Raw genomic sequence first — 288,358 nt, 5'->3', positions numbered from 1 at the left:
TTTGACAGGGTGGAAAATTGAGCTTTACTATAACTAAGAGTTGCTCGTGATGGATATATTCAGTTATTTTCAAGATATGGTCACCATTATTCACCACTATTCCTGTTAAATCCTCAAAATAATTCCAATAAACTTGCCAGGCATAAGCAGCCGTTAACATGTGTTTGGAGCATACTTGTTAAATATGCTTGAATTGCTTACTCTATTTTAGGCCCAATTTTCTAGACTGCCCCCATTATAGATGTCAAATGCACACAGATCTCAAGTTCCCAGGATTATGCTTTGCAGGTTTTCTTTTGAAAATAAGATTAAACTAACAGCTTATGTCAAGTTTTCTGTTACCACACCTGTATCCAATGATCTGTGAAAGCAATCCTGCCACAGTACTCACTTCTTCATCTCTCACTTCTTTGAACACGCTTGGATTCATTCCATTTGGCCCTGCCATCCAATGAATAGTTAAGCGCTCCAATTTGAACAACTATTCCTCTTTTTTTCTTCCATTGATTTCAAGGCATTACTTATAATAATAATCCTTGCATTTGATATAGCGCTTTTCACGTCTTCTAGACGTCCCAAAGCGCTTCACAGAATATTAATAATAATCCTTGCATTTGATATAGCGCTTTTCACGTCGGGAGGACGTCCCAAAGCGCTTCACAGAACACACTGTAAAGTGAATTGACTGTATATTTGTGGGCGAACACGACAGCCAATTGCGCACAGCAGTGTCCCACAAACAGTCATGGATTGAAAATGACCAATTTATTATTGTTTTGTTTTTTGGAGGGATTATATTATTACTTACCTCCTATAGTTGCTTGATCAGAACTATTGGTCTTCTATCGTATAAAAAACTTTGCTTTCCCCCAGTTTAACCTCTCTAATCTTTATGCCTGAAGACATTGTTTTTTCTTTCCCATAAAATCTGTTGAAATGCATTTCCCAGTTCTCTTCATTTTTGGCACTTTTACTTTTTCTTCATGTTCTTTCTGTGCTGCATTTTAATTTTCTTTTAATTTTTTTTTCCTTTCGACACATGCTACTTTTGACATTCCTGTCAGTCTGGCTCAGTTGGTGGGATATAATCTCCAAGTCTGAAGGCTATGGGTTCCCTACTGTTCTCCCATCACAGCATCAAGCTGATTTTTTAAATGAGTCCAATGTCACAGCCTTGAGCACCCTTCCTGGCAATCTGTTCCAGTGATTAAATACCCTCTGGGTAAAGAAAAATGTCTTGGTGTCTGTCCTGAAATTGCCCTTTGCATCTCTAATGGAACTCAAATTGCTGTGTTCGCCACAGAAAACATAATCACTCCATTTTACAGTATATTATTACACTAACGATAATAATAATTATTATTATTATATCCTATAAAGCAATTTGGGTTGTCCTCCTTATGTGAGAGGCACCATACCAAATGCACGGATTGTTATAATTATGTCTTCTTGTTTGAATGTCTTGGCATTATTTGAAACGAGAGTGCAGTAATAATAATAATAATCCTTGCATTTGATATAGCGCCTTATCACGTTTCGCAGACGCCTCAAAACGCTTCACGGAATATACTATAAACTGAATTGACTGTGTATTTTGTGGGCGAAATGCGGCAGTCAATTGCTCACAGCAGTGTCCCACAAACAGTCGTGGATTGAAGTGACAAATTTATTATTTCTTTAAAGAATTATAAACCCCGGAAAAGCAATCCGCCAATCGACTAACAACCGGGTTCCTACTTCTGTTAGGTAAACAGAGGCGTGTTGAGTAAAGAAACTTGCCCAACGTTTCACCTGTCAGGAAACCAAAACATGTCTCTCGCTTACGAGGCGAGTGCTCTATCCACTGAGCTACAGGACTCCAACAATCTGGTTTCTACTGGCCAACAACATTCTAGATAAACAACAAAACAACATTTGTAAAATGATGGGAAGCTAGTGGAGTTGGGCAAGGATGGGGGTGATAGGGTCGCGGAGCCTATTACGGGAGAGGACACGGGCTTCAGATTTCTCGGCATGATCTGTGAGGACGTCCCAAGGCGCTGGACAGACAGAGTTATGGATCCGAGCTGAGGGTCAGGGTCAGGGAGAGTGGAGGGCAGTGGGGGGAAGCAGGGAGATCGAAAGCAAGGTCGAAGAGGAGGGTCTTGAGATGGGTCTTGAAGGTGTCAAAGAAGGGGCCGAGGCGGAGGGACTGCAGGATGGAGGTCCAGAGGATGGGGGCAGACTGGAGGAAGGCCCGCCCGTCAATAGTGAAGTGAGCGAGGAGGGAGACATGAAGCAGGCCGGAGACCACTGAGCGGAGGGAGCGAGCAGGATGGTAGGGGATAAGGAGTTTGCAGAGGTAGGGGGGAGCAAGAGTGCAGTGTGCACCCACGAATTTCAAGGGTGGAGTGTGCACCCACGAATTTCCCCCCTGCTCGGGTCCTGACCTAATTGTCCAGTGCTTTGGGACGTCCTCCTGACGTGAAAGCGCTCTATAAATGGAACCATGGATGGTGATGCTGTCAGTACCTGAGGTGAGAAGGTGCTGACGGGAGCCAATCAGGAGGGCCTCGGTCTTGTTGACGTTCAACTGAAGAAAGTTAGCTCTCATCCAGGACTTGATGTCTGACGGATATTCTGTCAGGACAGCAGTGGTCCTGGAGTCAAGGGTGGAAGCAGAGAGCTAGAGTTGAGTGCCATCCACTTACACGTGGAAGTTGACCCCATGTCTGCGGATGATGTCACCAAGAGGGAGCATACAGATATTGAAGAGGAGGGGACCAAGGACAGAGCCCTGAGGAACCTGCACAAGATGGTGCGGGGGCTAGAGGAGAAACCGTTTGTGGAGATGAAGTGCAGGCGGTGTGAGAGATACGATCTGAACCAGTCAAGGACAGATCCGCGGAGGTTGAGGTAAGAGGAGAGGTGGTGGCTGAGGATAGAGTGGTCGACAGTGTCGAAAGCAGCAGAGAGGTTAAGGAGGACGAGGAGGCAGAGGGAGCCCTGGTCGCAGATGAACAGTATGTCATTTGTCACTTTGACCAGGGTGATTTCTGTGCTGTGGGCGGCAAGGAAACCCGATTGGAGAGGTTCGAGAAGGGAATGACGGGAGAGGAAATAGCAAAGCTGAGAAGCAACAACTCGTTCCAGCACCTTGGAGAGGAAGGGGAGATTGGAGTTGTTAATGAGTAGAGAAGGGTCCAGGGAGGGTTTTTTAAGGATAGGCGTGATGACAGAGGTTTTTAGTGGTGTGGGAACAGTACCAGAGGACAGGGAGAGTTTTACAATATCAGTGAGTAGAGTAAGGAGGTGGAGCTGGAAGGTAAAGATAGAGATAGGGATGGGGTCGAGGGAGCAGGTGGTCGGTTTCATACAGATTATGGAGGTAACGAGAGAGGAGGGGGAGACAGGTTCAAAGGTGTGGAGGGAGGATGGGTAGGGACCGGGGTGGGAAGGGGAGATGGGGAAGGGGTAGCAGATGCAGTGGCAGAGGCAGCTGAGCGGATTCCCTCAACTTTAGATTCGAGGAAGTCCAGCATTGTCTCGCAGTTGGCATTTGAGGTGAGGATGGGTGAGGCATCAGAGGGTGGGCGGAGGAGCCGGTTTGTGATGGGGAAGAGGAGCCTGGGGTTGTCCTTAGCTTCCAAGATTGTCTTGGGATAGAACGACAATTTCGCAGAATCGAGGGCGGCACGGTAGGATTTGATATGGACCAGCCAGATCTGCCGATGGACTGTTAGATTTGATTTAAATCAGGTGCGCTCAGCGGAACGTGTCTGTGCTTTAAGGGAGCGGTGCACCAAGGTGATTTACATGAATAGAAGATGTTTCAGGAAGAGAGGGGAGCGAGGGAATCAAGAGTGGGGAGGAATGGGAACTGTGGAGAAGAGTAACCGAGGAGGATAAGTCATTGCGCGAGGACGCCCAGAGGGGATGGAGTTCAGATGACTCGAAGGCAGCTGAGGTGGGGGGGAGATTTTTTTCCAGGGGCGGTAGGAGGTGGAGATGGGTTAAGTGGCGGTGGGGAGAGGTATTGACGAGTTAAGGGAGATGAAGTGATGGTCTGAGACGGAGAGGCTATTCACTTCATTACTGTTTGTAGATACTGCTGTGTTCAAATTGACTGCTGTGTTACAGTGCTTTACAAAAAGGTGAAGTACTTTCAGAGACTATAGACCAGTGGTGACTGTTCTTGATTGAATATTTCATGATTTAGGCCATCAATCAAATAAATCGAACATGGACTCACCCAAACTAATGCAAATGTTTTGGGGGGGGGGGGGGTGCACTTTTCCTGACCGGGATCCTATTGTCTGCTACATCAAACACAATGATTATGACTTATTTAACTACTTAGCAATAATAAAATAATTTTATTGTTATAACAATTCTATATTTGACTTACTTATAGTTTGAATCTTGCAAATTTAAAAGGAATTCTCCTGAAATCTTCCATATTCACTTAACTTCCCCTCACAAAATTCTTGCACTTTGGGGGCACTTTACACTTTAATGGCAAGTCAATGGAAATACAGAGGTCACTACGAAAAGGGTAAATACGGTCAGAAAAAACAGATAGTTAGTTCTTGGATGGTACATTCTACGGACAGGGTCATTAGCCTCCTGTTTCAGGTGTGGCATCTTCAAATTAATTAACATCAAAAGCTGCTTCAACAGAGGAATATGAGCGCATTTAATATAACAGGTCCTAATACCATCAATACCTCTTAAGGTTTGTTCCTGTATTTGAAAATTTCACGTGGGTGGTTTTCTCACAATCCACCCCTTTAATTATTGGTTCTAGTGGCTCTTAATCTTAAAGCTGGATGGCAAGTTCAAAGTGAAGGAAAACCTGTTGCCAATGAGTTTAACGGTTGCTGTGTGGTTAACATCAATGAGAATATCCACTCCGATAATGATCATTCATCCTCAAACAGTGCTGCATTCATCCTCACTTATAAATATTAGGTTAAGTTGAGCCTGTGCCTCTCCCCTTATAATGCATTCTTCTAAATTCTAATGTATTCCACTGTATGATGTTTTGTGGATTCACATAACCACAACAACAACTTGGATTTATAAAGCGTCCTCCACGCCGTATGGCGTCTCAGAGCGCTTCACAGTAACGGATCCTGGGGCCGAGCCAGGGGGAGGGGGAGGAAAGTGACCAAAGGCGCGGTCGAAAAGAAAGGTCTTCAGCCGAGACCTGAAAATAGGAAGAGAGAGAACGAGGCGAAGGGAGTGAGGAAGGGAGTTCCACAGCCTCGGGGCATAGTGGCTGAAGGCATGGCCGCCGATGGTGGAGTGGAGGATTCGGGGGACAAGGAGGAGGCCAGATCCGGTGGAGCGAAGGCAAAGGGCACTGTTGTGAGGAGAGAGGTCAGAGAGGTAGGGGGGTGCAGAGGAGTGGAGGGATTTGAAGACAAAGGTGAGGATCTTGAAGTTGATCCTCTTTGGGATAGGCAGCCAGTGCAGTCTGGCAAGGACTGGGGTAATCGGGGAGCGGAGTTTGGATGACCACTTTAAATACATCAACTATTCCGGTATAAGATTGGTTTGGATGAAGCTTTGCCCATTTTATCTCATCGTTGCAGAATACCCACCCTATTTCTTCCCTCATAATATCAAGCTGTTTTTGCGTAGGTTTTAAATGTGGGTACAGATCAGAATGGTTTTCAATGAGCTGAAGGTAAGATGAACTGAACAAGGATGATGTTCAGGACGTCTTGTTCTAACACCCAAATGCTGCATGTGTCCACGACAAGGATGAGTAATACAATGGAGACATTAATGACCGTAACTGCTTTATTTCAGAGGAAGATGCTGCAGCAAATATAGGGAGGGACAGTAGAAGTCCACTCCAACTACAGCAAATGGGGACGGTGGAGCAGGACACAGTTCCACTCATACCGAAGAGGGAGAGGAGTGTTAGGGAATTATGTCATTGTGTTACTGAAGAGAATTTGGATTAAAGCTGTAGACCAGTACTAGCTTCCACAATCATCTTCAATAGGGTATCTCTGGATTGTGAATGAAACTTTCCAATGTCCTTCTATCTTTCAGACTCAAGGTCGTCACCTGTTTGTGAGGAGGCTTCGATCTGTACCTTAGAGTTAGCACAAAGGAGCAATGACATACTTGAGGAGAGAAGGGGCCGAAGATAAGTGCAATGAAGATGTTAAAAAGGAGGGAATAGGAGAACGAGAACTAGAGGGAATGACACCTTCCTCCTCCTCCTAAAAGCCTCAGGGAGACGGGGAAATTTCCATGTGTAGATAATATTAATAATAATAATCCTTGCATTTGATATAGCGCTTTATCACATCTTCTGTATGTCTCAAAGAACTTCACAGAATATACTGTAAAGTCAACTGACTGTATATTTTATTGGCGAAACAGGGCAGCCAATTGCGCACAGCGGTGTCCCACAAACAGTCGTGGATTGAGTGACCAAATCATTATTATTATTATTTGGAAAGGAATTATTACCCTCAGAAAAGTGATCCACCAATCAACATACGACCGGGTTCCTACTTACTGCCGGGTAAACAGAGGCGGGTGGAGTAAGGAAACTTGCCAAACGTTTTGCCGTGCCTGGGACTCAAACCCAGGTCCTCTCGCTTGCGAGGTGTGAGCTCAACCACTAAACTACAGGACTCCACAATAGATGGCAATCAGATGTGAAACATTCAGCCTGGTTTGGATACTTTTAAGCATGGTGATGGGTTTCCACAGAGAGCTGACTGACTAAAAAAATGAGCTGTGACATGCACCTGCAGGGTTTAATTTTCCTCCATTCAGTTTGATTCAATCAAGTTGAGGAATTTGTTCACAATTTCAAGAACGTTGAACAGTGAATAATAAGCATCTTTCGTAATGGCTTTTATATTTCAGATTTACATCCCCATAGATACACACCCTTCTGTCTGTCACTAAATTTCCTTCTGAATTGATTAAGATCATATACATTACTTTAATGGGTTCCATTTTATTTCAGAAACACCTTTCAAAGTCTGCCAAATGCTATATTCCGAGGAATTTTTATACTTTGGCACCATTTAATACAGTACTTTCAGTACTTTGAATTTTACTTTTCCCCCGTTGTGATCGCAGATAAACAAGATGACAGCTGGATGGACACAGTGGAGAGATTTCTCAATGCTGTTGTTTTTCCAACATAATGCTCCATCTGGACTGGTGTAAAAAATAACCCTGTAAATGGCATCAATATCAAGTGTTGTGAGAGATGTAATCAGGCGTTGGATAAGAGTAGAATAAATTAGTAACGAACTGGAGCCGCAGTTTGAAAGGCCAGGGTCAATTAAATTGAGCTGCTTGCTTTGATAGTTAGTCCTGAAAAGAGAATAGGCAGGATTCTGCAAATGCTTATCATCTGATGTATTGTCACAACACTCACAACCCCCCCCTCCCCCCATTTGACTGTCTGTCTTTGAGCATAGACAGAATAAAAGCCTATAGTTTAAATAATACTCCACATCATCTCTCCCAGAATAGAGTAAATATGCGTAATAATATTAATCCTTGCATTTGATCTAGTGCCTTAGCATGTCGTCGAGACATCTCAAAGTGCTTCACAGAATATACTGTAAAGTGAATTGACAGTATATTTTGTGGATGAAACACAACAGCCAACTGTACACAGCAGTGTCCCACACACAGTCATGGATTGACTGTCCAAGTTATTTTTTTGATGGGATTATTACCACAGAAAGCATTAACCCAATTGACTAACTACCAGGTTCGTATTTACTGCTAGGTAAACAGAGGCACGTGGAGTAAGGAAACTTGCCTAAGGTTTCGCCCTGCCTTGGAATCGAATCTGGATCCTCTTGCTTGCAAGCTGAATGTGCTAACAACTATGCTACTGGCTTTAAAAGGTGAAGGTGGAGACTTATTTGGACAGTAGAGGTAAAAATGTGTATGGTGAAAATGTGGTGCTTTGGGATTAAAAGATCTGCTAAAATCTAATTAATTGGTGGAACAGATTTGATGGGTTAAATATTCCTATTTTTATCTTCTCCTATATTCCTATGTTAACCCTTGCATCGCCAGTATTTAAACTTACTTCGTCAGATACCATGCAATATACATATATACTTTAACAAATAAGTTATTTTAAGTACTATAGAAAAACTTCTTCAAAGTTAAGACAACAATTTGCCACATTCTGGATACTCTAAAATACTTCACATACATCTCTACCCAGGAGTAATTTCTCTCAAATTATACTTACTCAAAATACTTAAGCACAGTTTTATTAATTTACAAAATTGTTCGAAAATCAGGCTTGAAGTTGTAGTAAATGTTTATTTTTGTAATCTGAAACCTCTAAAGCTGCATGTGGTTTGAATTTGCAGTTACTTTACTTTAGGAAATATGGCATTTGCTTCTAACAGTCTCTTCTGACAGTATTGGCTGCTCAAAGTTGATTTTTTTTTATTATTTTCTCATTCTGTTCTCTCAGCAGTTGCCTCCCCGAGTGAGGTAATTAGTGAGCATTTCCCAAGACAATGCTGTTCTTGGTTGATCACCACAAGGTCTGTGGTTATCCTGGTATAGATATCCTATCTAAATTTACTGACACTATGTGAGGATTTGACCAGCTTCCAATTGCCAGGCACAAATTCTAAGAGCCTGGAGCAAGTTGGAGTCAACAGGTCATTTGCTGCTAAGGAAGGCTTCGAGAGAGGACATGGTGCTAATGCATAGGAGATTCAGTTGTTTTAGGAGGGTTAATATGGCCACAGATTAAAGATTCCATTCTAGACACAAGAAACTTCTGTGCGCACGTAGCATGCACATCTGGAATTTTCAGTTTGATCTGGATACTCTTAAAGCATGATGATGAGATTCTGTATGTTTCAGACACCCAGCTATCAAAAAACTGTGAAAGAGTACATTGATCTGAATTATCCATTGTCAGACTGGCTCAGTTGGTAGCACTGTAGCCTCTGAGTCAGAAAGTTATGGTTTCCAGCCCCACATCGGGAAGATGTGGAACTCATATAGTCTAGGTTCATACGTTAATTCAGTCTTGGGAGAACGCTGAATTGTTGGAGGTGCCATCCTTCGGATCAGACATTTAACCCATTTAACCTGCCTGTTCAGATGGACGTTAAAGATCTTGTGGCACTTTTTGAAAAGAGAAGAGAATTCTGGTGCCCTGGCCAATCCCTCCATGGCTGTTTGTGGGGTATTGCTCTGTGCAAATTAGTTGCCGCTTTCACCCACAAAATAAAAGTCACTGCACTTTACAGTACATGCTGTGAAGCGCTTTGAGACATCCTCCCAACATGAAAAGTGCCATATAAAATGTAAGAATTATTCTTAATTGGTTAGGAATCTTTTGAAAACAAACACTGGAAATCTTCCATATCGGATCGGTGTGTATTGAGGCAGCCAGGATGGCAGTATGGACAGTACCGTTAGCCTCATCATCCCTGGGCTAAGGGAAAGGAAGGGGTTAAAATAAAATAAACCAATTCTAAGTCCTGTATAGTTAGTTAGTCCTGCTGCCAAGAGGCCTGGGATCAGGAGAGGTGGGATTGGGCTTGACTTTCATACCTGCTTGAATTATATGCTTGTATTCTCTGTCTAGACTCACACAAGAAGAATGCCTTTAGTACTTTGGTCTGGTTTCAGAAGGTGACCTGCACCTGAGGAACTGTACAGCATGGTGTGCCAGCAATTTCAGGAGAGGAGAGCAGAACATTGGCGGGGGAAGAAAAACAACTGGTTTGTAATTACAAATGTCAGTCGTAATATAGATTAAAAGGATAGAAATTTCCTGCTTTCATTTCGTTGCTTTAACACAAATGGATCAAACCCCAGTTTTATAAATTCTATTGACCACAGCTTTCTTTCCATGAATAATAAGCCTCTCGTCTCTTGTAGTTGCGATGCTTATTATTCATATTTGTGAATAAGTTGTTCTGAACATTGTGAACTCCAATGATGTTCATGAAAGAGTGTACCTTGACAGATAAAGAAAGCTGAGACTCGACGTGCATAAGTACAATGCACCGAGTACCTGCCACAGAATTAAAGAATTGAACATTTCTGCTGACGTAAATCTGTCTTTGTTATTGTCAGCTTGGAGTTAGGACTTTGATATTGCAGACTTCCCTTGTTATATGATTGACTAGTCTTAATAACGTACTGTTACATAATCTTAATAATGTGCACTAGTTTGAAAAGTGTGTTGTTTAGCAGATGTCAATTCTATTACGCAAACTAAAGCTGCTTAGAGGTTCGTTGAAACAATTTCACAAGTTCACAGAGAAACGCAAAACAATTTCACCTTTCTATTGGGCTTGTTCTTCTCATTCGATTCTTCTCTTTTACCTTGTGTTCAGAATAGGATTCGTCATTAGATCTCCAAAATCATATCTCTTAAAATGTTTTTCAGAAGAATAGACAATACAATACAAAATTGCATTTGTATAGCACCTTTCATGTCGAGCTGACGTGAATGATGTATTTCGAGCAAAAATAAATAAAAGTGCAGGTTTATGTATTTATATATAGTACAGGATACGTTTGCCTCCAAAATATACGGTCACTACACTTTACAATAAATCCTGTGAAGCTTTGAGTCTCCTCCCAACATTAAAGGCGCTATTTCAAATGTGAGGATTATTCTATTATACTTTATATGGCATCTAGGTTTTGAGATCTACATGATAAACAGATGCAATAAAGCTGAAACTATGATAGAAAACTGCAAACCGATTACTTCAGAACAAAATACAATTGCAAAATACAATTGCAAAATATCTACCAGACCCCACTTTTTCTTTCCAGCAATCCTCCCTCACTCAGTAAGCCCTCCCTGGAGAGAACTTGGAGGTCTGAGGTGGGCAATTATCTTAGAAGTGTCTGTACATTAACTCCTTCCTCCCATTTACTATGGCTTATAAACCAGTACAAGAGAAATGGTTCCTCTGAACTGATGTCTTGTAGTAATTCGCTTAGATGTATATAGAGTATTGACATGATATACTAAGTCCATGGAACACTCTACTACTGAACAGCTCAAATCTTGCCATGTTGGCCCACATTCTGAGTTTATGCTGCAGGTGCAATAAACACTATCTTCTACAGACCACCTGCAATGCACTTATCAAATGTTGATTTCATATCTGTCTGCAGAAGGTAATAGCCAAACGAAAGCACAATGCTGCTGCTATAAAGGTGTGATTACAAAAAGACATGTTAAAACCTTTTCGGTTGGTTTTCAAACATTGGAGGAGCCAGGCACTGCTTTAGACTTTCCTTTCACAGCGGAGGTAGAGTGAAGCCAGTAGTAGCCAAAAATTCAGCTGCTGCCAATCCAACTACCCCAAGTGCTTGCTGTACATTCTGGTCAATGCAGCACTTGCCAGCACAAACACTTAAAAAATCTGATTATACACAAATACCAATTTGTACATAACAGACCCCTTCAGAATCTAACTACCTTCGTTGGGCCTCATCTAACATTTACTGATTACACCAAGTTATATGACCAGCTAACCACCAAGCAAAAACTGCGCTGATGGCCTTCAAAGAGATTGTGATCAATNAAAAAAATTGAATTTGGTATCATGCCTCATCACAAGCACTTCACATAGCTTTTTCTAAAAAGTCTAATGACTGTATTTGTAGACAAACGCAGCAGCCAATTTACGCACGCCCTTGTTCTGCACACAGCCAATTTTTCTATCTGAGGGAGATTGTTGGCCAGGATACCAAGAGAAACACTCTTTGCCCACGAATATACAGTCACTTTATTTCACAATAAATCTTGTGAAGCGCTTAGCATGTCCTCCCAATGTGAAGGGCACTATATCAAACCTTAGGCTTGTTATTATTAATTTATTAAACTGCTATTTTTTATGCTACTGGCGAACGGCGATAAGATTGCTCCTTGCTTCAGAGTCTCATTCCAAATTGAACAACAATCCTGGTTTGGATATCTTAGAATGTCCTTTCCTTCTGATTTCTGCTTCTGATTAAGCGCTCTGAGATACCGTTCGGGGTGGAGGGCGCTACATAAATCCAAGTTGTTGTTGTTATTGATTTGATTCAGAGTATCGCAAATTCCTGATTGGAACAGATATATATCTCAGAGAGTGATCTCAGAGCCTTTGTGCTGTTTAGGCAACAGTTGATATTAATGACCGATTTCCGGGTGAGAAAAAATCTGCTTAAATACTTCTCGTTTTCCCATCTGCCATTATGTAAAACCGTGGCTTCTTGACAAACCAAGTAAAAAATGTTTTTTTGAACAAACAACATGACTAAAAATTTGTTATGGAAGTACATAATAGATTAATAGTGGCTTGAAAAGTGTTGTATGTGATGTGATAATTATCACATTATCGGAGTCCTGTAGCTCAGTGGTTAGAGCACTCGCTTTGCAAGTGAGAGACCTGAGTTCAATTCCAGGCAGGGCGAAACCTTGGGCAAGTTTCCTTACTCCACACGCCTAATAATAATCCCTCCAGAAAACAAAAACAATAATAAATTGGTCATTTTCAATCTACGACTGTTTGTGGGACATTGTTGTGCGCAATTGGCTGCCGCGTTCGCCCACAAATATATACAGTCAATTCACTTTACAGTGTGTTCTGTGAAGCGCTTTGGGACGTCCTCCCGACGTGAAAAGCGCTATATCAAATGCAAGGATTATTATTATTATTATCACCAATGAAAATGATCGTATCAAATGTTACATTTTTCACCTCACTGTTACAGAGCATCACAATCTAGGATTTCAGTGTAAATCAACTTCAAACAGGTTCAAGCAATCGATTTGTTGATGCCTGCACACACTTTCCAAGATCTAATGGCTAATTGTATGAAAGCTTTAGAACAAAAGGTTTTAAAACAGATAGCGAATGTTTAGCCTGGTAAATAGATTATTGTTGGGGAACCAGAGAATTAATGTCAGAGGAATAATGCCACACCTCACTTTATTCTAGAGATAGAAAAACAACCTTAGATGAAAGTGTTTTTTTTCACATCCCATCTCATTAAAGATTTTTAGACCTTTCTCAACCTGCATGTATTATAATCCTTGGATTTGATATAGCACCTAATCATGTTGTTGAAATGTCTCAAAGCACTTCACAGGATTTTTTTTACTGTGAGTCCAGTGACAATATATGTTGTGGGAAAATGCAGCAACCAATTTGCACACAGCAATGTTCCACAAACAACTATAAAGTGAATATCCAATTTTATCTTGGGGATTGTTGGCCACCGTGAAAACTCACTTCTCTTTTCCAATAGTGTCATGGGATCTTTAACATCAACCTGAATACCTTGGTTTAACATCTAATCTGAAGGAGGGCATCTCTGACAATGCAGCGCAATCTCCCTCACCGCTATGTTGGGGTTTCAACCTGGACTATGAGTTCAAAGTCCCAATGGTGGGCTTGAATCCACAATTTTTTGACTCATAGGTGAGATTACAATCATCTTAGCCAGCCACTTACTGGTAAACGCCTTACTTGCACTGCATTTTTTATTACTTACAATTTACCAATTTTAAAACGTAACAGCACAAATCTGAAGATTATAAAAAAGGCACTGTCATTCACGTGCACAGTTTCCAACTTATGCTAACTGCTTATTAAATAGTTTTCTCCACATTAAATCAAACTTTGCACCAGTCAGTGGAAAAATACATCAATTCATACATGGAAATTAGGTAATTCCTGCTGAATCATTTTAGAACCAAAATTCTTCAGCTTTCATTTTGTTCCTTTATAATTTTGACCAAAATAGATACCAGGTAACAGGTAGAATGTTCAATGGTGAGTGAGTTTATCCAAAGTTGAGCCATGTAGAAGGGGAAGTTTCCAAGTTCCAGATCCACACAGGATGGAAGTAAAAACACAATGCCTTTTATGTCGGGTGGACATTTCAAAGCACTTTACACAGCTGATTGGATACCCTAGCCCAAGGGAAGGAGAGAACATAAGAACATAAGAAATAGGAGCAGGAGTAGGCCATTCAGTCCCTCAAGCCTGCCCTGCCATTTAATAAAACCGTGGCTGATCTTCTAACCTATTTCCATTTACCCGCCCTATCCCCATATCCCTTAAGTTTTTAAAAATCTATCGATTTCAGGTTTGAACCAGAAATACAATCAAAAGAGTTAAGTCTTAAATGGGCTTTAAAAGTGGGGAGGGAAGGGACAAGTTACAGTGACTCTGAGATGGATTTCCAGAGAACGGGGGCAGAATGGCTGAAACTTCGCCCACTGATGGTGAGGTGCATCAGGGGAGGACATGAAGCAGGCCAATGTTTACTAAAGGTTGACAATAGGTCAAAGCACCCAGAGTAAGGGAGGCGAAAAGTAGGCCAGCGTTATTATTGTTATTCTATAACCTCCAGAAAATGAATGGGTGAGGAATGTCTAGATTAGCCTTGGTTATGATGCCTCCCATGTCCATGTAGCTTGCCAATCGTTGCAGTCACAGATCAGATCTGAACATTGAGCTAAGTACCAGCCAGTTGGGTGAAATACTTGGGAGGGTTCTGGCACCTATGGACCTTTAACCCGTAAAAATGTAAAACCATTTTTGGGTGAGGGCTGAAATAGATGAGAAACAAAGAAATAAATCAAAATAAATATGAGGTCAACATTAGTTCAGCAATTTGTAACGAATTCAGATTTTTTCAGTTCTCTGACATCAGTGCATCATTCCAATGGACCAGTGTTCAAACACTATTTCCTGGAGCTTCATCCAACCCAGCCAAATGGTTTCAAGACTGGGTTTCTTAAGAATTCAACAAAATATACAACTAGACGCACCTTTTAAATAAAAGAACATCTCTAAGCGTTCCAGACCCGGAATTATATTAATGAGAAATAAAATGTTACGCAGGAAAATTTTATATATGAAATGCACATAATTTATTTAAAACTTAAATGCAATTTCCAATAGTTTTGAATCCAGATTACAAGTTTGCTCTCACATCTGGTAAACCGGTTATAAATGTGACCATCACGTTCACATGAGGAGAGTTTGGGAAAAATAATTCAATCGTACACTCATGCCATAATGGTCTATTTAAAGATTAGCATTTCCGTTTTCATCCAATATAATTCCATCAGATCGTATTTCCCCCCACCCCCACACTTCTGAATTTATCTGTTGCTGCAGTTGATCTGTTCGTAAGAATCATAGAACATTTACAGTACAGAAGGAAGACATTCAGCCCATCATATCTATCCTATTGTTTGCTCTTCCAATAATAATAATAATAATAATCCTTGCATTTGATATAGCGCTTTTCACGTCGGGAGGACGTCCCAAAGCGCTTCACAGAACACACTGTAAAGTGAATTGACTGTATATTTGTGGGCGAACGCGGCAGCCAATTGCGCACAGCAATGTCCCACAAACAGTCGTAGATTAAAAATAACCAATTTATTATTGTTTTGTTTTTTGAAGGAATTATTATTAGGCGTGTGGAGTAAGGAAACTTGCCCAAGGTTTCGCCCTCTGCCTGGAATTGAACTCAGGTCTCTCGCTTGCAAAGCGAGTGCTCTAACCAATGAAGCTATCCACCCTATTGCCAGTGAGGAAAAAAAAAAGCAGATCAGAGATAGAGGAGCAAAGGGTATGGGCAGGAGAATAGGGATGGAGGAGATTGGAGAGAAAGAATTTTAATGTCAGGACAAGGATTTTTTAAGAAAATCTGCTGTTCCCTATATGAGCTACATCCAATGCAGAGGCACTGGGCAGAGCTTGCAGCACCTCTTGTCAGAGAGCGGGAATAACAACAACAAGATTACATTTGCATAGCGCCTTTCACGTCAGGAGGACATCCCAAGGCGCTGGACAGTGTACAGTATTTCAGACCTGAGCTGGGGTCAGGGGGGGAGAAGGGAGGGGAGGGGAAGAGGGGTGGCCGATGGCATGGTCGAAGAGATGGGTCTTGAAGGAGGCGGCGAGGCGGTGTGACTGGGGGATGAAATTCCAGAGGTTGAGGGCAGAGTGGCTGAAGGCTCTCCCGCCAACGGTGGGGCGGGTGGGGTGGGGGACGTGGAGCAGGCCAGAGCCGGCTGAGCAGAGGGAACGGGCGGGTTGGTAGGGGGTTAGGAGGTCGCAGAGGTAGGGTGGGGCGAGGTCATGGAGGGCTTTGTATGTGAGGACCAGGATCTTGAACTGGATCCTCTGAAGGATTAGGGAGCCAGTGGAGTCGGGCAAGAGTGAGGGAGATGGGGTCACGGAGTTTGATGCGGGAGAGGACACGGGAAGACTAGAGAGCAATGTTTTGGGTGGGCAATATATTCCTAACTACCAGGCAAAGGATGCGCTGGCAGAGCACTGGAAGCATAAAGTCCATCTGCCCATTCAGAAGTAGAGATGAGAGTCCACCTCACGGTCTGGCATGCAGGAGAAATATGGTGATAAATAAAAGAATAAAAGACAGCACTGGAGATCACCCAGCTATTTACAAATAATGCATTTAAGAGGAATAGGTGAAAGCGTTGGTATCTTCAACATATGACACGAGCTCAACCTAACACCATTTAATCCTGGGAGAAAACATACTCAGTTTCAGTCAGTCGGTCAGTCAAAGGCGAGATCAGCCATGTAGAAAATGGTTTCCAAGCAACAATCTTAAAAGGAAACCCATTTCTTTGAAGCTTCTGTATGCCATTAGAACAACATATTGATTTGTGCATTTCAGCAAAAAAACACACAAAGTAGCTCTATGATTACATCTGGTCTAAAACAAACTGACAATTTTTTAAAACAATATAACAATGTAGAATCACAGTTGGCGCTAGGTGCCATGTGAACCATTAGAAGAGGCTGCTTATTGTTAAATCAGTTTTGATTTTTTTCAAAGTTTTTTGGTTCTTTTGAATGTACAGTATTAGAATTGGTCAATCAAATATTAAATGATATCTTTGATGAGGCCTTTCTACTTTCAACTTCTAAAATTAATGTTTAAAATCTACAAAATTCTTGTGTATTGTACCTTCATGGCACAACTTCTAAAAGATAAGATTTCAATTCCACAGAATTATTATTTAACACCATTATTTTTATTAGGTCGTCTTTATTCAAAGCATTTTAAAAGGTACATTTGAAAATCTCAAACTTTCAAGATTGACTTGAAAATAATAATCCTTGAATTTGGTTATAGCGCCTTTCATAGCCGGAGGACGTCCCAAAGAGCTTCACAGGATTTACAGGATTAGTGCTATGGGATGTTTAACGTCCAATAAATGCTAAAATATGATTTATAGTGCTGAATGTTAGGCAGTAAAGCTGCTGCAAACTTTAAAGGGTTTGAACCAATTATTTCAGCATCGCTGTTGCTAGCAACAGTGATTAAGATTAGCAATTGCACTGCAAATCATTTTAAAACTTAAAAATGAATGAAGAACAGCAATGTTTCCCCATCAACACTTCAAAATGAAATAAATCCTTCTAATCCTAAAGTGATTACTGTCTATAATTCTCCCCCTGAAAAAGGAAGTCCAACTTCCGAGTGCCAGCTACAGATTTCCATGGGTTGAAATAATGCCACTCCAAACGTCAAACAAAAACTGGGGAGCATGATTAAAATTAAACTCATCCAATATAGTTTAGAATATTACCTCAATTCCTCAGTGAAATTATCTTCACACCCTGATATTCCCAGTGTAATCTTAAAACAAATCCTATATTATGATTAAAAAGAGCGCATTCCAGGTGAATTTCCAACTCGGGTATCATTGTGAGAGGCACCGGGTTTCTGGTTGGTGAGCTGAGCAGTTTGGAGCTGTACCTTGCAGTCTATTTTTAACCTGACTTCCTCCAGTTCCTGGAGAGTGCATGATGCAATCATGCACATGATAAGATCACTTCAACTGACTCATAGAAATGGGACCGGTTAGTGAATCAAGTTTGATCCAAGAATATTCTTAAAGCATTTACTAAAGTTGTTGGTGCCTGATATAATAATAGTAATAATAACAATCCTTGGATTTGATATAGTGGTTTTCACGAGTTCTAGACGTCTCAAAGCGCTTCACAGAATGTACTGTAAAGTGATTTGACTGTACATTTGTGGGCGAAACGCGGCAGCCAATTGCGCACAGCAGTGTCCCACAAACAGTCGTGGATTGAAGTGACCAATTTTATTATTATTTTTTATTATTATTAAGGCGTGGAGTAAAGAAACTTGCCCAAGGTTTCACCCTGCCGGGAATCGAACCCAGGTCTCTTTTTAACCTGACTTCCTGCACATATAGACAGGATACACAAAAAGGAATACAGAACAATACTGGATGTATTCCATTTATAATAATCCTTGCATTTGATATAGTGTCTTTTTACGTTGAAATGTCTCAAACTAATCAATTGGAATTATTGTTATGTGCATTGACTGTATTTGTAGGTGAATGTGGCAGCCAATTTGTGCACAATAATGTCCTGCAAACAGCCATATTGTGAATGTTCCAATTTTTTCTCTGGTGGATTGTTGACCAGGACTCTGGGAGAACCTCTGACTACGATCCCAAGCATTTCACTGCATCCAGAATTTGGCAAACTCATCAACACAGCCCCACAATCCATTTGTAAATTGTAACTTCATGGTAATATTGATATCATGGTAAAATTTCAGCTGGAAAAATAATATTTGTATTTGATATAACACCTTATCACTAAGTTGTTGAAACTTGTCAAAGCACTTCACAGGATTTGTGTAAAGTGCAATGACACATTAGATACCCCACTTATAATGATTCTAGAATACTCAATAGCAAGACACTAATTATGGAATTTGCTGCACTTTTAAGCACATCTACCTGTGGTGCCTAGGATTTACAGAGTAATCCCATTATAATGCAGTGGGTTGGTTCCATCAACTCAGACACTACAATATAAAGCACTGAAAAATGGCCAGTTTCCATGTTGTCAGATTAACATAGTTATGCTTACTGAACATAGCCTAGGAAACAAATCAGTGGTGATCTGATGACCCAGAAGACACATTTTCTGGTGTAACAAGCCAGGCTGTCAGAGCCAGAAGCATGGTGTACTGCATTTTTGTTATAGGCAGGTCTACAATTATTATCAATACATTAGAGACTTGTTGGATTTAGCGCAGGGATTCGCAGAATCACTAAATTAGAAATTTTCACCACAGAAAAGGCCATTCAACCCATCAGGAATGTCTTCAAAAATTGTTTGCAAATACAAATTTACATTTATATAGCTCCTTACACATCAAGAGCACATCCCAAGCTGCCTAAAGTTCCACTCCCCTGCCTTACTCCATATCCTTTTATATGTCTCCTTTTGATGACTGGAACAGGTTGCCAGGAAAGGTAATTGAGTCCAGAATACCCACTCTACACTGGTAGGGTGGGTATTCTGGAATGATGAGATCAGATGGGCCAATGGACCTTCTTTAACCATACTAATCTGGTGATCTTGTGGTATTTGGTCTAATTCATTTTAAAAGCTACTATGCATTCTGCTTCAACCATCATTTTTGATAGAGCATTCAATAAAATTCCCTTAACCCCTCACTTTGGGTTATTTTCAGCAACAACAGTATTTGGTGCTGTGAACATCTTTCATTGAGTTTTTTTTAAAAAAGTGCAGAATTCAGGTTTATGAGGCTTTTTATACTGAACCCAAATCTCATCTGTGCAGTTGGATCACAAGAGTTGTTGCAAAAGTACCACCTCAAAACGTTGTCAGTATTAAATTGTCTGTACGAACACCAACATCAAAGCTCAACTTCTCCTCCCGTGGTATTCTCTCCCAGACATTGTAAATTCTTGAAATGCTGTCCATTGTCTTCAAAAAAAAATCATCATCATTTTCTATCATTAACCACAACATATGGCCATCTATGCAAAGTCCAAATCTTGCCAATTCTTTTGAGTCAGCTAAGGTGTCTGACACACCATGCTAAACATTATTCAAACCAGACTGCAAGTTCCACATGTGTATGCCACTTACATATGGACATTTCCCATGCTAGAGTGGAATGTTCACTCTCTCCTTGGAGGGATGGATCCTGCTTACCTAATTCCATTGAGTTTTAGGTGCATGTTATCGGTATAGCTTGCCTTTTCGAACAATGTTTAGTTTCCAACTGCTTGCCCAGCTAGGACCACCCTACCCATTTAGGTTTTGACTTGCAGGGTCAATTGGAGCTGAGTGGGATGAATCCCTGCTTCCAGTGACCATTCTGCCCTTCCATGTCCTGTCAATGAATCTGGCTGGTTGGTTTGTTATCAGCAGTGTATTGTAGACTGTAAATCCACCTGGCTAGAAACTACTACAGAGACCTCTACAGAAAGGTGACTTGATTTTAATATCCCATTGCCAAGCATGTCATCTTGGAGCCACCTTAGCTCCAAGGAGACCTCACTACCCCCTCCCACAGAGGAGAGTCCACAACTTGTTGTTCAATATTTGACAAGTACAAAATTGAGTACTCCCTATCAAGCCTGCTAGGCAAGCTCCTAACGTAATTTCTCCAAAATATTGTTATCATCTATAAAACATCTATTAGTATAGTCGACTTCAGCTACACCTTGTTTTATGTTATCTCTTACAGAAATAAAATTATAGTTGTGCACTGAAGCCCTGCAGGGAACTTTAAACTTTAAAGTATATCCTATGAAGGAATTTGGGACATCCAATGTGAAAGGTGTTATTTCAAGGATTATCATTTATATCAACAACAAAATTACATTTATAAAGCGCCTTTCATGTCGGGAGGATGTCCCAAGGCACTGGACAGATAGCGTTTCAGACCCGAGCTGGAGGTCGTGTTTGGGGAGGGTGGAGGGCAGGGGGGGAAGTAGGATATTCGAAGGCACGGTTGAAGAGGAGGGTCTTGAAATGGGCCTTGAAGGAGGCAAGGGAGGGGGCAAGACGGAGGGACTGCAGGATGGAGTTCCAGAGGGTGGGGGCAGAGTGTCAGAAGGCTCAGCCGCCAATAGTGGAGCGAGCAAGGTGGGGGACATGAAGCAGGCCGGAGCCCGTTGAGCAGAGGGAGCAAACAGGATGGTAGGGTGTTAGGAGGTTGCAGAGGTAGGGGGCGCAAGACTGTGGAGGGCTTTGAAGGTGAGGACCAGGATCTTGAACTGTATCCCCTGTGTGATGGGAAGGCAGTGGAGTCCGAGCGAGGATGGGGGTGATAGGGTCGCAGAGCCTAGTGTGGGCTGCAGAGTTCTGGATGATCTGCAGCCTGTGGAGGGAGGAGTTGGGGAGGCCGACAAGCAATGAGTTTGCCTAGTCGAGCCTTGATGTTATGAATATGTGTATGAGGGTTTCGGTGGCCTGCGGACAGTGACAGTGTTGGAGCCGGGCGACTTTGCAGAGGTGGGGGAAGGCAGAGCGGGTCATGGCACAGGTGTGGGGTAGAAAGGATATTGAGGGTCAAACAAGACTCCAAAGTTCCGGACTGGCTTAGCAAGGTGGAGTGTGCAACCATGGATGGTGATGCTGTCAGTGCCTTAGGTGTGGAGGCACTGACAGGAGCCAATCAGGAGAGCCTCGGTCTTGTTGACGTTCAACTGAAGAAAGTTAGCTCTCATCCAGACTTGATGTCTGACAGACATTCTGTCAGCACAGCAGTGGTCCTGGAGTCAAGGGTGGAGGCAGAGGGGTAGAGTTGGGTGTCATCCGCATACATGTGGAAGTGACCCCTGCAGATAATGTCACCAAGAGGGAGCATATAGAAATTGAAGAGGAGTGAACCAAGGACAGAGCCCTGAGGAACGCCACAGTAGACGGTGTGGGGGCTAGAGGAGAAACCATTTGTGGAGATTATTTTGTCCCAATGTGGGGCTTGAACCCACAAGTTTTTGACCCAAGAAAAGAATGTAACCAGCTGCGTTAGGCTGACACCATGTTGACTGCTGGACTGTTTCCACAGTTGCACATCATGGCATGAAATATAATCATTCATGTGACACCCTATCCCACCATCACGGCGCCAGGACATAACACATAACAGCCATAAATATGTTTGTCAGTAAGTGCCAGATGAGCACTGAAACAAACTGTGTGGATCTTTTGTAAGTGCTATTATCAGTCACTTTTTGGCTTTCAAACATGTGAAGGTGCTGTCTAACCTGGGGCTGAACTTGTGTTGCGCTGCACACATCAGGTGCTGATGCTGCACATGTTGCCATTTGGAAGTTGACATTGAGTTTGTGATTAGAATCAGGACATACTTCCGACCTTTACATTCCAGTCAAAAACAGCACATGATGCTGGGGATGCTTTTTAATAAGCAGTTTTTGAGGAGAGTCAATGTATTTTACGCAGCATCTCAAATGTATTTTGTGAATATCTTCAGGCCATGCATTTACAATTTTCTTACCCTAAATATTCAGTCACAATGATAAAAATAATTCTTGCAACTTTCCGGTGATATTAAGTGCCTTGGGATGTCTTCCCAACGTGAAAGACTTTATATCAAATGCAAGGGCTATTTTACTATTTTGATATAGCATGTTATCACAATGTCGAAACATCTCAAAACATTTAACAGGAATGGACTGTGTATTTGCAGGCGAATTTTGCACAACAATGTTCCACAAATAGTCATTGTCCTTACATACACATCAGCAGAAAGCAATCTATTATATATGAATCCAAAACATGAGAACATCACACATGGTAAGGCCCAGTGAGAAGATAGAGGACCTTAGACGAATCCTTCAATTATCTTGCAAGTCCCTTGTTCTCACCAATTGCGAAACCATTCTAAGGCCTCCACCAATGCCCTTCTTCAGCCAAAGATAAGGAGATGCTCAACAGCACCCGAACATTATTCTCCCTCAGATGGTCCTGTGTGGAAGCAGCCCCCCTCTCGGTATAGCTTAGGTCAGAAATGTGTTGAAGTGAGGGGGTAGCTATTCACATATACTGTCTTATACCTAAAAGAAAAGCTACACTTTTCTTGGAGGAGGTGGGATCTTTACCTTGAGGATGGGTGGCACTTAGGCAAGGCAGGGGTGAGCTTCCTTGCCAAGAGATTATCAAATGCTGTGGGGGCGGATTTAAACCAGTGTTGAGGTGGGATGGGTATCCAAGGATAAACAATGAATTAGAGGTTAGAGAAAAAAGACAAGTGGGAAGTGTAGAACAGGTACAAGCGGACAATTTCCTCAAATGCATGTACCTAAATACACGTGGCTTAGGGAATAAGCTTGATGAGCTGCAAGTTCAACTGGCCGTACAGGGTTACGATGTGGTGGCAGTAACGGAGACATGGCTCAAGCCAGGACAGGAATGGGAGTTAAATATTCCAGGATATAATGTGTTCAGGAAGGATAGAGAAGGAAGAAAAGGAGGAAGGGTGGCAATATTGGTTAAGGATACAATTATAGTTGTAGAAAGGAACGAGGCTCTGGAGGGCCCGACAACAGAATCCATCTGGTTAGAGATAAGAAATAAGAAAGGAGTGGTTACACTGATAAGGGTTTACTATAGACCACCAGACAGTGGGAAGGAGATAGAGGAGCAGATCTGCTATCAGATCGCGGATAGATGTAAGGCAAACAGAGTTGCGATAATGGGGGATTTCAATTATCCCAATATAGACTGGCAAAATAGCAGCGCTAAGGGCAAGGCAGGAGAAAGATTCATAGACTGTGTACAGGAAAATTTTCTTGAGCAGTACGTCTCCAGTCCTACGAGAAAGGAAGCATTGCTGGATCTAGTCCTGGGGAATCAAATAGGTCAGGTTGAACAGGTTTCGGTAGGGGAGCATCTAGGTAACAGTGACCATATTATTAATACTCATGAATAGGGACAAAGTACAGTCAAGGGTGAAAATGCTTGACTGGAAAAGGGCTAAAAGATCGCATGAGAAGAGGTTAGCGGGTAACATAAAGGGGAATCCTAAAATATTTTATAAGCACATAAAGGAAAAAAAGGTTAGTTAAGGTAGGGTGGAGCCAATCAAAGACAATGACGGCAATCTTGTTGTGGAGGCAGAGGGCATGGCTGATGTACTGGACGAGTTCTTTGCATCTGTCTTCACAACGGAAATGGATGCCCCAAATGCCGCAGTATTGGATGAGAGGGTAGAGGAAATAGATCAGATTACTATAGACCGAGAGGAAGTTCTGAAAAGATTGACTGGGCTCAAAATTGATAAGTCACCAGGACCAGATGGGTTTCACCCAAGGTTGCTGTGGGAGATACGGGTTCAAATATCGGAGGCTTTGGCCATTATATTTCAATCTTCATTGGACATAGGAATGGTGCCAAGAGACTGGAAAGTGGCTAATGTTACCCCTCTCTACAAAAAGGGGCAGAAAGACAAACCCAGAAATTACAGGTTGGGAGGAGCAAGACCATGGAGGGCACTGAAAGTGAGGCGAAGATCTTGACTCGATCCTCCGGGGATGGGTAGCTAGTGAAGTTGGGCGAGGATGGGGGTGATCGGCTCACTGAGCTTGGTGCGTGAAAGGAGTTAGACCAAATGCTAGGACTTTTTTAGGTCTCTTTGCATTAACAGCAACAACACCAACTTGTATTTATACTAGCTGTACCTGTTGCAGCTACGCTTGCAACCAGCTTCATTTAATCGGCCTTCTCTCTTTCATCTGGCATTTTTATTTGTCCTTGAATGGCTTGATGTTTACCTCTTAGGCATCTTTGTCCTTAAGATTATGAAAATGGGTTATTGAACTCCTTAGCATCCCTTGTTCACATATTTGCACACATATCCTTTTGGGAGGACTCCTGTGGGAGGATTCAGGTGTGGAGGACTCCTGTTGGGAGCACATTTTGTCTTTATTAGTAGTAAGAGATGTATTTCTCTAGAAGGGTGTGTGATCTTTGTTGCAGAATACCATGCACACATTTTTTGGAGCTTAAATATAGCATTTTTTAATATATTTTTTAATATAGCTTATCAACGATAGGAGATCCCTGAAAACAAATACACCCATGACATTCCGCCATGCAAGACCTTTCCGATGAGGAATAATCATGTCCCTACATCAATCAGTTATTGCGTTCTTGGCGAACAGACACACACATTTTGACTTTATTAGTATAGAAAAAGATAGCATCTATAAATATGATAATATTTTTATCACGAGGATAGCATCTCTGAGTACTTAATAGTGGTGTAGTTTGATGCCGAGCCAGGGAAGAGAGGTAACTATAGGCATGATCAAAACAAAAGGTTTTCAGATGCAAACCGAAGATGTGTATGTTGGAGCGATTGAGGCAGTTCCAGAGTTTCGGGTATAGTGGCTGAAAGCATGGCCACCCATAGTGGATGGAGGGGACAAGAGATGTGTAGAAGACCGGAGCCAGCTGAGCGAAGGAAGTGAGAAGTGGAATGGGGTGTAAGCAGATCGATCAAGTGAAGAGGTGCTAAGGCATGAATTGATTTATAAGTATGTGTGAGGATCCAGAAAACGATCTATTCTGCAATAGGGAGACAGTGCAGCCTGGCAAGGACTGGGATGATAGGATGCGGAGTTTGGTATGGGTGTAAATATGGGCAATAGAGTTTTTGAATTAGTTATATTTTATGGGTGGGTGGTGGAGCTAGCTTTGGAAAAATCGAGGTGGGAGGTTCCCAACAAATGTGCTGAGAAATCATTAAACAGTAAATTGGACTGAAAACACAGGTGTGTAGATCTACAGAACACGTGTTGTAAATGAGAAATGCTTCCCATCTATTTAAGAACACATCATGTAAATTAAATGCAAGTTCAATTGACATGTATCGTTGTGTCACTCGCACATGATGCTTTGTCGAACGTGGCTTTTTGCACTCAAGCAATTAAAGTTTTTGCAACAAAAACAACACCCCTTTAAGAAAATTCTGTTGTCACTGCATCTTCCATTTTGTTGCTATTTTCTCCCTTATTTTACTCAACGCCACGTCCCAGTTTCTGGCCAAGAGGGCAGCCAGGTAATCTGCTCCCAACCCCCTGCCAATGTTATTGCAAAACCAACTGCCATGACCTGCTTCAGAAATGGCTAGAGGTACATGCATTGAGCCCTTCAACTGCTGGGGAAGCACAGGTCCTTTGCTCAGCATCACTGTAACTTGGAACAGGAATTAAATATATGAATAATTTTCAGCAGGAACTTGCAACCTACCATCTGTGAGGCAGCGTGTCGGTACACCAGAGCACTGCACTACACCATAGGAACACTGCTGGTCTGCCGATGTATAAACCACAAATTGCCTTATAAACATTCAATCAATCATGATCCAGATTAGAATGCGGCTTTCTGCTGTTAAAAAAACTCACTTGCTTTCAATTGAAGCCATGATTGAATAAAATCCAAACTGGTCACCGAATGTACCTCTATTCTCTTTATCACAATGATTTCGGAATTGTTCGGTGATCTATCATCACATTTTTGTATGCAGCGTTTCAATGCTTAAATGTCTCATTTTCCTTCAGAGTGAAAAATCATATTTGCTTCCATAATAGGGGACGGAGAAAAAAGTTCATATTGCCACAGCAATTGTTTTGTTGCCGTAGCTTTGAAGCCGTTTCACATCTGATATAAGTTGACAAAATTACTAATTGATATGAACCACATACCTCGTCCGTTAATCTAAGATTGCTGCCAGTGGTAAGTCATTTATAGAACACTGGCATGTCAACTCTAATAGTATTTCTGTGAGCACACATCTCATTTAATCTAATTTACGTAGCTTTCCTTTTATACAGTCTTCCCCATCATAAATTTATATGTTGAGAAACCAGGAATAAAACCACTGCCGAGGTCACTGTGTTCATTAATGGCTGATGTCAGATTATTTATATCACTGCTTCTGTACCTTGAACTTTTCAAGAACAATAGAGCATGCATATGGGCATGTTGTGTATATCTGATTCTATGAATCCAAAATATATTCTCTGTCTTGCAGGCTATTCAAAAATAATACAGCCCATAGTCTGGTGATAATAAAGTATATATTTAACACCTCACAAGCCTCCAGTGACAAGATTCATAGAGGCCCGGCAATAATTTCACAAAATAAAGTTAAACATTAAATGTCTAAATTAACTGTTGTTCCACATACAATTTGTTCTTACCAGGTATGAGCCACTGTAAACCTCCTCTTCTTTTGAATGTTTTTGCTCAGCATCACTCTTCGCAAAACCACTGGGGAATTTCTGGGTGAAATGCTGGGAGACAACCCAGGTGAAATGGATGGTGACTTTCGTACCGTTTTTGACTTCTCATGTCCCAGTACATTTTCAGTTAAGATCTTAACAAAAGCTTCATTCAGCAGAGGATGTGGATATGATTCCTTCCTCGGATCAGGTGAGGTTGCCATGTCCTGACTTGTTGCTTCCTGTGCCATTACTTTTCAAAATTCATGTAGAGATCCTCTGGGTCACTTAACAAGTGAGGTGACAACAATGTATTCAAAATTAAAAATCCTTGTACCAACCAACATGTACCAACAACAACAAAGGTTACTGTTAAATTTGCACCATAAAGTGCTTTCTAAACAATGTGCATAGATGCCTCAGTCTCTCACTAAGAAGCCGATTCTGAGAAGGAAGAAAAAAATCAAACAAACTGTAGTGTAACAGCTGCTTACACCCAAATCAGGTCTACAGGAACCTATTATGGCAAGTAGCAGCAGAAAAAAGGAACATAAGGGTGAACACACCCCAGCTACAGTCAACGCAATCTAGCAGTCAATCAAATTGGTTACAACCAATAAGTTAGAGCTCCGAGTTACTTCTGATCTGCTAGTACAAAATGCCAGATAGGAGGATTATGCTTAAATAACATAATAGAGCATTCACAAATGTTATCTCCTTCAGGGATGGTGTGTCAGCCCATTGAACCTTCCCCGCAATTTACATTTGCAGGAAGCGAGAGCCTTGGTAACCAGAAAGTAAACGTTTTCCTGAAGCTGTAAAACTGGGCTCTTGTCCAATATAATTCAATTGAACAGACAGTTACTGTCACTTAGTATCTTTCATTCACAAGCTCACTTACTTAAATACAAAAAAACTTTCTCTACCATTAAAAGAAGAGTGCACGTTGCAAAGCATGCCACACATGATTCTAAAGATATTGTTATTGATTCTCCTGTTATAGAAAATAGAGTTCTCCATAATTAATGGTGCATTGTTTTCAGCTGAATCCTAACGCAATTGTTTTGTGACCAATGATATTTATTTGTTAAAAACAGGTAAATCATGAAATGAACTGAAGCTGTTGGAGAATTTCGAGCAATCCACGCAGTTTGCAGCAAATTGAATGTAAACCCTAAGGATTTGACCTAGAATTTCAATTCATGGCTGTTTGTGGGACATGCAGTGTGCAAATTGGCTGCTGCATTTACCTATAAAGTATACAGCCACTACACTTTACAGTATAAAATGTGAAGTGCTTTGATATGTCCTCCTGATGTGAAAATGTTATACTTGCAGCTATATCAAATGCAAGGATTATTATTTTATTATTAATAAATAGAGATTGCCTGCCCACACTGTCAAAACAGGAGTAGCATTACAAAAATGCTCCATCTCTTCTGCAACATAATACAAATATGAAAAAATATACTTTAAAAAATCACCTTATTTTTAATTATCAACAATCCACAAAAGTTATTGTATCCTCGAAACAGCCCCAACCAGAACCCCCTTACGCTAGAAATGAATGGTTATTAAATAAATCAATAATGAAGGGTAAGACTGATGCACATATTGCTCTCAGTCAACTGGTCTGGTACAGATTGTGTTTTCACCAGTGGTGTTGAGCAGGCAGCCATGGCAATAAAATCTGCTCACATCACGATTGAATCAGGGAAGCAGGGCTCTGTGTGTACTCAGAATGCATACAAATTAGATTCCTGATGATTGCGAACAGGCTGGAAAGATAACCAATATTCATTAACTGAACAGCATCAGGTGTCAGCTGCCTGAGGTCAGTTTTGAAAACTTTAAAGAGTACAAGTTTGAGCATCTGGCAGTGAGTCATGATGTGAGATGATTATGGAGGAAACTACCTGTTTCAGGTGGGCTTGCTGCAGGGATCAAACGTACCAATTCTGCCCCAAATTAACCACACGCCATTACTCACTTTGCTGCATTGATGCAACTGGGGAGATGCGACAGTTCTGTATTTGTCAACAAATACTCTTATTTGTTATCTCCTCTCTGTGTGACACATAGGGTATTACCTGGAGAAACTGTGAACTAGAGGGTAACCATCTTATCACAACTGATGACATTGAACATACTAACAAGTTAGTATTGCAACATTCATTTCAGCGTAATGTGGAGCATCTTCATCTCATCTCAAAATAGCTCTTCACTATCACCCTAAGACTATCCATCGTTAGGTCAACAATGCATGGTTCAGTCTGTGTGGGGGATGTTCAGTCTGTGTGTGCTGGGTGGGGTACGTCCCTATTCACAAAAATCACCATGGTAAACCAGTCACCTCCGCTCTCTTAAAACACAGTTGCGAGCCGCTGAGCACACCTTGCTTAGATCAAACTTAACGGTCATCAGCAGATCTGGCTGGACCTTATCAAATATTACTGCTCCCCCCTCGCCTCCGCTAAATCGTAGTTCTACTCCAAGACAATCTTGGAGGCCAAGGACAACTGCAGGCTCCTCTTCTCCATCATGAACTGGCTCCTCCGCCCACCCGCTCATGCCTCACCCATCCTCACCTCAAATGACAACTGCTACACTCTCCCTATCTACCCCTCCCACTACCTATCCTTCCCTCCACAACTTCGAACCTGTCTCCCACTCCTCTCTCACCACAATTATAATCAGCATGAAACGGCCACCTGCCCCTCGATCTCATCCCTACCCCTCTCTTACCTCTCAGCTCTACCTCCTTAGCCCTCTGCTCATAGACATCATTTTGACCTTTAACTATCCTTTCTACCCCACGTCTGTGTCATGACCCATTCTGCCTTCCCCACTTCCGCAACATTGCCCGGCTCCGCCATTGTCTCACACCACAGGCCGCCAAAACCTTCATACACTCTTTCATTACATCAAGGCTCGACTATGCAAACTCCTTGCTTGTTGGCCTCCCCAACTCCTCCCTCCATAGGCTGCAGATTATCCAGAACTCTGCAGCCCGTGTCCTCTCCCGCACCAGGCTCTGTGACCCTATCACCCCCATCCTCACCAGACTCCACTGGCTTCCCATCACACAGAGGATAGAGTTCAAGATCCTGGTCCTCACCTTCAAAGCCCTCTATGGTCTTGCTCCCACCTACTTCTGCGACCTCCTAACCCCTACCATCCTGCTCACTCCCTGCGCTCAGCAGGCTCCGGCCTGCTTCACATTCCCCATCTCGCTCACCCCACTATTAGCGGGCCTTCTGCCTCTGGAACTCCATCTCACCCCCTCCCTTGCCTCCTTCAAGACCCATCTCAAGACCCTCCTCTTCGACCATGCTTTTGATCTCCCTGCTTCCCCCACTGCCCTCAACCCTCCCTGATACCGACCCCCAGCTCTGGTCCAAAACACTGTCACGTCCTCCCGATGTGAAAGGCGCTATACAAATGTAATGTTGTTGTTGGTACAATGTGTGTGCTGGGTGGGGTACAGTGTGTGCTGGATGGGGTACAGGGTGTGTGCTGGGTGGGGTACAGTATGTGCTGGGTGGGTTACAGTGTGTGCTGGGTGCGGTATAGGATGTGTGCTGGGTGGGGTACAGTGTATGTGCTGGGTGGGGTACCGTGTGTGTGCTGGGAGGGGTGCAGTGTGTGTGCTGGGAGGGGTACAGTGTGTGTGCTGGGAGGGGTATAGTGTTTGTGCTGGGAGGGGTACAGTGTGTGCTCTGGGTGGGGTACAGTGTGTGTGCTGGGTACCATGTGTGTGCTGGGAGGGGTACAGTGTGTGTAATGATGGGGGAGGGGGTCAAGTTCTATATTGTAGATGGTCTTTTATCCATTAGCAGGCAGACCTGCTGTGAAGTTGCTGGCAAATGTACCTGACATCGTAAACCACACTTTCTCCAAGTGATTCCCTACATGTCACACAGAGTCAGGGAGACGCTACAAGGAGTTGTCTCACAGGAGTTAGAGTGGATGGAATAAAGTGATCATAGGATAAGGTTTTGTTGGGGACTCTGGATGAAGTAGGGTCCATCAGTCAAATAGCCTCGCCTCAGTCCAGGCTTTAAGTTATTATTGCTCTCTTGAGAACAACACATTTATTATTCAAGAACAACAACAACCTGAATTTATACAGGGCATTTAATGTTTTGGAGCACTGACTGCACAGTGGCCGGCTTGGATGCAGAGCAACGAAAAAAGGGAGAGAGAGATTTCCATAGGTGCAGTCAAAAGGTATATCTTAAGGTGGGATTGAAAGGTAAGGAAGGGGTTAAGTGGAGGGACTGAGGCAAGTAGTTCCAAAAGTTAGGCATGTAGTGGCTGAAGGCTCAGCCAACAACTGTGGCAGCTGAGCAAAGGGACTGGCTGAGAAATCGGGTATCAGCAGGTCAGACAGAGATGGGAGGTGCCAGGGTGTGAAGGATGAGGACCTTGAAATCAACAACAACTTGCATTTATATAGCGCCCTTACACAGGGTAGCGTCCCAGAAAGCTGGACACTGAGCCGGGGAAGGGGGAGGTGACGTAGGCACCGTTGAATAGGAATGTCTTCAGGCACGACCTGATAATGCGGAAGGAAAGGGCAAAGTGGAGGGATAGAGAAATCGATCAATCTATGTCCCCTGGTTACCGACTCACTTGCCATTGGAAACCCTATCAAAACCCCTCATAATTTGAACACCTCTATTAAATCTTCCTCTTTACCCTCTTTGCTCTCAGGAGAACAATCCCAGCTTCTCTAGTCTCTACATAACCAAAGTCCCTCATCCCTGGTACCATTTTGGTAAATCACCTCTGCGCCCTCTCCAAGGCTTTGACATCTATGGTGCCCAGAATTGGACACAATGCTCCAGCTGAGACCTAACCAGTGACTCATAAGACTATAAGGACGTAGAAGCAGGAGTAGGCCATTCGGCCCCTCGAGCCTGCCCCGCCATTTAATAAGATCAGGGCTGATCTTCTAGCCTAATTTCATTTACCCACCCTATCCCCATATCCCTTAATCCTTCTATTCTTTAGAAATCTATCAACCGGTTTTGAATATAAAGGTTTAGCAGAACTTCCTTATTTTTGTACTCTATGTCTCTATTTATAAAGCCAAGGATTCACGTATGCTTTACACATTATCATAATCTACAAACAGTTGAATCGTTTGCTGTGTGCAATTGGTGTGCGCAATTGGTGTCCACAATTGGTTGCCACGTTTCGCCCACAAATTACAGTCAATTCACTTTACAGTATATTCTGTGAAGTGCTTTGGGACATCTCAAAGATGTGAAAAGTGCTATATCAAATGCAAGGATTTTTATTATTGAATCTGGTTTACAACGTTCGCCCACAAAACACACAAGTCACTGAACTTTACAATACATCCTGTGAAGCACTTTGGGACGTCCTCCTGACATGAAAGGCGCTATGTCAAATGTAAGGATTATTATTAAGCACTAAACTTGAAGGTTGAGTTGAAGCTGATTTGTAACAAATATACAAGGTTGACATCATCTAATCTCAATGCAAATACTGTAATGTTCACACACCCATTAATACAACAGGCCAAACCCCCTTTATAAATATCATTTATTTCTACTAGTTAACAATGGGTAAACTCTGAAATATTAAAGATATTTGCACAGCCTTATCAAAACTCACATGAAGCTATTAAGAGATTAGCATCAGTTATAGTTGTAGGAATAACAAGATCACAAGAGAAATTCCGATGAAGAAGGCCCTTTGGCCAATTTGTTCTCATCATTCCAGAATTCCCATCCAATCATTCTCCCATCACAGCACCAAACTGCGTTTTAAATGAGTCCAGTGTTTGACTTCAACTGTCCTTCCTGGTAACCTATTCCCATTGTTATTTACTGCACTGGGTAAAGAAATGCTTCCTGCTGTCTGTCCTGAAATTGCCCTTTGCCACCCTGTATCTATCTTCTCCTATTCTGCTGTTTCGGTGCAAATCAAACAAAAACAGCAGCTGCACACTATTCATCGATCAGACCAACAAAGTCTGCTTAAATCCTTCTTGCAATATACTACAATTAAAAAGTAATACAATTTATATAATTTATATTTATTTGTATGCAAAATTGGCTGCTGGCTTCACAACAATAACTTGCACTTATATAGCGCCCTCCACGCAGGGCAGCGTCTATGAGGGCTTAACAATGGCGGAGCCTGACTCCGACAAATACCCCTGCAAATACAGTTATTACACCACAGTAATATCCTGTGAAGCGCATTGAGACATATCGATGGCATGTTTAGACTCTTTATCAAATGCAAGGTTTATTATCAAGTTCAAGAATTATTATAGCCAATAGATTTATAGAGGTGTAAACTCAACCAATTAGAAAGTACCCTGCTATTTGATTACAAGTTGAAACAGGTTATTGTACCTGCTGTACTCATTGGTTAGTGCATATTCAATGCATCAACAATGTTGCAGGTTTTGCAAAAAAGCTAACAAAAATGGCAAACGTTGCTGTGTAGCCATAAGAGAAGTCAACATTTCAGAAATAAGAAATTGTCTTATAATGCGAAAGTATTAAAAGCCGCTAAGGGGACAAGGATAATAATAATAATCCTTGCATTTGTTATAGCGCTTTTCACGTCTTCTAGGATCTCTCACTGACAGAGAGGAATTCCAGTATTGAGTGTCTGGCAATCTGGTAATGCAAGGTAATCCGACAAAACAAACCCTGGTTTAGCACAGGTCTACTTATAATATGGCTGCATTGAGATCCTGCACTATACAGGAAGTGCCAGACACCCAGCTTCCAGCAATGACAAGCTCTTTTCCTGTGGTAAAAAAAAATCCACCTACCAGATCAATAGGTCACTGCTGATGTCACTTGTATGTTTAATTTTCTGGATATAGTTGATTTTCACGTAAGACCATCATACAACCTTATCTTTGTAATTTACTTTTAAATGTTTGTTGCCATTACTTCAACAAGTGCACTAAAATGAGTAACAGAATTCCCTTCCTCCGGCCCCACCAACTGTAGCCATACGTCAATTGTAGATCCACTTTGTTTGTTATGTTTATTATAGAAGTCAAGAGCCAAGACTTGGGGAGTGTGTGTTGGGGTACTGCTGTAGTCTAACCAGCTAAAACCACATAGCTTGTCACTGAGAGCACTGTCTGGCTTTGTCTTGCAGGGCAGCAGGAGCTGAGTCGCAAGTGTCCCTGTCACCAATGACTGCTCTGCCTTTCCGCATCCTGCCGATGGGCCAGGCTGGCTTTGTCATCAGCAGTACCCTAGTGTCCTGCGGACCTGCCTGGCTCAGGAACTGGACTATAAAGACCGCCACAGAGAGTGGACTCAATTCTGGCATTCTGAGCTGGGGGTAGAGTGGAGAAGTGCCGGTGGGCACGGTCGAAGAGGAAGGTCTGAAATGTGTGATCTGAAAATGGGGAAGGAGAGGGCAACACGGACAGATTAAGGGAGAGAGTTCCAGAGTTTCAGGGCAAGTGGCTGAAAGCACGGCCGGCGATGGTGGAACGGTGGGGATGAGGGACATGCAGGAGCCAGCCTATGGAGGCGGCAGGTGGTGGCTTAGGCAATAAGCAAGTCGGGGAGGTAGGGAAGTGCTGGGGCGTGAAACGATTTGTAGACAAGTTTGATGATCTTGGAGTCGATCCGTTCTGTGATAGGGAGCCTGAGGAGCCTGGCAAGGACTGGTGTGATGGGGGTATAGAGTTTAGAGCGGGTGAGTATATAGCGGTAGAGTTTTGAAATAATCGGATTTTGTGCATAGTGGAGCTGGGGAGACTGGCGGGTGAGGAGGGTGTTTGTAAACAACAACAACAAAATTACATTTATAGAGCGCCTTTCATGTCGGGAGGACGTCCCAAAGCGCTGATCAGTCAGGTGTCGGGGCCCGAGCATGGGGGAAGGGTGGTGTAGGGGTGAGGGAAGGCAGAGAAATAGAAGGGGGAGACCAAAGGCACGGTCGAAGTGAAGGGGGCAGAGTGTGGGGGCAGAGAGGCTGAAAGCCCAGCCACCAATGGTAGGGCGGGTCGAGCGGGAGACATGGAGCAGGCCGGAGCCCGATGAACGGAGGGAGCAGGCAGGTTGGAAGGGAGTCAGCAGGTCAGAGAGGTAGGAGGGGGCAAGGCCATGGATGGCCTCAAAGATGAGGACAAGGATCTTGAACTCGAGTTCAAATTGAAGTGGGAGGTGACTTGGATTGTCAACAAAGGCTTATTCATGTTGTTTTAAAAGACGTAAAATGGCAAAATCTATGCCATTGCAGGCTCTTTCTGTAGCACACTGCCCCTCTGATGTATAATTCTTTTTTGATGCTTTGCTCGTTACAGAAAATAATTGCCAAACATATGTTGATCTTACAATTCGCTGTGGACCGAAGTCTCTTTCTCACACGTTTCACATCAAAGTTACCAAATTCTAATCCTCACATCATCACACATTTTATAGGCTGGTGATTAGAGCAAATCCCTTGTGTTACCACAGGGCCGGAGGCAATGATGCATTGGGAACCTGTGCTCCTTCAAGAGTTTTACATACCAGGAAGCCTTTAACTCTAATTTGTTTATTCTATCAACGTTCAAGATAAACGCTGATCAAGTGGATTATTTCTGCACATCAGTACATTTCTTTCTTTACGCTATTCATCGGTTGCCCCTAAATGCTTTAGTAACATTTACTGTTTGCTTGGTGGGAACCACTATTTGGGTTGGTGGTAATGAATAGAGTTTTCTGCCTCAGTATACAAAAACATCTCACAATCTACTTACGTCCTTTGTGAAGTTATTGGTGTCAAAAGAGGCAGAGCCCAATAATTCAGCAAATACTGTCCTCTGGTGGCTGCTGCTGCCTACACATAACAGCAGTTGACAGTGAAACACAAAGTGATCGGCAAATGAGCATTTCTTGTGTGAAAGTGCAAGGGCAAAGCTCCTTGAGATCTAAAAAGGAAGACATTTAAAAGTAAAAGGGGGGAAAACAAATGCCTTTATAATTCTTGGTTTAGTATATGAGTTTGAATTTGTTGAATCGTATATTTAGACGTTCCCCTACTCCTAACGTCTGAAACTGCCTCCTTCTAACCCCACTCTACCTGTCTTTAAACCCTCTTCAACTGCAGCAATGTTCATTTCCCCTTGCACGCCATCCAACCTGGTCATTGTTAACTGCTCAGAGATGTAAAGGGATCTATTAAATGTAAGTTGTTTGCGTGTTGTTGCTGTTGAGAAGCACAATTAAAATGTAAATTGCTGCTGTTCATACACCAAAGAGGACAAATATTCAAGACTACACATCTTGTTAATTCTTTTAATCAAACTAAGCTGCAATATCAAAACGATGACACACATAACAAATAAAGAATAACCACTGGATACTAATAATACTATGGAATAATATGACAATTTCTAAAAAAAATCTGATAGTGCTTTCAAAGGCTGGGTATGTTAGTCCAAATTCTGTTGATAACGCCACAAATGCTCAGATGGACTATAGATTCCATCAAAAAATCCCTTTAGTGGGACAGAATGAAGCAACTGCTATTTCTAAATCAATATATTATAACTCACCACCCATAAGTAAATGTGCAATGCAACAACTTGCATTTACTTAGTCTTTTCATGCAAAGTAAAATCTCGGAGCATTTTAGAGACAGTTTCACCGAGAAGTGCAGGTGGGGGAGGAAGGAGGAGATTGTTGACAAGATTGAAGATTTAGTTTCTGGGTGGCTTTTTAAAACTGTTAGGGAGGGGGGGTGAGGGAAAGAGATTGAGAAATAATAACTAAATGCTTGATTGCAATGGTTAGGTGGAAGAGTCAGGAAACTCACAGCAAGCCTGGGTTTGTTAAGGAAATGGGGCAAGTAGGAGAGTGAGGCTAAAGAATATCACAGATGTAGGGAGATGCAAAAGGGAGCAAAGAGATTTGCTAGTGAAATTGAGGATCTTAAAATCGATCTTGAAATCAATTGACAGAAAGACAGCAAGAATGGGGTGATGAGAGTGAAAGTCCTGTGCTGGTAAGGATGCGGGGTCCGAGGTTTGGGTGCACCGAGGTGGACCAAGGTCTAAGTGCTCTGGGATGCTAGCCTGCATGAGGGATCCTATATAAATGCAAGTTGTTGTTGTTGGGTGAGATGGAGATTGTGAATGGTGGAGTTGAGGAGGCTAACAAAAACGGTACTAGAAAAGTCAAATAAAAAATATTGTTTGCTTATGATTGCACATCAGGGTAGGAACCACACTAACAATTACTGTTCACATCAGCAACCACTGATGATGCACAAAATAAGGTCACAAATAAAAACACCATTGACGTACAACTAAAACGTACAAATTAATTTGCTTCATGTTGTGCACTGTTTGCAATTATCAACAGCAAAGGAAGCTTGTACAATGTGAAATATTCCTTCTGAAGCACCTTTTGCTCCACCAAATCACATTGAAATGGTTCGAAGAATGTGATCACAAGATCATAACGATTTGTATTCAATAGTGAACCACCCTTTGATTCTGTGTGATACCTTAACTGTGCTTATACTATCACCTTGTGGTGATTCACAGAAGTTATCCCACATCATTCATTAACACTGAATTGAGCCTAAAAACTCCAAAATGAAGTGAGGTGCTTGTTTGCTTTTTTTTGTAACAAAATTGAAAGTAAGATCATTGCTAATGCAATAAGAAAAGGGAGTTTATCCCAGTCTCCTGGCTAACAATCCCCCCAGATAAAATTAGTCATTCACTTCATGGCTGTTTGTCTACATTTGCCTGCAAAATAACACCATTTATCTTATACAGATCGCTGTTGGAATGTGAAATTCTCTGCCACAAACAATGGGAGATGTATAAATATGGTAGAGGGGATTAAAAGGGGTGGAGGCTCGTGCAGAGTATAAACATGAATAATAATAGTAATCCTTACATTTGGTATAGCACTTTTCACGTCTTCTAGACGTCTCAAAGTGCTTCTGGATTAGTTATGCTGAATGGCCTGTTTCCATGCCGTAGTCTTCGATGTAACATCATGTAATAAAAACCATTGTGGCAGAGTTCATAAATTCTTTAAAACGTAAATTCAATTGACGCTTGAAAAAGTAGGATATTAAGGGGGGACGAGCAGGAGAGTGGAGTTATAACAACAATAATTACATTTAATACAGGGTCTTTGATATGAAGAGCACATCCCAAAGTGCTTCACAGGACATACTGTAAGGTGTAGTGACTGTACCAATAATAAATTGGTCATTTTCAATCCACGACTGTTTGTGGGACATTGCTGTGCGCAATTGGCTGCCGCGTTTCACCCACAAATATACGGTCAATTCACTTTATAGCATATTCTATGAAGCGTTTGAGACGTCTAGAAGACGGGAAAAACACTATATCGAATACAAGGATTATTATTATTATGACTATTTTTGTAGGCAAACCCAGCAGCCAATTTGTGCTCAGCAATGTCCCACAAACAGCCATGAAGTGAATGACCAATTTTATTTGGAGGATTGTTGGCCAGGACACTGAGAGAAACTCTCTTTTCAAATAGTGTCATGGGATTTTTAACATCCACCTGAACAAACAGAAAGGACCTCAGTTTAACATTTCATTCAAAAGATGGCACCTCAGACAATTTAGCCCACCCTCAGCCTTGCACTGGAGTGTCAGCCAAGGCTATCTGAGTTCAAAGTTCCAACTTGGGACTTGAATCCACAATCTTCTGACTCAGAGGTGAGAATGCTGACTGACCCAGGCTGACACACAAATTAGATCAGATGGCTCAAAGCAATATTTTCTGCAATGTAATGGCATAGTTAGGAAATCATATACCTTTACAGCATTCCGATAGTTGATGTTGCTAAAAAAAAAATCTGTGCTGTCTCAGTGTTGTGGGCAGGGTAGAAACCAGACTGCAGGGACTTGAGTAGGGAAAGGTACGAGTGAGGTTGTATGGTAACAATGCGTTCCAGGACTCTACTCTATGTAGCATTGCTCTGCACTAGGTAGATTCCTACCTTTATGTCGCTTGCTTGGTGATATTCTGACTTGCTTCCTCTCACCCAGAAACGTGAGATAAGCTCAAACCTACTGAAGTGATAAATTAGACCTATAATAAAATAATAATAATAATCCTTGCATTTAATATAGCGCTTTTCACGTCGGGAGGACGTCCCAAAGCGCTTCACAGAACACACTGTAAAGTGAATTGACTGTATATATGTGGGCGAACGCGGCAGCCAATTGCGCATAGCAATGTCCCACAAACAGTCGTAGATTGAAAATGACCAATTTCTTATTGTTTTTTGGTTTTGGAGGGATTATTATTAGGTGTGTGGAGTAAGGAAACTTGCCCAAGGTTTCGCCCTGACCTGCCTGGGATTGAACACAGGTCTCTCGCTTGCAAAGCAAGTGCTCTAACCACTGAGCTACAGGACTCCTATGTGCTTAACACTTTGTTACTGCATATAGATAATTAGATTTGTAAATGAAACAACAAAAAAATTACAATTGTAAAGCGCCTTTCATGTCAGGAGGACGTCCCAAGGCACTGGACAGACAGTGTTTCGGACCTGAGTCGTGATTGGGTAGGGTAGAGGGCAGGGGGGGAAGGATGGTGATCGAAGGAACAGTCAAAGAGGGGAATCTTGTAGGAGACAAGGGAGACGGCAAGGCTGAGGGATTGTGGGATGGAATTCCAGAGGGTGGGGGCAGAGTGACTGAAGGCTCAACTGCCAATGGTGGGGTGGGCAACGTGGGGGAAGTGAAGCAGGCCAGAGCCCACTGAGTGGAGGGAGCGGGTAGGTTGGTAGAGGGTTAGGAGCTCGCAGAGGTAGGGGGGAGCGAGGGCATGGAGGGCTTTGAAGGTGAGGACCAGGATCTTGAACTGTATCCTTTGCGTGATGGGAAGCCAGTGGAGTCAGGCGAGGATGGGGGTAATAGGATCACAGAGCCTACTGCAGGAGAGGTCACGGGCTGCAGAGTTCTGGATGATCTGCCGCCTGTGGAGGGAGGAGTTGGGGAGGCCGACAAACAGGGAGTTCGCATAGTCAAGCCCCGATGTAATGAATGCATGTATGAGGGTTTCGGTGGCCTGTGGTGTGAGACATTGTCGGAGCCGAGCGATGTTGCGGAGGTGGGGGAAGGCAGAGCGGGTCATGGCACAGATGTGGGGTAGAAAGGATAGTTGAGGGTCAAACAAGACCGCAAGCTTCCGGACTGGCTTAGCAAGGTGGAGTGTGCAACCATGGATGGTGATGCTGTCAGCGCCTGAGGTGAGGAGGCGCTGACGGGAACCAATCAGGAGAGCCGCAGTCTTGTTGACATTCAACTGAAGAAAGTTAGCTCTCATCCAGGACTTGATGTCTGACAGACATTCTGTCAGGACAGCAGTGGTCCTGGAGTCAAGGGTGGAGGCAGACAGATAGAGTTGGGTGTCATCCGCATACATGTGGAAGTTGACCCCATGTCTGAGGATGATGTCACCAAGGAGGAGCAAAAAGATATTGAAGAGGAGGGGACCAAGGACAGAGCCCTGAGGAACGCCGCGTAATATGGTGCGGGAGCTAGAGGAGAAACCGTTTTTGAAGATGAAGTGGAGACGGTATAAGAGGTACGATCTGAACCATTGAAGGACAGAACCACGAAGGAGAGGAGAGGCTGAGGAAGAGGATGGAGTGATCAATGGTGTCAAAAGCAGCAGAGAGGTCAAGGAGGACGAGGAGGCAGAGGAAGCCCTGGTCGCAGATGGACAGAATGTCATTTGTCACTTTGACCAAAATGGTTTCCTGAAGCATTAAGTATTTACAACACTGAATTAGGTAGACTGATCCCAGACTAGTTTTTCTCTCGTTTGATCACATTCAATCAGGGTAAAAATAAAAACATGACTGTTGTCCTCCTTTATGTGCAGTCCATTTATTCTGAAAGCTCTCTGCAATACGATGATGCTCTTTAACTAGTCAGCTAGGGTTCTGTAATAGAATCCACTTGAGAAGATTGATAATTCTTTGCTGGTCGAAAGAGATTCACTCAAAGTACGCAAGCAAATACAGGGAATAAGTCAAAAAAATAAGACTTTAATCCTGTTTCAGCACTACCAGCTCACCTTTAGGTAAATATTGTAGCACATGAATAGTCAAAACATTAACGTTTCTAGAATTAGTAATTAGCCAGATATCAACCTGACTCAGTTGGTTGTACTCTTGTCTTTAAATCAGAAGGATGTGGGTTCAAGCCCCACTTCGGGAATTTGAACTAGTAGGTTAGGCTGACACTTCAATAAAGTGTTGGGTAAGTGCTACATTGTTGGAGATGCTGTTCCTCAGAAGAGACATTCAACTGAGGTCCCATTTGCTTGTTCAGGTGGATGTTAGGAAAAGAGAAGGAAATTTTTCCCAGTGTCCTGGCAAATAATCCCAGATTCATGCAAAAAATATTTGTGGGACATTGCTGTGTGCAAATTGGCTGATGGACACAGTCACTATACTCACAACATGAAGGTGTTATAAAGCTTTCAAGGATTATTATTAACATATTAAAATTACAGGAATTGGTGAAAAAAGTTGTCATTAAACATTTGCCACTGGTCAATGAAAAGGAACTTTGAGATTATTTCTGAACTTTTCCTTTGACAGTGTGTGTGAATATCCAATTTCTGTTCAGAAATAGTTTAGCCCAAGAAACTACAGAATTAAGACAAAAAGTCCATGTTCTTTTGTCTGTAGCATGCCAAGAAATATATATATTTATTGTTAAAAGAAGTGATATTATTTTTTTATGCAATGTCCAATAAAGACAAAACGTAAAGATAACTATTTTTAGTGCTTAGCGTATGCTAGACAGCAACAAGGTAATGATGACTGAAATTGTAAGTAGATTACTGGGGAACTAGCCAACATATTTTCTACACCAATAATCTGTCCTTTTTATTGATGGTCCATTAGAGGAACAAGAAGAGGTTGAAGATCTGCAGCTACACGCAAAACAATGATGCAGAATTTACTTTAGTCTAAATGCCATGATGGAAAATACACTTGCAAGGCAATGAGCCCAGCAAAAACACCAGATGTAATCCTTAGTGCTAATCAAATCCCCATTATCCCTGAGCTTTTCCCTGCCAAAGAACCTCACTCTGAACTCCCGTCTCAGCTGCTCACTGCTGGATCACGTCGCTTGACCTCATAATGCTAGGCACTCCATTGCCAGGACTCTAAATGTGCCAAAATACTTTAAACCAATGAAACAAATCTTAATTTTAGGTAGAAATATGTATCATGTAAATAGAATGTGAAGCACACTGAAACATTCGACATTTCGGGCACTCTACCTTTGAGCTCATGGTCCAGGCTAACACTCCTGGGGGGAGTGCTGGGGGATGTGTTGCATTGTCAAAGGTGCCGTTCTTCAAATGTGATGTTAAACCGAGGTCCCATCTGCCTGTTCAGGTAGATGTTAAAGATAGCAAGAAATTGTTCATTCGCTTCATGATTGTTGTGGGACATTGCTCTGCACAAAATGGCTGCAACATTTGCCTACAGTTATTTATACTTTATAGTAAATCATGTGCAGCACTTTGAGATGTCTCATTGACGTGATAAAGCACACTGCTTATCATTAATCAAGTGCAAAAATTGTTATATTACTGTTGTGATTCACAAATACTGATGTTGAGAACCGTATGTGTGTACACATGTATGACAGGGGGAGATAATAATAATAATAATCATAATAATCTTTGCATTTGATATAGCACTTTTCACGTCTTCCAGACATCTCAAAGCACTTCACAAATATATCGTAGAGTGAATTGACTGTATATTTGTGGGCGAAACGCAGCAGCCAATTGCACAGAGCAGTCTCTCACAAACAGTCATGGATTGAATGACCAAATTATTATTGCTTTTTGGAAGGATTATTATCCCCGGAAAAGCGATCCGCCAATCGACTAACAAACAGGTACTTACTCACTGGTGGGTAAACAGAAACATGTGCAGTAAGAAAACTTGCCCAACATTTCGCCCCATCGGGAATCAAACCCAGGTCTCTCGCTTGCGAGGCGAGTGCTCCAACCACTGAGCTACAGGACTCCACGCCTCTAACAGCTTCCTCTGGTAATTTCTATTTCATATATTCCAAGTGCACATGAAACCCCCAGCATTATAGAAGTTTTCATTTATAAGATGCATTGAGAAGGAAAAAAAGAAAGTCAAAAGTGTGTAACACAGTTACCACAAGAGGGCAGCTTCAGCAAAGCTTCAGGGAAATCTGGAAACTAAACAGAACACATGGAGCGGCTTGGCCTGTCCTTTCCTGCTTGGAAGACACAATAAAAATAAACCTCCCGCCTTTCCTCTTCTACCTCTTCCAGATGTTGCCTATCGGGATCTCAGCAAACCGATTCCAGGACCTCAAAGAGGGCATTACCCGATATAATGTGTGACACCAATAACAACTTTTATTTATGTAGTCCCACACACAGGGTAACGTCTCAGAGCGCTTGAGCAAGGAGTAACCCAACTCCCTAATTAGGAAACAGTTACACCTGCCTAAGTAAGCAGAAAAACCGCAAGGAATAAGCATTTAGGAAAGGGAATATGGCTTCCCTGTCTAATTCCGGGCTCCGGCCAGTTCTGAGGAGACTCCGGAGAAGGCCAGGAACGCTCTGGAAACGCCTCAATGGTTATGCACAGAAGACTGGCACGGAGCCAGGAGTCAAGCAAGGAAGCCATATTCTGCATGTACCAGCAAATACCTTGTAAATCGCAATTACTTATCATGACCTCAGTAAGACTTCATGGACCGCTTTTTAAAAAATACAGAAATACAGTACCTGCTGTACAGAAGATTGTTGTAATTTCCTTAAACAACAACAAACTGCAACTTTCATTTATATAGCACTCTTCATTTGAGATGGTGTCTTGGAGTGCTTATCAATGAAAATAGATCGATTTATATAGATTGTACAGCACGGAAACAGCCCATTCAGCCCAAATGGCAGTGTTTATATTCCACATGAGTCTTTACCAACTCCTTACCCCCTCCCGTATCCTTCTATTCCCGTCTCCTCGTGTGTTTATCTCATTTATTTTTCTTGATAGAAACATTATAATTAATGTAATAATACAATGCAATACAAATTTATATTTATGTAATGCCTTTCAAGTCGGAATGAAGACTCAAAGTGCTCGACAAACTGTATCTGAGATGGAGGTGGGAACTGAGTGGGATGGGGAGAGGAAATGTGACCGAAAGCATGGTCAAAGCGATTTGTCTTGAGATATACTTACATCATAATAACAAAAAAAAACTCCAGGACAGAAACATATGATGGTTCAATTAACCCCATTGAAAAAAAATTGTAAAAGAATTCACATCAAAAGTATTTGATGAGTGAAGTGCTATTTACAGACAGTGTGGAGACCCAAGATAGTCAAGGCTACATATTCATTTCAATCCTCCTGCTGAGGGCATGGGGTTAGAATGGGATAGACTTGTCCTTTCACATGCATTAACCTTTTGTACCATCTTGGTGATTGTTTTATATCCAGAAAGAAAGGGAATGGTTTGGGGTCCAGAATGTGGAGAATAAGAAGTATAAAAACTGTTGAGAATTCCAGTCAGCTGCACATCTGACAAAGTCCCAGAAGGTGAACGATGTATGTAAAAAAAAACACTCCGAGCAGAATGCAGCAGCACATCTGCTGTTGTCAGGGGGTAATCAGCTGTAGATTGTGAATAGATGGGAATCATTTGAACAGAACAAATTCAGCATGAGAATCGTGGAACATAACAAATTAAATCCCATTCTGTTTTGCCCAGTTTCGCTCATATATGTTTGAAATACAGTAATACTTATATATTTATGAAATTCTGTAGAATGAAACACTAATAGTTTGTCATATTTCTGTTATAAAAATAGATCCCAACACAATACCACATTGTGGGCACACTTACAATTTCAACCTTTTTGTACTCAGTCAGGGAACTGAATAAATTATTGTATCAACCGGGGCTACATGCTATTTATAGACATCACATTGCTCTGACTGCATCTCACACAAAGGCAACTAACTTCTATAGTAAGGTGCAAGGTAGAAGGAATTGACAACTGAGTGTTTGTTGTGTTCGATTTCTCTGGCAGAGAAGCAGTTGTGTGTCCGTTCCATAGTCAAGCAAATAAGTATGTTTGATCTTCCTGGAAGACAAGGAGGTTATGTGTGTATGTGTGCAATCTCCCTGGGATGTAGATGAGTTTCTGATCTCCCTGAAAGTCTAATAGGATATATGAATGTTCAGAGTCTAATATCTCTGCAATATACACCATACAGTATACATACATATTCCTACTGCTAGTAATGGAAAATACTGACTATCTACTATAGTGTTCATCTACTATAAAAATATACTTTCATCCATCCTTACATAACTGGTCTTCAATATCTTCTTATCTATTAAGTCCCACTGTAGGTAAATGCAAGCCACTGTAAAATCTCTTTCTGACTGAATCGCAAGAGATGTAATGACCTTCGGGATGTCTTGACAATCCAATCAATCCAACACAACAAGCCACACTGCATTAGAAAACAGTGAATAGATTTCAACAACAAAACTAGCATTTATAGCGCCCTTCATGCAGAGTAACTTCTTGGAGCACTTAACAGTAGCAGAGCCTAAAGCTCAGCCTGGGGAGGGAGAAATGATTGCATGCATGGTCAAAGAAGAAGGTCTTCAGGCATGATCTGAAAATGGAAGAGGAGAGGGCAAGGCAGACAGATTGAGGGAGAGAATTCCAAGGTTTTGGGGCGTAGTGACTGCAACCAGGCCCAGTGATGGTGCAGCGGATCGGACAAAGGATGAGCCAGTCGAGTAGAAGAGGCGGGTGATGGAGGTGGGGAGTAAAGCATGTCAAAAAGCTGGTCAGTGACAAGACATGAAGCGATTTGTAGACGAATATGAGGATCTTGAAGTCGATCCTTTCTGTGATCGAGAGCTAGTGGAGCCTGGTAAGGATTGATGTGATGAGGATACAGAGTTCAGACACAGGTGAATATATGGGCAGCAGAGTTTTGATTTAGTTGGATTTTGTGGATCGTGGAGCTGTAAAGATTGTTGAGACATGCGTTGGAATAGTCAAGGCAGGAGGTGATGAAATCATGGTGAGTGCCTCGGCTGCATTGGGTGTGAGGTAAGGTCAGAGGCGGGCTATGTGATGGAGGTGGAGGAAAGCAGTCCTGTTCAAGGAATGGATATGGGGTAAGAAGGATAGCTAGGGATCAAACCTGATGCCTAGGATATGCACAGGTTCAGTAAGCCTTAGGGATAAGACCAGGAGGTTGAGGAGGTCAGAACTGCAGGAGAGAAAACATAGACGGGAGCCAAGAAGTATCATCATCAAGTGAGAGGAGCTGGGTTCGATTCCAGGACGGGGCGAAACATTGGCACGTTTCCTTACTCCACACATCTCTGTTTGCCTAGCAGTAAGTAGGAACCGGGTTGTTAGTCAATTGGCGGATCACTTTTCCGGGGCTAATAATCCCTTAAAAAAATGTTGTCACTCAATCCACGACTGTTTGTTGGACACTGCTGTGCGCAATTGGCTGTGCGCAATTGACAGTATATTCTGTGAAGTGCGTTGAGACAACCCAAAGACGTGATAAGGTGCGATATCAAATGCAAGGATTATTATTATCTTGTCAACATTCAACTGCTGGAAGTTTGTGCTCATCCAGGCCTTGATGTCCAAAAAACAAGCTAACAGAAAATCAGTGGCGTCGCAGTTGAAGGAAAAGTAAATTTGTGTATCATCTGCAAACATGTGGAAGTTGACTCCGTATCTGCAGATGACACCACCGAGAGGATGCATGTAAATGAAGAAAAGAAGGGGGCCAAGAATGGAGCCTTTGGTACCCCACAGGTGTCTGGGCGGGGACAGGAGGAAAAACATGTTTGTGGAGATTAATATTTGATGGCAGTAGGTTAAGTAGGATCATATCGTTTGACCCATATTGTAACTTTTTCTTTCAAGAGAATATTTATAGTGACAAATCAAGATGTCAAAATTGGAAGAACAATTCATACAGATGTCAAATAGAATATTTATATTGTAAAAAATATGCTGAATTCTTTGCTTTTCCTTTAAACATTTCCTTATTGACAAAGAGAACCAGTAAAAAAAATGTTATTTTTTTTATAATTTATGTTGGCCTAAGCAATTCCACTATTGACATTCAATGTTACAGAAACAGGCGCAGGTTTAAATTTTAAATAATTCTATGTTCTTTGCAATTCGTTTCCCTTTTCTTTTCAACTCTATTCAGCAACTGCGTGGGCTTCCTGCATGATGCATCACTTTCAGATGTACATGCTTTGTCATTTGACGGGTTGCAGATTACAGTTGAACCATCAAATCCAATGTCTCGCTCTGAATTGCTGTAAAACTATAAGATGAATTGTATCTATGTGTCCTCAGATGGTGTACCAGATATGTCCTCGATCTAACTTTTCTCTATCCTTCCTTCTGGTTTTGCTTCTTTGTAGACTCCTTTATTTCTGACATGAAAAATCAAAAAACAAATACAAATTCATTATTTTAAAACGTGAACGTCTGAATTGCTGGAACATAAGAGCACAGTAACACAAATCCTATAATTCTAGTCTTCTTGGCAGGGACAAAAAGTCACTTTACATGTGCATGTGACTGCCAGGATGGTGGAAGGCAAACTGGATGGACCTTTCTCTACTTTCGTCCAGCAATTCTTATGTTCTTATTGTAAATCAAATAATGAACTTAAGTTTCCAAAGGAAACAAAACCCCAGCAGTTATTGTCTGAATTTCAGTCAAGTTTTACATAGTTGTGTCAGTTTCCATCACTGACACAACTATCATGCTCTTCCCTTCTTGACCTAGTTCTAGTTAGTGACCCAGACATTGTTCAGGAAGTGGAAGTAGTTGAGCCACTAGGAGCCAGTAACCACGGCTCAGTAATCTTCAATTTATCCTGGGAAACAGCACCAGCCCACAACCAAACTCCTGTGTTTATTTCTGCCTCACATCATTTTGGCACAATGGGTGATGAGCCAACTAACACCCCTCAAATGTTTGGAGGACACTGCTGTGCACAATTGGCTGCTGCGTTTCGCCCACAAAATACACAACAACAACAAAATTGCATTTGTAAAGTGCACATGTAAGATGACATTTTGCCTCTGCTAAGAAGATTAGAAATGATAGGATTTACGTTACGTTGCTTTTATGTTACAACAGAAGGACGTCCCAAGGAGCTGGACAGTCAGTGTTTCAGACCAGAGCTGGAGGTCGGGATTGGGGAATGTGGAGGGCAGGGGGGGAAGCAGGGTTGATCGAATAGTAGGGTCTTGAGATGGGTCTTGAAAGAGGCAAGGGAGGGAATGCGGTGGAGGGACTGTGGGATGGAGTTCCAGAGGGTAGGGGCAAAGTGACTTAAGGCCCACCAACCAATTGTGGGGCAGGTGAGGCGGGGGATGTGAAGCAGGCTGGAGGGAGAGGGCAGGATGGTAGGGGGTTAGGAGGTCGCAGAGGTAGGGTGACCGAGGCCATGGAGGGCTTTGAAGATGAGGACTAGGATCTTGAACTGTATCCTCTGTGTGATGGGAAGCCAGTGGAGACGGGTGAGGATGGGGGTGATAGGGTCATGGAACCTGGTGCAGGAGAGGACACGGGCTGCAGAGTTCTGGCTGATATGCAGCCTGTGGAGCGAGGAGTTGGGGAGACTGACAAGCAGGGAGTTTGCATAGTTAAGCCTGGATGTTATGAATACCTGTATGAGGGTTTCGGTGTGTGAGACATTGGCGGAGCCGGGCGATGTTGCAGAGGTGAGGGAAGGCAGAGCGGGTCATGGCATGGATGTGGAGTAGAAAGATAGTTGAGGGTCAAACAAGATGCCAAGATTCCGGACAGTCAATTTACTTTACAATATATTCTGTGATGCACTTTGAGACATCTCAAAGATGTGATAAGGCGCTATATCAAATGCAAGGATTATTATTATTATCATATAATAGCTGAGTTGTCAAAAGTAATTTATAATTATAATAAAGATATCCCAAATCCATTCAAATCAAAATCCACTGATTTGACAGCAAGTTAAAGAATTACAAAATGATCCAAAGCTTAGTCACTTTAATGATTTCAGTCTTAACATAACCGGGTCTTAATATAACTCTTGTGAATGAATGTTTATAGACTGGGTGCTATGGGTAAAAGTGATTCATTCCCTCCTCATTCATGCCAATGTCATCAGCACAATGCCAGACATCCTCCCCACCCACCCACCATTAGAGTGACAGCAGCTTAATGCTATCTCAGCACCCAAGGAGAAAGCACCTTCAATAGTGCATAATTCTCAATGGCTTTTTTGATCAGTACAGCAGCTGCAATTCTGCCGTTAATGACTTGCTGATATTTTAGATAATGCAACACAGATCAGTGAGTCAGTGACTAGAGGGCATCAATTTAAGATAATTAACAAAGGAACAAAAGGGAAGATTAGAAGGGATTTGTTTCGACAGAGAGCAGTTAAGATGTGCCGCATGCAGTGGTCAGGATACAATCTATGTCAGCTTTCAAGAGGGAATTAAATTGGTATCTAAAAAGTGGTAATGTATAAGGGCATGGGGGAAAGCAAGGCAAATGGGTCTGGATGGATTTCTCTTTCAAAGAACCAGCACAGGCAATGATGAGCCAAACAGCCTTCTTCTGTGCTGTACATTTCTATACTTGGCACACCACACTGTTAAGCAGAATTACCTTTTTTTGTAACATTCATAGATTCATGCCTGTAATTTACATCAGTTGTGCAAGAATCCTACCTCAATAACCATTGTAAGATATAACAGGGAACTTTATTTGTAAATATTTCAGGTGCCACACTATATATTTACAAAACATGAAATCATGTTTCATGAAAGCTTAAATGAATATGAGCAAATTATAGCTAGAGATATTATATGTGAGTTCATGAGTTCAGATTATAAAAACTGCAGGGGAGAGACTGTAAGAAGTAACATTTCTCATGATTTTAGCTTTAAAATGATTGACACAAAATTCGAGTTGGTGTAGAATTATAGAATATTCATAAACTAAGTTTCAAATTGGGGATTCCTTTTTCTTTAGTTCTTTAGAAAAATTGCAAAACCCAGCTTTGAAATTAAGAATGTTTAAGTATTCCTCTCAATCATCAATGTTAACATGATGGTCTTAAACCTAAAACCAGGAGAATTTTGGACCCTGTAATGTAAAAAAGCAAGAGTATATTATCCTAAAAATAAGCAGAAATAGCACCTCAAAGGCAATTCTTTGATCAGGGTTCCGGTTTCTGAATTGTAATATATACAAACTATGAAAACTGCACCACTTGGACTAGAGCAGATGCACTTAGCCAGATCAGAGAAATTGAAATGACATACCATGCTTTAAAGTTTGCGATGCTCATTTTATGGCTGATACATCAACAAAGCATGGTTTGAGAGAGGCCAATATATTTGGGTCAAATCAGGAAGTGTGGCAGGTCTGAAATTCAGCCTAGATTCACTCTATAACACAATTTATCTTAAAATGTAAGATTGTGCAGAATTGTGGAAAATACTTAAATTCAGCCTTAATTTGGAAGACAGGTTTTTTTTAAGAACTGCAAAAACTGACATTAAGACTGAATTAAGAATTTTGAACAATTCTTAAATTCTAAAGTAGAAAGGTCTTACAGACAAAGACTAGGCAGAATTTTTATCCCCATATTGCTGAGATACTTGTCTTTCGATCAACTAAATCAGCACAGAACAATGAATGAATATAATTTGTGCTGTTATGTGTGGCCGAGTGTTTTTGGCTAATTGACTAAAACTAGATTAATTTTTGAACCAAAGTAGTTCTTTTATATATTCAGCTATTATGTGAGCCATGCAGACAAATATTACTTATCCAAATGTTTTGGCTTACAAAGCCGCAAATTAACAAGCTTCAATGAGACGAAAATATACTTTAACTATTGTGTGCTAAAGGCATCAATGTAGGTAACAGCATTGAGGCATTACTGAGTGTGATAGTGTAAGAGAGCTGAATTAATATTATTAGAGGTAGGTGCAAATTAACACAGTTCTATGAGACTATAGGCTTAGTAAATTCTTTGTCAGTAAAAATGTCAGTAACTCTTGCATCTGATATATCAGACATAATGTTGAACGTGTTGCAGAAGTAATTGCTGTCAAGCCTGGTGACCATATGCTTGTAAGCCATAACCTGATAAAGTCATCAGCACTCGCTATTAAAACAAATATTTATACACCGAAGTGATCTTGCAGTGAGTGATAATTCTTTGAGCAGTCTATCGTACTTTTATGACAGGAATTTCATTATGATACCTCTTTATGTCAAAGAATGGAGCAGAGAGCCCAGCAGCTTGAGGAGGGAACTGAGTGAGGTGAAACGGAGTGAGAATTCTGTTAAGGAATTTGGTGAGAGTGGGAATTCAGTGCAGAGGGGGAAAGAGGTGCAGAATTATAAAATATATATTTATATTAAAATAATATAAAACATGTCTGGGAATGTGGCAGGGCAGCTGAGACTGGTTGCATGCACAATGTGTGCCATGTGGGAACTCCAGGATGCTCTGTGTGCCCTGGACAGACACATGTGTAGTAAGTGCGTCCAACTGCTCGAGCTTGAGCTCAGAGTTTCTGAGCTCGAGGAGAGGCTACAAAGCATATGGGAGGCTGAAGAGTTCATTGAACGAATGTTGCAGGAGGTGGTCCCCTACAGCCACGGAGGGTTCAGAAGGAGAATGAGTGGGTGACCACCCGGTATGGTAGGAAGAAGGGATGGGCAGTGCAGAAATCCCCTCTGAGTGTGGTACTCGCAATCCAGTTCTCTTTACAGTCAGCGTGATGTCACCTCTGGAGAGGGGAGTCAAAAGCAAATGGATGCACAGGGGCTCATAGGCAAGAGTGTCAATGCAATTGTCATTGGGGACACAATGGTGAAAGGAGTACACAGGTGTTTCTGCAAAGAAAGACATCACGGAACCATGCAAAACATTCTACAGGGGGAAGGGGAACATCCAGAAGTCATGGTCCATGTTGGGATCTTGACGTAGGTAAAAAAGGGATGAGATCCTACAGGAAGAGTATCAGAAGCTAGGGAAAAAGCTAAAGAGTAGGAACTCAAAAGTGGTGGTCTCTGGATTACTCCCAGTGTCTCGTGCAAGTGAGTATCAAAACAGCAGGATCAAACACATGAGTGCATGACTGGAGAAATGGTGTAGAAAGAAGGGCTTCAGGTTCTCGGATCATTGGGATCAGTTCTGGGGCAGGTGGGACCTGTATCAGGTGGATGGGTTACACCTGAACAGGACTGGGACCAATGTCCTCGCAGAGAGGTTAACTAGTGCTGTGGGGAAGGGTTTAAACTAATTTTAAGGGGGGAAGGGAATCGAGATGTAGCATTAGAGAGGATAAACAAGTTACATAGAGGGCTGGGAGAGACGAATAGCAATGTAATCAGGAGTAATCCAGAAAAAGGAGGAATTAGACCGGGGAGAAATATAGAACAGACAAAGTTGGTCCTGGAGTGCATGTGGTAAATGCATGGAGTGTGACAAATAAGATTGGTGATCTCAAGTTGTCACATGTGGTCATGATGTAGTGGCAATAACAGAGACCTGGATCAAACAAGGGCAGGAATGGGAGCTGAATATCCCTGACTACAATGTATTCAGGAGAGATAGGGAAGGAAAAAAGGAGGGGAGTGGGGTGGCGATATTGATTAAAGACATGGTTATGGCCTGGAAAGGACGATGTCCTAGAGGGTCCAAAACCAGAATCTATTTGGTTAGAGTTAAGGAGCAGAAAAGGAGCTGTTACTCTGTTAGGTGTATACTACAGACCACCAAATAGTGGGAAGGAAATAGGCAAATCTGCAAAAAGATTTCAGAAAGATGCAAAACCAATAGAGTAGCAATAATGGAGGTTTTCAATTATCCTAACATAGACTGGCAAAATAACAGTGTAAAGCGTAAGCAGAGGGAAGGATCCTGAAATGTGTGCAGGATAATTTCCAACCCAACAAAGAAGGAAGCAGTGCTAGATCTAGTTCTGGAGATGAAGTGGGGCAAGTGGAGCAGGTTTCAGTAGGATAGCATCTGGACAACAGTGATCACAATATCATTAGATACTTATCAATATCATTTAGAGCACTTATGGAAACGGACAAAGAGCAATCAAAGGTGAAGATACTCAAATAGAAGAGGGCTAATTTCATTGAGTTAAAAAGGGACCTGGCCAAGGTGGACTGGAAAGAAAGATTGCCAGATAAAACAGCTAATGAGCAATGGGAAGCCTTCAAGGAAGAGATAGTTTGGGGACAGAACAAATACATTCCCATAAAGGGGAAAGGTAGGACGTCTAAACCTCCCTGGATGCGTAAGGAAATTGGAATTAAAATAAAACAGATAAAGGAGGCTTATGACAAATGTCAGGTCCAAAATACAGAAGATAATCAAATAGAATATAGAAAGTACAGAGGCGAACTGAAAAAGGAAATAAGAGGGGCAAAGAGATTGTGTGAGAAAAGAAAAGCAGGCAACATAAAAGGGAATCCCAAGATATTTTATAAGCATATAAAGATAAAAGGTTGGTCAAAGGTAGGGTGGGTCTAATTAGGGACCAAAGAGGAAATCTTCTTGTGGAGGCAAAGGGCATGGCTGATGTAAATACTTAGCAGCTATCTTCACAAAAGAAGAGGATGCAGCCAATGCCACAGTATTGGAGGAGAGGGTAGAGAAATTGGATAAGATAAGAATAAACAGAGAGGAGGTACTGAAAAAGTTGTCGGTACTCAAGGTAAATAAGTCACCTGGTCCGGACGGGATGCATCCTAGGGAAGTAAGGGTGGAAATAACGGAGGTTCTGACCACAATCTTTCAATCCTCCTTGGACTCCGGGGTGGTGCCAGAAGACTGGAGGGTTGCAAATGGTACTCCCCTGTACAAAAAGGTTCAGAAGGATAAACCCCAGAACCAGTTAGCCTAACATCAGTAGTGGGGTAACTTCTTGAGAATATAATCTGGAACAAAATAAATTTTCACTTAGAAAAATATAGCAACATCAACTAGATTCCATTTATAGAGCGCCTTTCACGTCGGGAGGACGTCCCAAAGCGTTGAACAGTTGGGTCAGAACCCGAGCAGGGGGGAAATGGTCAGGGGGAAGGAAGAGAGGGAGCGAGGAGGGGGGAAATGGTGAGGGGAGGGAAGGGAGGGGGCGAGGAGGGGGTAGAGAGTTGAGAGGGGAGCTGAAGGCACGGTCAAAGAGAAAGGTCTTGAGACCGGCCTTGAAGGAGGAAAGGGAGGAAGCAAGGCGAAGGCACTGGGGGATAGAGTTTCAGAGCCAGAGAAAAATATAGGTTAATAAAGGACAGCCAACATGGATTTGTTAAAGGCAAATCATGTCTAAACCTGATAGTTTTTTGATGAAGTAACGGAGAGGGTGGACGAAGATAGTGCAGCTGATGTCGTTTATATGGATTTTCAAAAGGTGTTTTATAAAGTGCCACATAAGAGACTTGTAAGCAAAATAGAAACCCATGGTATTAAACGGACAGTGGCAGCATGGATACAGAACTGGCGAGGGGACAGAAAGCAGAGAGTAGTGGTTAATGGTTGTTTTTCTGACTGGAGGGAAGTGTGCAGTGGTGTCCCCCAGGGATCAGTATTGGGACCATTACTGCTTTTGTTCTACATAAATGACTTGGACTTGGGTATAGGGAGTACAATTTCCAAGTTTGCAGATGATGCTAAGCTAGGAAAAGTAGTAAACAGTGAGGAGGATAGTAGCAAACTGCAAATGGACAGACTGGTAAAATGGGCAAAGTGATGCATTTTGGGAGGAAGAATGAAGAGAGGCAATATAAGATGATGGTACAATCTTAAAGGGGGTGAAGGAACGGAGAGACCTGAGAGTTCATATAAGTAAACTTTGAAGGTGGCAGGACAGGTAGATAAAGCTGTTAAAAAAGCATATGGGATACTAGGCTTTATAAATAGAATACAAAAGTCAGGAAGTTATGATGAACCTTTATAAAACACTGGTTAGGCCTCAGCTAGAGTACTGTGTTCAGTTCTGGGCACCACATTTTAGGAAGGATTTCAAGGCATTGGAGAGAGTGCAAAGGAGATTTACCAGGATGGTGTCAGGAATGAGGGACTTCAGTTATCAGGATAGGCGAGAGAAGCTAGGATTATTCTCCTTGGAACAGTGAAGGTTAAGAGGAGACTTAATAGACGTTTTCAAAATTATGAGAGGATTCGATGGGGTGAACAAGGAGAAACTATTTCCACTAGCGGGTGGGTCAGTAACCTGAGGACACCCATTTAAAATAGTTGTTAAAAGAAACAAATGGAAGGTGAGGAGAAATTTTTTCACACAGCGAGTTGTTCAGATCTGGAACGCATTGCCTGAAAGTGTGGTGGAAGATTTGATAACAGCTTTTAAGAGAGAAGTAGATATTATTTGGGGAGGATAAGTTTGCAGGGCTATGGGTAAAGAGCGGGGGAGTGGGATGGAATTGGACAGCTCTTTTCAAGCCAACACAGATACAATGGGCCGAATGGCCTCCTTCTGTGCTGTATAATTCTATGATTCTATGAATTGCATGTTGAGAAACGGATTTCATTTGGCATGCATTGTAATACTTGAAATGAAATTCCATTATTCAATATTGAATTTCTCTTTCTCTCATTACTCAGTGGAGTCCTGTAGCTCAGTGGTTAGAGCACTCGCTTTGCAAGTGAGAGACCTGAGTTCAATCCCAGGCAGAGGGCGAAACCTTGGGCAAGTTTCCTTACTCCACACAGAGCCTAATAATAATCCCTCCAAAACAAAACAATAATAAATTGGTCATTTTCAATCTACGACTGTTTGTGGGACATTGCTGTGCGCAATTGGCTGCCGCGTTCGCCCACAAATATACAGTCAATTCACTTTACAGTGTGTTCTGTGAAGCGCTTTGGGACGTCCTCCTGACGTGAAAAGCGCTATATCAAATGCAAGGATTATTATTATTATTATTATTACTAATATCACTGGACATTTTAAGACCACAATTTCTGTAGTTAGAAACCAACAGTAACTATGTTCCTTTACTGAAAGTATTAAAATAAATTACTTCCTGAGAATGTCACCACAGAAGATATATATTAAAAAAATTCCCCTCCCTCCTCATTTCCTGAAGGCAGTGATAATGCTAAGATGTGGTCCCACAGGCATGAGCACTATCCCAATACTATGTGGCCATGTACAAGCCTCAACAGCAAGTGCTGGCATGCTATTTGACAATGGGTCATATTACAGCTAAATCTGACACTTTCTTTACCCAACCTTCATCCACATGCACTTTCCAGCCAGAGTGCCAAGAAAGCAATCAAGAGTTGCCATCTTCATATTTGTTGGTCAAGGACCCTGAAGATAATTATTGCCTCTCACAACTACCTCAGTTGAGACCAGGTACTCAACAAGGCCAGGGTGAGAATACCTGTGGCGTTGCCTAGTGTGTGTATTTTAGTTCTATATCACAGGGTGCAGTTATCAACCATAGACATCAGAGGAGCAGAAATATCAATCAATAGCGAGAGAATTAGTAGTTCATCTGTCTCAGATATACATTAGAATATACAGCACAGAAACAGGCCATTTGGCCCAACCGGTCTATGCCGGTGTTTATGCTCCACATGAGCCTCCTCCTGCCCTCCCTCAACTAAGCCTTCAAGCATAACCTTCTATTCCTTTCTCCCTCATGTACCTATCTAGCTTTCCCTTAAATACATCTATGCTACTTACCTCAACAACTCCTTGTGGTAGCATGTTCCACATTCTCACTACTCTCTGCGTGAAGAAATTTCTTCTAACTTCCCTATTTGATCAATTTGTGACTATTTTATATTGATGGTCCCTGGTTGTGGTCTCCCCCACAAGTGGAAACATTTTCCCTATGCCTTCCCTATCAAAACCTTTCATTATTTTAAAGACCTCTATCAGGTCACCCCTTACTTCCTTTTTTCAAGAGAAGAGTCCAAGCATGTTCAGCCTTTCCTGATGGGTATAACCTCTCAGTTCCGGATTCATCCTTGTGAATCTCCTTTGGACCCTCTCCAGTGCTTCTATAGAAGTTTACCATAACTTCCCTGCTTTTCATTTCCATCTCTCCAGAAATGGACCCCAATGCCTGGTTTGCTTTTTTTTATGGCCTTATTAACCTGCGTTGCTACTTTTAGTGAATTGTGTATGTGTACCCCTAGATCCCTTTGCTCCTCTACCTCACTTAGGTTTTTATTTTCCAATATAAATTGGTTCCGGGTTGCAAGAATAGAAAGAGATTCTCCTGACTGTGACAAAATGGGATGTGTTTCAGGATTTTCTTTTCTGGTGATATTCTGTGCTCATTCAGGCAGGAATTCCAGCACTTATCTGATCATAAACAACAGAAAGCAATGTAAATCCATTGGGTCTAACCTCCAGTATTGAATGAGTGGAAATCTGAAGACAATATAGGGCAGTCAGCACAGCCATCACTCCACAAATACTGACAGTGACCCTGGCAGTCAAGTTGCTAAGGTACCATGTGTCATTGAAATAACAATAGCTTTATCACTGAGTAATACAAATTACCATTTTACTCTTTGTACTGATTTTCGCAGACCTGAATTGCTGTGACAATGTTTTTGTGAACTAGGACTGTGTAGCTTCAATTCAATCCCTGAATTACTTTTATTTTGTCAAGGCCATGAAGCAACTGTTTTTCAAAACCAGTCAGTCAAGGATTTTNAAAAAATGTATATATTAGTTTATGAAGTTTTTTTTTCTTGTGCAAGGTCAATGAGCTGATGGAATTTTTCTCAACCCTGGTTGATCATGTGATGCGGCACCTTGATATTTGGGACACTCAAATGCAAAAATAAAATGATCCCAATATGCTTCAGGTTATCCATGGATGAGGTATAGCAAGTTTCTCAATTTGCTTGTAAAGAATGCTTATTTTGCCCAAATTTAATAATGAAAACAATACTGCCTTTTACTAACATGTTAAAATGTCATTAAGTACTTCTTGGTAAAGTAACTACTGTTAAATGCAGTGAATGTGTATTTGTAGTTGAACACAGCAAACAATTTGCACACAGCAATGTCCCACTAACAATCATGAAGTGAATGATAATTTTTTCTGGAAGATTTTAGACCAGAAACTGGAAGAAACTCAGTTCTCTTTTTGAAGTGTCATGGGATCTTTAATATCCACCTGAACAGGCAGACAATACCTCGGTTTTAATGTCTCATCTAAAAGTTGGCAGTTCTGATAAAACAATGCTCCCCCAGCACTGCACTGGCGCGTCAACCTAAACCATAAACTCAAACTCCCTAAAATTCTCTAGAACTTGAACTTTCTACCCAGATATAAAAGAGCTACCAATTGAGGTGAGATGAGCATCAAAGCCATTCAGCCATAATTATTGGCATTTGCTATGAAGGAAATCAGCAAAATGGAGCTACATGAGCCAACTATCAAAAGAATAATCCCAAGGTATAAAGGAAGTTTCTTTATCGGAGACTGATCATTATAAGGATTATACAACACTGATATTTGCAGGGATTGTATTCAATAATCAAGGCAATGTAATCTATTCTGGTACCAAATATACAAACAGAAAATTTAGATCAAAGTAATCATCTGACCCTCACATCACACTGATCCACCTCCCACATCACGCCAGTCCCTCCCCCCACACATCACACAAATATCCCCCCCCACTGCCCCACACGCACATCACACCGATCTCACTCATCTTCCCCTCATATCATACCGATGCAATCCCCCACATCACTGATCCAACCCCCCCGCATCACACCAGTCCAACACCCCCACCCTCCCACATCCTATTAATCAGACCCCCCCATATCACACCAAACTGATTCCTACATTTAATATGTACATGATGCCATTCAAATCTCATGGGATATACTTCGAGGTAACCTAAAGTAGTTCCCATTTGAGCAATTTATTACAAAATTTATTTGAAAAATGCATAATTGCTAGTTCTGTTATAAAACTATTGTATACTGAGACCTGTAAAGAGTTCATCACATATATTGAGATTAAGTCAAGGCCACTAAAATTGGTTTTAACATAATTTGATTATGGAGGGAAAAACTAACCCAGGTTGCGATCAAGGATTATGATTCATTCATTTCTGGTGAATATGTATATGTTTGGAGGTCAGGACAGAACAGAATTAAATGGGTCATGAGAGTTCCATAGTTAGCCTCTCGACATAACAAAACAATAATAAATTGGTCATTTTCAATCCATGACTGTTTGTGGGACACTGCTGTGCACAATTGGCTGCCACGTTCGCCCACAAATATACAGTCAATTCACTTTGCAGCATATTCTGTGAAGCGCTTTGGGATAATAATAATAATAATAATAATAATAATTTGTGATGTCTAGAAGACGTGAAAAGCGCTATATTAAATGCAAGGATTATTATTATTATTATTATTATTACACTCCCAGCTCTGTATTGGAGCATTAGCCTAGATTGTGCGTACAAAGTCCCAATGTGGAGCTTGAATCTACAACCTCCTGACTCGCAGGCAAGAATGCTACCAGCCAGCCTGCCCCTGGTTAGCGAGTTAGCTTTGACTCACAGCAGAGAATTGTCTCTAGTATTGGCATTATTGTTGGCCTGCAATCCTCCCTGCAGAAGAGGAAGACAATTAGTGACTTGATTTAACTATTGAGCAGTTACTACATTAACTTAATGAGCAATGGGAATACTACTTTACATCATTAAATAAAATCTGAGCCGGATTTTAAAAATAAATATATTTTCCTTTCTTTTAAACTATTTGCAGCGCTGATTTCACAAGATAAATATTGATTGAGTGTAATAAAATTAAATATTACAATTACTGTATTTGGGTCATGCTGTGCTAGTCACTCCCATGCTTCTTCCAATGCTCTATTCCTCTTCTTCCTCTTCCTCCTGCCATTTTCCTTTGGAAATGCAGTTACTCTTCCCCTCGTGCTCCTGTCAATTGCAGTAGCTTGCCCCACTTCTCGTTATTCCCTATGATAGTGTGCAACACTCAGACACCAGGCTTCACTCCCATGCTTTCTCCTTTGCCTGGCACATCTGCATGGGCAGTCAGTGGCCCATTTTCCATTCCACGAACTTCCTGGTATTACTCCACTCCCATGCCCACAAACGTATTTGCTGCTGTATGATAATAATAAAAAATCCTTCTATTTGATAGAGTATCTTTTACGTCAGGAAGACATTTCAAGGTGCTTTGTAGGATTTATTGTAATGTGGAGTAGCTGTCTATGTAGGCAAACACAGCAACCAATTTGTGCGTAGCTATGAATTTACTGACCAATTATATCTGGGGAATTGCTGGCCAGGACACCGGGTGAAACTCCTTACTCTCTAAGTAGTGCCACAGGCCCTTTAACGTTCTGAACAGGCAGACTGGATCTCGGTTTAACATCTCATCTTCAAGAATGCAGCACACCCTGTATTAGCCATGGAACAGTTTTGGAGTGTCAGCCGAGACTGAATGAGTTCAAAGTCCCGATGTCGGCTTGAATCGACAACCTTCTGATTCAGAGGTGAGAGAACTATGAATCAAGCCAGGCTGACATCTTGCCAATTACAACTGGCAACAGGCCTAAGTGTGTAACAAATGTGCAGGAAGAAAATTGGCTAAGAGGCAACCCTGCATTTATACTGTCAGAACTGTTGAGACTTGCCTTCAGTAATAGATTGCTATGAAGCAGGAGGCAGATTGGCATTCATCATTCCCCATCATATTAAAGCATCTGAAAACTAAGACCTGATTTCAAAGTTCTGTACATTGCTGCTTGACAACATTTAGAAACAGCCTCTTGACAGTTCCAAGGCTATCCAATGTACCATCAAGAGCTTTCAATGACCATGGAGGGAGTGCAAGGCAATTTGATTCACACTTACTGAGTTTTTACTGCATTGGGTACAAATCAAGTGTGCTTGAAACCTGCAGGAGCTCTCAATAACTGGGCTCCAGTGCAATTTGCTATTGCACCCCTATTCACACTGTTCTGCCTTTCACTAATTGAATTTCACCAGCGGGAGAATGGGACTAATTGGATAGCTTGTTCAAAGAGCCGGCACAGGCATTGATGGACCGAATGGCATTCTTCTGTGCTGTAAGATTCTATGATTCAATAATTTTCAGCACTTTGATACATCCAAGGGTCATTTGATGGGAAAAAGAGTTTCTGGGGAAAGTAGTGGTTTTGGATCTCAATTGATGGACTAACATCTTCAAACCACTATATCGCATTGGATTACCTAGTTTATTTTTATGCCTCTCAGCATTTCTTCACAGATGATTATGAAGATGGAGAATGTTCTACTCAGACAGTTGCAGGGATTGAATCAATTGGGATATGTAAAAGAGAGTTAGACACTTCGGTGATAGAGATATAAAGGGGTATGGCAAAAGAGCCACACCCCTTCATATCCCTATCACTGGTACTAATAGATCTGCCAAGATCTGATACCTGGTGGAACAAATTCAATGTGCTGAATTGCCTCTTCCTATTTATATGTTTGCCCACATAACACAGTCACTAAACTTTACAGTATTCCTGTGATGCACTTTTATATAAGTCCTCTTGACATGAAAGGCATAATACCAAATGTAAGGATTATTACTATTATGTCTATTTTCTCCCAGTATCCTGTTCAGCAATTCCTCAGGTAAAATTGGTCAATCTTCATGGACAATTGGTCAATCACTTCACTTCACAGGACATCACACATCACACAGCAGAAGACATGCCATAATTGTGTACAGTGCAATGTTCCATCAAGTTTCTGGAAAAGTAATTTTCATAATAAAATTACATTAGGATTCTTCAAAGCACAGTTTACAATCACGCATCTTTGATTTTATGTAGAATTTACAACAGCGAACATTTCAACCACACATTATTGTAGGCAATTTGCATTTGGTACTCTCATTTCCAATCTGCACCCATTTTCTTTAATGCTTTTTGACTACCTCATTTCTTGTATCACTGTTTTTTTTTAAAAAAAGTCCCTTTCTTATGTGTCGAGCAAACAGCAGTAAATTGGAATGTTTATGTACCATTGTATTATTGTGCACATGACTTTGCGTCTCCCAGTTTCATGACCCTGCAATCAAGCTGCCAACAACTGAGTGTAACTAGCTGCATGTATGCTTTTAAGTACATTTGTATCTATTTTGTTAGGGAAGGGTCAAGATTTAATATTACCATAATTGATTCACCGGTTGTTTCAACATCCTGTCGAATTATGCTTGGTGCAACAAAAGCCTCGCATTCCATTTACAGTGCTGAATTGATGCACTGATACTGGCTGGCACAATAGACAAGCTAAACAGATGTATACATAATTTCCATTTATTCACTGCAAATGTAATATACCAACATTTGATGTGGGTATTTAATATAGTTTGGGTATCTAGATTTAGTATTTTTCTTTAAATGGACAACCAGTAACCCAATCCACCCAGTCCTTCCTGGTCTTTGAGTCGTTACAGCAAATGGGCCTAATTTGTGAGATATTTCTACAAATTTCTTTCGGAGAAATGTGTCCTTATCAAATTCTAGAACATTAAATGTGCTGAAGAACGTGTTCAGTCAATGTTTACACCTTTGTTACGGAGGAATCTATTTAGCCACAAATTTAATCCTCTGTCAGCATTTGTGCCATTTAAGTTTTCTATTAATTTACTTGCCTTCTTTCTTGGCTTGACATAAACGGAAGGGTAGCCAGTCAATACTACAGTGTAGACCTTCAAAGAATAGCTAGCAATGTAGCCAGAAAGCCAATCAACAGCCACAGAGCAAGTTGAAACTGCTTGCTGTTTTCTCCTTCTTTTTGTACAGTCTCATCAAAAAAGGGCAAAACTTACTGCAGTATAGATTGTGCAATTTATGTGCTTTTGTGCAAGATGTTGTTGAATTTTTGTCACATTGTCATCACAAGCATCATTTTATTGCTTAATAAAGCAGCCAACAACATTGATACCAACAATGTCGATGACCTATGTATAATGTGCCAAAACATCTCTGTTAGTTAACGCATGTAAATAATTTAATAACATTGACATTTAATATAGCACATTGTCACATTGAAACTTCTCAAACTGTTAATACACTTTGAAGTGTTATGACTGCTATTTTGTAGGCAAGCAGCTCCTCATTAACATTAATAAGCAAAGTTTTATGAGCTCATTTCTTCTGCAGAGACCAAATTAATTTTCAATATCTGCTTTTATATATTGCAGGCACAACTGCAAGGTGCTCAAGCTAATTTTAACAGGTGGGTCTCCAACCCAATCCTATTTGCAGAAATGGAAATCAAACCAGATTTGTACTGTACTTTATCATTAACATTCAGCAACACTTTTAGTTAATCTGCCATTACCTACAAATATCACATAACCTTTCAGAGACGCTGCCGCTGAAATCTTTTATATAAACTCCATCTGCTCTTGGCACAAAGTCATTTGAATGGCAGATATATACATTTTTTTATTCCTATTTTCTGTTTCTAGTCACGTCAATTTAGCTAAATTTGTCAACTAGGCTTTTTTCAAGTGCTAAAATTTAAACTCAAATCCAGCTATTTCCACTCATTGCAATCCTTATGAAGCCACACAAGATTAGTGATGAGATCTCATGGATAAGAACACAGACAGGTCAGATATAAAGTGTGGTTGTGTCCAATATACAAATTATTAACAGTACGTTAAAATGACCTTTCAAAATCTCATCCATGATGTTTGCTAACTAATTAAAGGGCTTGGTATCCTTCATATCAGAAAACATAACAAAACAATGAGCGTTGAAAATTGATTCATAGAAATTGGACCTGGGTTCAATTCCAGGCAGAGGGCGAAACCTTGGGCAAGTTTCCTTACTCTACACGCCTAATAATAATCCCTCCAAAACCCCAAACAATAATAAATTGGTCATTTTCAATCTACGACTGTTTGTGGGACATTGCTGTGCGCAATTGGCTGCCGCGTTCGCCCACAAATATACAGTCAATTCACTTTACAGTGTGTTCTGTGAAGCGCTTTGGGACGTCCTCCCAATGTGAAAAGCGCTATATCAAATGCAAGGATTATTATTATTTTTATTATTAGATGAGTCTCCACTTTAACCATGCCTTCAATTACCCTCCTTCCCCCCCCTGCCCTCCACCCTCCCCGATCCTGACCCCCAGCTTGGGTCCAAAATGCTGACTGTCCAGCGCCTTGGACGTCATCGCGACATGAAAGGCGCTATACATATGTAATTGTGTTGTTGTTGTCAAGTCTAGTGTCCTGGCCTCAAGCACCCTTTTTAGCCATGTGTTACAGCCATTAATTATCTTCTGGGAAAAGTTAAACTTCCTGGTATCTGTAATGAAATTGCCGTTTGCACTCTAAACCTAAGACCTCTTGTACTACTGTCTTGGTACATCCTACAGTATTAATCTGGGTTTACTTCTTCAATCCCATTTCTGATAATGTATGCCTCTGTCCCACTTGTCACAGGGTCCCCTCACCTAAGGTTTGAGGATGCAGAAAGTCAACAACAACGTCCCAAAGCACTGAACAGTCAGGCATTGGGGCCCGAGCATGGGGGAGGGGTGGTGTAGGGGTGAGGGAAGGCAGAGAGGTGGGAGGGAGACCAAAGGCGAGATTGAAGAGAAGGATCTTGAGACCAGCCTTGAAAGAGACAAGGGAAGAAGCGAGGCGAAGGGACCGTGGGATGGAGTTCCAGAGTGTGTGGGCAGAGAGATTGAAAGCCCGGCCCCTGATGGTAGAGCAGGATTCATGGAGCAGGCCGGAGCCCGATGAACGGAGGAAGCGGGCAGGTTGGTAGAGAGTCAGCAGGTCAGAGAGGTAAGAGGGAGCAAGGCCATGGATGGCCTTAAAGGTGAGGACGAGGATCTTGAAATCGATCCTCTGGGGGATGGGGAGCCAGTGGAGTCGGGCGAGAATGGGAATGATCGGGTCATGGAGCCTAGTGCATGAGAGTACACGAGCTGCAGAGTTTTGGGGGTGATCTGCAGCTTGTGAAGGGAAGCTTGGGAAGGCCGATGAGGAGGGAGTTCCCGTAATTGAGGCTTGATAATAATAATAATAATAATAATCCTTGCATTTGATATAGCGCTTTTCACGTTGGGGGGACGTCCCAAAGCGCTTCACAGAACACACTGTAAAGTGAATTGATTGTATATTTGTTGGTGAACACGGCAGCAATTGCGCACAGCAATGTCCCACAAATAGTCGTAGATTGAAAATGACCAATTTATTATTGTTTTGGGGTTTGGAGGGATTATTATTAGGCGTGTGGAGTAAGGAAACTTGCCCAAGGTTTCGCCCTTCCTGGAATTGAACTCAGGTCTCTCGCTTGCAAAGCGAGTGCTCTAACCACTGAGCTACAGGACTCCACATTAGGTAAGCAGGATGCATCCCTCCAGGGAAAGAATGCGTATTCCTTTCGAACAATTTATCTATTTCCATGTCTAAGTGGGATGTATGGAATTCTCAGTCTGATTTGGATATTCTTAAGCATGGTAATGGGCGTCAGACACACAGCTGACCCTACCCCCCCAAAAAAAAATGAAAGTCAAGAATATTGAGATACAGAAGTGGAAAAGAGTTCCAGTGAAAGAAATGATGCTGCTCTTCAGGTTTGCTTTGAGCGTTGCTAGAGCAACGTAGAAAGCCAAGGATAGAAATTTCAGAGTAAAGGTTAAGAGAGGGGAGGTAACATGGCAACTCTAAATCACATCAGAATCATCTTGTGAATAGAGATGATATTTATAATCAAAGAGTTCTTCAGCAAACAGTTATAATCTTTCAGTTTGACTCAGTTGATGCACACTCTTCTCTGGATCAGAAGGCTGTGAGTTCCATATTGGGACTTGAGCTCATCACCTAGCCTGACACTTCAATGTAGTGCTTTGACAGCGCTGCATTGTCAGAGGTGCTATCTTTCAGATGAAATGTTAAACCAAATCCCATCTGCTTGGTCTTCAGATGGATATTAGCAATCCCATGAAACCATTCATAAAGAGATGACCAACAAACCTCCAAATTAATTGTTCATTCACCTCATAGCTGCCAAGGTGGGACCTTGCTGTGTACAAATTGATTACTGCATCTGACGATTCAAGTGACAGTAACTATTGAGAAGTGCTTTGAAATGTTTTGATGGAATAAGGCAGTTTAAAATGAGAGTTCTTTCTTTAAACAACATAGTTTATCTACAAAATACAGAATCAATATATGGTAAATTCTATGAAGCAGTTTGAGACATTTCAACTACATGATTAGTAGCTATTTCGGTTGCAAGGACTTTTATTAGTAATATTATTATCAAGTGATGAAATTATGTTAATACAAGTTGCCTGTACGTATTTGGCCTGTTTTTCACACAAGACAAAGATCAACTGTTTTAAATGTTAGGGATTACAGAAGAAATTCATTCATAGCCTTTTACATCCTAATATTGCACTGTTTATATTGAAATTGACATTTCCAATGGAATTGATGGCGTCAGCAGCATTATAATCTCTACCCTGATAAAAGCAACTGTAAGTGGGAAATCTAAATGCTTCCCTGCTCCTAATGAAAGTGGAGGTGATCTCTCAATACCAAATCCACAAAGGTAACTTCATTTCGGAGAAGGGGGCATATAAAGTTGATTGAAATGAGATATTTTCCCAAACCATCCTAGCTTTCCCGCACTAGGCTCGTGAGCTTATCACCCCCATTCTTGCCCAGTTCCACTGACTCCCCAAACCCCAGCAGATTTATTTAACGTTTAAATCCCTCCATGGTCTTGCTCCACCCTACCTCTGTGACTTTCTGGTTAGCAGGCACAAGCCTGCTTTACGTTCCCCAACCCACCATCAGGCTTTCAGCCTATCTATCCCCTCTCCAGAACTCCAACCCGGAGTCTCTTTGACTCGCCGCTTCCCTTGCCCCTCTTTAAGGAACGCCTCAAGACTTCTTCTTCGAGCGCAATTTTGGCCTTTATCCCCCCTCTCAAATTCCACCCCCCAGCTTGGGTGCAAACCCTTGACTGTCCAGTGTCTTGGGATGTGAAAGGTGCTTTATAAATGTAAATTTGTATTGGATTCTATAGAAAAGATAGCAATGGGATGAAAAGTTGTTGTTTCTAGAACTGGATAATCTGAGCCTTCATTTACATTAATTCCTTTGATAGGCCTTCCAAATACAACTTTCAAAACCTATAGACCTTCTTCCCAAAATATAATCCCATTGCTTCTATTCTTTTGTATTTGACCCACTATTTCATAGAATCATAGAATTATACAGCACAGAAGGAGGCCATTTGGCCCACTGTGTCTGCAGCGGCTCTTTGAAAAGAGCTATCCAAATCAATCCTACTCCCCTTCTCTAACCCCATAGCCCTGTAAACTTGTTATCTACTTCTCTCTTAAAAGTTGTTATTAAATCGGATTCCACCATGCTTTCAGGCAATGCATTCCAGATCCAAACAAATCGCTGTGTGAAAACATTTCTCACTTCCCCTCTGTTTCTTTCAACAACTATTTTAAAATCGGTGCCTTTGGGTTACCGACCCACCCACCAGTTTCTCCTTGTTCACCCTATCGAATCCCCTTATAATTTTGAACACCTCTATTAAATCTCCCCTTAACCTTCTCTACTGCCAAGGAGAATAATCCTAGCTTCTCTCGCCTCTCCTGATAACTGAAGTCCCTCATTCCTGATACCATCCTGGTAAATCTCCTTTGCACCCTCTCCAAATGAGTTGACATCCTTCCTCAAGTGTGGTGCCCAGAACTGTTCACAGCACTCTAGCTGAGGCCTTACCAGTGTTTTATAAAGGTTCATCATAACTTCCTGACTTTTGTATTCTATGCCCCTATTTATAAAGCCTAGTAACCAGTATGCTTTTTCTAACAGCTTTATCTACTTGTCCTCCACCTTCAAAGATTTACTCATATGAAACCCCAGGTCTCTCTGTTCCTTCACACCCTTTAAGATTGTACTATCTATCTTATACTGCCTCTCCTATTCTTCCTCCCAAAAATGCATCAATTCGCATTTCTACACATTAATCTTCATCTGCATGTGTCTGCCCATTTTACCAGTCTGTCTATGTCCTCTTGCAGTGTGCTACTACCCTTCTCACCGTTTACTACTCTTCCTAGCTTAGCATCATCTGCAAACTTGGAAATTGTACTCCCTATACCCAAGTCTAGATCATTTATAAAGGAGTCCTGTAGCTCAGTGGTTAGAGCACTCACCTTGCAAGCAAGACACCTGGGTTCAATTCCAGGCAGGGCGAAGCCTTGGGCAAGTTTCCTTACTCCACACGCCTAATAATAATCCCTTAACAAAGCAATAATAAATTGGTCATTTTCAATCCACGACTGTTTATGGGATACTGTGGGCGCAATTGGCTGCCACGTTTCGCCCACAAATATTCGGTCAATTCACTTTACAGTCTATTCTGTGAAGCGCTTTGAGACGTCGAGAAGACGTGAAAAGCGCTATATCAAATGCAAGGATTATTTATATATAAAGATCAAAAAGAGCAATGGTCCCCATGGGGGACACCACTGCATACTTCCCTCCAGTCAGAAAAACAAGCATTCACCAACCACTCTCTGCTATCTGTCTCCAAACCATTTCTGTATCCATGCTGTCACTGTCCCTTTAATACCGTGGGCTTCTATTTTGCTTACAAGTCTTTTATGTGGCACTTTATCAAACGCCTTTTGAAAATCCATATAAACTACATCAATTGCACTACTTTCATCCACCCTCTCCGTTACTTCATCAAAAAATTATCAGGTTTGTTAGACGTGATTTGCCTTTAACAAATCTGTTTTGGCTGTCCTTTATTAACCCATACTTTTTAAGAAAAAAATTATTTTGTCCCGGATTATAGTCTCTAGAAGTTTCCCTACTACTGACTGGCCTGCAGTTAGGCTGACTTGCCTGTAGTTCCTAGGTTTATTCTTCTGCCCCTTTTTGTACAGGGGAGTAACATTTGCAACCTTCCAATCCTCTGGCATCACCCCGGTGTTCAAGGAGGATTGAAAGATTGTGGCCAGAGCCTCCGCTCCACCCTCACTTCACTCAGTAACCTAGAATGCATCCTGTCTGGACCGGGTGACTTATCTACCTTAAGCACCATCAACCTTTTTAGTGCCCCTCCTCTCTGTTTATTCTTATCCTATCCAAGTTCTCTACCCTCTCCTCCGATGCTGTGGCATTGGCTGCATCCTCGTCTTTTGTGAAGACGGATGCAAAGTACTCATTCAGTACATCAGCTATGCCCTTGGCTTTCACAAGAAGATTTCCTCTTTGGTCCCTAATTGGCCCCACCCTACCTTTGACTAACCTTTTATTCTTTATATGCTTATGCAATACCTTAGTGTTCCCTTTTATGTTACCCGCTAATCTTTTCTCATATAATCTCTTTGTTCCTCTTATTTTCTTTTTCGGTTCTCCTCTTTATTTTCTATATTCTATTTGATTATCTTCTGTATTTTGGAACTAACATTTAACATAAGCCTCCTTTTTCTGTTTTATTTTAATCCCAATTTCTTTAGTCGTCCAGGGAGGTTTACATGCCCTACCTTTCTTCTTTGTGGAAACTCTGTTTGTCCAGCACCTTGGGACGTCCTCCCAACGTGAAAGGCACGATACAAATATAATTTTGTTGTTGTTGTTGGTTTTATGGGAATGCATTTGTTCTGTCCCCGAACTATCTCCTCCTTGAAGGTTTCCCATTGCTCATTAGCTGTTTTATCTGCCAATCTTTCTTTCCAGTCCACCTTGGTTAGGTCCCTTTTTAACTCATTGAAATTAGCCCTCTTCCAGTTGAGTATCTTCACCTTTAATTGTTCCTTGTCCTTTCCATTAGTACTCTAAACCTAATGATCTTTGGATCACTGTTGTCCAGATGCTCTCCTACTGAAACCTGCTCCACGTGCCCCACTTCATTCTCCAGAACTAGATCCAGCACTGCTTCCTTCCTTGTTGGATTGGAAACATACTGATCCAGAAAATTATCCTGCACACATTTCAGGAATCCTTCTCCCTGCTTACGCTTTACACTGTTATTTTGCCAGTCTATATTGGGATAATTGAAGTCCCCCATTATCACTACTCTATTGGTTTTGCATCTTTCTGAAATCTGCTTGCAGATTTGCTCGTCTGTCTCCTTCCCACAATTTGATGGTCTATAGTATACACCTAACAGAGTAACAGCTCATTTTCTGCTCCTTAACTCTAACCAAATAGATTCTGATTTTGGACCCTCTAGCACATCATCCCTTTCCAAGCGATAACCATGTTTTTAAATCAATATTGTCAGCCCATCTCATTTTTTTCCTTCCCTATCTCTCTTGAATACAGTGTAGCCAGGGATATTCAGCTCCCATTCCTGCCCTTGTTTGAGCCAAGTCTCCGTTATTGCCATTACATCATAACTCCATGTGGCACCTTGAGCCTGCAGCTCACCAATCTTATTTGTCACACTGCGTGCATTTACGCACATGCACTCCAAGAATGACTGCGTCTGCTCTGCATTTTTCTCCCATCTAATCCCTTCTTTTTCTGGACTCCTTATTGCATTGGTATTCATCACTAAATGACACTATGACACTAAACTAGGTGGGAGAGTAAGCTCTGAGGATGATGCAAAAAGATTGCAACGGGATATAGATAGGTTTGGGGAGCGGGCGAGTAGGTGGCAGATGGAATTTAATGTGGGGAAGTGTGAAGTTATTCACATAGGTAGAAAAAATAGAAAAACAGATTATTTTCTAGAGGGGGAGAGATTAGTGTTCGGAGGGATTTGGGTGTCCTTGTACACCAGTCTCAAAAAGTTAGCGTTCATTGCAAAAGGTTTAGAGTACAAGAGTAGGGAAATCTTGCTGCAATTGTATAGGGCCTCGGTGAGACCGCACCTAGAGTATTGTGTGCAGTTTTGGTCTCCTTATTTAAAAAAGGACATACTTGCCCTAGAGGGGGTGCAGCGTAGATTCACTCGGTTAGTTCCTGGGATGAGGGAACTGACCTATGAGGATAGGCTGAATAAACTAGGGCTATATTCTCTAGAGTACAGAAGAATTAGGGGAGATCTTATTGAAACATATAAGATTCTTAAAGGGCTGGATAAAGTAGACACTGAGGGACTGTTTCCCCTGGTAGGAGAATCTATAACCAGGGGTCACAGTCTTAAAATTAAGGGTCAGCCTTTTAGAACAGAGTTGAGGAAACATTTTTTCACTCAGAGGGTAGTGAATTTATGGAATGATCTTATCGAATGGCAGGGCAGGCTCAAGGGGCCAAATGGCCTACTCCTGCTCCTAATTCTTACTTTCTTATCTCTCCCAGCCCTCTGTGTAACTTGCTTCTCCTCTCTGTTGCTACATCCTGATTCCTTCCCCACTCAAAATTAGTTTAAACCTTTCCCCACAGCCCAGTTAACCTCCTGCGAGGACATTGGTCCCAGCCCTGTTCAGGTGTAACCCAACCACCATGTACAGGTCTCACCTGCCACAGAGCTGCTCCCAATGTTCCAGGAACCAGAAGCCCTCCTTACAGCACTATTTCTCGAGCCACGCATTCATGTGTTTGATCCTGCTGATCATTTTCACAAGACAATGTCATTATCACCATACTGCGCACAAGAAGCAACCATAATTTACTGATGTAGGTTTAGGCTTGTTTCATGATACTCATTTTTATGGGAGATTAAGTTAAGGTTAAAATCAGGAAGTTCATCTGGATCAAAGTAGGCAGAGTTTAAAATCCCACAACTTAGAACTATTAGCTCTAAATATAGCATGAACCAGAAGCAGCAAACAAATTCAAAGTATGCGGCAATGTTTTGAAAAATACAGCGTGTATCTGAATTATAAAATCCTTAGGAGAATTTAAGCCATTGTGGTACTAAATTATTGAATCAGATTACCCAGAATGAATCCATTCAAAGTGCAAGAATCGAAATGTAATGCTTAAACTCTATGTAGGAAAGTTGAATCTGATTTCTTTGGGGGATAATTCTCTTCTTAAACTTAAGGAGAAATCAGCTTTTACACACGTACAATACCACAGCAATACATGAATTGCTGCTGGATTTTATTTCTTGCAAGAAATTCACTGCGGGTTGGTTGCATCAATATTTTGCTGTTTAGCTGGCTCTTAACAATCTGGTGCTGATGTGAGATCAGTGAATGGTGTTTTATCTTTCAGCATTCCGTGCACTGTTCCTTCATCTTTTTTTAAAAAGAAAAATTTGTCCGGTGGTGCTGAATATTTTTACATTCCAAAATAGATAGAAAGAAAGTCAGGAAGAATGCTGGGGGTTCAGATAGTACAGTTCTATTCTCAAAGATAGCTTCCAACTTCAGCACTGTACATCTTGTCCATACAATATAGTGAAAGGAACCTTCACAGTGACTACACATTGTCCAATCTGTTGGTAAAATTATATACTTTGTGGTATTACTATGGTTGAAAAGAATACTTATTTAGCAACCTCTCACTTAGAGTTTCTTAAAAAGGAAGATTTAATAATCCTATCTATACCTTCATACAATTCATATATTGAATTACATAGACTGCTGCAGCATGAAACAGACCCTTTAGCCCAACTAGTCCGTGCCAATGATTATACTCCCCATGTTATGTTCGTTTTAATTCAGATTTTATTGCTTTATGGTAAATATTTTGTTATTTCTTTTACTTTCGGCCATCTTATATGTTGATAATAGTCTCTAAGGATAGTGTATATTAGTGATCTTGAAGAAGATAGGAATAAGAAGGGGGCATTAGAAGAGAGGAGGCTTATGTGGAGTATAAACACTGGCGTGTACAAGTTGGTCTAAATGGCCTGTCTTAGTGTGGTACAGTCTATGTAACACAATGTAAGTATTTTTCCCTCAGAGATTGATTAGCATTTACAGGTTAAACAATCCATGTTTGTTTATATTTAAAAGAATGACGCTCTCCAGTGCAATGGCATACACTTTAATGAGAGAAATAGAATGAGATAAAGAGAAGAGAAAAATTAAGACCAGTGTCCAAAAAGCAATTTCAGGCAATATCTACATTTGTTACAAATTCATTTTTAATGTATTGATCCCCATGAGATATACAATTGTGTGGTGCCAGTTCCTACACCTCTCTGTGCAATCTATAAGGTTTTCTTTATCATAATTCTAGCAAATCATGAAATCTAGGGTTACGATGTGTCTTTGCTTCAAATAATCTCTTACAAAATTATCTTTTCATTCAAATAATCCTTACATTTGATACAGTGCCTTATCATATTGTCACAACATATCATACGAGTTTACTGTAAAGTGTAGTGACTACGTATTTATATGTGAAGAAGTTAACAAATGCCTTTTGACAGAATATTTTTACTGATGATAATAATCATGAACTGTCTTGGTTGGAAGCAGTTCTTCCTGAATTATGATGATTAATGTTTAGAGTAGTGGAGACTTAAAATGGATATTTTAACACTATAAAAGTCATGAAATAGGAACGCAAAATACTGATATACATTCCTATATATACCGCATAGCATTTACCATTCACAAAACACAATTAGAAGAAAAGCTTTTAAGTTGTGTTGTCTTTTAATTACATTACTATTTATTGAATAATTCCAGGTGTTTAATTCCCTGGTTTAGATAAGCTTTCAATAATGCAGGCCCTCTGTGAGAGAGAGAGATAAAGCAAGATTATACACAAAGTGATTGCCATCACCTTGCTTTTACTGCATTTAAGGGAGCAATATTATTACATTAATATAATAATCGTTGGATTTGATATAGCCGAGGGGACATATCTGTGTACTTTGTAGTAAAACATCTCTGAAACATCATTCTATAATGTAGGTAACTATGAATTTAATAAGTTAATAATCATTTATTGCAGGGGCATCTCACTTCCTTATTTTCAAATTGTTGATTATGGTTTAGAAATATATGTGTAGCAATTTCGTACTCTGTGAAACTCCAAAAGAATTTTTCAGTAATAATAATAATCCTTGCATTTGATATAGCACTTTTCATGTCTTCTAGACGTCTCAAAGCACTTCACAGAATATACTGTAAAGTAAATTGACTGTATATTTATGGGCGAAACCCAGCAGCCAATTGCTCATAGCAGTGTCCCACAAACAGTCGTGGATTGAATTGACCAATTTATTATTGTTTTTTTTCTTGAGGGATTATTATCAAGTATGTGAGTAAGGAAACTTGCCCAAGCTTTTGCCCTGCCGGAAATCAAACCCAGGTCTCTCAGTTGCGAGGCGAGTGCTCTAACCACTGAGCTACAGGACTCCACAAATTGTGGAGAGTTTGGTGGAGGGAGGGGATATACGAGGTGAGTGATATGTGGAAGTGGTCAGAAATGGTGAGCTCAGAGACGTTTAGACTATGTATGAATGGCAAGATCGAGGAGGAGGACCACAGATGTGGGTGGGGGAGTCAATATGGAGGATGAGATTAATGAAGGGAGCAGAGAAATCGGAGGAGATGGGGTAGGAAGAGTTAAGGTGGAGATCAAAGTCAGTAAGTAGTAATCCGGTTGTTAGTCGATTGGCGGATCGCTTTTCTGGAGATAATAAATCCATCAAAAATAAAGAAAAATTACAAATAAATAATAATTTGGTCATGTAATTCACGATTGTTTGTGGACACTGCTGTGCCCACCCACAAGATATAAGTCAATTCACTTTACCGTATATTCAGTGAAGCGCTTTGAGACGTCTCGAAGACGTGATAAGGTCTCTATATCAAAACAAGGATTATTATTATTCATAATGACACAGCATTTGGTGCAGAAATAGAGAAGAAAGGAGAGATGGTGACAAGGAAAATGCTATATAATAATAAATAATAATTCTTGCATTTGATATAGTACCTTTCACATCCTGAGGATCTTTCAAAGAACATCACAGGATTTACTGTAAAGTGTAGTTACTGCATTTTGTAGGCAAACGCACCAGCCAATTTATGCTCAGTAATGACCCAGCCATGAAGAGAATGATAATTTTATCTGGGTAATTGCTGGACAGGACACTGGGAGAAATTTCCATCTCTTTTTGAACACTGCCGAGGGATCTTTAACATTCACTTTAATATGCAGACAGGAACTCAATTTAACCTCTCAACTGAAGAATGGTACCTCTGACAATGTGGCACACCCCCAGCATTGCATTGGAATGTCAGCTGTGAGTTCAAAGTCCCAACACACTGCTTAGCACACCGCCTCACAGCTTTCTGACTCAGAGGTAAGCGTGCTGCCAACTGCGCCGGGGTGACATCTGATAATGCTTAGGTCTAGTATTTCAATAGGAAGGCTTTTACCCACGAATAAGATCTGGATGAATCACAGCTTCCCTGGCCATTATAATCACAACCCAAGGACTATTAAGGGTATAATTTTCTCCTCTTCAATTGTCAAGCAGCATTTGAGATGTCCTCACTAGAGTTTTGGCAGATTTTTTTAAGAGTACCAAATATATCTTCATAAAAGCTTCTATTGTTCAATTCCTGTTGAATTGTTAAGGATTCTCACCACCAAATGTGGCTCAAGCATCTTCATACCCATCCTCTCACAAGCCCAAACTGCTTTCTATTCCCAGGCCATTCTGGAGAACAAAAATAACTCCAAAGTCTTGTTTTTTATCACTCATCATCTCCTCCATGCACTTCTTCAAGCACCCTTGATCCTCTCATCTAATGCCAAGGGCAAAAATCCCCTGGACTTCTTTGTCTCAAAGATAGAAAATATGTGCCTGGCTGCCTCCTCTTCCTCTCAGTATACCTCACCGCCTATACCTTCAACATCACCCACTCCTTCTGTTATGGCTTCTTCCACTGCCCCCACCCTACACTCTTTAGCCCCCATTTCTCCTCCCTCCCTCTGAACTATCTTATGAGCCATGCTTCACTCATAAAATACACAGTCGGTCTCAATCCACTTTACACTATATCCTGTAAAGTGCTACGAGATGTCTCAATGTCGTGAAAGAAGCAATATCAAACGCAAGGGTTACTATCATAATCATCACCACGTGAAGCCCACCACCTGCTGCTTCAAACCCCTCTGCACCCAGCTGCTTGTCACTCAACTCCCCTTCCATAGCCCACTGCTGGCAGACACAGTCAACCAGTCCCTCACCTCAGACTCCATCTCACTCCCTCTCAAAGCTGCTATCATCACTCCCCTCCTTAAAAGACCAATCCTCAACCCCTCTAACCTTACAAACTACCGGCCCATTTCTAACTTACCTTTCCTTGCTAAAGTTCTGGAACATGTGGTTGCAAATCAATGTTGCTCACACCTCTCCCTTTACTCCCTATTTGAGCCCCTCCAGTTGCTCTCTGCCCTGCCCACAGTACAAAAACAGCACTTGTCAAAATCACAAATTATGTCCTCTCTCTCTGTGTGACCAGGTCTCCCTCTTCTTCCTTATCCTTCTAGACCTCTCCATAGTCAATCATGCCATCCTCCTACACCGTTTCTCCTCCCTCATCCACCTCCACCATCTGTGGAGTCCTGTAGCTCAGTGGTTCAAGCACTCGCCTCGCAAGTGAGACCTGGGCTCGATTCCCGCAGGGCAAAACCTTGGGCAAGTTTCCTTATTCTATGCACCTGATAATAATCCCTCAAGAAAAAAAAACAAAAATAAATTGGTCACTTACAGTCAATTCACTTTACAGTATATTCTGTAAAGCGCTTTGAGACGTCTAGAAGACATGAAAAAGCGCTATATCAAATGCAAGGATTATTATTATTATATATCCTTCACCATTTTCAGATCATGCCTGAAGACCTTCGTCTTCGACTATGTTTGTGGTCACCTCCCCTCCCCCCAGCTCGACATCACGTTCATATGTTAAGCACTCCAAGACGCTACCCCATATGAAGGGGACTATATAAATACAAGTTGTTGTTGAAGGATTCAGTTTAGAGTCGTCCAATCTCTAAACTGTTTATCTATCCACTTTCAAATGAGACTTTCAGATGGTTTACTATTCACAAGTGTAAATGGCAGTAGCCTCAAATCATTCTCTAAGTTGGCATTGGAATGACATTAGCAGTGTCATACTAAAGGGTCTATCATTTTTTAAATCATTTAATTCATTAAGAAGTAAAAGGCCATTGCAGCAGCTTGTTCCCTCTATGGCCAATTAGCTATTCCATCTATCTTAATACACTCTTCTGGCACACTCACATAAAACACATTCCTAAATACTTCTGCCCTCTCTGAATGTGGTTGACAAATTTAGTCCCAATTAATGCAGAAATAATGTCTGTTGTGTTTTACAGGCTCACATGAATGGGCTGTTAGTGCCCAAACCCGTCACACAAGATCCTAAGCCAGCAGACTATAATTCCAGTCGGGGCTGGATTCATATGGAGACTGGATAAGTTGAAGGTCCATGTATTATATGATATGAGCTCTGTTGCTTGTTAGAATTTAAGAAATCAGGAATAGGGTTTTAATGGGCAACCTTGGTTGAATCCAACACAAACTGAACGAATGAAAGAATGAATATCTGTAAGATTGAGAAATGCTCAAAAGTATGAAAGCAAGGCGGCACCAAAAAAGGATAACATTCTGGTGCAACTGCGTGTAAATAACATACAAGTCTAGGAGATGTGATAGACAATGGAGACAGCTGAAATCTGAAGAGATAACAGAAAGTGTAATGCTGTAGGACTGGAACAAAATCAGAGAGTGCTGGCAAAGCACAACAGGCAAATTAGTACCCAAATGTCTTTCACTGACTTGTGATGTCAAACTTAACTCATTTGTGTCCCCCACCTGCCAATCCTATCTTCTCCCCTATCCCTGACCTACCCAGCCCATCCACCCCATCCTCTTCCCCATCAAATAGGTGAACAGGACCTTGGTTTAAATGTCTCATCTGAAGGACAGCAATTCTGACAATGGAACACTCACCAAGCACTATATTGGAGTATCACCATAGACTATGTGAGTTCAGAGTCCTCGCATGGAGCTTGAACCAATAATCTTACAATACAATACAAAATTACAAAATTAGCACCTTTTACATCAGGAGGACGTCCCGAGGTGCTGGACAGTCAGGGACTTGGTCCTGAGCTCGGGGTCGGGATCAGGGAGGGGTGGAGGGCAGAGAGTGTAGGAGGGTGGTCGAAGGCTCGGTCGAAGAGGAGGCTTTTGAGATTCTTCTGACTCAAGAGGCGAGAATACTGTCAAGTGTGGCCAGATGACACCCTCAAACTCATCCACACACCCGACTGACTGACCGACCCATCATGCCACCTGATATTCTTTCCCCAATTGACCCAGGCAGATGCCCCAGCCACATGATAGATTTGAAGATGTTAAATTAAGTTTTCAAGCCTGAAGGCTGTCCAAGAAAAACAAAGAGATTGTTCCTGAGATTTCTGTTGAACAGTGAGCAGAAGACTGAGAGCAAAAGTTTAATTGGTGAGCCACACGGAAGTCCAGATCAATTATGTATAGAATAAAGATGTTTGGCAAAACAGACATCTAATCTGCACTTGGTGTCATTGATACAGAGCAGTAGATAGTCATGTGTTTCGTAATTTTGCAGTGGGTGCAAGAACAAAAAGAAATATTAAGGAGAAGTGAGCAGGATAATAATATTAATAATAGTCCTTTCATTTGATCTATAATCCTTTCATATGGGGAGGATGTATCAATAGGCAGTCACGTTTCAATAATAAAACATTTTGAAAACAAATGTGGTCACTCAATCCACAACTGTTTGTGGGACACTACTGTGTGTACCACGTTTGGCCCACAAAATATAGTCAATTCACTTTACAGTATATTCAGTGAAATGGTTTGAGATGTCCTAAAGACATGATAAGGCACGATATCAAATGCAAGGATTATTATTATCTTGTCAACATTCAACTACAGGAAGTTTGTGCTCATCCAGGCCTTGATTTCCATCAAACAAGCTAACAGAAAATCAGCGGACCTGGAGTCGCAGCTGGAAGAGAAGTGAATTTGTATACCAAATGCAGGGATTATTATTATTTATTATGATTTATGCAAACCATGAGTTATGTCAAACTTGCATAGAATATAAATTCTTGAACGGGACTTGGGCAGATGTACAATTTAGGCGATTATAAGATTGATACAGATTAGATTTATGTGAGTTTTACTTTACATATTGCATATTGGCTCACGTAGAGAAAAGTACCAGAGCAGACTGTTACTATGCTGTCACATTGTATGGGACTAGGGACAAGATCTGGGTTGGTCACTCGTGTGGAGTGAATGGGCCAAATGGCCTGTTTCTGAACTGTACAATCTCTGAATCTATGGGAGAACAAAATAGCCAAAATTGTATCACTGACTGATACTAAATTCCCAGTCCATCTCCACAGTCTTTAGGAAAACGGAAACTCTAGTGAAATGGAGGTGCAAACTATAATATTGGAACAGAGTACGGGGCATTTTGCTCTGAATCTAATCTGTGTGTATGTCGAATTGACTTTCAGATTAAGCAGTTAAGGCCATGAAGATTGATTTAAATCTGAATTCTGAGGAAGAATTGGATTGAGGGCTATAATGAATTGAACATTATAAGGATACGTATTGATAAGAGATGATTAAATGGCATGTGTTTCACTGAGACTATGGTAAGCTCTTGCAAGGAAAACAATTATTCTTGGATATATATGTATCAGATAGGAAATTTTATATTTTTCTGGATTTATCTTTGGGAGCAAAAAAAATTTTTGCAGAGCCTTTCTCAGCAAATTAAATGAGTTCCATTGGCCATGGCCAAGACGGATCAAACTATTCAACCTGGCGAAAGGAGAGGAAACAGAATTTAGAATTGAATGGCCTTTCCTCATTACGTGCTTTGATGTGCTTGTCCTATGTCTAACCTGGAAATCCTTGAAGCTGACACAAAATATTCTTCAGAACAGACATCCCTAAAATTGGCTAAAAATATATTAGCCAATCAATTTCTTGTTGAGAAATGAGCAATTGTCACATTTTGTTACTTTTTACCATAAGGGAACATTGGTTTTGTTTGTAGATACAGCATTACTTATCAAGTTGTAAAAAGGAATTCTCTGCATCTCTCTTACGTCTGACAATATGAAGAAATTGGATATCTGGGATCAGGAAAACAAATGATGTAACAGCNAAAAAAAAAATGAAATCTGAATTCACAATTGAAAAGCAGGTTTCCGTTTGAAAAAATGGATGTGGTGTTAAATTCTTGATGGTATTTGATCCAATGTTGGACTCACGAAACTACATGTAATAAATTTGGCCTATCACTGATATCAAACACAATATGAATCAGATGTGCCTGTAGTTTGAAGAAACGCAATTAAATTAAGATGAAAATGTAACATCTCATTAGATGTGCAAGAAAGTGTAGTAACTATAGTTCAACGGTTTAAGCTAGATATAAGATTTCCATAATCCACTTGTGTTATGCTTATTTTTGCATCGCCAACTTCAAATATGATTAAAGGCATGAACTTTCTATTGGATTTTCCAAAAAGTCAGAATTCAGACTGAATTTACTGTTTATAACATATCAAAGAATCATAGAAAATTATATAGCACAGAAGGAGGCTATTCGGCTCATCGTGTCTGTACCGGCTATTTGAAAAGAGCTATCCTAATCAATTCCACTCCCTCTCTCTCTCCTCGTAGCCCTGCAAACTTGCCTTCCCCAAATAATTATCTATGTCTCTCTTAAAAGTTGCTATTGCTTCCACCACCTTTTCAGTCAATGCATTCCATTCCAAACAACTCGCTGTGTGAAAACATTTCTCCTCACCTCCCCTCTGTTTCTTATGACAACTATTTTAAGTCGGTGTCCTCGGATTACCGACCCACCGCCAGTAGAAATAATATCGAGGAAATAATAATAGTATTAATAATCCTGCCTTAGTGATATAGTGCCTTATCACGTCTTCGAGACGTCTCAAAGCGCTTCACCGAATATACTGTAAAGTGAATTGACTTGTGTATTTTGTGGGCAAAATGAGAAATAAAAAAATCTAATATAAGTGAATGGGTTAAAACCAACATGAAGCTGACATGTGGTATTTGCAAACCTCGGTAGGTTTGGTGTTTCATCTGAAGGACAACACCTCTGCCAATGCAGAGCATTCCCTATATTGGAATACCAGCCGAGACATGAGCTCAAAGTTCCAACATGGGGCCTGAACCTTCTAATTCAGAGGCACAAATGCTAGAAACTACGCCAGGCCGAAACCTTTTGATGGCCAGCGAAGGCACTTTTGTAGCTGACATCTGCTTTCTGTCCTTTTATTAGACATTTCTGGGTAATTTACCAAATAGCAGCTCAAAAGGAAACTGCTACCCATGGTCACAAACCAGAAGCCAGAATTAGCCATCTGTCCCTCTGTCAACCTACATGTCCTCAGATCATAAAAATAGAAATGAGTTCATTACACGTAACGTGATCGGCTGCTAACTCAAGTTCCAAAATGGCAGCAAATCCCATGAGAAGCATATCTGTTGTGGTAGATTAAATTCTTATTAGCACATCATTTTCTTATCTTTGTGGCATTTCAATGATAGCTCTTTCTTTATTTGCCAGACAGACAATGTGCGCTCAGTGATAGCATTCGAAAACATGATCAAAATATTCATGTAACACATCTTTCACGCAAACAAAACTGTGACTCGAAATGGATAAGAAACTTTTAAACAAAGAGTAACAAGCAGCTATTTCATCATTGATTAGTTATTTCTTTTGATTCTGGTATATTCCTTATTTCTCACTCCCTTCACTCCACCATCAGTGACCATACTTTCAGCCAACATGACTCTGCCCTCTGGAATTCTTTTCATAAATCTCTTTGGCTTGCTACCTCTCTCTCTCTCTCTCTCTCTCTCAGGCTTCAAAAATACCAACAACAAATTACGTTTGTATAGCGCTTTTTACATCCTAAAACGGATCTCTTTGTTTTAAATCTCGGCTGAAACTTTAACTGAAAAGTGCTCTATATATACAAATAACTACAGTATCAGTACCTATTTCAAAAACAACTATGTAACATTCTTTTAATATCAGCATGGAATTCTAGTGCAACATTGAGATTTCGCTGAAAAAAATATTTTTCCTGTGGAATTCATGATGAATGGACCCACGATATTTAATTCCACATATAAGCATTCAAAGACACTTAAAAGAGCTTTATCAGTGAGACGGTCACCAAAAGCAAATATTGTAACAGTGAAATTCACAATGATGTTTCTTACAAAATGGGAGGAAGGTGACCTGTCTTTTAAAGCAGATTGAAAGAGGCATGGTTCTTGGAACTGTGAGAGACTGCCTTAAGTAAAATGTTGCCTGCTTTCAAGCTGCCCTTGTTTGTTCAGCTCAGTGATATCCATCGATATTCATGTAGCTTCTCTATGCCATGTGTATAGTAGTCAAATATTATCATTGCTTCCTAGCAGAAAGTGACAAGCTTAGAATTATTCTAATATCAATTCCTGATTTTCAGTTGAAGTGCCACAGTCAAGTGGGTGGAAAAAGCAGAGTATTTATCAACAACACCCATTGTGAAGTGGGAATTTTAGAAGTTATCTTTAATGGTTGCAGTTAGAAACTACAATCTCTCCTTCTATAAATTGGTGTTATAAAATCATATAACTCTGCACCTTGACACTTGTGATTTTTAAATAGACCTCAGTACAAGATAATATTAATAATAATAATCCTTCCATTTGATATAGTGCCTTATCACGTCTTCGAAACATCTCAAAGGGCTTCACAGAATATACTGTAAAGTGAATTGACCATATTTTGTGGGCGAAAATATCAAAATAAATGTATTTTTAATTTTTCCAATGTATTATGAAAGTTTGCAATACCATATGATGTTAGGACTCAAGGGGCCCAAATTTCCTATTCCACAAGCCTTCATTAAGTTCTTTGTTTTAAGACTGTGCCAAATTTTGGAAAATTCTTAAAATTAGTTAAAATTCACGACTCTGTGAACTGCAGAAAACCAGCCTCCAAATTAAGGATTATCCAAAATTCTGTGCGATAAATGTTGGGACTGAGCTGTAAGTAGGTTGCCAGTGAAGCTTTAGGAGTCTGCGTGTGCCATAACAATTTAATTCATGGCTCCAAAAAAATGCCAATGTTCCTGTGTGTGTGCTCCAGAATTATCTGCCTGTGTAAACTGGGAAAGGTTCCAGTGTCCCAGTGAATGTATTTATTTGAATCTATTTATAATGAAGTAGATAGAAAATATGGACATGGTTGAAAATCTGCTGGCTTCACCAGCAAATTCACAAATTAAGGGCCAAAAGTAGAGATCAGTGTTGTGACTAAACAAACAGATGCACTTTTTTTTCAGTCTCCACTATGAGTGTGGAGTCCTGCAGTTTAGTAGTTAGAGCACTCGCCTCGCAAATGAGAGGACCTGGGTTCAATTCCTGGCAGGGCAAAACCTTAGGCAAGTTTCCTTACTCCATACGACTCTGCTGACCTAACAGTAAGCAGGAACCTACTTGTTAGTCGATTGGAGGATCGCTTCCCCAGGGGTAAAAATCCCTTCAAAAAAATAATAATTGGGCACAATTGGCTGCCTCGTTTCACCCACAAAATGCACGGTCACTATACTTTACAGTATATCCTGTGAAGTGCTTTGAGACATCTCAACAACAACAAAATTACAATTGTATAGCACCTTTCACATCGGGAAGACATCCCAGGCGCTGGACAGTCAGTGTTTCAGACCCGAGCTGGGGGGTGGGATTGGAGAAGGTGGCGGGCCGGGGGAAGCAGAGTGATTGAAAGCACGGTTAAAGAGGAGGGTCTTGAGATAGGTCTTGAAGGAGGCAAGGGAGGGGGTGAGGCAGAGGGACTGCAGGATGGAGTTCCAGAGGGTGGGATCGGAGTGGCAGAAGGCCCGCCCACCAATAGTGGGGAGAGCGAGGCGGGGGACATTAAGCAGGCTGCTGAGTGGAGGAAGCGAATAGGATGGTAAGATTAGGAGGTCGCGGAGGTAGACGGGAGCAAGACCATGGAGGGCTTTGAAGGTGAGGATCAGGATCTTGAACTGTATCCTCTGTGTGATGGAAGCCAGTGGAGTGCCATATCAACGACATGATATGGCACTATATCAAATGCAAGGATTATTATTTATTATTATTGTTAAGTTGAAATCAAAATAGATGAAATCTATTTCAGTGAAGTTTAATTTTTTGAAAAGTCTATTAAGGTGTTTTTGTAGGGTATGTAATATAATATAATCAATTATATATATACACACATAATTATACTATATCTATATCTGTGTTTTGATTCTTATGGTTTTAAAATTCTGAGCATACAAGTCCAAACTGAAACTTACATATGGGAATTATTTCTCTGCCCCATTTAGTTACTTACATAAGTCTAATACTGTAATAATAATATTCCTTGCATTCAGTAAGACCTTTCAAGTCTTCGAGATGGCTCAAATATTGTACTGTGAAGTATAGGTGAACGTGCAGCCATTTTGAGTCCATCAATGTCCCACAAACAGCCATGGAGTTTTTTGTATTTTTGGGGATTGTTGTCCAGAATACTGGAAAATACTCCTTTCTCTTTTCAAAATGTGCCATGAAATCTGTAACATCCACCTGAACAGACAGACCTCAGTGTAACATCTCAACCGAAAGACGGCACCTCCGCCAATGCAGCACACCCTAGCACTGCATTGGAGTGTTAGTCTTGCCTGTGAGTTAAAAGTCCCAACATGGGGCTTGAATTCACAATCTTCTGCCTCAGGAGGCTGTATTGCTACCAACTGAACCAGGCTGACATCTTTGAGGTCTTCACTGACATATCTCTTTTCATCTTTTTTAAGGTCTTCTCTAAGTGGTCTCTTTTTAAGAGCCCTGATTTATCTAGTCATTATTCACAGCTCATACCCATTACTGATATATTGTCCATTTCTTCCGCCCATCTATATATGCTAAGTAGTCTTCGAGGAATTTTCTACAGCAATATTCACTACTCTCCGAGGACATTGGTAATGAAGATCAACACAGCAAATTTTGCAAAATTCAGAGATGAGATCTAAGTATAAAAGATAGCATATCTTTAGAAGATTGTTTTTGCTAACTAAAGACGGTGTTTAACCTAGATTTTCAAATATCATAAAACAAGAAGCAGCTACCCTAAAATGAACAACACTCTCATTAATAAAGTGCATAATTAAATGCCATAAATCTAGCCAAGGAGTGAAAGATTTTAAATGTCATTTTAATTCTGTATGAAGGTCATTTTGCTTATTGCAGCTGGTTAATGTCATTTAAATTTATACATTAATGAGGTGATTGGTTACCCTCAGGATTTAAGTGGAGAGATACAGCAAGGATGGGAGTAAGGAGTTTCACTGATTGTATCTAGAGAGGTGAAGGCTGTCATATAAGAGATGTGGGGCACATTTTGCCAGAGATGGGATTCATTCTTGCACAATAAAAAACAGATAAATTTTAGAGCAGAAAATCATGCATCTTCAATTCCATATTTTAAAAAGTGTTAAATTTGGTTACCAAACACGGTAATGATACAGGCGGAAAGGAATGGATTATAATAATAATAATCCTTGCATTTGATATAGCGCTTTTCACATCTTCTAGACGTCTCAAAGCGCTTCACAGAATAGACTGTAAAGTAAATTGACTGTATATTTGTGGGCAAAACGCGGCAGCCAATTGCGCACAGCAGTGTCCCACAAACAGTCGTGGATTGAAAATGACCAATTTATTATTGTTTTTGTTTTGGAGGGATTATTATTGGGTGTATGGAGTAAGGAAACTTGCCCAAGGTTTCACCCTGCCTGGAATCAAACTCAGGTCTTTCGCTTGCAAGGCGAGTGCTCTAACCACTGAGCTACAGGGACTGGATTGATCTCCAGTCGCACTTATATGAAATCACCTACCACCCAAAGTGATCTTTTAACTCCTTGGGAGCAGTAAATTAAATATATAAAATATCCAAGTGAGCACTTAGAGCACTCTTGACCTGAGTTAGTCATTAAACTACCTTGAAGGCTGGTTTCCCCTCGAAAGTCGACTCCCTGTCAAAAAACACTTTGATTAGGAAGTGCAGGAGAATGAGTTATGTAAAAGGGTTATAAGCATGCGGAACAAATGACTGTACCAACCCAAGTGATGAACAAAGGAATTAGAAAGACCCCAAACAGGCTCCTATGTTCAGGGTTAACCAGTGATCAGAGTGACAGGACGTTGACAGGTGAGATGAACCAATAGCCTATTCTTGTCTGGGTCTATTGGGACTCCTGGGACTGTTACTTCAGAAATAGGGGAAGATTTAAACATGTGCCAGCCATCAGGCACCGTCAGCAACATCTCATTCCCAGTACGAGAATTAAAATGGCTTACCATAAATGTTACCAGACTCACAACCTAAATTTTACAGGTCAACTGCAATATTCATTAACTTAACCTTAACTTAAGTCATTAAAAATCAGTATGTAAGTTAGAGATTCAGGAAGGGCTCATGTTGCTGGCAGTTCTGTAGGGCTATAGTAACGTTTCTGAATATTGACTGAATATAGTAATCAATGGTTTCTTTTAAGAATTCTAAATAAGAAAGGATGTTCCTAGCTCCCTTGTGGAGTCCAGTGGTTAGAGCACTCGCTTTACAAGTGAGAGACCTGAGTTCAATTCCAGGCAGGGCGAAACCTTGGGCAAGTTTCCTTACTCCACACACCTAATAATAATCCCTCCAAAACCATAAACAATAATAAATGAATCATTTTCAATCTACGACTGTTTGTGGGACATTGCTGTGCGCAATTGGCTGCCGCGTTCGCCCACAAATATACAGTCAATTCACTTTACAGTATGTTCTGTGAAGCGCTTTGGGACGTCCTCCTGACGTGAAAAGCGCTATATCAAATGCAAGGATTATTATTATTGTTATAATCAAGTCAAAATACTGTAGCTTGGTTTGCATCTGATATGAACTGCTGCATTACTTTACCTTGTTGATTGATTGTAGCAATAAATTATCTGTTTGCAGTTTTACACAGACCCACACACACGTGTGTGCACAACCCCAATGCTTCACCCCATCATCTATTCCTTTCAATATTACTGATGCTGCAGCATGCAGATTACTTGATGAGGTTAAATATAACATTTTCCAAAATAAAGTCCGACCACATCTACAACAGATTGCCTAAAAACTCGTAGCGTTAATACATTATGGTCTGTTTGTGACTGTCAGGCACAGACACTTGCGATGATTTTATGTGTGGGGTTATTCTTAAACCATTCCTGCGATGTGTTCAGCTTCATTATTCTTTTACCAATAGGAATTTAAGGAACCTAATTATCAAGAACAGTATATCATCCTTACAATCACCCTTTGTAAATAACCATACAATTATAGCTACAGCAGAACTGTTAGAAATATGAGCTTGTCGATTAAAGGACTGGGAAAGCACAAGATGCTTTGCATTTGCAAAGCACAAGGAGGTCAGGATGGAGGTATGTGAGGAGGTTATACTATTGCAGCTGACCTCAAACACAAGGTACAGGTCTACCAAGGAGAATGTTCACAAGAGGTTCAATACAAAGCGATGAGGACAATAGGCAGGTGACTGAATTTAAATGTGACCATAGAACTAAACAGTAACTTGCATTTATATAGCACCTTATAAGTTTAAAGCAAAGTCTCAAGTGCTTTACAAAAGGTAATTGATAAGAAATTGACTGAATATTGTTATATGTGCAAATATGGCAACTAATCTGCTCCGTCAACAACAATGTGATGAGAGTGACCGAATAAAGTAAATGAAATTGCTTGAAGTGGCGTGAACATTCGAAAGTCCTGCTCGCCAGACTCCCCAGCTCCTGCTCGCCAGACTCCCCAGCTCCTCCCTACCCAAGCTACGACCATCCAGAACACACAACTTTTGTCCTGTCCTTCATCAGGCTATATAATCCACCCGACATGAAAGGCACTAGATAAAATGTGTTAGAGATCTATGTGCAGCCAACCTCACTGCTTATCATTAACCCTATTTATATTAGTAATACACACTGAGGAATTAGCTTGCTAATTATAATTGCCAGAAGCACCACCATTAATGATGCAAAGATATTAAACATATAATGCAATTGTCTTCAGATAAGTGCTACCTAAAGCAAGCACTAAAATGCCGAAAGTAGCAAATCACTCACCATTTACACTTACTGTACAGATTTTCTCATTCAGGCATAAACCACCTCCAAACGTTTGCCATTTATCCTGGTTATAATGCTCAATAATGCAGAATATAATCAGCTTACTTGACATTATAGAGTTGTTTTATTTCCCTGGTCTTTGTTCATCTATGTACTCCTGAACTAATCATTTCAACGAACTGAGTAAATCTATCCTGATCCAAATATAAAATAGCTTCTTTGCAGATTAATTCCACATTTACCAAAATTCAATTATAGTACTTATAATGTTTGTCTCACTGCATTAGCCCAATTACACCTAGAGTAGAAAGAATGTCTAGTGGGAGCAATTTCTGTTCAATGTTAACTATGTAATTTTTAATAGACTCTAACCATTTTTGACCAAATACCCTTGAGGATCACTGGCACCTATCTTCTTCTCTCCTGTGCTTTCACAAGCCTCAGGCAGTCTCAATAAGCTCCCAGCCCAGTACAAAGTGCCCTTAAAGTAAATGGAACTGCTTCATGTAACATTGTTTCAGTTGCATCACCTCCATTGAAACCCACCCAAGGGAATGGGTTATTGCAGTCATTGTGTTTGGTCCAGCTGTGGTACACTGTAGCCTCAGCTATCACCTCCTTCGTTTCCCTGAGGATCCTTGGGTACAGTCCTGTAGCTCAGTGGTTAGAGCACTCGCTTTGCAAGCGAGAGACCTGAGTTCAATTCCAGTCAGGGCGAAACCTTGGGCAAGTTTCCTTACTCCACACGCCTAATAATAATCCCTCCAAAACCAAAAACAATAATAAAAATTGGTCTTTTTCAATCTACGACTGTTTGTGGCACATTGCTGTGCGCAATTGGCTGCCGCGTTTGCCCACAAATATACAGTCAATTCACTTTACAGTGTGTTCTGTGAAGCGCTTTGGGACGTCCTCCCGACGTGAAAAGCGCTATATCAAATGCAAGGATTATTATTATTATTATTACAGTCCATCCAAATCGGGTAGCTTGTCCTCTTTAACTTTGCGTAATGTATTTAATACAACACTTCCCTACTCACTATCTTAACTATTGTGATTTTACATCCTGCCTCTTCCGTTCTTATTAAATCTTCCTTATTAGTTTCCTTTATGAAAACTGAGGCAAATTATTAATTTGGTATTTTCACCATTTCCTTATTATCTGCTGTGAGCTTACTTTTCTTCCCTTAATGGTCTTATCCCTACTTTAAGCATTCTTTTATTAGTAACATGCATAAAATAGGGGCATGTGAAATCATGGGAAAGATAGCAGAATGGATTAAAGAATGGTTGGGAAACCAAAAACAAAGGCTAGGAGTTAAGAGCATCTTCTCAGGCTGGCATGAGTAGGAAGTTTTCACCATATGTATATACATGTATGATTTAGAATCAGGTATAGGAAGTGAGGTGTCAAAATTTGCAGGTGAAGCCAAACTGGGGGGCATGGTAAACAGTGAAGGCGATTGCAGGAAGACATAAACATGCTAGCAGAATGAGCAGAAAGATGGCAAAAGAAGGATAATGTAGGAAAATGCAAAGTAATTCACTTTGGCAGGAAAAATAAAGACGCAGTCTATTGTCTAGATGGTAGGTACCTCAGAGGAGTTCTAAACCTATATCCTTTTATTCCACTGTCATGGTGTATCCAAAAATATCGATCTGGCTTTACTTTTTTAATCTTTTTAAGAAATGTTTACAATAATTCTGGTGGACAGAAAACATCATTACTGCTCCTAGAAACACAAATGTTATAACCCGGAATAATATCAAACTGTGATTCAACATAGATAGTATGTAGTCATTTTTGAAGCTTTGTTCAAATTTTTATAAGTTAAGTTTCGCTTCAGCATTTTTTTAAATTACAATGTGCAATATTCTAGAAGACGTGAAAAGCACTATATCAAATGCAAGCATTATATTATCTTATCACATCACACATTGCAATTTTCACCTCCATTACCTCTATAGTAAAGAGAATAACTAGCTCAAAATGGAAATATTAGAGCAATTCTGCTGGAGAAAAATATGCATATACAGCATACATTTATTTGTGCAGTATTTCAGGAACAGTGTAACAGGGAGTCAGATCCAGAGATTAATATTCCTGGATAACAAATTCCCCATGATGCAAACTTTTTCAAAAAAAGGTTTACAGCAGTGAAATTGTTTTGCAGCAAAAAAGAGAATCAATCCTAGGAGTGATAATATATGATCTTGCAGGACAAGGATTGCTGATTCAGAATATATTGTGTAGAATATTACCTAGATTTTCAGGTAATTTAAAAGGACAGCTTGACTGACATTAACGAGGTCATTTACCATTTCCTGTTTAAGCAAGCAAAGCTGCCACCCATGCATTATTGCACAAAGGAAAATCTTGAGGCACAGCTCTGAGGAAGATCCAGCTAGAATTGCGTTCGCCAAATGAAAATCTTTCTAAAAATGTGCCATCTTGCCAATTTCCACAAATAATATTTATGTAACAAAAGTAAATTCCCAGAACATTTAATTGTTGAATACATACTCTCACTGATAAGGTATCTCTTGTGGCAAAATAATTGCTTTAAAGCTGCCAAAAATTAGGATCAGTTGCTCCTGATATATGCATATTTGATATCAGCATGCAACCTCGGTCCCTCAGTTCTTCCAAACCTCATTTGTAGTCCCAAAGTACTCTGGCTGAACCAGATTTAAGAAACAAAAAGTTGACCTCACTATTAAGTAATACTAATAATAATAATCCTTGCATTTGATATAGCGCTTTTCACGTCTTCTAGACGTCTCAAAGTGCTTCACATAATATACTGTAAAGTGAAATTGACTGTATATTTGGGGCGAAATGCCAATTGCGCACAGCAGTGTCCCACAAACAGTCGTGGATTGAAGTGACCAATTTATTGTTTTTTTTTCTTGAGGGATTATTATCAAGGGTGTGGATAGAGAGTAGAGAGTTGCATTATATTTTGGAGATTAAAAACATACAAACAGAATCACAACACTTCGGGAAACCATAGGTACAGGAGTTCAGATGTGGAAAAATAATAGAAATCACAGAGCAGGCTGCTTTTTATCCACTCTATATTTATGTAAAACATTACAAACAACAGATTAATTTTTAGACAAAAGGGGTGATTTTTTTAATGCTAAAATGGCGGAGCAATTTTATCAACAGGCCACAGGGGCTTGCATTGTGCTAATTCTTTGCTGAATGAATGTATTTTTTGGACAGATGGATCCAATATGGGTATTTCTCTCCCTGCACGCTGCTAGGCTTTAGGAAAAAATTGAATGCTTTGCTCCTAGCAGTATAACAAATTGGACCAAGGAGCCAATTTACACTTCCCACTCTGCGTCATGTTGAATCAGGGCAGAAAAAATAATTTTGTCTATCTTCCGTTGTGTATTGTGTCCTCCCAATAAGATGCGAATGTACTAAATAACCCATCTCTCTCAGGACAGATCTCAACCGGCTTTTCATTACCAAATTCAAACTGAATCCTCAACACGGTTAATTCCTGACACACTCAAATATGTTGCTAGCACTTTATATCGTATGCTATCTGCCAAGTCAGAATCACACTTGATGATAAATGCAATTAACCCAATTTAGCAAGTTCCATTCCTCAGGCATCTGAACAAAGCAAGTTAAATATTTTTACTTTCTACAGAGTAACCTATTCAGTTATTAGCAAAGATTCATGGATATGCCCATAGTTTTTTCAATTCAAGCTATGCAATGAAATTAAGCCACATTCTAGCACAGATTCCAAACCCATAATATTGCAAAGTTCGTAACCATACAACTGTGAAAGTTGGGAAGAAAATCAGGTCACAAACATTTCCGATACACCCTTAAGCTCACATGTTCCCGGTTTATTTTTCAAATTCGTAAGTATTTCATGCAGTGGCTTTCATGCAAATTTATAGGTTAAAACAAAACCTGAAGAAAGTGTGAAACAATAAGAAGTTATTCATTCAATCCTGAAATAAATCCAATGATGATAATAATCCAATGATAAATCCAAAACCTGACTGGAACATATAATATTCAGTAGATTTAAGATATTTTTATTATTGCATTTATAAAATAACATAGGCTCTTAAAACTGCTCCAAAATGTACATCAAAATGCATTTGTCATGGATTTTATGGAAATCTACTCGTATGTGCAAAAATGTTATTGCTAAGAATGAGGAAACCTTTGTTGAATTAACATGCTTATGTGAAATAGCAAAGTGGATTGACATGGTTACATTTTTATACATTAACAAGCTGTTTTACAACACAGTCGTATAAATCTCTTTGTAAGCTTCCAAATAAATGTTCAAATTCAGTCAAAATTTTGTAATAAACCTTTTTTTAATCCATATGATGGGATCAATACAAAAGATAGATGACATTGTACACTTCTTCAATTAATCTATTAACAGAGTTGACATTGTTTCTACCATGCAATTAACATGGTATTTTCTCTGGCTATTGGGACCTTTATGAGAGTTAGAAATGAATACCTTCTTAATCCACTTAAATTACACTTAGAATGTAATTCATCACACAACTCCAAATGCAAGATGTTGATAGATTTCCTATAAGACCTTGCACACCGGATAGCAGACATCTCACAGCAAGATGCAATCAAACTCGAAGGTTTTAACATTGGATAGCAATCAGTCAACAAAACCCAATTCAATATTTGTTGGTGAGGTGAAAGCAATACAACTGTTGTAGAGTACTCAGATGGATTGCTGAAAGATTGATCAAACAAGTCAGTTGCGATCAACTCAAAATCATCGATTAAATTTCCCTGGATACCACACAAGAAAGAATCGTTGAGCACCCATGAGCTCTCAATCGACCACAAATCAACAGTTATAAGAACTTCTTACCAAAAGCTCTACCGCACTGGGCAAGAGGAAGCATCTGTGAGATTAATAAGTGTGATTCTGATTTCTTGCTCATTCCGCCCTCCCTTTGGTCTAAAATCAGTAGGTGACTCTTGATCCACCATACCACTGTCCTTTGAAACCCTCTTCCAAAACCAGTTATCTTTTCTTCCTCTCTCCCTGTCTTCCAAAACCTCCAAAAGTATAGGAACATAGGAACAGGAGTATGCCATTCTGTTCCACCATTCTATAAGATCATGGCTGATCTGTACCCCAACTCCAATTACCCGCCCTTGCCCATATCCCTTGATACCCGTACCTAGCAAATATCTATCCACCTCAGTCTTGAAAATTGGAATGGATCCAGCATCCGTATAGATCTCTTTTTCACTTTATCGTTAGTTACATCTTATTTAGCTGCTCACTGTCCACTGTGTTAATTGTCAAGCTTTCTGAAATGTTCTTTTAATTGGAAGAGGCTTTATAAATGTATCCTATAAAATCTATTTGAAATGCAATCTGATATAATAGCTTGAACTCAGCAAGATACATATATACAGTAGTAATAAATCAACCATGAATATTCTGTTACATATGGTTTTGAATTATAGAACTATTTGGATTAATGATTGTCATTAAGATGCAACTTTAGACATTTTACATGATTTATGAGAAAAATGCAAGAGTTTACAAACTCTAAACTCTTTGTTGATTCCTTTTTGCTAATTATTTTTTAATCTAGTCATCTCCATTTACAGCAAAGCATATTATTCAAACAATAAGGTCAACTGTGTTTCCCAAACCAAAGGGTTAAAATGTGGACCATGTAAGTCTTTTCTAATCAAACTCTCCAGCCGTCTCCAGTGTAAAGAGGAATGATTCTGTTATCTATCTTCTTCTATCTTCTTTGATACTAATAAAACAATAATGTTTGTCTGCACTTCAAGAAGGATCTCATTAACTGATTGGCATAGAGACATGACGTATACTTCATCAGAAAGGTCTTGCATCTGAGAGTGACATGGGCATATTTGTTCTTGTGTATCTCCAATCATTGATGAGTTATTTTCAGTTTTGCGTTTTTCACTGCAGTTACACCTGGTGGCCACCCAGTCAAAGTGGCGCTGTGGCATCGTGCCTCACAGAGCACGGATATAGCCAAGCAGCAGGAACAAAATAAAGAGCACAGACAAAGCTAAGCCATGGCAACAACAACAAAAGCCAAGTCCTCCCACTGAGTCCTCTAACAGGAGTCCTCCCAGATGAGTATAAAGTTGAAATGTCTGTCTGTGTGTCTGTCTGTCAATCTACATTCCATATTGGATCCTTTGCAAGCGAAGCTGCAATGGGTACAGCTAGTATACCATATTCCTTTTCTGTTCACAAGCACCAAACTATAAGGAAGCTAGGCAATCTGTTCTCAGCTTATGCTGTTTAGGAGATGCAGCAAAACAGCTCAACATGATTTGCTCTCTGATTTCCCCTCAATCCTTGCAAATAAGTATTCACTTGCACAATGTAAGTATTAAGACATTGCAAAGATAAAGAAAATCAACAAATGGGAAAACCATGTAAGGTTGTGAATGCACAGCTTATGCCTGTGATATATTGTAATGTGCTGCAAAAGCATGTCACTTTCGTGAAAGGATCACTGGCTACATAGAATAACATAGAATGATATAGCATGGAGACTGTTTGTAGTGTTTATCTCCACCTATGACTCCTCTGTGCCTTTTGCTCTCTGTCTCTCTCTCTCACATGTGCAGCATGTTTCTTCTGAATTTACAAAGTTTGAATTCTTCCATCAGTATACCAACAGCAGCATTGTCTCTGGCAAATAAAGTGGTGATCTGTCAAAGACACAGATATTTCAAGATAACCACATAGTGGCCACTTGTTTGTTTTTTGTGATATAAAATGGGTTCCTTCATTGTTCAATAAACTCTGCATCAGTGAACTGAACAGGATAGTTAAAATACTGAAAAGTAGCTGGAGAAAAGAATTGCTTCAGCAAGGAAACCCTTTCACAGCCTGCAAGTGAATTAACAGCCTGCTGGAGCAGGTGGCTAATGCCTTATTTATTGACGAGTATAGAAGTCGCTCAGTGGGAGCAGACTCCTAAATCAGTGAAGAGAGAACAGTCACGTGCATTGTGGATGTATCAAAATTAGAGGACTTATAGCAATGACAGTACAATCCATGAAATTGCATATCAGCTAAAGTCAGTAATAATAATAATAATAATAATCCTTGCATTTGATATAGCGCTTTTCACGTCGGGAGGACGTCCCAAAGCGCTTCACAGAACACACTGTAAAGTGAATTGACTGTATATTTGTGGGCGAACGCGGCAGCCAATTGCGCACAGCAATGTCCCACAAACAGTCGTAGATTGAAAATGACCAATTTAATTATTGTTTTTGGTTTTTTGGAGGGATTATTATTAGGCTCTGTGTGGAGTAAGGAAACTTGCCCAAGGTTTCGCCCTGCCTGGAATTGAACTCAGGTCTCTCACTTGCAAAGCGAGTGCTCTAACCACTGAGCTACAGGACTCCTCAGTACCTTCACGTAAGGAGAAAATCATAGTGGCAGAAGAATTGAAATATGACTACTCATAGACATCCCTCGAGTCGTATCAAAAGATCATTATTACCTCAATAGGGAGTACTAAGATGACATAGTTTCTCGTAGTGTCAGTTCCAAAGACTTCAATATGGAGCTGCCATAATAAGTTTCAACTGCAGAAGACATTATACAGAGTCTCCCAAGTCCTGTTACTTAAAGATCAACAACTGAAACATGTGGAACAATGATGATAATTGTATTTAAAAGTACTTAATTGTATTCAGTACAATTGATTAACTGTACTTAGACGTCCAGAGGATCAGTGCGAGCGCCATCATTTTCATGGCAGATAATGATCCATCACCAGGTTTGTTGCGACATCTTCCGTAACATGATGCAGTGAAGAGGTGAAAAGCATCTCTGACACCTTGTTTCAGCTACTCTGTAATCTTGTATCACTGTTTTGTAACAGGGGATAAGAGGACTTTGTGGACACTGTATGTGCTCTCGTGTTAACTTGTACACAACTCTTTTATACTTTTTTTAAAAAAAGATTTTTTATTAGTGCAAAAGTAATCGGGCCCTGTTAATAACAATTGCGCCAAAGTTCAGGAGGGTGGGCTGGTGGGGGGAGGGTCCAGTTCCATGGCCATGAAAGAATGAAAAATATCCAATATTTCATAACAGATTCAATAAAGTGTCAACTGTTCATCTGTACATTTCTTGTAACTGAATTATACCTGAAAGCGAAGGTGGTTTGAAAGTAAGTGGAAGTGTGGGTTTGGCATGAAGTCAAGAGTATGATTTCTGTGTCTCTCCTCGTGGGAAGAGTTGTATTGGTTGTATGGGTTTTTCACATTCTCATCTTAGGTTTCTGAGGTTCCGTTAAATAATGAATTACATTCATACATCCCCAGTACACAAGTCAGGGATCAGTGGCAGTATATTGAATTTGCCACATAATTATTGCTATTTATTTCTGAATAAAATCAGTGAGCTGATGTGTGAAACATCACTCGCCCACCTCCCGCCCCATTAATATTTTAATGTAATTACAGAATCGTCGACATTAGGAGTACAAAACCTCAGGAATAAACATTTACATTTTGTAAGACGAAAACAGAGTGAAAAGCCATTCAAACTCATAGAGTTGCATTGGTTTTAGGGCATGAATTACATCAAAATAGGTTACAATTTTAAATCAAAAAGAGTGATCGGTACTTCTTGCATATTACTTGACACATGTATTTGTAACGCAGTATCATGTGCTATTTAAATATTATGTTAGATTGTGTCAAATATATCAAATGTTAGCAAATATAATAAATGATAGACCATTTGCTTATGTTGCCCAGTTTGATCACTATGCTTTAAGGTTAGGCTATATATGAATTAACTGGATACAGTAACATTAGAGACCGCTTCTTAGTTCCTAAGTCTATCACACTGAGCTAGGAGGCATGTAAATTGTGATGTGCACAGATGAAAAATGCAAAGAAAACCCTTTTCTGCAGTTCCTAAAAGAACTGTCTGAAAAAATTGTTTCCGAATTAAGCTTATAATTTAAGTATTTGCCAAATTCTCTAAGTTCTTAAATGCTACGTTAGTAGAGTAAATCTAGATCCAGGTGGAATTACTGCCCTCCAGCTGTCTAAGGTGGTGTGAATCGAACAGATGTTCACAGATGGTTCTAATGCTCACAAAGGAGAATCTCGGAGTTGTGAAAATGTGTTCACCGCGGGAGGGACTGACCCAAAAATATCTTTACATTTGTAGATACATGTAGAGGCTAGACCTTGAACAAGTACTATAGTTTTCAAAATTCAACTTCAAATTAATAACAAACCTTGTATCCAGTTGCAGAGTGCAGCATATTGCTTCAGACTTGTTGAATGAGGCCTACGTGTTATGTGTAGATCAAATTCTCGAGTGACAGTACTTTGGAATTAATTGACAAGTTTGACGAACAATTAACCGAGAAATTTACAGGTTAGTGATTTACTTCTCTGAAAACAATCGCCCAAAGAACAGGGTTTGCATCTTTAAGGAGGAATTGAGCTCACAGTTTCTGCTCATTGCTAAGGGAGCACTGCAATTTCCAAGGTGCCGTCCTCGGTCCCTTCCTCTTCACCCTCTACATGCTCCCCCTTGGTGACATCATCTGCAGACATGGGGTAAATTTCCACATGTATGCGGATGACACCCAACTCTAACTCTCTGCCTCCACCCTGAACTCCAGGACTACTGAGGTCCTGATCGACTGCCTGCCCGACATCAAGTCCTGGACGAGGGCCAACGTTCTCCAACTCAACGTCAGCAAGACCGAGGCCCTCCTGATTGGCTCACGCCAGCACCTCCACACCTCAGGCGCTGGCAGCATCAGCCTCCACGGCTGCACACTCAACCTCACTAAGCCAGTCAGGAACCTGGGTGTCTTGTTTGACCCTGAACTGTCCTTTCTCCCCACATCCGCGCCATGACCGGCACTGCCTACCACCACTTCCACAACATTGCCAGACTCCGCCACTGCCTCACCCCTCAGGCTGCCAAAACCCTAACCCACGCATTTGTCACATCAAGGCTCGATTACGGGAACTCCCTCCTCATCGGCCTTTCCAACTCTTCCCTTCACAAGCTGCAGATCATCCAAAACTCTGCAACTCATGTACTCTCATGCACCAGGCTCAGTGACCCCATCACTCCCACCATCGCCTGACTCCACTGGCTCCCTCTCCCCCAGAGGATCGAGTTCAAGATCCTTGTCCTCACCTTTAAGGCCATCCATGGCCTTGCCACCTCCTACCTCTCTGACCTGCTCCCTCCCTTCATTAGGCTCCGACCTGCTCCATGTCTCCTGCCCGAACCGCCCTACCATCAGTGGCCGGGTTTTCAGCCTCTCTGCCCCCACACTCTGGAACTCCATCCCACGCTCCCTTCGCCTCGCTTCCTCCCTTGCCTCCTTCAAGGCCGGTCTCAAGACCCTTCTCTTTGACCGTGCCTTTGGTCTCCCTCCCACCTCTCTGTCTTCCCTCACCCCTACACCACCCCTCCCCCATGCTCGGGCCCTGACACCTGACTGTTCAGCGCTTCTTTAGGGACGTCCTCCCGACGTGAAAGGCGCTCTATAAATATAATTTTGTTGTTGTTGCCTGTCCAGTGGATGTTAAAGATTCCATGGCACAATTTCTCCTGGTATCCTGGCCAAACCACCCACCCCCACCCCCCCTACACAAAAACAATTGTCCTTCACTTCAAGGCAACTAATGGTATTTTGCTGTGCACAAATTTACTGATTCATTTGCCTGCAAATACAGAGTGTTATAGGTCACAGTAAAATCTTGTGAAGCAATTTGAGATGTTTTGGTGACACGATAAGTCTTGGTAGCAAATAAATAATAATAATAATAATCCTTGCATTTGATATAGCGCTTTTCACGTCAGGAGGACGTCCCAAAGCGCTTCACAGAACACACTGTAAAGTGAATTGACTGTATATTTGTGGGCGAACGCGGCAGCCAATTGCGCACAGCAATGTCCACAAACAGTCGTAGATGGAAAATGACCAATTTATTATTGTTTTTGGTTTTTGGAGGGATTATTATTAGGCGTGTGGAGTAAGGAAACTTGCCCAAGGTTTCGCCCTGCCTGGAAATGAACTCAGGTCTCTCGCTTGCAAAGCGAGTGCTCTAACCACTGAGCCACAGGACTCCACAAATGCAATGATTATTATAATATCATCTCACCGGCTATCTACAATGGACACTATTCATAGGTGCACGATAATGCACTTATACTGTTAATGTCCATTTACAGTAATAACAATAATACTAATCCTTGCATTTAATATAGACCTTATCACGTCTTTGAGACATCTCAAAGCGCTTCACAGGATATAGTGTAAAGTGAATTGCCTGTACATTTTGTGGGCAAAACGCAGCAGCCAATTTGTCTTAGGATTGTCTTACAAATAGTCGTCGATTGAGTGACCAAATTATTTTTATTTATTTTGAAGGAATTATTACCCCCAGAAAAGTGATCCACCAATTGGCTAACAACTGGGTTGCTAATTACTGCTAAGTAAACAGAGGCGAGTGGAGTAAAGAAACTTGCCCAATGTTTCGCCCTGCCGGGAATCAAACTTCGAGCCTCCCACATGCTAGGCAACGGCTCTAACCACTAAGCTACAGGACTCCACAATCAATTTGTGTTACTTTATACACTCTGTTAAGTCAGCAGAAAATGTTGTACTAGTTTGGGAAAGATAAGTCAATTTTATATTGGCTCTGAGAACAATGAACACAATTTAAGATTGTTTATATAGAAGGCACATTGAGTTTATTGTGACTTTTTGAGAAAGATAAGTCAATTTTATATTGGCTATGAGAATAATGAACACAATTTAACATTTGTTTATATAAAAGGCACATTGTGTTTATAGTGACTTTTATACAGTTCAACCATTTGTTTAATCAACCCTGTATGTATGTATGTATTATAATTTCATATCAGTTTTTGTCCAGTGCTTTTTCTGCCCTCAAATCTGGTTATGTGTTCCAGTCTCATGTTCACATTAGTAAAGACAAAATACTTAAAACAAAATTTGCCTCTTCACCTGCTTGTATACAGGTCTCACAGTTCTTTAATTCTTTTATCATTCATGGTTTATGCTTTCAGTAATATAAGACAAATGATGACTTTGGAAGTCAGCCTGAAAGCGCATAAATAACTTGACAATATTGTCATAATTGTGAACTTGCTCATTTGGACCAATTAATTTAGATAATGTTGCATTGCTAGGTTTATTGCACAGACTGAATCACACAATGCCAGGAAAAACATTTATTTTGCTTCATAAGTTTAGCATTTATTTTATATTGCTTCATCTATCAGAATGTCCGCAACAAAAATAAACCGATCGACCCAATCCTTCCAAATGTAATTATATCTGATAGAAAGCCACAAGGGCGTAAGAGATTCAAATTGCAATAAACAACTAATTAAATTTAATGGAATCCATTTTTTTATATCGTCTAAGATATAAGATATTTGTGGAGTCCTGTAGCTCAGTGGGTAGAGCACTCGCTTTGCAAGCGAGAGACCTGAGTTCAATTCCAGGCAGGGCGAAACCTTGGGCAAGTTTCCTTACTCCACACGCCTAATAATAATCCCGCCAAAACCAAAAACAATAATAAATTGGTCATTTTCAATCTACGACTGTTTGTGGGACATTGCTGTGCGCAATTGGCTGCCGCGTTCGCCCACAAATATACAGTCAATTCACTTTACAGTGTGTTCTGTGAAGCGCTTTGGGACGTCCTCCCGACGTGAAAAGCGCTATATCAAATGCAAGGATTATTATTATTATTAAGGATTATTATTATTATTATAGATAGCTCTTTCAAAGGCCTAGTGGTTATAGCACCGCCTCATTCAGCTCTAAGACATACAGACCAGAAAAGGATTGAATTCCAATCTATGCTTAGTTATTTGCAGCCAAACCAGCAGTTTGGTCAGTGGTAGTGGGAAGGGGTAAAATAGGCCCATGCCTCTTGGCAAAAGCAAAACAGCAGCTACAATTCCTAATATCCAGTGGCTCATGTGAATGGCAACCAAGTAGAGCATCAGGCTTGGTATCATGTTCCCACAGTTGAACACACTGCTGATGATTATCATCTCAGCCCACACAGGAAGAATGTCTATTTGGGCAAGCTACCAGGCTCTTATATAATTGTGAACCACAGTATGAGGCAGCGTCTTCCTGGCTCAGTTGGTAGCACTCTCGCCCCTGAGTCAGAAGGTTCTGGGTTCAAGCCCTACATCGGAACTTGGAACTCATAATCGTCTAACCTGATACTCCAGGTCAGTGATGGGGTTGTGCTGCATTGTTGGAGGTAATGTCCTTCAGATGAGATGCTAAATAGAAGCCCCATCGGCTTGTCCATGTGGACATTAAAGATCCTATAGCACTATTCAAAAAGAGAAGCAAGTTTCCCCTGGTATCTTGGCCAACAATCCCCTAAATAAAAATCAGTCATTCACTTCATGGCTATTTTGGGACCTTGCTGCGTGAATTGGCTGCCATGTTTGCCCACAAAACAGAGTCAAGGCATTTTATAGTATATCCTGTGAAGCTCTTTGGGACACCCTTCTAACTTGAAAGGCACTATATCAAATGTTAATAATAGTATTATACTCAAGAGAGAAGGGTAGTAAATGGTCTAAGCGCCAGGATGGCAGGGACACCACTTAAAGTGCTGACTAGTTATTGGGTGAAATTTATTGAAAGTTTTAACATTGAATCTTAAGGGAGCCATCAACCTGTAAATCACTGAGACAATAATATTAATCAAAGCAATGTTATTACTGACTATCTATCATGACATTTTATATATTCACGAATTGGCTGCAACAGGAAAGAACATCTTTTCTCACCTCAATTTCTCCCCCATTCACAGCAAGGTCACCATTATATTGTATGTACAGATTTCCTGACCTCAGTGGGTTAATTCTAATTGTTATCATGGTTTATTTATAAAGACGCTGAGTCATCAGAGATCTCCCTTGGCATCCCACTATAAGTCTGATGTGCCAACATAAAATGTACCAAAAGTCCACTAAAACTGTGTGGATATTTGTGTGGTTGCTTGAATCATTGCTTTCTGCCATTCAACACAACAACTTCAAGCAATGCCTGAAGGCACTGTCAGACAGGGTGGTTCATTATGGTTCCTGCATTATGAATGAATAATAAATAGTTGAGAGCCAGAGCAAACTAAATGGGCTGAATGGTCTCCTTCTGTGCTGTAAATTTCTGTGGTTCTATGATTCTGTGAATAGCCCATGCATTTGATATAGTACCTTTCATGTCGGGGGGACATCTCAAAGTGCTTCACAGGATATGCTGTAGAGTATAGAGGCTGTATATTTTGTTGGCAAACAAGGCAGCCAATTTGCAAACAGCAATGTCCCACAAACAGCCATGAAGCGAGCGACTAATTTAATAATCTAGGAAAATGTTGGCCAGGATGTTGTGAGAAACTCCCTTCTAAAACCATAGAAATTTACAGCACAGAAGGCCATTTAGCCCATCATGTCTGTGATTGCTCATTTAAAGAACAATCCTTTCAGTCCCATTTACCTGCCTTTTCCTCATAGTCCTGTAGTTTACTCTTTTTTAAAGATATCTATCTACATTGATCTTTTGATCAAAGTAGATAGATATCTTAAAAAAAGGGTAAAATTGATATCTATCTACTTCCTTAATTAAGATTCTGCCTCAACCTGGGCTTTGAAGAGTGTCCTAACACTGTTTGTGAAAAAAAAACTCTTAATCTCCCCATTTTCTAGTTATCTTAAAATGATACCCTCTGGTTACCAATTTACTGACCAGTGGAAAGAATTACTCCCTATTGACTATCAAAACCCTTTATAATTTTAAAGATCTTTATCAGGCCACCCTTAAACCTTTTTTGTTCCAGCAAAAAATGTTCCAGTTCCTCTTCTCTCTGCTCATAGGCCAAACCACTCATCCCAAGTATCATCCTAGTACATCTCTTCTGCAGCCCCCCATGGCCTTCACGCACTTCCTAAATTGAGATGACAATATTCTAACTGCGGTCCAACTAATAATTAATATAAGTTCAGCATTACCTCTTTGATTTTTTATTAAAATTATATATTTTATCGCAACAACGGAATAAGGCTCTATAATAAATGCAAGTATTATTATTATTATTATTATTTATTCTGTACCCCTATTTATGAAACCTAGGATTTCATTTGTTATCTTGACAGCTTTGTCCATCTGCCTTCCCACCTCAAGGATTTATGTATGTTAACCACTAGGGCCTCTGCTCTTCCACTCCTCCCTGAACACAATTCGCTTCTCCAATAAAGCCATGGAATATTTAGAGGTTAATTAAGTGTACCTAAACAGGCAGACAGACCTTGGTTTAACGTTTCATCAGAAGAACAGCACCTCCAACATACCCCCAGCACCATATTGGAGTGTCAGCCTACACTATGAGTTTCAAACTAAGTTCTGCCATAAAAAGCATATCCAGAACAAACATGTCCTCCCATTATAATAATAATCCTTGCATTTGATATAGTGCCATATCATGTCGTTGAGACGTCTCAAAGCGCTTCACAGAATATATTGTAAAGTGAATTGACTGTATATTTTGTGGCGAAACACGGCAGCTAATTGTGCACAGCAGTGCCCACAAACAGTCGTGGATTGAAATGACCAAATTGTTATTGTTTTTTTTCTTGACGGATTATTATCAGGCATGTGGAGTAAGGAAACTTGCCCAAGGTTTCGCCCTTGCTGGGAATCAAACCCAGATCTCTCACTTGCGAGGCACGTGCTTTAATTGACCTACTGGACAATGATGGAAGGAAGGAACTTCAAGATGTAATTTAATCTCAGTCTTGAAATGATGCATCTTGGCATTGTTCATGAATATTACCTGAACCCTGGGAATAGATTGTACTTATATTAATAATTCTCTACCGCTCACTGCTCGAGGACTCATATTTAAACATGGCCTGCAGTTGAGTAATAGAACAGCAAACTATTAGTTTGAACGTTTGAGAAGTGACCGAATGTTTAATGGTGAAAGTGGTGCACACCTGTCACAGGATAATGGCACTATTCCAGGTCTCGCAAAATTATAACTGTTTCTCCAAAATCAATCTCCTCAAAACCACTGGTAACAATCAATTTCATTGCCTTTTTTTCATCTTCTCCAGGCAATTTTTCTAAAAAATATATTTTCTGCAAACTCTCCAGAGCATTTTATTATAAACAAATTTAGCATTGTATGGATTTACTTTTATGTTTTTGTTTTAAACCATACTGGCTCCTTTAACTTCTTCATGATTGTATTGTCTAGTCGAACAGTGAAATTGTGGGCGAAATGCGGCAGCCAATTTTACACAGCAGTGTCCAACAAACAGTCATCAATTGAGTGATCAATTTTTTGGGGGGAGTAGGGGGAACAGGGGATGGGGCTACTACTCCTGAAAAGCAATCTGCCAATCGACTAACAACTGGGTTACTACTTATTGCTAGATAAATAGAGGCGCATGGAATAAGGAGACTTGTCAAAGGTTTCATCCGCCTGGGATTTGAACCCATTCCTCTCGCTTGGAATGTGAGTGTGATAACCAACAACAACAAGAACTTACATTTATATCGCGCCTTTGATGTGGGGTAGCGTCCCAGAGCACTTGCTACACTCCGGGACACTACCCTATGACCACTATGCTACAGGACTCCATATGGTCACATATTATGTATTATATACAGTACATGAAAAATACAATTTTTTTTCTCTCTTACAAGAAATTGTAAGCATAATAATAATAATAATAATAATAATAATAATAATAATAATCCTTGCATTTGATATAGCGCTTTTCACGTCGGGAGGACGTCCCAAAGCGCTTCACAGAACAAACTGTAAAGTGAATTGACTGTATATTTATAGGCAAACGCGGCAGCCAATTGCGCACAGCAATGTCCCACAAACAGTCGTAGATTGAAAATGACCAATTTATTATTGGTTTTGGTTTTTGGAGGGATTATTATTGGGTAAGTGTCACCTGGGTCTAGATTTACTCTACTAAAAATAGATTTTCAGAGCATCCAAAATTTGGCAAGTTGTTGATTTCAGTCTGTTGGGTGCTGAACTTTCATGCCGGTTTCTATGCCAGTCAACCTGGGGATATGACTCTTAATAGCCATACAGAAAACCAGCTTCAACATGAAGACTCCATTTAAGAATTTACCAAATTCTAGATACTGTGAAATTCTGTGTTAGCATTAGTAAGTCTTAACCCAGGTGAAATTTGGCCCCTCCCATCTCTCAAACATCAACAGCTGTATTATTCCAGTGAACTAACCGCGACAGAAATTCAGAATTTTTACCATATTCCATGAACTGACGATCCAAGCACCTTGGCTGATATTCACTATGACGTGAAGGGCAACACATTTCTGGAGGGCAGTAAAGTTGTTGACCTTGATGGTGTGAACTTATGATATTTTCTCTTTATCTGCTTAAGACAGAAATGTTGCTAATTTCAGCAACCAGCTGAAATTTCACACTGGTGCCCCCAATGAAAGATAAATTAATTCCCTTGCAGTTAGTTGCAGGCAGGAAGAAGTCAATTATTTAATTTTCATTCTTTTAATTCATTGCAGAACATTATAATATTAAATAACAAAAATTGTTTAAAAATTGTAATATTAAATAATAAAATAATAAGTCAATTATTTCAGTTTCTTTTAATTCACTACAAAATATTGAGGGGAAAATGAACAAAGTTACTAATTCAGCAGAAAGCAATACAGGCAAAGTTTTCTGTTATTACTGGTAGGTGCAATAAGTATAACAAGCCTATTAATATTGTTCTGAATAGCTACTCAAGATATTCTTTGGGAGGAAAATAACTTAGGTGCTTTTATGGCAATAAAGGAAAATCACCTCCAACACAGAATCATAGAATCGTACAGCACAAAAAGAGGCCATTCGGCCCATCGAGTTTGTATCGGCTCTTTGAATACAGCAATTAATGTCAGTCCCACTCCCCAGCCCTTTCCCCATAACCCTGCAAAAACGTCCTCCTCAAATACCCGTCCACCGCGTTTTTAAAAGTTGTTATCGAATCAGCCTTGCCCACTCTTTCAGGCAATGCGTTCCATATTCGAACAACTCGCTGCGTGAAAAAATTTCTTCTCACCTCCCCTCTGCTTCTTTTAGAGACTATTTTGAATCTGTGACCTCGAGTCACCGACACACCTACCAATGGAAATAGTTTTTCCCTTTCTAATCTATCAAATCCCCTCATGATTTTGAAGACCTCTGTTAGGTCTCCTCGTAACCTTCTCTGTTCCAATGAGAATAATCCTAACCTCTCTCGCCTTTCCTCATAATCAGGGTCCCTCATTCCTGGTACCATCCTCGTAAATCTCCTCTGCACCCTTTCCAATGCCTTAACATCCTTCCTATAGTGGTGCCCAGAACTGGACGCAGTATTCCAACTGAGGCCTAACCAGTGTTTTATATGGGTTAATCATAACCTCCTGACTCTTGTACTCTATGCCACTATTTATAAAGCCTAGTATCCCATATGCCCTTTTTACAGCTTTATCTACCTGTCTTGCCACCTTCAAGGATTCATTTACCTGCACCCCCAGGTCTCTCTGTTCTTTTACCCCTCCTTAAGATTGTATTACCAGCCTATATTGCCTCCCCTCATTCTTTCTCCCAAAATGCAGTACCTCACCTTTCTCCACATTGAAACTCATCTGCCATGTGTCTGCCCATTTTACCATTCTGTCTATGTCTTCCTGCAGTTGGCTACTATCCTTCTCACTGTTTACTTCCCTATCTAACTTTGTGTCGTCCGCAAACTTGGAAATGGTGCTTACTATACCCAAGTCCAGATCATTTATGTATATTAAGAAGAGCAGTAGTCATAATACCGATCCCTGGGGGATGCCACTGTACACTTCCCAGCAGAAAAGCAGCCGTTCACCACAACTCTCTGCTTTCTGTCTCCCAACCAGTTCTGGATCCATGCTGCCACTCTCCCTTTTATACCATGGGCTTCTATCTTTCTTACAAGTCTTTCACGTGGCACTTTGTCAAATGCCTTTTGAAAGTCCATATAAACCACATCAACTGCACTACCTTTATCCACCCTCTCCATTACCTCATCAAAAAACTCTATTAGATTTGTTAGACAAGATCTGCCTTTAACAAATCCATGTTGGCTGTCCCTAATTAACCCATATTCTTCTAAGTGAAGATTTATTTAGTCCCGGATTATAGTCTCCAGGAGTTTCCCCATTACTGACTGGCCTGTAGTGCCCAGGTTTGTCCTTCTGTCACTTTTTGTACAGGGGAGTCACATTGGCACCACCCCTGTGTCCAACGAAGATTGAAAAATTGACAAATATATTAGTGAAAGAAAGACCTGGACACAGAGGATAAAAGAGCACAAGAACATTTTAGAACTGGTGAGACTTGTTGTAAGTGTGTTATTTTTATGTAAAATTTAAATAAGTTAGGAAATTACTTCAGTACTACAAATTAAAATATAATGTATTAATCCTCCCACTGTGTGTATTTTAACTTGAACATAAAATTCATTCCCTGTGAAACTGTTCTGTGATGCAGGTTTCCCTTAGTTGCCATTTTCTGCCCTTTCTACTTGAACGGTAGGTCACTTTAAACTGCACAGATCGTGTGTCTAATTCCTGGCTGATAGCGTAGTAAATTAGAATTACGATCAACTCCCATCTCATTAAACTTTAGTGTGAAGAAGGAGCAATGATATGATCCAAATACTGAGTTTTAACTGATCATTATTATGCCATGTTACTGCTAAAAGTGCTTTTATAAATTTAAATATACATTTTCCACTTCGTCTTTTAAGATCACGTTTTATAAAACCACTTGGGTTCAATGTCAGTTAGCATTGGGTTTGTCATCAACCTGATGATTTTTTATCAGTTCTAGTGTAAATAATTGTATTTAGTCAAATCTCTTTCTGTCAAGCCTTTTAACATGGCAATCTAATTAATATCCTAGCAAAATGCACTGAGGCTTGCAAAACTATTTTCAAATACTTCTTACATCTGCATCTTTGGAAAATGCATTACAAAACAGGAAACAAAGGCAAAACCTGAGATCAATGCCTGGAGATAGAATTTACAATGAAATAACTGTGGCAGACCAAAATGGATAATCAAGGCATTTATTATAAAATCTACTATATCAATCATATCTTCATGCCAGTAAACTTGGGGATATAACTCATGCGCCATTAGAAACTGCGATTGCTGGTATTTCCAATAGATTTTTTATGGTACATTAATAGAAAATAAAAAAAACCTTATTGTCTCAGTACTTGCAATTGCCTACAAAATATACAAATAGTTTTTTTTCTGAAGGCAGGGCAATGATGTATTTCAACAGAAATAAAGGAACATACAACACAGTACACTATATATAATACTGGATAGAAGTTCGCCTTCAAAATACATATCCCCAGAGCGCTTTGAGAGATCCTCTGCGAAAGTTAAATGTACTTTATCAACTGCAACGATTATGTTATTACAATCTTCATTCAAATGCATCATAAATGATAAAAATACATTTGTTTTTATTTCATTGAAATCTTACAGATACAAGTCAAATTTTCTATAATAAAAAGATTTTTTTGAGAAATAATTATTATCGTGAAAAAAAATCTGAAAGCCACGTCACATTGAATCCTCCAGCAGTTAGCTACAGAGGATGGCGGGAAAAAAAATTAGTTTTATGGTGCAGTCCTGAGGGTGTGATAATAATAATAATAATCCTTGCATTCAACATAGTGTCTTATCACATCTTCAAGACGTCTCAAAGAGCTTCACAGAATATACTGTAAAGTTAATTGACTGTATATTTTGTGGGTGAAATGCGCCAGCCAATCGTGGATTGAAGTGACCAATTTTTTTGTTTGAAGGAATTATTACCGCCGGAAAAGCGATCTGCTAATCGACTAACAATCGGATTCCTATTTACTACTAGGTAAACAGAGGTGTGTGGAGTAAGGAAACTTGCCCAACAATTGCTGGGAATCAAACATAGGTCTCTCTCTTGCGAGTGCTCTGACCGCTGAGCTACAGGACTCCATAGGGATGGCCAACTTGTGACTAATTTACTCATGCCTAATGCATTTTGACCATCCCTGGTGTAGTAGACAGAGCTGCAGCTTATGGACCAAGGCTCATTGGTTCAATTCCTGGTCTACGTATCCAGCTGTCGTTCACAGACAGGCTAAATTGGTGCTTCGATCCTTCAGGGAAAACCTCTACCGCATCCTCTACTGGTTTTGTGCATGTGTGACAGCTGGGCAGGGAAAGCTTAGGCTTTGCTGTGATGCTCTCTACAGGTGAATGGCCTACTTTCACTGCCAAGGCATGAACAATGGCCACTTGGACAGGTTATTGGACGGTAACCAAATGTAGAACTGAAAGCTAGACCAGGAGTAAAGAGGCATATGCCGATGGGGAGAATATTAAAAACAAAATTGGACACACTCAATTGTGAAAAAAAATCAATAGTCCAGCTATGCAGTGATGGTGTTTCATGTTTGTTACTTAAAACAGTGTAAAGGTTTCACCTTTGTGTATTAATCGAAAGAAAGTCTACCAAATCTATTGGTAACTTCTGTCAATTTTTAGCAGGATCATTACTTGGGGAGTGATTATCTGGGGTCGACAGAAATAACTAATAAGCCTGAAACGTACATAGAGAGGTAGGAATTGTTTTTGTATTTTATGGCAGGGTAACATGAATCAGAAACCTGTTGTTGCATTCCAATAACATGGTGGTGTTAATATGAAGCCTGAATGCATAGGAATCAAAATAAACCATTTCTTTCTCCAATCTACTATAAAAGAAAATACTTTCTGTGAACACAGACTCAGTCCTGATTTAGATATTTGCAGAGAAAGAATAAAACCATGTCCATATGTAATAGTCAGAAATGAAAGCAAATGTACGAGGAGAGATTGGAAAGATTTTAAAACAAATCTTTTTTTTCAAATTGATATTGATGTTTAATCGAAAGCTGCTGTTAAAATTCATATCTACAAGCGGTAAATTCCTTTTTAACATACTGTAGAATGGCATGATGACTGACCTCAGTAGCAAATCTAATAAGCCTTTTAAATTCCAGTACCAAATTATATTTGAAGAACTGTGAGCTATTGGCCAGCAAAGTTTGAACAACAACAATTTGCATTTATATAGCATCTTTTACATTGAGAGGACGTCTCAAAGTACTTCACACAGATGACTGGAAACCTGAGCTGGGTATATGTGTAGGGTAGGGGAAAGATTACCGAAATCACCGTCGAAGAGGTAGGTTTTAAAGAAGATGCCAGTTGAGCAAGTCAAGGGTAATCCAGATGAACCTACCCTAGGCTGAGACCTGAAAAGTCAGCCTGACTACAAGAAGCCAACACTGAGCTAAAGTCAGTGAATGCAGATGAATGCATTCTAAGACCTGGGAGGAACAAGCTAGTCAAAGCTTTCTAGTCTGAATAGCAGTGGTTGGAGATCATTAGAGTGTTCTGCTGCTACTGGCAACATCCTACTTGGAAAAGGCATTTACAGCAACTGCTTGTTCCCACCGTGTTGAATTCTGAAGTGATCCAGTTAGCCAAACCTACATTCATTGAGTTGAGGCCCTTTGAATCCTCTAACAAAAGAAAACTTGTATAGGTAGTGCACTCGCTATGCTGTTTAAAAAAAGGGACACCTGGGTGATACCAAAATATAATCGTGCAATACAATGGTGGAATTCCCAGACACAGGGTTGGCGTTAAAAGATCCCATGTTCAAATGGACGTTAAAGATCCTATGGTACTATTCGAAAAGCGAAGGCAGTTTTTCCTAGTGTCCTGGCCAACAATTAAGCCAGATAAAATTGGTTATTCACTTCATGGCTGTTTGTTGCGTTCTGTGCAAAATTGACTGCCAGGTATGCCTACAAAACACACAGTCACTCCACTTTACAATACATTCTTTGAAGCACTTTGAGACTTCCTCCTGATGTGAAAGTAACTATATCAAATGTAAGAATTAGTATTATTGTTATGATTACAATAACAGATGGGACTAAGCAAAACTGATGAGATGTCGACTTTTGAAATATCTATGAAAAAGTATGAAACAGTTTTACTGTGCCATATCAAATGGTGAAATTGCATGTAAAACTCTGGTGAACCAGGCTGTTCATAAAAAATTCACAAAGAAACAACAAGAAAGAACTACTGTTGGAATCCAAACTTTATACCATGAAAGGGAGTCAAAAAGCCATTGAACAGCACAGGTGCCAAGGCAATGGAGAGTCTAACAGTGCACCATAGCAACTTATATTTGACTACATCGCCAGGGAGCATCAGAGAGGGATTCACTTCTGTGTGAGCAGATATCATTTCAACTTTATGGTGACAAGTAGGCACACAGATTTTATTAAAATTATAAATAGAAAATGGTGCAATGAGACACTAACTACTATAAATAGTATCACAACCCACTAATACAATGATTGTCACTGCGCTGGGGCAAACATTCACCAGGTATGAATCTGAGGAATATAAGAAATATAAGAAATCCATCTGTGAAATTAGCCTCAGACAGTGATTGAAGGATAATTTGAGAAATAGCTCTAAATATTACGTAAAATGGTAATGAAGGTGAAAAATTATTCCAAATAATATGGGATATATCTACTCTTGAGAATGCTGTAGAAATACACAAGTGATTTCAGATTACAACAACTATACTGTGATTAGATACTATACATAACAAAGAATACCACTGAAGAGGAGATACATAACTAAAACAGTTGGAACTTGGGTTTAGAAAGAACTCCCTGACCAGAAGAGAATTTTCACAATGAAGGCATCATATAACATGACAGCCAAGGGCCACGGTGTTAGAAAAAACAATATTAGTTCAAGCAGATTTACTTCCCATGTGTTCCAATTGAAAAATGCTGATGCAAAGAGCTGGGTGGAAACAATTCGTAGGCAGCCATAAAATGAATTGGCATATGTAAGCACTGCATTTCAAACAAAACAATATTTCTGTGGGCATTCGTGCAGTCACACAACTTTGCAATCTGTCCTATGAAGCTCTTTGAGACATCTTGGAGTCCTGTAGCTCAATGGTTAGAGCACTCGCTTTGCAAGCGAGAGACCCGAGTTCAATTCCAGGCAGGGCGAAACCTTGGGCAAGTTTCCTTACTCCACACGCCTAATAATAATCCCTCCAAAACCCCCAAAAAACCAATAATAAATTGGTCATTTTCAATTTACGACTGTTTGTGGGACATTGCTGTGCGCAATTGGCTGCCGCGTTCGCCCACAAATATATAATCAATTCACATTACAGTGTGTTCTGTGAAGCGTTTTGGAACGTCCTCCCGACGTGAAAAGCACTATATCAAATGCAAAGATTATTATTATTATTATCTTGTCTGTCTGATAAGGCACTATATCAAATCCAAGGATTATTTAATTGATATTTTAACTTACAAATGGTTAGCTATTTTGTATGTTTAACTTGTAAATCATGCAAAATGATGGCCATAGGTAAATCGGTAAATCAGTTGGACTTCTGCACACCTTATCACCCATTCTGAAACCTTACTTTTGAAGACTGATGAAAGACACTCAGGAGGCCTTTTCAACCTTTCAAGCAGCTACTTCCATAACCATAAAGATTCTACCTTAAAGGACTTCACATCACCAATATATCTCATTTAAACTTTATTTTTTATAAGTCTCCATGTACCGTAACCTCTCCCAAAAATCCAAATTCTGAAATCCAAAAAAAGTCTACTGGATAGACTGGATATAGTCAAAACATATTGTCTAAAAGACATGAAAAGTGCTATATCAAATGCAAGGATCATTATTATTACTACATTTGTGATTGATACAACTGCAGTATAAGCCACACAAACAATATTCAACCAAACAAAATGAGGAGTTGAGTTTAACTGCTGTGGAAGACTAATTAGTCAGACAGGTCTCTTCTGGCATACTAGCAATTTAGATAATAGACTTAATATCTGTTCACCCTCATATCATGCATGTCTGTTCACATTTGCATTTAATAAATTAAATAAATTATTCAGTATACTGTATATGCATACTCAAGATGGAAAAAAGGATTCCAGAAAATTGTCTTAAAAATAAGTTTCAATTACCAATACTACATTTTCATGTTTGGGAAGTGTTACCACTACTCTATATGGGTTTAAAGGCTAGAAGTTCCCATCTGATAAATTGTAATGTAATTTGTGTACAGTGTTATTGTGACAAAAATGGCTGAATATACGCTGAATAATTCCTTTAGCCCATTAAATGCAAATGCGAGCAAACATATATGATATAAAGGTGAACAGATATTAAGCATCTATTATCTAAATTGCTTTGTTATGGAATGCCAAAATTAAAAGGAAAGAAAGAAGCAGATTTTTAGTATCTTTGATAGAGTGGAATTTATTTTAGTCACAGATGGAAGCTGAAGATCTACTGTACCCTGTTTACAAATGATGGCCTTACAACCATTGAGCTGGAAACTTGTGGTGTGAAAACCACATTTCAAACTAGGCTGAGAACTTAGTTCTAACTGGGCTAATTGTACAATTTTCATTAAGAAACCACTCAATGTTGGCATTTGGCTTGTGGTTTAGTTGTAGACTCAAAGGGAATTGTCTTCCTGATGCAGTTTTTAGTTAAACTATTTTTCTTTGGGGTGGAAGTACCAGAAGAAGCCAATGTCCTCTTTGTCATAATAATACGTTGTACAAATTACATTACAATATATCACAGGAGAATTTATATCATCACAGCCTGCACTCCTGAATAACAGTAAAAGAGTTGCTAAACACATTTGCCTTAAAACAGTGCCTCATTTCTTTACATTTTACCAATTATTATACACAGCGAAACAACTCAAAAACTGTATACCGTTTACCAAAAAAATTCCAATCGAGTGTTTGATGAACTAACAAGAAACAAAACAGCGCCAGTTTCTCATTAATTATTTACCTTACCATTCCAATAATTAAAGCGAGATGGCCCACAATAGGCATTAATTTGCAAAAACAGTCAAAAAAGCAAATGGGATGCTATCAATACAAGAGTTCTAAAATATAAAAGTTGATGGTGCATTTTGAGTACTGTATTCAGGTGTGGTCATCCAATCTGGAGGATGTCCAATTACGGTTCACTAGATTAACACCTGGATTGAGGAGGTTTAGCTATAATTCCAGGCTGAGTCTACTGTGGTTATGTTCCTTTGCATTTAGTGGCATTTTTCAAAATTGCTTGAAACACTTTCATTGTGCACCAGTGAATGGTGCACCAGTAATGGTGGATCAAGGGAGTTGCATGAAGCAAATGAAGGTAGTGAATAGGCTCCTGCTCAGATACCACTGTGCAATAAGTTGTTCTTTGTTATAATTTAAATGATGATCATGGCAGAGTGAGGGTAAATGGTAAAACAACTGATAATCTTTATTTGTGATAAACTCTCACAGTAATTCTGGCTTCCTTGCAAGAAAATGAATCTGAAGATGACAATGTCCTATTTCACAATATAATGTCAGGTACCTGAACAAACTTCAAGTGCTTCAAAGAAAAACAACAGTGTTAGCTGGACTGTCATTCAAGAGCGCTATTAAGTTCATTATATTCCAGTGAGTCATAGAAGCTTCTGCTAGCCCACACTGGGCAGTAAAAGCAGGTTAAAGCAAGGTTATTTGATTATTTCCTATAAAGCTGTGCTAGCTTTACTGTACTCAATAGAGTACACTTCATAAACTTCTATTGACTCAATAAAAAACAACACAGATGTTGATTCCCACCTGAACAAGTCATAAAACAGTTTCACCTTATAAAATAAATTCTGGCAGATGCTAGGAAGACAGGTCCAACAACACTTGTGGGAATGCTTGTACATAATTTGTGATGTAGAATGAAGTATATTGAGATCCAAAGTTTAAAACTGAGTACAGCACCTAGCATCCTTGGCCAGTCAGCATGCAAATTGATTCAGGATTTAATGGAAGTGAACTGCAATGATGATGCGATTTTAAAAATTGGTTTAAAAACAGCTAGACTGTTGCAGAGACAAAGAAAGAAAAAAGAAAAATCACACTTAGCAGTAAGTAGCAGATGTTTTAAGGTTTGACGTGCCATTAAAAAAAATAACTCACCCTACTTATCAATGGATAGCCTTGAAAAGTCTATGGAAAGTAAATATAGCCGATCAGTATTCTTGCAAACATAAGATAGTATTGTTCAATGAAAACATAATGCAGGAAAGCAATTGCATGAGGCGTCCTTGGCAAAATTAGGAGCATTTGCCAAGATTCTCATGAAGTCATTGACAAAAAAAGAGTTTTTTTGTTTTTATATGCATACCATGCCATAGATATAGCAGCTGTACTGTAAGTTAATGTTACTAACTACTACAAAAGACGAGAGACCACCTCTCTTTCAGTTGTAGACAATGTCCTTGGCGGGATCACTGAGGGTTAAGCCCATCAATGACTAGTATGTAGGATAAAAACACAGCAAAAGTAGATGTTGGATGTTCTTTCATCGGTTTCTGCTGAAATAATGAAACAAGAAAAAGTATAATAATAATCCTTGCCTTTCATATAGCACTTTATCATGTCTTTGAGATGTCTCAAAGCACTTCACAGTATACATTGTAAAGTGAATGTTATGGGTGGAAAAAAAAGGGAAATTTGAGGCCTGGGTTACTCTTCACTACAGGATCAGTCATGAACTAACTATTTGATGTATGACCATTCCTTTGGTGCTCATAATCAAATGAAGCAGGCGTAGTATAGACTTGCACTTTAAATATTAAAAAAAGGACACAGCCATTCTGCTCATAAGCATGACCCATGTGCAATTATATTTGATTTAACTCAATCAATCTTCAAGGGAACGTTTGACAATAAATGCTCCATGATCCCAAAGGTAACCAAGAAAAACTCCTCCACCTAATGCCACTATTCAATCCTGGCTTGCTATCCTCCACAGACAACACCTTTCCCTTCCATCCTTTGTTTAAATCTTTCCCTGTAATCTACAAACAAGAACTTGCTTTATATAATAATAATAATAATAATAATAATAATCCCTCCAAAACCCAAAACAATAATAAATTGGTCATTTTCAATCTATGACTGTTTGTGAGATATTGCTGTGTGCAATTGGCTGCCGCGTTCGCCCACAAATATACAGTCAATTCACTTTACAGTGTGTTCTGTCAAGCGCTTTAGGACGTCCGCTCAACGTGAAAAGCGCTATATCAAATGCAAGGATTATTATTACATGAGATAACGTCTCAGAGGACTTTGCTGGCCAGATACCTATTTGTATTTCCTTTTGTAAAACGTTGTACATTCTCCCAATGTTAAAGGCAATATAATAAATACAGTATAAGGCTTATAATTAAGGTCTGAAACAGTGCACAGTATCCTGTGCCTTGGGCGGTCCTCCCGATGTGAAAGGTACTATACAAATGTAATTTTGTTGTTGTTGCATAATTAATAGTTTTATAATTATAATGTACAGCTAAAGTAATTTTATGAGTAGTGATGAAAAAAAACATGACTCAATCTTGCCTAACCTTTTACAAAGGTTCTGGGAAAGTACAATTTAGTTAGATAAATTAAACTTTACAGTTCATTAGCAATTCCATCGCTGTACCTCTTATTTCTAAATCCCAATATAAGTTTATATTACAAGATCAGGATATTTGCTGGCAATCTAAAAATACTGTATTAAAAAACAATAAATCGCCATGAGTAATTCTAGATCAATTCAAATGAATGATGAAAATGGAAGAAGAAATTGTCTTTCAAAAGTTATTTTGAACCGCTTATTCAGATAGTAACTGCTATTCAAATGCTACATTATTTAATTGGAGGATGATAATTACTGCCTTTTGAAAAGAGTTCATGTTGCCATGGGATAAATTTAATTTCCACTAATTTATAATGAAACCTAAATACAAATTTCCTCATTCCATCATTCCTCATTGGAAGTAGAAAAAATGACAAATGCCCACGAAAAAACCTGCAGACAAAATAATTTAGAATTGGAACAGTGGGGTTAAGAATCAGTTTTTTTACACTCTCCATATTAAATCACAACCGATTAGGTATTATACATAGCCCACAAAATAAACAATCAATTAACTTTACAGTATATCAATGACGTATTAAAAGTGTTATATATCAAATGCAAGGATAATTATAGATTCTGTAACAAAAACAAAATTCTGTGGAGCACTAAAATACATATAAAGCACGTCTATTCTGCTTTGCGTTCCAAAGATCTGAAGTGAACTGTAACATTTATGTATAGGCACAATAATATGCACATTTTAATGTACCATTATTATGACTGTTAACATCAATTTTAATGCAGTTTCCAGGTAAACTCAACACTTAAAGTGAGTATAAATCTTAGAATGCAATCAATTACAAACAGTGTAAATTAGGTTTACACCAGTCTGTTTCAAATGATTTTTTTTAATTTTAAAGGAATGAAGTTTAAGAGTTCTTGGGCAGTCCACTGACACACCCTTAAGATTTTTAATGTAATTAACTAGTTGGTCACAATCCTGAACTTTCTGAATAATGAAGAATTAGTTGGCTATTGGCACCAGTGAAGGGAATACTGGTGGTGCTCTTAGTTTCAGTTGCTCAGAACTCTCCATAGTGAGAATGATTCAGAGTGAGTAAGCATAAATCATGCCAAACTGTGTCAGCACTACAAAAGGGGCATTTCATATCAAGACCTACATGTGAAGAATAGCCACTTGGGAGAGGTGCTGGAGGGCAAATACAATACGCATTAAAAAGTCAAATGAATGGAGGGCAGAACATTAGCAAGCAAGTAAAATAACATTATCTTCACGGCTCTATAATTCAGATTAATTAGCATTCGCTTCATTTAACGCACAGTCAATCCACTTTGCAGTATATCCTGTGTAGTGCTTTGAGATGTCTCGACGACATGATAAGGCGCTATACTGAATGCAAGGATTATTATTGTTAACATTAAATTGATTTCTAATTCCTGTACCCATCATCTAATGTATCTTGTGCAAGTACAATTAAATATACTTTTTGACCTTACCACAAATGGGAAATTAATTTTTGCTGATAGTGAGATCTCCAACGAATATGAAATGATAATGTATAGGAGTTGTTTCAAATGCCTTATATCACCATAAATGTGCTCAATAAGGCTGCCATCTTTGCTCACAAATACTCAAGTCATTAGATTTCACAATAAATTCATGTAGTGCTTTGAGGCATCTCAATGATGTGATAAGGCGCTACAACAAATGCAAGAATTATTATTGTAATTGAAAACAGTTTGAAAAGTACAATATATTAAAACAGTTGGATTACTTTCAGCTGGATTGCTTTCAGCTGTCTTGCAATTGAACATTCAGATAGAAGACGCCAGCACAGTATCCTGACAGTCTTATGTTCAAAACCAAGCATCAAATGACATTTGACCATGCATAACCACAACTTAAACAGTTTCAAATATTGTCAAGATATGCTTTTACTTTTGAAGAGTATTCACAAGTTTAGGTTCAATTTTCAAAACGTTCTCCCTTTCCTTCGCTTCTGAAGGTTGCAAGTAATAATAATAATAATAATAGATGGGGAAGGAAGGGGGAAGGTGGAGAGATTGAGGATGAATTTTGCAGAGTTGAGGAAGAGTGTTTCACAGTTCCAGAATAGCATCTGACTCTGATCAACATATGTACTTTCCAGCAGTTTTCCAGCGCTGATGGCCACAAAACTGACAATACTATAATCTTACTATTCATAGAATCATAGAATCATAGAATTGTGCATCACAAAAAGAGGCCATTCGGCCTATCGAGTTTGTGCCGGCTCTTTGAATAGAGTAATTAATGTCAAATGTGCCCCCAGTATTCTCAAGCCAATAATAACCAAGTTATATTTTTTTGACCAATATTATACCAGACAGTGCATAGTTTTATAATATATCAGTAAAATTTGCAGATTAATAATGTAAATTGATGCAAGGAAAACCAGCTGGTCAAAAAGAGAGAACATGTCAGTCTGGTGCCCAACCTGCAGAAACCCACAAATGGTTTACCTCAACTGGGCCATTCTCCTCTAACCAAAATAACTGTGCTTTGGTTATGGTGTGTCTTACTCCCTATTTCAAGGCTGAGTGTCCCCTGTACCCTTGAACATAAAGGTTGACCTTCACAGCAGAAGGTTGCGTTTTTAAAACAATGTACCGTATTCCACCTCCTCCAGCTGAGTGTATTCCCTCCATTGAATCCTAGTCAGACATTCCAAGGAGGGAGTGGGGAGGAGGCATCTGTTAGATTGTATAGCATGGAAGGATGTAATTCCCAACAGCTAACGGAGGATGGAGGAGCAGTCAGCCTTTCCTGCTTGGGTACAGTAAAGTCCTGCAGCTCAGTGGTTAGCGCACTCGCTTTGCAAACTGGGTTTGATTCCCAGCAGGGTAAAACCTTGGGCAAGTTTCCTTACTCCACATGCCTGATAATAATCGCTCAAAACAAACAAATTGGTTGTTTTAATCCACGACTGTTTGTGGGACACTGCTGTGTGCAATTGGCTGCCGCATTTCGCCCACAAATATACAGTCAATTCACTTTACAGTCTATTCTGTGAAGCGCTTTGAGACGTCTAAAAGACGTGAAAAGCACTATATCAAATGCAAGGATTATTATTTTTATTACAGGGGGTGGAGGTGTGTGTGGGGGGGGGTTAAAGAGAGAGAGGGGAAGGGGATCAATTCAAAGGCGTGTTACAGTCTTCACAATGTGTGTCTAAACGTGTAGTATTTTGTTTGGGGTTATCACTGGTTGTTTTAGAAAACCTTGAATAAAGAGTGTGACCGTCCATTTGACATGCATACATGGATGCAGGTAAAACGAAACTGCCTTAAACTTATCTGGGTTTAATTGGAAACCTGACATTCAGAGAGCGATCTTGCCCAAAAAAAACACAGTAAATGTATCGTGTCCACCTTGGTCATCTGATCGGTCACTGTATCGAGCTGCCTGATCCTCTGCTGGTTTGTATGTGTGTTGGTACTCAGAGAATCACTCCCACATGTTTGCACCAGTCAACTCCAGAGCATTGCAGCCAAACTACCTACTGACAGATGTCAGATGGTCAGTCAGCAGCTGGATCTCCAGCTCGTATTGCATTGCAGTAAATGCTAAGTGCAAACAAACTTTGAACACCCAGCACTGGGGAATCGGCATCACTAATAGATGTTTCCGCATCTTCATCTCTAACTCATTGAAAAAAATCCGAACTCTGAATTTTACACGAATAGCCATTTTCTTATATGTTTCGCAAATGACTGTGTGTCCAAGTATGTGTGTGTGTGTACATATATAGTATATATATATCAGTATATATACGGTATACACATTATTAATATATTAATATATGTGTATACAGTATATATATACACTGTGTAAATATACACTATATATAAAGTATACACATTATTAATGTTGGCCCCAAACTACATCACCTTAATCCAAAATTAGAGACAATCATATTTATAGCATACAAGGCAGCCTGGGTCACGAATAAATGTTACATATATTTTTTTTTTGGGGGGAGGGTTAATAGATGCAGCAAATTATAAGAAACATCAAGGTTGCTGGTCTTTGTTGAAGCTGCAAATCAGTTATGTTCGCTCAGGAGACACATGTACAGATACACAGTGAGAGCTGAAAACCTACATTCACCAATAACCTCTCGGTGGTGAAGGTGGGGTTGGTTTTGTGTTCCCCCCACACACTGCCCGTCTCCCCACGGCTCGGGGTGGGGGGCGGTGTCCATGTGGACAGTGAAGCCCAACCTCACACCGAGACCCAGTGAAGCTGATTCCCCTCCGACTCCAAACCCCCCAAACCGGCACAGGCTGCACCTGCAAACACTCACCCCGGGCAGGGCAGGCAGGGCAGGGCAGGCAGGGCAGGGCAGGGCAGGGCAGGCAGGGCAGGGCAGGCAGGGCAGGGCAGGGGAGGGCAGGGGAGGGCAGGCAGGGCAGGGGAGGGCAGGCAGGGCAGGGGAGGGCAGGGCAGGCAGGGCAGGGCAGGCAGGGCAGGGCAGGGCAGGGCAGGGGAGGGCAGGGCAGGGCAGGGCAGGGAGGGCAGGGGAAGGGAAGGGAGGGCAGGGCAGGCAGGGCAGGGCAGGGCAGGCAGGGCAGGGCAGGGCAGGGAGGGCAGGCAGGGCAGGGCAGGGAGGGCAGGGGCAGGGAGGGGAGGGCAGGCAGGGCAGGGAGGGGCAGGGCAGGGCAGGGCAGGGGAGGGAGGGCAGGGCAGGGGAGGGCAGGCAGGGCAGGGGAGGGAGGGCAGGCAGGGCAGGGAGGGCAGGCAGGGCAGGGGAGGGGAGGGGAGGGCAGGAGGGCAGGGCAGGGAGGAGGACAGGGCAGGGGAGGGCAGGAGGACAGGGCAAAGCAGGAGGGCAGGGCAGGGGAGGGCAGGGCAGGAGGACAGGGCAGGGCAGGAGGGGAGGGCAGGGGAGGGCAGGGCAGGAGGGCAGGGCAGGAGGGCAGGGCAGGGCAGGAGGACAGGGGAGGGCAGGGCAGGAGGACAGGGAGGGCAGGGCAGGAGGACAGGGAGGGCAGGGCAGGAGGACAGGGAGGGCAGGGCAGGAGGACAGGGGGAGGGCAGGGCAGGAGGACAGGGGAGGGCAGGGCAGGAGGGCAGGGCAGGGCAGGAGGCAGAGGCAGGCAGGGGAGGGCAGGAGGGCAGGAGGGCAGGGCAGGGCAGGAGGACAGGGGAGGGCAGGGCAGGAGGACAGGGCAGGCAGGGCAGGAGGACAGGGGAGGGCAGGGCAGGAGGACAGGGGAGGGCAGGGCAGGAGGACAGGGGAGGGCAGGGCAGAGGGCAGGGCAGGAGGGCAGGGGAGGGCAGGGCAGGAGGACAGGGCAGGCAGGGCAGGAGGACAGGGGAGGGCAGGGCAGGAGGACGGGAGGACAGCGTCCAGTCCAAGTTTCATTCATTGCATTTTCCAACCACAGCGATCGGTGGGTCACCAACAGCACATTGTGTATTAGCGGCTGATTCCAACCTCTCCCCCTCTCTCCCTCCCTCCCTCTCCCCTCCCTCTCCCTCTTCCCCTCCCTCCCTCTCCCCTCTCTCCCTCTCCCCTCCCTCCCCTCTCTCCCTCCTTCCCTCTCCCCTCTCTCCCCCTCCCTCCCTCTCCCTCTCCATCCCAAGCTGCGCCCCGCCCCGACTGCAGCCACTTGCGGACCGTGTTACAGCGACTCGCGGCTCTCAAACAGCCGCGACGGCGATCAGTGCACATGTCAAGGTGTGTGGAGGCGCCTGTCCTGTCCTGTGTGTCCTGTCCTGTGTGTCCTGTCCTGTCCTGTGTGTCCTGTCCTGTCCTGTGTGTCCTGTCCTGTGTGTCCTGTCCTGTGTGTCCTGTCCTGTGTGTCCTGTCCTGTGTGTCCTGTGTGTCCTGTCCTGTGTGTCCTGTCCTGTGTGTCCTGTCCTGTGTGTCCTGTCCTGTGTGTCCTGTCCTGTCCTGTGTGTCCTGTCCTGTGTGTCCTGTCCTGTGTGTCCTGTCCTGTGTGTCCTGTCCTGTGTGTCCTGTCCTGTGTGTCCTGTCCTGTGTGTCCTGTCCTGTGTGTCCTGTCCTGTGTGCCCTGTCCTGTGTGCCCTGTCCTGTGTGCCCTGTCCTGTGTGCCCTGTCCTGTGTGTCCTGTCCTGTGTGTCCTGTCCTGTGTGCCCTGTCCTGTGTGTCCTGTCCTGTGTGTCCTGTGTGTCCTGTCCTGTGTGTCCTGTCCTGTGTGCCCTGTCCTGTGTGCCCTGTCCTGTGTGCCCTGTCCTGTGTGTCCTGTCCTGTGTGTCCTGTCCTGTGTGTCCTGTCCTGTGTGCCCTGTCCTGTGTGTCCTGTCCTGTGTGTCCTGTCCTGTGTGTCCTGTCCTGTGTGCCCTGTCCTGTGTGTCCTGTCCTGTGTGTCCTGTGTGTCCTGTCCTGTGTGTCCTGTCCTGTGTGCCCTGTCCTGTGTGTCCTGTCCTGTGTGTCCTGTCCTGTGTGCCCTGTCCTGTGTGTCCTGTCCTGTGTGTCCTGTGTGTCCTGTCCTGTGTGCCCTGTCCTGTGTGCCCTGTCCTGTGTGTCCTGTGTGTCCGGTCCTGACCTACCGTCTGAAGCCCTGGAACGAGGAGGGCCAGGACATCCTGGACTTCTTGAGGCCGGGTCTGTCCCCCGTGTCCATGGCGTAGCTCTGCATGGCGCGGTGCAGCAGGTACTTGTCTGTGTCCGAGAAGCCGCGCTGCTTCACCTTGATGTGAGCTCTGGGTTGTCTCCACAAGTGTTTGGGAGCTTTACCGGCGCCAGTCAGCAAACTGCAGCCACTGCCTCCAGCCTCCATCATCGCCCGCAGTGCTGCTTCACTTTACTTTCAGGCGGGATCAGCAGTTACTTTGCACTACAATCTTTTGTCCCCCCCCCACCCCACCCCACACACACACACACACACACAGACACAGACACAGAGTGAGGGACACACACACAGAAAGACACCCACACGCAAATGCACATACAGATAGACAGAAAGAGATACACACACACACAGAGAAAGACAGACACACACACACAGAATGAGAGTCAGACAGAGAGAGACACACACACACACAGAGAAAGACAGACACACACACACCGAAAGACAGACAGAGAGAGAGAGACACACACAGAGAAAGATAGACAGACAGAGAGAGACACACAAAGAAAGACAAACAGACGCAGAGACACACACACAGACAGACAGACAGACAGAAAGACACACACACACACAGAGAGAAAGAGAGACACACGCAGAGACACAGTGACAGAGAGAGAGACACACACAGACAGACACACAGACACACAGAAAGAGAGAGACACACACACACACAGAGATAGAGAGAGAGACACACAGACAGACACACAGACACACAGACACACAGAAAGAGAGAGACACACACAGAGAAAGAGAGAGACACACACAGACAGACAGACACACAGAAAGAGAGAGAGACACACACACACACAGATAGAGAGAGACACACACACACACACACACACAAGAGAGACAAACACAGAGACAGAGGTAGAGAGAGAGAGAGAGAGAGACACAGACCCTCACAAGAGCAGCAGACAGACAGGAGCTGTGGTGCTGAAAGTTGTCCAATCTTCTCCAATCGCACCACTCTCACAGCTTTGGCTCTCAATTTACACCCAGAGTTGTTCCCCTTCTGCTTTTTTTTCCAATAGAATCAAAATTGACTTTTCGATTGGAATTGTTGTGCAATTTTTTTTTTTGGGGGGGTGGGGTTGGGGTGGGTGGGGGGGTTGTTTGTCCACTTTCTTTTTGTTGTTCTTTCAATCTCCTGCACTGCTGTTGATTTTTCTTTGTACTGTATCTGTTTTTTTTATATACCAATGCAGATAGAGATGGAAATGAAAAGAAGAACTATATATATAGTCTCAGTCAAAGTAGTTTTCTCTTCTTTTCTTTTTTTTTTATCGCCCCCGTTTTTTTGGGGGCTGAAAACAACAGCAAGTGAGAGGGATGGAAACTTAAACACCTCCTGTTCCTGGACCTCCAGCGAGTGTGGATGCAGTTTGGACCAGGAACCGAACACCTGCAGTTACATGTAGAGTTGGACTCGCCTCCTCTCCGCCCCTTCCTTCGTGTCCCCCCCCTTTATCAGAAGGTTTTCCCACCCACTCTTCTCTGTTTGTCTTCCCTCAGCTCTATCCCCTGCTTTCACCTAATTGCTCTCTCCCCCATCACCTCATCCTATCCCCCCCCCCCCCCCACCCCCTTACCTCATGCTCTCTCTCTCCTGATCTCACCCCATGTTCTCTCTCCCCTGATCTTACCTCATACTCTCTCTCTCTGATCCCACCTCACGCTCTCTCTCCCCTCATCTCACCCCATGTTCTCTCCCCTCATCTCACCTCATGCTCTCTCTCCCCTCATCTCACCCCATGTTCTCTCTCCCCTGATCTTACCTCATACTCTCTCTCTCTGATCCCACCTCACGCTCTCTCTCCCCTCATCTCACCCCATGTTCTCTCCCCTCATCTCACCTCATGCTCTCTCTCCCCTCATCTCACCTCATGCTCTCTCTCCCCTCATCTCACCTCATGCTCTCTCTCCCCTCATCTCACCTCATGCTCTCTCTCCCCTCATCTCACCCCATGTTCTCTCTCCCCTGATCTTACCTCATACTCTCTCTCTCTGATCCCACCTCATGCTCTCTCTCTCCTGATCTCACCCCATGTTCTCTCTCCCCCTCTCACCTCATGCTCTCTCTCCTTCTCACCTCACGCTCTCTCTCCCCCTGATCTCACCTCATGTTCTCTCTCCCCCTCTCACCTCATGCTCTCTCTCCCCCTGATCTCACCTCAAGTTCTCTCTCCCCTGATCTCACCCCATGTTCTCTCTCCCCCTCTCACCTCACGCTCTCTCTCCCCCTGATCTCACCTCAAGTTCTCTCTCCCCTGATCTCACCCCATGTTCTCTCTCCCCCTCTCACCTCATGCTCTCTCTCCCCTGATCTCACCCCATGTTCTCTCTCCCCTGATCTCACCCCATGTTCTCTCTCCCCCTCTCACCTCACGCTCTCTCTCCCCCTGATCTCACCTCATGCTCTCTCTCCCCTGATCTCACCCCATGTTCTCTCTCCCCTGATCTCACCCCATGTTCTCTCTCCCCTGATCTCACCCCATGTTCTCTCTCCCTGATCTCACCCCATGTTCTCTCTCCCCCTCTCACCTCACGCTCTCTCTCCTTCTCACCTCACGCTCTCTCTCCCCTGATCTCACCTCATGTTCTCTCTCCGCCTCTCACCCCATGTTCTCTCTCCCCCTCTCACCCCATGTTCTCTCTCCCCCTCTCACCCCATGTTCTCTCTCCCCTGATCTCACCCCATGTTCTCTCTCCCCCTCTCACCCCATGCTCTCTCTCCTTCTCACCTCATGCTCTCTCTCCCCCTCTCACCCCATGCTCTCTCTCCCTCTCACCTCATGCTCTCTCTCCCCCTCTCACCCCATGCTCTCTCTCCCTCTCACCCCATGCTCTCTCTCCCCCTCTCACCCCATGCTCTCTCTCCCTCTCACCTCATGCTCTCTCTCCCCCTCTCACCCCATGCTCTCTCTCCCTCTCACCCCATGCTCTCTCTCCTCTCACCCCATGCTCTCTCTCCCTCTCACCCCATGCTCTCTCTCCCTCTCACCCCATGCTCTCTCTCCCCCTGATCTCACCTCAAGTTCTCTCTCCCCTGATCTCACCTCATGTTCTCTCTCCCCTGATCTCAATTCATGTTCTCTCTCCCCTGATCTCACATTCTGCTCTCCGCCTCATGCTTTATTATTATTATTATTATTATTAAACATGATTTATTCTTTGCAATCCAATATTTTTGTTTTAAATATTACAGAGTTGCTTTATGTTTAGGATGTGTTTGTCTTTCAGTACTAGCAGTTAATCGATAATAAGGCCCGTTGATTGAAAACCGGTTGCATAGGGTTGGAAGTGGGAAAACTCTTTCCTACTTGATATCAGCTAATCTGCTGTGTAGCCTGAATAGCAATGTAAAAAAAAACTGTAAATTTAACTCTTCTGTGGAAATAACAATGCTTTAGCAGTTCAGATTACTTTTAACCACTAACACAAAATTGTATCCTCTTATTGCAGAAATATCTCAATTAGTATTATGTATAATTGTACTGACTTCCATATCTCCTGATGATACATATTTTGCTGTGCTTTGTATTGTTGTTGACAATTGTATTTTCTGTGCTATTGAAGACAGATATCACTTTTGAAAGACAAATGAGTTTTTGGTAATATGATACACGAGGGAAGCTGTAATCAAGGCTACACTATCTAGGAAAAATATGCATTGAGCTAAAATGAGCTAAAAATATTAATGCTTACAAAAAAAGCATAAATTACCAATCTAAGCTATAAAGAACCATAAAGCACACAAAGGATAATAAGATTCCAATTATTCAAATCATATTAAAAAATCTATATCATAGCAATAGGAGTATAAGGTAATTTATTACTGATATGGAAATAATATTTTCGAGTTACTACTTAAATATGTATTTGTTTGTTGCACAATACGAAAACATTTAGCAGTAGCCTTTTCAAATATCTCTGAATGTTTTACCAAGGTATTATTTAATCCAGGTAAATCAATCTAAATGTAATAACATAAACAAAATATCCATTCAGTTGGGCAGGCATCACAGTGGTGACAAACTGGTATAAAATGTAATTAACATCAGAAGAATGTCTCAATGTCCTTCACGTGATACATTGTCAGAGAACACAGCAGTCAATTTGCAAACAATTCTGTTTGAAAAACAATGAATGACCAAGTTTATTTGGGGGGTTTGTTGGCCAAAACTTGAACAAGCAGACAGGACCTCAATAACATCTCATCCAATAGATGTCATCTCCAAAAATACCACTCTTTCCCCAACACTGTTTTGGAGTGCCACCCTAGACTCGATGAGTTCAAAGTCCCAACATGGGGCCTGAACCCACAATCTGCTTAATCAGAGGCAAGAGTGCAACCAACTGAGCCAGGTTGTTGAGCTAGGCTCACGAGTCCAATTTTATCAACTCATAAGATTGTTAATATTGCCTTTTTTATGTTTCTTTCATCCAGGTTGAGATTTTCCTTCCACAAACCCTTGCCGAATCACACAAAGGATATACACTACTGATTTCTAAATTTTCTTTCAAACAACAACTTGCATTTATATAGTGCCCTTCACGTGGGCTAGTGTCTCAGAGCGCTTATCTGCAAACTCTGGAGATTGTAAAGGAAACTAGATAACCACAGACTGGTTTACGAATACTTCTTATCCTCCATTCCTAGGGCTTCCAACCCATCAATTTCAAATCCTCTTAGAAGTCAAATTGTACAGGACAAAACATGTTTTTAATAAAGAGTAATATAAAACCTAAACTAATTTATCCAAAACCACTATTCTCAACCTTTGATTTACTATGTAATAAAACATAGTAACAGTATCAGGCAGGATTAGACCATATAGTTTAGCCATCCAATTTCCTAATCCAGTACAATCTTTCAATGTATCTAACTCGAAACTGAATAACACTGAATCTTTTCAGTTGACAGGAATTTTCTAGTTCCTTTTTGAAATCCTTTGTGGTTTATTTTCCAACCATCTGAACTGACAGTTTGTTTCACATGCTTACCATTTCTTTTACTAAAAATATTTTCTGGCATTTTCTGTTGCTTTGTAGGCCTTAGTTTGAAGTGATGACCCATTGTTCTTGAGCTTTCTATGAGAAAGAAACAATCTCAAAAAATTTTGGACTTCAGATTGTTTATTATCTCTGTCAGCTGTCCCTCCAGTCTTCTATGTTTAAGAGAGAAAGAGCCAGAGATAGCGATCCATTTCACAGAGCACTAATCTTAAAATGCTGGAATTAATCCAGTAACCATTACTCAATAACTGAATACGGTATACTTTTTTTAAATAGGGTCACCAAAAGTACACACTTAATTCCAGGTGTGTCTCACCAGTTCATATACGACTTTGAAATCCCTTCTTGATACACACATTAAACTCTTAATTATACAGCATTTTACTCGCTTTTTAACTACTTGTGAAACAAATGTATCAATGTTTTTAGTGACCTGTCCATCAAAGTCTGATACCTTAAGCATATTTCCATTGAATACACGTTCCATGTTTTCGTTTCTTCGCATTGGTCTAGGAATCCAAGATTTCTATGTATAATTCATTTAGAATGCATTTATTTTACTTACTGCTCGATATAACCACACTGAACTATCATCTTTCACCACCTGCAGAAAGCAAAGATGCTTAGTACGTAGACTGAAAAAAACTGACTTATCTGCACGAGATAAATTGATATGGTAATCTAAGCAATCGTACTGTCTCTTAATAGAATGATGAAGATATCTAACTCCTGAATTCATGGCTATCATCAAAATATTGTTGAAATCCCAGTCATTAAAATATTTTAAAATGGCTCAAATAATAATAATAATCCTTACATTTGATAGCCTTTCTCTGTGAACTTTGACATTTGAAACATGCTGTTTATGTGTAATTCCCATTTATTTACAATTATTTTCATTCTTCAACTCTTAGTGAGCCACACACATTTTTGTGAGCAAGCAAACACGCAATCCACATCCAGACCTTTACCAACTGTGTTATTGTGTCAGCTACCAGGCTGATGGTGAAAAAGCCTTCAGTGACTCACCAGCAACTTTTCATTTATTCTTGTGGGGAAGCCATTAGTTACTGCTTCCAAAGCCACCCACCACCTCACCCCAGGGTAGCAGAGCAAAGATTGGCAATAAGTCATAGGGTACATCATAAGCACTTCTTACCATTCCATAACACAGGTCCACTGCGTACAAAATATTGCTCTATCATGTCACCTATTTCAATATCTTTTTCTTGTGATCTCAGATTCATAATTACTGACCACAGCTCTCAGGTTTTCAAAACTTACTGTATGATGATTTTTTTTATAGATTCTATGAATCACATCAATTTGCTATTACTCACATATCCTTGATGATTGACTAAGTGTGCAGTATTTAAGCACTTCTTCAAATGCCTTACAGAAATTGGTTTTACTATTCATAAATTTCAGATGTAAGTTATTTACATACCATTGATGCTTTAGCTATTTGATTGCTGATAACATTAAACCAACAACTATGATTCCTTTACGATGACAATCAGTTATTAGGAATAGGTCACTCATACTTCAATTCTAATTTAAAAGCATTACAGTGCAGTTTCACCAGCTTCAAATCTCAATCTGCACAAATAAAATCATAACCCTTGCATTTGATATAGGATGTTATATTATCAAAACGTCTCGAAGCATTTCACAGGATTTACTGTGAAGTGTAATGACTGAGTATTCTTGGTCAACAATCCCCCAGATTAAAAATTGATCATTCACTTCATACCTGTTTGTGGAACACTGCTGAGTACAAATTGGCTGCTATGTTCAATGTAAAAATACACAGCCACTGCACTTTATAGTAAGTGCCTTAAGGTGTCCTTCTGATATGAAATGTGCTATATTAATTGCAATTATTATTATGATGGTGATGTAAGTTTACTTTCCAATTTGCCTCCTGAAGTGGTGTGGGGAGGAAAATAGTTGTTTAATGACAAGGTTCTCTGTTACCAGGAAAATAGATACTTTGGACGGGTAGCCTTAGCAGATAGATAGGATTGTCAACTGCTCAGCTGAACAGGTTTACCCAAACCATAGGGAATGCACATACAAACCACCAGGGATATTGTTTCATCCATCGCCAGATGGATTGAATGCATAAACCACCAAGCAGTTGAGATAAATAAGCATTGAAGCGACATGAAAACCAGACAAGTTAGACACAGCTTCTTTCCACAGTTCAACCGGAAAAAAATGTCTCAGATACATATGGCTATTATAATACAAATAAATAATAATTCTTGAATTTGATACCTTTCACATCAGGATGACATCTCAGAGTGATTGTGTATTTTGTAGGCAAATGTTGCAGTCAATTGCCACACATCAATGTCCTACAAACAGCTATGAAATGAATGACCAATTTTATCTAGATAATTGTTGCCCAGAACTCCAAGAGGAACTCCCTTTTCTTTTTGAATAGTGCCATGGGACCTTTAACGGCTACCTGAACAGGCAGACGGGACCTTGGTTTAATGTCTCTTATAAAGGATGGATTACAAGTTACTGGGATACTTCAGAAATTATTTAGATCACACAACCTTCAAATAATTATAATAGAGTGACCTGTTACTCTATTTCAGCTAATACCAATATCCCACAAAAAATGACTGGGTACGAACATTTAGTCTGCTTTCACCAGTAATCCTTACAATAAATGGTGCCTTTCATGTCAGGAAGATATCTCAAAGCACTACACAGGGTATACTGTAAAGTGGAGTGATTGCAACTTTGTAGGCGAACGCAATAAATTTCAGACATGCACTGAAATGGGCCAAAATGCATGAGTCATAAGCATTTGATTATAAATTGAGGCAACAACAACAACAAGATTCCATTTATAAAGCGCCTTTCACGTCAGGAGGACGTCCCAAGGCGCTGCACAGTTGGGTCATGACCCGAGCAGGGGGGAAATGGTCAGGGTGAGGGGAGGGGGGAAATGGTCAGGGTGAGGGGAGGGAAGGGAGGGAGCAAGGAGGGGGGAAATGGTCAGGGTGAGGGGAGGGAAGGGAGGGAGCGAGGAGGGGGAAGAGAGTCGAGAGGGGAGCTGAAGGCACGGTCAAAGAGAAAGGTTTTGAGACCGGCCTTGAAGGAGGAAAGGGAGGAAGCAAGGCGAAGGCACTGGGGGATAGAGTTCCAGAGCCTCGGGGCTGAGAGGCTGAAGGCCCGACAACCGATGGTAGGGCGGTTGGGGCGGGGGACGTGGAGCAGACTGGAGCCAGAGGAACGGAGGGTACGGGCAGGTAGATAGGGGGATAGTAGGTTGGAGAGGTAGGAGGGAGCAAGGCCGTGAATGGCCTTGTAGGTGAGGATGAGGATCTTGAAATCAATCCTCTGGGGGATGGGGAGCCAGTGGAGGCGAGCGAGGGTGGGAGTGATGTGGTCCCGAAGCCTGGTGCGGGAGATTATTATACTCCCAAATCATCCATCCCTTCAAATCTCTCTATTCACTCTCCCTCATGTAAAGATCAGCTTCCTATTAAATACTGCTTCTGGTAATGAGTTACATGTACTGCCCATCCTCTGTGTAAAGAAATTGCTGCTAAACTTCCTTTACATCTAAAAGTTCTGAAAGGCAATTCACAGGCTGAATTTGCTTTTGTTAAGGGAAAAGATAATTGAGAGATAACGTAATTCAGCATTTTTGCAATGAGGAACAGCAAGGATAATAGATTGCAAGCCATAATTATCAGCAAATTTACCAAACTTTATTAAAAAACAGTCCCCACAATTAAGTAGTAACAAGTTACAAAACTCTTACCTTCTTTGAGCAAAACCTGGAGCAATCAGTGTTCAGGAGGAATATTGAAAGGTTACAATGATAATACTGATGATCAGATCAAATGTTCTGGGAATACAAAGGCTCATCTGTAGTTGGTAGCTTTGGGTCTGTGGAACAGCACTGTTTAGAATTAAATGGAGTTGTAAGATTAGATAGGTATTCTGGAATTTTGCTAGATTACCCGAGGAACTGGGGGAAATTTCAGACTTTTGTCTTTGTGGATGCTTATCCATAGTTAATTGCCTCTCTCACGAGATTAAGTGATTTCAATGCAATCTATACAAAAACAAATTGGACAATGCCTGTGGACATTACATTTTTCATTTCTGTCGTTTTTATGGTGTTAGGTTACACTGCTTAAGTGCAGAACCCATTTTCTTAAAGAATCGTATCACTGTTATTACTTTTATTATTGCTCTAGCAACTTACTAAGAATGTAATGATAATCCTGTAATTTGATATAGCACCTTATACCATTGACAAGATTTTCTCAAAGGGCTTCAGAGGATTTTACACTGCAGTATAGCAACTATTTGTAGGTGAATGCGGCAACCCATTTGCACACAACAATATCCAACAATAAATAAGTATCTCAAACAAATTTGTCATAACCTCTTAAGATAAAAGGTTCATCATGGCCACAGCTTTCAGAGGATAGAAGTCAAACTTCTGTACAACATTAAAAGTGATGCATCACTGTGGAAATATTTCTTCAATAATATATGCTCTCTCTTGTAGAAAATCACTTGAAATGGCAGTAGGATTCAGAAACAGGAAGACATGTCAATTACAGGAAGTCTACTGGATATATTCATGTCATGACGTCTTCAGAACAATAAAAAAAACTTCATGGACTGGCTTGCGATTATTGGATCATGTTACTGTTGTAATAAGTACATTTTATAAAGATTTTCAATGTTTTCATCTTCCTTCAATGTTTCACAATATTGTTATTGCAATTTTTTTAACAAAAACATTTTCCCACATTGAAAGCACCAATGATTTTGTTATTGATTCCATGGATGCCAGATACTTTCTGGTTGGTCACAAAATGGGAATTATTCACATTTACATTGGTGGCAGCAAGATATATAATCACTGGAGGCAGTGCAACTAAGCATGATATTGCCCTCACCCGAAATCCACGCACTTTCCAAAGTTTAGTGATTAGTTGGGTAGTCTGACTGAGATCAACCAATTCAGCATGACTGGGAATCAAATCTGCAGCATTTCAATCTGTATGGTTTAATGTTGCAATGGGCTTCTCCTTTACCCAGCAGGCCACCAGGGTAGCTCTTACCTTGTCTTTTTAAATTAGATTTGTGTGAACGTTCACGATTGCTTTTGTTTGTAGCCCTCAATGTGAGGGATGTCAGTGATGGGAATCGATGCCTTCAGCAACTGTTGGTATTCATCATCAATATCAAACATGTTAGTGTTTGGTCAAAGTGAAACTGAATTTCCCTGGGCACCGCCACAAAGGTGTGTGCCTTCATCCCAAAAACAGAAAAGCACATTCCCAAACTACATCTCTGTAACTCTTCATTCATCATGTCAGCCATCTATGTGATTTGTTTGCATAATAATGATAATAATCCTTGCATTTGGTTTCACAACAAGAGGGCATATCAAAGTGTTTCACAGGATTTACTTTGAATTGTAGTGACTGTATATGTTGTAGGAGAAACGCAGGAGCCAATTTGGCTCAGCAAATGTTCCAAAAACAGGCATGAAGTGAATGACCAATTTTATCTCGGGATTCTTGGACAGGCCAAAGAAAAACTCACTTCTGTTTTTAAACACTCCATTTGATGTTTAATGTCACCTGAACAGGCAAATGGATATCGGTTTAATATCTCACCTGAAGGACTACACCTCCAACAATGCAGTGCTTCCCAGCACGGTATTGGACAGTTAGTCGAAACTGTGAAGTTAAAGTGGGGTTTGAACCCACAAATTTCTGATTCAGAGGCGGGTGATGTGAAGCACTTTGAAACATCTCGCTGGCATGATAACATGCTATATCATATGCAAGCATTATATTAGTATTATTGTTATAAATAAAATGACAAGAGGCAGTAATTTAGAAGGCTGTGAACTAAAAGCATTACCTTATGGTAGAACTGATCATTGTTATGCCACATGTTATGTAAAAGGAAGGGAAATAATGCTAAACAAATAAGCACTATAAATAAAAAATGTGAACTTGTTATTACAAACACCTAAGGCCTCATTCTCAAACTTTTATTAACAGAGCAAAATATATTTTTCATTGTATCTAGAATGATCATCATTTCTGTCTGTGTGCTCTATTGAGAGCAATGATTAATAGTACTGTTCAAATAATAGAATACAAAGGTAAAATCACCTCATCTTGTTTCAGTGCTAAGTGAATCCCCCAGAGAAAGAATGAACAATTAGTTACCCAGTAATTACAACACTACTTTTTTAATCCAAAACAATTGACTTTAAATGTTCATAACATGGCGGTTCTAATGCTGGGACGTGAACCTTCTGCTCTTTGTCGCTTTCTAAATCGTCATCCATCCAGCTGTCACATTCCATTTCCTTACCACGGACTCTCAACAAGTTATTTTAAAAGATAGCTATTAAAAACTGCACTGTGGTTCCTATTTTAATGACTGCCTGTGATTTTATCATTGACAAACAAACTCCAACCTCCTTCCTAAAACAACAGCAACTTGCATTGATGTAGCGCCCTTCACATGGGGCAGTGTCTCGGATCGCTTAACAGTGACAGAGCTTGATGCAGAACTGGGGGAAGGTAGGAGGTGACCATCAGCACGATCATCTGAAGGACAACACTTTGAAGAGGCTGGTCTTCAATCATGATTTAAAAGAGGGGAAGGAGGGGGAAAGGCAGAGGGATTGGTGGGGAGAATTCTAAAGCTTTGGGGCAGAGTGGCTGTTGAGGCGAATGCACGGCTGGAGGAACGAATCCTCCAGTCTGTAAAATGAAAAGCGACTGGCCAAAAACGAAGCAGATTTCAGTGAAACAGAAACAATGCTAAATCCTTTTTCTTCACGTGCCCTTCAGTTAACTTAATGCTGTGATGAGAGGGTGTTTGGGTGGGTGTTCTGGAAGGATGAGATCAAATCGATCAAAGGGCCTTCTCATCCAAACCAATCTTGCGATCTTGTGATCTGCCTGCAGCGAGCTACTGCTTATTCTTGTGTTATTCACCATTTCTTATCTAACAGTACTTTTGCATTCATAACATTAATATTTTTATTGCAGCCCATCCATACTGCCTGCAAGAAACATGCAAATGATTACTTAACATTACAAATGATTTCATAAAATTGAATGAATAAGTCGTATCTTCTCAGAAATGTAATAACGCTGAACCTAGAGCTAAACCAATTCAAACATTGATTTCCAGTTCAACTGCTTACATTAAAAGTTATAGGTGGAATGTTTTATAGAGGTGCCGCTTGTACACCAGTTGTTATCGTACCTTTTCAACCAGAATGGTCTTGTTTTTCATCTGTTATTTAGAGTAATCATCCATTTAATTTCCTAATTTAGCAGCAAGGTAATTGGTTGCATTGTGCTATTTCTCTATTAGTGCATAAATGACACATTAGATATCTGAGTGTGACAATGAGTTGTTGCAATGTAGCACCCTTGACTGGTCAGGTACTATGGTGCAGAAATAACACTGTAGAATTTTCTTAATTATTAATAGAGCAGCAATGGCAAAATAAAAAACATTGAATAAATTACAATTTGAGAAATTCACATGGCCAATTCTTAAAATTTTAAATTGTAACATTTTAGATTTCATTTTTTCATTTTCTCATTAAAGTTTGCCAATATTTCCTTACTTGCCAGTTCTTCAATATAGATCTGTCACCAGGAGGTATGCAAGGATGACTGGGACTGACGTATTCTCAGAAAAAGATGAAACAGGTCTCTATTCAACGCTTTCACTTCAATATGTTGACCACGAAAGAGGACTGTGGATCCTCTTTTTTTGATCGCTTTTCTGGGAGTAATAATTCCTTAAAAAAAATAATAAATTGGTCGCTCAATCCACGACTGTTTGTGGGACATTGCTGTATGCAATCTGCCTCACCCCTTAGGCTGTCAAAACCCTCACCCACGCATTCGTCACCTCAAGGCTTGATTACAGGAACTCCATCCTCATCGGCCTTCCCAACTCTTCCCTTCACAAGCTGCAGATCATCCAAAATTCTGCAGCTCATGTACTCTCACGCACCAGGCTCCATGACCCCATCACTCCCACCCTCGCCCAACTCCACTGGCTCCCCATCCCCCAGAGGATCGAGTTCAAGATCCTCGTCCTCATCTTTAAGGTCATCCATGGCCTTGCCCCCTCCTACCTCTCTGACCTGCTGACTCCCTACCAATCTGCCCGCTCCCTCCGTTCATTGGGCTCCAGCCTGCCCCATGTCTCCCACCCAACCCGCCCTACCATCGGTGGCCGGGCTTTCAGCCTCTCTGCCCCCATACTCTGGAACTCCATCCCACGGTCCCTTCACCTCGCTTCTTCCCTTGCCTCCTTCAAGGCCGGTCTCAAGAGCCTTCTCTTCGACCATGCCTTTGGTCTCCCTTCCACCTCTCTGCCTTCCCTCACCCCTACACCACCCCTCCTCCATGCTCGGGCCCCGACACCTGACTGTTCAGCGCTTTGGGACGTCCTCCCGACGTGAAAGGCGCTCTATAAATGTAATTTTGTTGTTGTTGTCGCTGCCGTGTTTCACCCACAAAATATACAATCAAATTCACTTCACTGTATATTCTGTGAAGCGCTTTGAGATGTCTCAATGACGTGATAAGGCACTATATCAAATGTATGGATTATTATTAATAATAACTGTATCTTATATGAAACATAATAATAAACCAGTCAATGGCGGGGATGGGCGTAGGTAAGATGGCCAAAGGTGGGGACAAAGTGGAAGAGGACCTTGATGGAGGCGAGGGAAAGGGCATAAACGCAATTGATGGAATGGCCCCCTTCTGTGCAGAAAATGTGTTATGTTCAACTGTTACTGTGATGGGTTTCTGCACGTGTCAAACACTCAGTGGACCCCCAAAAATTATTTGAAGTCATAGTGTGGTGTATTAGAGCAATACATGATTAGAAGAAGGCAGAATATTAGTTAAAATCTGATTGGGTGTTTAATTTACAGGTACAAGATGATGTATTAATAAAGATCAAGAGACTGCCTGTTTCTGCGATGTGGTCATGTTAAAATATGAAGTTAGAAGCTCTGTAATGCTTCCACACTCAGTTCAGGAACTGGCTGCAAAATAGTCTCGGTGGAGGCTTGGGAGGTCAGAAACCCTTGTGCAGAAACAACTAATAACATAGGAAAGCATCGAGGAAGGAAAATATGGAAATAATAATTGAAAAAAAACAATATTATTAAACAATAACCAAAAATGAAAACAAATGTTTGTTTTTAAGATATCAATGAAGATTAGCATTTTTTGCATACCAGCAAAACATTCCAGTGATTTGGGCTAACCAAGAATATACATTTTCACTCACAATGTATTTTATGTCACTCAATAACATATTCAATAAACCTTGGCTATTGGCAGGGCAAAACGTTGGGCAAGTTTCCTTGCTCCACACTTCTCTGTTTACCTAGTAGTAAGTAGGAACCCAGTTGTTCGTCGATTGGCGGATCGCTTTTCCAGGGGTTATAATTCCTTCAAAAATATATATACTATATATGTATAATAAATTGGTCACTCAATCCATGACTGTTTGTGGGACACTGCTGTGCACAATTGGCTGCTGCATTTCGCCCACAAAATATACAGTCAATTCATATTATAGTATATCCTCTGAAGCGCTTTGAGACATCTCAAAGACCTGATAAGGCACTGTATCAAATGCAAGGATTATCATTATTATTATTATTATTATTATATCAAATACTTAGGAGCTGGAAATAGCACGATCCCATTCCAGTGTTACAATTCTTGCACAATATTAACCATGATGAGCAGAATTATTGTTCTCATCCTATTTACTGCCATAAATCTGCAACTTTGGGTTTGTTGTAGCAGCTGTACCAAAATTATGGATGTCTGTAAGAACTGAAGCAGGAAGAGTCATACTTGTTCTGCTGTCATTGTCTGTGGCAATCTTGACAACATGTTCTAATTAAGTTTCCTTTATATGAAGTCATGCAAACATTTGTACTGAACACTTATACTAATTCTAAAATTAAGTCACGGAAATCGTACAGTGGTATTCAATGCTGAATTTGCCTTGTGGATTTTACACTTAATTCTCCAGAAGAAATTTTAAGTTGAGAAACAACAATATTTGTGCAAAGTTAGAAGGACTTTACGTGGCATAACAGAAAAAAGCATATTTCCTGTAATCCAACTATAATAACAAGAATCTCTGCATTTGATATAGTGCCTTTCACATCGGGAAGATGTCTCAAAGCACCTCACAGGATTCATTATAAAAAGGAGTGACTTTATTTGTTGGCAAAGTGGAAGCCAATTTGTGCAAAAGCAATGTCCTATAAACAGCCATAAAATATACCTTGATATGCTTCTCTATTGATGTCCAATGTAGTGTTGTCCCAATGTAATGAAGACTAAATTAATGTTGTAAGGTAACATAATAATGAGCAAAACTACATAAACAAATAATGTGGCAACCACAAGCTCCAAGAGTAATGTAATCTCGACATTCATCCATTGTTATGGCTAAACAATTAATTTATTCCAGTTTGTGCTGCTGTAACTATATTTTGAGCCTCGATTCACACTGATTCCATTTACACTGCAGTCAAGTGAATTTATGCCTTGAAAAGAACCGTCTCCACTGGGTGATTTTAGCAGCCAAACCTTACCAGCACTGCCCAAAACTCTATTTGTGTTTTTGAAAGTTGAGTTGAGTCAAACAATCAAAGGGGCTAGGATTATTTTGGGTATTTTGATCTATCAGGTGCCTGACACATGCAGAAACTTATCACTATGCTTAAGAGTATCCAAAGCACCCTGATAGTTCCACATATGTTTGTAACCTATACATGGAAATGTATATGTGTCTGGAATGGAGTGTGCACCCTCTCCATAGAGGGTTGCACAATTTTTACCTAATTCAGGAAAGTATTTGGCACAGGTTGGGGTACAGTAGAGTTTAACCATTAAAAAATACTCAACTTGTCATTCATGCACTGTCTGGCAGGGTTTACTCTGCTTGTCCAGTTAGTACCACTCACCACACCCTTCCTTCTAAAAGGATAGTTGATCACAAGTTGATCATTCGGCATCCAACAAGCAGAGGTTTGAGGTGAATGGCAGGTATCAGGATCTCCTTGTGAGCAGCACAACAACAACAACAACAACAAGATTACATTTGTATAGCGTCTTTTACATCAGGAGGACATCCCAAGGAGCTGAAAAACTCAGCATGAAACTTGTGAGACCGCTCCCCTGCCATTATTTATACAGGAGGATCTCAGAGAGCTGAATTGTTGCGGATGAGTTTGCTGGAGGTTATATTATAAAGATTTCACTGCAAATTTCTTTGGAGTGATTATTGATAAGTAATGAAACTTGTTCCTGAAAGACAATATATAGTTGCACTAAATCACATTTTAATTTGAACACTAGCAAATTGAATTTGGTAGCAGTTAGGTTATTTTTATGTTTAAACCACTGCTCAGGAAGTAAGAATGTAATCCATGCATATTCATGAGTGAAGAACATCATGAGGAGCTTGACCAAGAGAGTATTTTGGCAGGATTTTGAAGAGAAGTTTTTAAAGGCTCTGGCTCCTCTCCAGCTCCATTCACAGGAAACTATTTTCAGGCCTTCCAAACTGTGTAATTACATTGGATTGTTCACCTTCTAGTGAATGGAATGAGTAACTCTCATGGGATGCCTTAAAAAACTACTCCTTATTTATACACAGTGATTTAATATTTTTTTCATCAGTCGAGTGTCTGACACATGTGAAAACCCATCACCATGGTTAAGAGTATCCAAACGAAACAGAGAGTTCCATGCATCCCAACTATACACAGAAATGCCAGAGATTTTTACTGGAATGGAATGAGCACTCTCTCCCTGGAGGTACGCCTCTTGCTTACTTAATTCAGAAAGGTATTAGACGCTTGTTGGCAAGAGCCAAGACTTGGGGACCCCAGAGTGTGCGTTGGGGTATTGCTAGAGTCGAATCTGCAAAAAATGCAAAGCTTGCCATTGATATCGCTGTCTGACAAGTTTTCCCACTGCTTGTCCAGCTAAGACCATTCTATCTGTTAGGGTTTTTGCTTGTAGGGTTAATGGAAGCTGAGTGGGATGAATCTGGGAATGAATTTTACACCAATAACGTGGAAATGTTTGTGCCACAAAAAGCAGTCAACGGAATTTGGTTTGTGTTTTTATAAAGTAAAGTTGTCCATAAAATTCTGTTATTTTGAAATTATTGTGTTGATAGAGAATTGCATGGAATTTCAAGCCTTTGATCTTCACACACCAAGGCATTTTAATTGATTTATGTTTGATGCCAGATCATACCACAGGAGGGGACATCAACTCCACATAATGTGAAAAAATGTTTGATGGACAACATTCTAATTGACAACAGATGGCACTGTGTGAGGGGAGATGAGAAGTTTTCACCATTTCACAATCTACGCATCAATTTACTTCCCACTGAAATTAAATCTGCAATTCACTTTTATCATTTTAACTTTAATTATGAGAAGTGTACATAATGAGAACAGAAGCTTTGAGAGGGCATGGAAGAAACATAGGAATGTACAGCACTAGAAGAGAATATTCTGGGCAATCCCAAAGTAAAATAACAACAAAAGTAACAGAAACAACATGCACTTATTTTAGCATCTTTTATGTAGGAGAACTCAAAGCATCTTACAGAGACAGAGTGGAAGTCCGAGTAGAGTGGTAAATAGAGGAGGTAGGCAGGAGGTGGCTGAAAGCACAGTCATAGTGGTAGGTTTTAAGATGGCTTTTGAAAGCAGTGAAGAGATGTTCTAGTGAGTGGGTTGAAGAGGCTGAAAGCTTGCCTACCAATATTGGATGTAGCCCTTAAAGCAGATCTGAGTTGGGGGAGCACAGGAATTCAGCGGGATGGATGGACGGGATAGGGTGAGGCAATTGAGGCACTTCAAGGTGAGACCTAAGATTTTAAAGCCTATTCCCATGGAGGAATAGGGAGGCAGTAAAAGAGATATGGGTGATGGGCTCACAGAGGCTCAGGCGGGAGAGAATGTGGGCTGAACAGATAATAAAACAATCCTGTACTACTTTATCTCTCATACTCCTCAATTCAGTTCTCCACCAAAAGCTCTCTGATTCCCCTTTGTATTTGCTGATACAAATCTGCCTGCACTAACTCCCTGGGTAGTCTATCCCACATATTCACCACTCTTTCTGTAAAAAAAATTCAATCTGGATTACTTTTTTTACCTTCCAGCTTTTGATCTTAAATCTGTCTCTCTTTATTCTAGATTTCTTAATAAATATATTATTCAAGATCATGTTGTCTCTACCCTTGAGGATTTTGAACACTTCAGTATATCTCTGTATCTCTGTTTCTCTTCTTTAACATGAGCTTTCCTCACTGCCACAATCTCATATGGTAACTAACTCAAGCCTGTTGCCCTTTGCTGTGTCCTCTCCAATAGCAAAAATCCTTTTCTGAAAGAGGTTATCATATTCCTGGAATTATAAATTGCATTCCATGCAGCCATGCGGCATGCTGAGACCAATAGGGAAACTGATCTATCAATCGCTTCTTGTACTTAACTGGCGAGGTGGGCAGGGGGAGGTGTGTGATATGTGATGTGAGAATTATTAACAGTGATAATTATCAGATCAAATACTGCAAAGCCATACTCAAATCAACAGGGCGAAGCCTTGTTTTTTTTCACATCACTTGCGTACATATATACACGCACCACTGGAGGTTTTCTTACGGAAAGTCTGTCATCTGTTTAATATATTATATAAATTTTCACTCCACTCAATTCCCCAAACTGATTCAGTTAATACTTTAAAAATAGCATGTTTTAATAAATGTTCTCAGTCCTAGTGTACAATTCTAGTTCTGTCATACACTGGCTCTGTGCATACTGATAACAGGGAAACAAACTTGCATAAATTATTCATTTACTTAACTCCTTAGTCAGCAATATACTGTCAAATAACATTCAAATGGCCTATAAAAAGCTGTTGTCCATGCAGTGTTACTAATCCTGAATTAGACCCCCGTTACCCATGCCTTCTGATACAGACCCAAATCTTAAGCAATACTTGGGTAGAAATTCCACATAGGTTTAGATTTATTCTACTAACATAGCATTTCAAAGAATCTATAAATTGTCAAATTTTTAAATACGGCCATCAATTTTGAAGCCGCTTTTCTGCAAGTTTTTGTAAGTAATTTATAAGTATTTGATCAGTTTTAATAATTGAAGACTAGTACAAAGTCAGAGAATCTCAAATTTCACATGGCTTGTGTAGATGCACAGAACACTGAATATATTCTTACAAAAGTTTGTAATCTTCATAAAGTATTCAAGCAAAGGAACCACGAGCAATTTCATACTTCATACAATTAATAAAAACAGTAGATTTTTCTAAATGCTCACGGCCCTAGGATACATACAAACACAACAACATCAATTTTCAATTTTTATAGCGCACTTCAAGTTGGGAGGGTGTCCCTTGGTGCTTAGCACCAGGCTGGGCACCCAAGCTGGGGGTAGGAGCCAAGAGGGGTGAAGAGCAGAAAGATAACTGAAAGAGCAGTCAAAGAAGGTGAAGTCTTGAGAAGGACCTTGAAAAAGGTGAGGGAGGGAGAAAGTTGGAGGGACTCTGAGATGAGGTTCCAGAGAGTGGGGTCTGATAGCTGAAAGCCTGACCACCAATAGCAGGGAGGGTAGAAAGAGGAACATGAAGCAGGCTGCTGCCCACTGAGTGAAGGGAGCAGCTGGGTCAGTAGGTTGCAGAGGCAGGGTGAGACCATCGAGGGGATTTAAAGGTGAAAGCATTACGTTCATAGTACTGAGATTGGAGTACTATGAATGTGGAGTACGTGGAGTCCTGTAGCTCAGTGGTTAGAGCGCTCGCCTCGCAAATGAGAGACCTGGCTTTGATTCCCGACAAGGCGAAACCTTGGGCATATTTCCTTACTCCACACGCCTAAATAATCCCTCAAGAAAAAAAAATAAATTGGTCGCTTCAATCCATGACTCTTTGTGGGATACTGCTGTACACAATTGGCTGCCGCGTTTCGCCCCAAATATACAGTCAATTTCACTTTACAGTATATTCTGTGAAGCGCTTTGAGACGTCTAGAAGATGTGAAAAGCACTATATCAAATGCAAGGATTATTATTATTGTTGTTGCTTGACTCTATGAATAAGCAATATTAGAGGAAAATATGCAGTGTGTGATATGATAATTATTACCGGTAATAACTAATACATAACATATTTCTCTTAAAAGAGCTGACCCAGACAGGATGGGCCAAGTGACCTTTTTCTGAGCGGTAGATTTCTACGGTTGTGTGCTGCTATTTCAAAAGTTTCCCTCAATTAAGTTTGAGAAGCAATTGAAATGGGGGCGGTTTTCCCATTGGAAGCAGTAGGAGGTCTGTCTGTATTCCCCCAGTATAAAATTTATAGACTTGTAATATCTCGGATGTTGAAAGGTCAGCAGTCAGAAACTGAGTGTAATTTTACAAGTGCTGGGAAAAATTAAAGTGTAAATTCAGGTGAGATCTCATTGCTGGCTGACAGAGCGTGGGACGCACATCAATCTATCGAGTAGACAACAGATTTTACTTTCAAGGAGCAGGTCAAATCAGTACATCTACTGTGATCTCGGCAACTACAATAGCAGCAACTCATCCAAGCTTTGACTGAATATCTGTAGGACAGGATAACTCCAAGATACCCAGTGATGAATGAGGAGGAGAAGGGGATCGGTTATATTCGTAAACAAAATGCAAAATATTGCAGATGCTGGAAATCTGAAACAAAAACAACAACAACGACAACAAGATTCCATTTATAGAGCGCCTTTCACGTCAAGAGGATGTCCCAAGGCGCTGGACAGTTGGGTCAGGACTCGAGCAGGGGGGAAATGGTCAGGGTGAGGAGAGGGAAGGGAGGGAGCAAGGAGGGGGTAGAGAGTCAAGAGGGGAGTTGAAGGCACGGTCAAAGAGACCGTGAGACCGGCCTGAAAAACAGAAATCACTGGAAAGACTCAGCAGGTCAGGCAGCATCTATGGAGAAAGGAAAGTGAGTCAATATTTTGGGTCCACGACCCTTCGTCAGAACTGGTGTATGTTGGCAGGGAAAGGCTTTTAAGGGCTAACAGAGAAGGGGGAGGCAGGACAAGGAAGACAAGGGAGAAAATGGGGTAGAGGACAGGGGATGATGGGTTAAAAAGGTGTTAATGATGCAAAACAAAGGGGGATTGCAACGCAACAGGGGAATAGTAGTGTTAATAGTGCAAAACAAAATGGGTGGGGGGGAAATTTGCAACAAAATAGGCTGACCAGAGAGAAAAAAGGTGTGTCCCCTCCATTCCTTGGCACTTCCCTATCTCTCTAAGCTTCTCTCGCCCCATAGCAATACCCGATACCTCCGCTCTACTGGGTCCAGCTTCCTCAGCATAGCCCAAATCCTCTGCTCCACCATCGGCAGCCATGCCTTCAGCCACTGTATCCTAAAACTTTGGAACTCTCTCCCTCAACTCCTTTGCCTCCCCACCTCCTTTCCCATTTTTAGGTCGCACCTGAAGCCCTTCCTTTTCAACCGCGCATACGGTCTAAGCCTACTCCCTCCCCCTAGCTCGGCCTTGAGCTCCACCATTGTGGAACAGCATAGGAGACCGTGGATGGAGAACAAGTTCCAATGAGCCACAGCGCAAGCTTGTAGATCAGCACCTCATTTATCTGCTTGGGACATTTCAGCCCTCTGGCTTCAATATTGAGTTCAACAATTTCAGACCATAACAGCTCACCTTCCCCCTCTCCTATGACCATTACCACATCATCTGGATCCCAGACATACCTCTTCTCTCTCTGGTTTGCCTATTTTGTTCCAAATTCCACCCCTTTTTGTTTTGCATTGTTGCAATTTCCCCGCCTCCATCTTTGTTTTGCATCATTAACACCTCTTTAACTCATCATCCCCTGTCCTCTACCCTATTTTCTCCATTGTCTTCCTTATCCTGCCTCCCCCCTCTCTGTTAGCCCTTAAAACCCTCTCCCTCCCAACATGCCCCAGTTCTGACAAAGGATCGTGGACCTGAAACGTTGACTCACTTTCCTTTCTCAATAGATGCCTGACCTAATGCCTGACCTGCTGAGTGTCCCAGCGACTTCTGTTTGAGTTATATGCATATTGTTATTTACAACAAAAGAGTGGAGAAATAATAAGTAGATTATGTTGGATGCAACATTAAATCAAGGTCCCCTCTTCCAATTCAGCTGGATGTTAAAGGTCCCACGGCACTATTCGAGCAGGGAAGGGAGAGGGAGTTTCTCTCGGTGTCCTAACCAACAAATCCTCCAACAAAAATTGGTCACTCATTCCATGGCTGTTGATGGGGCATTGCCAATCATCAGTGGCTGCTGTGTTTTGCCCACAAAATACAGTCCATCTACTTTAGAGTATATCCTGTGAAGCCTTTTGAGACATCGATGATGTGACAAGGCGCTACATCAAATGCAAGGATTATTATTATAGATTATAATCAACAAGAGTCCCTGGAAATGGATTGGGTTAAAACAGTGTTCCTGTAGGTGTTTGTGATGTGACGTTTCCTAGCAGGATTCAATATTTACAAATTCTCTGTTGCAAATACCACATTTTCAACCCTTGTATGTTTATCTAGAAAAGAAGCATTAATAAAACAGTTCAAATGCTACATATTACATAAAGGGTCAGGGAAATAAATGTCTCGCACGACCCATTGAATAATACATTCGTGGATACTCTGGAGTCCTATGTCTGTCAACATAATTGAGCAAGAGACCTTTGATGAAAATGAAGAGCTCTTGTGGCATTCCCTGCCCCTTGCCTGAGATTGAGACACCATTACTTCACCCATATTGCAATCCTATAGCTGTTTCAATGTCAAGCTGACAGGACTAAAATAAATGTCAAAGGGTCACATTGATGCCCCTTATTTTTTTGCTACTGCAATTATTTGATTTATACTTATCTGCTCCAAAATGCTTTTGATAAAGGGTTGAGGATTGGTCTGTGTTGGTGCAATTAAGAACATCCAGAGTATCTCCACCTAATGCCAAACACTTGTGGTTATTATTTATTAATAGCATTGGAACAAATAGAATAGTTTTCCAAGAACTTTTAAGAGAAACGTTTTAAACTTTGAAAATGTTTTTAAAATGCCTGCAGCACACCTGGATTTATATTGAAACCATAAAAGCAATTAAATCCTGGTCTGTGCTACGTTGTCCCATCTCTGGCAGAGGAACATTTGAAGTATCACACTTGATCTCAACGCTCAATGTTAAGTAGGGGCAAACTAGCCATTGCAGATCACTTTGCATATGTGGATATGTTGGTTCTGGAAAGAAATAGACTCGTCTGTGATTTCAACCAGTTAAATAACCTGTCAACATTCACCATCAAGGCTCGCACATGATGGGCTTTTTGTCCCCATCAGGTACAAGAGGGCACCTGATTGCCATGAACCATTCCTCAGTAGCAAGAAAAAGAATTCAAACACCTTCAGAAGAGGAAACAAGGGGAGAAAACTGGAGAAGAAAAATAATAGTGCAGATAATCTGGAAAGTTGAATCATTAAAAAAAACTAATTTAAAAACATCAGACAACAGGGGCTGATGGGTCCCTTATGCACAGAAGAGCTTTGATGCTCGAACTTGGAAATGGGAAAAACAGAGTCTGATGGAGAATGAAAGGTTAACATCTTGGGAATGACCATTTATCAGAACATTAAAAACAGCTGTGGGGTGAGAGATACCTTTGATGGGGTAGAGACAGTATGAACAAACAAAAACTCTAAATACAGAGGAACAGTTTACAGGTAACAAAAATATGAAATGCACTCTTGCTTCTGGGTAAGAAGATTGCCAACTTTGGGACTTGGAACTTACAATATCAGCTGACACTCCAAAATAATGCTGGAGAGAGCTGCATTGTTGGAGCGCCTTCCGGATGAGACATTAAACCAAAGTTCCACCTGCCTGTACAGGTAGATGTTTAAGATCATGTGGCACTGTACAAAAAGAAAAGGGAGTTTCTCCTGGTATCTAATTTTATTTGGCAGAATTGTTGACCAGGACACCAGGAGAAACTCCCTTTTCTTTTCGAACAGTGTCACAGGATCTTTTAATGTCCATCTGAACTGGCAATCATCTAAAGGATGGCGCCTTCAATAATGCAGCTCACCCCCTAGCACTGCACTGGAGTACCAGCTTAGACTGTGAGTTTCAAGTGTGAATGCGTGGGGGGGTGTTGAACCCACAACCTTCTTAACCAGAGGGAAGAGTGCTACCAACTGAGCCAGGCTGACAGGTATCTTTTTCAGCCTGTCAGCCAAATACTCAAACATTTGACTCAAAATATCATGATTAGTGAAAAAAGCAAGGGTCCACTTTACAGTTTAGAGGACATATGAACATCATGGCTTGATTCATTCTGTATGTTTAATTCTTCTGTACAGTCTGTTACTGGTATTCTTGCTTTGTCACAAATGCAGTTATTGCAATCTCCCAGAGCATAAGATATCATGAAATACATCTATCAGTGCACTTTAATAAAGTGTAAAACAACATTAAAACAATCTAATGAGATAAAGCCATTCAGTGCATTGAGCTTGTTCCCTCAAAAGACCATGTACAATTTGTACTATCATGGATTCCATTCAATTTATTTTACCTCCTGCGGGAGGTGACTGCTAAGACATAATATTTCCAACATACAACTATGTGAAATTTCTCCATGACCCCCTAAGGTAATTGAACAAAATCTAGGATATCAATCTGACATTACAAACCATGCTATTCCCCCTATAGCATTGCATATTTGACACTTTCTTGCTCCCAGAACAGGAAAAATTGTGTTTCACACAGCACTTGATCAATTTATGTCTGTTCTTTTTCTCATAACCTTGAATTATCCACTTAAGTCGATGCTCTGTAGATCTACTGTAAATAAACCAATCAACATGAACATTAAGTATTTGGGATGGTATTTTATTCCAACTGTTGTGTAGGAGGTAAAAAAAATATATGGAATCCTCTGTCTCATTTCAGGCTCATTGATATTGCACTCTTGTTCTCCACCAATCAAAACTATTTATATTAACAAGAAATAATAATCCTTGCATTTGATAAAAAACCCTATCATTTTGAAATATCTCAAAGCATTTCACAGGCAATTGGTGTCAAATTATTATGACTGTCAATTTTTATTTCAAGTCTGTCAGGCTTTCAGTCTCTATTCCAAAGCTTCGGGGCATAGTGACTAAAAGCGTTGCTGCTAATAGTGGAGTGGAGGGGATGAGGGACAAGCAGGAGGCCATAACAGAGGCAATGGGTAGTGAAGTGGGGATAAAGGAGGTCAGAAAGATAGGGAGGTGCTAGGTCACGAAGGGATTTTGTGGTCAATTCAATATTTATTACATCAAATAATAATAGCAAACCTTACATTTAGTATCTTCCACATGTCGAGGATGTCTCAAAGCGCTTCACAGGACATACTATAAAGGTTAATGACAGTATATTTTGTAGCATTGTCCCACAACCACCACAAAGTAAATGACCAATTTTATTTGGGGGATTGTTGGCCAAGACAAGGGTGCTGGAAGGGAAATACTCCCAATCCCCTCCTTCGCCCCACCCTCACATCCCCAGAATCAATCCTCACCAGTGACATCTGTGGAGTCACGTATGTGGAGTTAGAATCCAGATCTGATGGTTAGTGTGATTTTTACCAAACAAATCAATTCAGGACAGCTGGCATCCTGCTATCCAGGACTCCCAGTTGAAAACCATAAACCAGATGTCCAATACCCTGGGTCACCAAAGGAGCCCATGATTAGCACCACAAAGTGAAGTGGGTCAAACTTCAATCATCTAGTGTGATGAATATTGAATATGCCATTAAATCAACTCCACTCTCTCCTCCTGTTTCAACTGTTAAATCAGTTTTCAATCCAGTTGGCTAAATTGCGATTAATTCAATGAGCCCTAATTTCCTCTTAAAGTGCCAGATGCAGGATTTATTAACTATTACAAAAATCCAAGTAGAGTAGATTGCATCCACAGGAAATGCCTCATCCGCTGATTGATTTACCTTCTTAACAGATTCCATTGGATTTGTGAAACATGACACACTTTTTCTGAAACTAGTCTTTTCAACACCTCAGGTCTCTTCAGACGAATGTTGATACAGTATCATAAAATACCTTTTAAGCTTTTTCCTCCACCACTGGTTAGTAATTCCTTAAGATATCCACTTACTCCCTTTTTGAATGTTGGAATTAATTTAGATTAGCAAAATTGGAACCATTTTCCCTGTGCACAAATTGGCTGCAGTATTTGCCTGCAAAATAATCAGACACTACACTTGACAGTAAAATCTTGTGAAGCACTTTGATTCATCAGACCAATTTTAAGGATTATTATTATTTTAATTTCTCATTTGTTCTAATATCTTAAAATTTTAGGCCTCCAGTGAGGTATAACACTAAACTCTTTCAGTTATAAATACCTGTTAACATCTGTTTGTTATTAGCTAGCTCAAAGGGAAATATTTTTCTATTCATTTTTCACAATGCTGAAGATCTACCATTAGATATCCAATGTCCTAACCAAAATACAAGCCGGGCAGCCGATACCCTGATCTCTGGTATGACTTTAACCTTTGACAATAATAATAATAATAATCCTGGCATTTGACATAGCACCTTATCACGTTTTCGAGACGTCTCAAAGTGCTTCAAAGAATATACTTAAAAGTGAATTGACTATATTTTGTAGGCAAAACGCTGAAGCCAATTGCACAAAGCAGTATCCCACAAACAATCATGGATTGAGTGACCACATTTTGTTTAAGGGATTATTGCACCCGAAAAACCAATCCGCCAATTGATTAATAACAAGGTTCCTACTTACTGCTAGGTAGGCACAGGAGTGTGGAGTAAGGAAAGCTGCCTAAGGTTTCGCTCTTCCAGGAATCAAACCCAGGTCCTCTCGCTTGCGAGGCGAATGCTCTAACCACTACGCTAAAGGAATGGTACTGTACAACATATCAATACTCCAAGTACAGGCAGTACTGTAAAAGACAGCCCTACAATTAACTTTAAAATTCTTTTATTTCTCTAATATGTTCTGACATAATGTAGGACAGCTCAATAAAATTAGCAAATGCTTCAATATGACAGTGATTTCAGTATTGACAAAGAAGACTGATTCAACAAATCCTCCAATATGATGATAGTGATTTATGTTGGTTTCACTTTTGCTTAGTGCTTAATATATTTCATTTTATTATAGCGATAGCAAGAGAATGCTGCCTTTTAAAATATTCATTTTAATTAAAGCTACTGTACACTGCTGCTGAACTTCCACACGTTAATCAAAATGCAAAACTGGTAAAAGTCCATAGTTTTTTAAAAAATTGCGAAGTGTCTTATGCTTTAAGCCTCTTCATTGGCACCAACTCAAGGATGTTACATCATTAAATTCCACCCACTCCAAAGTATACACTTCAGGATTCCCTTCAGAATTACAATTAGAAATGTGCTGACTGGATCATTTCTAGAAGGCAGAAGTGAATTTTGTCATCGTAATGAGCTGAACTTCAGCATTATTAAATACTTGTTTATATCACTGCTTACTATGCAGATTCCTTCAAATTACAAAGTCAAATACAGAAGAAGAGTAGCCTGCAAATATAATCTGCAGTGAAGCTCTGTCAGATAAAGATTGTTGTCTGTATAGCTTTTCAATACAACAATGGATCCTGTTCCAGGTAACACAAGCATTAATATCTCAAAATTGCTTCTATTCCTGTGCCCACCATTTGAAAGCTTCTCAGGAATCGACAATGATGATCTTAATTTTATTGTAGTCAAAGTATGACAAAGATTGGACAAATCATAGTGCATTCATCCTAATGGTTATGAATAAAAGTGTTTTCGCATTGTTCCTCTACTCAGGGATGTTTTACGTCCCCTGCAAATTAACTGAAGCAGGATTATAAAAACCTGAACATAATGTCAACTCACACAGCCAGTAAATAAGTATGCCAGGGGCCTATAAACATCTACCTTGGCTTTCACTGTATACACCCAAAGTAGGATCTTGATATTAAACACAAGAACCTTTTCTTAATGATGCATGGCACCACTTCTTCCACTTGGGATCTTGCTGTGAAAAGTACAGTAAGGCCTGAGGAACCGGCTACAATAGGTAACTAAAGAACTGTTCAATTTCACTTACCTTGAGGTGTCTGCTGCAGTGATGGCAATTAGAGGGGGAGCTTTCAGAGCAAGCGTAGTTGGCCTTGGTATGTGCTCTGTGTCTGAGTTTTTTTCCCAGTCAAATTGTTCAGCCAGTCTGAAGGCTAATGGTGGAAGCTGTAGAGCCCGAAAGGAAAGTCTTCGAACAAGATAAGGTTCCATGCCCAATAGTGCTGCTGGATCTGTGTCATTTGCCTCAGAGACCTCTTCTGTGCTCTGTAAATACATGGTCAATCTGTTACTGAATGATGAGTAAACCCAAGAGAAGTGAATTGGTGCAAACAGAAAAGAGCATCTGAGAGATTAATAACCTTGCATTTGATATTGCGCCTCATCATATCATCGAGATGTCTCAAAGCGCTTCACAGGATATACTGTAAAGTGGATTGATTGTGTATTTTGTGGGTGAAACTTGGATTTAACAAATCCAAGTTAAGGATGTAGAAACTGTACCCTTCATGACTCACCAAGTAAATGCATCATATGGCACTTACGGCTTACATCTATTCAGTTAATTTCACGCCTCAGAGGACTTGACATTACTGGCTGGGCATCCGAGCTGGGGTGGGAGCTGAAGAGGGGGTAGAAGGGGAAACATGGCTAAAAGCACAGCCATATTTAAGCCATAGAGACATCTTAAGGCTAAGACCGTCATCGGCTTAACATAGCAATTAGGCAGAATTTTGGAAAGTTCTTAAATAAGCCATTTTAAAAGCAACTGCAACAGAACAACTTTTACGTTAACACTGAATTTGATGTAGGAACTTGGGCCTGAGATTTGACTGTTTTGTCTGCACTGAACAGTTAGACTCCATCAGAACAATACGATAAAGTACAATTTACATTTATATAACACCTTTCATGTTGGAAGGACATCTCAAAGCGCTTAACAGTGCTAGATGGGCATCCTGAGCTGGGGGTCGGACCCAAGGGGCTAGGGAGGGGAAAGATAACTGAGAGCGATCAAAGAGACGTGTTTTGAGATGTACCTTCTTGAGAGAGGGAGGGAGGGAGGTTGGGAGCATGCTACAACTCATGTCAGTATCCCTTGGAATAAGAGGAGCGAAATCTGCTAGTGTGTCTGCCTCTGACTGAAGCTGCTCCAAGGTCTACTTATTGGGTAAAGACGAGCTGAATTGGAATATTTCCATAGCTGCTGAGGCAGCTAAACACATCTCAATTGACAACAATCACTTCCCTGACTCACACATGAAGAACAGCCACTGGGACAAGTTAATGAGTAGCTGTCGCCATCTGTATCGTGAGAGGATAAGAGGGAGAAATTCTGTAAAGAAAATATATTAATGATAATAATCCTTGCATTTGATAATGATAGTGGAGACCTGTAGCTCAGGGATTAGAGCACTCGCCTCGCAAGTGAGAGACCTGGGTTCAATTCCCGGCAGGGCGAAACCTTGGGCAAGTTTCCTTACTCCACACGCGTAATAATAATCCCTCAAGAAAAAAAACAACAATAAATTGGCCGCTTCAATCGGTGACTGTTTGTGGGACATTGCTGTGCACAATTGACTGTCACGTTTCGCCCCAAATATACAGTCAATTCATTTTACAGTATATTCTGTGAAGCGCTTTGAGACATCTAGAAGACATGAAAAGCGCTAAAAAATGCATGAATTATTTATATTACTATATAGCAACTTATCACGTCTTCAGCAGCCTATTGCGCACAGCAGCAGTGTCCCACAAACAGTCGTGGATTAAGTGACCAAATTTATATATTTTTTAAGGTATTATTACCCTTGGAAAAGTGATCTGCCAATCGATTAACAATCGGGTTCCTACTTACTGCTAGGTAAAAAGAGACGTGTGGAGTACGGAAACTTGCCCAACATTACGAACCAGGAATCCACCCATTTTTGAAGGTTTGCAGCAAAGATCACTGGATATAGATTAGGAATGCTGGTTGATATCCAACCTCCCTCCTTTCCCCCACAGAACTCAGTGTGTTCAGTGGTGGCATCCCAACTCTGTTAGATAGGTCACTTAGCAGTGCCTGAGCATCTAACCAGCATGTCGTAATACACACTACCACAGGAACCTTATTCTGTATATTCCTAACACACACTCTCATGATCATGGATCATTTTTGTGAACAACAATGATAGGAGTTAGACTATCATGTTAAGAAGTTCTGCTTCAATCACTACAAATGTTAATCCATCAAAACTGTCATCTATTCTCAACTGTGATGTTCATCGACGTCTTCATTTTATGATACAGTATTTTAAAAAAGTTATTATACACCTGATATACCAGAAATATAATCCTGTACTGTGAAACACTATCCAAACAAATATATTGATACATGATATTGTTTGTTTTCTTATACTTCATTAAAGTGTCGACATGCATTGCCATTTGCAGTGATAATCATTATCAGGTATAAGTTACAAAGCTTTGATTTACGTGGGTAGATTGCAAACAATGAAAGACTGAAGGTTTGATGGTGTGCAGGTTAATTAATCATTATGAAACAACAACAACAAATTATATTTGTATAGTGCCTTTCCCAAGGATTTGCACTTGAGTGGGGGATTGGGATCAGGAGGGGTGGAGGGTGAGGTTGGAGGATGATGGTTGAAGAGGAAACCCAGTATCTCTGTCCATTGTCAAACCTTACACATTGCCCTGCAAATGATTTCTGTTTGGATGAATTCTGCTCTTTGAGGTTGGCTCCCTAAAACACTCCTGAAAATATTTCAAATACCGTAGATACATAGAATATATAATTATTTAGTCAAACCAGTGTTTATATTCCACATGTGTCTCCACACCCTCCTTCCTTCCTCCACCCGCCACCCACCCCCCCACCCACCCCCGAAACCTGGGGTCAGCCAGGTGTCTGGCACATGTTGAAATCCCATCCCCATCAAAACCAGACTGAGAAATCCATACATCCCATCTTAATCCCTCCTATACAGTTCTATTCCCTTCTCCCTCATGAATATATTTGTCTTCCTCTTAAATACATCTATACCATCTGATTCAGGCACCAAAGCTCACATTCTACAGCTGAAGAACAGAATCAGAAGCAAACAAGACCATTGGAGTACAACACAGGAGTGAGTTACAAGTCAGTAATAGGATGGAGGATTTCAGACAACATTCACTTTGAGAAAGAACCTGGAGCAGGTTAAATATATTATTTGATGCTTGAGAGATTCTTTTATTATTTTACTCATTTTTAATTAATGTTCTCCTTTTTACCTCCCTGTGCCATTGAATGCATTTCTGATTTATCTCCCTAACACTGCTTAGCTTTTAATTATAGATTCACACACCATTTGATTTTTATCACTATAAGCTGTAAATTTCCTGAAACTTATCAGCATTCTGTGAAACCTCAGAACCTTGCAGATATTATTAAATGCTGTGAAAGAAAAAAAGGAATTCCTATCACCTTGCTAGCAGATAAAAGTATTTATATCTCTGAAAAGTGTCATCCTGCCTCAGCCTGACAGCACTTTTGCATCTGAGTCAGAAGGTAGTGGGCTCCAAGTTGGGACTTTGAGCTCACATTCTAGGCTGGGAGAGTGCTGCATTGTCAGATGAATTGTCCTCCAGTTGAGCCATTAAACTGAGATCCCGTCTGCCTGTTAAGGTGGACATTCAAGATCCCATTGCACTATTCAAAAAGAGAAGGGAGTTTCTCCATGGTGTCTTGGTCAACACTCCCCCAGTTAAAATTGGCCATTCAATTCATGGCTATTTGTGGGACATTTCAGTGCACAAATTGGCTGCCCTTTTGCCAACAAAATAATCAGTCCCTATACCTTACAATAACATTTTGGAGTCCTGTAGCTCAATGGTTAGAGCACTCGCCTTGCAAGCGAGAGACCTGGGTTCAATTCCAGGCAGGGTGAAACCTTGGGCAAGTTTCCTTACTCCACACGCCTAATAATAATCCCTCCAAAATGAAACAATAATAAATTGGTCATTTTCAATCCATGACTGTTTGTGGAACACTGCTGTGCACATTTGGCTGCCGCGTTTCACCCACAAATATATGGTCAATTCACTTTACAGTCTATTCTGTGAACCGCTTTGAGACGTTGAGAAGACATGGAAAGCACTTTATCAAATGCAATGATTATTATTATTATTATTTTGGGAAACACTTTGAGAATTTGACAATGTGGTAAGATGCTATATGAAATGTAAGCACAGGATTAATATTATTAGTATCATTTTCCATTTTGAGCCACAAATGTTTTTTTATTGCATTTCACAGGATTTTAAAGGAAATCCTTTATATCCTTTTTGGCATTGACTTCGATTGGCTCATTTGCACCCGAGCTGTAGGTTGGGATCACAGAGGGGTGGAGGGCAGGCCGGGGGGGTGGATGTTGGAAGACAGGAGTGGGGGTGGATGGCTGTCGGGGGTGTTGGGGGTTGGTGGAGGAGGGAAAATGACTGAAGGCACGATCAAAAGAGAAGGTAATCAGAGTAATTAAAATAATCAAAGCAATCAAAGGAATCCCTGGAACTTATTCTTAAAATGAGGAAACCAGCAAACTGGGAAGTTTGGCTTTGGGAACCAACATTTCAAGGTACATTCTATAAAATAGAATGAAATGATTCCTCCTAAACTCAATATTTCTGAGACTGACTGCTGTGCTACCTGACAAAGCCTTCCTTTAGTAAGATATGGTTGAATCCAATTTAAATATCCCACAATGATGCAATATTTGGTTCTTTTAAGTAACTTATAAAAATTAATTGGTCAAACTATAAATCCTACAGGATGTTTTCACTTGCATTAATGTATCCAATGAAAACTTTACAAATTACAATTGCAAAAGAATACTTTGTTTCCAATTATCTGGCTCCCTGAGGTGAGGACAAGTGATCTATTGCTGTGTTAAAAATATCAGTGGGTGTTTTCCTTTGGGAATTCATGAATTTCATGAATTCATCGAGCATGTTCAGTCACATAAGATTCTCCAAAGCTTACACTAAGGTGTTCAACGCAAGGACTTGTTTGGTTTAGAAGAATTTTATTGAAGCTGTGGAGAGTATGATAGTATAATCGTATGATCAAAGCATAAAACCCTGTTTCAGGGTGCACCCAAGCTGTCAGTGTATAAAGAATTGACCTCCATGAGGAACTGGTCTGAAAACAAACAAATAGATCCCGCATCATATGCTTTAGAAATAGAGTAAAATCTCACCAAATGTCATACTAATATTAATAACAATCTTTGCATTTGGTATAGCTCATTATCATGTTGTTAGACATCTCAAAGCGCTTCACAGGATATACTGTAAAGCGCAGTAACTGTGTATTTTGTGGGCTAAACAAAACAAAGGAAAACATAGTGAATGTGTTTTTGTAGGTGAAATTTAAAAGGATATAATAATCCTTACATTTGATACAATCGTTTGTCATTGTCATTGTTTCTAATTCATTTTAGAATCTTACCACTTGGGTTTTTGCTTCTGGGCTTTTCCCTTTATTTGTTTATATTATATATAATATATATATGTGGGAACATAGGAACAGGAGTAGGCCATTCAGCCATTCTAATAGATAATGGCTGATCTGTACCTCAACTCAAATTTTTTTTTGCCCAGCAAAGTCAAATAAGAGATAAGAAAACAACACACTGGCCCCAAGTGGCCTTTGTCAGCCAATCTTTGGGATGTGTTTTTTTTAATAATAATAATAATAATCCTTGCATTTGGTATAGCGCTTTTCACGTCGGGAGGATGTCCCAAAGCGCTTCACAGAACACACTGTAAAGTGAATTGACTATATTTGTGGGCGAACGCGGCAGCCAATTGCGCACAACAATGTCCCACAAACAGTCATAGATTGAAAATGACTAATTTTTATTATTGTTTTTGGTTTTAGAGGGATTATTATTAGGCGTGTGGAGTAAGGAAACTTGCCCAAGGTTTCGCCCTGCCTGGAATTGAACTCAGGTCTCTCGCTTACAAAGTGAGTGCTCTAACCACTGAGCTACAGGACTCTACTTTATATTTCTTAATCAAATTTCATAAAGAATCCCAAAGTTGTATTCCCCAGCAGGAAGTTTGGCCAAACAAAGGTCCAAAAGCAAAAAACAAGCCTATGATCGGAAATCAGGTTATTAATCATACCTATCAGTTGTTGGCTATTTTCCTTGTTTAATGCATTGACAAAATACTAGTTACATTATTGATCAGCAAACGAGTAAATGCCCTTTGGCTGAACCTGATGCAATAACAACACAGAATAGAATGTTCCCAGGTTAGATTCCTGATTACTGTGCTATTTTACATAAACCTTGCAAATTTCCATATTTTCAGTCCCAATGTGACTTGTACTGACTGATATTACACTAGAACTGAATCACTGTGAGTTTAGGTATTGTTTTTGCTATAGTGTTTAAGAATTAAATATTAATGAGCTGGTTTGAATGCCAGATTTCTGGTGGACGGTGAGTAAGAATGCCCTTTTTGTTAATGCAAAAAAAAGAACAGAATAAAAATGAAGTGTTATACTGTGATGTTGGCCTGGATAACATTTGCAATAAATTAACATACAAACTTACATATGTTTATTTCATAGTTTCTGCCAAGACCGTTCTCCACTGCTTTGTGAACAATTTGTAGCATAGCATTTGCAACACATGGATCACTTAAAAAATGTTCAATCAAATTGGCAGCTCCTGCGACCTGCATAGAGCAGCCTGTAATCTCCCACAGTGCACATCTCAATCATGAAGCAGGTCAGGTAAGTCCAATTAGTTAACTTCAATGCAAGCAAAAGTCTGAATTTTAAAAGATTTTCATTTCACTTCATTGCCCTCCGTTCTCCTCGTTCAAGGTCCTTCTCAAAGCATATCTCTTTGACTGCACTTTTAGTCATCTTTCCCCTGCCCACCTCCTCAGCTCCCACATCTAGCTCATGTGCCCAGTCGGCATTGTCAAGTGCTTTGAGATGTCCTCCTGATGTGAAAGGTGCTATCTAAATGTAAATTGTATTGTAACTTTTCACAATCCCAATTCAGATTGGAACAAGAAAAGCAATTCAAGAATGTCTCTGGGCTTTCAGCCCATTACATTTCTCTCTGGGCTTGGCTGTTATTGATGTGAGATGTATTGTAATTTCTTTGATTTCTTTCCCATGTTGCAGCTTCATTTATTTGTAATTCCAGGAAACCAACAAACACATTTTTACAAGTGAGTTTGCAGTGTGCAGACCTGCCTCTTGGATTCAAACATGAATAAACTAGTTGTTACATTATCAAATAATTTCTTACAGGATAGAAAGATGTTAAATTATTATAATAATTCTTGCATTTGATATGCACCCTTCATGTAATTTCAAGCATATTAATTGCAATGTTCACCTACAACACACACACTTTACAGTAAATTAAATACATTTTAAAGTAAATTAAATTAAGCGCTTTGAGATGTCTCAACGACGTGATATGGCACTAAATCAAATGCAAAGATTATTATGATTAATCCTGTGAAGCACTTTCAGACGATTCTCCTGACATGAAAGGCGCTATATCAAATGCAAGGATTATTATAATGGGAATCACAAAAGCCATTTGCCGCCAAATGGTTTCACACATTTTGAAGGAAATTCTCAACTTGCTCATCAGATCCAAATGGCTTTTCTCGAGATGTAACAATAGCTACCGCATTCAGAAAGAAAATTGGTGAAGTTTGGGGCTCCGGCATTTCAATGAGCAGGTCTTGTGTGGGTTTACAAGTCTCAGATTTATGACTTCATAAAAAGTTTTTTGCGGTCTACTAAAGCCATCATCAGTAACCCAACGTGACAAAAGTACAAACACCATTAACACACCAATGCTGTGAAATAATACGGTAGAGTAGGAAACAAATTATTATGCACTAAAAATGATTTCTACATTGTAATCTACTACTCAAAGCATTTCATAGCTTGTCAAGAATCTTGCAGCTTTGTCGGTGTCCTTGAGGAAACTGAAAGTATCCAACTCCTCCTCAGTTTTGCTGAATACCTCACGCATTTGGGTATTCAGATGTTTGCTTTAAAGCAACCTCTGCTTGTTTTTGTCTCAGTCAAGTCGCTGAAATGTTCCAGATCAGTTCTTAATGTGGGAAGACACCAAGTGTCTGAACAACAATGAAAAGCAAAGTTTTGTTTGGGGTTTTCATTTTGCATTAACCACATGACATGTACACCTGAAAAATACACAGTCACTAAACTCCACAGTGAAGTACTGTGAAGCACTTTGAGATGCATTCACAGCGTGATAAAGAGCTCTATCAAATGTAAGAGTTATTACTATTAATATTTTTCATTCAAATCAAGAATTAGAGTCCTTTAGCTCAGTAATTAGAGCACTTGCCTTACAAGAGAGACCTGGGTTCGATACCCGGCAGGGCAAAACTGTAGGCAAGCTTCCTTACTCGACATGCCTGATAATAATCCCTCAAGAAAAAAATAACAATAATTTGGTCACTCAATCCATGACTATTTGTGGGACACTGCTATGCGCAATTGGCTGCCACATTACGCCCACAAATATACAGTCAAAATGCAAAATACTGCAGATGCTAGAAATTTGAAAACACAAACAGAAGTCACTGGGAACACTCAGCAAGTCAGGTAGCATCTCAACTCTTTAACCCATCATTCTCGGTCCTCTACCCCATTTTCTCCTTTGTCTTCCTTGCCCTGCCTCCCCCCTCTCTGTTAGTGCTTAAAAGCCTCTCCCTGCCAACATGCCCCACTTCTGACGAAGTGGCATGGATCCAAAACATTGACTCACTTTCCTTTCTCCATAGATGCTCCTTGACCTGCTGAGTGTTCCCAATATATAGTCAATTCACTTTACAGTATATTCTGCGAAATGCTTTGAGACGTCTAGAAGACTTGAAAAGCGCTATATCAAATATAATAATTATTATTATTATCATTATTATTCTCAATCCATGACTGTTTGCGGGACATTGCTGAGCATATTTAGCTGCTGCATTTTGCCCCAAAAATACACAGTAAATTCACTTTACAATATATCCTGTGAAGCGCTTTGAGATGTCTCAACAACATGATTATATCAAATTCAAGGATATTATTATTCATTTCTATGATGCACTCTGAATATTGGTAGATATGAAATTAAATATTTTCTGTTGGTTTTGTCACTCGCTTATGTTCATCCTCCATCTGGTCCATTTGTCTGACTCCTTCATTGTATCACAACACCAAGACAAGAACCAAAATGTACCCTTACTGCTGGGAATGATTCATTTCACTTTGTGTATTTGTTTCCTAAAGTTTATAGGAGGAAAAATCTTCAGAAATTGTCAGTATTACAATGTAGAATTTTTTTCACCAAAGATAGAAAATGAAAATCAGCCCCCAAATCAAAGATGAATTTAAAGACTGTTTTCCAAAATTGCACACATTTTAAGACACCAGAATTGAGAATTTTTCAGATTCCACAATTCTGATCAGCAAATACTGTTGGGGTCGTGCATCACTTAATACAGTACATTCCCTAAAACAATGCCATGTATCTTCTGTCACTGAGAGGACATCATCATTGAAAATGCTTCCAGCATACGTTGGAACAAGATGTACTACATGGTTCAGTTGGTAAATATTTATCAGCCCTGGGAGTGATATTTCTATTCAGAATAGGTGAAGGTCTGTGACCTTTAGTCCAGTACACCACCAAGGTTACAAAAAGCAGTAAAGAAACAGTATAAGTCAAGAAGTGATTTGGTGAAGCCAAGCTTGTGTTTTAAAAAGTCTATATTAAATGAGGTAAGGAAAACAGAAAGACGCAAGGGAGTTCCTGGGAAATAATGTTAAAGCAGAATAAAGTGTGAAGAGTTTTGATTTTAGCAATGTGAGGACTCAATAATAATAATAAACCTTGCATTTGATAAATGATGCAACTTATCACACCATTAAGACGTCTCAAAGTGTTTCACAGAATATATTGGATTGTCTATATTTTGTGGGCAAAACACGTTAGCCAATTGTGTGCAACAGCCTCCCACAAACAGTCATGGATTGAGAATGATAATAATAATAATTCTTGTATTTGGATGAAAAATATTAATAATAATATTTCTTGCATTTGATGGAGAACTTTATCACATTGTCAAAATGTCTTGAAGTACTTCACAGAATTTTTTTTGGAGGGACTATTACCCCCAGAAAACAATCCACCAATCAACTAACAACTAAGTTCCTACTTAAAGCTAGGTAAACAACAACAACAAATTACATTTGTATAACTCGTTTCACATCGGGAGTACATTCTACGGCACGTGAACAGAGGCGTGTGGAGTAAGGAAACTTGCCTAAGGTTTTGCCCGACTCAGGAATCGAACCCAGGTCCTCTCACTTGCAAGGAGAACACACTAACCACTACGCTAGGCGATTCAGGGAGAAAAAAGAGCACATACGACAATATGAAGTTTTGAAGAACAAGAGCAGACAGGTCAGAGGAGTTACTATAGTATTTTCAAAAATATAAAGGGATAAAAAGAACGATATTGTTGGTCTAAGTTAAAGATTATGCAAGCGAAAGAAAAAACAACTGAGCAATCACCACATAATAAAGGATGAGGGTTACTCCCCTATTTTGCATTTATATAGCACCCTTCACATAGAGTAGCGTCTCAGAGCACTTAACAATGGCAAAGTTTAACGTCGACTCAGAGAGAAAGAGGAAATGACTGTAGGAACAGAGGAAAGTGTTGAGGTGTGATCTGAAGATGAGCAAAGAGGAAGCAAGGCAGAGGGATTAAGGCAGGGAGTTTCAGAAGGTATGGGCATAATGAGCATAAGATCATAACATAACATGTAGGAGCAGGAGTAGGCCATTCGGCCCTTTCGAGGTTGCCCCGCCATTCAATCATGGCTGATCTTCTAATCTAACTCCAGATAATAACCTGACCCTGCCTTATCCCCATATCCCTTAATCCCTTTTGCAATAAGAAATCTATCTTAGTTTTGAATATGTTCAAGGACTGAGCGTCAACAGCCCTTTGGGGTAGTGAGTTCCGTACATTCACCACCCTTTGAGTGAAGAAGTTCTTCCTCAGCTCAGTGCAAAAGGACTTGCCTCTGATTTTAAGGTTGTGACCCCTGGTTTTAGTTTCTCCAACCAGGGGAAACAACCTCCCACTATCTACTCTATCATGCCCTTTGATGAGCTTATAGGTTTCTATAAGATCCCCTCTAATTCTTCTATATTCTAGAGAACATAGGCCCAAATTGGTCAGCCTATCCTTGTAACTCATCCCCTTCATCCCTGGTACTAACCTAGTAAATCTACACTGTACCCCCTCCAAGGCAAGTACATCCTTCCTTAAATAAGGAGACCAAAACTGCACACAGTATTCCAGGTGTGGTCTCACCAGGGCCCTATGCAGTTGCAGCAAGACTTCCCTACTCTTATACTTTAATCAAAGGGTCGGGGCAAAACCATACAGAGTTTCACATATATATGCCTCCCATACATGGAAATTTCTTTGTGTCTGGAATGGAGTGTGCGCTCTCTCCCTGGAGAGTTGTCGTACATTGCTCACCAAATCCATACGAGATGTAGATTGGCAACAGCGAAGGCTTGAAGATCCGAGAGTGTGCGTTGGATATCGCTAACTAAAACCTTGCCATTGAGAGTATTGGCAAACTTCCTATTGCTAGTCCAGCAAGGACAATCCTACCCATCAGAGCTTTGATTTGCAGAGTTAACAGGAACCCAGTGGTAAGAATCCCTTCTCTCAGTCTGCCCCTCCAATTCCTGCCGATAAGCCAGGCTGGCCAGTCTGTCAGTAAAACTCTGTGAAGCGCTTTGAGACATCTCAACGATGTGCTAAAGTGCAATATCAAGTGCAAAGATTATTATCATAATAATCAACACGTTTCAAATTTGCTAAGAAGGAGAAAATACTACAGTTAGATTCACACAGCTACTCAGGTCAGGAAGTTTAAAAACAATATAACAATCAACCTATATCTCTTACATTCAACCAAGGTGACAGCAAACATTTAAGCATCTGTCAAACTTTCAGTTTGTTTGACAAAAGGTTTGCCTCTAATGGTTAATAGTTAACCTCCGTTTCCATATATAGCTCACTCCTTGAAAGGGTAGAAATGTCTTTTTAAATACTGCGAATGCAATTTATGGGAACTCTTGATTTCATTGTTCAGGTGGATTTAAAGAAAATCAATTTAAAATTAAATCCCATTGAATTTTACGCATGCCGGAGGCAGCCCTTATAGTGTAATGGATAGAGCTACATCTTACAGATCAGGCACTTGCTGGGTCACATCCCAGTCTGAGCTGAGGGTGAGATAGGGAGAATTAACTGGCCCAAGGCTTCCCAGGGCTAGGGAGAGGAAAACAATTCCTGCTCCTTGCCTCTATCCAGCATTCTCTACTGGTTGTATGCATGTGAGGAGAGGTAAATCCCTTTACAAGTGGCCAGTCAAGTCAACACTCACTGCCAAGCCTCACATGTGAATAATAGTCACTTGGGCGGGAAACTGGATACTAATAATAATCCTTGCATTTGATATAGCGTCTTATCACATCTTCAAAGCCCTTCATAAAATATATTGTAAAGTGAATTGACTGCATGTTTTGTGGGCGAAAAGCAGCAGTAAATTGTGCACAGCAGTGCCCCACAAACAGTCGTGGATTGAAGTGACCAATTTTTTTTAAGGAATTAGTACCCCCGGAAACGCGATCCGCCAATCAACTAACTACCGGGTTTCTACTTACTGCTCGGTAAACAGAGGCAAGTGGAGTAAGGAAACTTTCGTTTCACTCAACATTTTGCCCCGCCAGGAATCAAACCCAGGTCTCTCACTTGCGAGGCGAGTGCTCTAGCCACTGAGCTACAGGACTCCACGAATGGATGGCAAGCAGTGTCTTTGGAATTGCATCCAGCAAGAGAGAGACACATGCCAATGGGGAAAAAGAAAAGAAAAATTTATATAAAAAAAGCAATTAATACATGCATTTCTAATACTCTGCTTATCATCAGATAATAAAAGATTAATCCTATCCCTATAAAATATTAAGGGGTTTACAATGATTGTTGATTATATGACTTAGAAGATCATAAAACAGACTATTGTAAAACAATATAATAAAAAAATTCACATTTCATAAAGAGCACATTTTATTAGCGTTTAAAATATATTATGAAAGTAACCCATGAAATCAGAATAATTTTACATTGCTTAAGACTTAACAAAGCTGGTATGGAAGACAGAGATGAGGTATAAAGGTGCAAGTTCTTTGACAACAACAACAAGATTTCATTTAGAGAGCGTCTTTCATGACGTCCCAAGGCGCTGGACAGTTGGGTCAGGACCCAAGCAGGGGGGAAATGGTCAGAGTGAGGGGAGGGGAGTTTGGGAGAAAGGTGACTCAACCAAGTCAGAGTCACACACGCTAAGTTTGGGAGAAAACAAAATCACCTTCTTAGGTTTATTAATATATTTTACCTTCCTCTTGGAGATTAGGTGAGCCGAATCCACATTCGTGAGATTGTATACCTACAGAAATGGAATATGATCTATTTCAACCACTGCCAGTCACTCCACAAGGAGACGATAACACAATTTTGGTCAAGGGTAGATCATCAGCGCATATTTCCTACAGTCTATTTCTCACCAAATCGAAGAACAGGTGTAAAAGTCCAATGGAACATTTTTTAATGTAAAGTGGTAATTAATGACCAGAACAGGTTGTCTGGAAGTGTGGTTGAGGCCAGGGCATTGGGATGACTTAAGAAACAGCTTGATGCTGTAAAGTGAGGGTTGATATTCTGGAAGGATGAGATCAAATTGGGCCAAAAAGCCTTCTTCATCCAAACTGGTTGATAATAAACTTGTGGGATAATAGTCTTGTGGAAGGTCATTGAAGCAGAGAATTGGATCTACTTTATACTATGGCTTAATAAGAGAATCCACGCGCAAGTGGAAATAGTCTATTAAACTTAAAAAATCCTTGCTTAATTTTAAATACCTCCAACAGGTCACCTCTCAATCACCTCACATCCAAAAAGAAAAGCTCTACCCTGTCCAAACGTTCTTGACTATTTGCATTCTTTATGGCCTTGGAGTTTAGAGTTTCCCTGCTTATTTATTTGTTTGTGCGTGGGTGGAGATGGGGATCTGGAGGGCCCAGCAAAAATTGTCTTTTGAAGTAAAAAAATGGCAACCCATAATAACTAATGGAATTGTAGAGAGTTGCAGTCCCAGGAAGGAAGGGGTGGTAACATATCTGAGGAAGGGGGGGGAAGTAGGTCAAAGAAGGCAAGACGTCTGAGGCACGGTAAGCTTTGGAGGAAAGGAATACAATACAATTTACATTGCACCTTTCACATCAAAGCACTTAATGAATAGGTGAGGGGATTAATTCACAGCATAACAATCGGCAAAAACACAAGCGGTAAATGACCACAGTGTGCATAGAAAGAAAATGGTTCAGCAATCTGAGAGAAGAGGGTACAGTGGTTAAAGGTAGCAAATGATGATAATAATAATAATAATAATAATAATAATAATAATAATCCTTGCATATGATATAGTGCCTTGCAACGGTTCTCACCCCTTGATGTGTGTGCAAATTTTATTACACTTTCATACTAAGTGGCCTCTGCTTCTCTCCTAACTGGGAATACCGGTCTGTGTGCATGACTCTGACTTGGTTGAGTCACCTTTGAAATCGAGTCTCTATTTTAAAGGTGACTCAACCAAATCAGAGTCACACATGCAGACTGGTATTCCCAGTTAACTTCAATGTCTTGTAACTGGAATGTCTGATCAGAGTCTGCTTGCCCTAGTAGACCTCCGATTAGACAACTACTTTCCTTTTCTTGTTTAAGTATACTACCGAATTTAGGATACATTCGGTAATAATGAAAATAATCCTTGCATTTGACATAGAGCTTTTCACGTCTTCTAGACGTCTCAAAGCGCTTCACAGAATAGACTGTAAAGTTAATTGACTGTATATTTGTGTGCAAAATGCAGCATCCAATTGGGCACAGCAACGTCCCACAAACAGTCGTGGATTGAAGTGACCAATTTATTATCGTTTTTTTTTAAGGATTATTATCAGGCGTGTGGGATAAGGAAGTTTGTCCAAGGTTTCACCCTGCCGGAAATCGAATCCAGGTCTCTCGCTTGCAAAGCGAGTGCTCTAACCACTGAGCTACAGGACTTCACAAACAGCATTAGAAACAACGGCTCTTCATTAAAACTCTTTATTTTTTATTAAAAAGTTTACAAATGCTGGTCTAAAGCAACCTTGGAGCAAATATTCAACAACAACAACTTGCACTTATATAGTGCCCTCCATGCAGGGTAGTGTCTCAGAGCTATTCATGAAGGTTCCCCAATCTTGCTCAGTTCCCTGTTATGATTTCACTGGTATGAACCTGCATGACGTCACTGAACAGAGTATTGTACAGAAAATATCTACTCCCAAGCTGTCACTGATTATTACTCTCACAGCACAAATTATAGCATCAAGTGAGGATGGAGACATCAGAAGACGTGCATAGCTGTCTTCCGCTTTTAGATTTCTGATTGCATTACAATTCAAATGAGCCTAATGCTGCTTCACAGTTTAGAGTGTGCGTACTATAAGTGCACATTATTACACCTTAACAGTGGCAAAGGACCACTCAAGCCAGGCAGAAACTGAACGTGCACGGAGACAGATTGGTTCATGAATCATGGTTTATCAATACAGGTGAAAGCCTCAGTAACCAGTGTCCCTGGCAGGCAGAACAGATTAACTACTTCTAACAGACCTGGCTGGGTGCAGGCACCTGGGTTTGCAGTCAATATTCTGCACCCAAGATCAGAAGAAAGGTTCAGATGAAGAAGGTCCATCTACCCATTTCATTTCATCGTTCTAGAATTCCCATCCTACCATCCTCCCATCACCTTGGCCTCAACCACTCTTCTTTGTAACCAGAGGTTGCAGTTGTCAATTACCCCCTAGGTAACAAAATATATTTCCTGGTTTCTGTTTAGAGATTGCACTTTACCACTCTAAGCCATTTCCTCTTGTTCTTGGTCTCAATGCATCTGAAAGTATCATTCTCTGTTTACTTTCTCAACCCCATCTCAAAACGTGTTGCTCATAGCTGCTTCCTCTAACAATAGGGATGATCCTCATTGCTCTCCTCTGCATTGTCTAGAGTCTGGGCAGTGCCTGCCCTCCCATTCCTCACTCTTTACTCTTATTCGCAGTACTCATAGTGCCATAGTCTCTCAGGAATGACACTTAAAAGTCACATCACCTTCTCCATCAGAGGTCTACCATGTGGTGAGGCCTTGAGCTTTCTTTACTCCCCCTGGCTGGCCTTCCCTTAGATTCAGTCGCAGGTGAAAAAGTGACCTGAGCAGATTGTCTGAGCAGACCTGAGCAGATTGTCTTTTTTTTAGACAGCAAGGTTTAGTTCTGGCAAAGACACTTGTAGTTTAAATTAAAAAAGATTAAGAAAGGAAAACATCTTTTCACAAATCATACAACACCAGCCTAAAGTCATGATTTTCTAACGTTGCGGCTCAGGGGCATATAAACTTTCATGGCATGATTTATGGCTTAAAGTCATGCTTTTAATTATGGCTGTCTATCTTTGGCTTTATTGAATGTAAATAAAGGATTCTCTGTGTGGCTTTCACATGGGAAAATCATTTTATTAACTCTTTTGTGTTGGCTTGTGGAAAATGTATCCTTTACATTAACCGCAAAACTGCTTGCATGAAATAAAACCACAAAATATCCATTTACCTCTTTGAGATTTATACGTTGCTGCTCTTGCATCCAAAGAGATGGTTCCATTCGGTAATTTCTGTTTTGTCATTCAGTGTCACAAATTCATTACAGCTCTGAATGTGTTTCAATCTGAAGTAGGATAGCTTCTTGACCTGCATTAAAGAGATAATGCAGACAAGCGATAGTTGCCGCAGGAGGAACACTGTCTTCTTTCCCCACCCCCCACCATCTTCCACCCCCACTGATCGGATTTCCATGATGGACTGATTCATGCTACAAGGATAGAGAAGAGACATTTACCACAATGGATCGATCTGAGATTTTCCCATTTGTATCTTTGTCAGTTCCACATAAAGTGAGTATACCTCATAGAGGCAAGGTCATGGACTCAGAGCTTGATCCCTTCCACTCACCAGATGAACTTATGAATAAGTTATACTTAATTGAGCCTATGCTGACAGAAAATATATATGATCCAATTTGATGTGAGATCTGTGAGGAACATTTTTTATCATGGTGGAACTACAGAATTTGGATGTACATGAATTGAAATAATTTGCCTTTAATTTGTATTCATAAAGAACCATCTATCTCCCGCAAAAGTTCCACGACCCTTCTGAAACTCTCAAGTGTCTATAATAATTAATATGACGTGATAAGGTCCTGTATCAAATGCAAGAATTATTATTATTAACCTGTGTCATTTTTGATTCCACCATCTATAGAAGCTTTACATTTTAAAACCTTTTTGGGCGTTGCTATGATTAACATGTTTAATGAAAATCACTAAATGGCTTGTAATATGTATTTAGTGTAACTTAAAATACACAACCATAGAAAAATGCATTCTGATTTGGACAACACACTGCAAAATGAATCAGTGAAAGCCCTCAACTCACAATACCAGCAGCAACACATCATGACAAGGATCAAAACATTGCCCCTTTTCTATTGCATTAGGTAGCATTGATTTCATGCAGTTTCTTTGTAGAAGTAACACAAAAAACGCGGTCACATTCCTGGTTTGGGGACAATGAGTTCCAAATTCCAAGTACAACTACAAAAACAACAACAAAATTACATTTGTTTAGCACCCTTCACGTTGGAAGGATGTCCCAAGGAGCTGGATAGACAGAGATTCGGACCCAAGCTGGGGGTTGGGATCGGGGAGGGTGGAGGGCAGGGGGGGGAAGCAGGGAGATCGAAAGCACAGTCAAAGAGGAGGATCTTGAGATGGGTCTTGAAGGAGGCAAAGGGCGGAGAGACTGCGTGATGGAGTTCCAGATGGTGGGGGCAGAGTGGCAGAAGGCCGCTCGCCAATAGTGGAGCGAGCGAGGCGGGGACGTGAAGCAGGCCGGAACCCGCTGAACGGAGGGAGCAGGCAGAATGGTAGTGGTTACGAGGTCACAGAGGTAGGGGGGAGCGAGGCCATGGAAGGCTTTGAAGGTGAGGACCAGGATCCTGAACTACCTGTGTGATGGGAAGCCAGTGGAGTTGGGTGAGGATGGGGGTGGTAGGGTCACAGAGTCTGGAGCAGGAGAGCACACAGGCAGCAGAGGTCTAGATGATCTGCAGCCTATGGAGGGAGGAGTTGGGGAGGCCGACAAGCAAAGAGTTTGTATAGTCAAGCCTCGATGTAATGAAATCATGTATGAGGGTTTCGGTGGCCTGCGGTGTGAGACAGTGGCGGAGCCGGGCGATGCTGCGGAGGTAGGGGAAGGCAGAGCGGGTCATGGCGCAGATGTGGGGTAGAAAGGATAGTTTAGGGTCAAACAAGATACCAAGGTTCTGGACTGGCTTAGCAAGGTGGTGTGATTTCGGAATAGAATTGATCCCGAGAGAACAAATTTGTATTTTTATTGTTATTTAATCAGTTTCAAAGAAAGGTTTCAGAGCTACACAGGTGATTATTGTCAAATGTAGTGATCGTTTTTTGTAGGCAAACGTGGCAGTCATTTCCACCAGCAATTACCTACAAACAACCATAAGGTAAATGGTTGATTTGGTCTGGAGGACTATTGGCCAGAATGCTCAGTGAACCTCTCTTCTCTTTTCTGAAGCACAGATATTGCCCAACCGCTGTTAAAACTAAGGTTGTATTTCAGTCGATCTCAAACAAACTTTTAAAGTCTGAGGTCTCAACCTGGCTTAGTTGGCAGGCATGGACCTGCTTCATGAACCCCACTCTATCTGCCCCACCATCGGAGGTTGGGGTTTCAGTCTATCTGTGCTTACTCTCTGGAACACGATTCCGAAATCCCTTCATCCCACCCCTTTCCCTTGCTTCTTTCAAGGTCTGCTAGAAGACCTTCTCTTTGACCATGCCTACAGTCATTTCCCTCCCTACCCTTGTTTTGGCCCCACCCCTCCCGAATCCGATCCACAAGCTCAGTTGTGAACCTTCAACTGTCCAGCGCCTTGTGATGTCCTCTCAAAGCCCTATATAAATACATTTTTATGCTTGTTGTTGTTGTTGCAGGACTCTCACCCCTGAGTCAGAAGGTCATGGGTTTGAACTCCATTTTGGGAGTGTAAGTTCATAGTCCAATGCAGTGCATTGTCGGAGGTGTTGTCCGATGAATGAGAAGTTAAACCGAATTGTTACCTTATAATATCCTCGCTCTCCTTAAAAACACAGCTAGTAATTCAAAGCTGCCAAATGGGGAAGTTGCTGGTATGATGATGTATCTAAACAAGGCTTCTACATCTTGACTAAAGTCTTATAAAGTACAATATAGTTAACCGGCAGTTTGTCGTTACTCAGAAGGAAGGGTGATCGAGACCAGGACACTGGACTCATTTAAAAAGCAACTTGATGCTGTGATGGGAATACCACATTCTTCTGGAGGAATGAGATCAGATGGGTCAATTTTTTAATCCAAATTAATCTTGGAATCTCTTATTATTAAAGAGTCTGCTATATTATCGAAAAACTAACACCATATATCGGGGTTGTGCTCATGTGCTTGGTTGCACATGGACAGAACTTTCCTAAACTCCCGACCAACCCAATTTGGAGCGGGAAGTATAAAATCACTTTACTTGTAGAAGTGATATCACTTTGCTTTCAGCAGTACAAACTTTGTGTGAGACACCATCTGTACTCCAGCCTCAGAGGACTTTTTTAGGCTGTTTTGTTCTGAGTAGTTTCACAGCTGTTTTGGGACGTGTTGACAACAAAAGTAAGACACTGCTGGCAAAGACAGGAGGAAAATAATTGAATTGATAGATGTGATCTGTATGTAGTGCAGGAATGGAAAGAAATAAAAATTTGGGTTTAATGTGATGCTCTCCTGTACATTTGGAAACAAATTAATTCTGTTTTATAGAATATGAGACGTTGGCCAATTTAACCAGAATTTAGCATTTTAAGGAACTCAGGTCAAAATTGAGACATTTTTAAATGCATTCTGTTCATTAGTCCACAATTTCTAGCAACCCCACCTTCCGCCCCCACCCTTCTTCACTCCCTCCTCCTCCCAGCCTGATATCATCTCAAATTTAACCAGGTTTCACTGAGTTTTAATACTTTTGCCATTTTATCCTAGCTGGAAAAAAATATTTATGCTTCCCCACCTTTATTCGGTTGCTAACTCAAGTCCTTGAGGCCCACTAGCATTAGTTTGTGACATTTTATTGAAAGCCTTTGGGATGGTTGGCTGGGTGCATTACATCACATAGCTTCACACTGTCAATTTGAAATGTCACCTCCTCAAAAAAAAGCTACAAGATTGGTTAGGCAGGTTCTATCCCTTCTGAACAGTGGTGGCTGGTGACCTTTTTATGAGGTGAGGCAATCTATGAGTTTGCCAAACCAAGGTACCTTGCTACCATGGCAACGGGCTCTTCAAGCATTTGCAATGCCTTGGCCTCTCTCTCGCTGGTCTTGTTCCTTCTCTGGTCAAGAACTCTGGGGTGCTACCCTGCGTGAGGGGCGCTATATAAATGTAAGTTGTTGGTTCCCTCTCACCCATTGGCATTGCTCTCACGCTGGCCTTGCTTCATCGTCCCAACGTGGGCTTGAACCCACAACTTTCTGACTCAGTGGCAAGAGTGCTACTAACGACTCAAGCTGATACAACTGTAACTGTAACAGCACAAACTCTCCAAGGAAGTGGTAGGTTTTAAAGCCTCTTCAACAACTGTCCAAGATTATGTTTTGTAGAGGACTGTGAATTCCTTCATTCGGAATTCATCTTCAGAAGGATCCCGATATTCGGTGAAGCTGAATTTCGATACTCCTGTCTCATTCGGCATCACCAATCTGATATTATACAAGCTTCCAAGTTGTTTTACAACTCAATCTTCTGAGACTGAACTGCCATTCCGAAATACCAGTGGAGTAACATTGCCTCGAAAACAGAATTAATGAACACTGATAACAAGAGCAGGTCACCTTCCAGTTAATCTGCAATTGTAATCAGAACTGGATTGACATGAAAGAGAAGCTTCAACTTTTAAAATTTTACAGACCTAAAAGAAAATCCATCATTTTTATATTCTATGCTTTTGTGGAGCAATGCTCCCAGCTTCCCTACAACATTTTTCCTGTTAAATTTACATTAATTCTGAAGTTGATTTGGGATTTTATTATGCTCAAACTAATTACATTCCTCCACTGCAAGTAAAACAGCCTAATTTCTTATATATTTCCCTTTACATTATTATTATTGGAGGATTCAGTGTAGTGGGAAACAAATCCCTTTTATAGCCCTATTAATTGACATAAAACACACGTCTGTTATGGGCAGAGTTAGTGTCAGAGCAACCGGGCAGAATCTGCCTGACAATTGTGCTTCAAGCCTGAGCAGAATGTTCTTCTCCATATCCGCTACCAATTAAATTTGTGCCTATTTCTCTCAGGACCAAATTAAACCAGATTTAATAAGTGAAAATATATTTGTATTTGTGATTTATTGGTGGGGCCACTAAGCCAGCCTGTGTTTAATAAAACCCTACTTGTTGGGATCTTTCCAGTTCATGGTAAGGATTTAAAAAAAGAAATAAACAGTACTAGACAATGAGGGAACAGCACAAACATTCTCAGTTACAATCTAAGAATCATCCATTTCAAACCTGTGGAAGGATATTCTATAATATATAATATATATATATATATATATCTGACCACTACTTCATCTCCTTCACCTCCTCCACCCCCCTCCCCACCTCCACCAGACCCACCACCATCTTCTACCGCCCTTGGAAGAAGTTACCCCCACAATCCCTAACCGATGCCTTGGAGTCCTCTGAACTCCTCTCCCTCTGGCCTTCAACCCTCACCGACCCCTCTTCTCCTCTCTCCCTCCTCCACAATACCCTCTCCTCCACACTCGATACTCTTGCCCCCATCACTTCCCGCACTGTCTCCTACTCCCGCTCCTCCCCCTGGTACACCACCCACCTCCGCTCACTGAAAAGCCAGGTGCGGGCTGCTGAACGCACCTGTGTCAAATCTGGCCTAACGGTCCACCGACAAATCTGGCTGGACCTCCTCAAAATTTACCGCTCCACTCTAGCCTCGGCCAAGTCGTCCTTCTACTCCAGGATAATCCTGGAGGCGAAGAACAACCCCAGGCTACTGTTTTCCACCACAACCCGACTCCTCCGTCCCCCCCGCCACCCCGCGCAGGTCATCTCCTCCAACCTTCACTGCGAGGAGATGCTGGATTTCCTTGAATCCAAGATCAAGGGAATCCGCTCCGCGGTCACTTCCCCTCCAACTTCCACCCACCACCCACCCCTTCCCTCCCACACTCCGACTCCTACCCATCCTCCCCTACACACCTTCGTACCCGTTTCCCCACCCTCTGTCACTGAACTCATCCTATCCCTAAAACCAACCACCTGCTCCCTTGACCCCATCCCCACTCCACTCCTTATCTCCCAGCTCCACTTTCTTGCCCCACATATCACTGACATCATCAACCTGTCCCTCTCCTCTGGCTCTGTCCCCATTCCATTAAAAACTGCCATCATCACGCCCACCCTGAAAAAACCCTCCCTTGATGCGTCGCAGCTATCAAGCTACCGGCCCATCTCCAACCTCCCCTTTCTCTCCAAGGTCTTGGAAAGAGTTGTCGCCTCCCAACTGCGCTCTTTCCTTTCCACCCATTCTCTTTTTGAACCCCTTCAGTCAGGTTTCCGTGCTGCCCATAGCACAGAAACTGCCCTGGTCAAGGTCACCAATGATATCCTGACCATCTGTGACCAGGGCTCCCTCTGTCTCCTCGTCCTCCTCGACCTATCGGCAGCATTCGATACGGTCGACCACGCTATCCTACTCCACCGCTTGTCCTCCCACCTCAACCTTCAAGGCACTGTCCTTGAATGGTTTAGGTCGTACCTTTCTCACCGTATTCACTTTGTCTCAACGAATGGCTTCTCCTCCACACCCGGAATGTCTCATGTGGTGTCCCTCAGGGCTCTGTCCTCGGTCCCCTCCTCTTCACCCTCTATATGCTCCCCCTTGGTGACATCATCCGCAGACATGGAGTTAACTTCCACATGTATGCGGATGACACCCAACTCTACCTTTCCTCCTCTACTCTCAACTCCACGACCACCGATGTCCTGACAGCCTGCCTGTCCGACATCGAGTCCTGGACGAGAGACAACTTTCTTCAGCTCAACGTGCGAAAAACCGAGGCCCTCCTGATTGGCTCACGTCAGCGCCTCCGCACCTCAGGCGCTGACACCATCAGCATCCAAGGCTGCACTCTCCACCTCTCAAAGCCAGTCAGGAACCTCGGCGTTTTGTTCGACCCTGAGCTGTCCTTTCTCCCTCACATCCGCACCACAACTGGCACCGCCTTCCATCACCTCCGGAACATCGCCAGACTACGGCACTACCTCACCCCTCACGCTGCTGAAACCCTGGTCCACGCCTTTGTCACCTCAAGGCTGGACTATGGGAACTCTCTCCTCGCCGGCCTTCCCGCCACCTCCCTCCACAAGCTGCAGGTCATTCAGAACTCTGCAGCTCGTGTACTGTCCCGCACCAGGCTTCGGGACCACATCACTCCCACCCTCGCTCGCCTCCACTGGCTCCCCATCCCCCAGAGGATTGATTTCAAGATCCTCATCCTCACCTACAAGGCCATTCACGGCCTTGCTCCCTCCTACCTCTCCAACCTACTATCCCCCTACCTACCTGCCCGTACCCTCCGTTCCTCTGGCTCTGGTCTGCTCCACGTCCCCCGCCCCAACCGCCCTACCATCGGTGGTCGGGCCTTCAGCCTCTCAGCCCCCAGGCTCTGGAACTCCATCCCCCAGTGCCTTCGCCGCCTCCTCCCTTTCCTCCTTCAAGGCCGGTCTCAAAACCTTTCTCTTTGACCGTGCCTTCAGCTCCCCTCTCGACTCTCTTCCCCCTCCTCGCTCCCTCCCTTCCCTCCCCTCACCCTGACCATTTCCCCCCTGCTCGGGTCATGACCCAACTGTGCAGCGCCTTGGGACGTCCTCCTGACGTGAAAGGCGTTTTATAAATGGAATCTTGTTGTTGTTGTTGTATAATAATAATAATCCTTGTATTTGATATAGAGCCTCATCATGTCATTGAGACATCTCAAATCGCTTCACGGAATATATTGTAAAGTGGATTGACTGTATATTTAGAGGGCAAAATGCACATTCTATACTTGGAAAGGTGTATTCTCCAAGCAAAGGACAGAAAAGGTTTTTACCTGGATTTTTGACACTTTTATTATCTTCCACAACTGTATTAAAGTTTCATAGAATCTTAAAATAGTATAACACAGAATAAAGGCCAACATCAGTGTGGTTTTCTCCACATAAACTGGCTATTCTAATCCCATAATCCTGCTCACTTCCATAATCTTTAATATTCCAGCAGCTAACTAATTTCACAACTCAAGAGATAGCATGATGATTTCGGAGGAAGAAGAGCTTAATAAAATCCAATCTTGCTGGATAATGCTCTCAGTGGTAAACTACACAGTTTTAGTTAAATTCCAGCAGTACCCGCAACATATACTCCAGGGCCCTCAAATATTGGGTCTTACCAACCTACACCTAAAACATTCTAGTACTAGGTAAGCAGGATATATCCTTCCAGGGGGAGAGTGCACACTCCATTTTGGACACAGAACATATAATGTATGTGTAAATTGCTTGGATATATGAATCTCTGTCTGGTTTGGATTTTTTTAAGCAATGGGCTGGATTTCCATGTTTGACACACATTCATCTGCCCCAAAACAAAAAGACGTTATTACACAGAAGTTATTATGTCTGAAGAATAAACTAATTTAAGACTAACAGTAAAATAAAAAGGGAAAAAGATGTGTGAGTAGATAGTCATGCAGCAGAACATCTCACAGTCATATGGCAGTATCTGTAAGATCATCACAATTTATGAGATACGCAAGCCAGAGTGCAGAAATATTGTTTCTTCATCTCTGGTTCCACAATCCCAGAGCATGCAAGAAGGAGAAATGAGTCCACATCTCTGAAGTTTAATCAAAGCAGACAATTACAGTCCATTGAAAATCAATCAGATCCTCCCATTTCCCACTACCATTGATTGGGTAACTTTATGAATACTGATATTGTGCAGAAAACAGTTTCTATCTGAATGATTTGCTCATGTGAAGCCTGAGCCAAAAAAAACAGATTGTTCATGTTCCATCTGGCAGAAATCAAGCAGAGCATTTATACGCACCTGGAAAATAGTTCATTAACAATTTGGAAAAAAAAACAGATTACTCTCGATAGTGATGGTGATTTTCAGGATAAGAGCTGCAAAGTTCTGAATAATCTGTAACTGCTGGAGAGAAGAGTTGGGATGTTTGCAGGTAAGCAGAGAGTTAGCATATTCAAGCCTGGATGTAATGAAAGCATGGATGAGGGTTTCAGCAGCCTGGGGGGAGAGTTAGTGGAGGAGGCAGGGAATGTTGCGAAGGTGAGGGAAGGCAGAATGGGTAATGGAATAGATGTGGAGTTTGAAAGACAGTCAAGGGTTGAACAAGACACCAATGTTCTTTAATGGCTCAGTGAGGCAGTAAGGTGGAGTGTATCCATGAATAGTGATGCTGCCAATGCCTGAGGTGAGGAGGCACTAATGGGTGCCAAGCCAGAAAGCCTCATTCTTGTCGACATTCAACTGTAGGAAAGTGGCTCTCATCCAGGACTTGATGTCTGACAGACAATCTGACAGGACAGCAATGGTCCTGGAGTTGAGGGTGGAGGCAGAGTGATAGAGTATCATTCACATAAATATGGAATTAACCCCATACCTGTGGATATATCCCCGAGTGGGAGCAGGTACATTTTAAAAAGGAGAGGACCAACCCCTGGGTATACCATACGTGACGGTGTGAGGGCTGGAGGAGAAGCCATAGGTGGAAACAAAGTAGAAACAATGGGAAAGATAAGAACAGAACCAGGCAAGGACAGAGCCATGAAGGTAGAGCTGAGAGGAGAGGTAAGCTTTGTGGTTTAAGCAGGTTCAACATAAATAGTAGCCCCACATACACTATGGGGTCCCCGATCTTTGTCTGTTGCCAATTTGCACCTAATAATTTCTAGGATTAAGTGTGCAGAGTGCAAGCCTCCAGGTAATGGAGAAATTTCCATTAGGAATAGGTTTACACATGTGAAGAGACTTGGCTGACCAAACAAGAATTCTCTCTCTTCAACNTTTTTTTCATTTATAAAAGCCCAATTCAGCTCATCTCTCTAGAGTTGAGATAATTGAGAGGGGACCTGATGGAGGTGTTTATGAAAGGATTTGATGAGGTGGATGTGTCCTCTTGTTGGCCAGTCCATAACATCAGTACAAACTAATTCAGCCAACTTCCCATGCCATATCACTCTATGAAACAAAATTAATTTTGTTGTAATAAAGTTTCAAAGGGTTGGTTTAATGATTCAGCTTTTACTCCACTTCTGTAAAGTAAAGTTTGCAGAAGATGAGGCGTAATGTGAATGCTGTTTGAAGATTCATTATCTTTCATTAACTTTAAACAATTTTCCCCAGCGGATATGGTCCTGGCAAGAAGGATGTTGAGTGGTATGTCGTCAACAGTTTGCCACCCTGAGGAATGAGCAACATTGCCTGCCACAGGTATCTCTACCAATAATTCCAAGATAAAGCCTCATCAATCTTTATGGAAACATTGCTCACCATGATTGAAACAAGGGCTCAATAGGCAGACTCATGAATTGAGACAGGAAAGCCTTACAGCTGCTATTCAAATGTGCTAGAAAGTAATGAAACTGAAAAAGGACCCAATTTTTCTAATGCTCAGAGGGCAATAGAAACACAAATTCACACAGTATCGCCCTGTCTCTCTCTGCCGCCTTTATTCTGATGAATGCAACTCATGCAGATGAGATTTACAGGGAAAACAATGAAGTAACTAACAGAATAATGCAAAATGCAGTGTGGGAGAAAAATAGTGCAGCTACACTGGTAAATTTGGGATATGGAACATTTGTGAGAGAAAAAAAATCAAGTTTTTCCAAACATCATTTTTTTATGTTTGGAAAATTAAAAATTGGAGAGGGAACAATTACAGGATAACATGCAAAATATAACCATTACATCAACCTCCCTAAATTCACTAAGTGTTTCTGAATTTGCACTCGTCTATGCAATAAGTATACTTAAGCAACGAACATGCTACAGTTTTATGTTTACTGCAAGCATTGTAGTTATGCTGTTTATTGAACATTGAATCAAGGATAGAATGGGGGCAGGAATTATTCCTGTTTTATTCCTGTTAACCCTACAAGCGGAAGCCTTAACAGGTAAGGTGGTCCCACCCGGACAAGCAGTAAGAAGCTAACCAGACAGTGCTCTCAATGACAAGCTATCTGTGTTTAGATGGGTGAAGTCCAGAAGTAGCCCAACACACACTCTGGAGTCCCTGCGCCTTGCCTCTCACCAATCTGTACCTAATACTCTTCAGAATTATGTGAACAAGCGTGTCCTTCCATGGAGAGAGAGTGAGTATTCAATTCCAAACCACAGGGAAATTTCCATTTGCAGGTAGCATACATGTGTTGAACTCTCAGTGTGGTTTGAATAGTCTTAAAATACTCTTAATTACCCGGTACTGCTGTTCTTAATCCAGTTCCCACTGGCTATACAATTGAGCTAACGAAACTAATTACTCAAAATGCTTCAAAACACAAAATAGGTTCAACTTTTTGACTGAGATTGACAAAAATTTAGAATGTTTATTAGGAACTGGAAGTACACTGAGCGTACAGCTCTCTAGATACTGTTATTAGTTTGTCCGGACAGCCTGATGAGAATAAAGGGCCTAGGCTCAGTGTGTGCACTGATTGCTTGTGATCTTTATAGGCAAACTGGCAAAGCATGTCAGTCTCTGGCACTTGTGCTGACAGTGTGAATATCAATTGGAGACAGCTTAAATTGTGAAATGATCAAGAAGATGTGGTGGTGCAGCTAACACGGAATCCACTTTGAGTCACCAAAGTGCAAAGCTGTGATTATGAAGTGCAGAGGCATTGTTATCAGACAAAATAATGGCTGAATGTCAAAATCATAAAAGCTACTTTTCTGAGGAGGCTTTCCTACTGCTATAATATTTTGGTGAAGCAATAGTTTCATATAATTGATGGAATTTGGAGACACTGGTCAGACAATGACAATGCTTTTAGAGAGTGAACTATATGGATTGATGTGTCTCATTCATTCTGATCCCTTTGAATTGCCTTTTACATTTTGTTTGGCAACTTGATGATGGTACAGTTCAGGGAAGCCAGACAGTGCTTTCAATGGCAAGCTACGTGGTTTTAGCTGGTTAGAATCCAGCAGTTACCCTCACGCACACTTTGGGATCCCCAAGCTTTGGCTCTTGCCAAGCTGCGCCTAATCCTTTCCGGAATTAGATAAGGAGGATGTATCCCTCCAGGGAGAGAGTGCGCATTCCATTCCAACAATCTATCCCTGGAATTTCTATATGTAGGTCGGATGCATGGAATTCTCAGCTTGGTTTGGACACTATTAAGCATGGTGATGAATTTCCACCTAACTGACCACCATCCCCCACCCATGTCTTGGAGCCCCGATGAATGACAGAGTTTGGCATTAATGCCTTTGTGCCGTATAACTGTGCTTCTTGTTTCAGAAATGTATTCAACTGAGAATCGTAAAAGTAAGCAGTTTGAAAAATTAGATGGAGGATTTTTTTTTTTAAAAATTGTATTAAGTACATGACAACTGGAACTTTTCACTTTGAGACAGCTGAGATTTCCACACAGAGCCCCACATTTTGTGACAAAAAAAATTAGGAAGGAGTTGAAAATTTCTGTTAACTTGTGACATCTCGCCTCACTGGATAATGTCATTGCCATCTCCTTTGAAATCAGCATAGTTCAACAGCAACTCATTAACAGTGCCAATAAAATGGCAACAAGCTCCTCTTAAGAACTTAAAAAAATTAAAAATTAAACCCCTATTAAACACAACTCACTATCCAATTACAGTGCAGATCCATGTGTGCGTTCCTTGCATATTGTGTTCAAAATTAAAATAATAAATATTTCCCTTTTCATGGAACTTCTTTTTGGTTTTGTGTCAAAACACCCAAATCTCTTGCAGCTGGTTACACCCAATCTTTAGAGCCAAATTCAGAAAAAATTAAAAGCTTATCATTGTACAGTTTCCCCTGACTCAATCAGCACACTACCATCAGTCACACTGAACCAGGCTTTATTGCTCCCAATATGCTAAAGTCAATATGTGCATTGACGTTTCTTGTACCTTGCAAATAACTGACTGTATAAAATGAAGATTTAAACCCGATCAATGGCATTCAAAGTGTAAGGAATATTAATCACTTTTTAACAGAAATCCAATTTCGGGAACCTATCATGAACAAACATATTTGTGCTGACATTAGGGAGGAAAGACGACACTAACCAGAGAAATAAAATATATTTGTACACAGTTTACTCAAATAATTAAAACAGTAATCCACCTAAAGCTTTGTTTCTCCTCCCATCGTACATACTAAACAGTCTAACTACCTTCACTGAATACATTGCAACAATAATCTAAAAACATGAACTATTTCATTATGATTAACTTGACCATATTGACTTATTGCAATAAAAATGTAAATGTATCACTATATAAAAAACATGCAAATTAGATTACACTAATAAATAAATAATGATGTTTGTTGATGTTGTTGAATAAAATCTAAACTATTAATAGCACCTTTTCTATTCATAGATGTTTTGAGGGACAGGGTGACACTTTGAGTTTGATTCTGACCACCACGTGTTGAACAGAGGAGTTGGTGTGTGGGGAAGGGGTTTTGAATAGCAACATCCAGAGATTTAGTGAGGACCACCCTGCACTGGCTCCCCATTCCCCCAGAGGATAGAGTTCAAAATCCTCACCCTCGCCTTCAAGGCCTTCCAAAGCCTTGCCCCTTCCTACCTCTCTGACCTGCTAACCCCGTATCAACCTGTCCACTTCCTCCATTCAGCAGGCTCCAGTCTGTTCCACGTTCCCAGCCTGGCCTGTCCTGTCCCACCATCTGTAGTCGGGCCTTCAGCCTTCCTGCCCCGACCCTTCAAACCCATTTAGAACATTCCCTTTACCTCGCTCCTTCCCTTACCTCCTTCAAGGTGCATCAAAAGACCCTCTTCGGCCACCTTCGTATCCTGCCCTCCCTCCACCCTCCCTGAACTCAACCCCCCACCCCCCCATCACCATTCAGGTCCAAATCTCTGACTGTCAAGCGCTTTGGGACGTCCTCATGTCACGAAAGGCACTATACAAATATAAATTTGTATTGCATTAGATCAATAATCTTGAGGAGATGTGGTATATTCTCTATGGTCTGTCATAGTCTTCATTAAATAAATCTCCTCGCTGGATAAACTAAATGGCCCTTGTAGTTACTCAGTCATGGCAGATGATGATAATAATAACAATAATAATAATAATCCTTGCATTTGATATAGCACTTTTTTTCTAGACCTCTCAAAGTGCTTCGCAGAATATACTGTAAAATGAATTAACTGTATATTTGTAGGCGAAACGCGGCAGCCAATTGCGCACAGCAGTGTCCCACAAGCAGTCGTGGATTGAAAATGACCAATTTATTATTGTTTTTGTTTTTGGAGGGATTATTATTAGGCGTGTGGAGTAAGGAAACTTGCCCAAGGTTTCGCCCTGCCTGGAATTGAACCCAGGTGTCTCGCTTGCAAGGCGAGTGCTCTAACCACTGAGCTACAGGACTCCACATAGAGACCCTGGTTCAATTCCTGGTCAGTTCAGAGTCAGCCTGGCCGCCAGCAAAGATGCTAAACCTGGCTTCAGTGTTCCTGGTTTCAGGTGGGGTGGGGGTAGAGGGAAGAGAAATTCCTGCTTCCCAGCATCTAATGATCCACAGCAAGAAATATATGTTTGGAGCTTGGACGGGAAGCATCAGGCTAGCTGGAATGTCTCAAGCACTCGAATAGTGACGATACATGCTTTTTTCACTCACACTTGAAGAATGTCCAGAAAAGCAAGGTACCAGAGGGAGGTCAAGACCAATGGAACTATGACCTTGAATGAGTCAAGGGCTACAATAAATCAATTGGAGAAAATTGGACTGAGAAAATAAAATTGCAAAAGACAGATCTACATATATTGATTACAGCAGAGTGTCATCAAACAATTATAAGCATAGGACAATCATTTTATTTAAATATTGTTAAATATTCTAGTGATTTTTTTTCCAACCAACTAAGGGGAATATTTGCAACATTTACCAGAATCAACAGCACACTCCAACGCCAAGTTGTTGTCGTCGTTAACCTTGTAGCTGGAACAGTTGTGCTCTCATCTTCTCTGAGGGGGAGAGAAGCCCTGAAATACCTTGCTGTCCTTTACATTTGATTTGCACTGGCTTAGCTACTGCGGTATGTTTCAGGTCATTAATTCACTTCCTACCGTCTTCTACAATTCTTGAATCTTGTGCATATTTATTAGCTTTCTTAATAATGAAGCCTGATTCTTTCAATGGTTTGCTATTATCAGTATGTGGTTCCAGTACTAAAGAACACAATAAAATTTACCTCACTGAAATGACACTTTCTGTGTCTCATCTGCGCAGCCAAGAATAGCTTATCCAGTAAGCTATGAACTAAACAATTTCATTAACTTACACTCACAGATCCTCTCTGCAAACCTTGAAGTTGATAGACATGCAAAGAAACATAGGGAAATTGAAGAAATTAGATTGCAGGAATGAACCTTTTATGTTTCATCCCATTTCTCAATAAAATATGCAGAACAGTGAGGCAACTTTCTGGTGTTCAGTTGACACTGATGATAATGACAGAAGCTTTCTGAATTCTACCCAAACTCCAGGATTAAGTTGCAATCTTCAAATTAAGCCTATTGTTCTGGTTTGATTTTGCAAAAAAAATCTACAATAATACTATTTTGATGAGTTTTCAATTTGTGTTGTTTTTGCTTGTGGTACACATTGTTTTTTAATCCAATCTGGATTTGCAAGGTAAAATGACAACTGAAATTGGTGTAAATGACCTTTACAGATGGTAGGAAGCTTCCACAGGGGCATCATTACAGCAGATTTATTGGAAAATAATTGCATTCGATGCAGTGAATTATTCCGTCTAAAATATTCTATAAATAAAATAACATATTTTAAGGTTACAAAACTGGAAAGCACTCAAGAGGTTCAGATCACATACGTGGAGTCCTGTAGCTCAGTGGTTAGAGCACTCGCTTTGCAAGTGAGAGACCTGAGTTCAATTCCAGGCAGGGCGAAACCTTGGGCAAGTTTCCTTACTCCACACGCCTAATAATAATCCCTCCAAAACAAAAAACAATAATAAATTGGTCATTTTCAATCTACGACTGTTTGTGGGACATTGCTGTGTGCAATTGGCTGCCACTTTCGCCCACAAATATACAGTCAATTCACTTTACAGTGTGTTCTGTGAAACGCTTTGGGACGTCCTCCCAACGTGAAAAGCGCTATATCAAATACAAGGATTATTATTATTATTATTATAATAAGACGCAACAGCAATCTGACCAGACAATAAAGTCTGCTGAACTCCAGGAGCTTGTTCGACAGTAACAATTTAAACCAGCATTTTTTACATTTTTTTCTGAATTTATTACTTTCTGCTCATATACCTGAGACATCCCCAACAGCAATGCAGCTTTATGAAATGCTCTATTCTGAATGAAACAGGAATCTTACAGCTGAAATAGGCAAGATGCATTTTTGGTCTTGGAATAATGAATACTGAATTGTTATAAGATATTGAAATGTCTCAAAATGCTTCACACAATGGATCACCATGTTTGTAGGCAAATAAGACAGCCCTTGACATTTATTTTGCTTCACCCAGGTAGTTGGACTCTTGGATGAGCAACAAGGAAAAAGTCATTGAGGGGAAACAAGGTGAATACCCCACAGTAAACATGTTTACACCCGCATTACAAGTCGACAAAATATATACCCACAAAACATACAGTCAATTCACTTTGCAGTATATTCTGTGAAGCGCTTTGAGGTGTCTCTAAGACGTGATAAGGCGCTATATCAAATGCAAGGATTATTATTATTACAAGTCGATGCATTGATTGTTATTTACACGTTTCACACAATGCCTCCTTCTTTTATTTGTGCTTAAATTAAAGGGTCAGACGTGCAAACCCAAACAAAAGGAAAGATAACCAATGGAAATCCAAGATAGGAATTAACTTTTATTTAAAGGGATTTTACACATTTATTTGTTCTGTTGCAACCCCTTTCTTTCACAATATTTGCAATAGGACGTAGTGGAAGAAACCACATTAAAATAAATAATTAAATCATTCTTGTATTTGATATTGCACCTTATCATGTCATCAAGACATCTCAAAGCACTTCACAGAATTTTTACTGAAAGCTTAGTGACTGTATATTTGTTGGCAAACTCAACAGCCAATTTGCATACAGCATTGCCCCACAAACAGCCATGAAGTGAGTGAACAATTTTATTTTGGGGATTCTTGGCCAGGACACTGGGAAAAAACTCCCTTTGTTTTTTAAGTAGAGCCGTAGGATCTTAACATCCACCTGAACAGGCAAATGGGACTTTGGTTTAACAACTCATCTGAAGACTTCTGGGACACTACCCTGCGTGAAAGACGTTACATAAATGCAAGTTGTTGTTGAAGGATAGTGCTACATTGGAGTGTCAGTACAGTACTAGACAAACAGAACCAAAATAATTATATTAGCATTTCAGTTAAACTAACTAATGAAGTACTCCAAAGAAATTAAAAGATTTTTGCCAAAACAGCTAGCAGTTTCTATTGTTTGCCAAATAGTTGCCAAAACCGCCATTTTCCCCAAATTGCAAGTGAACTCTACTTTTCTTGCCAAAACTGATAAGATTCAAAGTAGTTCTATCAGCTGGAGATCAAGTTGTGAAATTTATTTTACTGAGCTTTTCATAATGGATTACTGCACAAAGCATAGTATAAATTAGCATTGATGTTCTTTATTCAAGCAACATTTCTTTGAGATTTTTTCTAGGTTTTACGCAGAGATTAAGACATAGTACTGCTTTCCCTCATTTGCCTGCGAAACAAATTCCTTCTCCAACAAAGACAAAGTTTAGTCCCCACTAATGTGGTTTCCCTTTTTTTTCCCCTTGTAAAAGTCTGCTCAATGTAAACATTCCAGAAATAATTGAAACAAATGGATTAAGACATGATGGAAATTGCTTCAATCTTAATTCTTCAAAAACAAATGATGATAAATTAGTCATTAATATTAATGTGAGCTTTTGTTTACAGTCTCCACAGCTAACCACAGCTCCAGTGATGTCTGTTAATTTGAGTTTGAAGCTATGCCATCAATTTAAAAGAAAAAAGGAGCAGAGTGTCTATGCTTTATATGCCGCTTTACATTGGCCAACGTCAGAAGGATCTACAAAGTTAATTGCCATTATATTGAGCTGTACGCAGAGCCCTTTGTGTTACAAACTCTGAAATAAAGTATTTATTCAGGCTCGACTGAATTTTATATGGAAACATTTATAGAGACGGCCAACTATGCCATGGAATCCTTAATGTCCACCTGAATAGGTAGACAGGACCTCAGTTTAAAGTCTCATCTGAAGGACGAGGACCTTTGACAATGTAACAACAACAGATTGCATTTATATAGCACCTTTCATGTCGGGAGAATGACCCAAGGCATTGGGCAGTTGAGGGTTTGCACCCGAGCTGGGGGTTGGATTTGAGAGGGGTGAAGGCCAAGGATGGTGAGAAGATGACCAAAGGCATGATCAACGATGAAGGCCTTGAGATAGACTTTGAAGGAGGCAAGAGAGGTGAAGTAACTCCAAGATGCAGTTCCAGAGAGTGTCTGAAAGCCTGACTGCCAACAGTGGAGTGGGCATGGTGGGGGAGCTTAAAGCAGAGCAGTGTCTCCTGAGTGGAGGGACCGAGCACGTTGGTAGGGTTTAAGAATGTCAGAGGTAGGTGGACACTGCTCCGCTAGCAGTGCAAAGAAGCGTTAGCCTAGATAGACTATGTGAAATCAAAGTCTGTTGTTGCGCTTGACTCAGGTGCAAAAGTGTTACCAACTGGGCCAGATTGCCACTGTTGACAATACTTTAGATAATGTAAATAAAGTTAATAAATTAGCTTAATATGAAGCCTTGTACATCAGCTTCATAATTTCTGCTTTGGAAAAATTGGGTGAAAAATGTGTTGAGAGTAAATGTTACCATCACTTTCAGGTAGATATCCAGTTGAGCAAAGCTGTCCTGGCTACAGATGTTTACTCATGTAGATTTCAGATACAACAATACATGATTATGCCTTTGTAACACTCAGCATGATACATTTTCATAGCATTTCCCCCAGGCCTAAATCAACAACCTCATTCCTCCTTTCACTTGCACCAGTCATTTGATGCAAGTCATTTCAAGGACAACATTTGTAATACCCATAGAAAGGTATCTCTACCAACACTTGCTAATGTGCCAAATACAAAACTACAGATCCTATGATCTATTGTGGGCAAATATACCAACCAGAGGAAAATTGGATGCTCTTTTGCTCACTCCAAGATCGGTAAAGAGATGCACCGCTCAGATTCTTGCTTTGCACTACAGAGAGAAAGCAGTGTTGTACTGGAGATGAGCAATACAGATTAAAGGCAGACTGATGTCACATTAGAGCAATGGTGGCATTCCTGTGTGAAACGCAGTTAACAGGGTAGATTGATGTTTACAATGGGATACCAGAGTCAGTAGGGTTTTCGTAACCTAATGGTTATTGTCCTTGACAGTACCCAATTTCATTTATGGCATTGCCCATGTGATTAATATCACACAGCAAAACCAGAAACAATTCTGATTCCCTTTTTTGCACTCAATAAAAGCCTCAAGATGAATAAGAGATTAGAATTATTTTCTCACAGTTATAGATATGTGTAACAGTCTGTTTGGATAGGTGGTTGGAGTTGAATGGTAAAGATGTGGCAAAGGACGTAATATTCTGAAGTTTTTGCTCAATTACCACTGGAATCAGGGAGTGGGTTGAAGCCCACAATAGATTAGTTATTGTATGGTTTGTTAGAAATGAGCTTGGTGGATGACATGCCATTTTCTCATTCCATGTTTAATAATAATAATAATCCTTGCATTTGATATAGCGCTTTTCACGTCGGAAGGACGTCCCAAAGCGCTTCACAGAACACACTGTAAAGTGAATTGACTGTATATTTGTGGGCGAACGCGGCAGCCAATTGTGCACAGCAATGTCCCACAAACAGTCGTAGATTGAAAATGACCAATTTATTATTGTTTTGGGTTTTGGAGGGATTATTATTAGGCGTGTGGAGTAAGGAAACTTGCCCAAGGTTTCGCCCTGCCTGGAATTGAACTCAGGTCTCTCGCTTGCAAAGCGAGTGCTCTAACCACTGAGCTACAGGACTCCGTTTTATTTTCTTCCAGAGGTTCTGTTTACTCAGACTTCTCTCAGATCTATAATTTGGCGCTAAAACAATGGGATCTAAACTACTACTGCTACTAATAATAATCCTTGCATTTGATGTAGCACCTTATCACATCATTGAGGCATCTCAAAGCACTTCACAAAATATATTGCAAAGTGGATTGACTGTATTTTGTGGGCGAAACATAGAATTTCAAACAAGATTAATAACCCTTGCATTTGATATATCACTTCATTGAGGTGTCTCATAGAGCTCCATGGGAATTTACTATGAAATATAGCTTCTGTATGTTTACAGACAAATATGGTAGCCAATGCACAGCAATGTCTCACAAACAGCCATGAAGTGAATGGCCTTTTTTTTATTTGGAGGAATCCTTTAACTTGCACCAACTTGGCCTGTTTTCAGAGAGGATTTCCTACAAGCTCAGTGTGATGTACTTCAAGTTATCTTAACTGAGCAATTCTATTTGAAATTACTGTATTTTAAATGTCAATAAATTTAATCGGACTACGCAGCTACAGAGGTTGTACTGTGGGTCTTGCTGGACATCAGGTAAGGAAGAGATTGGGCTCAGCTATGATGGGCATTTGACCTAATAGACTGAAAATAACTACTGCCCTGGTTCACACATGAAGAATATACATTTGGGCTAGCCACCAAAGGCCTATTAGTGCTTGGAGAATAGTGAGCACCTTCAGGAAAGAAAAGCCAAGAACATTGGCCCCCAAAAAATATTTACATACTTATGATTTTCCCTTATTTACTTAGTATCTCTCACTCCTATAGAATTCAAGTTGTGATTACCATTTGTAACATCACAGGGTCTGCCATCTGTTATACCCATGCAGAGTGCTGACCTTCTGCTTTCTTTTGCTAAGCCAATTTTCAGTCTCCTTCCTCGCTCTCACTAGCCTCATTTCTGGCATGAAGCCTACCATCTGCTTCCTTAAAGCACACATAGCAAATCAGCTGATTGTGGACGATGAAACTTATCCCAATTGCAGCAGGTATATTTAACTGAAAGGCAAGTCTGGGAAATTTAAACCAGTGAAGAATAAGGAAAACCAATATAGCACTAAATACTTGTTTGGCTCAATACATACCACCGTTTTCTCCCCATTTAAGTACAAAATATAGCTTCAGCCAGGTTTCTGAGACAACAACAACAAAATTACATTTGTATCGTGCCTTTCACGTTAGGAGGACATCTCAAGGCGCTGGACAGTCAGTGTTTCAGATCCGAGCTGGAGGTCGGGATCAGGGAGGGTGGAGGGCCGGGGAGGAAGCAGGGAGATCGAAAGCATGGTCGAAGAGGAGGATCTTGAGATAGGCCTTGAAGGAGGCAAGGGAATGGACGAGGCATTGGGACTGCGGGATGGAGTTCCAGAGGGTATGGCAGAGTGACAGACTGAAGCAAGCCGAAGCCCGCTGAGCTGAGGGATCAGGCAGGATGGTAGGGGGTTACAAGGTCACAGAGACAGGGGGGAGCAAGGCTATGGAGGGCTTTGAAGGTGAGGACCAGGATCCGGAATTGTATCCTCTGTGTGATGGGAAGCCAGTGGAGTCGGGAGAGGATGGGATTGATAGGGTCACGGAGCCTGGTGAGAGAGAGGACACATGTGCAGAGTTCTAGATGATCTGCAGCCTATGAAGGAAGGAGTTGGGGTGGCCAACAAGCAATGAGTTTGCATAGTCAAGCCTCCACATAATGAATGCATGATTGAGGGTTTCGGCGGCCTGCGGTGCGAGACAGTGGTGGAGCTGGGTGATGTTGCGGAGGTGGGGGAAGACAGAGCAAGTCATGGCATGGATGTGGGGTAGAAAGATTAGTTGAGGGTCAAACAAGATGCCAAGGTTCCGGACTGGCTTATTAAGGTGGAGTGTGCATTCATGGATGGTGATGCTGTCAGCGCCTGAGATGTGGAGGCACTGACGGGAGTCAATCAGCAGAGCTTCGGTCTTGTTGACGTTCAACTGAAGAAAGTTAGCTCTCATCCGGGATTTGAAATCTGACAGTCATTCTGTCAGGACAGCAGTGGTCCTGGAGTCAAGGGTGGAGGCAGAGAGGTACAGTTGGTAGGTATCCGCATGTGTCAAACAACCAGCTGACAACCAAATCTCACTCAAGAGTGGCAATAAAACTCTTCAAATATTTTCCACTTCCTATGTGACTTTACACAGTGAGCTGATCCATATCTCACATATTGCAATTAGTTCATATCTGCATCTGTCAATAACACTGCTTACATCTTAGTGAGGAAATTTGGGCTTTACAGGCATAATCCATTCCCTCTTTCAATTGAACATTGTGACCCCTATTGCTTTTCCCATGCAGAACTACTTAGCAAGGAAAATTACTGTTCCGATTATAATTGAATAGAATTACACTGAGTCAGTCAAAAAGTGACACATTGAGACATCTAATGAGAAGTCAAGAAAGCTTTACACCATCAGATACACACGTCCTCTATTTATTGAGATTTTCAGGGGGAATTAAAGAATTAGTCTGCATGATTTTTTTAAAAAAAGAAACAGCTAAATAAATAAACTGATTGTCAGACAGAGTGGTTTAAAAACTGAGAATGTCTCTTTAAAGTATCAGAGTAGCTGAGAATGTAAGACTGCAAACAACAACAACAAATTGTATTTATATAGCGCCCTTCACTTCGGGAGGACAGGGGAAATGGAGCAGACCAGTGCCTGCTGAGCAGAATGAGCAAACTGGTTGATAAGGTTTTAGTAGCTCGCAGATTTAGGGAAAAGCAAGACTGGAGTGGAACGAGGATCTCAAAACTCGATCCTCTGGGGGATGGGGAGTCTGTGAAGCCGAGCGAGGACGGGGGTAATGGGGTTACGGAACCTGGTGCAGGAGAGGACACAAGCTGCAGAGTTTTGAATAATCTGCAGTTTATGGAGGGAAGATTTGGGAAGACGGCGAGCAGGGAGTAACAGTTACTATTAAACTACACTAATTGCACTACACTCACAACAGTTTGGTACTTCAACCAGGGCAGTATCCAATTTACATGAGTTACTGCAAGAGCAGGAGTGTGGGAGTCAGTGTAATGCTATTGATTACTTTGCTATAAAATTCACAATGAATTACTCTTTCCAAATCAAGAGACAAGACAGAAACAGAACGTTGTCACACACTGAAATACTTTCTTCTGAATTTAAAATGCTGCCAGATTTTTAAAAATGTAATCCGACATAAAATGCGTAATGTCATTACTATGAATAGATTTGGTTAATTCAACTTCGAACTCATCTAGAAGATAATTTGATTCAAATAGAGCGATATAGTGCCTATTATATTAAGTTCATGAAATTATAGATTAGTTGTGGCAGACATCCAATGCTTTCTCCTGTGCTTCATCGGACAAACCTTATCATTATAATTCAATATAAAGCATCAGACAAGATGAGGCTTGAAAATGAAAGGAATAGAAAAACAGTTAAGAATACCTCATCCATAGTTTACAGATTAAAACCTGATGTGCTCAAGAAACTGTGTTTCACTAAGAAACAGTGTGTCTGTATATCAACTTCTGTATTCACGAGGCGTACTGCTGATGATAGAAAAGCTAAGGGCTATTGCTGAACCTTTATACTGGAGATCAAGAACGCCTCTCCATTTCTGGACTGTGTTATTAAAGTGACAACCCTGCTCTGAAACCAATTGACCACCACTTAGCAAGCTGAGACGTTGCAACATCTTCTCATCCAGTCGTCTTCCCTTAGTTTTGACACGACCTGTAGGAGGGCTATTTGTCAGGAATTATTGAAGACCGAGTCTGATCCCTTCTTAGAGTGGATGTAATGATTCTATCCCAGATGAAACAATACCAGTTAAACAGAGGACAGATCAAACACACATGCGAAAGGGAAAAAAAATATTTTTTAAACCAGAGTACTTATTGCTCGAGGTTAGCAGCTCTATCAGGACAACATTTTAAAAGGAGATTTAACTTTTTTGTCTCTTATGTAATTTATCTGATTGAGTTCCTATACTTTGATACAAAGGCTTTTGATTCCTGACCCTGTATTTCAGATGGTTTTTCAGTAAATAGTCTGTTCAGCAACTTTACCTTATCCCTAGAGATCCCACACACAATTCCATTTTCTTAAAAAGGGAAATGAACTTGGGAGCAACGCTGGAAACATATTTCTATCAGTAATTTTGAACTTGTTTGAGAATTACCTAATTTGGGAATGATTTCAGACTTGTAATTAGCTGGTACCTTGTTTATTTTTCCAGCTTTAGGTCCATAAAGATATGAGGGAAAAAGACATAAACCATTATAGTCCTTTCAAACTCCATTCCAACATGTAACCCTAGCTGTCCTTCTTGTAAGATTTAATAATTCACCATTCTGAGCCAGAGTCTGGCACCCAAATTTTCACAAAGGCCACAGTAACTTAAGAATTGTGGGACATTGTTAGCATCTACCAGACTTATTCTGAAAAATACCAAGCACTGAGATGTAGATGAAAGACCTTCTGAATACATTTGGCAAAATCTATTAGATGTGGATTATGCACAGCTTATGATCGAATTACTTTATTTATATGCCTTGGGGGAATCCATGTTTTTGGAATAGTGCCTTTCAAGTCAGGACATTTCAAACGACATCACAGGTTTCATACAGGTAGGAGTGTAATGGCTATGTATATTTAGGCCGATATTTAGGCCAACGTGGCATCCAATTTGCACACAGCAATGTCCCACAAACAGCCATGAAGGGAGTGACCATTTTCTTTGGAGGAAGGTTGGCCGGGTCACCAGAGGAAACTCCCTTCTCTATTCAGGTAAGGCCATGATTTCTTTAACGTCCACCTGAGTAGGCAAACAGGACCTCAGTTTGATGTCTCATCTGAAGGACGGCTTCCCCCAGCTATGCAGCACAACCCCAGCTCAGCACTGGAGTATCAGCTTAGACTGTGAATTCCAAGTCCCGATGTGGGGCTTTTACCCACAACCTTCTGACTCAGAGGCGAGCATATTACCAACTGAGCCAGGCTATGTCCTTGTATGCTTTACATTTTCCCCCACATTCAGTTTCTTTCTAATTATTTTGTTTACAGAGAATTGCACATTATTTAGATTCTACAATGTCCAGCTGTCGGAATTTCTCTTCTCAGCCCCAACTTTGACATTCTCCCAGCATAATTACTTTGATGTACTATTCTCTAAACAAAAGAATTGTTGTGTAATTTGACATGAACTATCCTAGTCGAGACAGAGACATTTTACACAGAGACAGCCAGACAGATTTGACTTAGCAATCAACAGAACTGGCAATCAACGCTTCAAAGAATCAATTGAACAGTTTAAAACATTCTAGAAAGATAACAAATAGCTTAATAATTAACATGTACAAATCAAAGAATGTTGGACAGACTTCTTCTGTTACAATCACCAGCTGACAAATAGCTGCACTCCACATCAAATGGGGTTTACGCCACTGATCACAGGGCTGCAATCTCAAAGCAAATTTCCCAAAGGTGAATGGGAATTCTAATCAGATGCTTTATTAAGGGAAGCTTAAGATGAGGGGACAGTGCTTTGAACACTAAATGTTCATTCCTTGAGGGCATTACAAACACTAACTTAAAATTACACATCATTCCCTAACCTAGTATTGCCAGGTGTCAACCTGGCTCAATTGGTAGGGCTCTCGCCTGAGTCCTCAAGAGTGTGTCTTGAACCCACAACCTTTGGGTTAAGACTTCGAACTCATAATCTAGGTAGAGCGTTGCATTGTCACAGGGGTTGTCCTTCAGGTGAAATTTTAAACTGAAGTCTGGCTGCTTATTCTGCTGGACTTTAAAGATTCCGTGGCACTACTCGAAAAGAGAGGGAAGTTTCTTCTCGTGTCCTGGCCAACAATCCCCCTATTCAAAATTGGCTGCCGCTCTTTGCCCAGAAAATACGCAATCAATTCACTTTACAGTATATTCTGTGAAGCTCTTTGAGACATCTCGAAGATGTGATGAGGCGCCATATCAAATAAAGCATTATTATTGTTATAAATCCTGTGAAGTGCTTTGCGACACCCTTCCAACGTAATAGGTGGTACAACAAATGCAAGGATTATTTATTATTGTAAGTCTTCACTTTGGAGTATTACCGGAAGAAATAGCCAAAGTGAGCAAGAGAAGCAGAGCTCCGCAAATGTGACTGAGATAATAGAGCAGCAATGACCAAAGAGAGACTCTGGTTCTCTGCTCTGTTACCATTTTATGGTGCTATCCCTTTAGGACTGGATTTCTTAGCTGAGCTACAACTGACAGCAATAGTTGAACCACCCACAGACTGCAATGGTAAATTGCCCCAGGAGCTTGTAAAGGACTGCGTTTGTTTTTGGAAAAATGCCTCTGACAGCAGCACTGCTATCAACAGCAAAATAGTTAGCTAAATGGACATGTGTGATTGTTTAAATGGTGCAGGAAATTCTCCATGGGAGAGTTCTTTGCATGCATTCCCCCAAGGCATTACAAGAACAACAAGCAATTCATGAAAAGCTCATATGGTAGATTGCACATAGTATGAGGCAATGTCAAAATTATTATCCTTCTCCATCAAAATGCGACATTGCTCAATAAAATCAAAAACTTAAACAAAGCAGTGCTGCAAACTCTCATTTTGAAAATGTGAATGCACCTTGAATCCTGTGGCCACAGTACTGTGATAGGAAGCTGTGGGTAACATACAGAAAGACATTCAATACTTAACTCAGATGTGTTATTTTCCAACACATTATTACATGAAGTAAAAGATGCTCAAGGCGAAGGTCGAGGCTTCAAGGATTTTTCTGGATTATACAGATTTTTTTATAACACAAAAAAAATGGGCAGCTAAGCAATCAATGAGGCACAAGCAAAAGACTTTCTGATACTTTGAATCCTGTTAAAGACTAAACAAATAGAATGCAATTCTTAAATCTTTTACAAGTTCCAAAATTTAGAGGTGTCGCAAAGGCTAACACGACCACAAATTTGTAGGTTCTAAACCCATTCTGTGCTGAGTTAGCCGACAACAGCTAGGTCAGGGGCTTGGGCAATTTGTTTCCGTGTCCCCGAGCTAGGCTGAGGAAGGGAAAACCTGCCAAGGTTCGCTGCCACTTTTCAATTCTATCCAGAGATTGCCCTGCTGGAAAAGTGTTGTTTGACGATGGAATGAAGCTTGGCTCCGATTTTGGCCAATACCAAACAGTAGAGCAACACTGAAAGCCTATGAACAATGGCCACAAGGGCAAAGTACAGTTTCATGGGAGTTGAGTACTTGTGAACCTGTACCAAGTGAGAATTAGTATCTTCAGGAGAGAAGGTAAAAAAAGTAGCCTGCAAAAATAGCAAATTGCACATATTTTTCTACCACGGAGAGTGCAGAGTAAATGACGCCCTTTTTAATAACCTTGTGCCAGTATTTACAATGTACTATCTGCTATAAGGGATTTTTCAACTCGCGTTGAGTTATCTGGATGATGCCGCTATGGATGCTTTCATGTACTGGGAAAAGGCAGGTGGACAGGCTGCAGTCTCCATTATTAGTGCTGATGTTAGCCCTCTCCTTGTGTATTCAGCCAGTAAGTGACAGGCTTGCTGCACTGTCATTTTTTTAAGCTGAGATTAGAGATTTTCACTTCTGCAAGGGGTCCCCTAGGTGAAAACTGCAGAAACTAATTACACATCTGTTACATCACAAGCAAAGCCAGAGCAGACTCCCGGATAGTAGATGTCAGCTCTGCGAGTGTAAGGATGCACAGAAGGAGGTGAGTGGATAGCAATATTCCCATCTGAAGGACGGGCATGAAAACACTGAGAATCTTAACCTGTTGATGTTCTTTGTTCAGAGAGGAAGGAGCCACACTCAAGTTATGGTTGATCTGAATTGTGATTTTTAAAAAAAATAATTCCAAGCATCGGTGACTACACAAACATCCAGGAGAGAATATTATAATAATAATACTTGCATTTGGTGTAACCCCTTTCACGTCAGAAAGTGCTTCACAGGATACATTGTAAAGTGGAGTGATTGTGTGTTTTGTGGGCGAATGCGGCAGCTAATTTGCGCACGGCAATGTGCCACAAAGAGCCATGGAGCGAGTAACTAATTTTATTGGGGAATTGTTGGCCAGGATACCGGGAGAAACTCCCTTCTGTTGAGAACGCACAGACCTCACCTGGCCTGCCAACTGAATCACATCATAGCTACCAACAGAACAACTCTATGCGGACATTTCAAGCAGTGAAAGAGAAGAACAAGCCAAATGGTCACTCTGTGAAACGTGCATCCAGTCATGCATGAAAAATTCAAAATTAAACCCCAGCTCCTACTCCTGAATATATTTGCTCCCTGATGGAAGCAGGAAGGATCTTCCAGATGCTACATTGTATTTGGATGCACACAGTGAATGATAATGAGACACAGCAAAACGAGAGATAGAATGATTTGAATAACACTGAGCCGTATTCAGTGTCTCTATGCTGCTTAAGTCAAAGCAGGTAATATTGTAGTTGTAAAAACAAAGGCTGGTGTTGATTTTGGTTTTGGTTTTGAACAAATGGCATTGCTTAAAAACACTCTAGGATGGGAGCTGCTGATATCAACAGTGTTACTGTAGAGATCACCCTTGGACTCTGTCAGCACCCTTTGGTCTGTATATACTCCCATCACACAATGGGAGAGGGATAGTCAATTTTGGCCTCTGGTGTCATGCATCTCCCAGTAGTCAGTGAAAAGTGGAGGAAGCCTAGCAACAGGCTGCCCTCTTGGCCACTAGAGGTGACCTTGGGACAAGCCTGATAGTGCTGGGGGAGATGGTGGAGCCGACCTTCAGATGAGACTTAAATTGAGTGTTCAGATGGACATTAAAGATCCCATTGCACTATTCGAAAAGAGAAAGAAGTTTCTCCCGGTGTCATGGCCAACAATCTCCTGGATAGCATTGTACATTCACTTCATGACCATTTGTGGGACACTGCTGTGTGCAAACTGACAGCCACGTTCATCTACAAATACAGTCATTACACCTTAGAGTAAATTCTGCAAGGTGTTTTGAGACATCCTACTGATATAAAACGGTTCTTAAAATTATAAATAAATTAATACAGCATTAATTATACACACTCTGCACCGGTTAACTGCTGCACTTGCCCACAGTCACTATATCTACACTTTACAGTGAATCTTGTGAAGTGCTTTGAGATATTTTGACAACTTAACAAGACATTATTTCAAATGCAGGGATTCTTATATTATAAAACTCAACACTTGGACAAGCTGATTCAAAAAGATCTGGGACCTGCACAATTTTTGTGTAAATCAAAAGTTCATCCAATTCATTTTGTGGCTTTACATTTATGCACCGATATAAATGACGTTGAGAAGTGAATTATACATAACTGCTGGAAATTCATTGAAAAATGTGAGTGCAGCTGTCAAGAGGTTTGAGGCTATAGGCTGATTAACTCACCACAGGACACGAATAATTCTTCCCTACTTATCAACTTCTGCCTGGCTAATTCAGTGTTCCTCGAACAATCTCAACATTAATATAGGATCTACATTCACTCTGATTCCAGGCATGTCTGGCTGTAGAATTTTGTTTTGCCACTTAATATTCAAAAGTGGCTCTGAATCAAAAGGATCAACCTTCTTTAATTTTCTATGGAGATGAAAAAATATAAATAATAATCATCAAGAAGTATATCACAGAAATAGGTCATTTGGCCCAAGCAATCTGTACCAGTGTTTAACTCCACCCTCTCCTTACTCCCTTCCATACGTTTCTATTCCCTTCTCCCTGATGTGAAAGTCCATCTTCATCTTAAATGAATCTATGGTATCTCTTCAACCACCGCTTCGAGCAGAGAGTTGCGCAATCTCACTACCCTCTGTGTGAAGTAGTTCCGCCAAAATTGTGTTTTAGATATCCTAGTCTCTATCTTATATTTGTCTCAGACTGTATACAATTGTAAGTTAAATAATAATTATTTGATAGAGCTACTTACACATTGGGAGGGCCTCAAAGCGCTTCACAGGATAGAGTGTCAAATGTAATGTTTGTGTATCATGAAGATGAATGGCTTTGGGATGCTATCCTGCATGAGGGGCGCTATATATATATGCAAGTTGTTGTTGTTGAGGATGATGATGATGAATGCAGCAGCCAATCTGTGCACAGCAATATCCCACAAACAGCCATGAACTGAGTACCAATTTTGGACCATTGGTATCCACCTGAACTGGCAGATCTGAAGGACAGCATCTCCAACATTGCAATGTCCACCAACTATCAACTGAGCTAGTCTGACACCCATATCAGTTATGAAAGCAAACCAAAACATTCTGATATTGTCATGCAAATTATTCAACAATATTTTGTGTGGTGAGTTGACGGAAATGTTGATTGGCATGGCTGACTTCCTTTCATTTCTGTTACATTTCATTCTGGAGATCATTGAAAGGATTTTGCATCACCGAGGCATTATTTATTCCATCTCCTCTCTTTGCATTAACTCATTATTGAGCTGTTCTAAACCTCCCTGTGAAATCTAGGTCAAAATGTCTTTTATTTAATTGAAAGGGACTTTTCCTTTGCCAATTTCTCTGGTGACGGAATGGGAAGCAGTGACTCTGATGCACTTTCCCTCCACTTGAAATTTGAAGGATATTGCAACAATCGAATGTTCATTAAATCATCACATCTTTGACTTGCCTCTCCCATCAAATTTCAGACGCACATATGCTATCCACTCGGCACAATAGTCCAAGCCGAAATTGGAAATGAACTGCTGCTCTTCTCTCCACATGGGTGAAATAAACTACTATCAGCACAACTGTATCGATTTTGAGGCTGAGCTCAGAACGCTGTGAGGATCACGACTGCAGTAGACAATGAAGCATTAGGGATTTGAACACAAAGTGAGAAGTCGAAAACAACCTCCAATAAAAGCTGCAGTCTAATTACTGAATAAGCATGTTGTTTGGGAACTGTAGGTCATATTATTCTCCACAACATAGATCACAAAAATCACTGCTAAAAATTCAGTGTCTTTTATAAGTGAACAAATAAACTATATACAAAATGGTTCAAGGTCTAAACCTTCTCACAGCGAGTGCTGTGATAAAGTACCAGTTACATTTATTATCAGTTCGCCAATATACTGTCAACAAATTCAAACAAGAATTAGACATCAATTTGGAGTAGAAATGGATTGAAGGGGCTATGAGACTTAACACCCTGAATAGCTTTTTATTTATTTAATTTGTTTGTTTCTTTCTTTTACAGAGTGGGAGACAAAGTATTTACATATATGCAAGGACTAATCTTTCCACCATTTTAAAGATTTTAAAAATTCTTATTGCCCTTTTTATGTAGGATTTTATTGTCACTATCTACAGAGTGTCCACAAAGTCCTGTTGCCCCAGGTGTTTTTTTCTACAAAGCACTGACCAACAACTGAAACTTGTGGAAGAATGATGATATTGCATTTAGAAACACTTAACTGTATTCATTACAAGTGTTTAACTGTACTTAGATGGACAGAGGATCAGTGTGAGCACCATCATTTTCATGGCAGATAATGATCCATTGCCATGTTCGGTGTGAAACCTTCCGTAACATGATAGAGTGGTGAGGTGAATTGCATCTCTGGCACCTCGTTTCAGCTCATAGTAGTAGTCTCATATCGCTGTTTGTAATAAGGGGTAAGAGGCCTTCGTAGATACCCTTCACTATCCAATTTCCAATTGCAGTTTTAACTTGAACAACACTTACCTGCTCCTAGGGTCTGATCTCCACAGCCATTCCTCTCAGTTGCCAGTGACCAAAAGAAAAGACTGCAGGAATCAGATACTCAGTGCAAATAACTGCCAATGAAGCATGCCGATTAAGGAATTAAATACAGGAAACCCTCACTATACTGAGTCCAGTATCTCACAGTCTGCATTATAAACCAGGGTGAAAAAATAACCAGCTTTCAGGTCACTGCTGATGTCATTACCCAAGCGCTGCAAGAAACGCCCATGAAGCACCGCTGATTTCACTGTCTTCACAAAGGCAGCACTCCCTGTGCCTCGCTCCCCAGCTGAGAGTGATGTTAGCATCAGAAAAATGTCTAGTCAGTGCCAGAAGATGCATGTACTGCACTTCCAGGTAGCATAAGTCCACAGTAGACCCATGGTATATGTGAGGCAGTGCTATATTGAAGAGTGTAATAACAGGGTTCTCCTTCAATAGGAACACATTAGCGACATTTCTGAATATCCATTCCTTGTGCAAGTTAATACAAGGAGTGGATACAAAACACCACAAGTTTTCGTCCTACAGCTCTTGCAAATTCAAAACCCAATAATAAATAATTATAATAATAATAATCCTTGGATTTGGTATAGCACTTTATCACGTTGTCGAGACATCTCAAAGGGCTTTACAGGATATACTGTAAAGCGTATTTTGACTGTGTACTTTATGGGCAAAATGATCACAAAAAGATCATTCTAATCACCAAACAAAAGCAGCTGCTTTAATCATAAACAGGGTTATTAATTATGCACTTGTGATTAAGTCGATATTCATGAACACCCAATCTGTATTGTCAAAACATCATTAACAATAACAACAACAAATAGCATTTATATCATGTCCTTTATGTAGATGACTTCTCAGAACATCTCACATTTGCTGGATTGGACGCTGAACAAAGAACAAGAAAGGGGAGGCAGAGATGACCACAGGCACAGTCAAAAAGATTCAGAAGTTAGGGGCGGAACATTCATTTTTCAGACATTAAAATAATCTTGCATGATTGTTTCACTGAATCATTTATACTGTACATGCAGAAACAGTTTCTTCGGTCAATGTTTCACTGAAACCAATTTACACAATTCAAAAGATTCTGACTGTACAGAACTAGAAAACATGTATGTCCCACTTACGCTCTCACTGTTGCCAGCTACATTGCAGTTACTTTTGTTCATGCTGTTATTCTCAGTGATTCTGCGGTTGCTTTTTCTCGAGCCGTCTGCTTATTTCCAAGGTTTGATAGTCACAATTTAAAGTCCACTAAGATCTTTGCTGTAAATAAATGTTTCAAAAGAAAAATTTTACTCAAACAGAAAACTACTTTACAACAACAAAAAAAAGCGAATTTTTTTGTCAAAATATCAGGCAAAAACTTCCTTGAAGTGACCTTCTGATTTAGATTCTGAATCAAAGATTTTTTCCACCAAAGACAGAATAGCTTAGGAATTTTTCCCACTCGTGAAACTGGCAAACTAATTCTTTTTAAGACTCTTTGAATATAAAACTGGCCGAATTGCTGATAAACTAACTCTCCAGGGATCATGGGTCGAAATGCAAATATGTCAGAGCTCGGCAGAGAAGACTTCTGATCACTACGTTAAATATATATTTCTATATCACTCAGCACTGAACGCTCGTGTATGACTCACTGCTGCAATGTAGCAAAAACAGCATCTTTTTAACTATTCAGTGATGCACAGCAGTTGTGATGCAAAACTCAGCTTTGAGTACAATTTTATAAAATCACAAGTTTGCACTTCTATAAAATTTATACAAATTTAGTCCCACAGGTTATTCTCATAGAATGTCTTTCTCGTCTCAGCATTAATTCGGCCCATTCGGTTTTCTTGTGGAAGCAGCACTAGAAAAGGATAAGGTGAGTGAGCCTTTTTTTAAATGAATTTGTGGTCTCTACCATTTTATTTCGGTAACTCATTCCTGTGTTGACCACCTTCTGGGGAAAGAAATATTTCCTGGAATCTGTCCTAAAATTACCCTTCACAATTTTCAACTTGTGCCCTCTTGTTCGGACACCCTTGCATATCTGAAAATATTTATCCTTGTTTATTTTCTCGACTCAGTGTAAAGGGAACACAAGATAAAACGAAGAAGGCTGACATTCCAATGCAGTGTTGAGGGAGTGCTGCATTGTCAGAGAGTCCTGTAGCTCAGTGGGTGGAGTCCTGTAGCTCAGTGGTTGAGCACTCGCTTTGCAAGCTAGAGACCTGAGTTCAATTCCAGGCAGGGCGAAACCTTGGGCAAGTTTCCTTACTCCACACGCCTAATAATAATCCCTCCAAAACCAAAAACAATAATAAATTGGTCATTTTCAATCCACGACTGTTTGTGGGACATTGCTGTGCGCAATTGGCTGCCGCGTTCGCCCACAAATATACAGTCAATTCACTTTACAGTGTGTTCTGTGAAGCGCTTTGGGACGTCCTCCCGACGTGAAAAGCGCTATATCAAATGCAAGGATTATTATTATTAGAAGCCAACCTTTGGATTAGACGTTAAACTGAGAACCCATCTGCCTATTCAGATTGGCATCATAGATCCCATTGGCACTATTCAAAAAGAAAAGGGAGTTTCTCCCAGTGTCCTTGCCAATAGACCCCCATAAAACTGGTCATTCACTTTATGGAGTTTGTGGGACATTGCTGTGCACAAACTGGCAGCTGCATTTGACTAACAAAGTACAGTCACTATTCTTTACAGGTGAAGCACCTTGAGACGCCCTCCCAATGTGAAATGCATTATATCAAATGTAAGGATTATTGCTAATAATGGCTCAGACAGCTTAAAACTATTATTGTGCTCTTACTTGCTAATGTATAAAAGCAACAACTATAGCATTACCATGTTTCTCTTGTCCATCCGCTTACCAAAACATCTACTAGTTCCGATCTAAAATATGATAGTGAAGTAATCTAATTATTTTCCCATAAAGATGCACCAGACTTTTTATTCTAATATGACATACAAATAATCATTATACGGTGAAAAGTATGCTTTAATAACTCAACAGCATTTTGCTGCTCACAATTTTCATTGACTCAATAGTTGAGGTCCCCTGTCTATCATTTCTTACACAATGAAATTTCCAATGATTTTTGAAGTGATAAAACAAAATCAACTGCTGCCTAGAGAAAAATTAATATCCTGCCAAGGAACACGTCACTCTGAAACAATTCACTCAAACAGTTACAGGGATAGAATGGGGTCAATTTAGCAATCCGTTCAATATTTCAATAGGACAATGACGTCCATCATTCCACAATCATTTAATTAAGATAAGTAGCCGAACAAAACGCAGGAAACATATTCCAGGGTACTTTTTAAGTCAGACATAAAATTTATAATGATCCTCAGGGGTCCATTTAATTCATTTAATCTCCTGAGGAAAGATGCTGCAGAATTTCTCCCAGTCCTCAAACAAGCAAAATATTCATTAGTTACCTATGCCTCCCTTGGCTTGACATTTCCATTGTTCTCAGCATTTGATCATCTCAACTTTGACAAGCTAAATATAGATAAACTGTTCACAACAGAGAAGGATCTGAATTCCGGGGGCACAAATAAAAATTGTAAAATTAGGAAAAAAGACGGAACGTTTCTGGGCTAAAGGTTAATTGAGCCTAATTTTTTGGAGATTCACAGTTGATAATAATAGTTGATAACAATGCAACACATTGACCGACTCCTTCTAGTAACCAGAAGTGTATTGTGTTAACTGACCGTTTCCAACAAGCATGAGTACCTTATGCTGACCAAAGGAATAGCTTTCCAGAAATAGTTTCCGTGGGTCAGTGTGATACCGTTTTGATTACCAGCAGCTAATATTATGAATCGCCACATATTAGACTGCAATATATTCAACTGATAAGTCACCAGTCAAATGCTCTAAAGCGATGAAAAATGAGGGCCTCCTTGTTACTTACAAGCAGGGAACATTGCCTTTCTAGAAGAATTAAAATCAATAATAGTCATAATAAAAAGAATCCTTGCATTTGGTATAATAATAAAAAGAATCCTTGTATTCCATGCTGTAAGCATGTTGCAAAGCATTTAACAGGACTTACTTTAATAATAATAATAATAATAATAATAATCCTTGCATTTGATATAGCGCTTTTCACGTCGGGAGGACGTCCCAAAGCGCTTCACAGAACACACTGTAAAGTGAATTGACTGTATATTTGTGGGCGAACGCGGCAGCCAATTGCGCACAGCAATGTCCCACAAACAGTCGTAGATTGAAAATGACCAATTTATTATTGTTTTGTTTTTTGAAGGGATTATTGTTAGGCGTGTGGAGTAAGGAAACTTGCCCAAGGTTTCGCCCTGTCTGGAATTGAACTCAGGTCTCTCGCTTGCAAAGCGAGTGCTCTAACCACTGAGCTACAGGACTTAAAGAGAGGAATGTTGGCCAAGACTATCTCCAACTTTTTTCAAATAGGAATTTTTTAACATCCTCCTGAATGAGATGGGACCTCGGTTTAACATCTCAGCCAAAGAGCAGCACCTCCAACAATGCAACACACCTCCAGCATTGCACTGGAGTGTCAGCCTAAATTATATGAGTTCGAAGTCTCAATGTACCCACAACCTTCTGACTCAGAGGCGAGAATACTACCAACTTATTCATCTTGACACCTATATTCACTGGATTACTCACTGAAAATTGACCTAACTCAGATTGAGGAGTCCAATATCCCTGGATATAAAGGCCACTTTGGCCCAGTACTGAGTGGCTGTTGGAGACAGGTTTGATTGTATTGTGAATTACAGGAACCTTGAACAGACCCCTGCGGAACTGCACTAATTGTTTTCCATTTATGATCATCTGCTTTATAACCAAATCAATAACTCACTGCAACTGCACTTGTTGGCAACTGGTTTGGGATTCAATGTTCCGAACCTACTTCTTAAGACTCTAATATTTTACAATTACTTCCTGGTTTTACAAAGACTTTCCCTACTTTATCAATCACCTTTACCCATTTAAATATCTGCTTAATATCAGCTTTGTTCCCTTCCCTCCTCCATAGTATTTTTACGCTAACGTATTATTCACTCGGCGTAAACCATGTAATGTTTAGTCAGAAGGTTGTGGGTCGAAGACGTGGAAACTTTGAACCCATATAGCCTAAGATGACAATCCAATGTAGTGCTGAAGACCTTGGAGGTGTTACTGAGTTCATGATTGCCTATTAGAGTGTATATTAATGATTAATGATTTGGAGCTCAGTGGTTAGACCACTCAATTCGCAAGCGAGAGACCTTGGTTCAATTCCCGGCAGGGCAAAATCTCGGGCAAGTTTCCTTACTCCACACGCCTCTGTTTACCTAGCAGTAAGTAGGAATCCAGTTGTTAGTCAATTGACGAATCGCTTTTCCTGTGGTAATAAACCTTTAAAAAAAAAATTTTATCACTCAATCCACGACTGTTTGTGGGACACTGCTGTGCGCAATTGGCTGCCACGTTTCACCCACACATATACAGTCAATTCACTTTACAATATATTCTGTGAAGCGCTTTGAGACGTCTAGAAGACTTGAAAAGCACTATATCAAATGTGCAAGAATTATGATTATTATTATCTCATGGCACAATGAAATTTCTCCCAGTATCCTAAGTGTTCGAACCAACAATTCCCCCAAATAAAATTGGTCATTCACTTCATCGGTGTTTGTGGGACATTTCTATGGGCCAGCTCAGCTCCAAGGGGAACTCTGCTTACATCCTCCCTGGAGAATATGCACTAGTTGTCATTTGACATCCAACATGTGTAGGTTTGAACCCTCACTTGGTTGATGGAAAGAGATTTATTTTGCAATAGGCTGAAATGCTTTCTTCATCTGTACTTCACTTGCAATCTTGCAACCTTAATGCAGCACTCAGCTGGGTTGTCAGCCTAGATTATGAGCTCAATTCTTGGTGTGGGGTTCAATCCCACAACCTTCTGTCTTTGATGGGAAATTACTACAAACAGAGACAAATTTAAACATATTTCCAACTCTGGATGTCTTGCTAATATCGTACCATATAATCATACACAGCAAAGGTTCAATCAACAGTCAGGGGCAGGAGCCCTGTACTTTCTCTCCTTTGCAATGTCCTGATGTTGGCATGAGCATCTTTCCAAAGAGAAAATAATAAGTGCTGAGTACAGGCACAGCACAAAACCAGCTCCCCCGAAACAACATTTGCCCACAGCACATCCTGCCAGCAAAATAATGCATTACAGTGTGCTGTAGTTCCCATTTTCTGTGAACCAAAGCTACATTTGCAGTGGAAAGCTGTCCAATAAGTGCACTGTACTTACATAAATCAACATCAAATGCAATTAAAGGAGAATCAAAATTGACTTTTGATTTCCAGCTATAAATACTCATTTTCGTGAGGGTGAAAGTCAATAGGTAAAAATTTTCACCTGAATCTCATTTTTTTTAAAAAATTGCTGATTTTTCCAGCAACTGTGATATCAATGGCAATTCCAGAATTATATGTACAATGTGATGTGTGCAATAGTAAGCCAGTGGATACTTGAGTGTCATATTTTGCCTGTATTTACTTGAGGTTTTTTTTGTGTTAATTCCCCCCCACCCCTCTGCCTATTTTCTCCCGTTCTCTAACAGAAAAAATAGACCCAACATAACGCGTTTTTTTATTTTGTGAATAGCAACTGAATTTAATGGTCCTTAAATGTACTTCATTGCATTTGTTACTAGGTGCAGACAAATTCTAATCCATTCCATCTTTTGTGACAGATGCAGTCAGGAAGGGGTTCAGAGAAGGTGCAAGCTAGGAACATATGTGGCTGAGGAAGATAGTGTAAACAACAGCATGCACAATATTTCATTCACTGCATTAAAGTGTTTTAAAATATCTCCAGCAATGCATTGTTTAGGCATTTATAATACTGCATTACCTGCATTTCACACAGCACCTATACAACTTGATTTATATAGAACATTTTGAAGCAATTCACAGATGCTGCTGGACACTGAGTCCAAGGGAGGAGGGAGGTGATTATCGGAACTGTTAAAGAAGTAGATATTCAGGAAGATTTAAAAGATGGACAAAGAGAGGGTAATGTGGAGGTTCCTTGGGAGGGAGTTCCTGAGGTTAGGAGCATAGTGGCTGAGGGCTCAGACTCTGGTAGTTCATTGAAGATGGCAGGTCAAGATCGCAGAGATAAGGAATGAGCTTCTGATCTAAGGAAGCAAAGGTAGTTGTTATAGAGCAATGTATGGGACTGGCAATATGGGGAATTGGTATTATGTCAATAATGTCTCGAACCAGTTCATAATCAAGCATAATGACTTGCGTATTTGTAGGCATATGCAGCAGTCAATTCACACACAGTAAGGTCCCCACAAATAAGTGAATGACCTATTTACAACAGCAACAACTTGCACTTATATAGTGCCCTCCACTCAGGGTAGTTTCTGAGAGCACTTAACAGTGGAGGAGCCTGGCTTCAAGCCGGTGGGGGGGTGGGGGAGGTGACTGTAAGGACAGTCAAAAAGGAAGGTTTTAAGGCAGGACTTGAAAAAAGGGAGAGAGGGGGCAAGGTGGAGGGTTTGAGGGACAGTGTTCCAAAGTTTCGGGGCGTAGTGGCTGAAAGCGCGACCTCCAATGGGACCCCCATTGATCTGCCGGATTGTTCACCAGAAGAAACTCCCTGCTGTTTTTTTAAATACACAATTTGACCTATGACGTACAAATGAATTTGCAGACAGGAATTCATCTTCATATCACAAGGATTGTACCTCCAACTATTCAGCACTCTCTCTGTTCAGGGGCTCAAGGTAACCTACAACCTTCTAACCCAGAAGCAAGGGTGCTACCAACTGAAGCAAGCTGCTACTTTTGAACTGTGGAATAGGCATTTAAGTGTTAACTTTGACTCTTTGGCAGAAATAAAAGTGTATTGTGCTTACATGGGCTGACAGACATGTGTGCTTCAGATTGTTATGCTAAGTCGTGCTTTGCAGCAGTAGACACATCTTATACATCTTGTATCGATCCCAGCAGGTCATCAAGCCAAGACTAAGAATCATCAAGAATCAATATGCTTCCCCCCCCAAACTCTGAACAACAAAATGATAAAGTTGGCTTTTTTTTACAATCCAGTTCAAATAACTGAGTAACAAACAGACAAGCATTCATCACCAATACATTTTTCCCAAAATGATTTGATATGACAGAAATTCAAAAAATAAAATCCATTTATTTTCTAAATTGGATTCAATAGCTTCTTCTGGTCCAATCAGCAAAATTTAATATTGCAACTTTAAAGGAGGAGATTCACAAAGTTATATATTTTGCACAAATTAATCCCTCATAATTTTAAAATATTGACGTTTGAATAGCAATTTTTAATGCTTTTCTATCAATCATGAGCAAGTGGCAGCTCAGGGCCAGTAATCAATCATTCCTTACTTCTTTTTAGTTATCACAACGCCCAAGACTGACTGCTTGAATGATTCTAGGTAAGCAGGAACTGTGCTAAAAGAAACTTCAATCGCACACAAAATACAGTCAATGCACTTTACAGTATATTCTGTGAAGCGCTTTGAGACGTCCTAAAGACATGATAAGGTGCGACATCAAATGCAAGGATTATTATTATTATAATTTCAAGTCTTGGTTGAACTCAAGTTGGCATCCTCTAATTCATGAGTTAAATTGTGATATCTGTTTCCATTAGATTAGTCCATGAACAATTATTTTTTATATTGTATTTATGCAAACGACAACCAAAATGGATTTAAGCAGTTTCCATGGGGACAAAAATCCTGGAAGAGAATATTATTTGAACGGAAGGAAAATAATATATATGGAAAATGAAAAGGACCTGGAGGTCCTGACTGACATAAATGTCTCTCCCAACAATGCTCTATGGCAGTGAGTAAAGCAACCAGATGTTGGGATGTATCAAAAGATCAATAGTGGGATAATCCTGCCATTGTATGAGACCATACGTAGAGTACTATGTACAGTTCTGGTCGCCGCAGTACAAAAAGGATATTGGAGAAATCGAGAAGATACAGAGGAGGGCAACAAAAATGATTGAGGGAATGGAGGGATTGGACTATGATGAGCGACTAAGTAAATTGGGCATGTTCATGCTGGAAAAGAGAAGATTGAGTGGCCACATGATTGCTGTCTTTAAGATTCTAGTGGGGCAGGACAATATAGATCATGACAGGCTGTTTCAACTTGTCCAGAATAGTAAAACCAGAGGACACGGCCTGCGATTGAAGGGGGGTAAATTCAGAATTAAACTACACAAACACTATTTCAGTGAGCGGACAGTGAACCTGTGGAACAGGCTCCCTAGGGAGTCGGTTGAAGCAGGAAGTGTTGATTCTTTCAAACACAGATTAGATAGTATTCTTTTAGGAAATAACATTATGGGATATAATAGATAGGTAGTTTGGGACATATGTGCAAGTGACCTCCAGGAAGGTGGAAGGCGAATTAGATGGACCTTGGTCTTTTTTAGCCTAGCATTTCTTATGTTCTGACACATAAAAGCATCTAAATCACCTTGGTAACATTTCAACAGCTTTTGGTTGTCTTATTACACAGGGTGTTTTGACCCCACAACATCTGATTTTCACTGCAAATGTCTCAGATATGCAAATTAATTTATTTCTCAAAGAGATTGCAATAAATTTAATTCAAGTCAAAATTCAAATACATACTTACTAATCATTTTATTTAACAATGGGAAAACAGTGTTGAAGAAAAGTAATGAAATAAAGTTAAAAAAAGCCTTATTATATTGTTATATTAGGATCTAAATTTGCATTATTTCTTAACAGATTCTTTCATGTGATATGAGTAATTGTCAAATTTCTAAAATATTGAATGTGTACAAGAAATCCATTGAGAAATTATTTTGAATTAAATTAAATCAAATTAGACCCCAATCGCTCCAAGATAAAAGTAGTAGACTAACTGTGGCCTAACTTAATTCCAAATAGATCTATTTTTTAAAAACCCCAATTTCTCCCCCTTTTTCTGCACTTCCTCATCCATTCATGCTAGGCTGCAAATCCACAGCTGCAAAGCTTCATTGTCTTACCCAAGTGGGAATTCTTCATGACAGCACCTTTCTAGTAAATGTTGCCAGACTATTTAATTGTGGAGGGACCCAGTTTTCAACTGATGTCCACCTGCAGACACTCTCCCCCAAGGATGCACCGAATAGTGATCAAACATGACACCTCAGGCAGATTTCTTACCTTCTCAGCCTCCAGATGTTAGTCCAATTCCAACATGCCACCTGCTTTCCAGCTGAAAACAATATAATAATAATCCTTGCAATTGATATAACTCCATATCACATCTTCGAGACATCTCAAAGTGCTTCACAGAATATACTGTAAAGTTAATTGATTGTACATTTTGTGGGTGAAACACTGGCAGCCAATTGCGCACAGCAGTGTCTCACAAACAGTCATGGATTGAGTGACCCAATTTTTTTTTAAGGGATTAGTGCCCTCGGAAAAGCGATCCACCAATGGACTAGCAACTGGGTTCCTACTTATTGCTCGTTAAACAGAGGCGTGTGGAGTTAGGAAACTTACCCGGGAATCGAAACCAGATCCCTCACTTGTGAGGTTAGTGTTCTAACTACTAAGCTAAGATTCCACACAGCTGAAAACAACTATTAAAACTGACAGCACCGGCCACAAAATCTAACCTGCTATTGTGGCTCCATGATAAATGAGGCGATGCCTTTACTCACCAGATCATTTTATTGAGCAATCTTGATGAATGGCCAAGATCTTTGCACCCTAGTACCTTACAATACAATATAATTATAGAGTCAGACTCCACCACTGTTAAGCGCTCTGAGACACTACCCTGCATGGAGGGTGCTATATCAGTGCAAGTTGTTGTTGTAATTTACATTTATTTAGCGGGTTTCACGTGGGGAGAACATCTCTAAGTGCTTTGCAGTGCAGGCTGGGCAATCGATGGGCACCCTTGCACAAGTGACATTATCAGGCTGACATTCTCTATCAGGCTCAAGCAGGAATAATCATCCATAGTTGAAAGTCAGTAAAATTAATATAATAAATTATTTGAGAAGAAGGAACTTACAGCAATGGTTTCATTCTCTGTATGATTTAATACTAATAAGCATTTTCCTTATTGGCTGTTTCAAGGCAAACCCTGGGTTCAAAGCATTATATTAAGCTCTCAGAAAACCCCAGTATCGTCTTCTCAGCGCTAAATTAGTTTTCAATTTTTATCTACACAGCAAAAATAAGCTTTGGGAAATATTGCAATAATGTACTGATAAAACTACAGCATGATCAATTCTTAGTGTTCGTTTACAATCAGAACAACCTAAATGTGGTACTAAAAGTCAAACACAACAGAGGTATAGGGCGTTGAGCAACCTGTTTAATGAGCCTTGAATAGCAGAGTTTTCAGAAGACTGAAGGAACGAGGCCACTGCAGTATCAGAGATATTAAAAACAGAAAAGGTCACTAGAGATTCCCCCAGGTACAATATAAAGAATGTATGCATATGGTGAGGTAAAATTACACAAGATATAAAACCACACAGAGACTAAATTAAAGGAACAATGGCTGTGAATCATTAACTTTTGACAGTTATGAAGGAATACTGACAATCATTGTCACCATGGAGATGGATTTTAATATTAATGTCATAGAGAGTGATGGATCCATTTTTCCTCTCTGCCAGTTTTCTCTGCTCACTCTCTCCTGAAAGTGTACAACTTTTTTTGTTCCAGTGAAGAATGGTTCCATGAGCACTGGTCTACACTCCAAAGTAATGAGCGAGTTTTGGCATCCATCTATTCACAGGAATTTCATCCATAGGAAGCCTCACAGTTGACTAGCTACTGTCCTCAATTGATGAATACATATAAGGGCCTTCAAACAGGGGTTTCTGGAGAGCTATCAGGAGTAAAAACCATAGCTGATTTTCCTCTCCATAATCCAATTAAAATGTCCAACTGCTATCCTTTCTGAGATCAGCTAACTCAGCACAAACCAGGATTCAAACTTGGAACCTTTTGGTCTGAATGGCTAGGCTTTTCCGCACTGGTCCATCATGGGAACTCAAGAGAAGTTTGTAACCAAAATTTAGAAAGATGAAAATTGTTTAATGCAAACAGAAGATTATTACTATTATTATTAATAATTAAAAAGCCAAACAAAATCATGCATTGTCCCCATTATTTTACCTCAAATTGACCAGGGAAATTCTGATGCCGATCTGACAATCTAATTGGCATGAGGTTAGCAACAGCAGTTGAAAAGATATGATACATCCAGGTCTGCGCATAAAGAATGAAACATGAGGAATGATTTTCTTCTACAAACATCCTACACTACATTCATACATTCATTATTAATGATACAGACATGGTAAGAGTTGAGAAAAATAACATCCTTCTTATTTGTATAATCAGTCATTGAATGTTCAAGTGTTCAAAACATTTTTTTGTATGCATTTGACAGACAAGAATTTAAGATGAAGCTGCCAAAACAGATTGTTTCAGGATTTATGGCAGAATCATTTGACTCATCCATCAATATGCTTAGCATATGGTGCACTTGATTCTTCCCAAATCCATGCAGAAGCTGACAAGGTCAACAACATGTCTTTTTGTCCACAAATGTTGTTCAGTGATATACAGGGGCAGGAGAATAGGCCTATGCATAACCATGTGTAATTTAATAGAGTTTAAAAAGTGTCTAAAAATCTACTATTGAGGGTCAAAATGTGATATTCACAATAGATTGAAAAAGGATGCACAAATCTTGTATACTGATGTTAACCAGATATGCAACAAGCCAACCCACAGGTACCTACTCCAATCCTCTTTTCACATGCTCTTTAATAGTTTCAACAAAATCTTCATAAAATTCTCTTTAATGTATTATTATGCACTCCACTTCACCACCGCCATTTGTGATAAAACATTCCATATTTTAACAACCCATTTTAAAATTTTTATCGTCTAACATTACTGTTTTCTTGTAGCAGTACTTATACTTCACAATGGTTTCACCAGTTCACTTTCGTATCACACAATTCGATCTCAGTTTATCCTGGGTTTCACAGCTCAAGTCACCCACCGAAAGACTAAACTCCAGAGTTATTGTGGGCCGCCAATAGGTAGTGCCAGCCAGTTATGATGGTACATGTTTCTATTCGTGATAACCAAATCAACAACAATTTGCATTTATATAGCACCCTTCACATAGGATATTGTCCTGGGAGCATTCTAATTCAATGCAAGCATTACTGACTGGTCTCCATGTATCAATTAACACCACAGATCCCATGGAAGCACTGAGGTCGATTTGTCCCTGCCAGGCCCTCAAAACAATAACCTCCAGGAGAATATTTGAGTTTCTTCATCAAGTCCACAGCATCTGTTTCAGGACATGAGTTCCTGACAAATTTAAAACAATGTTTTTGGAGTAAATTATTCCTGGTTGCCTGATCCAAAGTCCCTGAAGCCAATGATGTTCCATTAAGATAGACTAGAACAGTTAAATAAGCCCAGAAATGAATACTCATAAAATAACTATTTGTTAAAGCAATCAACAATGTAATGTTTCATATAAGTCGACAACACATTCAATAATTCCCAAATTTGCAATGATACAATGTATTTTTCACCCATCTGTGCTATATGGGTATTACCAAAGTGGAGACTACTAATTTACTTTTTACATCCATTTCTACAGATCCTTTTGCTGTTTGTTTTCCTCTAAACAGGAATTAAAGTATGAAGTTCAGAACTCAGTTTAACAAAGAAAAGAAAAATGCTCCTAGTTTAATGTGATCTCCTGCCACCTAGTGGACATATTAGCTTGTTCACTGTGCTGCTTCTCCACGTAGAATATCATTTTTTAAAATCTCCATTATAGTCTAGAATGTCACTAAATTTACTAAACTAATAGCCATCCATCGAAAGTTTGCATACATTTCCATGAGCTAATAATATTGCTTGACGCAAGTTAAATACCAATTGTGGTATCTGATATGCTCAAAGCATAGTCTCATAATGGAAATTACAGGCAATGTTATTAAATATACTCTAGTCTGGCTTGTGAAGAAGCATCAAGTCATTTAGTCCCATTGATATTCAGAGGTTAGTATCAGATGATGTGATAGAGAGTCACTTTAGAAGACCTGGCACTGAGTTTTAATTTTATTAGAACATAAAAGTGTCTTGGATTAGTGCCTGTTTGCCTGATGGACAAGCCAAAAAGGAGCAGCTAACGCAAAATTGCAGCAGTAAGACAAGTCAATCTCATTTCAGAAATGCATTCAAAGCTTCTGACTGAAAACCTACTCAAACACTGAGCTCTTGTTCAGAATGAAAGATTCCAACCCTACAAAATGCATCCACATCTGGGAAGGCATCAAAGTAAATGAATTTCAATATCACAAGAAGAATGCAAAGGGTTGCAACAACACATTATTGATGAGAAATTAACTGCAAAGGTGAAGCTCACCCTAACCAAAAGTCACTACAGTATACGCAACTCCTTGCTAATCGGCCTTCCCACCTCCGCAACATTGTCCGACTCTGCCACTGCCTCAACCCTCAGGTTGCCGAAACGCATTCATCACCTTGAAGCTCGACTACGGAAACTCCCTCCCTGTTGGCCTCCCCAACTCTTCCCTCCACAAGCTGCAGATCATCCAGAACTCTGCAGTTCATGTCCTCTCCCGCACCAGGCCCTGTGACCCCAACCCTCGCCTGGGTTCACTGGCTTCCCCCCCATTCCTCCCAACTAACTGTACAAATGTAATTTGTTTTTGTTGATAATGCATTTAAATGTGAATTACCATGGTAAGCGCAGCTCAAATGCATAAGATAATCGGCTGAATTGAAATCACTTAATTCTACCAATGGATGCACACTGCAAAATTAGCTATTGTCAATATTGTACTGAATAAAACATCAAAGGTCACAATTTTCATGGGATGTCAAACAAGAACCAGTAACATCAAAATCAGGACAGAAAGATATGGAGGTCCAAGGGTCAGGCTTCAAGATCGTAGTGCTTGAGGAACAGGAAGGTGTTCATAGTGTTATGTCCGCAATACGTAATATGATGGCCAAACAGCATAGGCAAATTCATTGTATCCATAGTCCACCCACAGGCTGCCATTCTGCAGCCCCTATTTTTCTAGTATCAAGCTCCACAACTCCACCAACCCATCTTCAACAGGTTTCACTGTTCCCCAACTAATTGATTTCAACTTTCAAATGTCTCCATTGCCTTGCTCCAGCCTATCTTTGTGATTTCCAGCAATCCTACTCCCCCGCCACTTCCTCCACTCTGCCAACTCAGATCGAATCGGCTTCCACACCTGCAAGCCGACTCGATAACAACTTTCAAGAAAGAAGCAGATAGATATTTGGGGAGAACACGTTTGCCGGTCTAAGGGGAGAGAGCGGAGAAGTGGGATTAATTTGGGTAGCTCATTTCAAAGAGCCGGCATAGACACGATGGGCCGAATGTCCTCATTCTGTGCCGTATCATTCTCTGAATCTATGTGCTCCATGTTTCTCCCACTCCTCCCCTCCCTCCACTCCACACCTCATCATCAACGTGAGGGCTTTCAGCCACCTTGCGTCCAGTCTCTGGATCTCTTTCCCTAAATCCCTGCACCACAAACCCTTCCTTTCCATTTTGAAAACCGTTTTAAAACTCTCTCTCTCTTTGACTGAGCCTTTATCTCCCTGTTAACCCCATCTTCCACCCTGCTCAGCCTCATTCTCCATCTCTGTGAAGCACTCTGAGATGCTTAACTGAATAAATAGAGATTTTATATGTTCAAGTTGTTGTTGCTTGACAAGAAGCTAACTGCAGCAAAATATGCCTGTGTTAAGAGACTCAGCGGCTTGGTAGTCTTCCTGACAGATGCTCCCATGCCTGCTATGGATTCCAGGCTCCAAGGAATCATCACTTCTAGTATTGAAAATCTTGGAAATAAGTTTCAGTCATTCATGAAGAATTTCTGCAGGGATCTCACAGCTCTACTGTGTTTCTGTCCTTAGGTACTTCACCTATGAGCATATAGACTTCATCAGAAGCATACACAGGGCCCTGGAGTCTTGCTGTGTATATTCCAGTCAGCAACTCGACTCACTTCAGACAGAGTCCTCACCACATATCCAATACCTTTCCATTTCAAGGCACATCTATGGCAATAGAATCTTCCATGGCAATAAATTCAGACAGTCAGAATCCTGATACATTACTCTCAGAGAATGCTCATGATCACTTCTGTCCTTACGGTTGAAGAAGAGGGTCTTGAGATGGGTCTTGAAGCAGTGGACGTGATGTTATGGGGTTAGGAAGTCGCTGAGGTAGGGGGAAGCAAGGCCATGGAGGGCTTTGAAGGTGAGGACCAGGATCTTGAATTGTATCCTCTGTGTGATGGGAAGCCAGTGGAGTCAGGAGAGGATGGGGGTCACGGAGCCTGCTGCAGAGTTCTGGATGATCTGCAGCCTATGGAGGGAGGAGTTGGGGAGGCCGACAAGCAAGGAGTTTGCATAGTCAATCTTGGATGTTACGATTGCGTGTATGAGGGTTTCGGTGGCCTGCGGTGTGAGACAGTGGTGGAGCCGGGCAATGTTGCAGAGTTGGGGGAAGGCAGAGCAGATCATGGCACAGATGTGGGGTAGAAAGGATAGTTGAGGGTCAAACAAGATCCCAAGGTTCCGGACTGACTTAGCAAGGTAGAGTTTGCAACCATGGATGGTGCTGTCAGCGCCTGAGGTGAGGAGGCGCTGACGGGAGCCAATCAGGAGAGCCTCAGTCTTGTTGACCTTCAACTGTAGAAAGTTGGCTCTCATCCAGGACTTCATGTCTGACAGACATTCTGTCAGGACAGCAGTGGTCCTGGAACCAAGGATGGAGGCAGAGAGGTAGAGTTGGGTGTCATCCGCATACATGTGGAAATTGACCCCACGTCTGCAGATGATGTCACCAAGGGGAGCATATAGATATTGAAGAGGAGACCAAGGACAGAGCCCTGAGGATCACCACAAGGGATGATGCAAGGGCTAGAGAAAAAACGTTTGTGGAGATGAAATGGAGGCAAAGTGTGAGGTACAATCTGAATCATTCAAGGACAACCGTGAAGGTTGAGGTGAGAGGAGAGGCAGCGGATGAGGTCTACCATGGTCTACAGTGTTGAAGGCAGAAGAGAGTTCAAGGAGGACGAGGAGGCAGAGGGAGCAAGTGCCATTTGCTGTTGTTAATAAATTCAGTCAATAGTCTTAAATTGATAGAAGACATTGTAAAGCATGGCATTAATAAAGCCTTTATATGCTTTAATTAACGGCCAAAGGAGACATATTAAAGTCTTCTGGTGAGCATTACACTGTGTCTGGCTTCTTAGGAGAAAATTAGAATTTTCTTTAAATGAAGAGTTACATGTTGAATAAAAATGAATGGAAACTATATTGCAACAAACACTGAAGATTGCCCAAGTAATAGTAGCAAATGGCAAATTAGCTTATTATAGATTTCCAAAACATTTGGATTTGTTTATGCAGTCTTAATTTCTTAACCAATAAACACTGGCATAGAATTTGAAATGAGCTATACAGTCATGAAAATAAACTTAGAAGTTCAGGAATAAGCAGCACATAATCAAGTACCAACACTTCAGTTTATTATTAGAACTGAAAGCCCCTAAGAACGGAGCAGAGGGAATTAAGTGTTAATTGAGGAAATGAATCAATAGCACAGTGAAAGATTAATGAAGCAATTTCACTCACAATCCACCACCTTTTGAAACATTTCACCATCATTGCACTGCCAGTACATTTATAGCTGAAAGAGTATAATTGTAGTGCATGTATATTAAAATAAAAATATTGTTTTAACTCTGAATCTTAATTGTTCATCAACAGTAGTCCGGAATGAACATTTGTAGCACATCATTGGAAAATGGACCAAGAAGATCTATTCTGTGCTTAATTTGAAAAACAGAATATAAATGGATGGTTGGCTTTCATTGTAGGAAATATATCATCCATTATACGTTGTCTTGTCCTTGATAGTGCTGTGTTGACACTAAACTATCCAATTGGTGTCGTCGACCTTTTCACACACATTGAATGAGGCCAGCATCCGCCAAGTGTAAAGAAGCCCATTTCGGCATTCAAAACAATCCCATCTGAGCAGGCATAGAATTCATATTATAATCTTTGCATTTGATGTGTGCTTTATCACGTCACCGAGATGTCTCAAAGTGCTTCACCAAATTAGTGATTGTGTATTTTGTGAGCAAATGTGGCAGCCAATTTGCACACAGCAATGTCCCACAAACAGCCAGAATGACAAATTTTATCTGGCGGAATGGATGGCCAGGACACAGGGAAAAACTCCCTTCTCTTTTCTTTTCAAACAGATCTTTGTGGAATCTGAAGAGGTCCACCTGAACAGACAGGTGGGAACTCAATTTAACCTCTCATCCGAAGCATGACATCTGCAAAAATGTAGCATACCCCCAACACTGCACTGGAGTGCCAAACTGGAATCCATCCTGGGCTAGGAGCTCAAATCCCAACATGGGTCATGAACTCACAACCTCTGACCCAGAAGTGAAGGTCCCGCCAACTGACCCAAATTGATGCATATTTACTACATCTCAGTATGTATCAGTTGAGGACCCCATTTCCCCATCCACAATACCAATTTTCAATAGCACATCTCGCACATTTGATATAATAAACATCTAATGTGCTACTAAACTGACATCATTGCCTTACAATAATGAGAAGCTGTGAGCTCAGTTGGAGTTAGTTTACCAATACTGTATAGATACTGCATTGTACCTATACTACAGTTTGGGTTACAAGAGGGTATTCTCAGCTCAGAGCATGCATAACCAAACGCAGTAATAATAATAATCTTTGCAATTGATATAGCACCTTCGATACACATCTTCGAGACAACTCAAAGCACTTCACAGAATATTGAAAAGTGAATTGATTGTGTATTTTGTGGGCGAAATGCAGCAGAATGTATTGTAATTTTGCATTATATAATGTGTTATTCCCATGGGTTTCAAAGCAGAGAGTGCTGCCTTTGCACTGTGAAATACTGCAAGCAGAGATATCGGTGAAATCCAGATTCCTTCTTTTTCTTGATTCACAAATGGATCAAATTCATATTTCGATATGCATACTACCTGCTCCATTTCAGACACAGGAATTTCCATTTTTCTGTGCAGAAGAATCCATCACCATGTTTAAGAGTATCCAAACTAAACTGAGAATTCCATTCAACGACATGTAATTTTCAGAGATAATTATTGGAATACAATGCACGTTCTCTCCCTGAAAGTATTAGTTGCAGGTTGGCAAGAGCCAAGGCTTGGGGATTCCAGAGTGTGCATTCGGGTGCTGCCAGTCTAACCAGCTAAAACCGCATAATTTCCATTGATAGCACTGTCTGGCAAGCTTTCCCGCTGCTTGTCCAGCTAGGACCACCCTACCCATGAGGCCTTTAGCTTGCCAGATTAACGGGAAATTTCAGTAATTTCCATGTGTAAGTGTCATGCATGGAACTCTTAGTCTGGTTTGGATACTCGTAAGCAAGGTATTGAGCTCCCACATGTGGCAGACACTCAGCTGACCAAAATAAAAATATAAAATTCAGGCAAGTCCCATCTTACACAATATAGTGTAACAAGAACAGTTAATGATGCACAACTTATCAGATGGGAAGTCTGAGAACCTGTGACAGTTTTGTGATGGCTTACATCACTGAAAGTATAATCCTATCAGTACCACTGAAGCGCAAAATGTCAGTACTCATGACATACCTAATGCTTCGTAGATCATTTAACACTAGCTATAAAATCATTTCCGAAGTAATTTACTTTATAGCTCAGGAATACAAGCCAGTTAAGTAATCTTGATTCATTGATTGAAAGCTGGGTTTAACTATCAATGGGACCATTAAATATTTGAAGACCGTCGTCATAGCAATAAATTTACTACCTGATATCCTACTTTAGGAAAAAGGACACTTAATTATCCACCCAGCACGCATGAAGGCAAGTTGTATGGTTCTTCACTACACATTTGGAAGGATTACCCACAGAACACACAAGACTGCACTGGTTGCGTTCCAAGGACTACAAGAGCAGTGTGAAACACCTACGCAAATCTGTTTACTGGGACAGATTGTTGTGTACAAAATTAAATCAAAACCATGGTGCAATAGCACAGCCACAATCACTGGCTGCTTTATCACCAAGTCAGATTGACTCTTATGCCTTAGGGAGTGTCTTGATACTGCACATATTGGGTTGATTAAAAATCAACAGTCTTGAAAAATTCATAGGACATCATAGGAACAAAAGAAATGCTAGACGAAAAAAGACCACGGTCCATCTAGTTCAACTTCCACCTTCCTGGCGGTCACATATACATATGTCCCAAACTACCTATGTACTATAACCCATAATGTTATTTCCTAAAAGAAAACTATCTAATCGGTGTTTGAAAGAATCAATACTTCCTGCTTCAACCATCTCCACAGGGAGCCTGTTCCACAGGTTCACTATTCGCTCATTGAAATAGTGTTTGAATTGATTCATTCTGAATTTATCCACCTTCAATCGCAGGCCGTGTCCTCTGGTTTTACTATTCTTAGATTGGGAAGCCCTCCCCTTCATGAATCCATATTAGCTATCATTTATGATTTATTTCTGTCCAGACGCTCCATGATTTTATCCTTAATAAGAGTCTCCATAATTTTACCCATAAAGGACGTCAAACTTACTGTAGTTTCCTGGGTGACTTTTGTTACCTTTCTTAAAAATAAGAATAACATCTGCCTTTCTTCAGTCGCCCGACACCTCTGCAGTATTCAGTGATTTTTGAAAGATTTGTGCAAGCGTTTCTGCAACTTTCTTCCTTAGTTCCTCAGATGCAATTAATCCAGTCACTGAGATTTATTTACCTTAAGTTTACATAGCTATTTGGCAACTATGCTGGAAGTGATATGAATAAAGTTGTAACTTTTCTCGGTGACATCCTTGAGTTCTCCTTCCAGATCAGATAGGTTACTCTTCTCCTCCTTGGTAAAGACTAATGTAAAAAATGTATTTAGCGCTATTGCAGCCTGTGGAGCATTATTTGTCATGTTCTCTCCCAAACCCACCTTCATTGGTCCATTGCTTGTTTTTCTTTTACTCTTAATGCAACTAAAAAATGTTTTGTTATTATCCTTCATATCTCTTGCTATGTTCAATTCAAAGCTTTTCTTTGCCATTTTATACTTTTTCTGCAGTCCTGGCATGCCTTCTGGCATTCAATTCGACTTAATTCTGTGCCATTTTCCTTCATGGCCTTAAAATACCTTTTTTTCCTCTTTATGAATTGCTTTGTATCCCCGTCCAACCAGGTAGGATGCCTTTAGGCTTGGTTCCTTTGCTTTGCATGGGTACACATTATTCTACTTTCTTCATAATCACCTCCTTGAAGGAACTCCATAGGTCCTTCACTCCCATTGCCATATTTAAGCCTGCCAGACCCACCCCAACCAGACTTCTCAAGTACACAAAGTCAGTCAGTCCTCTTGGAATTTGGCAGTTTTGTTTGGATTTTTATAACTTCACCAATTCTTGTGATGTCAAATGTAACTGCATTGTGATCGCTGTTGCTTAATGGGTCCCCAACCTTTATGTCAGAGCTCTGCTCGTCCCTGTTGCTCATTATCAAATCCAAGATGTTATATCCCCTTGTTAGCTCTTTTATAAATTGTGTCATAAAAATCAGTCTTCCTTTAACCCTAGAAACCCCTTCTCTATCTTACCAGTAGAAATATTATTATACCAATCAATTTCTGGTAAACTAAAATCTCCAACTACTATAGTTGGTCCTTTACTAGTGGCCTTCCTTATCTCATCCCACAGTTCCAGATCGAGGTGTGATGCAACAGTTATCAGTGTTGAACATAGCGTTTAGTTGACTAGTTTTGGGTGTGAACATCCCACCCTTTGACTTCAGCACAATCCTTTAAAACTTGCCAAGGGGGAGGCTGAAGGAGATCTAAGGATGTTAGATCACTCACTGCTTACTGTGTTAATTGTTTTTTGATTAGCCGGGTTCTGACACATGCTCAACATCATGCTCAAGAGTATTAAATCCAGACTGAGATTTTAATGCATACCACCTACACATGGAAATTTCTCTGAGTCTGGAACAGAATGCTCCTCACTCCCTGGTGAGGTGCATACTACTTACTTAGTAGGAGTAGGTTGGCAAAAGCCAAGGCTTGGGGACCCCAGAGTGATTGTTGGATTACTATTGGAGTTTAACCAGCTAAACCCACATAGCTCGTCATTGAAGGCACTATCTTGCAAGCTCTTTACTTCTTTGCTCAGCCACTGTGATATGGGTTGTGCAATATTTTTCTTTCTTCACAAGGACAAATTTAATCCTTACAATCATCTTTTCTTAAAACTTCAATTTTCCTTCTGGTTCATTTTCTATTCCTGCAATAAATTGCCAAGAATATTAAATTTTTGATGTTAATACTTTTTTCTCCACAAGTTCAATTTTATGCTCCATCTGTGCATAATAGAAATAAATGCTTGCAATTTTCTCTGCACCATCATCTGCACCATCTCTGCACTGGTTCACCGGGTGTGAAGAAGACACCAGACTGATTAACAAAGAGCTGTGATAAAACAAGGAGTGACCCACATCCTCTCCTGCCCCACCCTTCACTTAGCCACAAATATTGGTGGAAAAATATTCACAAGACCACAACATTGCTTCAGATGAAGAAGACTCATTTGATCTCATCCCTCCAGAATACCCTCCTATTAAAGTCCTCCTGTTATGGCATCAGGCTGTTTCTTAACAATGAGACCAGTGTTTTGGCCTTAGTGACCCTTCCTAATAATCTGCTCCAATCATTAATTACCCTCTAGGTAAAAAAAACGTCATGATGTCTGACCTAAAATGCCCTTTGCTACCCTCAACCGGTACTCTCTTCTTCTGCTGCCCTGGGATATCTAAAAGTATTTTATGATTAATTCTAATATAGATTCCATATGGCATCTAGAACACAATAATAATCCTAAATAATTCTTCCATTTGAAGTGTTAAGAGAATATCTCAAACCACTTCACAGGATCTAGGGAAAGGTATTGAGACTGTGTATTGTACTTTTGGGAAAATAACATTGCTTATTTAACCTAACCTTATATGACATGCAAAGGATTATTAATGAAGCACTTAGTTTCATTTTAGAGTACATTTTGAAGAGTACAAATTTCCATGTGTTGATTCCCTTTCCAAAGTTGCATTATAGTTCAATAGACTCATTCAACAATTTTTAATCTGAAACCACAATGAGATCCTATCTCATAAGCACTGGATTGAAATTATCACTACACCACTTTGATAATACACTGAATCACTGAATCTGATACAAATCATCACTCCTAAAGAAACATCATTCTATCTAAAAAGGAAATCAGCACCAACTTTCAAACCCAGAACTTGAGCTACTTTGTTTGTAAATTCCGGAGGTAGCAATTGATCTGCGATTCTGACTGCAGTTTCCAAATACTTTTCTATAATATAAAACCAATTGACTTTTACCACCACATAACAGTGCCATCTAGTGAGAGATATCGTTTCAGGTTGTGAAAATTCACATTGTTACAACTGACACTCCAATGCAGTGCTGGCAGAGCACTGGCTTGATAAAGGTGCTGTCCTTTAGACAGTTTCCAGATGAAACTATATTATTATTATTATAAACTGTAGGCCACCTACAGTGGAATGGAATGCATATTATTTCCTGGGAGAAAAGCAGCATACTTACCTAATTCCAGAGAGTGTTAGTCACAAGATGGCAAGAGCTAAGACTAGGGGAAGCCAGAGTGTGTGCTGGAGACCACCCTACCTACCCATCAGAGCTTTGGTTTACAGTGTTAACAACAACAAAAATTAAATTTTGTACAGCGCCTTTCATGTCAGGAGAAAGTCCCAAGAAACTGAGTGGGAAGAATCCCTTCCCCCAGTGACCAATGTGCACCTCAAAAGTCCTATTGGTGACCAGGCTAGCTAGTTTGTCACCAGCATTGCCCTTGAAAAACAAAACACACGCGTGCACACAACACACACACAGTGTCAGCTAGTTCAGTTTGTAGTACTCTCACTCTGAGTCAGAAGGCTGTGGATTCAAGCCCCATTAGGATTTTGAGAATCATAGTTTAGACTGACATTCCAATACAGTGCTGAAGGAGCGCTTCATTGTTGACAGTGTCTGAGGTCCCGGCTGTCTATTACAGGTGGACATTAAGGAGCCCTGTAGGCAGCCATGATGATGTGATGATGTAGTAAATGGAATTCCCTCGTTCAAATCCTGGTCAATGCTGAGTTTGCTTGTGTCAGTTGGGGCGGCTTTATGACGGTCCCAGGCTTCCCAGGGTTAGAGACTGGAAAGACAACCAGGTTACTAGTCCCTCTTCAGCACTCTCTGCTGGTTGTGTATGTGTGTATTGTTGTTGTTGTTGTTGTTGTGTGTCAGCCAGGAGAGGCTAAACTGAGCTGTGACACTCTCTGCAGTAAGTGGCCTGCCGACACTCACTGCCAAGGCTCAAGCATGAATAATGTCCACTTGGGTATGTTACGGGAAGGAAACCAGCCCGATGAAACTACATCCCATCATGAGGAGATTGGGGCCAGGAAAATAGGTAAATCATAGAACTATGATTCTATGATTCATACAGCACAGAAGGAGGCCATTCAGCCCATCGGGCCTGTGCCGGCTCTTTGAAAAGAGCAGTCCAAATTAATCCCACTCCCCCGCTCTCTCCCCATAGCCCTTCAAACGTGTCCTCCCCAATGCCAATAGAGAGGAAATAAGAAATATAATTGAATACACTAATTTAAAAAAACACATGGCACTATTTAAAAAGAGAACAACAACTTGCATTAAATAGCGCCCCTCAAATATAGCGCATGGTATCGTCGCAGAGCCCAGATACTTAGAAGGAAGTATCTTACAATGTCCTGGCCAACACTACCCCAGACAAAAACAATTGGTCATTCATTTAAAGGCTTTTGTACACACAAATTGGTTGCCGAATTTGCCTACAAAATATAATAATAATAAATAATTATTACACAGTAATTCATACTAATTCTTACATTTGGTTTAGCACCTTTCACATCGAGAAGACCTCCCAAAGCTCTTCACAGGAGCATTGGCTGTGTGTTTTGAACATAAGGTACAATATCAAATGCAAGGATTATTATTTATTAGAGGACAGGTTAGCTGGATTAGCTGGAGAGCTCCCAGTATGGGAAATAGAAGTACACATACTTGTCCAGTAGAGGGTGCGCTACTAAGGCTTGGGGTGCGTCAAGGCATGTTGTAAAGTTACAGGAAAGGAATCTTCACTTTGCTTCCAATAATAATAATAATCCTTGCATTTGTTATGGGCTGGGTTTTGCTGTCTCTGCTTGATGCTAATGCCTAGGTGTCAAAAGGGCTGGAGAGTATACTTATCCCTGAGTGCTGATATTAAATAATTTTAAAAAAATAATAATTTGGTCACTCAATCCACCACTGTTTGTGGGAGAGTGCTGTGCACAATTAGCAGCCACGTTTCGCCCACAAAATATACCATCAATTCACTTTACACTATATTCTATGAAGTGCTTTGAGACGACACAGTCGATCACGCCATCCTCTTCCACCTCCTTTCCTCCGTCATCCACCTCAGTGGGACCGCACTCGCCTGGTTTGAGTCCCACCTCACAAACTGCCAGCAGTACATCGCCACAAACAAACATCTCTCCCGCTCTCACCTGGTTACCTGCGGGGTACCCCAAGGATCCATCCTTGGCCTCCTCCTCTTCCTAATCTATATGCTCCCTCTTGGGGATGTCATCCGCAGACATGGGGTACACTTCCACATATTTGCGGACGACACCCAACTCTATTTTTCCACCTTACTTTGCGACCCCCAGTCCCCTGATGTTCTGTCAGCCTGCCTGTCAGGCATCAGGAGCTGGATGAGCGCGAATTTCCTTCAGCTAAATGTTGACAAGAAGGAAGCCGTACTCCTTGGCTCTCGTCAACATCTTAAATTGCACGTTTCTCAGCTCCTCCACCTACCCGACCTCCCCGTAAGAACTCTCCAAACCCATACACAACCTAGGCATCAGGTTCGACCCCCAATTATCCTTCCTTCCCCACATCCGGTCGCTCACCAGCACCACTGTCTTCCACCTCCGACGCATCGCCCGTCTCCGCCAATATCTAACCCCAAAAGCCACCGAAACCCTGGTCCATGCCTTTATCACCTCTCGGCTGGACTATTCAAATGCCCTCCTCGCCGGTCTCTCTGCCGCCCACATTCTTACCCGCACTAAACTCTGCTCCCTGATTACCCCAGTCCTTGCTAGACTGCACTGGCTGCCTGTCCCAGAGAGGATCGACTTCAAGATCCTCACCCTTGTCTTCAAATCCCTGCACTCCTCTGCACCCCCCCTACCTCTCTGACCTCCTCTCTCCTCACAACGGTGCCCGCTGCCTTCGCTCCACCAGGTCTGGCCTCCTCCTTGTCCCCCAAATCCTCCGCTCCACCCTTGGCGGCCATGCCTTCAGCCACTATGTCCCGGGGCTCTGGAACTCCCTTCCTCACTCCCTTCGCCTCGCTCCCTCTCTTCCTATTTTCAGGTTTTGGCTGAAGACCTTTCTTTTCGACCGGGCCTTTAGTCACCTCCTTCGCCCCCTCCCTCTGGCTCGGCCCCTTATTGTGAAGTGCTCTGAGACACCATCTGGCGTGGAGGGCGCTATATAAATCCAAGTTGTTGCTGTTGTTATCTCAAAGATGTGATAAAGCGCTATATCAAATGCAAGGATTATTATTATTATTATTATTAAATTGGCCAAAAGGTAAGTACATCATTTTAAAAAAAATGATGTGCCTTTAGTTTTGGATGTGCAGTTTCTGTTTTGTCCCCAGCAGAAGCATCCCTCATCTTGGTTGGTGCCAAAAAAAATTACCAAAAGTATACATTGTGCCAAAAAGTCTCAGAAATAAATATTTTACAGATATTACTCCCTCGCACTAAGCTACACCTCAATTGGGAACTGACATCTTCGATCAGATGGATACTGTACTGAGCTGATGTCAGCCACTGACTATGTCAGCTGTACGTCTAATTCCATCCAGCAAGGTTCAGCACCCTTGTAGGCTTTGATCACTGATCCTCAGCAGCTAGGTTTGAAATAAATGTGGTCCTCAAGCTTTTAGATGAACAAAAGAGGATTCAAGGTTCAAACTGAGAAGCAGTCGGAGATTAAAAACAAAATACACTTAAAGAAGTTTCATGACTTTTTCAACCTTTGGCATTTATTAGTTCCATGGTGTGGGAAGCTGGCCTACAGATTCAGTTACCGTTGCCTTGGCAACAGCAAGACGTTGCTGCCGTGAGGCTAATGCTGCACACGTAATGCTTTGTGACAACCCAGTCAGCCAAAGAGAGCAACTGATGGTGGCCTTGTTTTCATATTCCCGTTTATGATCATTGTTCCCACAAAGTTCAGGCCAGTCGATCTCCCAAAATACAGTCACTGCACCCCCACAGTAAACCCTGTGAAGCGCTTTGAGACGTTTCAAGAAAACGATAAGGCGCCACATACCAACTCAAGCATTATGATTATTATCATCTTCAAAACATTGCAAAGCATACTTTCATTTTGTGCATAAAAAGATATTTGATCAATAACTAGTGATTTGCACTTTATCATTTACCAGCTCACATCAACAAAAGGCATATTTTTAAATATGCCAGGACTCAGTTCTATGCAATCTGTAAATCAGATGTTAATAAAGATTGAGTGTCGTAGCGTTTTCTCAAAATATGTACTGTGCACATTACTTACAAAACACTGCCTTCTGCTCATTTTTCTTCGTTCCACTCATCAGATAGTAATCTGCATGTTAATCGGGTAAATCTAACCTCATCTAAATAATGAATGGTTGATGACACGATGCAGTGTGCAGCACACAATGAAGTCTGAGCACCAATTGGCTGCCTTGAGATCTTTTTAATATTCAACAAACATGCATATCTCAGCTGTGTCAGGGAACCTTTTCATTGATGATCCTGTGCAGCAGGCACAAAGCACTGACGTGGAGCTAGCGATTCAGTGAATGGATACCAGGATGCCTCAAAGCCACTTCTGCTCCGAAGCAGATGCAGTACAAGCACAGGATTGCGCATTTTATTTTGACAGGACGAAGTCCGAAGCAACTCATATGCATCACTCACCTCACTGAGCTGCATATCATACACGAGTTGTGTCAGCAAAGGTGACAGGCCAGGTTACTGAAGACACTGTTTGGTTCTCTACCTATGTTCTCTTCCCTATTGCACACCATAAAAAGTGTGCCACCAAACAGTCTCTGCTTTCTTGTCCTTTAAAAGCAACAGAAAATTGGCCTCAGAGCTCAGCATTACACTACCAGTTAGAGGCCTCAAGTCCTAATCTTATTGACTAACATGAATTCAGCTGATGGGTGCAGTTTGCCTCCTTGGTGCCTGGAGGGACAAAGCCCCACAAGGTCATAGTTGTGGATGACATATCATAAGTAAAGCAAAGTAAAAAAAGAATAATAATCCTTACATTGTCAAATGCAAGGTCGGGAAGACATCTCAAAGTACTGCACAGGATATACTGTAAAGTGTAGTGACTGCGTATTTTGTAAGCAAAAGTGGACAAAGATCCTAACTTATCCTTACTAAATATGCTTAAGGCTTGCTTTTGTGCCAGCACTGCACATGTAACAACCCACATTGCACCAGGTTGAAAGAGGACTGAAAGGGGAAAGGGATTAAATATGATTGAACTCTCTGAGATACAGGAGTCATCATCTCTCCAGTGAAGCTCTTTCTCATGCACCTTCGATAAATCAAGTGAGACAAGTGCAAAGATCGGAACATCAATCCCTTTCAAAAATTTTATCCTGACCCCAAATGATCTTTCTTTACTGCATGGAACAGAAGAAGGGGAATGCAGTATTCTTAAACACATTCCGCTCTTATTTCCTATTCTCCTGTGGACTTGTGACTTTTGAGACTTGTTCCAACCCCTCCCCCCACCGTCTGTTTTCAGCCACTTTGCCCCCACTAAATCCTTTCACTTTGCCACCACCTCACCGCTTTCAAAAAGTATTTAAAAACCTTCCTGGTAAACCATTCCAGTTGCTGTTTGCTTTCTGTGGGAAGAAATACTTCCTGGTGTATGCCCTAAAACTGTCGTCAAAATCCGTTTGGTATGGTTGAGAGAGACAGAGAGAGGGAGGGAGGAGGAGGGAGAGAGGGAGAGAGAGAAACTCAAACAACCACAATAACAACTTGCATTTATATAAAGTCCTTCACACAGCATACATCTCAGGGTGCTGAAATAACCAGTTACAGTTGTGAATAAACAGATAAAGGGAAAGTAAAGGGGAGGAGACCAGAAGGAACAGAAAGACTAGTGATGTAAGAAAGGGTCAGGGGAGGTAAAAGTCTTGTTTTTGTGATTTTTTTTTTAAAAAAGTTCACAGACACAAATTAGATCTGGCAGGATTATTCCAGTTCCAAGCAACAGTGCGGCATCAAATACACTAATCAGCTTTAATTTAACAATTACACTGTGACTGGTCACAAGTATGGCAATAAACAGAATGAAAATCTGAGCTACTTAAACAGAAGTTGGCAAGCTTTCCCAAGCCTATTCTGTGCAATGTTTCCATTGGATGACAGGCTTGGCCTGAGGTTGTTTGCTACCTCCAACAAAATCATGAAATGCCAATAACGTCAAAAGGAAAGTGGATAGGAATTTGCAAGGAAATCAACAATAGTTTATCTTCGTATAGCACCTTTCCCTTTATGCCCTCTCCCTCCCTACCTCACTGACCTGCTTACTCCCCAATTCACTACCCGCTGCCTCCGCTCGACTGGCTCCGACCTCCTGCTTGTCCTGCGTGTCCTCCGTTCCTCCATCGGCGGCTGAGCTTCACCGAAATTCTGAGACACTCCCTTTATCCCTCCACCTTGCCCCTCTTTCCCCGACTTCAGATCGCACCTGAAGACCTTCCTCGTTGACCGTTCCTACGGACACCTCCCCCATCAACATAATATTTGTCAAGCACTCTGAGAACCTACTCGGCATGAGAGGTGCTGTATAAATAATAATAATAATAATAATCCTTGCATTTGATATAGCGCTTTTCACGTCGGGAGGACATCCCAAAGCGCTTCACAGAACACACTGTAAAGTGAATTGACTGTATATTTGTGGGCGAACGTGGCAGCAATTGCACACAGCAATGTCCCACAAACAGTCGTAGATTGAAAATGACCAATTTTTTTTTTTTTTTTGGTTTTGGAGGGATTATTATTAGGTGTGTGGAGTAAGGAAACTTGCCCAAGGTTTTGCTCTGCCTGGAATTGAACTCAGGTCTCTCACTTGCAAAACGAGTGCTCTAACCACTGAGCTACAGGACTCCACAAGTTGTTGTTGTTTTTTCATGTTCGAGGATGTCTGAAAACACTTCACTGAGCTGAATGGGAGCCTGAGCCTGGGGATGGGAGGGGGATGAGGAGGGAGGAGAGAAAACGTGGTCAAAAAACATGATAGAAAAAATAGATATTTTAAGGTGGGAAGGAAGAGGGTAATGCAGAAAGACTCCGGAGAATGGAGGTTAGCCCACTGATGGTGAGGCAGATCGGACAGGTGACATGAAGCTGGTCAGTGAGCAGAGGAGTCAGGGCAGTAGAGTTTAAAGCGGTCAAAGAGGTATGATGATGAGAGGCCATGGAAGGATTTGGAAGTGAGGACGAGGATCCAGAATTCAATTCTCTGATGGATGAGGAGCCATGGGAGCCAAGTAAGGGTGGGCTGATGGGCTCACGGAGCCTAGACCTGGAGAGGTTATGAGCTTGCAACTAAAGATAGTATAGAATAGGACTAGTGCATTATTATTATTGTTATTATTTTGTGGAACTAGCCAAATAGACCACAATGGGCTTTTTCCGTCCTGTATGTTCCCATAATCCTATGTTCCTACGGCAATGATATGAAGCCCTAAATGTTTTCTTTTTGGACACGTGTTTGAAGACACACTGAGCAGACAGTAATCTCATTGGGTGACACCAGGATGATCCAGTCCAGTTACTGCCAAGAGGAGAAATTGCCATTTTTCAAACCATTTCTACCTGAATTTACTGCCAACTGTAACTGAGCTACTCAATTAGATACCCGTTGAAATTATTCAGTTGTTCATCCTGGACATATATGCATTCTCCACAAATTTGGGATTTTTATTAAAAAGAAAAGCTTGTGTGATTTAAAAAAGAAACTATTTTATTTACAGATCCAAGGAAAAATACCCTGGATTGTATTTTAAAACCCAAATTTAATCCTCATTTGAGAACCACACCAATAAGTAGTAATTTAATAAGGTAATATTTGCTGGGCTAGTACCACAGATTAGGAGGGCACAGGAATCACCAGAAAATAATGTGGATTTGTTTTTACTTTCAATTGGTTTCTCTTTTCTCCAGTGTTAATGTAGCCATTTGACCTCCTCAAAGCATTATTTATTCAGTTGTTTTGCTTCCTCTGCCAGTAGATCCGATTGATAAGTGAAAAAAAAAATGATTGAAATTTCTGCTGGTCTAGGTTCCACAGTTACACAGCATGGACATAGAAGTCGTGTAACACATTGGTTAAAACCTAGGTTCGATTCCCAGGCGGGGCGAAACCTTAGGCAAGTTTACTCCACAAGCCTCTGTTTACCTAGTAGGAACCCGGTTGTTAGCCGATTGGCGGATCGCTTTCTGGGGATAATAATCTCTGATTAAAAAAGTAATAATAATAATAATTTGGTCACTCAATCCACAACTGTTTGCTGTGCGCATTTGGCCATCGCGTTTTGCCTACAAAATGGGTTTTGAGACATTTTAATAATGTGATAAGGCGTTATATCAAATTCAAGGTGTTATACCAAATACAAAGATTATTATTATTATTCATTCCAACTAGTTTGTGATAGAGTTGGTACTCTACATGAGCCCCTATCCCTCCAATTCCCTTTTCCCTCATACAAGCTTCAAATAGATGATGGGTGACACAACAACAACATTCATATAACAGCCTTCACACAACATAGCTTCCAGTAGCCAATAGGTGATATATCTTCAAAGTTCAACAGGAGAGAATACATTCATATTCCAACCCCACAGCAGCCATGGAGGATGGGAAGAGTTGAGAGTGTCCAAATTCTCTGCTGATTAAGTGGAAACATTTAATTCAAGATTATCTGGTGGACTTGTAATGCCTCAGCATTTGATGAGTTGGTTATTTTTTGGAAACAGCTCAAACTCACTTCTCTTCCCTAATAATTTCCGGGTTCTTTAATGTCTATGTTAAAGATCCTATGGTACTATTCAAAAAGAGAAAGGAATTTATGCTGTTTGTGAGATATTGCTGTACACAACTGGCTGCTGTGTTTCACTCACAAAATACACAGTCAATCCACTTTAAAGTGGAGTCCTGTAGCTCAGTGGTTAGAGCACTCGCTTTGCAAGCGAGAGACCTGAGTTCAATTCCAGGCAGGACGAAACCTTGGGCAAGTTTCCTTACTCCACACGCCTAATAATAATCCCTCCAAAAAACAAAACAATAATAAATTGGTCATTTTCAAACTACGACTGTTTGTGGGACACTGCTGTGCGCAATTGGCTGCCGCGTTCACCCACAAATATACAGTTAATTCACTTTACAGTGTATTCTGTGAAGCGCTTTGGGACGTCCTCCCGACGTGAAAAGCGCTATATCAAATGCAAGGATTAGTATTGTTATTATTATATTTTGTGAAGTGCTTTGAGACATCTTGACAAAGTGAAGGGTGCTATATCAAATGCAAGGATTATTATTATTATTAAGTGCTTTGAGACATCATGACAAAGTGAAAGGCGTTATATCAAATGTAAGGATTAATATTAGTATTATTACTTGAACGGACAGGAACCTCAGTCAATGTCTAATAGGATCACAGGATTACATCCGAAAGACGGCACTCCAGCAGTGTAGCACCCCCCCAGTATTTCACTGAAATATCAGTCCTAGATAATAAACTCAAAGTCCTGGATTTGGGCTTGAACCCACAATCTTCTGATTCAAAGGCGAGTTTTACCAAGTTAAGCTGACATGTAACTATTCAAAGCTAAATGGACTTTTCTCCCAATGTCTTGGGCAACAATCCTCCGCAGAAATTAGTAAATAAATACAAAACCTTATGGTAATCCAACAAAAACTCCTTAAAAATACTGAAAAATATAATTGACCTCTAAGCTCTAATATTGTTTTTCACTGCAATTACTGTTATTTATAATTATATTTATTCATTTTATGCTTGTTTATGGGACATAGCTGTATGCAAAGTGACTGACTGCATTGTTTGTCTACAAAATATAGTCAGTACATTTCACAGTAAATCCTGCAAAGCACTTTGAGACGTCCTCCAATGTGAAAGGTGCTATATTAAATGCAAGGATTATTGTTATATTTATTCTTGTTCTTTCTCTTCCTATTGCACCAACATTTTAATGAAATGTATGGTGTTGTTTCGTATCAATGCTTACAATATATAAAACCAAATAATTTCAAGACAGTGACTTTTTGACTCAGTACTAAAGTGTGAAGGGTTAAAGAAAAAAAGACAGGCAGAATTGATGGACAAAGGTCTACCCGTCTAATAACTGTTACTATGTAAAAGCTTTCGCCAGAAATTCCTGGTTAAATACTCAACATTACCAAACAAATTAAAGATCACTCCTCAGCAATTTCAGCAACCGTATAAAAAAGTCACATTACAATTATGAATAAAAAAAATCAAACAGTGAGTTGAGTGTCACTGATTATAAGCAGTATCAACTGAAAGAACACATGTAGGTTCATGTGGCATCTTCCCTGGAGCCTCACATAATGCACAAGGGAATCCACATGACATGCTCCCTGATGAGTTCAGCCCAAATCGTCATCAGTAGAAACTACACATCATGTGCCATCCTCCTTTGAAAGTTCAACAACATATTTGCTTAACTCTCCAGCTAATCTTTCCCGAGTCGAGCAAGCCTAATATTTTGCTCTGAATAGAAATTTGATATGGTGATTTAGCGTTCTTAAATCAAAATTAAATATCTATCATTTACTACATAAATGTAGAGATATTTATTTGTTTTTGTCACATACAGTCATACTGTGCAGAGAGCAAGCAAGCACATCTAAAGATGGAGCCAGGCAGGAGCCAGAGGGGATGCTTGTCCTAGTCTTCCTACCATTTCTGTGAGTATATTCTGTAGCACTTCTCCCTATTAAATAGGTGTACCCGTTGATAGGAATAAAACAAGTAAGCGTTTCACCAACAAATACACAGTCACAACGTTTCATAATCAATCCCATGAAATGCTTGGAGACATTTCACCAACATAATAAGGCTCTATATCAAATGCATGGATTACGATTTAATATATGTGCTTGCAACATGACTAAAGTGATTAACAATGCATAAATTCTTACCCACTTCAAGCAATACATTCTCAATGTAGCAAAGCAGATTTACACTCAACTATAAATAGTGATATCCCACAGAAACAGGACATTCAGATTAAACTTTAAACTAAGGTTCCATCTGTATGGTCTTTGAGAAAATTAAAGATAAAGATGCCCGAGTGACCTGGCCAACAATCCCTCAGAGAAAAAGCAAAAATACTGCAAATGCTGAAAATCTGAAACAAAAACAGAAGTCCCTGGGAACACTCAGCAGGTCAGGCAGCATCTATGGAGAAAGGAAAGTGAGTCAATGTTTCGGGTCCACGACCCTTTGTCAGAACTGGGGCATGTTGGGAGGGAGAGACTTTTAAGGGCTAACAGAGATGGGGGGAGGCAGGACAAGAAAGACAAAGGAGAAATGTGGCAGAGGACAGGGGATGATGGGTTAAAGATGTGTTAATGATAGAAAACAAAGAGGGGTTTGCAACAAAGCAGGGGAATCGAGGTAATGATAATGATAATCCTTAATGATAATCCTTGCATTTGATATAGGTTTTTCACGTCGGGAGGACGTCCCAAAGCGCTTCACAGAACACACTGTAAAGTGAATTGACTGTATATTTATGGGCGAACGCGGCAGCCAATTGCGCACAGCAATGTGCCACAAACAGTCGTAGATTGAAAATGACCATTTCATTATTGTTTTGTTTTTTGGAGGGATTATTATTAGGTGTGTGGAGTAAGGAAACTTGCCCAAGGTTTCGCCCTGCCTGGAGGTGTTCATACTGCAAAACAAAAGGGGGAAAATTGCAACGCAATAGGCAGACCAGAGAGAGAAAAGATGTGTCTGGGACCCAGATGATGTGGTAATGGTCACAGAAGAAGGGGAGGGGAAGGTGAGCTGTTATGGTCTGAAATTATTGAAATGAATATTGAGGCCAGAGGATTGTAAGGTCCCTGACAGATAATTGAGGTGCTGCTCCGCTTGCGCTGTGGCTCATTGGAACAGCATAGGAGACCGTGGATGGAGAGGTCAGAGTATGAGTGGGATTGAGAGTTGAAGTGGCAAGAAACTGGAAGCTCAGGAACAGAACGGAGATGTTCGGCAAATCGGTCACCCAATCTGCGTTTCGTCTGCCCATTGTAGAGGAGACCACATCATGAGCAGCGAATGCAGTAAACTATATTGGTGGTAGTACACGTAAATCACTAGCACTTTCCACAGCGCAAGTTCAAGGAGCAGCACCTCATTTATCTGCTAGGAACCTTACAGCCCTCTGGCCTCAATATTCATTTAAATAATTTCAGACCGTAACAGCTCATCTTCCCCCTCCCCGCCTTCTGTGACCATTTACCACATCATCTGGGTCCCAGACACACCTTTTCTCTCTTTGACTGTCTCTTTTGTTGCAATTTCTGCCTTCCCGCTCTGGACCCAAATCGTTGACTCACTTTCCTTTCTCCATAGATGCTGCCCGACCTGCTGAGTGTTCCCAGCAACTTCGTTTTGGTTTCAGAATCCCTGAGAGAAAATTGATCATTCACTTCATGGCTGCTTGTGAGCTGCCATGTTTGCCTACAAAATACAATTGCTAGAGCAATTGCCTGTGAAACATCTTGACACGTTTCAATGTTATGGATGCTTTATCAGATGCAAAGATTATTATGGTATTATTCTGCATTTTGAAAATATGGCTAACCTAAATATGCAAGCTTATAACAAAAAAGTATCCCATGGATTTAATTTGTCAGATCATTTTTAAATACAGTATTATTAGAGGTATCTGCTCAACTGACTTGTCCACATAAGTTGGCATGATTAGCAATTGTTAAAATATTTTAAGTGTCCTCCTTCTTGGTTCCTAAAATGTGGTTTGAGTTTGGCTAATACCCCCTGGATATATCAAGTTCAAACACATATACAATGAACCAATTAAAACAATTACAGAATCTCCTCTAATCCTTTTAATGGTGATAAGTATTTAAGTAAGGATAAAGATATTAGCTCAAGCCTACAAATACATTCACAAGCACTTGAAAGCACTTCCCTATTAAGTGTTTTGAGACATTACAACAACAACACAACAAGATTTCAAGTCAGGAGGACCCCAAGGCGCTGGACAGTTGGGTCAGGACCCGAGCAGGGGGGAAATGGTCAGGGTGAGGGGAGGAAAGGGAGGGAGCGAGGAGGGAGTAGAGAGTCGAGAGGGGAGCTGAAGGCACGGTCAAAGAGAAAGATCTTGAGACCGGCCATCATTACATCATTATATAGGTGCAATATCAAATATAGGGCATATTATTTTGTTATTATTAACCTAAAAAATACACAGCCAGACCACTTTGTAGTATATCCTGTGAAACACTTTGAGATGTCTCAACAACGTGATAAGGAGCTAGGAGTCCTGTAGCTCAGTGGTTAGAGCACTCGCCTCACAAGCGAGAGACCCTGGTTTGATTCCCGGGGGGGCGAAACCTTGGGTAAGTTTCCTTACTCCACATGCCTTATAATAATCCTTAAAAAAAATAATAAAATTGGTCACTTCAATCCAAGACTGTTTGTGGGACACTGCTGTGTCAATTCATAGTCAATTTACAGTCTATTCAGTGAAGCGCTTTGAGATGTCTAGAAAAAGCGCTATATCAAATGCAAGGATTATTATATTATTATCATATCAAATGCAAGGATTATTATTATTTTACACCCCATTATTTATGAATCCCGGAAAAAGGCAGGATTCCCAGAATAAGCCCTTTCTGAACTTCACCAGCCAAAATAGTCCACTAGATAGTTTCTCAGCCATTCTCAGTCACCTTATGATTTGTTATTTTGAATACCATTATTGTCACATAAGTTTTCAACATAGATAGCTGCTTTGGCACTAATTCCATCAGCTTTATCTATCATTGAAAATGTCCCCAGTTAATTCCGGAACGTATTAGGCTCAGGTGGCAAGAGCTAAAGCTTGGGTTCCCAGACCGAGTGTGTGTTGGGGAGTCTACCCAGCTAAAACTGCACTGCTTGCCATTGAGAGCACTGCTTGGCAAGCGTTACTGTTGCTTGTCCAGCTAGGACCACCCTACCCGTAAGGGCTTTGGCATGAAGGGTTAACAGGCAGAGCGCTCTCTCCCTGCAGTCACTTCCCGTGTTTGCCACAAATCCACCTCACTGCTTGATCCTGGACTTCGCAATTTAGATATTAGATTTTATGGAAGCAGATGGTCTCTTAACGTAACACAGTCATGACCTGTTGGATAGATCCACAATAACACAGTACTGATAACAGTTTAAACACCAATCACATCCCAGGAAATGCTGGCACATCTACATTTCCTGGCCAGGGTGTAGTAACTGCTGAACTCTGTCAGCAAGAGCTTTAGAGGAGCCTATCAGGATTGTTGGCCAGGTGTATGGTAAGTTACTATACTAAGCATTTGCTGATCCATTCTGAGAGAAGTGGTCTCCTCTCTATCTTCTGTAGTCCCGTCTCTCAGACAACAATGAGAAGATATTCCAAGATCACAAGATCGGTTTGGATGAAGATGGCCCTTTGGTCCAACTAGTCTCATCTTTCTGGAAGATCCATCCTCCCATCACAGCATCAAGCTGTTTTTTCAAGGTGGCCAGTGTTTTCAAAGTGGCCACCCTTCCCGGTTACCTGTTCCAGTCAATAATTAGCCTCTGTGTAAAGTAAAACTTTCTAGTATCTGTCCTGAAGTTGGATTTTCAACTCCAAATCTATGTCCTTTTGTTCTACTGTCTTGGCGCATCCTTAAGTATGGTTCTGAATTTACTTTTTTGATCTCATTTAAAATCATATACACTTCTCTAGGGTTCCCCTCTGACACATCTTCTTTCAAGACTAAGGAGCCCATGCTTGTCCAATCAATAATTCTAGCTGCCTCTGATATTCCCAGTGTGTGCCTTATTCTTACGAAATAATAATAATCCTTACATTTGATATAGCACCTTTCATGTTCAAACATCTAAAATCGCCTCACAGGGAATTGCCAGTGCCTGTGTATTTTGGGGTAAGCAGAGCAGACAATTTGCTGTTGAATTTTCTTTCACAATTATACCTGAACTTCAAAAGTATCACTGCGTTCCAAAAGAAAGCATTCTCACTATTTCAAATGTTAAAAATAACAAATATGGAAATGATACCCCATGATAAATTTAAAGTTTTCACGTCAATTATATAAATCCAACAAAAGCCTCAAATCACAGGAGGTGTCTATTTTACCCATTCTTTACAATTCAAAAGCAAAACAAATCAATTCATTTTAAAATAAATAGTTGTGTGTACTCAGATGTGTTGAAGTTCTATATTCTAGCATTATTTTGAGGATATCAGCCTCTGAATCATAAGGTTAAATCACAACTGACCTTAAACTTACACAATTCCTTCAAGATTTTTTAAAATAATAACTGTTTGGTCATTCAATCCATGACGGCCCATGGGACACTGCTGTACCCAATTGACTGTTGTATTTTGTCCACAAAATATACAGTCAATTCACAGCATATTCTGTGATGCACTTTGAGATGTCTCGAAGATGTGATGAGACGCTATATCCAATGCAAGGATTATTTTTATTATAAGGAGAAGTAGCAAATAGTTGTGTGCATATCAATACAATTGAAAAGTTAGTTTGCTTTTGTGAAACTCAAACATAAACCAAGACTCCATCTCTATGTTAGGAAAATAGACCCCGTGATTGTATTCAAAAAGAGAAGGGAATTTTTCTTGTATCCTGGTCAACAATCCCCCAGAATTTTTAACTCACTTTTTATCTTCTCACCATAAGAGAACTCAATGGAGAATTAAGGAAGGTTCCCAATTTCCTCATAGACCATATTCTGTACAGCGAGAGGCTAAAGATAGGAAGCTCTAGAATGAACCCAAAGAATACAGCAGCAATCTTGCCAGAGCTTGGGGACTCCAAAGTGTCCACTGGGCTACTACTGATGTTTAACCTGGTGAAACCACAAAGCATGCCTTTGAAAGCACTGACTGGTGACGTTTCCACTGCTTGTCCTACACAAAACAACAATAATAATAAATTGGTCACTTCAACCCACGACTGTTTGTGGAACATTGCTGTGCACAATTGGCTGTCGCGTTTCGCCCACACAACAAAATACAGTCAATTCACTTTACAGTATATTCTGTGAAGTGCTTTGAGACATCTCAAAGATGTGATGAGGCACTATATCAAATGCAAGGATTATTATTATTGCTATTATTAGGCTTGAAGAGTTAATAGGAGCTGAGTGGGAAGAATCTCTGCTCTGTGACTAATCTGCCCTTCCTCATCCTGCTAATGAGTCAAGCTGACAGTTCTGTCATCAGCTGTGCCCTCAATGGTCTGGTTCCTGAGACAGACAGGCCCACAACACTCCAGAGCACTGCTCTCACTGAACTCACAATCTGGTTTGTATGCTCTGAAGCACGGTGATGGGGTTCTGCATGTACCAGACACCAGGCTGGCAAAAAAAAAGCAACTGTAAAAAACAAAAGTAACAAATACACAGATGCAATAAACTGGTCTGCCTGTGTGCTGAAAAGGTCTTTCATCAGCAGTGCCCTGGAGTACTGCAGACCTACCAGGCTCAGGATCAGACAACTGAGACCGTCACAAAGAATTGTCTCGATTCTGAGATTCTGTTGCCAAGGACGTCACCTTGGAGCCAGCGCAGTTCAAGGAGACCTCACTTACCCCCCCACCACCCACCAACTCCCCAAGCAGGATCCCAACAACCAAATATAGAATAAAGCTCTTCTTGCTCAGCCACAAAAATATGAGACTCTGAAGATTATCATCACATAGGATTCTCACAGCTGTCAAAGAGAGCAGCCTTTTACTTCATCAGTCTGGGCTGGCACTGAAATTAGGTCCCAGAGATGAAAGAGTAGTATATAAGCCTCCGGGCCCTGTCCTTTCTTGAGTGTCAACAATTTACATAAACTCTAAAAAGATGCCAGAAGCTACTGACTGCCCTACACTGTGACTTCATGTAGTGAGTGTATGCTTTATGCTATCACAAAAACGTAACACTCTTTAAACGGTACAATCCTCTTTAGTTTAATTAGAAACAAAACTTTAAACAGATCCATTCTATAACCCCAAAAAGCATTTCATCATGGCACAAAGCACAACTAAAATGAAGCTTCTTTTATGTTTAATGAACCGCACATGAAGCCCTGAAGCTGTTTTGCTAACCCAGGATTGCCAGACCCAACGTTATGAATGATTAAACATGTCTGATAATATGTTTCTGAATCTGCCAAAAATAATGAAGCGGAATGAAATGACAAAAACAAATATCTTCTTAAGCAGTCACTCAAGCAATATAATAGGTATATCAAAGTCATCAGTCGGACATTGCTGTGCGCCATTGGCCGCCACGTTTCGCCCACAAAATACATAGTAAATCCACTTTACAATATATTCTGTGAAGCGCTTTGAGACGTCTCAATGACGTGATATGGCGCTATATCAAATGCAACGATTATTATTATTGGATTATATTATCATTATTCTTGTAACTGGGCTAAGGCATATTTCAGGAACTTTGTAAAGGAAGATAGCAACTTAGGATCATGCACTACTGGAAAAGAGAAAAGGTTATAAAAATCGACATTGTCATATAAACCTTCTCAATTGATTTCCTTGCCAAATAGATATAATTTCAAATTTGGCTGTTTGCAGACACAATCTACCTCCATCACTTTTCTGGGTAATCTCGTCCACATATTGGCCACTTTTTGTGGTAAAGTATTTCTATCTGAACTATCCATTTACATTCCCTCCTCTGAGTTCAAATCTGTGTTGAACATTTTTTTATGCCTTATAAAATTAATAATAATAATCCTTGCATTTTGATATAGCGCCTTATCACATCTGCAAGATGTCTCGAAGTGCTTCACAGAATATACAGTGAAGTGAATTGACTATATTTTGTGGGCGAATCACATAGAACTTTGCAGCAGGAAAGCAGACTAGTGTCCTGGCCCAAATCCACCAAATAAAATTGGTTCCTCATATGGCTGTTTGTGGGACATCACTTTGTGCAACGTAGCTGCCATATTTCCCACAAAATATATAATCAACTTACTTTACAGTAAATCCTATGAAGCACTTTGGGATGTTTTGATGATGTGATAATGCGTTATATCAAATGGAACAGAAAGCATTACTCTACTTAGGTTTATGGCTAGCACAACTAGCAAAATGTGTGCAGTTGTCTCAGAGGAATGGATAAATACAGGCTGGTCTGCCTTGTAATAATAGCTGTGTTGCAACTTCCCCCACCAAGAATTGGACTCTAACCATACCTGAACAAATGGGCCACAAAGGCATAAAGTTCAATCTATGGTGCAAAAATGAGATAACCTCATTTGGCTTCTTTAACCTGTCCCAATTACTATATTTGTCCTTCAGAAATAAGTCACTCACAGCAGTCCAAAAATGTTCCCTGCTGTTGGATAGCTTCTCCAGGCTAAAAATTCCCCTGAATAAAAAGAGCAGTAAATGTAGCTCAAGGAGAAATCCAGGAAACTACGCCAGGCTCTAATAAACGTGTTAAAATAGCAAAACTGTTTATGTTTGCATGAGCTTGGCTCAGTGAGTAGCACTCTTGTCTCAGGGTCACCAAAGGTTGTGGGTTGAAGCCCCATGTCAAGACTTGAGCTGATTGTCCAGGCTAACATTTCAGTGGGGTGCTGGGAGCGCACTGCATTAATAATAAAAAATAATCCTTGCTTTTCGTATAATACCTTTCACGTCAGGAGAATGTCCCAAAGTGTTTCATAGAATTTACTATGAAATAAAGTGACAGTGTATTTGTAGGCAAACCCAGCAGCCCAATTGTGCACAGAAATGTCCCACCAACAGCAAAGAAACAACAAAATATATAGGAAAAGTTTGAATTCAGTGAATTGTACTGGATCCCAGCTCCTGACACCACTGGAGGTGGTAGTTTCAGGCAAAAAAATTAGAATGTGTTTCCAAGTAGCTATTAATTTGCCTTTCTGACTTCAGAATGGTATGTGCATAAGAGCCTAAAATGGGAGATACAATTTTAAAAATGGAGAATCAAATCAAAGCATTTTTTGGGTGATCCGTGATATTTTTGTCACTAAACTGTAACTAGGAGGGAGGGTAAGCTCTGAGGATGATGCAAAAAGATTGCAACGGGATATAGATAGGCTAGGGGAGTGGGGAAGTGTGAAGTTATTCACCTAGGTAGAAAAAATAGAAAAACTGATTATTTTCTAGAGGGGGAGAGATTAGATCGTGTTAGTGTTCAGAGGGATTTGGGTGTCCTTGTACACCAGTCTCAAAAAGTTAGTTTGCAGGTGCAGCAAGCAACTAAGAAGGTGAACGGCATGTTAGTGTTCATTGCAAAAGGTTTAGAGTACAAGAGTAGGGAAGTCTTGCTGCAACTGTATAGGGCCTTGGTGAGACCGCACCTAGAATATTGTGTGCAGTTTTGGTCTCCTTATTTAAAAAAGGACATACTTGCCCGAGAGGGGGTGCAGCGTAGATTCACTCGGTTAGGTCGTGGGATGAGGGGACTGACCTATGAGGATAGGCTGAATAAACTAGGGCTGTATTCTCTAGAGTACAGAAGAATTAGGGGAGATCTTATTAAAACATATAAGATTCTTAAATAATAATAATAATAATCCTTGCATTTGATATAGCACTTTTCACGTCTTCTAGACGTCCCAAAGCACTTCACAGAATAGACTGAAAAATGAATTGACTGTATATTTGTGGGCGAACGCGGCAGCCAATTGCGCACAGTAATGTCCCACAAACAGTCATGAATTGAAAATGAACAATTTATTATTGTTTTGTTTTTTGGAGGGATTATTATTAGGCGTGTGAAGTAAGGAAACTTGCCCAAGGTTTCGCCCTGCCTGGAATTGAACTCAGGTCTCTCACTTGCAAAGCGAGTGCTCTAACCACTGAGCTACAGGACTTTGATAAAGGGCTGGATAAAGGAGACACTGAGGGTCTGTTTCTCCTGGTAGGAGAATCTATAACCAGGGGTCACAGTCTTAAAATTAAGGGTCAGCCTTTTAGAACAGAGTTGAGGAATTCACTACCCCAGAAGGCTGTAGATGCTCAGTCCTTGAACATATTCAAGGCTGAGTCTGATAGATTTTTAAAAAATAGAGGGATTAGGGGATATGGGGATAAGGCAGGTAATTAGAGTTAGGTCAGAAGATCAGCCATGATCTTATCGAATGGCAGGATAGGCTCGAGGAGCCGAATGGCCTACTCCTGCTCCTAATTCTTATGTTCTTATGTAACGTGTTTACCTTGTTCCTGCCTAAACAAATGCAAGCAACATCTGATTGTTTCCTTGATTCTCGCACCACCCTTTTACACACTAAGATATTCTGGGCTGTTTAGGACGTTGCTGTGCAGTTTGCCTTCCCCACAAAAGACACACAGTCACTGTAATTTACAGTATATCCTGTTAAGTGTCTTGAGATGTTCTCCTGATATGAAAGGCACTGTACCAAATGTAAGGATTAAAATTATTATTACATTCAATTTCCTAGCAAAGAGAGCAGACAGAAAACTGAAAGCAGCTATTAGCAGATGTGTAAGGCTAGGTTGATGTCCCTACCATTTTCTCTGTCTTTCCGCAGAAAATAACCCAATCTCTATCACGCTTATATCAGGAAGACAAAAGCTGCTTGGATCTGCACCTCAACATTCTGTACGTTCTGCAAAGGTGTATATGGAGCAGTAACATTTAGCTTCACACACTTTAACCGCCTCTCCTGCCTGTGAAACTTTCACCCAGATTGTTTAATAGCAGGAGACCCGATGCATTGACATTCAAATGCAGAATTAACCATCACATGCTGGAGCTTAAACATATGTTTGGCTACAGGAGATTTCTGACTTAACTACTGGCATCACACTCCAATTTCTCTATCCTTTCACCACGATCAAATTGGCAAGACATCTGTCCTTGTTAGTGTACCCTCGAGTCTCCACACAATAAAACAATATCATAAGACAGCTGACACATTGTTTTGAGCCTCTGACTACTGTGATCAATTTAAATTTGCCCTTTTAACCCAACAAGGTATCGAAAAACAAATCTCATCTAAATGATCATGTCAGCATCTGCAATGCAAAGTGCATGATTAGTACTATGTATTTGATTATGTGCATTTATTAAAGATCAATTGATTCTTGGTGTGGTCAACCCTTTCTTTAGGCTAAATAACCTCTCTCTAATACAGGGCATGCATATCCGTCTTTCGCAAATTGATCGGATGACTTGGTCATTCTTCATTCAAAAGGTCAATTGTCACCTACCACTATTATATCTTGATATAGATGTAATTTCTACACGACATTCACCTTCCCAATAGTACTAATGTATATCAAAAGGAACCGGCTATGGACAAGAAAATACTGAAGACATCATTCAAAGCCCTAAGTGATCCCAAGTTCCCTCAAGTGACACCTTCCAGTAAATACATTTTCTCATATAAATCCTGACCCCAATTCTAACAGCTGATACATAAGCCAACAAACTAGTGACTTTATTAATTCCTACCCCCCCCACACCTGCCCTCTCTGGTTAAAAAATGAAGTAAAATAAGTACTCCACATCATATCCTGTTCCACATCCCATAAATAACTTATAATAATAATAATCCTTGCATTTGATATAGCGCTTTTCACGTCTTCTCGATATCTCAAAGCGCTTCACAGAATAGACTGCAAAGTGAATTGACTGTATATTTGTGGGCGAAACTTCACCACAAGTTAAAGGTAATAATTCAAACTTAGGTCCAGACGATACTGTACTTAAAACCTCTTTGTGCTTTGTTTTCACAGTCTGTCATATCAACCCTCCCCCACTCTCCCAACTACAGTTGTAATGTATGATCCTATTTCTTAGCCTTATTCCAAACAAGCACAGCCTGAAAGAATCAGTGAAGGCTTGATATGGTCACATCCATAGATGTTAAACAAATGTACAAACTCTTACTAATAACAGAGATCTGTAATTTATATCTGCACATTTACGTACATTTGCTGGCACAAGTCTCCATGAAGGAGCTGCATGCCCTAATTTGGATTTGTGAGTGCTGGAGCCATAAATGTTAGCACTCACAATCTGACAAATCAACACATGTTGGGGGGAAATATATTGTATATAATGTGATAGTCATCACAGAGTACAGAATTTACAGTTGTTTTTTTTTCTCATACTTAAACAGTTGGAGACAAACATCCTTCTAACTTCAGGAGAATGGTTTCTTCTTTCGGTTTGGCATTGGATTGCCACCATGTTTTTTTCTTTAAAATGCGAAGGAATTTGTTTTTTAATCCTAGCATGTAGAACAAGCAATTTTTTTTTCAAAAAAAATTTTTTAGTTCAGATTTAGTTGAGGTCACTACAACAACAACAACTTGTATATATATAGCGCCCTCCACGCCAGACGTCATCTCAGAGTGCTTCACAGTAATGGATCCCGGGGCTAAGCCAGGGGGAGGGGGAGAAAGGTGACCAAAGGCGCAGTCGAAAAAAAAGGTCTTCAGCAGAGACCTGAAAATAGGAAGAGAGGGAATGAGGTGAAGGGAGTAAGGAAGGGAGTTCCAAAGCCTCGGGGCGTAGTGGCTGAAGGCACGGCCACCGAGAGTGGAGCGAAGGACTCGGGGGACAAGGAGGAGGCCAGACCCGGAGGAACAAAGGCAATGGGCACTGTTTTGAGGAGAGAGGAGTCAGAGAGGTAGGGGGTGCAGAGGAGTGGAGGGATTTGAATACAAGGGTGAGGATCTTGAAGTCGATCCTCTCTGGGATAGGCAGCCAGTGCAGTCTGGCAAGGACTGGGGTAATCGGGGAGCAGAGTTTGGTGTGGGTGAGAATGCGGGCGGCAGAGTTTTGAATAATCTGGATTTTATGGATGGTAGTGGATGGGAGACCGGCGAGGAGGGCATTAGAATAGTCCAGCCGAGAGGTGACAAAGGCATGGACCAGGGTTTCGGTGGCTCTCGGAGAGGGGTATTGGCGGAGACGGGTAATGCATCGGAGGTGGAAGAAAGCGGTGCTGGTGAGCAACCGGATGTGGGGGAGGAAAGATAATTGGGGGTCGAACCTGATGCCTAGGTTGCGTACGGGTTCAGAGAGTTTTAGGGGGAGTTCGGGTAGGTGGAGGAGGTGAGAATCGTGAGATTTTAGATGTTGACAAGAGCCAAAGAGTATGGCTTCCATCTTGTCAACATACAGCTGAAGGAAATTTGCGCTCATCCAGCCCCTGATGTCTGACAGGCAGGCTGACAGAACATCAGGGGACTGGGGGTCGCAAAGAGCAGTGGAAAAATAGAGTTGAGTGTCGTCTGCATACACGTGGAAATGTACCCCATGTCGGCAGATGACATCCCCAAGAGGGAGCATGTAGATCAGAAAGAGGAGGGGGCCAAGGATGGATCCTTGGGGTACTCCACAAGTAACCAGATGAGAGCGGGAGGAGAAGCCGTTTGAGCAGATGTACTACTGGCGGTTTGTGAGGTAGGACTCGAACCAGGCGAGTGCAGTCCCACTGAGGTGGATAACGGAGGAAAGGAGGTGGAGGAGGATGGTGTGATCGACTGTGTCGAACGCGGTGGAGAGGTCCAGGAGGACAAGGAGGCAGAGGGAGCCCTGGTCATAGCTAGAGAGGATGTCGTTTGTGACTTCCACAAGCGCAGTCTCTACTGTGGGCAGAGCGGAGATCAGACTGGAGGGGTTCGGAGAGGGAGTGGGAGGAGAGGTTTGAGCGAAGTTGATTGGCAACAATGTGTTCTAGGACTTTTGTGAGGAAGGGCAAGTTAGAAATAGGGATCTATCTAAGAAAACAATACAAAATCTGTGGTTCTCCCCAACCTTGGATTTCTATTTTTCCAAATTAACTTCATCATATCACAAACATTAGAAATTCCTCCCCTTACCAAAACTTTAAAAACAAATTGAATTCTGTGTTCAATTACAAGCAAACATGCAGTCCTTCCACTGCATCGGGATCTGAGTTTGCATTTGATTGGACTGTGCATTTTTACCAACTGCAATCCAATCGCAATCCATGGGAAAACAGGATACTGGGATAACTATGATAGACTGATTTACAACAAGTGTCATTTCAGCCAATTTAGAGACAGTTAGAAGGAGACACTAGTAGATGGATTAAGCAATGAGTTCTCTATCTAAACACATAATAAATAAATGCACAAAGTACCTTCATAGTACCACAGTGGAAGGATGCAGGCCCACACCCCTTATAACTTGCCAATTGGAGATTTGGTCAATCCAACACACTCTTCTGGAAGCTGGTTGCAGAGGAGGCTGGGAAACAGTCTCTATATTGTCCACTGAGTCACACAAGGAGTGGTGGAGATGTAATTGTCAGCAGAAATAAAGGGGAGAAAAGAATTTGCTTCAAATAAAAATAACTAAAATAATAAAATAAAAATATCATCTTTGGAAGCCTACCCCAGATCAAGTGTCTGCTATGAATAGAAGAATGAATGACAAAACTAAATTCAGATGGTTATGGGTTCAAGCCCCACATCGGAACTTAAACTCATGTAGTCTAGGCTGATACTAAATGCAAGACTAAGGGTGTGTTTCATTATTATTGGTGCTGCCCTTCAGATGAGATGTTAAAGCAAGGTCTGGTCTGCCTGATCGGGTTGATGTTAAAGATCCAATGGCAATATTCAAAAAGAAAAGCAAATTTTTCCTGGTGTCCTAGCCAATAATTCCTCAAATAAAATTGTTCTTTTGTTTCATGGCTGTTTGTGGGATATTGCTGTACACAATTGGCCTGCCCATTTGACTACAAATACACAGTCACTCTACTTCATAGTAATATCCCGAGGAAGCACTTTGAGACACCCTCCTGAAGTTGTGAAAGGCACCATACCAAATGCAAGGATCATTAAAGATTATTATTATTTCAATATGAGATGCATACAATTTTCAACATGCACTCCCTAAGTGCGTTGATTCCCCACTAGCTCAAACAAAGTGAAACAGACAAGAAATAAGATTTCAGCGAGCAAGGCTTTCAACAAACACGAGGCTTAGTATTTTCACAAAAAGAATTGTTGCACTAACGCAGAGGGTTATACTGGATTTAATATAAACTGACTTCTCTAAATAAACTATAAACTAGAAATAAAGCTATTCGTTGAATGCTAACACTGTACGTCAAAGCTATGCTGGTTCTGAAGAACATCGGAATACACTGTGGTATTAATAAACATGCCATCAATTCTAACAAAAAATACAATGACTTTATCACTTTATTTCCTTCTTTTTTTTAGAATTTTCACTCTATTAGGATATTACTATTATTATAATAATCCTTGCATTTGATAAAGTGCCTGATCATTGAGACTTCTCAAAGCGCTTCACAGGATTTTACAATGAAGCATAGTGACTGTGTATTCACAGGCAAATGTCTGTGTTTCCCAATATTTATGCTGCAAATGATGCATTAGACTCAATGAAAATAAACAGATACAGATGGCATGTCATTTATAATAAGGGCTGTTTGTAAAGCACCCGGTCATATTTGTTAAAACCCATTTATAGATGTAATAGATTTATCACATCAGACTGCAAATTTCTACAATATGCAAACATATTTTGCAGATCATCACACTGTTAAATTCATCTTATTCTACATGTGCTGCCAATAATAGATAGTAACATAGAATTTAAATTTAAAGTACTGCACATGTAGTCACAATACACATTGCACATGTGGTCACAGTATGATGTACATGTAATCACAGTATGTATCACAAACAAAAATAAATAAAATCTGAATACCCCAAAATAATTTCAAAGCTATAATTTCATCTTGAGCTTTATTTAGTTTATGAACCATTTGTTCAATTGAACATTATCCGTTTTTAACATTTCGTCCTATATTTAATGTAACATTTCTATTATATCCAAAGTAATTGCATGCAGTGTTTTATACCACTCATGGGAGGAGTTTAGGCATTTCATTTGAAATTCAATCCTTTCTCATGCGTATAATTTATTCACTATTCCAAGGCATTAGTAATGGGGTTAATTTTCTATTCCATTCCAACTCTGTTGCATGCTTCATATAATGCTCCAAAAACAATACATTTTAATTGTCTGTCATATTATTGTTCTGCCTCTCTGGCTCCAAGACTCAATTATACTGTAAACAAAAAGCACTTTAAAAATGAGCAGTTCAGGATGAGACAACCACAGACACAAGAGGTTTGAGATTATGTCATACGTCAGTGCTGATAACATTTATCTACATATGGCAATACTTAAGAGCAGATTAAAGAACAAACTACTATGACCAATGCAGACTGATTGGCAATCCCACTGACGCTCAATAAGATAGCCAGTATGGAAAATGTATGGGAGCAGAATGAAAGCTATTTAATCAGAGGAAGTGCTGGTACTGTGTAAGATGTAAGAAGAGTGTGTCATGGCCGTCAGGCGAAAACTTGTTGTTTACACATGAAAAAAGATGATCAAGACCAGAGAAGTTGAAAAGCAAAGCACTGACACTGCAACACAACTAACCATGCTGAGAAATATACGGGAAGGCAAATCAAGAGAACTACATCAGTGATATCTGTGACAAAGTGAAGAGTGTCCAACAGTAGAACATTAACAAGTAAGTATAGTGTTTGATCAGAAGTCTTACTGGATCACATTATGAAGTTGCAAAAGTACTAAAAGACAAAGCTGCCAAGTGTCAACAGATCAGCAAAAGCTAAAAGAAAATGGAAGTTTGAGTGCAGCACAGTCAAGGAGTAATTCTCTATTTCCCTCAAATGAAAATACATTGAAACCAAAAAACTGATCATTATAATATGAAGTGGAAGCAAAGATGTGCAGCAGAAGAACAATGTGGACCTGATAACAGCAGAAGATACTAAAATGACTGGTGATACAGAGCGAAAAGTGGTGTATAAACCTCAGTTACTGAAACGTGAAACTAGAGAGTGCGCATTTATTCCAACAATGTATCTCTGAAATTTACATGTGTAGGTGGGATGCATGGAATTCTCAGTTTGGTTTGGATACTCTTAAACATGGTGATGGATTTCTGAACCTGTCAGATACCCAGCTGACCAAACAAAAAGTTGAAAGAACAGCCTCCTCATGCCTGGGGAAAAGCAATTATGTTACCAGTCTAAAAGAACAGGGAAATTCACTTGCATAAATTACCAAACAACCAGCTCCCTGTGTCATGTTGGATAAATAATACCAAGCATCATCCTGAAAAGATGTCACTGTAAACCACAGACTGTTGGAAGAATCACTACTGATCAGATCTTCAGCTTGAGGCTGGTCAGCATAAGGACAAGGAGCATTGAACACTTTTGCACTCATGCTCAGCCAATGTCAAAACATCTTTGACAAGGAAATCACAAAGATGCAAAACTGTGCCTTATGCCGTCATTGAGACGTCTCAAAGCGCTTCACATAATAACTGTAAAGTGCAGTGATTGTATTTTGTGGACAAAACGCTGGTCCCGAACAGCAAAATGTCCTACAAACAGTGAGTAACCAATTTTATTTGGGGAATTGTTAGCCAGGACACCTGGAGAAACTCCCTTCTCTTTTCGGATAGTGCCATGGGGTGTTTGACATCCACCTTGGCAGACCTTAGTTTACCGTTTCATCCGAAATATAGCACCTCCGACAATGCAACACTTCCCCCAGCAAGGCAACGGAGAGTCAGCTTAGACTATATGATTCCAAGTCCCTGATGTGGGGCTTGATCCCACAACCTTCTGATTCAGATGTAAGAGCACTACCACTGTGCCAGGCTGACACACAGCCTTATATTAACCTTAGAAAGCCTTTTTAGTAAACATGGAAATTCCACACAAAATTTTGTCTTTGTTTTGTGCTATGTGTCTACACTGTTTTGATCAGATCCAAAATACTTCACCACCCCCATCTCTCTGTTTAAATTATGTTACTTCTACGGGAAAGTGCTGCTCATAGATTCATGTCAACATGAATAGCTATTAGCTTGAATCTTCCCCCATCTTTTTAACTTGTCCTGTAACTCAGTGGTTAGAGCTCTCAAGCGAGAGACCCTGGGTTTGATTCCTGGCACGGCAAAACTTTGGGCAAGTAACCTCCTCCATACAACTGATAATAATCCCTCAAGAAATAAAAAAAATCAAAATTTGGTCACTTAATCCATGACTGTTTGTGGACACTGCTGTGTGCAATTGTCTGCTGCGTTTCGTCCACAAAATATACATCCAATTCATTTTATAGTATATTCTGTGAAGTGCTTTGAGACATATCGAAGAGGGGAAAAAGTGCTATATCAAATGCAAGGATTATTATTATTAACTTGTCCCCTGTACTCTATTCTGTGTTTTCTTCTCTCTGATTCACAATCCTGGCACAGTGCTATTTGCAGTGAAGGGATTTTGTGGCAATTCAACAACAACAAGATTACATTTGTATAGGACCTCTCACTTCGGGAGGACATCCCAAGGCGCTGGACAGAGTACAGCATTTCAGACTGAGCTGGGGTCAGGAAGGGAGAAGGGAGAAGGGAGGGGAGGGGAACGTGGGTGACCAATGGCATGGTCAAAGAGAAGGGTTTTGAGGCGGGACTTGAAGGAGGCTAAGGAGGGGGCGAGGCGGAGTGATTGAGGGACGGAATTCCAGAAGTTGGGGTCAGAGTGGTTGAAGGCTCTTCCGCCAATGGTGGGGCGGGTGGGGTGGGGGACGTGGAGCAGGCCAGAGCCGGCTGAGCAGAGGGAACAGGCGGGTTGGTAGGGGGTTAGGAGGTCGCAGAGGTAGGGTGGGGCGAGGCCATGGAGGGCTTTGTATGTGAGGACCAGGATCTTGAACTGGATCCTCTGAAGGATAGGGAGCCAGTGGAGTCGGGCGAGAATGGGAGAGATGGGGTCACGGAGTTTGGTGTGGGAGAGGACACGGGCTGCAGAGTTCTGGATTATCTGCAGCCTGTGGAGGGAGGAGTTGGGAAGGCTGACAAGCATGGCATTTGTGTAGTTGAGCCTGGAGGTGATGAAGGCATGAACAAGAGTTTCAGTGGCCTGAGGGGTGAGGTAGTGGCGGAGTCGGGCGATGTTACGGAGGTGAGGGAAGGCAGAGCAGGTCACGGCTTGGACGTGGGGAAGAAAAGACAGTTGAGGGTCGAACAAGACACCGAGGTTCCTGACTGACTTGGTGAGTTGAAGTGTGCAGCCATGGAGGTTGATGCTGCCAGAGTCTGAGGTGCTGAGGCACTGGCGCGAACCAATCAGGAGGGCCTCAGTCTTGTTCACATTCAACTATAGGAAATTTGCCCTCATCCAGGACTTGATGTCCGACAGGCAGTCTGTCAGGACAGCAGTAGTCCTGGAGTTGAGGGTGGAGGCAGAAAGATAGAGTTGGGTGTCATCCGCATACATATAATAATTATCATAATAATAATCCTTGCATTTGATATAGTGGTTTTCACGTTGGGAGGACGTCCCAAAGCGCTTCACAGAATAGACTGTAAAGTGAATTGACTGTATATTTGTGGGCGAACGCGGCAGCCAATTGCGCACAGCAGTGTCCCACAAACAGTCATGGATTGAAAATGACCAATTTATTATTGTTTTTTGTTTTTGAGGGATTATTATTAGGCGTGTGGAGTAAGGAAACTTGCCCAAGGTTTCGCCCTGCCTGGAATTGAACTCAGGTCTCTCACTTGCAAAGCGAGTGCTCTAACTACTGAGCTACAGGACTCCATATGTCTGCATGATGTCACCAAGGGGGAGCATGCAGATATTAAAGAGGAGAGGGCCAAGGACAGAGCCCTGGGGGACACCAGGCGTAACTGTGCGGGGGCTGGAGGAGAAATTGTTAGAGGCAACAAAGTGGAGACGGTGAGAGAGATAGGATTCGATCCAGGCAAGGGCACGTCCGCGAAGTTTAAGTAAAGAGGAGAGTTTAATGTTTAATGCTCAAAATGAAGGTGCGAATGAAGGAGAGAAACAAGCATTTGCTTCTAGAATGAGTGAATGATAATGACCTGGCTCAGAGAAGACCCAAGTATAAATGTTATCAAAGACAAATTCTCAAAAATAATGTAATGATAATCCTTGCATTTCATATACAGTAAACTCCTGATAATTGACTGTTTGTGGGACATTGCTGTGCGCAATTGGCTGCCGCGTTCGCCCACAAATATGCAGTCAATTCACTTTACAGTGGCTTCTGTGAAGCGCTTTGGGACGTCCTCTCGACGTGAAAAGCGCTATATCAAATGCAAGGAGTATAGTAGTAGTAGTATATATCGTCACTCCAAGGGAAAAGAGCTCAGTGACTATGTTGGCACGAGTCCTCCAGGGCCACTAGGGAGAGCTGTGACCAGGAGGATCTACCCCAACACACACTGCGTCTGCGCAGAATGAGCAGCTGTCAGTGTAACAGAACGGCCCCAGCCTCCACAACTGTCAGTTTATTTGTTAAAACCCGTTTTTAAGTACAATATACACCAACAACAACTTGGATTTATGTAGCGCCCTCCATGCCGGACGGCATCTCAGAGTGCTTCACAGTAACGGATCCCAGTGGGAGGGGGTAGAAGGTGACCAAAGGCCCGGTCGAAAAGAAAGGTCTTCAGCTGAGACCTGAAAATAGGAAGAGAGGGAGCGAGACGAAGGGAGTGAGGAAGGCAGTTCCAGAACCTCGGGCATAGTGGCTGAAGGCATGGCCGCTGAGGGTGGGGCGGAGGACTCGGGGGACGAGGAGGAAGCCAGACCCAGAGGAATGAAGGCAATGGGCACTGTTTTGGGGAGAGAGGAGGTCAGAGAGGTAGGGGTTTGCAGAGGAGTGGAGGGATTTGAATACAAGGGTGAGGATCTTGAAGTCGATCCTCTCCGGGACTGGCAGCCAGTGCAGTCTGGCAAGGACTGGGTTGATCGGGGAGCAGGGAATATAAGTTTATGTACAGGCATAGGTCTACAAAAACAACCTGAATCACTCAGACTTTAACAATCAGGCAGAACCTCACAGAAGGCTACATTTCTAAAAATTTCTACTCGCTCAGATCTTGCCACAACAGTCAAAACAGTTACCACATTGCGGACTGAAGGTGATGACGTCCTTTTCCCATGGTATCAGGCCACTTATTGCCAGAGTTCACTGAGTGGTCTCAGCTCGTGGTGCAGTCAATTTCGTTCCGATGATATATTCAATATTTTACTTACTGGGATTTTTGGAATGCGACTTTAGATGTTATAAGCAGTTGATGAAATAAAAGGGAGGTCCCTTATTCAAAGTTTGCATTGAAAGCTGCCAGGATGTTGACAGTATGGTGATCTAATCCAGAAGAGAAAGGATACAGAAGAGATAGATGATATAACACAGGATCTTATTATCAGGAGTTCACTGTAGTGCCTTTGACGTCAGAAAGGCGTATTAAAGTGTTTCAGAAAATTTACTGCATATTTTCTAGGAGTACACAACAGTCAATTTGCGAACAGCAATGTTTCACAAACAGCCATGGAGTGAAGAATCAATTATATCTGGGGATTCTTGGCCAGGGCACTGGGAGAAACTCTTTCCAAATAATAGCACAGAATCTAAACCGAAGTCCTATCTGCCTGTTTAGGCAAAGAGGACTTTGGCTTAATATTTCATTCGAAGGACAGCACCTCCAAAAGCACAGTGCATCCCCAGAACTGCATTGGAGTGTCAGCCTGGACAATGTGAGTTCAAAGGCCAGACACAGGGTTTGAACCTCATAACCTTCTGATTCAAAGATAGGAGTGCTACCAACCAACCCAGGCTGACAATTAAATAGATAATTGTTTGTGGCTATAAATATTTTTTTAGAAGGGTGAAACAGAGTTGTCCATATTTTATCTTGGTTGGAAATTAAATGCAGCCTTTGGAGGCTAGTACAGAAAGAAAATTGATGTGGAGAAAATGAAACTACCGACTGACAAACTTTTCTTATAATTAACAGGTTTTATATTAACAACAATTTCCACAGATTTGACAACAGCCATTACTCCTTTTACCTGTCAACTGTGAATCCTCCCAAGCTCTCGTTATGCTAGTTGTTTAAATGTCTGAATGTTGCTCTGTAATTTTGACAGATAAAATAATCCTGCTGATTAGATATGACACAGTGATTGTACTATTCATCTGGGATACGGAAGAGATAGATGTGACAGGTTGTCACATTGGATGATTTCAGACCAGCCATCCTGGGCTCATCTTCTTGCTTAACATTTACTGAAATCTGGATTTGAAGTTGAAAATATTTCACATAACCAAATAGTTTTTCTTATAAAGTTTGCATTTTCTTCAAGTAGAATTACTGATTGCACAAGCAGCGCAGGAGAACTAAAAGTTCTGATAAATAAGTAATTTAAATGATATGTAATGATGGAGAAATAGATCCTCTGCACTCATTCCTTCTGTTCTTATTCAAGTCCTGTTGCTGATCTTATGTTGGGCCAAGAACGAATTCAATGCAAATTTGCCTACAAAATACACAGTCACTACACCTTATAATAAAATCTGGTGAATCACTTTGAGAATTTGACGACATGATAAGGTGTTATATTAAATACAGGATTGTTATTATTTATTTATTAAAATCATAACAACAACAAAATTACATTTATAGAACGCCTTTCACGTTGGGAGGACGTCCCAAAGCGCTGAACAGTCAGTTGTCGGGGCCCGAGCATGGGGGAGGAGTGGTGTAGGGGTGAGGGAAGGCAGAGAGGTAGGAGGGCAACCAAAGGCACGGTCGAAGAGAAGGGTCCTGAGAGGGCCTAAAAGGATGCAAGGGAAGAAGAGAGGCGAAGGGACCGTGGGATGGAGTTCCAGAGTGTGGGGCTAAGAGGCTGAAAGCCCGGCCACCGATGGTAGGGCGGATCGGACGGGAGACCTGGAGTAAGCCGGAGCCACCGAACGAAGGGATCGAGCAGGTTGATAGGGAGTCAGCAGGTCAGAGAGGTAGGAGGGGGCAAGGCCATGGATGGCCTTGAAAATGAGGAAGACGATCTTAAACTCGAACCTCTAGGGGATGGGGAGCCAGTGGAGTCGGGCGAACGTTGTAGTGATGGGGTCACGGAGCCTGGTGCATGAGACTACACAAGCTGCAGAGTTTTGGATGATCTGCAGCTTGTGAAGGGAAGAGTTGGGAAGGCCGATGATGAGGGAGTTTCCGTAATCATGATAATGAATAATAATAATAATCTTTGCATTTGATATAGCGCTTTTCACTTCTTCTCGACGTCTCAAAGCACTTCACAGAATAGACTGTAAAGTGAATTGATCATATATTTGTGGGCGAAACGCGGCAGCCAATTGCGCACAGAAGTGTCCCACAAACAGTTGTGGATTGAAAATGACCAATTTATTGTTGTTTTTGTTTTCTGGAGGGATTATTATTAGGTGTGTGGAGTAAGGAAACTAGCCCAAGGTTTCGCCCTGCCTGGAATTGAACCCAGGTGTCTCATTTTCAAGGCGAGTGCTCTAACCACTGAGCTACAGGACTCCACTGTATGCGTGGCTAAGGGTTTCGGCAGCCTGAGGGGTGAGGCAGTGGTGGAGTCTGGCAATGTTGAGGAGGTGGTGGTCGGCAGTGCCGGTCATGGCGCGGATGTGGGGGAGAAAGGACAGTTCAGGGTCAAACAAGACACCCAGGTTCCTGACTGGCTTAGTGAGGTTGAGTGTGCAGCCGTGGAGGCTGATGCTGCCAGCACCTGAGGTGCAGAGGCGCCAATCAGGGGGGCCTCAGTCTTGCTGACGTTCAGTTGGAGAAAGTTGTCCCTTGTCCAGGACTTGATGTTGGGCAGGCAGTCGGTCAGGACGTCAGTAGTCCTGGAGTTCAGGGTGGAGGCAGAGAGATGGAGTTGGGTGTCATCCGCATACATGTGGAAATTTACCCCTTGTCTGCAGATGATGTCACCAAGGGGGAGCATGTAGAGGGTGAAGAGGAGGGGACCAATACAGATACCTGAGGAACGCCGCACAAGACGGTGCGGGGGCTGGAGGAGAAGCCATTTGCTGCAATGAAGTGGAGGTGGTGTGAAAAGTAGGACCTGAACCAGTCAAGGACAGAACCTTGAAGATTGAGATGGGAGGAGAGGCGGTGGAGGAGGATTGAGAGGTCCACGGTGTCAAAGGTAGCAGAAAGGTCGAGGAAGTTGAGGAGACAGAGGGAGTCCTGGTCGTACATGGTCAGGATGTCATTTGTAACCTTGACCAGAGTTTCCGTGCTGTGAGCAGCACGGAAACCTGAGTGGAGGGGTTCATGGAGGAGTGGGAGGAGCGGAAAGAGAGAAGCTGGGAGGCAACAGCTCTCTCAAGGAAAGGGAGGTTTGAGATGGGCCAGTAGCTAGATAGCTGTGATAGGTCAGGGGAAGGTTTCTTCAAGGTGGGGGTGATGATGGCTGTTTTAGGGATTTATAAATAATACTACATCCTTGCATTTGATATGTCGCTTTTCCCTAAATTCACAGAATTTATCATAAAGTGTAATTATTGTGTATTTTGTCGGCAAACACCAAAGGCAATTTGCCCCCAACGATATCCCACAAAAAGCCATGAAATGAATGACCAACTTTACCTGGGGGATTGTTGATCAGGACACCAGGAGAAACTACTTCTCCTACTTCACATCCTGCTTGCACCTGGCAATATTACTAGTAAGTTGAGTTGTTAGCATCAAAGAATGACTGCTGACCAATCAAATTGATTGTGATACAAAATAACTTGCAAACAAAACAGTGTTTTCAACCATATCTGTCACAATGATAGATTATTTTAGTGATATTGAACATTCTGCCTCTTTGCATGGTTAGTGTTTCTAATGACAGTAAGGCCTACCATCAAGTTCTAAAGACATACTCAAAGGATAAGTACGTAGTAATGTTTTATATCAACCAGAAATGGACTACCATTTTTATCCCACACATGCGGAAGAACAAAACGTAATGAAGTCATGACCTATGAGAAGCTTCCTCCCAATTAACTACATTCAAATTAATATCCTATCTTATATGTATATTATGATTCAATCGTTCCCATATTGATGAATGGCAGCTTTAATTTTTTCCTTAAGAATTTTGGGCCGCAGCATGTCATAGGACAACCACAACATACATATATAGTCTTTTATGGCAGGAGGTTGTCCCAAGGCGCTACACTGTCAAGGATTTGTATCTGAGCTAGGGCTTGGATTCAGAAGGGGTAGGGAGGATGACCGAAGGCATGATCAAAGATGAAAGTCCTGGAGATAGACCTTGAAGGAGGTGAGGAAAATGGTGAGGTGAAGGGGGCTCCAGGATGGAGTTCCTGAGAGTGGGGGTAGAAAAGCTAAAGGCTCGATCGCCTATGGTGGTAGTGAACTAAGCGGAGGAGCATTCAGGCTAAAATAAAAGAGCAGTACAGGTCAAAAAGTTGAGAACAATTGAGAATTAAGAACAATTGAGAACAATTTCCAAAATATACTTTAAATAGTGCATTAGTAGCAAAATGAAAAGGAAACCCACTTCACATCTTGTTGAGGAAATTAAAAGCACTTGATTTGGACATTTTGCATATGCTAGCTGTTTGGATGTTGCTTTTATAGAGGCCAGTTATGTGACAAGTTCTTCAATAAAAGTTTTATATAAAAAAACGCCATTTTAAACTCTCAAGTAAGCGTTTATGGAAGAGTGAGCCCAATGTATTCATACCCATCATATTGTACCAGAGCCAACTCGTATTTGGAGCAAACCAGAATCAGTATGATTCACCCTTTCGTTTTTCAGCCAACAATATTGTCTCTTAATCAGAAAGGTGAGAGTTGAAGTCTGATTTCAGGTTATTAAGCTTATAATCTTGGATGAAACTCTAGCATAGTGCTGAGGAGGAGGTGTGGAGTTGTATTGTTTGTATTGTTGGATGGGCCATCCTTTAGATGAGACTTTACCAAGGTTGTTGTTAGAGGTCCCATGACATTTGTTAAAATGAATAGATTTCTAAGTAACCTGACCAACAATCTTCCAAATAAATTGATCATTCACTTTATGGACATTGTTGTGTGAAAACTGGCTGCCACATTTGCCTACAAGTACACAATCAGTACACTTTACAGCAATTTTCTGTAAAACATCTTCAGATGTCTCAACACTATATCAAATGCAAGGTATGATTTCAGGTTATTAAGCTTATAATCTTGGATGAAACTCCAAGTATTTACACTGTACATCTTGAAAAAGCACAGTCTTTCATCATCAAGCATGTAGCTGCTTAGTGGTTACAGCACTCGCCTCACAAGCGAGAGGACCTAGGTTTGATACCCGGCAGGGCGAAACGTTGGGCAAGTTTCCTTAGTCCAAACACCTAGCAGTAAGTAGGAACCTGGTCGATTGGCAAATCAATTTTCCAGGGTGATAATTCCTTCAAAATAAATAAAAATAATTTGGTCACTCAATCCATGACTGATTGTGAGACACTATTGTGTGCAATTGGCTGCTGCATTTCACCTATAAATATACAGTCAATTTAGTTTACAGTATATTCTGTGAAGAGCTTTGAGATATCTTGAAGACGTGATAAGGGGCTATATCAAATGCAAGGATTATTATTATTATGTAGATTCATGATTGTGTGTGTGCGTGTGTTGTTAAGGTGAGGGTACTCAATGCTGAAGAATGCAATATTTTTAGACTTTTTGGAATTCGTGTCAAGAGCAAGTGCTTTCAGCTCAAGCCCAACATCAGTTACGTGCAGAATAAAGCTCTTCTGTATTGTGCCTGAACAATATTCCTTAATGTTATCCTCAGAGAAGCATCCACACCAATGTGCACTTTGAAAGTTTCTATTTCACACATCAGCAATAATCTGCATAAAGCTGTCAATTTGTGCTGCAGATTCACATACACTGGGAGCTGGGTTGAAATCCCCCAAGCCTAAGAGATCACAAGACAGATTTAGTTGAAAAAGGCTGTTCGTTCAACCCATTTGATCCCATTCTCCAACAATACTAACCCTATTATTCCCCCATCAAATGCAAGGATTATTATTTCTCACAGCATCAACCTAATTCCAGAATAAGTCAGGTATCTAATCGTAAAAACTTCCTAGTTACTTATTCAAGTTTTTGATTTGCCCACCTCTGTGTGAAGAACTACCTCCTTTTGTCCGTTTCTCTGGGACGCTACCCCACATGAAGGGCATTATATAAATGTAAGTTGTTGTTGTGTTGGCATACCCAAAATACTGTTCTGGTTTAATTTCTCTATCTTATTAAGTATCTTCGACATTTCTATAAGGTTCTCAGGATATTTAGTTGGTTCTGTACTATTATAACTCTATGATCATAGAAGTTTCTCACTGTTGACAAAAAGATCTGACTTTCTAGCCTAGATTTCTACCATATCTTAGAAGTGAACATAAGAACATAAGAACAGTGAGACGAAAGAAGACCAAGATCCATCCAGTTCCCCTTCCACCATCCTGCTAGTCACTTGCACATATCATGTCCCAAACTGAACACTGTATCCCAAGATATTAAAAACAAACTAACCTAGACTCATTCTAATTTCATGGGTCAACACCAGGAATGTCATGTAAACAGGAGTTAGGATTTAGGATTAATGAACCAACAAAGAAATGGTTCAAAATGGCTATAATTTTGGAACGGAATCGTGTTGAGATAAGGCAATTCCCAAAGGAACAGGTAAAAATACTCACAGACCCTCACACATCTTATTGTGTGCCAGCCTGGCTTAGTTGGTAGAACACTCGCCTGTGAATCAGAAGGTTGGAGTACAAACCCCATTTGGGGACTTTGAACTCACAGTCTAGGCCAACACTCCAATGCAGTGCTGGGGATATTGTCACACGTGCTATCTTTCGCAAGAGACGTTAAATCAAGACCACATCTGCTTGTTCTGGAGGTTGTTCAAGGGGTTAGGGTTAGGGCTGTTCGCAAAATAGACAGTCACGTTCGGCTACAAGTTGCACAGTCAATACAAGTCATGTTAAATTACTGACATCTCAGATGACATGATAAGGCACTACATTAAATGCAGAGATTATTGTATTATTACTGATAACTTTAGTGATTTAAAATCCATTTATTTAATTTAGGGAACAACGTGGACCTAGTCGGGTAACCAGAATTACTTCACACAAGTTGACACTTGGAAGGGAGGGAATTCCAGAAAGCAAGTGCCAAGTGGGTAAAAGTTCAAAGAATGAGCAGCAGGCCCTAGTGTGTAGAGCAAAGAGACTGAGCAGGAGAATGTGGCTGAAGGAGATGCAGAGATTGAGAGGAGCCAAAGGCATTGGAGGGATTTGAAGGTCAGCCTGGCTCGTATGAACTCCGGTGCAAGAGTGGATTGCTTTGAGGCACTTCTTGCAAGTAAGAGTGATATACGTTGGTCATATTTGTGATATTTAAACTATAAATATGATACTTACAAATATAAACTTATATTTATATAGCACCTTTCCTGTGGGGAGAATGTCCCATATTTGCCAAGTTTACCCCACTTCGACAAAGGTGCTGCACTTCAGACACAGGAGTTTCCCCTCAATGGGATTTCTCAACAAGCAATTTGCCGAGCTCCGTTGTGAAAGTAGATCACATCAGAACTGGGAGTTTTCCCAAATTGGTCTATTATACAGTGGAGTCTCATTACACTGCAATGGCTGGGGTTCCATAAAATCCCAACTCATTTTATAATGAGCTACAGTCAGTATCACTGTGCATGCAAATCACCAGCTCAGTCCCCGCACATCAGCCAGTACCTACACTAAGAAATGGCTGATTTTGAAATTATGAGGTTGCCGCCAACATGGATCTCATATGGCAATAGTTTAAGGTGATACTCCAACACAATGCTGGAGGTGTGCTTCTTTGTCAGAGATGACATCCTTCAGATGAGACTTTAAATCAAGGTCCCATCTGCCTGTTCAGGCGGACATTAAAGATCCCATGGCACTCTTTAAAAAGAAATGGAAGTTTCTCCTGGTGCTCTGGCCAACAATCCCCCAAATAAAATTGGTTGTTCATTTCTTGGCTGTTTGAAAGACAGTGCTGTACAAAAGTTGGCTCCGTGTTAGCCCACAAGACACAGTTACTGCACTTTACAATATATCCTGTGATATGCTTTGGCATGTCTCTCCAAAGTGAAAGGCCCTATACCAAATGTGAAGATTATTATTTGTAGTAGTAGACAGTGATGATGCATGGTGTTGGGTTTTCACTTGAGTCGTACAGCCAGGCTGACCAGAAAAAAGTCGGGTAAAAATTTAGCATTAGAATAAAATATCAAAGACCGAAAGACCAAAATCACGCATTTCTACAATTCTATTCAAGTATAATTTTAATTTAACCTAGCAGGAATATTATTTGAAATTAATCACATACAGTATAGATAGCTGAGGGTAAAAAAAAGAGAAAGTAAGAGTCATTTTTTGGATAATAGTCATATTCTCATGGGTGTTGATGCTGCTGCTGAAAACCATAAGTTCCTTATCAGTAATGACTTTATCTGAGAATAGAACAGTAAAAGTGCCCTCTAATTATCCCACATACAGTAACCTGCTTTTAGCAAAGCACAAACAGTCAAGTAAAAACTCTAGTAATACAGGATGTAAGTGTCAAACCATAGTCAATACATGTTGCCTTTCCTTTTCTGTTCTAACTTTGAAAATTGAGAAAGGCCTGATTGATGAAGAGAATAAAAAATTGGAACCACAGTGCTGGAACAGGTATACATTTAAGTAGGTATAGAGAACTAACATTAAATAAACTTGGCATTTAAGCAGGCTAGTAGTTAAGCAAGTGTTGTGGGTCATTCAGGTGCACAACTGTCTGCTACATTTGCCTTCAAAATCCAAATCATTAAACTTTACAGTAAAATCCTGTGCAGCACTTCTCTAGCTTTGAGCCATCCTCCTGACATCAAAGGAAGCTATGTCAAATGAAAGATTATTTTTATTTTTATTAAATGAACACATTAAGGGGACAACTACATATTAGCTTACTCACAAGGCTTCACCTCTAATTTCCTGGCAATGAACACAGCTCAGTAACTATAACCAATATACATAAGCATTACATCTTCAGAAAACTGTTCACAACATACAATTTTAACCTGGAAAAGATGACTAATTTTAGCCTCATATAAACAACTTTACAATGAAACAAATCAGCATTAAAATTGATATAGTAAAAGATTCAATACAATTACTTAGATGGATGTACTCACAAAGAGATCTTCTTTATTCAATTTGCTTGAAAGCTTTGAGAATCCTTTCTGCATGTTACCACAGGTCAATCGACTAGCACTTCTGGGACAAGCGATTTACACACATTAACAATCAGCATCGCTCTCTTATTTCGCTCCCTCCCCTCCCTCCCAAACAGCTAGCATTTTAAATCAAATACTACAGCTCATGTTAGGAGGCAGCAAGATGCATGTGAGTGAGTGAGTGAGTGAGTGAGTGAGTGAGTGAGTGAGTGAGTGAGTGAGTGAGTGAGTGAGTGAGTGAGTGAGTGAGTGAGTGAGTGAGTGAGTGAGTGAGTGAGTGAGTGAGTGAGTGAGTGAGTGAGTGAGTGAGTGAGTGAGTGAGTGAGTGAGTGAGTGAGTGAGTGAGTGAGTGAGTGAGTGAGTGAGTGAGTGAGAGACCGAGGACGTACATAGCTTCTGGGCAGAATTATGCAGGCATTGACTGTGATCAAGTTGTATGATGTACTTTCAACATCTTCTTAATACAGTAATGATCATGAGCAACTGTAAGGCTTCTATTCAATATCTTAAGGGACTTTAAAAGTGAATACCTAATCTAAGTGAATTTTTGTTTCATAAACAAAATCACAAATGATTGCTTTACATTAAAAGAATACCAATCTCACATAATGGGTATTCATAACAGATACCATAGGATAATTCACAATGAATTTGTTATGAAGCGTTACATTTTTCTGAGAAACTGCCCAGAGAACTGAAACCTTAACCCCTTCTCCAACACATACACCAGCCTCGTCCAAAGATAGTGACTGCGGTAACACTCTTACCTCTGAGTCAAAAGGTTGTGGTTCAAGACCTACATCTGGACTTAGAACTCACAGCCTGAGCTGACACTCTAATGCAGTGCTGTGGGCTGTGCTTCATTTTCGGAGGTGCCGTCCTTCAGATGAGATAATAATAATCCTTGTATTTGATATATCAAGTCTTTAGGACGTCTCACAGCACTTCACAGAATACACTATAAAGCAAATTGACTGTGTAATTTGTGGGCAAAACACAGCAGCCACAGCACTGGCCCACATTACATATTATATCAGTATTATTAAGAGTCACATTAAACGATTCCAGCTATAGTTATGGATTGAGTGAACAAATTATTTATTTATTTATTTATTTACTTACTTACTTACTTACTTACTTACTTACTTACTTACTTACTTACTTACTTACTTACTTACTTACTTACTTACTTACTTACTTACTTACTTACTTACTTACTTACTTACTTACTTACTTACTTACTTACTTACTTACTTACTTACTTACTTACTTACTTACTTACTTACTTACTTGAAGGGATTATAGAAGCCATGGAGTAAGGAAACTTGCCTAATGTTTTGCCCTGCCGGGACTCAAACCCAGGTTCTCCATTTTGGGAGGAAAGTGCTCTAACCAACACATTACAGTTCTCCACACCTGTATTAAAGATATTAAACTGAAGCCCCACCTGCCTGTTCAGGTGAACATTACAAATCCCATGGAAAGTGAGTTTCTCCTTGTGTCCTGCCCAACAATCCTCCAAATAAAAATGATCATTCATTTCATGGGTGTTTCTGTTTGTGGGACAATGCTGTGTGAAAATTAGTGCCTACATTCACCCACAAAACATACAATTAGTGCACTTTACAGTATAACCTGTGAAGCGCTTTAGTCGATCTTCCCAACCTGAAAGACGCAATACCAAATGAAAAGATTTGGCAGGGCGAAAGTTTCCTTACTCCACATGCCTCTGTTGGCGGATTCCTTTTCCGGAGGTAATAATTCCTTCAAAAAATAAAGAAATTGGTCACTCCACGACTGTTTGTGGGGCACTGCTGTGCGTAATTGGCTGCCGCGTTTCGCCCACAAAATATACAGTCAATTCACTTTACAGTCTATTCTGTGAAGCGCTTTGAGATGAAGAGAAGACGTGAAAAGCACTATATCAAATGCAAGGATTATCAATATTATTATTATTCTGTGAAACGCTTTGAGACACCTCAAAGACGTGATAAGGCGCTATATCAAATGCAAGGATTATTATTATATCAGTATTATTAAGAGTCACATTAAAGGATTCCAGCTATAATCTTGGCTGTTGCTTACCTGGCCTTACTTTTCAACCTTACAGTCAGTATTTCAGCAATGGCTTCACCGGTTAGCAAATGAGTTAAGTCAGTGCACTATCTTTAGCTGCACTCAAACATAGATAGGAAACAGTAATAGACTGAGATTGGAAGGAAGCATGATACACCCTGAATGTTTCCTATATTTCCCATACTGCTGCTCTATCACCTATGCTAGTCCACTAGCAAAACCGAGCAATGTTTCCTCAAAACGTCCTCCTTGACCCTGAAGGTAGTTCAGGAAAACTGCAGAATACCTGCTTATACTAACACTCATTATTCAAACCTCACTATTTTTATTTCTATGGATGGCATTCTCATGTTTCCACCAGTCCGGGACACATTGTGCCCTATGGAGTATTTAAGCAATTCTGTGTATTTGTCCCAATACAACATTCAATTCTATTCCTAACCAGATATCATCCAGTGTTTTTGAAAGAAGTTAATTGCTTTGCTGGGAGTTTGAGCCAGATATCCACTCCTCTCAAGAAGAGAAATATGCCTCTAATTTCTAATCTTGCTCGAGGCTTGTTAATTTTGTATTCATCTCTCTATTTTTATACTCTAAGTCGATGTTAAGCAGCCTGCTTACATTTGCATTATCTGTGCCTCTCTCCTCAATCTGCTTTTCTCCAATTAAACTTCATGTTCATCTTAGTGAACCTCTTCCCTTGCCAACTCGATGTTGAATCCTTTGCGATGTACAAATGTTCTTTTGAAGTCAGGGCACTCAAAATTGCAGACGGTGGGGTACAAATTGTGACCTGTGACATGTTAAGTTTCTTTGATAGATGTGATCAGTTGGGCACTATCTTAACTCAACCAAAAAAATCCTTTCCGTAGTAAGCCAGTATCTTGCTAACCACCCACAGAGTTACACCCACAGCCAGTCATTAGAGATCAACTAGCCTTCTTGAGCACATTTATCAACAATGGGATTCTTATCACGGGGATAAGATATGAACAGATCGCAGGTCACAACTTTCCCCCCATTATTCCAAATGAAGCTCTGCCAATAAGCTATACAAGGTTAGAGTAACTTGCATTTTACAAATGCCCTTGAGATGTGCCCCAATTACCTTTTCTAACAGCTTCACGAGGCTTGAAACTTTCAAATGATTAATCAATAATTATTACAAATCCTTTTTCTTTCCACCTTTGCTGATGGACACCCTTTCCTTTCCATTTTCCCTGGTTCATTTTCCAATTATGTAATCAGGTAAAGCAGAATATTACAGATATACCTGCAAGTACAAATACATTCACACAAAACTACTTGAGTGAACTTTTGACATACATGAAAAGGAACCCATGTGGATACGCAAAAAACAGTAAGAATTTGATTTAGAAAAAACAAGTTAATGGGACGAACTTTTGCTAAATTGTTTTCACTTTGGTAGGAGGCACCCCTGATACCCAGGAAGTGACATTAGAAGCATTTTCTGTGCATACTACATAGGGAGTGACATCACTAACACCTAGCATCCTGCCCCCTCCCTCCATTCAGCAGACTCCGGCCTACTTCATATTCCCCATCTCACTCGCCCCGCCATTAGCGGGTGGGCCTTCTGCCACTCTGTCTCCACCCTCTGGAACTCCCGCAGTCCCTCCGCCTCACCCTCTCCCTCACCTCCTTCAAGACCCATCTCAAGACCCTCCTCTTCGACCTCCCTGCTTCCCCCCTGCCCTCTACCCTCCCCAATCCCAAACCCCAGCTCGGGTCCAAAACTTTGACTGTCCAGCGCCTTGGAACATCCTCCCGACATGAAAGGCGCTATACAAATGTGATTGTGTTGTTGTTGTTGTTGTTCTTGCCCAGTGCACATGCATGCAACTCAGGAATTGACCTGACAACCCAGAAGTCAAACTTTTTTAATGTAAAAAGCTGGCTTGTGCCAGAAATCAGATGTAGCTGGCTTTCAGTATAATCTGGGTGCATGATAGACATGAGCTCTAACCAAACCCAAGCTCAACCAGGACTAATTCTAACAAGATCCTTAACCCTTAAGTTGTAGCGTTCTCCCAAAAGGAATAAAATGGCACAAAGCGGTCTGACATGTTTCACTATATTTTTATAATGGGAACTTACCCGTTCCAATGACAAAACAACAGATCAATAGATTGCAACATATTAGACACTCTGAAACCTCATGACAGAGCATGAACTGCCAGATAAAAATAATCCATCTGTATTTTGTAGGTAAATGTGTCTGCCGATTTGCCCACAGCAATATTCAACAAACAGCCAATTGAGATGAACAATTGAAAGAAACATTTTGAATTCACGAGGAACACAGACTTAACTTGCTACTGTTAATTGGAATGCCCCAAACCCAACATCATCGCCATTAATAGGTCACTGAACAGCCAAAACTACAACAACTTGCATTTAAATATTGCCCTTCATGCCGGATAGCATCTTGGAGCGCTTGTTAAAAATTGGACTTTAATATTTCTGCTAATAATATTTGGTACAAGACCATTTAAGTATACTTGTCTTTATTCTTCCCTGATCCTGATGTAATAAAAAGAAGATATAATTTTCATCAAAATCTGGCCCATTTCTTCATGTGTTTTTGTATTAATGTGAACCTGGGTGAAAGACTAAGAGATAGTGCACCCATAGCCAAGGTTAAAACCATCACCACAGGAACCTAACATGGTTAGATAATGCCAAGCCTGGATTTTAATTGCCTGTAAAGTGAGTGAGGAACAGAAGACTAAGAATACACTGTAGTATAACTTGTGGTATGAATTGTGGTATTTTTTATGTGATTTTTCCTTAGAACTATCACAGTCTCAAAAAAATGTGAAACCGCATTTTCAGAACATTTAATGTTCAAGAAAGTTAGACATTTATTAATAAGAAATCTTTTATGAAATACTGTAAATTAGACTTCAATACATTTGCAATACAGAGAAGCATTTGATTTAACAGTACAGTTTTCTGACTACCTGTTTATTTAGCTTTCTACAGGTTGTCCACAAAGTCCTGTTACCTCCATGTTTTTTGCTACAGAGCACTGACCAATAACTGAAACATATGGAAGAACGATGATAATTGTATTAAGAAGCACTTAAATGTATTCAATACAAGTGTTTAGCTGTATTTAGATGGACAGAGGATCAGTGTGAGCGCCATCGTTTTCATGGCAGATAATGATCCATCACCATGTTCAGTGTGACATCTTCCGTAACATGATAGAGTAACAAGGTGAAATGCATCTCTGAAACCTTGTTTCAGCTCCTCCTTAGTCTCATATCGCTGTTTTGTAACAGGGGATAAGATGACTTTGTGGACATCCTGTACATGTACTTATGTACCATTCAGTGCTCCGCCTGTATTTTTGCTATTTCTTCCCCTATAATTAGTGCATTACTGAAAATTATTATAAATTGTAACAAATTATGAATGGCCACTTCTGAGCCTTTGAAGACTTGAAATTGTACAGTATTAAGCCAAAAGCCAAACATTCAACTGAGAATAATGGATACCTAGCAGTGATTACAAGGTACTAAAACCATCAATGAGGTCAGCTGCTATTAGAGTAGAATATAACACATGAGCAATTTATAACCCCTTTAATGCAATCAGTGACTTGAAATGATTCACACGCATATACATGCTATAAATCTGAGCTTTGCAGTCATTGGGGAAAGCTATCCTTTTCCCTCTGAAGAGGAATTGTGGGTTGGAATAAAAACATGTACAATATTGACGACATCGCAAGGTTATTTTGAACAAATATTTCTGAAATTCCAAAAAGCACCTTGGAAGCTACAGTACAGTAGAGGCCTGAGTAATGTGTAGAATAATCGCAGGATTATTTATCATCTCATTTGGCTTGACATGTTTACAGGTCACATGTGATCAGGCAAATCACAAATAACAGTGAATCACTGAATCCCGACACAGCAAATTGTAAAATTACCCTAAGAAACTAAATCTTAACCAATTATTTTAAATCATATAACCAAGCGATAATTTTGAATAAGCTCATTCATGTCCTTTTTTAATGTAAAAAAGGTATGTATATTTCAGAAATGCCATTTGCAGAAACTATTTCATCAAGTCGTGCTTTTAACTACTTAAAGTCTAAACTTTTTTGTGTAATGAGGATGGTCTTTAAATTCCTCGATAATCTCGCTGAAATATAATTTGAGAAGCAACGGTGAAAAATATTTACATTGTAAATAGTTTTCAGCAGACCGGTGCCTTTGAATGTCTTAACAAAATGCACAAGGTCAACAATATATTTAGGTATGAATGTTTCTTTACTGTTTTACAATCGCAGTATATGTGAGAAGTGCATCTACATGTGCCTGCTCGAATCTGTCAGCAATACATACAATGAGTTTTGTCAGGTCTCAGCCAGAGCTTTTTACCTACCTCAGGGAGAATAAAAACTGACATTGACCATATGGCTCTGCAGTAATCAAACATCCTGTCAGCTGCTTAGGATGCAAGTGAAATTATAGCGAGCCTATAGACTGGGACAACTAATTTTTTTTAAATTGAATATTTAAAATTAATCACATTTTCCCCTTTTTTTGGTCTTCTCTTTCTTTTAATTTCTCCACTATCGGTCTCTTCTCGTCCCTTCCGTTCTCACAATCCCCGGCTCATCCTTGTTCTTTTTTATCTCCAACACTGCACAGTCTTGGGCAGCTCCCAATGCTGGTGCATTCATGCTACTGCCACTGCAATCACAGCTGCTGTTGCTGCTGCTGTTTCTCCCAACATCACCTCAACATTATTGTGCACATCGTTTAAACCTTAGTCTTTTAACTGTGTAACTCATGATGGAAAACCGCTGTAATTGCATTTACGTGGACCTAATATTTCAAACTAGTTCTTTTTTAGGGGGCGCGGGGGTGGGGTGGAGGGTGCAGAAGAGGAGTTGATTGTGGGGGAATGCTTTGTTTTTATGAAGGTGAGGAAAGTTATTGCTAAACCAGGACTGAAACAATTTTACCTTCCAGAAGGAAACCAGATAAATCCCTAAAAAGGAGTCAGCTACAGGGGTTGGACAGGTAAATGGGTCTGAAAGGATTGCTCTTAAAGAAACCGGCACAGCCACAATGGGCCGAGTGTCCTTCTTCTATGATGTAAGTTCCTATGGTTCTATATTTTGCAATCAATGGGATGAAATTAGGGTGGATGTTTTATCCCATTGTGATTGAATCTGTCCTGAAATGCTACAAGTTTGGTTAGTCTACAATAAATACTAAAGAGTAGCACTTCTTAATCAGAGTGAGATTTCTGTTTCCACATTAACCATCATAGTGGCCTCAGTGCAGTTGTCAAACTGAAACCAATCTGCACTAGACTGTGGGAATTATTATTCCATGAACCATACAACCGAGGCTACGTGAAGAAGGGAAATATCACTCCCATGGCATCCTCTCACACATCCTAACAACAGGCTCACAGCTGAGAAAAGGTCATCCAATCTCCCTGTCATCCACAATTGGTGTGTACATTGGGAAGCCACAGGATAGGATGACAAATAGAGTGAGTCATCCTGCAATGTAAAAATAAGTTTAAAAAAATAAGAACGGCACTGATCATACTTCCTACCATGTATTTAGAGGTTGACACATGATAGTAATTGTACAGTGATGCTAGGTGCCCTATGGTTAAGCAATTACTTCCTGCCCACATGACATGTAATCTAATGTTATTACAGGTTGCCACTAGTCCAAAGATAGAGAAAAATGATCCATGTATTTAGATTGAACCATACTCTAAATCCTCATAGGGGTGCTGCAAATAACTAAATGAAAACAGGCATTAAATAGCAAAATTTGTAAAGGCTTTGCAGGACTCAAATCCATTTTGCAATAATATAGTGTGCCTTTTGTTAAATTCATGCTTTGACGTATGATCAACCCTGCTTTTCTTTTAACACTTTTTATTTTTACTTATTTTTAAATTTCAGGATGACTCAGTCCATTTTTGCCCTCTCCTGTGGCTTCCCAGTGTACACACCAGCTGTGGATGACAGAGCATTTAGATGACCTTCTCTCAGTTGTGAATCAGTTGGTGGGTGTGTGAGAGGATGTCTTTAGGCTGATATTTCCCTAGCCTCAGTTCTGTAGAGAAAGTGTGGGTTCACGGCATCAAACTTTCCATAATCTGGCCCAAATTTGTTTATAAGCAGTCAAATCCTCAAGGAATCCAGATGTAACCAGTAGAACTCCTCTCAGACGCAGTCCCGACTTTCAACTTCCCTGAAGACGGATTATTATAACCCGTGCATTTCGATATAGAACCAGTCACACTAGGGGGACGTCTCAAAAGGCTTCACAGGTTTTACTTCACTGGATGTACAGTGTAGTGACTGTGCATTTGTAGACAAACTTGGCCAAATTTTGTCCAAAGAACATTCTGGGGAGGAGGCCAGTATCTAAAATGGAGTTCCAGAGAGTCAACCTGAGATTTATAGGGGTACTTGTAGAGTTTGCCATTTACAATTAATTACCTTCCACTGGAACAATTGAACTGGAGAGAGCTGATGGTGACCCTTTCTTCCAACCAGCCTGACAACTGCAGATTGAGTATATGAGAAATCAGGAAATTTCTCAAGTGCTCCAGTGAATGGATCCCGATGCTTACCATTTAGAAGTTCAATTTAAGCCCGAAAAAGTTTTAAACACGCGGATGTTTTATGCTTTTTGCCACTATCCCCCATGAATCAGCGCCCTCACAAATGCCTCCCTCACGAATCCCCCCCTATTACCTGACAATCCTGAGCACTTTTGAGAGGCAATTCACCGCTACCACTGGCCCATTCCTTTTAAAGCAATCCTTGTTGCAATCCAAACCAATCACACCTACAGCACATATCACTACACTTGATGTAAATACCGTCAAGCACTTTGATACGTCTTGACATAGGGCATTATTAAAAAAAAATCTTTCTTTCTAATGGTCTGTTGAGTATATATATTCTCAAACAGGCCTCCATTAACAGAGAATCAATCTAATCCTTTAAAGCACACAAGGGAGGCAGTGCGCTTGATTCAACACGCTCCCTTGCGTGAAACATGTCCTGTTTGTCAGAACACACTGACAAGCACTTCTCATCATGAAGACAGATTTCACATCCTCAAAGGAACATTGTCCATCACTGACTGAGCGGTTGGAAAATCCTATCAACATTGTTGCCCTCAAAAGGAATGGTTGGATAAGTCCAGTCATCTTCTACAGCTCTAGGCGAGTTTGTAACCTTGCGTACAATCTTCTAAATGAAAACTGACACGACACCTGCCAATTACACGTTTCTTTTGCAGAAGAATTCAATCTGACAATTAGATATTGTCAATAAAATTCTAGGTGAACATTAGAGAGATTTATGTAGTCAACTGAGGTTTCTAACCTGCCATCAAATCCTTTGCCAAATGCTCTAGATTTTAACTCCTAATGAAACAGTGGAATTTACTGGCTGGAACATTCTCAAAACCACAATGAACTTCAATAATAATAATAATAATCTTTGCATTTGATATAGCGCCTTATCACGTCTTCGAGACATCTTGAAGTGCTTCACAGAATACACTGTGAAATGAATTGGCTGTATATTTTGTGGGCGAGACGTGGCAGCCAATTGTCCACATCAGTGTCCTGCAAACAATCAAGGATTGAGTAACCAATTTATTATTATGCTCCTGGACAACAAAACTTCCAGGTTTCTGCTTTATTTTTCCACATCAATGATGGACTTTCGTGACTGCTACATTTTAACAAAAAATAATCCTTGCGTTTGATATATCATGTCATTGGTACGTACGTCTCAAAGTGTTTCACAGAAATTACTGGAAAATGTAGTGATTGTATTTTGTAGGTGAACACGGCTGCCAATTTGAGCACAGCAATGCCCCGCAAGCAGCCAAGAAGTGAATGATCGATTTTATTTGGGGGATTTGTTGAACAGGATACCAAGAGAAGAAAAGATACCAAGAAAAGATCAAATGGTTCTGAGACGCTATCCTGCATGAAGGGAGCTATATAAATACAAGTTGTTGTTGTTATTGTTGCATTAAATTAGGCAGTATAAAAGTAATATTTACGATAGTTTAAGGATTATATTACAGTAATAAAGCTGTGCGCTATGAGTGATATTGTTATTGTAATACTAGAATTATCATAATCTGTCATTCACAGAATCTCTGTGCATAAGTGGCTCTTTATTACTCTTTATTTATAAGTCACTGTTGAAAGTTCACAGGCCTTGAACAAATGACACAAAAGCTCTGAAAGGTGAACAGGAGATTTTAGTACATGGGGATGAATCACTTCACTCCACAAACCTCCTCACTCTCCTCCAGACAGTGTCAGGCTCCTGAGAATCGCTACCAAGAAAGTGGGGTTATTGCCAAATATGCAATAGAAATGTACCACCTGAGTTAATATGAAATAGATGAAAAACAATTTGCCCTGAGGTTTCGATATCACATGACATTTATCCACTGACCCATCGGTGAAATTCATGTGATTTTTGTACATTCAATCCTGGTCTGGTACAAGTTGACACAACTACTTCCATCCAGGGTTGAATTTAATACAATGGATCTTCTAATGCTTTTCCCACGTGCAACGGATCCGACTTCTCAACAAAAGCCTTCTCTCTGCATAATCAAATAGTTATCCATTTCATGTGAATGAATACCTGTGCTCAATTCAAGGCTTGTTACCACGCGTCTTTTATAGTGACGCACATGGCTACAGAATTCCAGAAGGAACTTGTTAAGATCTTTGCAGGCAACACAAAGCAAGAGGATTACTCAAGGATATGGCAAGGAGCAACAGAAGGAATGCACCAATAGGAAGTGGGGATTTCTTTTAAGACGCAGGAATGTTGCATAACAGAAGCAGATTATTGTGAACCTATTTTTCGCCTTTCACACTGGCAAGAAGCACTGTTTGAGAAACGTAAACTAAAAGAAACTTGAAGATGCTTCTTTTCAGGCTCAATATAAATATTACTCAGAGAAGCTTTGGAGCACAGAACTCCCAACACTTCAGGCAGCATTTGAGGGGAGTAACTGTTGCAGGTGAAATTAGAAGGGAATCAGCGCTAAAGAATGTTTTAGAAATACTTTAGGATGTAACAATGTTTCAAGGTAGTTGGAGGAATGGCTGGTGCTTAGGGCATGACAACAACTTATTGGTCTTGCTTGGTTTTCCACCCAAGTGAAACCTATAATTTTTTCTTTGATTGACCAATATTAGGGTGATCATATTCTGTAAACCAAATCTGGGGACACGTATATAAAAAGATACTGAACACACCACAATTCCTGATGCTGGCAATTATTGGAGAAGCTTGTTGGTTTCATGGTTGTATTTCTCTGATGAGTGTATCTGCTTTAGAATGTTATTGTTCTAGCTGAGTTTGTTGCTGAACTCAAGACAGGGTAAATTTAGCCAGGGACACACCTCATCCACACAGAGGATACAGTTCAAGATCCTGGTCCTCACCTTCAAAGCCCTCCATGGCCTTGCTCCCCCCTACCTCTGCAACCACCTAATCCACTACCAATCTGCCCACTCCCTCTGCTCAGCGGGGGCCGGGCTGCTTCACGTCACCCACCTCGCCTGCCCCACCATTGGCAGGCAGACCTTCTGCCACTCTGACCCCACCTCTGGAACTCCACCCCGCAGTCCCTCTGCCTTGCCCCCTCCCTTGCCTCATTCAAGACCCATCTCAAGACCCTCCTCTTCAACCGTGCTTTTGATCATCCTGCTTCCCTCCCTGCCCTCCACCCTCCCCAAACCTGACCCCCAGCTTGAGTCCAAAACACTGACTGTCCAGCGCCTTCGGACATCCTCCCAACATGAAAAGCGCTATACAAATGTAATTTTGTTGTTGTTGTTGTGAAAGGCAGCAATAATTTCCAGGCAGTGTCAATTCTTCTGAAGTAAAATTATTGAGATGTGGATAAATCCAGCAGTTTGGTTCAATTTTATTTTCAGCTCGGTGCACAATTGTTCATGAGAGCAAAGGTTTTGTTCATGAGAGTGTGAAAAGATTAGGAAGAGGTTAATGCCCTTGGGAGTATAGCTACACAATGTTGAAACCAAAGCTGTCTGAACTGACAGAAGTAGATTTGTCACCAGGCAAAAAAAGGAACAAATGTCACATTTCCCTCAATGGTCAGTATTAGTCATTTCTTTCATCATCGATCGTTTATAAAATAATTAAAATATTATGAGGGATGGTAGATGCAGTCAATGTATTCCCAACATTATTACAAATTCATGGGATAATGTACTATATGTAATAGTGCCTCTCTATCCAATTTGCCACGGTCTTTGACGATTTTTTTTGTTTACCACGCTCTGACAAATAGAGGAACTGAAAGAAACACACTTAGCTTATCTACAAAACTGTTTTTGACATCAGCTATTTACATTACAAAGCCTTCGGAAAAGAACTTCTTTGTATGTGTGATAATTCACGCCATCAAATCTGAATACGTTTTTGTAACCAAATATGTTACTGCGTGGTAATACCTACAATTCACTTCCATAGAAAAGAGAGTAAGAAGCAAATTTTGTTTCAGAATAACAGAACATTAAAAAGAAAGCTAACCATTATGTTTGGGACACTGAGCTATGCCCCTGTAGAAAAACATGGGGAATTTCCCCGAATAGTTGAACACAATCTCACACAATAAAAAAAAGCATTAGCATTTCAATGGCCATGAGGAAAAGCATCACAGAAAAGACTGCCTTTAAAGACTAGACTCCTAAATCACTAAATAGGGCCATCGACCGTAGACCACTGATGCACGTTTTTAGAAGGAATTAGAAGTTATGAAATTAAAGTAACCACTGTTGATCCAGTTAACAGCAGGCAAGCCCAGTGTTGTGGATGTAAATGTAAATGTAAAAGACTCCAGCACTGTAAAGTTTAATGTAGGAATAAATAGTGTGCTGATTTGACGTTCTGGGATTCGCATGAAATGGTAACCTTTCTCGAAAACATACAGAATGTGGAGTGGTGAGGTGGGGGTGTGGATCTCTACTTCCGTCAAGCCATCCACTAAAGCATTGAAGCGTTTTATATCATTTTGCATTGTCAATGAGCCAGTCAATGCATGTAACTAACTTGCATTCTCCTTAACTCCGTGCTCAGCAATCCAGGCAGCCCCTGTAGAGTGTCACTGCCCAGTATTAGGAATTCATTTCCAAACTAATAATAAGGTAACAATCTCCCTAAGACTGATGGACAAAAACAAAACAGTTACTCTAGCAACATATGTCAACTTTATAACAATGTATTGCAAAATTATGTTTCCATTGGTAATTCTTATCAAAGTTAATTATAGATTCCAAAAAGGCAGCTAAAATTATAAATTCTAAAAGTGCAGTATCATTGCTATTTTATATTTCCACTTTTGGGAGCAATGCAACCATAACACTCAAAGATTAATGCCTGTGGGAATTCCATTGAGCTGTAGGAAATTAATATTTTTGTAGGGAACATAACACTATGTCTGTTTCTCAAAAAAAAATGTATTTAGTCAACTCTTTCAACAGATTTCATTCAATAATGAAAAAATGTATCACGAATAATGTCCATTTTTTTCAATGTAATTTATGAAATTCTAGGATGTAATACTCGGAACATTTAACTTTACTGAAACATTTTCTGATTTACAACAATCCCCATTAAACAAATTTTTCCCTCAGATTCTCAGAGACAGACAAGCCATGCAAAACCTCCATCTTACATTCATAACCATATCATGATAACCATACTATTCTTTTGTGCTAATAGTAAACAGTGTTAGAGCCTAATTAATGACTATTATTATAGTCTGTAAAATAAATTACAATGGCACAAATTCAAAGTACACGTTGAATCAGATTAAAGACATACATAATAATAATAATCCTTGCATTTGATATAGCGCTTTTCATATCTTCTCGACATCTCAAAGCGCTTCATGGAATATACTGTAAAGCGAATTGACTGTATATTTGTGGGTGAAACGCGGCAGCTAATTGCACACAGCAGTGTCCCACAAACAGTCGTGGATTGAACAATCAAATTATTATTTTTTTTCTTGAGGGATTATTATCAGGTGCTTGGATTAAGGAAACCTACCCAAGGTTTCATCCTGCCGGGAAACAAACCCAGATCTCTCGCTTGCGAGGAGACTGCTCTAACCATTGAGCTACAGGACTCCACAAGTTAAACTTCCTCCTAAAATATCTAGGGTTACATCTCTTATTTCAGCCTCCAGTGATAACAATCCACTTTGGGACACCATATGCATTTCAATCATATTAATATTCAAAGGCCGCTCAAACCACCTAACAATGAATCCAATGTGCAGATATCACAATGAGATTTCTTAATAACAAAACTTATCTGAAACATCGCCAGACTACGGCACTACCTCGCCCCTCGCGCTGCTGAAACACTGATCCACGCCTTTATCACCTCAAGGCTGGACTACAGGAACTCTCTCCTCGCCGGCCTTCCCGGCACCTCCCTCCACAAGCTGCAGGTCATTCAGAACTCTGCAGCTCGTGTACTGTCCCGCACCAGGCTTCGTGACCACATCACTCCCACCCTCGCTCGCCTCCACTGGCTCCCCATCCCCCAGAGGATCAAATTCAAGATCCTCATCCTCACCTACAAGGCCATTCACGGCCTTGCTCCCTCCTACCTCTCCGACCTACTATCCCCCTACCTACCTGCCCGTACCCTCCGTTCCTCTGGCTCCGGTCTGCTCCACATCCCCGCCCCAACCGCCCTCCCATCGGTGGCCGGGCCTTCAGCCTCTCAGCCCCGAGGCTCTGGAACTCTATCCCCCAGTGCCTTCGCCGCTTCCTCCCTTTCCTCCTTCAAGGCCGGTCTCAAGACCTTTCTCTTTGACCGTGTCTTCAGTTCCCCTCTCAACTCTCTACCCCCTCCTCGCTCCCTCCCTTCCCTCCCCTCACCCTGACCATTTCCCCCCTGCTTGGGTCCTGACCCAACTATCCAGCGCTTTGGGACGTCCTCCCGACATGAAAGTCGCTCCATAAATGGAATCTTGTTGTTGTTGTTGTAAGGTGGGGATTCTTTCAGTAAGCAGTGGGATGCTGGCATGTCTTACTTCCTTGGGATGTGGTAGGAGAGAGAGCTGAGTTGGCTCCAAGGTGACATGCTTGAAAACGTAACGTCACAATCGAGTCAACCCTCTGTGGCAATCTTGATTCCCGAGCCACACCAGTCCACAGCGCTCCAGGGCACTGCTGGTGACAGACCAGCCAGCCTGGCTTATCGGCATCCATGGCTCTTGTTAACCTGTGCCTAATACTCTCTGGAGTTAAATGCGCAGGGTACGTTCCTCCAGAGAGAGTGCACATTCCATTCCACGTGTGAGTGGCATACAACAACAGCAACAACTTGCACTTATATAACGCCCTCCGCGCATACATCAGTGGAACTCACAGTCTGGGTTAGATATTCTTATGCGTGGTGATGGGTTCCTGCAAATGTCAGACACCTGTCTGACTAAAAACAATTGCCACCTCCCCCCAGACTTCTTCAAGGTAGATTGCTATCAGAGCAGAGTTCCGCAAATCAGCTGTAGCTATAGGCAAATTCAGCAGCTTTCAGCCTGCAGCCTAGGACGGCAGATTTCTGAGAGAAGCAATTTTTTTTAAATGCTCAACCGACGAAATTGAAATGGGCAGCATGTAGTGCCAGCAGCAGCCTGGAGAGATTTTAAAGTAAATTTAAAGCTATAGAACATCTAAAGGGGTGGGGGGAGGGTGGGTACACTGATTTTGCCTGGGGCAGCAGATTGTCTTTAGCAGCTTCTGTCATAGCGTGACATAGTTCCAGTTTCCTTTTTAGAAATCAACGCATATTAAACACACACCATTAACTGCTATCCTTACCACAATACTATACCTCAATGTATCGGCAGTCCTGTGTATCGTGAGCAGCTTCCATATCCATTATAATGTATTCAATGTATCTTTTTCTGTTGTGAGCTAAATCTTCCAGATTAGCACAGGCCACGAGAGTTTGATTAGCTATGATTGAACGCGGGAATCCACTTATGTCAAACTTGTTGCCACATTTTTTTCTATGAAGTACTAATGCATCCTTTTGTCTTTAGAAGCACAAAGAGGACCATTCATGTAGACTCTATGACTCTATGGCAGTGTCTCTGCACAAGACAGAAAGTAGAAGGTAGGATTCTTACCCAAATCACAATGTCCAGAGACAGCTTCCAAACACTTCTTCTTTACAATATCATCTTATGTGTTTCTAAATCTTTTTACAGATCTCAGAAATATAAACTGCTGCAAAGCACCTCATTTTACAGAACCAAGTGAGATTCAAATGTGTACAGTGGAGTATCTCTGTCTCAATCCTGTACATTACGCAGTTATTCTTCATGCCAAATTTTCAGGTAACCACTTTATTCATAAAGTAGCTGGAGTTTGTGAGTTATTCCAGAGTACCATACAGTGAAGTCATGTGTATCAGCCACATTGATGTGGTGAGTCCAATAACTTCGACTGCACTTTTTACACTAAATTATACTGTACAGCATCTCTCACTCCAATGACCTTGACAACTCACAGACAATTACTTCTGGAATAGTTCTCCACAATGTCTGCTCTACCTGAAAAGTTTGGTTTAAGCAAGGGCAATTTTTCTTCAATTATACCTCCAGTTTATTCTCCATTTTGGCCCATCTTCTTTAAAATGAGCTAAAATTGTCCACTTTCCACTGGCTCAGTTATGTATTCTGAAAGTCAGTCAGGCTAGCTTGAGCATGACAGCCCCTTCCTTTATTTTATTTTGTCGTCATACAGGAATATCACTCCACCTCGAATAGTTTAAACTGATCATCAAGCACAGAAAGTGCTTCCAGTATATATGGAGAAATGACTTGAGGAGACGAGAAAGGGGAAACAGGCACAGATTTAATTTTTTTGAAAACTCAGACCAGTATTGTTATTGCGTTTAGAATTTATTTGTTTTCATGAAGGTCGTCACAAATCACAATGAAGAACAGTCTGATTAATCATTACTCATTAATAACTTGAAGAAAAGAAACTGGCATTGTAACAGTGGCTGGGTTGTTCATGCCTTATAAACATGCACACACATATACACATATATATATATAAAACACATAGAGGTATACAGATATAAACACACGTACACACGTAGAAATACATACACATGGATATTCGTATCCAGAGACACGCAAATATTAAAAAATACATGCACACTCACATATATACATAAAGACAGTTTGATATACATAAACACATACTGTATACATAAACGCATACATAAACCACACACATTCACACAGAGTGGTGGACTGGGTCCTTGAAAGGGCTCAGGATTTTCAGGTAAAATGAGGGCTCAGATTTGTGAGGGAACCAAGGGCAGAATCCAGGCAATGATTGGCTATCATAGCTGTCACTCATCAGGGAGGGCAAGCTCTGGTCAACGATTGGCTGGTCCAAGCTGTCACTCACCCAATGTGGGGCTCTGAGGTGGTAAGTATCAAGAGCCAACCACAGGGGCATCAGGAACCATTCATGGGGGCATTTGGGAAATTTCCCAATTACTTATAGAGCCAGTCCACCCTGTACACACACACAAACATTCACTCTCAGACAACGTGGAAACCCAAGACTTTCCTCAATTCTATTTGAATGTCCGATATTTTCAGCATATTCAGGTTGTGAATCTGAACCCGAGAACAATTGCAATACTTTGTGAAAAGTATTTTCATTCTGAGACCAAATTTCCTGCATTTGAACTGAAGTAAACTCTTTTTCAAAAGTGTAATTTAAAAGTTTCAGTTAGAGATTAGGAGCATGCTGACCCAGGGAAATAATTTCAATTGAGGTGCAAAATGCTGCTTCTAGAAACTAAAAAATGAAAGAATACCGCTCAGAGTTTCACTGTAAACTGGCAATATTTTCATTACAGCAAACATGATATGCCATTTACTTGCATGGAAAGAGAAGCAACGCACTGAAAGCTGTTCATTACAAATAAAGTTTCATTATTACCCAAGTTCCACATAATTGATCCCTCTATACTCTTAATTTCCAGACTGTTAAGGTTTTCTTTACATTATCAACACCAGGATCATTCTGTTTATTACAGACTAGTGGTACCCATTGCATCTACACTTGCAACCAAAGGCTCCAATATGGAATGTAGATTTCAGTGATACCACTCACAAACCACTTAACGTGCCATAAACACTGTGTGTACACCTTAGCCATATTCTTGCAATCCTTTCTGCATCCAAGTCCAGCCGTGCTGTTCTTTGAGCGGGCAATTCATTTTGCCGTGCTCTTGCATGCCTTTCTGCGTCCAATGTCAACCGTGCTGTTCTTTGTTCTCCTGTTTCATTTAATCAGCCTTCTCTCTTTGGTCTGACATTTTATTTGCCCTTGAAAGGCTTGATTTTCGCTTCTTAGGCATCTTAAGAAAAAGTGCTATTGAACTCGTACAGATAGTACGATGTCTGACGTCACGTATTTCTCATATGTTATAGTAAGACATATTTTGGTATTATCTCGCCAATGATTGTAGATAATGACTGTACAACTTTTTTAATGCTCGTTTTTAGAGCTCGCGTTTTCAGTGATACCACTCACAAACCATATTACATGCCATAAACCCTGAGTACACACCTTAAGCAAAACTGGGCTTGTTTAGGTCATAGGTCATCAATGAAAGGAGATTCCCCCCCAACAAATATGCCATTGATACTCCCCCATGCAAGACCTTTCCAATGAGGTATAAATCATGTCTCTACGTCAATCGGTTATTGCGTTATTGGCGGATAGACACACAGACAGACATTTCGTCTTTATTAGTATAGATTATAGTGAGTATGCAGAAAGCGTATTCCCATATGTTCAGTGTTCAATGATGTTTGTGCCTTCACAAAATCATATGGAATAACAGGCCATTTAGATAGAGGTACGTTCTGCTCTTCCAATTCCACTCTGCTGCTCACTTCTCACTCCTCACGCCCTGTTCCATCATTAGTGGATGAGTTTTTACCCATTATGCCCATGATCATTGAAACTCTCTGAAAATCCCTCTGCTTTGAGTCTTTAATCTGTGACTTCAAAACATTCTGAAGAACTTATCCTACGTGATGTAATGAATGAAAGCTTGGTCACCAATGGTGGTATGGAGTGGGTGGGGGATGCACAGCAGAGTCAGGGAGACAGTGCAGCCTGGCGAGGATTGGAATGATGAGCATGCAGCGTTTGGTGCAGGTGAAGATACAGGTGATGGAATATTGAAATAGTTGGATCTAGTGGATAGTGGAACAGGGGTGATAAGAGTGGATTGCATTTGATAAATCCTGGCAGGAGGTGACAAACTATGAATGAGGGTTTCGGTGGCATTTGGTGTGAGGTGTTGGAGGAGGCAGGCAATATGGCAGAGGTAAATGAAAGCAGTCTTGGTCAGGGATTGAAAATGAGGTAGTAAGACAGCTAACCCTATGTAGTACTCCCAAGACCGTAATGACAGATTATGTCAGGAAACTACATCAGACTAGTATGAACTATTGCTCAACAGCTAATAGGTACTGAGAACTCCATTTGAGCTTAAGGTGAGCAACACTGCGTATCATGTAGTGGGCAAGGGCTACCATTCTCTAGTCTACAGTCAGAACTAATTCTATGGCCCATCAAACAGTTAAAAAAAAGTCAAACAGTGATTCCACTCAGCCTTTTGGCTAAGATCAACTATAGTATCTGTTCTTATCAGTTACTCTTTGGACTGTGTGCCTGCCCGTATTCTCCCTTTGAGGTCTGGATCATGTAGAGATACCACAACACAAATCTCCCCATGATTTATTTGTGAGGGGAGTACAGCTACTGCCAGGAACGATATGCTTTCAGACATCTGTTGGCTGGGATTGGGATGTCAGAGGTTCTGATCTGAGGAGTTTGAACGGCCCTCACAAAGAGGAGTGGAAAAACTGGAATACGAAACTACCTTTAGCCCTTAGTCATCGGCAGAGACCAGGCTTGCCTGGTCGGAGAGGTTATCCAGCACCTGACTTGCTCAGGAGGTCATGATCAAGGAATTGGGTCCACACCATCTTTTGATGGTTAAGGTTTAATTTGGCCCAGTAGGGGTTAGGGGGAAAACCTTGCTCACTAAAATAAAACAGCAATTCCACCAGTTGAAGATATAGAATTTCACAGGTTTGAAACAGCATGTTAGGGAAAAGTCTCAAAGTGCTTCACAGGATTTGCTGTAAAGTGTATTAACTGTGTATTTGTTGGTGAACACGGCAGACAATTTGCACACAACAATTGTCCCACAAACTGCCATGCATTGAATGATCAGTTTTATCTGAGAGATTGCCGGCCGGGAGAAACTCCCCTCTCTTTTGAAATAGTCCCATGGAATCGTTAGTGTCCACCTGAACAGCAGATGGAACTTAGTTTATTGTTTCATACAAAGAAAGGACAGTACCTGTGACAATGCAGTGCTCCCCCAGCACTGTACTGGAATGTCATCCTTGACTACAATCTCAAAGTCCTGACAGGAGGCTTGAACTTATAACCGTCTGATTCAGAGGCAAGAGTATAACAACTGAGCTCAGCTGATACCTAACCATTCTTCAGAGAAACTAAGGTAAACACAGATATATGCTGAATATCCTTCGGTTGAGACATTAGCTCGAGGTCCCGTCTGCCTCTTCAGGAACATAGGAACACAGGAACAGGAATAGGCCATTCAGCCCTTCGAGCCTGTTCCGCCATTTAATTAGATCATGGCTGTTCTCAACTAATCCTTTCAATTCCAATTTCCCACTTTCTCCCCATATCCCTTAATACCTGACCTACCAAAAATCTATCAACCTCACTCTTGAAGGTGTGGGTGGAACCAGTGTCCACGGCCTTTTGGAGGAGAGAAACCATATGCAATAACGTTTCCTTTTGAGTAAAAAAATGCTTCCTGATTTCGTTCAGTTGGACGTTAAAGATCTCACACACTATTCGAAAAGAGAAGGGAGTTTCCCCTGGTGTCCTGGCTAACAATTCCCCAAATAAAATTTTTCATTCACTCTTTGGCTGTTTATGGGACATTGCTGTGTGCAAATTGGCTGTTGTGTTTGTGAACAAAATTTATAGTCATTCCACACAGTGTATCATGTGAAGTGCTTTGATACCTCTTGATGACACGATAAGACGCTATACCAAATGCAAGGAGCATTATTATTTTATTATTATATGCCGGATATAAGACCACATGTTCACAAACTTAAGTTCCAAGTTATGCCTTCAGTAGTTGTCATCCCGTACCTCCAAGTTTCCTATTCAGTCATTGACGAACATTAACCTTCAACATCCTGAAATCACCTAGACTAGGTTGCTTACTGTGGAAGGTATTCTGGATGGCAAGTCAGGCAGTTGCTGTAGTGTATTTTAGTTTCACCTTGTAAGACCAGTGCTGCAATTTTACATTGGTAACATGACTTTTTTTATATCTTTATCTAGAATCAAATCTGAAGGTATGTATATGCTGCAAGTGGAAGTGACCAACTTCATCAAATAACTGTTACACTGCATTTTCACTGACAGTTTTACACCTATTCTGTGAACTATCCTTTTTTAATTTCCATTTTAGTTTGCAGGAAACTTTGCCCTAGTTTCCCCCGTGAAGCACGTAACACAGAATCCAAAGTGTTTCAGGGCAAATGGAATAATAAATGTCTCCCCACAACAATTGCTGATATAATAATAGACTAACTTAATTGAAACCTTTCCACTCTGCAGGTGATCATGTGGGAGCTCGCTAAAAACAGAACATTGGAGCTATTTTATGTGACAAACAATATTATATAAATATACTTGGATAAATCACACAGTATTTACAGCTCAAAAGTAAAATTATGTTTTAACATATGTACTGAAAACATTAAAAATCCTAAAAGCAATAACTATTTTCTCTCTTTGTCTGTAGGCATTTTCAGCTGGAAATGAAAGCATTTGTGGAATCATAGTGTTTCGTGAAGGATATTTCATGCTTAGAAGCCCAGCAAAAACACTGGTCAGCCTCCTCGTAAGGATTCTACACTAAACCCAGAATTAAGACACATTCTTGAAAGAGAAACTGTGAGCATTGTCTTTAAAATAAGACGGTAAATTTATGCCTCACCTATAGATTCACTGGGTGCTGTCATTCTGTGCTAATCCCAATCAGAACAGCAGACCTAGACATTGCTAAAAATATATAGCTACCATGGTCGTTTGCATAGTTTTGTAAATTTGCCCCTGCTGTCTGCCCAATGGGAATAAAATTAAAAACAGTGGCTTCATGGTAATACAGTTCAGCATTGGAGGTTAACATTCTAAAAGATCACTGCATGTGGAATATAGATTAGGTTTTCAATCTAATTATCACATAGATTCAAACGAATAAAGTCATGGATTAACTTAGAGCATGCTGTACAGATACTATATCTTTGTACGATAAACTGTTATGAAAAATATTTTTGGATTATATCTCTAATGTTGTATTACTATAGCATCATTGCACAAATTAATCACAGCATGCACTCCCACAAATAGCAGTCAGTTTCAAACACTCCTAAACACAAACTCACATTGTACGTTAAATAAATCAGTATTGTTTTTAAGCAAAATATTTCTGTCTGAGAAAGGTAGCGACTTACTGTTTTGCCCCTCAGGCTGCTGCTAACGTCGATCGATTTGGAACAGAAAATCCAAAAGCCGTATCAAAAACCCTAATGAACAATAAACAGGCAAGAAGTCAGACTCGGCCAGGCCTCTGGGTTGCCTGCAACTATAGGATTCATGCTCATACACGCTTGCCTAGAATTTATGAACCTCGGCTAAGAAGCCAACCTATCACTGTACTTCCTGTAAAAAGTCTTACTGGCTGTGCTTAACTGAGAGAGCTGCTGTGCAAAAAAATCCAAAGAGTCTGCACGAAAATCACCATTTCTCTCTGTACACGAAAAAATAAAATTATAGGTTTCCTCTGCACATATTGTCAATATTTGTGAAAGGAGTGCTATCCTCATCTGGGGCAGAGGAATGCAATACAAATGACATTTGTACAAATTTGACACGCGCCTTAAATTTGGAAGCATCAGAACTACGCACCACTTTATCCCTAATTAATTTTTAGTAACACAGCAGTAGGCCTTGTATCCTTGTGGTGATAGATTCGGAGGATGGAATGGGGGCAGCGTGGGGAGGAGTCGAGGCAGAGCGGGGCATCTGTAGAAAAATCACAAGTAACATTATCGTGATGTCACACCCAAGAGACCAACAACTACCCACAATGAGTGCCCTCCTCACTCTGCGCCACCTCTAGCCCCCACAGCCTCCTGCAGGCTGACAATGTCCCACTAACCCGTCGCCTCTCATCCCAGCGTGTGCATCTTGGCTGCCGCCCCCAACCCGAGTTGGCCCTCCCTCAAAATGCAACTCTCCCGCTCTGTCCTGCTCTCTCTCCGCCCTCCCCGGTTCCTAT

At 40.7% G+C, this 288,358-nt stretch overlaps 1 protein-coding gene and 1 long non-coding RNA gene across 2 annotated transcripts in view; both read right to left on the bottom strand.

Moving 5' to 3' along the window:
• Window positions 1–124,055, bottom strand: part of LOC103177809 (cAMP-specific 3',5'-cyclic phosphodiesterase 4D-like) — a 150,492-nt gene extending 26,437 nt beyond the window's left edge. Inside the window, exon 1 of the mRNA XM_007892155.2 lies at window positions 123,727–124,055. Within this exon, the coding sequence (XP_007890346.1) occupies window positions 123,727–123,959 (233 nt within the window). The 5' untranslated portion in view covers window positions 123,960–124,055. The remainder of the gene's footprint in view (window positions 1–123,726) is intronic.
• Window positions 124,056–152,158: 28,103 nt separating this feature from the next.
• LOC103177868 lies at window positions 152,159–287,560 on the bottom strand. Its single transcript, XR_006085138.1, has 3 exons — window positions 287,532–287,560; window positions 201,878–202,016; window positions 152,159–152,375 (listed from the first exon to the last, which is right to left on the bottom strand). It is a non-coding gene; the product is annotated as an uncharacterized LOC103177868 (long non-coding RNA).
• Between the last annotated feature and the right edge of the window lie 798 nt (window positions 287,561–288,358).

This window comes from Callorhinchus milii, unplaced genomic scaffold (assembly GCF_018977255.1).
Source record: "Callorhinchus milii isolate IMCB2004 unplaced genomic scaffold, IMCB_Cmil_1.0 Scaffold1, whole genome shotgun sequence".
In the NCBI taxonomy this organism is placed as follows: domain Eukaryota; kingdom Metazoa; phylum Chordata; class Chondrichthyes; order Chimaeriformes; family Callorhinchidae; genus Callorhinchus; species Callorhinchus milii.
This window is presented reverse-complemented; position numbering and strand designations above follow the sequence as displayed.